At 43.6% G+C, this 288,358-nt stretch overlaps 3 protein-coding genes across 6 annotated transcripts in view; 2 read left to right on the top strand and 1 right to left on the bottom strand.

Moving 5' to 3' along the window:
• The window catches only part of PSME4 (proteasome activator subunit 4), a 111,483-nt gene extending 86,274 nt beyond the window's left edge, over positions 1-25,209 (bottom strand). For all 3 annotated transcript variants that reach the window (XM_075267565.1, XM_075267567.1, XM_075267566.1), the window contains exon 1: positions 24,862-25,209. In XM_075267565.1, the coding sequence (XP_075123666.1) occupies positions 24,862-25,064 (203 nt within the window). In that variant the 5' untranslated portion in view covers positions 25,065-25,209. The remainder of the gene's footprint in view (positions 1-24,861) is intronic.
• A 63,174-nt stretch (positions 25,210-88,383) lies between these two features.
• Positions 88,384-211,152, top strand: ACYP2 (acylphosphatase 2). Of its 2 annotated transcripts, none has more exons than XM_075267568.1 (4): positions 88,384-88,522; positions 94,113-94,129; positions 94,674-94,783; positions 209,405-211,152. In XM_075267568.1, the coding sequence occupies exons 1-4, from the start codon at positions 88,384-88,386 to the stop codon at positions 209,517-209,519; spliced, it is 381 nt and encodes a 126-aa protein (XP_075123669.1). In that variant the 3' UTR covers positions 209,520-211,152. The 2 variants fall into 2 exon arrangements, with proteins under 2 accessions (XP_075123669.1, XP_075123670.1); XM_075267569.1 differs by lacking the exon at positions 209,405-211,152 and adding an exon at positions 200,564-204,637.
• A 4,517-nt stretch (positions 211,153-215,669) lies between these two features.
• CIMIP6 (ciliary microtubule inner protein 6) lies at positions 215,670-232,136 on the top strand. Its single transcript, XM_075269509.1, is given in 7 exon segments — positions 215,670-215,728; positions 217,053-217,281; positions 220,484-220,640; positions 227,328-227,443; positions 229,380-229,485; positions 229,488-229,564; positions 229,566-232,136. Coding segments are annotated over 7 exon segments (891 nt in total). The 3' UTR covers positions 229,713-232,136.
• Positions 232,137-288,358: the final 56,222 nt, after the last annotated feature.

The raw sequence follows: 288,358 nt of genomic DNA, 5'->3' as shown, positions 1-288,358 counted from the left end.
TGAGTGGATATGTCCAGGGGTATGGAGTCAGTAGGCCAAACCTCCAACTCGTTCTCCAAACTCCATCATCAATGACTGACAAGCATGGTCAGTGTGAAGCAGTAACGCTAGGTTCACATCCGTGTTCGGGTTTCCACTCGAGGGTCTGTTTGGGGACCCCCTGAATGCAAACCTAATCTGCTTAAAATAAAAAATGCCATTTTCTGTCCACATTTTTAAAGTGCAATAGAACGTTGCTAGTGGCGATCGAGTGCTAGTAATTATACAATGTCATTCAAAATAGTTAATTTTATTTTGCGATCAAAGTCGGTAACTTTATTTCCAAATCTGGCAACACCGCCCTGGTTACATCAGAAATATTTCCCTGAGGTTACCTCAAACAGAAATCAGAAATGTATGCCATGGTGTGCCCATACCATCTACATTATATACTACTTACAGAAACCTTCAATATAGTAAAGTACACCAGACTACTCATTTCTATAGTAGAAAATGGTAGGTCAATAAATATACAGAGTCGATGGGGCCCTATGGGTGCAGTCTATGTACTGTAAATGGATGAAATTTTCCAACTGGACATATTCACAGTCTGACAGTATGAAAGCTATTTAGAGAAGCCGGACAATGTGCAAATGGTAAAAGCAAAGGCAATAAGTGCTACAAAACAGAACTACGGATATATATAGGCAGCAGCACTTTCCCTACAAGATGAAGTCAATGCCAATGTCTTTATTAGAGATGAGCGAACACTAAAATGTTCGAGGTTCGAAATTCGATTCGAACAGCCGCTCAATGTTCGTGTGTTCGAACGGGTTTCGAACCCCATTATAGTCTATGGGGAACAGATACTCGTTAAGGGGGAAACCCAAATCCGTGTCTGGAGGGTCACCAAGTCCACTATGACACCCCAGGAAATGATGCCAACACCTCTGGAATGACACTGGGACAGCAGGGGAAGCATGTCTGGGGGCATCTAACACACCAAAGACCCTCTATTACCCCAACATCACAGCCTAACAACTACACACTTTACACACTCAATACCACCTCTCTGACAGTAGGAAAACACCTTGAAACATGTGTATTTGGCACTTGCAGTGAGGAGAGCTTGTCACCAGCAGTGAATTTGGCCCTTGTAGTAAGTTGAGGTTGGCACCAACATTTGTTTTGAAAATCAGGGTGGATTGAGCCTCTAACCAGCAGAGTTTGGGCAAATTCATGGTGGAGGGAGCTTCTAAACACCCCAGTTTGGGCAAATTCATGGTGGAGGGAGCCTCTAAAAACCCCAGTTTGGACCAATTCATGGTGGAGGGAGCCTCTAACCAGCCCAGTTTGGGCAAATTCATGGTGGAGGGAGCCTCTAAAAAACCCAGTTTGGACCAATTCATGGTGGAGGGAGCCTCTAACCAGCCCAGTTTGGGCAAATTCATGGTGGAGGGAGCCTCTAACCAGCCCAGTTCGGACCAATTAATGGTGGAGGGAGCCTCTAACCAGCCCAGTTTGGACCAATTAATGGTGGAGGGAGCCTCTAACCAGCCCAGTTTGGACCAATTCATGGTGGAGGGAGCCTCTAAACAGCCAAGTTTTGGGAAATTCATGGTGGAGGGAGCCTCTAACCAGTCCAGTTTGGACCAATTCATGGTGGAGGGAGCCTCTAAACAGCCAAGTTTGGGCAAATTCATGGTGGAGGGAGCCTCTAACCAGCCCAGTTTGGACCAATTCATGGTGGAGGGAGCCTCTAAAAAACCCAGTTTGGACCAATTCATGGTGGAGGGAGCCTCTAAACAGCCCAGTTTGGGCAAATTCATGGTGGAGGGAGCCTCTAACCAGCCCAGTTTGGACCAATTCATGGTGGAGGGAGCCTCTAAACAGCCCAGTTTGGGCAAATTCATGGTGGAGGGAGCCTCTAACCAGCCCAGTTTGGACCAATTCATGGTGGAGGGAGCCTCTAACCAGCCCAGTTTGGACCAATTACTGGTGGAGGGAGCCTCTAACCAGCCCAGTTTGGACCAATTCATGGTGGAGGGAGCCTCTAAACAGCCCAGTTTGGGCAAATTCATGGTGGAGGGAGCCTCTAAAAAACCCAGTTTGGACCAATTCATGGTGGAGGGAGCCTCTAACCAGCCCAGTTTGGACCAATTAATGGTGGAGGGAGCCTCTAACCAGCCCAGTTTGGACCAATTCATGGTGGAGGGAGCCTCTAACCAGCCCAGTTTGGACCAATTCATGGTGGAGGGAGCCTCTAAACAGCCCAGTTTGGGCAAATTCATGGTGGAGGGAGCCTCTAAAAAACCCAGTTTGGACCAATTCATGGTGGAGGGAGCCTCTAACCAGCCCAGTTTGGACCAATTAATGGTGGAGGGAGCCTCTAACCAGCCCAGTTTGGACCAATTCATGGTGGAGGGAGCCTCTAACCAGCCCAGTTTGGACCAATTCATGGTGGAGGGAGCCTCTAAACAGCAAAGTTTTGGGAAATTCATGGTGGAGGGAGCCTCTAACCAGCCCAGTTTGGACCAATTCATGGTGGAGGGAGCCTCTAAAAAACCCAGTTTGGACCAATTCATGGTGGAGGGAGCCTCTAAAAAACCCAGTTTGGACCAATTCATGGTGGAGGGAGCCTCTAAACAGCCCAGTTTGGGCAAATTCATGGTGGAGGAAGCCTCTAACCAGCCCAGTTTGGACCAATTAATGGTGGAGGGAGCCTCTAAACAGCCCAGTTTTGGCAAATTCATGGTGGAGGGAGCCTCTAACCAGCCCAGTTTGGACCAATTCATGGTGGAGGGAGCCTCTAACCAGCCCAGTTTGGGCAAATTCATGGTGGAGGGAGCCTCTAAAAAACCCAGCTTGGACCAATTCATGGTGGAGGGAGCCTCTAACCAGCCCAGTTTGGGCAAATTCATGGTGGAGGGAGCCTCTAAAAAACCCAGTTTGGACCAATTCATGGTGGAGGGAGCCTCTAAACAGCCCAGTTTGGGCAAATTCATGGTGGAGGGAGCCTCTAACCAGCCCAGTTTGGACCAATTAATGGTGGAGGGAGCCTCTAACCAGCCCAGTTTGGACCAATTAATGGTGGAGGGAGCCTCTAACCAGCCCAGTTTGGACCAATTAATGGTGGAGGGAGCCTCTAACCACCCCAGTTTGGACCAATTAATGGTGGAGGGAGCCTCTAACCAGCCCAGTTTGGACCAATTCATGGTGGAGGGAGCCTCTAAAAAACCCAGTTTGGACCAATTCATGGTGGAGGGAGCCTCTAACCAGCCCAGTTTGGACCAATTAATGGTGGAGGGAGCCTCTAACCAGCCCAGTTTGGACCAATTCATGGTGGAGGGAGCCTCTAAACAGCCCAGTTTGGGCAAATTCATGGTGGAGGGAGCCTCTAACCAGCCCAGTTTGGACCAATTAATGGTGGAGGGAGCCTCTAACCAGCCCAGTTTGGACCAATTCATGGTGGAGGGAGCCTCTAAACAGCCCAGTTTGGGCAAATTCATGGTGGAGGGAGCCTCTAACCAGCCCAGTTTGGACCAATTCATGGTGGAGGGAGCCTCTAACCAGCCCAGTTTGGACCAATTCATGGTGGAGGGAGCCTCTAACCAGCCCAGTTTGGACCAATTCATGGTGGAGGGAGCCTCTAACCAGCCCAGTTTGGACCAATTCATGGTGGAGGGAGCCTCTAAACAGCCAAGTTTTGGGAAATTCATGGTGGAGGGAGCCTCTAACCAGCCCAGTTTGGACCAATTCATGGTGGAGGGAGCCTCTAAAAAACCCAGTTTGGACCAATTCATGGTGGAGGGAGCCTCTAAACAGCCCAGTTTGGGCAAATTCATGGTGGAGGAAGCCTCTAACCAGCCCAGTTTGGACCAATTAATGGTGGAGGGAGCCTCTAAACAGCCCAGTTTTGGCAAATTCATGGTGGAGGGAGCCTCTAACCAGCCCAGTTTGGACCAATTCATGGTGGAGGGAGCCTCTAACCAGCCCAGTTTGGGCAAATTCATGGTGGAGGGAGCCTCTAAAAAACCCAGCTTGGACCAATTCATGGTGGAGGGAGCCTCTAACCAGCCCAGTTTGGGCAAATTCATGGTGGAGGGAGCCTCTAAAAAAACCAGTTTGGACCAATTCATGGTGGAGGGAGCCTCTAACCAGCCCAGTTTGGACCAATTAATGGTGGAGGGAGCCTCTAACCAGCCCAGTTTGGACCAATTAATGGTGGAGGGAGCCTCTAACCACCCCAGTTTGGACCAATTAATGGTGGAGGGAGCCTCTAACCAGCCCAGTTTGGACCAATTCATGGTGGAGGGAGCCTCTAAAAAACCCAGTTTGGACCAATTCATGGTGGAGGGAGCCTCTAACCAGCCCAGTTTGGACCAATTAATGGTGGAGGGAGCCTCTAACCAGCCCAGTTTGGACCAATTCATGGTGGAGGGAGCCTCTAACCAGCCCAGTTTGGACCAATTCATGGTGGAGGGAGCCTCTAAAAAACCCAGTTTGGACCAATTCATGGTGGAGGGAGCCTCTAACCAGCCCAGTTTGGACCAATTAATGGTGGAGGGAGCCTCTAACCAGCCCAGTTTGGACCAATTCATGGTGGAGGGAGCCTCTAAACAGCCAAGTTTTGGGAAATTAATGGTGGAGGGAGCCTCTAACCAGCCCAGTTTGGACCAATTCATGGTGGAGGGAGCCTCTAAACAGCCAAGTTTTGGGAAATTCATGGTGGAGGGAGCCTCTAACCAGCCCAGTTTGGACCAATTCATGGTGGAGGGAGCCTCTAAAAAACCCAGTTTGGACCAATTCATGGTGGAGGGAGCCTCTAAACAGCCCAGTTTGGGCAAATTCATGGTGGAGGGAGCCTCTAACCAGCCCAGTTTGGACCAATTCATGGTGGAGGGAGCCTCTAACCAGCCCAGTTTGGACCAATTAATGGTGGAGGGAGCCTCTAAAAAACCCAGTTTGGACCAATTCATGGTGGAGGGAGCCTCTAAACAGCCCAGTTTGGGCAAATTCATGGTGGAGGGAGCCTCTAACCAGCCCAGTTTGGACCAATTCATGGTGGAGGGAGCCTCTAAACAGCCCAGTTTGGGCAAATTCATGGTGGAGGGAGCCTCTAACCAGCCCAGTTTGGACCAATTCATGGTGGAGGGAGCCTCTAACCAGCCCAGTTTGGACCAATTCATGGTGGAGGGAGCCTGTAACCAGCCCAGTTTGGACCAATTCATGGTGGAGGGAGCCTCTAAAAAACCCAGTTTGGACCAATTCATGGTGGAGGGAGCCTCTAAAAAACCCAGTTTGCACCAATTCATGGTGGAGGGAGCCTCTAACCAGCCCAGTTTGGACCAATTAATGGTGGAGGGAGCCTCTAACCACCCCAGTTTGGACCAATTAATGGTGGAGGGAGCCTCTAACCAGCCCAGTTTGGACCAATTCATGGTGGAGGGAGCCTCTAAAAAACCCAGTTTGGACCAATTCATGGTGGAGGGAGCCTCTAACCAGCCCAGTTTGGACCAATTAATCGTGGAGGGAGCCTCTAACCAGCCCAGTTTGGACCAATTCATGGTGGAGGGAGCCTCTAAAAAACCCAGTTTGGACCAATTCATGGTGGAGGGAGCCTCTAACCAGCCCAGTTTGGACCAATTAATCGTGGAGGGAGCCTCTAACCAGCCCAGTTTGGACCAATTCATGGTGGAGGGAGCCTCTAAACAGCCCAGTTTGGGCAAATTCATGGTGGAGGGAGCCTCTAACCAGCCCAGTTTGGACCAATTCATGGTGGAGGGAGCCTCTAACCAGCCCAGTTTGGACCAATTAATGGTGGAGGGAGCCTCTAACCAGCCCAGTTTGGACCAATTCATGGTGGAGGGAGCCTCTAAAAAACCCAGTTTGGACCAATTCATGGTGGAGGGAGCCTCTAAAAAACCCAGTTTGCACCAATTCATGGTGGAGGGAGCCTCTAACCAGCCCAGTTTGGACCAATTAATGGTGGAGGGAGCCTCTAACCACCCCAGTTTGGACCAATTAATGGTGGAGGGAGCCTCTAACCAGCCCAGTTTGGACCAATTCATGGTGGAGGGAGCCTCTAAAAAACCCAGTTTGGACCAATTCATGGTGGAGGGAGCCTCTAACCAGCCCAGTTTGGACCAATTAATCGTGGAGGGAGCCTCTAACCAGCCCAGTTTGGACCAATTCATGGTGGAGGGAGCCTCTAAACAGCCCAGTTTGGGCAAATTCATGGTGGAGGGAGCCTCTAACCAGCCCAGTTTGGACCAATTAATGGTGGAGGGAGCCTCTAACCAGCCCAGTTTGGACCAATTCATGGTGGAGGGAGCCTCTAAACAGCCAAGTTTGGACCAATTCATGGTGGAGGGAGCCTCTAAACAGCCCAGTTTGGGCAAATTCATGGTGGAGGGAGCCTCTAAACAGCCCAGTTTGGGCAAATTCATGGTGGAGGGAGCCTCTAAAAAACCCAGTTTGGACCAATTCATGGTGGAGGGAGCCTGTAACCAGCCCAGTTTGGACCAATTAATGGTGGAGGGAGCCTCTAACCAGCCCAGTTTGGACCAATTCATGGTGGAGGGAGCCTCTAACCAGCCCAGTTTGGACCAATTCATGGTGGAGGGAGCCTCTAAACAGCCAAGTTTTGGGAAATTCATGGTGGAGGGAGCCTCTAACCAGCCCAGTTTGGACCAATTCATGGTGGAGGGAGCCTCTAAAAAACCCAGTTTGGACCAATTCATGGTGGAGGGAGCCTCTAAAAAACCCAGTTTGGGCAAATTCATGGTGGAGGAAGCCTCTAACCAGCCCAGTTTGGACCAATTAATGGTGGAGGGAGCCTCTAAACAGCCCAGTTTTGGCAAATTCATGGTGGAGGGAGCCTCTAACCAGCCCAGTTTGGACCAATTCATGGTGGAGGGAGCCTCTAAAAAACCCAGCTTGGACCAATTCATGGTGGAGGGAGCCTCTAACCAGCCCAGTTTGGGCAAATTCATGGTGGAGGGAGCCTCTAAAAAACCCAGTTTGGACCAATTCATGGTGGAGGGAGCCTCTAAACAGCCCAGTTTGGGCAAATTCATGGTGGAGGGAGCCTCTAACCAGCCCAGTTTGGACCAATTAATGGTGGAGGGAGCCTCTAAACAGCCCAGTTTGGACCAATTAATGGTGGAGGGAGCCTCTAACCAGCCCAGTTTGGACCAATTAATGGTGGAGGGAGCCTCTAACCAGCCCAGTTTGGACCAATTAATGGTGGAGGGAGCCTCTAACCACCCCAGTTTGGACCAATTAATGGTGGAGGGAGCCTCTAACCAGCCCAGTTTGGACCAATTCATGGTGGAGGGAGCCTCTAAAAAACCCAGTTTGGACCAATTCATGGTGGAGGGAGCCTCTAACCAGCCCAGTTTGGACCAATTAATGGTGGAGGGAGCCTCTAACCAGCCCAGTTTGGACCAATTCATGGTGGAGGGAGCCTCTAAACAGCCCAGTTTGGGCAAATTCATGGTGGAGGGAGCCTCTAACCAGCCCAGTTTGGACCAATTAATGGTGGAGGGAGCCTCTAACCAGCCCAGTTTGGACCAATTCATGGTGGAGGGAGCCTCTAAACAGCCAAGTTTGGACCAATTCATGGTGGAGGGAGCCTCTCAACAGCCCAGTTTGGGCAAATTCATGGTGGAGGGAGCCTCTAAACAGCCCAGTTTGGGCAAATTCATGGTGGAGGGAGCCTCTAACCAGCCCAGTTTGGACCAATTAATGGTGGAGGGAGCCTCTAACCAGCCCAGTTTGGACCAATTCATGGTGGAGGGAGCCTCTAAACAGCCAAGTTTGGACCAATTCATGGTGGAGGGAGCCTCTAAAAAACCCAGTTTGGACCAATTCATGGTGGAGGGAGCCTCTAACCAGCCCAGTTTGGACCAATTAATGGTGGAGGGAGCCTCTAACCAGCCCAGTTTGGACCAATTAATGGTGGAGGGAGCCTCTAACCAGCCCAGTTTGGACCAATTCATGGTGGAGGGAGCCTCTAAAAAACCCAGTTTGGGCAAATTCATGGTGGAGGGAGCCTCTAACCAGCAGAGTTGGTGGAAATCAGGGTGGAGGGAGCCTCTAACCAGCAGAGTTGGGGGAAATCAGGGTGGAGGGAGCCTAGTATTAGCAGAATTGTGCAACGCTTATGGTGGATGAGTATGAGGATGCGGAGGAATTGGAGAGGTTGAGTACAGACATGGAGTTTCATGTTGGGGTGCTTTACACAGGTGGGCACAAAAATGACGGCTCTACCCAGTGGTGGTTCATTTTTATCAAAGTGAGCCGGTCGGTACTCTCAGCTGACAGACGGGTGCGCTTGTCAGTGATGATGCCACCGGCTGCACTGAACACCCTCTCAGATAGGACGCTGGCGGCAGGACAGGACAGCACCTCCAAGGCATATAGGGCAAGTTCAAGCCACAGGTCCAACTTCGACACCCAATACGTGTAGGGCGCAGAGGGGTCGGAGAGGACAGGGCTGTGGTCGGAAAGGTATTCCCGCAACATGCGCCTATACTTCTCACGCCTGGTGACACTAGGACCCTCCGTGGCGGCACTTTGGCGAGGGGGTGCCATCAAGGTGTCCCAGACCTTAGACAGTGTGCCCCTCGTTTGTGTGGACCGGTGAGAACTTGGTTGCCTACTGGAGGAACTGCCCTCCCTGCCGCCAACGTCACATGCTGGAAACATCTCCATCATATTCTGCACCAATTGCCTGTGGCAAGCATTGATGCGATTGGCCCTCCCCTCTACCGGAATAAAAGACGAGATGTTTTTATACCGGGGGTCAAGGATAGCAAAGATCCAGTACTGGTTGTCCTCCATGATTTTGACAATACGCTTGTCGGTTGTAAAGCACCCCAACATGAACTCAGCCATGTCTGCCACAGTGTTAGTTGGCATGACTCCTCTGGCCCCACCGGAAAGTTCAATCTCCATTTCCTCCTCATCCTCCATGTCTACCCATCCGCGCTGCAACAATGGGACGATTCGAAGTTGCCCGGAAGCCTCCTGTATCACCATCACATCATCGGACAACTCTTCTTCCTCCTCCTCCATTAAACGCAGTGAAGCGGACAGATGTGTGGACCTACTCTCCAGCTGTGACGGATCGGATGCTATCCCTAACTCCTCTGTGTGATCTGAGTTATCCCTGATGTCAATCAGGGATTCTCTCAGAACACACAAGAGCGGGATTGTAAGGCTCACCATCGCATCCTCAGAGCTCACCCTCCTTGTGGACTCCTCAAAGACCCGTAGGATGTCACAAAGGTCTCTCATCCATGGCCACTCATGGATGTGAAACTGAGGCAGCTGACTTTGTGGCACCCTAGGGTTTTGTAGCTGGTATTCCATCAAAGGTCTCTGCTGCTCAACCACTCTATTCAACATCTGAAACGTTGAGTTCCAGCGTGTGGGGACGTCGCACAAAAGCCGGTGTTGTGGCACATGCAGGCGTTGCTGGAGAGATTTTAAGCTAGCAGCGGCTACTGTCGACTTGCGAAAGTGGGCGCACATGCGCCGCACTTTCACCAGTAGCTCTGGAACATTGGGGTAGCTCTTTAGGAAACGTTGCACCACTAGGTTGAAGACGTGGGCCAGGCATGGAACATGTTGGAGTCCGGCAAGCTCCAGAGCTGCTACCAGGTTCCGGCCGTTATCACAAACGACCATGCCTGGGCCCAGGTGCAGCGGCTCAAACCATATTGCCGTCTCATCGAGGAGGGCATCCCTCACCTCGGAGGCAGTGTGCTGTCTGTCCCCCAAGCTGATCAGCTTCAGCACAGCCTGCTGACGTCTACCAACGCCAGTGCTGCAACGTTTCCAACTCGTAGCTGGGGTCAATCTAACAGCGGAGGAGGAGGCGGTGGCGGAGGAGGAGGCGGTGGCGGAGGAGGAGGAGGGGGGTGTTCTTCTCGTGTCCCTGCCAGGAATGTTAGGCGGGGAGACGAGGTACACCGGGCCAGTTTGGGAAGCAGTCCCAGCCTCAACTACATTCACCCAGTGTGCCGTCAGTGAAATGTAGCGTCCCTGTCCGCATGCACTTGTCCACGCGTCGGTGGTCAAGTGGACCTTTGTGCAAAGCGCGGAACTAAGGGCCCGCCTGATGTTGAGTGACACGTGCTGGTGCATGGCGGGGACGGCACACCGGGAGAAGTAGTGACGGCTAGGGACGGCATAGCGAGGTGCCGCAGTTGCCATCAGGTCCAGGAAGGCGGGAGTTTCAACAAGCCGGAACGTCAACATCTCCTGGGCCAGCAGTTTAGCGATGTTGGCGTTCAAGGCTTGCGCGTGTGGGTGGTTAGCAGTGTATTTCTGCCGCCGCTCCAATGTCTGAGAGATGGTGGGTTGTTGTAAAGAAACGCCTGATGGTGCCTTTGATGGTGCAGGAGAAGGAGATAAGACAGGACCAGGGGAGGATGAGGTAGAAGTCAACAAAGTGGCGGAGGCAGATGAAGTGGTGTCCTGGCTCGTCCTCTGGAGTGCATCGCCAGCACAGTCAGCAGTGGCAGTGGCAGTGGCAGAGGCAGTGGCAGTGGCGTGAACGGCAGGCGGCCTTTGTCCTGCCGTTGCTGCCTGCCACTGATTCCAGTGCTTGGATTCCAAATGACGGCGCATTGAAGTGGTGGACAGGTTGCTCTTCTCAGAGCCCCTAATCAATTTCGAGAGGCAAATTGTGCAGACAACACTATATCTGTCCTCGGCGCATTCCTTGAAAAAACTCCACACCTTCGAGAAACGTGCCCTCGAGGTGGGAGTTTTTCGGGGCTGGGTACGAACTGGAACATCTTGGGAGATTCCGGGTGTGGCCTGGCTTCGCCTAAGCTGCTGACCTCTGCCTCTGCCTCTAGCTACCCTTTTTGGTGCTGCACCTGCCTCAACATCCACACTACTTTCCCCGCTTGACATCCCCCCTGTCCAGGTCGGGTCAGTGTCCTCATCATCCACCACTTCCTCTTCCAACTCCTGTCTCATCTCCTCCTCCCGCACAATGCGCCGGTCAACTGGATGCCCTGACGGCAACTGCGTCACATCATCGTCGATGAGGGTGGGTTGCTGGTCATCCACCACCAAATCGAACGGAGATGGAGGAGACTAGTGTTTGAGCATCTGGACACAGATGCTCCTCTGTTAGGTTCGTGGAATCGTGACGTGGAGAGGCAGGTTGAGGGACAATGAAAGGAGCGGAGAACAGCTCTGGGGAGCAGGGACAGTTTGGGTTATTGTTCTGTAAAGCTTCGGAATTTTGGGAGGAAGGAAGACAAGACTGTTGGGTAATAGGAGGAGAGGAGGCAGAGTGACTGGCTGCTGGACAATGTGCTGTAAGCGTTCTCTGACAGCCATTGCAAGACCTGTTCCTGGTTCTCGGGCCTACTAAGGTTTGTACCCTGCAGTTTAGTTAATGTGGCAAGCAACCCTGGCACTGTGGAGTGGCGCAATGCTTGCTGCCCCACAGGAGTAGGCACGGGACGCCCTGTGGCTTCACTGCTACCTTGCTCCCCAGAACCATTCCCCCGACCTCGCCCACGGCCTCGTCCACGTCCCTTTCCGGGAGCCTTGCGCATTTTGAATTCCTAGTTAGAAATTGGCACTGTATACCAGTAGTAAAAATTGTGGGTGCACGTAACCCCAATATATTCTTTGAATTCCCAGTCAGACACTGGCACTATATGGCAGTAGCAAGAAATGAGGGTATTTGTATTCCCAATATACTCTTTGAATTCCCAGTCAGACAATGGCACTGTATACCAGTAGTAAAAATTGTGGGTGCACGTAACCCCAATATATTCTTTGAATTCCCAGTCAGACAATGGCACTGTATACCAGTAGTAAAAATTGTGGGTGCACGTAACCCCAATATATTCTTTGAATTACCAGTCAGAAACTGGCACTATATGGCAGTAGCAAGAAATGAGGGTATTTATAACCCCAATATATTCTTTGAATTCCCAGTCAGACAATGGCACTGTATACCAGTAGTAAAAATTGTGGGTGCACGTAACCCCAATATATTCTTTGAATTACCAGTCAGAAACTGGCACTATATGGCAGTAGCAAGAAATGAGGGTATTTGTATTCCCAATATACTCTTTGAATTCCCAGTCAGACAATGGCACTGTATACCAGTAGTAAAAATTGTGGGTGCACGTAACCCCAATATATTCTTTGAATTACCAGTCAGAAACTGGCACTATATGGCAGTAGCAAGAAATGAGGGTATTTGTATTCCTAATATACTCTTTGAATTCCCAGTCAGACAATGGCACTGTATACCAGTAGTAAAAATTGTGGGTGCACGTAACCCCAATATATTCTTTGAATTACCAGTCAGAAACTGGCACTATATGGCAGTAGCAAGAAATGAGGGTATTTGTATTCCCAATATACTCTTTGAATTCCCAGTCAGACAATGGCACTGTATACCAGTAGTAAAAATTGTGGGTGCACGTAACCCCAATATATTCTTTGAATTCCCAGTCAGACAATGGCACTGTATACCAGTAGTAAAAATTGTGGGTGCACGTAACCCCAATATATTCTTTGAATTACCAGTCAGAAACTGGCACTATATGGCAGTAGCAAGAAATGAGGGTATTTGTATTCCCAATATACTCTTTGAATTCCCAGTCAGACAATGGCACTGTATACCAGTAGTAAAAATTGTGGGTGCACGTAACCCCAATATATTCTTTGAATTACCAGTCAGACACTGGCACTATATGGCAGTAGCAAGAAATGAGGGTATTTGTATTCCCAATATACTCTTTGAATTCCCAGTCAGACAATGGCACTGTATACCAGTAGTAAAAATTGTGGGTGCACGTAACCCCAATATATTCTTTGAATTACCAGTCAGAAACTGGCACTATATGGCAGTAGCAAGAAATGAGGGTATTTGTATTCCCAATATACTCTTTGAATTCCCAGTCAGACAATGGCACTGTATACCAGTAGTAAAAATTGTGGGTGCACGTAACCCCAATATATTCTTTGAATTCCCAGTCAGACAATGGCACTGTATACCAGTAGTAAAAATTGTGGGTGCACGTAACCCCAATATATTCTTTGAATTCCCAGTCAGAAACTGGCACTATATGGCAGTAGCAAGAAATGAGGGTATTTGTATTCCCAATATACTCTTTGAATTCCCAGTCAGACAATGGCACTGTATACCAGTAGTAAAAATTGTGGGTGCACGTAACCCCAATATATTCTTTGAATTCCCAGTCAGAAACTGGCACTATATGGCAGTAGCAAGAAATGAGGGTATTTGTATTCCCAATATACTCTTTGAATTCCCAGTCAGACAATGGCACTGTATACCAGTAGTAAAAATTGTGGGTGCACGTAACCCCAATATATTCTTTGAATTACCAGTCAGAAACTGGCACTATATGGCAGTAGCAAGAAATGAGGGTATTTATAACCCCAATATATTCTTTGAATTCCCAGTCAGACAATGGCACTGTATACCAGTAGTAAAAATTGTGGGTGCACGTAACCCCAATATATTCTTTGAATTACCAGTCAGAAACTGGCACTATATGGCAGTAGCAAGAAATGAGGGTATTTATAACCCCAATATATTCTTTGAATTCCCAGTCAGACAATGGCACTGTATACCAGTAGTAAAAATTGTGGGTGCACGTAACCCCAATATATTCTTTGAATTACCAGTCAGACACTGGCACTATATGGCAGTAGCAAGAAATGAGGGTATTTGTATTCCCAATATACTCTTTGAATTCCCAGTCAGACAATGGCACTGTATACCAGTAGTAAAAATTGTGGGTGCACGTAACCCCAATATATTCTTTGAATTACCAGTCAGAAACTGGCACTATATGGCATTAGCAAGAAATGAGGGTATTTATAACCCCAATATATTCTTTGAATTCCCAGTCAGACAATGGCACTGTATACCAGTAGTAAAAATTGTGGGTGCACGTAACCCCAATATATTCTTTGAATTACCAGTCAGAAACTGGCACTATATGGCAGTAGCAAGAAATGAGGGTATTTATAACCCCAATATATTCTTTGAATTCCCAGTCAGACAATGGCACTGTATACCAGTAGTAAAAATTGTGGGTGCACGTAACCCCAATATATTCTTTGAATTACCAGTCAGACACTGGCACTATATGGCAGTAGCAAGAAATGAGGGTATTTGTATTCCCAATATACTCTTTGAATTCCCAGTCAGACAATGGCACTGTATACCAGTAGTAAAAATTGTGGGTGCACGTAACCCCAATATATTCTTTGAATTCCCAGTCAGACAATGGCACTGTATACCAGTAGTAAAAATTGTGGGTGCACGTAACCCCAATATATTCTTTGAATTCCCAGTCAGAAACTGGCACTATATGGCAGTAGCAAGAAATGAGGGTATTTGTATTCCCAATATACTCTTTGAATTCCCAGTCAGACAATGGCACTGTATACCAGTAGTAAAAATTGTGGGTGCACGTAACCCCAATATATTCTTTGAATTCCCAGTCAGAAACTGGCACTATATGGCAGTAGCAAGAAATGAGGGTATTTGTATTCCCAATATACTCTTTGAATTCCCAGTCAGACAATGGCACTGTATACCAGTAGTAAAAATTGTGGGTGCACGTAACCCCAATATATTCTTTGAATTACCAGTCAGAAACTGGCACTATATGGCAGTAGCAAGAAATGAGGGTATTTGTATTCCCAATATACTCTTTGAATTCCCAGTCAGACAATGGCACTGTATACCAGTAGTAAAAATTGTGGGTGCACGTAACCCCAATATATTCTTTGAATTACCAGTCAGAAACTGGCACTATATGGCAGTAGCAAGAAATGAGGGTATTTATAACCCCAATATATTCTTTGAATTCCCAGTCAGACAATGGCACTGTATACCAGTAGTAAAAATTGTGGGTGCACGTAACCCCAATATATTCTTTGAATTACCAGTCAGACACTGGCACTATATGGCAGTAGCAAGAAATGAGGGTATTTGTATTCCCAATATACTCTTTGAATTCCCAGTCAGACAATGGCACTGTATACCAGTAGTAAAAATTGTGGGTGCACGTAACCCCAATATATTCTTTGAATTCCCAGTCAGACAATGGCACTGTATACCAGTAGTAAAAATTGTGGGTGCACGTAACCCCAATATATTCTTTGAATTCCCAGTCAGACAATGGCACTGTATACCAGTAGTAAAAATTGTGGGTGTATATAGCCCCAATTCTATTGCTAGGGGACTTGCAGGGTATTTCTGGGGTGAAGGTGGGGGGGCACACCGTTGGAACGGGTATCGGGGTATATATCGGGTATACGGGAATACACTGACAGTGTATTCCATTCAGGATCCTGGGAAAGCTGGGTTGCGGCGATTGAGCCCGTCAGTGCCACGTTACACTGACAAGCTTCTCCCTGGAATTTAGCTCTTATAAGAGCTGTTGGTTGTCTTCTCCTTCCTATCCTAGCCTGTCCCTGCCTACCCAGAATCTAAGCCCTAGCTAGCTGGACAGAAACCTCCGTCCTCGGTGAATTGCAAGCTCAGAATGACGCGAAGCTGGGCGTCGCTGTTCTTTTAAATTAGAGGTCACATGTTTTCGGCAGCCAATGGGTTTTGCCTACTTTTTTCAACGTCACCGGTGTCGTAGTTCCTGTCCCACCTACCCTGCGCTGTTATTGGAGCAAAAAAGGCGCCAGGGAAGGTGGGAGGGGAATCGAGTAATGGCGCACTTTACCACGCGGTGTTCGATTCGATTCGAACATGCCGAACAGCCTAATATCCGATCGAACATGAGTTCGATAGAACACTGTTCGCTCATCTCTAGTCTTTATGTACTAAATCAATATAGAACATGGCCATGTGGCTCTCCATTTCGGATATAGGAGATGATTCAGACACACCACACACATCTTCTCACCCTGCCCCTCCTACTGTTACTATCCTCTGACCACGTTGGACCTCAGTGACTTGCTTGGACCTACATATTTCTATATATTAAAACTACTGGTACCATCATACTGAGCTATGCATTGTTATACTTTGCATTATTTGCTTAATTCGTTGTAATTTTGTTTGCTTGCTCATTTCTGCTGTTTTGGTTCCCCCTCATGTCCCATTCTCCCTGTTTGCCTTATGTCCCTGTTTGGTCGGACGTGTTACCGCATATTTTCCTCTCCCATTGCCGGATAAGGCCTTCATGACCGCTGTTGGACTCTGAAAATCCATTTCTGGACATTACGGTCACGATTCGGCCTTCTTGGACCGGTATGACCTTGGAATTGCATTTATGCTATGTCGTGTTTTCTCCCCTCCCTTCTTCCTCTTTGTATTTCCTCGTGTGCTACTCGATTGTATTTTTTCTTTGTTTTTATAAAAACAATAAAAGTCAAATTTAAAATAAAATCAATCAATATAAAACATGTCCACAATCCCATACGCAATACACACACATGGGAGTGAATGCAGGCCAAGTCGTGTCAGAGATGTTCCAGGGGGGATGCTACAAGACATGTTCACACTGCTCCAAGAACCACAATATTCATAGAAACGTATAAAGTGCACTCTCTCTTGTGCTTCTCACATGTCCTTACGACTCAATTTGCAGTACCAATGGCAAGGTCAGCATGACCCAGTGATGTGGTGTATCCCCTACTTCACCCTGACAGTAAAACTACGTAGCATCCATGGACACACACACATTAAAAAGCAACCCTCAAGGGTTAAAGGGAACGTCTCATGATTAGGTGAGAAGTACCTGTTCTTATGGGGGAACATGAGGGGATTTCTTCAATATTGCCAGTATAGGGGATCAGGTTAAATCTTGAGACTGCGTTTTTGATTCTAGGAAAGACTGTAAAATGTAATCTACGCCATGTTTTATAAGGGGTCCCTCAAAATTCGGATCAGTTTGCACAGTAAACTACATAGAACATAACTGCAGTATACAGAGCACACATCTGCTTTCAGCTCCATGCTGTGTATACTATGGGTGTCAGGAGCATCCGAAACAGGTGATCAATGTGCGGACCGCCCATCGGCCCCACACCAGTGAGATAGTCAAGGTCTATCCTAAGGGTAGGCCACAAATAATCGAAAAATACATTTAAAAAGCTAACCCTCATAAGGATGCAGCAGTATTTTTGTTCACATGGCACTATTATTGGGTACATACAATAAGTTTGTTTAGTTTTTGTTAATGTTTTAAAGAGGGACAGAAAGAAAACCCTGCAATTCCATCATTACTTTTTGGATTTCGCTGTTCCACTGTCCACTTTGTAGTAAAATGTATATTGTATCTTTCCTCAGCAGGTCACTACAGATAGAGCAATGTCATATTCATATAGATTTTGTTGCACCGCGTTCTTCAATGTTGTTGTCAGCTGCAACTTAAATGCAACATCAGAACTTACCCTAAAGGTATGTTCACACATGAGGAAAGCCAGGCATTCATCTCATAAAACTGATTGGGGTTGTTCCTGCCACACCTTCATAAGATTCCTAGAAGGTTGTGACAAGCATGGTGTTCATTTTAACACACAGAAATGCAAACACTTGATTGTGCAGGACTTTACGTCACATTACAATTTCCATAAGCAGGTAACAGGCTCCATGCACACGGGGGAATCCAAATAGGAATATCCGCTCCTTACAGTTGTGAAATTTCTCAACCCAAACCCAGTCAGCAGACCAGGACTTCTTGTGATCCTCATTGTGATATACTTACCCTCCTGTGGCCGCGGTATGCGGTATGGACAGGTGCAGGGAGGTATTCCAGGTCTCCTGCCTGGGTTTGAGCTGAAGAATCTGGCCTTTACATTGGACAAATTTCCTGATGGCCACGCGGTCTTGTTTACATATTTGCAGACAGCAATTTTGTTGCAAAAATGTATTTGCCTTTCCTATATTTTATTAAAGTTTCAGAATTCCATGCACATATGGTAGAGGTAACCCAACTGAAACAGAGTTTTGGGTTTCCTGCACACACCAGGTCTGGACTGGAATCTATGGCCTATATATTTGTTCATATTTCCTAGACTCGCAGTATCATTGTTTTCTCTCATAGAATCTAAGCTCTTGCGAGCAGGACCCTCACCCCCTACCATTTGATAGGTTTATTTCTTTGTCACATTGTAAGGTCTCATATTATCTATTCATGTGTCCAGTTATTTGCAAAGTGCTACAGAATATGTTGACACTATATAAATAAAATTATTATTATGCAGTCAAGGCAGGACTATTGTCATGTATTGTAACCTTGACACAATAGTAGTCTCACGGCCAGCCAGTGTCTTACAGCATCAGAGATAACTATGGCAGTGTAAATGCATGGGCAATATACAGACCAGGATTGCCCATATGTAGCCACTATAGTGAGCAGAAACTTCTTAAAAACACTCCATCTTGTGTGACCATACCATATACCACACTGTTTAGCACAGAGGAGTACATGTCCTGACGGGAATCAAACGTTCCTCTGAACGTGCAGGCACTCCTCTGAACACAGCACTTGCCTAAGGCTGCGTTCGCACTTTGCAGTCATAAAATATGGGAAATAGGCAAGTTACACGGAGAATACCAGTCAATGTTGGAACCATATAAAAAGAAAAAAAAACTTCTATCAGATGTCATCTTCTCCTTCAGGTTTGTACGGCAGAGACGAGATCTACAGTAAACCTGCAGCAAAATCTGCATGTCATACTATAAATGCGGACTAGCATGATAAAAACCCCCAAGTGCGGGTACTCTTAAAGGGAAGGGCACATGTTCAGTTTTTTAATGCATTTTTTGAAAATGAACCTCTTAAAAAGGGAAGGAACATATAAATGACAAATAGTACATGTGAGCTATTGGCTTCAAAAACCGTATGAAAAAAACCTGAACATGTCCTTACACTAAGTGTAGCCAGGGCCATAACTCGCCTCAGGTGGCAGTCACACAGTCCCAGAGGGGATGCGGCAACCATGTCAGGTGCAGACAGTAAAGTGCCAAGCGGCACTGCTGTATAGGGGGAGGACTATTAGCTATGGGGGAACTATTAGGGGGAGTGCAATATTTTTTTTTTTCTAGTGAAGGGAACCTTCCAACTGGGAGTCTTGGGGGGTGAGTGGGGGGGGGGGGGGGACACCATTTAATTTTTTTGCCTCATGCAGCAAATAAGCTAAAATCAGCCCTGGGTGTAGCTACATGAGGTTGGTCGCTACAAGTCTATTATTTTATATGCCATTTTTATCATCAAAGACAATGAAGAGAACTACAGGAAAAATTCCACAGAAACACCAATTATGTAAGCCTGGACTTAAAGGGAGTCTATCAGCAGACTCAGCGCAAAAAGGGTTAATATAACTTATTTGTAGAAAAGCTGCATTTTATTCATATGCAAATGAGCTAAAAATTCATCAGGAACGACAACATCATGTCAAGATCTTCCTCTTGCTCGGGAGGAGATGGGAGAAAGCTCCGATTACGTCAGGTTTTTCTGGATGAAGTATTGAGTGAGAGAAGATTTTGTCGGATGCTGAGCTGCCCCGGAAAATGCCCCCTTAGTTCATTTGTATAGGAATAGAAAGCAGCTCTTTATCAAAATTAAGCAGCCATTCTACAAAGAAAGTTATAGCATTGTGCTCAAGGCTCTGAGTAAAGTACATTCAAGCAAGTGGTCTCGGACCAGAGCAGCCAATGGGGGATTATTCCTCATTATTACACTGTCCACCTTGGATTGGAGCTCTGATTCTCGTTGCTTTATCTGCTCTGGTCCAAGACCCCCATTTGACAGTGGAGAACTTAATTATATCAGCCAATGAAACTAACCAGTTATTGCTCAGGAATGATGGGGGGCTAAGAAGAAATTCCAAGCGTGACAGAATCAGAGTAGAGACTAATAAAGGGCGCAATGACATGTAGTTTATCGATTTAAGAAAAAAAAAAAAAAAGAGTTATTTATGAACGTCACCATTTTCCACAAACTCTATCATTGCATAGTAATGATGCTCCTTATGTACATCCATTCAGCTGACCATAGAGATGAGATTTACTTGACCATGAACATGGAGACTATCAAAATACTGGAACATGATAGATCAGTGGGGATAGTGCGAAAATACAACATATCATCCGAAGTCAGGACGTCAGGCTGTTATGTGAAGCCCTGCACTGCTGATATCATATGACCAGCGGATAGAGAAGAACTTGAATCTAAATTCTGACCTCATTCAGTCGTGAATGGACAACCCTTCAGGCCTAATGCACAAGACCAAGTGTGCAGGCCGAGGCACTTTTGAGGCTCCGTTCTGATGAATATAGCACAGGTCCTATTCTACTCTGTGCCATCGCAACAGAAAGGATCGGACGCCCTCATACAGGAGAATGCATCACGGAAGGCACTCCGATACCACTGCAAATGTTATTCGTGTTCATTCCGCTACAAAATTGTCCCCACCTTGTAGGTTGATAAATGGGGAAGCACCAAACATGTCTGGTTTTGCTTTTATTTCAAATATATCACACAGACTTAAAGAGGACCTTTCACCTCCTTCACTAACGCCAACTCTTTGCATCCTACTACAGATGCAGCTTAATTTTTTTTTTCTCTAGCTTCTACCTTTCCTGGGAAATCGATGCTGTTTGTGGCAGCTCGCAATATACTAATTTGGCTGTATAGTGTCAGGTGGGCAATCCTAGGTTGGAGAAGATTGTCAGTTGGGTGGTCCTAGACTGAGAATATTAAGCACATTGGGAGCTGAAACCAACAGCATTGATTGCTCGGGAATAGTAGGGGCTAGAGAAAAATTTTAAAAGAATTCAACTGTGCCAGAGTCAGTGGAGCGGCACTTATTAAAGAATGTTAAGAAAGTTGGCGGAGAGGGTGACCAGTCAACTTTAAAAAGGCCGGGTCACTTCTCCTAACATTTCTCTTTAAATAAATACTTGTAATCTCACTATATAACAAACCTGGATAATTTTCCTATAGCTCTGTGCGGTTACTCCATTATTCCTAAAAATTTACAATTACATCTGGCAGGTGGATGTTACCAGTAGGAGGTGCATTGCTACACAGTCTGACTGTCCGATCCCTGCTCACAATGTGTAAGAACAAACTATTTAGACAGGGAGAATTGTAACACCCAGCAGACAATTGATTCCTAAACTTTTAGGAGGATTTAAAGGCAAATTATAAAAGTCAGAGGAGCAGATAAATTAACACTTAGTTCTGAAGCTAATTTCACACTAACGTTTGAGTTTCCATCCTTGGAGTCTGCATGGGGACCCAAAAGATCAAAAATGTCCACTTAAAAAGCAGTTACATGTGCAATCCAGACGACCCCATAGATTATAATGGGGTCCACTGGATTTCCACAGATTTTATACTAAAACAAGAAGAGAGAAAACGCCTCTTAGCAGGACTTTTCTCTCTGCTGATTTTAGGCGGCTTCAGCGGTGGCTTCTCCTACGGAGACTCCAACACTAGTGTGAATCCAGCCTTAGGCCTCATTAACATCTGCATTGGTAATCCATTCGGGGGAGTCTGGATGGGGACAGCGTACGGGTTTCCGTTTGGGGGTCTGCTTGGTTACCCCAAAACAGAAACCTAATGTGCATTAAAAAAAGCAGTTACCTTAGGAAACCCGTGGACCCTATAGATTATAATGGGGTCTGTGTGGTTTCTGTCCAAAAAGGGCAAAAACTGTGGAGGCGCGAAGGGATTGCCCATAAGGAGACTGGGCGCAGATGTGAACTGAGCCTTAGATCTGATCTGCCATGCTTACAGTTCATTTTTTAAACCTTGAATACATAAGGGTCAATGCACACTGAGTTTTTCAGCGAGGAAAAACTTCAGGAAGTAGGAAATGATTTTTTTAAGCGGTTTTTGGAGATTTTTTTTTCAGGATTTGTTTTAGTTTTTTTTCCCTCCAGCACAGTGTATGGACCTTGAAAAAACAGCGGTTTTTCCCAACTGAGCGCCCAAATCCATGACACAGATTTTCCACCTCCCATTGACTGCGTTGGGTTTTGCAGGCAGAATGTGCCTGAAGGAAGCTTTTTTTCCCCGCTAGAATGTTACGGGGAGGCGGGTTTTTTTACACGCAGATTCTGACGCGGGATCAGCGTGCGTTCAGTGTGCATTGACCCAAATAACAAGGAGTCAAAGCAGTGTGAACAGAGGCCCAAGTCATTTTCAGAACACAAATCAGGTGGGTGCTAGAGATACTTCATGTCCCTGATGAAATATATTTTTCTGAGAACAAAAAAAAAAAAAAAAAAAAAAAAAATTATATAATCAGATCAGTAAGGCAGGACCAATACGTATACTACATATATCTAACGTCTAGTTCTTACTGGAAAATAAAAATAGACTATACAGAATTAAAGAGACTCCTCCCTGTGTCTCATATCAAAAATATTGTCCCCACAAACTTCACTCCAAGCCCGGTGACAAGCATGCATTATTTTTATTAGAATAAATAGAAATAAAGTGACAGCGGTGAGAGACTGACACCCAATGGTACACCGTGCAAGCACTTGTACTGTAAAAGCTTTCTACATAAGATACAACCCTCCTGGCAGAAATAGCAAAGTACAAATAATAAGTCAAACATGACAGTGCAAAATGAGCGGCATCCGGAGTCACTATACACAAGATACACACAGGCCTGGATCATCTGACTGTGAGGTTATACTCCTGGGATAGATAACACCCTCAGAATATACTGTACAATAACCCACACATCAGCAGACACATTGCAAAGTCACTCCAAGATTGCAACAGTCCAAGAAGAAAGTGTCCTGTGTTTAGTAAATATGGAGAAATGTTTTCCAAGAGAAATCAGATCCTCAGTAAACAAGGCATCTAATAATACCACATTGCTTATAGCCACAATGACAACATAGCAATTACTAGAAAGGCTAGGAGCACAGAATACATGGAGGTCACGGCACAGACATGAATACATGGTGTCAGACACTGGCCACATCAAATAGAACAGAAGGAAGGTCAAACAGACCTTAAAACATGGACACAATGTAACATTGAGATCCAGGAATTCTACACATATCCTCGAGGATGAGCGCAGATACTTGCAGCACAGGCTGCGTTCTCCTGTAGAGGTCACATTAACCTGAAAGTAATTTATACTATGTACCCATCAGCTTCGCGTCTGCTTCATACCAAGGAGAGGGCATCTTATACTATAAACCAAGGCAACAGGATGCCAGCTGCAAGTTACAAAACCAAACAGCTAGAAAGATGAACTCAATGTTCCCTCTATGGCAGAATAATAGAAATCACCAGTGAATATAAGTCCTTGAGACGTCCTTAGCACGTTGGTAACAATTCTATTCAGCAGCTTCATTTTTATCCTACTTGGAAAGCTGCGTCTGACAACCAAGGCAGTCACCATTATAGCAGCCATAGGGGTTGTCACACAGAATCAACACAACAACAAAGAGCAAAGCCTGCTGGGTTATACAGCTCATTCTCCCATGCGTATAGGAGCTATCTGGACTCTTGAACAGGCAAATGAGGTTCAATAGAGATGAAAGATGTCCTGCTGCACGTGGGCACACATTACAGGGTGCCTAATAAAATGAATGGGCAAGCAGGCAAAATATAGGAGCATTAGAAAGGGGCTAGTTATTGCCTGCTTTCTGGCTAGGCAAGGGATGGTATCAAGTTGGGGGTCCCCTTTATGAAGTTTAACTATCCCTCTGCCATGGGTAACTGACTTTTAACAAAGGCGATTTGTCTAATGGATGGAGGAATATCTGAATATGACAGATGAGGACGACTAACAGAATTAAACTCAAGAGACCTCCAAAAAGTGATCCGACACCGCACAGGGATACCCCACAAATCTGAAAAACCTATTTCCCACCCTAATACAAAGTGTCTGAGTCAATGTGCATTAAGATCATTACAGTAGTACTTCGCTCAGCATATTTGTTTTCCAGAACCCAAACTCTCCTTCTAGTGCCAAGGCTATAAGATAGCAAACGCCCCCAAAAGATGGCAATGGCCGAGTTCAGACTATTAATGTAGCGTCCTGATATTATCAGTTTTGGATTGAGTATTTTACAAAGGACATTTTAACCTCCCAGAATGTATATTGTATTGGGTACATCAACGCCCACATAGAGGAATGTATTGATTTGGAAAGCTGTGTATTGTGTTTGCTGCATTAAAGGAACAGATTCCTGGAATTTTCCCATAGACAGAGTAGTAGGATATGTTCTCAATGAATCATAGAAGTTATAAATGAAAAAATAAAATAAAATATATATATATATATATATATATATATATATATATATATATATATATATATAAAATTTCCCCACTGTGGGACTATTAAAGGATATAGATATATATATATATATATATATATATATATATATATAACACAATAGTACGAACACCTAAATTGACCGCTTAAAGGGGAGCAATATAGGACAGACATCAATGTGTTCACTACATGTACTAGAAAGGTTGATGCTTTTTGCGCAATTTCGATTCACAAGCGAACTGTTCTTTCGGGATTTTTAGAAGGGGCCATACTAACTAGGGCCCTGGTTGTGCAGAGTATATAGCTCAGTTGTCACGTAATACAAGGTCTTGATGTGTGACATATGTGACAGATCCCATGAATCAGGTGACACTTTGCAGCTGTAAACAATTGTCCAGCCGGTATCAGTGACAGGAGAGAGCTATGCCCACCAGTGCCAGCCTAGTCACAGGAGAGAACAGCTGGCTACTGTGTGCCCAGGGCAGCTGCAGGCAGAGGTCAGATGCCGCCAGTGCCAGGCAGTGATTCCCAGGGACACAACACAATGGGATGAGAGGACACAATGGAGGCACTCACGTGTTCAGTTTTCGGCTCCAGAACAGCACCCCGGGCCACAGCTCTCTGAGGTGCACGGCCCGGCCCAGGCTGCTCTTGATCTGTGCCAGCAGCTCGTTAGACTCCCGGTCCAGGCGCTCAGCATAGGGCAGCAGGAGGTTGTAGACTATCTCCTTCTGGGGTCTGAAGCCCAGCTGCTCCGCTCTGTCCTCCCTGGTGCCCATGACGGGATACCCCGCTGCTGCTGCTGCTGTCCTCCTCCTCCCGCTACTGCTCAGGGTCACTACCGCGCCGGCCTCTGACTTGCACTCCTCTCCCAACTCTCCTCACTCAGTCTACCGGTGACGAAGCAGCCGAAGGGAGGGCAACAACGTCACCCAAGAGTGCTTCACAACGTCACTTCCGCCCCTTCTCTTAAAACTGCTGCTGACGTCACGCCTGACTGTGTCACATGACTGAGCGGAGCTAGTGGTCGGAGAGCGCGCCGTGTGCATTGTGATCAAGACTTGTGCATTGCTCGGGCTTGTATACTGCCATATATAATGTCATGGCTAGACTTAGTCCTTATTGCTATATCACATCCTTACTGCCAGGCTGAGCATTTTAGTTTTTTCATTTCTTGATTTCTGCAATCTAAAAGCAATAGGTGTTTTTTAAAATATTTTTCTGTTTATATTGCGGTATTAGAATACATTCAAATGGAGTTTTTTTGCAGGCGGATTTTGACGCAGAATCCACCTCAAAACGTCTCTTAGGGCTAGTTCACACGGGGCCAAAGGGGCGGATTTTGACAGCGGAATCCACGTCATAATCCGCCCCTTTACAATGGTGGTCTATGAAGACCACTAGCGCTCGTTTTTTCTGCTATCGGCAACTGCTGATAGTAGAAATAAAAAAGCGAGCTGCCCTTTCTTCAGGTGGATTCTGCAGCTCTCCGAGCCGTGGCTTCCACCTGTCAGCCGCAACCTCCGGCATCGCCCATTCATTTGAGCCGACTCCGGGGTGGGGGAAGCCGCGACATCGTGGCAGGCGGGTTTTGACCATATTTTGACTTGGCTCCCCAAGTCAAAATATGATCAAAATCCGCCCCCCCTGTGAACGAGCCCTTATTCATTCCACTGGGAGTCACTGTTCTTTTCCCGCTAGCGATTTTTTTATTCAGCTAGCAGGAAAAAAAAGTGGCGTGCCCTATCTTCACCCAGATTCCGCGGCTCGAGACTCCCTTTTGCTTAGGCCCATTCATCTGTTCCTAATCAGGAACGGGATGCTGCGACGGAATGCCGATACACTGCATTGGCAGCCCGCCGCGGATAGCTGCGCCAAAAAGCTACGCAATGGAAAAGGTTTCCACCGTGTGAACTTACCCTTAAAGGGGTTGTCTAGGACAGTGGTACCCAACCATTTTCTCACCAAGCAAGACTCTTTTTCCATGGTCTGGCAGGGCGAGATGGGGGTTTGGCAGGGGTGGGGCTTTGGTTATATGGGGTTTGATTATGGAGGGGTTGAGTGTTAGTGCATAGTTATTATTTAACCCCTTAAGGACCCGGCCATTTTTTGGTTTCGCATTTTCGTTTTTCCCTCCTCACATTTCAAGAGCCATAACTTTTTCATTTTTCAGTTCACAGAGTCACATGATGGCTTATTGTTTGCGGGACAAATTGTACTTTGTAATGGCATCATTCAATATGCTGTGCAATGTACTGGGAAGCTGGAAAGAAATTCAGAATGAGGCGCAATTGGAGAAAAAATGCATTTGCGCCATTTTCTTATGGGTTTAATTTTTACAGCGTTCACTGTTTGGTACAAATGACATGTTACCTGTGTTCTACGTGTCAGTACGAACGCGGTGATACCAAATTTATATAGTATTTGAAATGTTTTGATACTTTTAAAAAAATGATAAACTTTGCAAAATAGAAAAAAAAATTTGTGTCATCATGTTCTAACACCTGTAACTTTTTCATATTTCCATGTATGGAGCTGGTTGTGGTGTCTTTTTATGCGGGACAAGATGACGTTTCTATTGATACCATTTGGGGAAAGATCTGATGGTTTGATCACTTTTTATTCAATTTTTTATAGGAGGCAAAGTGTTGAAAAAAACGCTTTTTGGCGGTTTTTATTTTTTTTGCCGCTACGCCGTTCGCAGTACGGGATAAATGTTTTAATATTCTAATAGTTCGGGCATTTTGGAGCGCAGGGATACCTAATATGTTTATGTTTAATGTTCTTTAATTACTTTTATAGCTAATCTAGGGAAAGGGGGGTGATTTGAACTTTTATATTTTTTTTATTTTTTTAATACTTTTAAAAACTTTTTTTTTTCTTGTTATACATTTATGATCAGACCCCTTAGGTACCTTGAAACCTAGGGGGTCTGATCGCTCATACTATTCACTGCAATACTACAGTACTGCAGTGAATAGCAGAATCCCAGCACTTCTATTAGACGATGCCTCTGGCATCGTCTAATAGATCTAGTGCAGAGACAAGCCTGGAAGCCTTCAATAGGCTTCCGGCTGTCATAGCAACCGATCACCGCCCTCATGTGACGTTCAGGAGGGCGGCGATCGGCAAAACATGGCGGCGCCCATGCCGCCGGCGCCGTTTACACACTGCGGTCACGTTTGACCGCAGTGTGTAAAGGGTTAACAGCAGCGATCGGCTCGGGCACCGACCGCTGCTGTTATTGGCAGGTCCTGGCTGTATTATACAGCCGGCATCTGCCGTGTATGGAGCGAGCTCAGCGTGTGAGCTCGCTCCATACATCCCCATGCGACCCATGACGTACAGTTACGTCAAGGGTCGCTAAGGGGTTAATTATGACATTTATAATGTGAAGGTGACTCGACTCACCATAGGTTGAATGCAAAGTGAATGAGTAGGAGCACCGAGTAGTAGGAGTCAGACAAGTGACGTTATATCTAGCTGCCCACTAGCATCCAGAGCTCGTCCCACTCCAACTCGCAGAACATACAGCTAGCAGGAGAGGAAAGAGGACTGGACACATATGACATTCTTTTTTTTCTTTTTTTTTAATAAATTCTTTATTTATGAAATCAGGAGCACAGAGAAATCAAATGTCAACCAAATAAACAAAACAAACAACGAAACAAACGGGACCCAATTGCAATAGGGGGACACATGACATTCTTGTCCCTGCTCCTGTCTGAGTAAATTCTGCAAGTAAAGTAGCAGCACTGTACATTGAGCCTCAGACCAGGTGCCCACCGGGAGCTCTGACACTGTGACCAGATCACCAACCCGCCCCACCGTGCTCCACATGAATGCAGCCTTAGGGCCCGTGCACACGGAGTTAACTCGAGCGCACTTTAGCATAATACACGTGTATAGCAAACACGTGTAAAAATAACACTCCCATTGACTTCAATGAAATTTTTTACATGTGTAAAAAAACGCGTCAAAATACGCACCAAAAGCGCAACGCATATTTTGACACGTTTTTTACACGTGTAAAAAATTTCATTGAAGTCAATGGGAGTGTTATTTTTACACGTGTTTGCTATACACGTGTATTATGCTAAAATGCACTCGCGTTAACTCCATATGTACGGGCCCTAAGACTCGCTGAATTTCTCAAAAGCAAAGATTGTCAGAAGTACACCAGTCTGAAAATCTGCATCTAAAAACTGTGGGTCAATTTCAGAAAAATGTTTTACTTGTTTGTAAAGTTTCAGAGAATCTAGCAAAATCTTTTTGGCTAAGGGACAAGGCTAACTGCTAACACTGGATGCTTGTGATCTACGGGCCTCAGGTGGCACTATAAAGAAATAAAGGAATGAATCAGTAATTCAGATCATTGTATAAGCTCAGGAATACTTCCATGGATTATTATCTGTGAAAACAGTTTGCCTTGCAATCCACAAATACAAGTTGAGGGGAGCATAGAGTGATGCACAAGAGGGGTCAGTATTACTGAATACTGACTAGCAGTGCTGTTGGCAGTATTATTACTGAGTGGCGATGCAGTTGGTGGGAGTATTAATACTGAGTGGCATCTCCAGGTGCTGAGAGGAATTACATGCAAACTACATCCACTACTGCAAGAAGACAACCATCTAAAATCCATATTTCCAGACCCCCCTCTCCTGTGCTATAGACAGCCACCAAACCTCAGGAATATAGTGATTAGCAGCTCACTGTCACCTCCAACTAACAGGAACATTTCCGTGTGGACAGAAAAGGTGCAAAACCTGCCCGCACATGCTGACCACGGATAAAATAAAGATCCTGAACTCTGATCAAGACTACAAGATCCCAAGTAACTTCACCTGCAGCACACCTAATGTGGTGTATTTAACCGGTTAAGGACCAGGCCCAGAAGTGTGTTAAGGACCGGGCCTCTTTTTTCAAAACTGACGTGTCACTGTAAATGGCAATAACTTTGAGACGCTTTAACTTACACAAGTGATTTTGAGATTGTTTTTTCGTAACACATTATACTTCATGTTAGTGGTAAACACTAATCAATATTTTTGTATTTATTTATTTAAAAAAACTAGGAAATTTGATGTAAATTTGTAAAAAATTGCAATTTTCAAAATGTGAAATTCTCTGCTTTTCAGGCAGATAGTCATACCCCCAAATACATGAATAAATATTATCTCCCATATCTCTGCTTTATATTGGCATCATCTTTTGATTGTCTTTTAATTTATTTAGGACGTTACAAGGCTTACAAGTTTAAGGGTGCATTCACACTGAGTAAACGCTAGCTTATTCTGAATGTAAAACACGTTCAGAATAAGCGGCGTCTAAAGCAGCTCCATTCATTTCTATGGGAGTGGGGATACGAGCGCTCCCCATAGAAATGAATGGGCTGCTTCTTTCACTCCGTGCAGTCCCATTGAAGTGAATGGGGAGTGCCGGCGTGTACGCTCCGGCATGAGCAGAGCTTGCCGTATACGCCGGCACTCCCCATTCACTTCAATGGGACTGCACGGAGTGAAAGAAGCAGCCCATTCATTTCTATGGGGAGCGCTCGTATCCCCGCTCCCATAGAAATGAATGGAGCTGCTTTAGACGCCGCTTATTCTGAACGTGTTTTACGTTCAGAATAAGCTAGCGTTTACTCAGTGTGAATGCACCCTTACAGCGATTTTCCAGATTTAGAAGAAAATTCCCCAAACTAATTTTTTAGGGACCACTTCAGTTCTGAAAGGAATTATAAAGGCCTGTATAATAGAAACCCCCATAAATCACCCCATTTTCAAAACTACACCCCTCAAATTATTCAAAACAACATTTGGGATGTTTGTTAACCGTTTAAGCATTTCATAAGAATAAAAATAATATGGAGGTGAAATTTAGACTTTTAATTTTTTTTCACTAATACATTCATTTAGACCTAAACTTAACACATTCACAAAGGGTTAAATGAGAAAATGCATCTCAGATTTTGTTATGCAATTTCTCCCGTACACAGAAATACCCCACATGTGGGTGTAAACTGATTTTTGGGCACACGGCGGTGCATGGAAGGGAAGGAGCGACACTGGGTGTTTGAACAGCATATTTTGCTGGAATAGTTTTCAGGCGCCATGTCTCATTTGCAGAGCCCCTAGAGTACCAAATCAATGTAAACCCCCCAAAGTGACCCCATTTTAGAATCTACACCCCTCACAGAATTCATCAAGGGGTATAGTCAGCATTTAGACCCTACAGTTGTTTCACAGATTTTACTAACATTGGAATGTGTAAATGAAAAATTACTAAAATGTCACTTTATCCCCAAAGTTTTAATTTTCACATGGGGTTAAAGGAGTAAAAGCCCACCACAATTTGTTAAACAATTTCTCCTGAACACAGCAATACCCCATATGTGGCCATAATCTACTGTATGGGAACATGGTGGGGCTCAGAATGGAAAGAGCGCTATTTGGCTTTTGAAGGGCAGATTTTGCTGGAATATTTTTCAGGTGCCATGTCGCATTTGCAGAGCCTCTAAAGTATCAATACAGTGGAAACCCCCTAAAAGTGACCCCATTTTCCAAACTACACCCCTCATAGAATTTATCTAGGGGTTTGGTGAGCATTTTGGCCTCACAGCTGATTCACAGATTTTATTAACAATGGGACGTAAAAATTAAAAATTACTTTTTTTTCCAATTAATCGTCCATTTAGCGCCATATTTTTAATTTTGCAAGTAGTTAAAGAATTTAAAAAAAACCACAGTTTGTTACACAATTTCTTCTTAACACGGCAATACCCCATATGTGGCCATAATCTGCTGTATGGGTACATGGTGGGGCTCAGAATGGAAAGAGCGCTATTTGGCTTTTGGAAAGCAGATGTTGCTGGAATAGTTTTCTGGTGCCATGTTGCATTTGCTGAGCCCCTAAAGTATCAATACAATGGAAACCCCTCAAATGTGACCCCATTTTAGAAACTACACAGGTGACAGTAAACTGGAATTCACCAAGAAGTGACCCTATTTTGTAGGGACATTTTTAGGGTCTCTGCAAATGTGACGTGGTGTCCAAAAACAAAGAATCTAAATCTGCACTCCAAAAGTACATATCGCTCCTTCACATCTGCGTCCTGCTGTGTACCCAAATGGCGGTGTATGCCCACATGTATGACACTGGTGTACCCCGGATAACGTACTTAATGCCATTTGTGGCTAGAAATGGCTGTTTGGGCACAGCCGCACACAGAAGGGAAGGAGCGCTATTTTGGTTTTTGGAGCACAGTTTGGTTTTTGGACATCATGCCACTTTTGTAAAGCCCCTGAATTGCCAATAAAGTGGAATCCGCAGACATGTTACCCCATTTTGGACACTAGCCCACTGATGGGATTTATCAAGTGGTGTAGCGAGTATTTTTAACCCCTGATTGTTGCATTTATTTAGTTTCCAGAAATGAAATTGCAACTGATAATGAGAAGTTGAAATGAGATTCGCCATTTCAGTGCGCAACATGTTGTGCCCAACTTAAAAACTGGTAGGGGGTATCCCGGGCACAACAGCTTTTAGAGCGTTCATCTCTGATACAAGGCAAGCACAACATATTATGCACTGAAATGACGTATTCCTGGAAAAATTGTCATTTTCACCTCTCACAGTCAGCTTCGTATTCATTTATGGATAATAAGTTATAGCAACACTTGGGGGTTAAAAATGCTCTCTGTACCCCTGGATAAATCCTTCAGCGGTGTAGTTTCCAAAATAAGGTCCCATAACAGGGGATTCCACTTTACTGGCGTTTCAGCTCTGCAAAAGTGTCATGGCATCCAAAAACCAAACCGTCTGTGCTCCAAAAACCAAATAACTCTTCTTCCCTTCTGTGTCCGGCTGTGCCCTAATATCAGTTTATACCCACATATGACATTACGTCCGTTATCCTGGGTACACCAGTGTCATACATGGGGCATACCTGTGGCATAAACTGCAGTTTGGGCACACAGCGGGGCGCAGAAGGGAAGGAGCGCGATGCGGCTTTTGGAGTACAGATTCAGATGTTTGGTATCTGGACGCGATGTCATGTTTGTAGAGCCTGTAAGGTACCAGAAAAGTGGATTCCCCAAAGGAGTGACCCCATTTTGAAAACTGCACCCCTCAAAAAATTTCTCAGGGGGTGTAGTGAGTATTAGTATCCCAGAGGTGACTGCACAGCAGATGGTGAAGAGGGAATATATAAGCAGTGCAGAGGACATTGCAAACACCAAATTCCCTACTATGTCCCAGTAGCTCCTATGATTGGTGGAGTCACTCTGGGGGTCACTTTGGTGGTCACTTCTGGTGTTTTTTCCCTCATAAGCTGTAAATATGGGGTGTCCCCTGATATTCGCTCGCACAGCTTATATATTCCCTTCCTGACGCAGCCAGTTGTGTTCTAATGATTTGACGATTTTGCGGGATTTTGTCTTCACATTGCTAGATGCTATAAATTCTTTATTTTTCTGGTGACGTGGCCATATAAGGGCTTGTTGTTTGCGGGATGAGATGCATTTTGTATTGACACCATCTTGGGTGCCTACAACTTATTGAATACATTTTATTAAAGGGGTTGTCCCGTCACAAGGATCCTATCTATACTGTTTGTTAATGTGAATGTAAGACTTTTCCTAAATACATTGCTTCAGCAAAACTGCTTTGTTTGTCCACTATCTTACTTTATACATTTTTTTGGGACACATCCCTTGACTTATCTGGTCATAAGTCAAGTGATGTATCAGCCTGCTCTCAGGGGGGAGGGAGGAGGGGCTAAGTGCACAGGAGCGAGCCTGGAGGGGGGGGGGGTAGTTTGCCAGCACAGATGCCAGCAACATCGCTATGTTTCTGCCCTGCATGAAGCCAGCAGCGGCAGGAGCGGAATAACAGCATCGCTTCTGCCGCTGCTGGCTTCATGCAGGGCAGAAGCATAGCGATGTTGCAGGCATCTGTGCCAGCGTCTACACTCCCCAGCATCCGCCTCTCTATTACAGCGGATGCCGGGTCACATATTCACATATGCATAAGCCAAGCGGCGAGATGCTGTTGGCCCTACGTGCACGCTCATAGACCAGTCTAGCCTTCAAAATGCGAATATAGACCCGACACCCGCTGTAATAGAGAGAGGCAGATGTCGGGTCTGTATTCGCATTGTGAAGGCTAGACTGGTTTATGAGCGTGCACACAGGGCCAGCGGCATCTCGCCGCTTGGCTTATGCATATGTGACCCCGCCCACCAATGACGCAACAAATCCGGAAGACAGAAGATTTTGCGACAACGAAGACTGGTGAGTATGCGACGTGGGACAACCCCTTTAACTCTTTTTTGCTGGACTTAAAAAAAAAAATAAATCAATCCTGGCATTGAGTTTTACCTTTTTAATTTTTCGCCATGCAGCGTACAGTATAAATAACATGTGTCTTTTATTCTGCGGGTTGGTACGGTTACGGCGATACCTCATTTATGTTATTTTTTTATGCCTAACTAATTCTGCAGAACAAAAACACATATGGGGACATAAATCAATGTTTTTTGCATCGCCATCTTCTGAGAGACGTAACATTTTTATTTCTCGGTTGACAGTGTTGGATTGGGGCTTATTTTTTGCAGGACAATGTGCGCTTTTTATTGGCACTGTTGTGGGGTGCATATGACTTTTTGATCACTTTTTATAGCATATTTTGTAAGATGAGATGGCGAAAAATCATTACTTCCGGCGAGTTTTTTCCATTTTTTTTTTTCAGACGATCACCGTGTACATTAAATATTATTTCAGTTTTATTGTACAGATTGTTGCGGACGCGGCGGTACCAAATATGCATTGTTTTTATTAATTTTTAGTGCTTTTTTTATATAATTCATTTTCAATAGAAAAAAAGGGATTTTTGATCTTCATAACTTTATTACTTTTTTCATACACTTTATTTTATTTGTTCATTTTTTTTTTTTTACTTTTTCATGTGTCCATTTAGGACACTTGAATCAGTTGATGCTTTGATGAAAGCACTAACTGATTCTGCACAGTAGCTTGCAGGACACAGGATTCAGTGTCCTGCAAGCTACAGAGGAAGTGAGCTGCATCGATCACTTCCTCCATCGGTCGGCAGGATCACCAGGTATGTGGGGGCTCCGGTAGTCTGGGGTCACTGGCCAGACCCCAGGCTACCTTTTACTGATATCCGCACCCCCCAATCTCGCCGCGGGGGGTGCCGATTGGGTAAAATTTTCGGCGGATCCCTTTCGATTGTGCCGTGATGTTTCACGGCACGATCGAAAGGGTTAAAACGTCCAGTCGGACTCAGTTCCGACTGGACGTTATTGAGGGGGGGGGGTTAGGTGTTAGTAACACCCAACCCCTGCTCCCACCCCCGCACCCCTCCCCCCGCCAGGAAGGTACCTAAAGACCGGATGTATTTCGGCAATAGTCCGGTCTTTAGGTACCTGGACCGCAGGCCGTAAATTTACGTACGGCGGTCCTTATGTGGTTAATAATGTGTACCAAGTGTCTTGGGGGGCCTGTGTGTAGGTGAGACAGGCCAGACACTAAGGATGAGGATGAACTCACACAGACATACGATTAAAGAACAGAGAATGGACCTCCCTGTGCCAAAACACTTCTGCAATCAAAGTCATAATATCATCAATGACATGAAGATCTTGGTTTTAAGAGGAAATTTCAAAAACAAAAAAGATCGGAGGATATGGGAATTTATACTCATGATGACCTTTGACACACTCCAAATGGAGTTAAACCAGACACAGGGTTTTATGACGTTTTACAACAACTAGACACCACGTGACTGATCAAAGGAACCATAAACCCAGAGAACTTTCCTGTGAACTGATATATATGTTTTTTTGAACTGTTTATTTGGCTGTTCTGCTTTCCATCTATTTTGCATCTAACACTATATTCCTGTATAAATATGCTTGCCTTCAGATATTGTGTTATACCAGCCTGATGAAGGGATAGTTTTAGTATCCCGAAAGCTCGCAATATGTCATCATTTTTTAAGTTAGCCATTAATAAAGGTATCAACTACTGAAGACTTCTCTAAAAAAAAAAATTATTTCATATCCACTGGCTAACACAGTACAAAGATATTTTTCCTTATACTGAGTGCAGACATAAATGTTGTCGTTAATGGGGCCATAAATTTATATGTTAGTACTGAGAAGGTCACTAAGGGCTCAGGAGTTCTATTACTGTATGGGGACAATTACAAACTTACTGTATCTGTGTGTCAAATTCTGCAAAGGCACGTTGTGATCAGTAAATTCAACATGAAGGTCCAGGCTGGATGAAGAAGACAGCGGAAACTGAATGACTACAGACTAATGACTATCAGAGGTCTCTGGTAAGTCACTGAATACAACAACAATAATATCTGTGTTGATATCTAGCACTATAATGTCAGTATATGGAGATAATGTATAGTGGAGTTTATTCAGCTTGTGATCAGCACACAGTTCAGAAACCTGTCACGGTGAAGGTATGGGATAGCAACAGGGGTGAACCTAGCCTTTTTGCCTCCTGAGGCGGACGACAGAAAGCCACCCCCCAAAACCCGCCCCCCCAAATCCCCCCCCCCACGGCAAAAAGGCTAGGTTCACCCCTGACTACACAGCATGTAGTCCAAAAATTGTTTCATTTTTGGACCCCACGCTGTGTAGTGATTAACCCCCTCCCCCCCACCGGTGTATGCTTACCTGCAGCTCCCTGTTCTTCTTGGTGTAGGACGCAGGCACACGTTGGGTGCGAGCCTGATTACGTGGCCACGTCACCCGGCGTGTGGGGAGGAGGGGGCGGCGTTAGCAGGCAGGGAGAGGACCTGCTCTCTGCTAAGCGTGAGGGGCGGCCACTGGAGCAGCGCTGCTAATAGGTTAAAGCAGCGCTGCGTCCACAGGGCCTCCCCAATCCACCGCTCGCTTCCCGTCCCGAGCTGCTGAGTCATTGACGCTAAGCCAGTCCAGGACAGCTTGTCCTGGACTGGCTTAGGTCAGTAAAAATGCCGCCCCCCCCCCCCGGGCCCCGGCATAGCGCCACCTGAAGCAGTGGCTTAAGGTTGCCTCATGAAAGGTGTGGCGCTGGATAGCAATAGCAGTGACGAACCAATCAAAGGGTTGGGTTTTTTTGGGTTTTTTTGTCTGGAAGAGCAGGAACTTAGAGGCTGCCTCAGCACCATCAAACCTGTACAGTTCCTACTTGCACCCATGCTACATATGGCATGGGCAACTTACAAATTTATAGATCATGGAATACACTACCAATGCTGAGCTGAATTGCGCGCACTGTCTGCTTTCTCGTTATGTGCCCCGGTGCTGGAGATATCAGTGCTGTTAGTTTCGGTACCGACATCTCCTCACCCTCAGAAGGGCGTTCCTCATAGCTCAGCGTCATCACTGTATTGAAAGGAACATCCCCAACAGTACTCATCCATAGACAAGCTATGAGGAACACCCTTCTGACAGTGGGGAGATATCTGTGCCGAAACTAACGGCACAATATCTTCACCACCAGGGCACAGATGTATTTAGTACACTATTGTCTTTCTACAGGGGTGAACCTACCCCTTTCGCCGCCCGAGGCGAACTACAGAAAGCCGCCCCCCCCCCCCGAGGAGTGGGCGGGGTGAAGGGGCGTGGCCGAGCGAAGGGGACGGGGCTTATCGCCGTTCTCAGGCAGAGAGCAGGCACGGAGAGGACCTGCTCTCTGCCTGAGCATGAGGGGAGGCTGCTGGAGCAGCGCTGCTCCAGTGGCCTCTCCAAACCACCACTCAGTGCTAAGCTAGTCCAGGACAGCTTGTCCAGGACAGCTTGTCCTGGACTGGTTTAGGTAATCAAAAATGCCGCCCTCCCTGGGGTTCTGACATAGCGCCGCCTGAAGCGCTCGCTTCAGGTGCCTCATGGGAGGTGCGGCGCTGTCTTTCTAGCAGTATATAAAACCATAGTTTCATGAAAGGGCTTCTTTAAAACATATTGTAAAAACACAAATTCCCACAGGTTCCCTTTAAAATGTGCAATGTTTGATATTCTGTAAATTATAAAATCATCTTGTCATATTGTTTTTCTCAGCTTCCATGTTAACGTTTGGTTTGTTTTTTTAGAAAACATTTTTGTATTGAGTCAGCAGTGATCTCTGATCTTATGTCTCCTGGATCCATCTGTACAGTGACGTTAAACCTTTGAGGAGTGGGAGGAATATCATTGACAATAGCGCTATGTGTGGGGTGATTGTGGGGAACATCTACATTTTGACAGATTTCCTCTCTATACCTGTGTAATGCTGTTTATTTGTACATGTCCTTTTATTATACTACGAGAAAACTGGATTAGTCATTAACAGTGGTGTATAGTAAGTAAGTCATGTTCTCATGCTACTGGAGTTTAGAGTCCCAAATCTAGGGAAGGTTCACTTCTATCCTCCACTCAGTGACTGAATTTTATGAATTTTATGATTTTAGACTGAATGACTAACTGAGACTACTCCTGAGATGGACACATATGGAAGCTCTCATTTCACTGGAAATGGAAGTGAGCTGTCAGTACAAATTTCAGAGTGAGGGTCCATTCACACGGAGTAACGTGCCACGTGATGTGGCACGTATACAGCGTGTGAGACTTTGAGCGCCGTAAAAGCTCCCATTTATTTCAATGGGAGCCTGGATCATATACGCCACGTTATTTTGCGGCCATGATTTTGCGGCCGCAAAATAACGCCTCGTATACGATCCAGGCTCCCATTGCAATCAATGGGAGCTTTTATGGCGCGCAAAGTATAACACGCCGTATACGTGCCACATCCCGTGTGAATGCACCCTTACTCACTGTTTTTGGCTTTCTGGACTCTCGTTGTTCCCTGCTTCGAAGGTGGCAGGTTTATGTATGGCAGTGAAAGAACAGTGAGAAGAGCAAGGAGCTAAATCCTTACTGCTAATTCCCTAGGGCCTTGTAATATGTTATCATGCATGGAGTGGGCAAATGGCCATTATACAGTACTGTGTAAGGCCAAAATATTGAGGCATTATACTGTATGGGGGGCATAATAAGGTGGCATTATACTGTGTGGGGACATAATAAGGAGGGTATTATATTCTGCAGGGCATAATAAGGGGATCATTATGCTCCGTGGGGGTAGGGCCAGCGTGAGCACCCGGCATACCTGAGCAAGTGTTGGGGCACTAAGCTCCTGAGGGGACTCACTCAACAGTCGTGTATGGTATGGGGCCTATGGCCAGCTGGAAATTGCCGGGGCTCCAGACCACCATGATAGCAGTCAGGAAAAGCCTAGTTCCCTGACCGCTATAAATACTGCTAATTAGCAGTATGCTAATTAGATGCCAGGCTAGGGGAGGTGATTAAAATAAAAAAATACTCATATTCACCTGTCCTGGGCTAAGCATCCATCCCAGAGCTCTTCTGGATGGTGACTGAGGTCCTGCTCCCCAGGCCTCACTGCTGGGGCCCGTGGAACACACCGGACATAATGTCATGATCGCGCCCCACTTGACCGCTGAAGCTCAATCACAGACTCCAGCAGTGACATCTGGGGAGCAGGAATTCAGTCGCAAGACAGAAGTGGAGCAAGAATGGAGCAATGATTCACAGGAGAAGTGAGGTAATGTGAGTATAAGTGTTTGTTATTTTTCTATCACTTCCCCTGGACCTCTGATTATTATAGTCTGGGGTCTGTCCGGGTGCTACTGCGGAGTACATAATACTGTCTGGGGGCCACTGTGGGCATATAATACTGTGTAGGAGCCACTGTGGAGCATATGATGCTATGTGAGGACCACTGTGGAGCATATAATGCTGTGTGGGGGACACTGCAGAGAATATAATGCTGTATGGGGGCCACTGTGTAGTATATAATGCTCTCTGGGGGTCACTGTGAGCATATAATGCTGTGTTGGGGGCCACAGTGGAGCATATAAGGCTGTAGGGGGCCACTGTAGAGTATATGATACAGTGTGGGGGGACGCTGTGGAGCATTTAATACTATGTGGGGACCACTGTAGAGTGGCACTATTAACAAAATCAGGCTTTGTTCATACGGTGGAATCTGGCACCTATTTTGCAGCAGATTATGCACTTAAATCAGCAGCAGATTCCTCCCACATTCTGCCTCCTATTGAAACTCATTGGAGCAGGAAGCTGGAAAAAAAAGCGTCCTGCTGGATCTTGCTGCAGATTCTACAGTTGATTTGGAGGCTGCAGCTTGAGACTCCCCACTGGTTAGACTCATTCATTTGGGCCTAATCAATGGTGGAAGCTGCAACAGAATACTGATGTGAGCTAGGTACAGAAAATAAAGAAGAATCCAAGGCAGATGTCTGCCTCAAATTCCTCTTTACTTTCTGATATGTCTTCCTCAGCAAAAAACACCCAATTCGGTTTTTTTTCGCTTCATTGTACATAAGGTACTCCAAAGGGGGCCCGCTGGGGCTCTGTCGCCCAAGGGCCCACACAAACCTGGTGCCAGCCCTGTGTAAAGAGCTTACGGTGCCGGTACCGTAGTGCTCTATGGTCAGAAGGGCGTTTCTGACCATTAGCCAGAGATGTCCTTCTGCCTCGCGGCGCCAATCGCGCTGTGCTGTGGAGCGGGGAGGAGTTCCTCCCGGCACCACAGTGCAGCGCGATAGGCGCCGCGAGGCAGAAGGACGTCTCTGGCTAATGGTCAGAAACGCCCTTCTGACCATAGAGCACTACGGTACCGGCACCGTAAGCTCTTTACACCGGGCACAGATCGGGAAAGCCGACAGTGCGCTGAAATCAGCGCACTGTCGGCTTTCTGGCAGTATATAACACTGCATGTGCCCAAAAGTGGTGAAAGGTCCTCTTTAAATGAAGTCCTTTAGTTCCTATTCTCATTAATGTCAGGCATTTGGGGTTATTAGTTTAGTGTTAGTAACTCCATGTGCCTCACATTAATAGGAATAAACCCCATCATGTCCCTCATATTAAACCCTGTGTGCCCCATATAAAGATTACTAATATGTGACACATATGGAGGGACTAATAAAAGACCTCAGTAATGAAGATACTTAATTATTATCTCCAAGTCTCTCACATATCAGTAACTAGAGATGAGCGAGTACTGTTCGGATCAGCCGAGCCGAACAGCACGCTCCATAGAAATGAATGGATGCACCTGGTACTTCCGCTTGGACGCAGCCGGCGCGCTTAACCCCCCGCGTGTCGGCTACGTCCGTTCATTTCCATGCGAGCGTGCTGTTCGGATCGGCTGATCCGAACAGTACTCGCTCATCTCTATCAGTAACGCTTACACAGGGGTTAATGTGAGGGACATTATGGGGTTAATTGCTATTAATAAGAGGCGCATGGAGTTACTAAACTGTCATGTACAGGGCCAGACTTTATGTTATGCTTACTCAAGAGTATCCTGTGCCCAAAACTTACATGTACTGGCGCAAAATAACAAATCATACAATGTCGTATATCGAAGTATATTAACCTGAAATACCTCTGTCCCAAAGACACTATGTACAGTTTATACCAACACCGTATAGCAGCTGAAATACAAATTACATTCAACACAAAAGTCTCACGTATTCTCAGAATTACAGCAAAAACAAGGTACAAAGTTACATTTTATATCCCATACCTTATACACAGTACGAAAACCTTACCCGTGCCTGTATTTACACACTTCTACAATCACCGCAGACGAAGTCGCGGGTACCAGCTAGTAGTTTACATAAATGGGGCTGTGAGGGGATGGGGTCCCATGTCAGAAGTTTTCTATGAGGCCCAGTCTTTGCTATTTACACCCCTATTTGTATATATGTATCTGTGAGTTTTTGCACTGAGCACTTCTATTAATACAGATGAAAGCGTTCATTGTACTGGTAAAACTATTTGAGCAGGACAAAAAAAAAGCATCTTGCTTGATCTAACCAGCAGTGGAAAGCTGCAACAAAATGCTGATGCTCTACATCCACCACCATGAGCTGAGGGCAGAAAATAAAGAGGAATCAGAGGCAGATGTCCACCTCAAATACTTTACCCCTTTACTTTCCGACAACTGAATGGGTTCTGTCTTTTTGTCTGGAAAGGGTGTATTACAGTCCACTCCAATAGGTTGGCCTCGCCAAAAATACAACCAATTTTGGCATTTTTTTCTTTTGCTGTGTTGTGCTCCAAAAGAGGCTCACTGAGGTTCTGTTGCCCATGGGCCCACACAAACCTGTAAATGGCCTTGTAGTGTGTATTACAGTCAGATAAATTAATCATTTCTGAGGAAAAAATGTCTTTGTACCGTGTTAGCCAGTGGATATAAAATCCATTTTTTTTAGTTAGCCATTAACCACTTCAGTACCGGGCCAATTTGTGGTCCAGGACCAGACACATTTTAGGTTTATTATGTATGTGCGGTTTTGAGGTCTGTAAAATTTTTCTCGTATGTCTTAGTCAACTAATTTTTGCATCTTTTTTCGAGGACACATAGGGCTTTATTTTTATGTTATTTTTATTTTCAAATGTGTTTTAATTTTTTTTTATATCCAGGAAAATATAAACAAAATAGGAGGGAAATTGTGTCTGGTTTTCAATTTATAATTTTTTTTAAATTTAATAACACAAAGTGTCACTGAAAAACTTTATAAAATAGTTTTTCCTCTCCGTTATGGTAATTTTTATTTTGTATGGTGTCGTCGGGGGCGGGGCTATAACCTTTAATAACGGCGTTTTATTAGCGTATTATTTATTTATTTTTTATTATTATTTTATTTACATTTTTTTTAAAACTTTTTTATTATATTTTTATTTTATTTTTTTTCCAGATTGTGTCCCCATAAGGTAATAAGAGACCTTTGGGGACATCTGATCACTTATTTTTTTGTACTGGAGGCTGATTTCTCCTATAACTGGGGCTGCTACATTTAACCTCAGATACAGGAGAAATCCAACCTCCTGCATGCTGTATACACAGCTTACTGAGCTGATCTGAGTCCTCTAGGACCCAGCAGCTCTGGTAAGACTCTGCTCCCAGCGGATCACGTGTCCGCCAGGTCAGAGGGCAGCTGAATTATGGCTACGTCCATAGCTGTGTATACAGCGCTCATTGAGCGATCGAGAAGGCAGGGGAGGTAATAAATCTGCCCTGTCTTCTCTCTAGGAGCTCCGGCTGAAGTTACAGCCGGCTCCTAGTAAAAGCAACTGCACAATCTCCGTGCAGCTGCTGGGTTCTGGTGGACGTACAGGTACGTCCTGGCAGAACTAGACAACTACTTCCCGGACGTATATAGTCTATGGGCGGTCCAGAAGTGGTTAAAAAAGGTATCAACTACTGAGAACTTCCCTCAAAAAATTTCTTTCATTTCAGTTCTGAGGAGTAATACAAAAGGAGACCAGTGGCATAACTAGGAATGGCGTGGCCCCGTGGCGATCTTTTGACATGGCCCCCCCCCCTTCCTGACTGACACTAAAGACCTCGACCAACCAACCTCCGCCGCATTCCTGCGTGCTCTATTATACCCCATAGTGGCCCCTGCATACACCTTTTTGCCCCATAGTGACCCCTACACACACCATTATGCCCTATAGTGGCCCCTACACACACCATTATGCCCCATAATGAACGCCCATGAACAATTAATATACTCTGGGGACTTTTCAGACCCCAGAGTATAATAATTGGAGACCCTGAAAGTAACCTCTTTTTAATGCGTATAGGTTTCTGTTTGGGGGGTCCCAAGCAGACTCCATGAATGGAAACCTGAAGAGAGAGAGAGGAGACAGATAGATAGATAGATAGATAGATAGATAGATAGATAGATAGATAGATAGATAGATAGAAGATCTTCTACTTATGGTAGGGAAGGTATGGGGTCCTTGAGGATGTGGGGATAGTAAGGAGCCTATTAAGGAAAAAAAAAACACAGGGATAGCGGCTGTTGCCGGGCCCCTAATATCCCGGGCCCTGTGGCAGCTACTACCACTGCTACCACAGTAGTTACGCCACTGAAGGAGACAAAGCAGAGTAGGTTTAGTTTTGAGAGAGTAAATGTAAACAAGTTGTAATAGGCTTGCCTAAAAAGTGAATTAATCTGATTGTCCAGGGTAGCACATTCCAGAGAGCTGGTGAAACTGGAGAGAAGTATTAGGAGACAGGCCTTGGAGATTCGGAGTGAGGATGTTAGTGTTAGATAGCTGATAGAAAAGAGAGTACAGGTAGGGTGGTTCACAAAAATAAGGGAGGAGATATATGTAGTTACAGCGCTATAGAAGCTTTGTGTGAGAGGTTAGAGAGGTTAAATTGTATCTTGTGGATAAGGGCTCGTTCACATCTGCGCTCGTACTCCATTCTGCAAGTTTCCGTTTCCTGCACAAAACAGGGGCAGGAGACAGAAACCTTCCGGCATGTTTCAAGCCCATTCATTTGAATGGGCTTGAAAAGTCTCCGGCCGTGTGCGCCGGTGAGCGTTTTTATGCGTTCCACAGCGAAACCGTTTTTTTTAAACCGGACACAGAGTCGGACATGCAGTACTCTGTGTCCGGTTTAAAAAAAATGGTTTCGCCGCGGAGCGCATAAAACGCTCACCGGCGCTCACAGCTGGACTCGGCATGACAGGTTTCCGTCTTCTGCATGCAGAAGACGGAAACCTGAAAACGGAGTTCAGACACTGGTGTGAACCCAGCGAAACCAGTGTAATGACTGGAACAGACTGGAGGCACTAGTGTAGTATTTGGACAGAAAGTGAGGAGTAGTGAGTGAAGTGAGAAGAGGAATGCTAGGTTCACACCTGCATTCGGGTTTCTGTTCGGGGGGTCCACTTGGGGACCCCCTGATTGGAAACCTAATAATAATAATAATAATAATAATAAATTTAATTTATATAGCGCCAACTTATTCCGCAGCACTGTACAATTTGTAGGGTTCAAACACAGACAGAAAGATACATTACAAAGAAAGTCATTTCACATAATGGGACTGAGGGCCCTGCTCGCAAGAGCTTACAATCTATGAGGTAGAGGGGGTGACACAAGAGGTAGCAGGGGCAGCATTGCTTATACAGTGGTCAGACACTTTTGTAATATAGGTTACTGTCATTACACAAACATAAAACTTTATGAGCCATCACCAGTCAGGTCCTTTAACACGTGGATGGTGCTTGGATATATAAAGTTAGCCTGAAATGGCATCATATCATGTGGGGAAATGTGGGAGCTGGAACAGAGGAGGGTTAAATTTTGGGGATTCTAATGAAAAGGGATTCTACGGAAGGGTTTACATTAGGAATTGTGATAGGCCTGTCTGAAAAGATGTGTCTTTAGTTTGCGCTTGAAGCTGTAGAAATTGGGAGTTAATCTGATTGTCCGGGATAGAGCATTCCAGAGAAGTGGTGCAGCTCGGGAGAAGTCTTGTGTACGGGCGTGGGAGGTTCTGATAATAGAGGATATAAGTGTTAGGTCATTCAGTGAATGGAGAACACGGGTTGAGCAGTAGACAGAGATGAGGGAGGAAATGTAGGGAGGTGCAGCATTATGGAGAGCCTTGTGGATGAGGGGGATAACTTTATATTTTATTCTATAATGAATAGGCAGCCAATGTAGCGACTGGCACAGACCCGAGGCATCGCTGTAGCGTCTAGCCTGATAGATGAGCCTGGACGCTGCATTCAGAATAGATTGTAGAGGGGAGAGTTTAGTAAGGGGAAGACCGATTAGTAAGGAGTTACAGTAGTCAAGGCGAGAATGAATCAGAGAGACAATAAGTGTCTTTAGTGTATCTGTGGTAAGGAAAGGGCGTATTGTAGAGATGTTTTTGAGGAGGAGGTGACATGAGTGTGTGACTGATTCAATATGGGGAGTGAAGGAAAGGTCTGCTGCCTAGGAGTTATAGTAAGGCCTGAGATTGCAATGGATATATCAGGGACAGATCTATTAGATGGTGGAAACAGTAGTAGTTCATTCTTAGAGATTTAGTTTCAGATAGAGCGAAGACATGTTTTGTGAGACAGCAGAGAGACAGTCGCTGGTGTTCTGTATTAGTGCAGGGGTGACGTCACGGGAAGATGTGTATAATTGAGTGTCATCAGCATAAAGATGGTACCGGAAGCCAAATCTGGTGATGGTTTGTCCAATGGGGGCTGTGTAGAGACAAAAGAGCAGGGGGCCTAGGACCGAGCCCTGAGGAATCCGAACAGCAAGGGAAAGAGGGGAAGAAACAGAGCCTGCAAATGATACACTGAAAGTGCGGGAGAGTGAGAGTTAAGAGGAGAACTAGGAGAGCGCAGTGTCCTTGAGGCCGACTGAGCGGAGCATAGTGAGGAGGAGTTGATGGTCAACAGTGTCAAAAGCTGCAGAGAGGTCTAGAAGAATAAGAAGAGAGAAGTCACCATTGGATTTAGCCATTAGGAGATCATTGGAGACTTTTGTAGGGGCCGTTTCAGTAGATTGCAGAGCGCGGAAACCAGATTGTAAGGGTCAAGCAGAGAGATAGCGGATTAAACAAGAATAGACCAGGTACTCCAAGATTTTAGAGATGAAAGGGAGGTTAGAGACGGGTCGATAGCAGCACAGGACGGGTCCAGGGAAGGTTTTTTAAATAGCGGCATTATGAGAGTATGCTTGAAAGAGGATGGGAAAATTCCAGAAGAGAGAGAGAGGTTAAATATTTTAGAAAGGTAAGTAGTGACAGCAGGCAATAGAGATTGGAGAAGGTGTGAGGGGAAGGGGTCACTACTGCAGGTTGTAGGGCGAGATGAAGAAAGTAGGTCTGTAACAGGTTCAAAAGATTAGAATGGACAGTCTGAACTGCGGTTGGTGAGGGGATCAGTTCTATGATAGGTGTGGGAATCAATGCCACCTGGGAATTGGTCAGTTATTTCCTGACGGATCTTATCAATTTTATCATGGAAATAAGTGGCCAGGTCATCAGCACTACAGTCTGTGAATTTGCTTTAAGCAGTGGTTGCCTGCTGTAATGGGGTCTGCCGGGTTTCCGCCCAATAAGGTGCATGCAGCACTTTTCTCTCCGCATTTTTTTAACGGGTTTGGGGACAGAAACCCCAAACGGAGTTTAAGCGCTGGTGTGAACCCAGCCTTAGTGAGTTTAGGGAGGGGTAAATTACGAAGGAGTTAAAATAATCAAAATAAGAAAGAATCAAAATGACAATGAGGGTTTTTGATGTTCTATGGTAAGAAAATGATGGATTCTAGAAATGTTTTTTTTGGGCAGGTAATAGGAAGAAAAAGAAAGGTCATGCATAACCCCAGCCCATTACAATTTAGTATTCACTTTCCATTTTCTTTTCTTGGTTGCTAATGTTGAAGGTATATTTTGTATTGGTGGAGGTCTGCCTCCTAAGACCCCTGCTTATCAGCAACATGAATAACTCCCCTTTAAGACTCTGCATTTGGCATTGTCTCTTGGCCTACTTGGTGATGTCGAGCACCTGGGTTCATGCCCATGTGACCACTGTGGCCCAATCACAGGTCTCAGCAGTGGCTCCATATACATGACATTACCAAGAGAGCGCCACGCGCGCCCAAAGAGGTGAGGGAAGGGAAGTATAAAAGTTTTGCATTTTTTTTTCACCTCCCCTGGGCCTTTATCTATTATACTCTGGGGTAAGAGACAACAGAGTCTAATAATTTACTTCAATGAGTGTCATGACGGCCATTATAGTTTGCCTAAGACGAACCTCCATTTCCTCAGTTTCGTTAAAAATGAAACATTTTGGAATATTCAGATCTAGCAAGTAGGTTTTGGATATACCAAACAATGATGGTTGATCACGCTCACTCAGGATTAACACTGATAGCTTCAATAAAGGTAAGTATTTATTTAGTTGGATGACGCGTTTCGGGGTATAGGAATCAAACAGAATATTCCACCCCTTCTTCAGATCTTGGTTTTTCAGCTGAACAGCAGGCAGTAATAATCAGCAGTAATATTCAGATCTAACCAATATTGTTATCAGCTATGATGGGTAGGAAACTAGAGATAAGCGTTCATAACAGAAGTTGATGTTGTATATTCATGAAATATTGATAGCACTATCTATTACACCACTTTGATACCACTTTGTAGCCACCCGGCCTGATTTAGTTCACGTGGACAAGCACACTTTTACATCACTTTATTCAGCATAGGCTATATTTATACCAGAAATGGGTGAATCAGTATTTTTGTGATGCCAAAATGGGTCACATTGCAGAGTGTGCAGGTCAGTAGATGACAGTGTGAGGTGCTATATTATAGTGCAGCTGGTAAATTGTATTGTAATTATAATGCTGAATTCCGGAAAAATAATGAGTATGTTGTATGTGCACCTGCTCCTGCTAGGTGTCTTACGGTAGCTCTAGCTCTACTCTCGTTGCTATGACATGCGTCTGGCAACTTCCATTGGACATAAAGAACACAATAAGTGACATTTTGAAATGTTAAGCAGTGTCCTAAAATATTCTATGTAATCTGCTAGAGTTGTAGCTAAACTTTTCCACCATCCACCCGTAGCTGCAGGTGAATCTGGTGTATGTTGCACAGGAGGAGACACCGAATGTTATGCTAGTAGACCCAGGTATTGAGCCTTGAATACACAGCAGTTGTGTTATTGTGGCAATCTCAGAGCCTTTAAGGCCTAAGACCTATTGATAGATTTTTTATTTTTAGCTGGTAGAGGAAAGGAAAAAACAATACATATGGGCCCCTTCACACGGAGTAAACGCGCGTGTATTATGGCAAAATACACGTGTAAAAATACATTGTCAAAAATGTATTTTGACGTGTATTTTGACGTGTTTTTTTTACACGTGTAAAAGAAAATGCCATTGAAGTCAATGGGAGTCTAATTTTTACACGTGTATTTTGCCAAAATACACACGCGTTTACTCCGTGTGAAGGGGCCCTTAGGAGGAATTGGGGAAGAAAGTAATTGTGGGGTTTTTTTTTCTGTTTTTTTTACTGTGCTCATACAGAGGTAACAAATAACATTTAAATTTTAACAACAAGAGGGACAAAATATAGGTGCGAATTATGAAATTTGTGGGATGTGGGTGAGCATAAAAGTCAGATTGAAAGCAAAGGTTTTTAGCCTCATGAAACCTCAAAAACCAGAACAAGTGGTGTGCGATGCCCCCTGTTTGTCAATGCGACAGGTATTGGCACTTGTCGCAAATTGAGAGAGACGGAATCCATAATCATGGTTTATAACTCTGGCATCACACATAGGCCAAGATGTCTGCACTGCATGTCCCAGTGGTTGGGAGAACAACGACTAACTGGAATAACGGTAAGAGGAGCACGAACCTCTGTACAGGCGGATTGTCTGAATGTTCTGTACTGCTAGAATTATGGTGCGGGGTGGCATAATGTATGGTAACTGGACCCCTCTATTCTTCTTTTCAAGTACACTAACAGCTCAGCATAATATTAATTTGGTCGTGGAACCAATGGTATGGCCTTTTCTCCAAATGGTTCCAGGAGCCATTTTTCAGTACTTCAATGCCAGGTCCCACTGTCAGCAACCTAGGTGACTTAAATATGCTACCCTGACCTGCAGCGTCTCAGAACTTGTCTTCCATCAACTATATCTGGGACGTCATTGATCAGCAATTGTTCATCTCTAATTATTAACATGTCTATCAATCCTATGATTTCCATAATTCCAAGACTTTTCCTTCTCGGTATTGCAATTTCAGTGATGAGTAGCGTGCCCCAATTGTAGATGTAGATATATACACATATCCAGTGTTAACCTTGAGTCACTGTGGATGTAATGTCATATTAACGAATCAAAGTGAAAAAACAGAACATACTAAAGACTGCAAAGAAAAAGTGAGAAGATAAGCCAGTGTGTCCATGGTAGGTGTGTCCCTTCTGTTTCGATAATGCAGTGTCCAAGATAATCTAAAATTGAATAAAGAAAAAAACAAGTATGAGTTCTTTATCAAACCAACCCCATATCTACAGCGACCTAGACTGCAGAACCACATGCAAGTTTGTGATGGCTTCCATCCTGCTTCAGAGCTTCCATAAATCAAATTCTGGTGTTTGCTGTTGCTACAAATAAGAAATGACCTTGTGGCGTATTTACTAGCTATGTGGATCCGAGATACACCATAGAACCGTTTCACACAATAATGTAGGTCATCCTCTTAGGAGATCATCCACATCTTTGCAGAGGCTTAGGAGCAGCAGACTAGATTTACATTGCATTCTTCTAACACTTGTATTCCAGTCAGCAATGATTACAATTAGTCAACGTTACATTGTCTTAGAGAGTCAAATGTCACCTGCCATTCCAGTAAAGATAGATGGGGAGGAGGAACGTAATAGAGAATGAAGGGAGGGGGAGGCAATAGCTGAAATGAAATGAAAAGGTGCAATATATGCCCATGAGTTACATGTAGCCATGATGTGGATCAACAATAGTGACAAAGGGAGTACTGATTGTTCTGTATGAGAAAATAACATAAAATCTGAGTAGCCCTGACATACAGTATTAAGAGATAGCAGACTGTAGATGTCATATTACAGATTGGAGTAACAAGGAGAGACCAACGTGGCCGATTAAACACACAGTGGAAAGTGTTTTCTGGGATTGGAGTATTGAAGACCTATTGTCAGGCTATCATTAGAGGTGTTTTAAGGGGTTGAGATTCTCAGGTGAGCTCTGCACACAGCTTAAAGGGGTTGTCCAGGTTAAAATTAAATTTTTTAATGAAGCCAGGGGGAGGTGCATCGCAGTGCGATCTGGTCCTGCTGCTCTGATGTTGTTGCGGCGTTGTACAGTGCAGGCAAAGTGGATGGGATTCATGCGAATCCCATCCCCACTTTGTGGAAGAAATTACAGCGCGCACACGCTGCGATTTGCAAAGCCGTTGTGGCTTTGCAAATCAAGCATGTCAATTATATCTATGGAAACCCCGGCGGCTTTCCCGTAGATATAATGTTAAGAGAAAGTCCGCAGAGGAAAACTCTGTGAACTTTCTCTTAAAAGCGCTACGGAAAGAACCGCAATGCCTTAGCCTTAATGTTTACCTAGGTCCATCTAACTGCACACCATCCAGTCATTACAGGTTGCACAGGATATTACAGTTTCATGCCATTCACTTGAATGGAACCAAGCTGCAGTATCCTACAGCAGAGCTACAATATGTGTGTGGGTAGAGGGACCAAGATTAATGGTAGATAGAATTTCTCGCCTCCTCAAACAGCTGATCAGTAGGGGTGCCAAGCGTTGGACCTCACCTGATCTGATATTGATGGTCTGTCTTAAGGATAAGCTATCAATATCCTGATACTAAAAATCTGTTTAGGCTAAGGCCCCATGTTGCAAAAACAAGGCTTTTTTTGTTGCAGATTTTGTTGCGTTTTTTTTAGCAAAGCCAAGAATGTCTACAAAAGGAATGGGAAATATATAGGAAGTTCTTATATTTCTATATTTTGCTCAATGCACTCCTGGCTTTGTCTAAAAAAAAACGCAGCAAAATCTGCAACAAAAAAAGCTGTGTTTCCGCAACGTGGGGCTTTAGCCTTAAAGTGGTTGTCTTTAAAAAAATAATAAAAAAACTCTGTCCCTATGGCCATAGGCCTGTGTGAAGGATACTGCCTTACCAAGCCACTTGGCACAACTGGCGATCAACCTTCTTCCTTACTTTCCACTCACTTGTTATCAGGCCCCCGATAGCTCACCAAGGCCAAAGACATAATTGTAAAATACATAGCTGGGAGTCTCTTATCCTCACAGCCTGTAACTATAGGGGTTCAGTGGTAGCAGTCATTATCTCTTAGTGACAGTATATGAATGCCAGTTTTTTGAGCCAAAGCTCAGAATAGGCACAAAATGAATGGGAAATATATAGGAAGCTCTCATACTTCTACCTTCTGCTCAATCCACTCCTGACATTGGCTCAAAAAACTGCAGGAAAATCTGCAATAAAAAAGTTGTGTTTCTGAAACGAAGAGCTTTAGCCTAAGGGTGTGTTCACACGACGTAACGTGGAGCGTAATCTGGCACGTATACACGTGTTGGCAGATTACATGCTCAAAATGGCCCCATTAATTTCAATGGGAGTTAGGAGCGTATATGCCACGTTATGTTGTGCCCGTGATTTTGCGGCCGCAAAAACTGCAGCATGTCCGCGCTGCAGTTTTAAACGCAAAGTGGGCATGGGATTTGCATGAATCCCATCCACTTTGCAGTTACTGTAAAACACTGCAATTTTTCCTGCAGGGTTTCTGCCGCGGGCAAATCGTGGCGTTTCTGGCCCATAGGGCCCTGGCCTAAAAGTGTTTTCTGAGCCAGATGTTAAAATTAACCGGTAAGGAGCTAAAATAATAAAACAAGCCATATTCACCTGTTCTCTGTTCCACTATCCCATCTGCAGCTCCCAGGCGAGTATGGTTTTGCATTTTAACCATTTTCCTAGTCCCCATTATTTTTTACATCTTGGCCGGAAAACCCTTTTTTACGACTTCGGCTATGGCTTTGGCAATGTACTTGGGAATAACAATAGCGCCTCGGTGGCTCCCACAGATCGTGTTGTATCTACAATGGGGCCTTAATTAGAGAAGAACAATGAGCAGCCCACTCCTAGGTTACACCACGAAGAATTGCTGCTCTCGGCTTAGCTAGCAAAGGGCATACATTGAAAGCTATTGATACATCCTTATTTATTGAAATAAAAACAGTGAGTCATGTTTTCTTCAGTGCGATCCCCGGGGGATGTGACATTAATGACTATGTTTGCAATACCTTTGTCTTTATAAAGATGTCATTCATTATGCTGGAGCTGTGAGTGTGTTCATCTGTTCCGCTATTGTATATGCACATAAAGCAAAGCCACAATATCTGCTGCATTATCTGCTCTTATGCAATATTCTACCCTAGAAACAATGTTTGTAGGGTAGAATACTTCTATACAATACAGTCTGATAAAGCATGCCACATTTTTGATAGGGGTACATGTATCTCTATGGGCTTGAACCAAAATGAGCCAAGAAACAGATGTGTTCATGATCCTTCCAGCATTAACCTGTGGTTCTTTGGATCCACCATAGGAGATGATTCTGAGGACTTACGGTACCTTACATCTATACCAAATATTGGCACATACACTTCTCATAATAACTGCACACTGGACATATTATTAGTAGGGTAACTCACTCCAGGCTCTGGATCAACAAAAAAGTAGCAAAATCTACAAAAAAAAGCAGCTTTTCAGCAACGTTTGGCCTTATGCTAAGGCCCCACCTTGCAGAAATACAACATTTTTGGCTGGAACAGAAATGAAGTAGAAAAAAAATGCTATGTTTTACAGTACCAGCAAAGTGAATGCAATTCTGTCTAATCTCATCTACACAATGTGGAAAAAAAAACCCTAGCTGCTGAAATGCAATTCCCTATAGATATAGAGGCTTTTTCATTGCGTCTTTTTGTCGTGTTTCACTACATGGGGCCTTGGCCTTAGCTTAAGCCCGGGGCCTCACGTTGTGAAAATGCAGCATTTTGGCTAATCCCATCCACACATTGCAGAAAAAAATCCACAGCGGAAAATCTGCAAATTCAAAAATGTTGGCGTTATTTCTCACAAACCCATATATTATTGTGCAACCATGCGATAAGGCTGATTCCAGAGGACTAAACTTTTAGACCAGTGAGTAGGAACAGGAGCTAAGACTGATCCTCTTTAAGCTTTCATAGACAACTGATTTTATCTATATTGGCCGTGCATGCTTAGAAGGTTTGTCACATTTTATTTTAAGATCTCTGCATAGAGAGACAAGACCAGATCTGCTCACTACATGATATGATAACACACTTGGTACATTGTAAGATTTCAAGTATCTGTGTGCCTTTCATCTGTGAAAATCATGACAACACTGATTATAGGGTTTGGTGGGAAGTAAGCAATGAATTCTCATTGTGGGATGTCAGATCCTGTTTGTGGGCTGAAAAGTGAAAGGGTTTTTTTTCCCATAAGGGAGCCTTCACACGGAGTTACGCTGCGCTCATTCTGATTGTAAAAACACGTTCAGAATGAGCATGTAAAAAGCAGCTCCCATGGACTTGAATGGGAGCCGGCATACGCGCGTAATACATTGAATGCAATAGGGGAAAAAGCCTCCCATTGATTTCAATGGGAAGCGCACGTATGCCGGCTCCCATTCAGGTCAACGGGAGCTGCTTTTTACGCGCTCATCCTGAACGTGTTTTTAAGATCAGAATGAGCGCAGCGTAACTCTGTGTGAAGGCTCCCTAACTATGCATTTCCCCCTTTTGCCATGTGTTACAGAGTATGCTGCATCGTTTTGTCATCAAATATTGATATGTATGGAATAAGTCAGATGATACTACATTGTACGGAACACTACCTGCACATGTTAAGACCTTGTTGCTATCTTTATTATCTCTGTGATGTACGATCCCTTTACGGTGACATCTCTGTGATCGTAAACTATAATGAAACAAGATGTATCGGTGCTTTATCAGTATTTGCGGCCCTCATACTGCTCTGTGAACAGAAAAATAAAAATGTTATGACCTCTGTTAGGTGGGGAGGAAAAACAAAAATCCAAAAATACCGGTGGTGGGAAGGGGTTAAATAGTACATTTGCATTTCTCGTGAATGAGACACCTAGGTTTGGGTTAGAGTATGGAGAATCTGTGGTGAGGGCTTCAATCCTGTGTGAAGGGTTAAAATATCTTTTGGAAAATACATGGCTTGCAGTTCAAAATCACAAGGGTGAAAGAGAGAACTGAAACTGATTATCAGCACAAATCATTAGCTTCTTATAGCTTAAAATTGTCTGTTAAGCAGCAAAGATGGAACTTTAAGACAAAGGCTTTTTAGCCTCAGCCTGTCTTGTGACATGACGTAATAAGATCATATGCCTTGCTGCTTGTCTGTGACTATATATACTTGAGATACTGTATAATAAAGTGTGGCACTTGAATAACTGACAGCTGTGTCTGTTGTGTGTGTCACCCGAGCGCTCGTAACTTCCTCTTTTTCAATTAGGCCTACGACAAACATAACCCAGGGGGTCTTGAGCCCCCCCAACAGAACTTGGCAGCTCAACGTGGGACATCGATAATCGTTTGATGTGCAGCCGATAGTGTACTGATCCACTTACCAACCGATTTTGGAGATGGGCCCGGAGGACCTCAGATGAATAAAATAGCGCTGTAAAAGGTAAGCTTTTACCTTACCAAATAATTAATCTGAGTTCCTACGTGTCCCGGATCCTGTGTGTTGATAAGTGAGGTGAGTGCTGCATGTCTTATAAATCGAATCGATGCCATTTATATAGTGCGGAAGAACTGAAAGGGTATGTTGTCTGTAGTTGAATAGGGAGACCTTGTATATTTTCTTCGGTTTATTTAAGTTTGATTTTGTTCACCATTTATATCTGTTATAAAGTGCATAAGGCGGCACAGAAGGGAAAGATATTCTCCATCCTTAATCCCTAGAGTAGAAGTACTGAGTGATTGAAAAGTCCTTGTTTCACTAAGGACTGAGTAGAATCTGCGCAAGTAAGTGCAAAGATTCAGGGGTGTCTCGGTAAAGGGACACTAAGCCAGAAACTTGCACATTAGAGATTAGTTCAATGAAAACAGAGTGACTGTTTGGGAGTTCCCACTAAGAGAAGTCAAAGTGACCCTCTATTGTCTTAATTGCCCTAGAGGAGTGGGAAGCTCACGGCTGACTGGCCATCAGCTAGTATGGGGAAGGGACCCTCTGAGATAGGGTACACCCCATGTGAACTAATGGGGATGGGAGAGAGAGAAGAAGTTGCCGCCCAAGTAAAAAAAAAAAAAAAAATTCTTAAGAGACCAGGGGTTCCCAAGACAGGACTGTTTGATAGTAAATTTTGGGACCAATAGAGATTAGATTATGCAGGAAAAATACAGGGATAGAGGGAAACTCGAAAGTGTTTTAATTGTGGAAAACAAGGAAACTTGGCCAGAGATTGCTGGTGTCCTAAGCGAAGTGATAATAACAAAAGACAGTCTAGAAGCTGCCTGCCTGTCCCTGATCAGGGGTCAGGACAATAAGAATTAAGGAATTTCTAGAATGTCTATAGTGTCCTTTATTCAGGAAAGGTTGTCCCAGTTTGAGATTTCTCTTCATGGTAATGTCTGTAAGATTGAATTAATGGCATAAATTTGAGATCATCATTATTATGTTTTATACCAATTGGTGAGACGATAAAGGCATCTACTTACATGTTTTGTTTTGTTTTCTCCTCAATATTCAGCTGTGCGGGGATTATAACTAACTCTGTGATTATTTGTAGGAAAAGAAGAGTAAGATGTGGCTATCCTGAGATAATAAGTGATATCACTGCACAAAATATATAAGAAATTTTGATTTTAGTGCAGACAAGTTCTTTTTGATTTAATGGACTTTTGTTTTGTCTGGAGCTCCAGTGTGAAGTTCGCATGTTTGTATGGAAGGTTCAGAGAAGTGAATGGGCCCATATGTGTGTTAGTTATATGTACATGTTACATGTGTCTGCCATGTGTACATCTTCTGTTTGTTCATGTCTGTATTGTTACATGTTCAGTCTCCACAGCGAGCAGATGAAGATATTGAGCTGATAACCCCACAGAGGGTGGTGACAAGTAGATATGAAAAGGGAGGCATAAAGTTCTTTCCAATGTTGAACACATATATGTGTGTTTTGGTGAATATGTGATGTACTTGATATAACATGTACATGTACTATGTACTCAGTGTTTATTGGTGCTTGTGTGTATCAAGTATATCACATGGGCTTTAGACTTGTCATATAAATATTGGTTATGGGTTTATACTATAAATCTATGAATGTTATCAATCGGGATTTATTGTGTGAAATTTTTTTATCTAATACTTGTACATTGTTATTGGTCATTGTTATTCGGATGATCCTTCTGATATGGGATTAGGCCCCATAGGGGTAGGCAATATATGTGAACTATCTTACCACAAGGGGCACAGAACATCTTTAAACATGTATACGCAGGTAAAGATAAATTGCAGTTCTAAAAAAACTAAAGTAGTGTTTCTGGGGCATTATTTGTTACAAAGTGCTAGACTTCTGACTAAGTAAATCAGAAGTCACTCACATATCTGCCCTGTAATTTATTTATTTATTTTTCTTTTTTGTGTATAAATTTTTGTTATGGTGATCAGGGTAGAGATTTGATCCCTTATCTAAGGCGTCCGCCTTCTCTGCTGATATATTTTGAGCATTTACTTACCTCAATGAATTGTTTGTAATTCTGGAGTGTTTAGAAGTTGTAGAGAACTGACTTTACTTGGGATTATATAAATAAGTTGCTGGGATATGTGGTACTACAGCTATGAGAAGTGTGGAGAGAGCCAGTGCAGCTGCTTCCATGATAAGACACTGTTTGTAAGTGGTGATTAACCTTGCATTGGGAAACAAAGGTAACAATTGTTGGACAATTCAGACTGCGGTGTGTCTTATTTATGTCTTCCAATGTAAGCTTTGCATTCAGCGCTGCACTACAAGTCCCTTCTAACCTGTTAACAATAGTTTCAGGGGAGCAGGATTTTAACTAGACTCCTTGTTTCCGAAACCTCAGACAATATTAAGATGTTATAGTCATAACTATTGTGGAATTGTTAAAAGCTAAGGCTTTAAAAGAATGTACGGCAGTGGACAACACACCACTGTTCAAAAAGGGTGAACCAGACACTTCATGAATACCTGGGATCCTCCCTTTAGATGATTGTGACAATATGTTGATAATGCTTCTTCTTCTTTGTGTCCCAGATAAACAGACATGTGAAGCCGCTACCATAAACCTGCTGTGTTTCCTCTACCAGAACGGTTGTAAGGCCGGTAAAGACAAGCTGCAATTTTGTAAGCAAAAGGTGGTGTTTTTAGGTCATTGTCTGAGCAAAAGTACCAAACATCTTTCAGATGAACGAACCAAAGTGGTAAGAGACATGCAGGTGCCAATCTCCCATGCTCAGTTACATACCTTTTTGGGTCTGGTGGCATACTATAGTGCACGTTTGGATGCTGTCGCATGGGGAACGCCCTCTTGTGTAAGGATTGTACTCTCAGTACAGGCCCTGCTTGAGAGAAGCTCAGACATTGTCCTAGATCACTCCCTGGTGGTATACACACCACATGATGTCCATACAATCCTCACACAGGTAGACAGACGTCATTTGTCTTTGGCAAGACAGAGCGAAATGGAGTTTGCTCTACAATCCTCCTCCAAACATCTCATTTCAGCGTTGTTTGATTTTGAATCCTGCAACTCTTTTACCAGTAGGAGTTCAAGATTCAAAAGGGGGGAGTAGATGACAAGATATTTTTGACCTCCCTTTCAGAAGATGTCTTATTTGACAGTCAACATGAACATGACTGTGTTGACCTGATCTCTCAGGAGGCAGTCAGCTTCAGTCATGTTACTGATGCCTCATTGGAGAATCCTGACTATGAGATGTTTGTGGACGGTTCCAGGTACACACCATAGTACAAGAAGCCCTTCCACCACACATGTCAGTATAAGAGGCTGAATTAGAAGCCTGAAAAGTAGCTAAGTATAGCGCAGCAAACATTTACACTGACTCCAGGTATACTTTTGGCATTGCACATCGTTATGGTCCAATATGGAGGTCCAGGAACTTCCTGACGGCTCAGGGCAAGCCAATTAAGAATGGAAACTTAGTAAGTCAGTTGATGGAGGCCATATTGCTCCCTAAGCAGTTGGCAATTGTGAAAATCAGAGCTCACACAAGGGGAAGAGACCCTGAGACTATTGGAAATGAAAAGGCTGATTGAGCAGCCAGAGCAGCAGCACTGCTAGCATGGAAGGGTCTCAACCAGGTGAACAAAATAGACATTGACCTAGCAGACCCCAAGGGGCTGTACTCTAAAGTGACTAGTGAGGAAATTGAGAAATGGACAAAGGCTGGTGCCAGAGAATGTGAAGGAATGTGGAAAATGGGGGAAAGATTGTGTCTGCCCGCAGCAGCATACCCCCAAATGGCTGGTTTGGCCCACGGTAAGGTGCATACCTCTCAAAATGCCATGGAGTCACTAGTGGGTAAATTATGGTTTGCCCCAGGGTTTGGAAGGGCTGCAGGGAATCACGTAAAAGCATGTCACATATGTGCTCTACACAACCCAGGACAGGTAGTTAAAACACACCGCATGCATACCAAAACCCCTGTATCCATTTCAGAGAATACAAGTAGATTACATACAGTTGCCTAAGTCTGGAATGTACAAATACGTATTGGTTAGTGTGGTTGGGCCGAGGCCTATCTTGTGGGTCGGACAACCGCACAGGTAACTGCCAAGAAATTGATGTCTGAGCTTGTGTGTAGATTCGGGATACCTGAGGTGATAGAGTCTGATAGAGGTACACAAGTCACAGGTGAAATAATGAAGGAGATAATGTCTGCATTGGGGATTGAGCAAGCTTTCCACACACCCTACCATCCTCAGAGTTCAGGCAAAGTGAAAAGGTTGAATGGCACACTAAAGTTATAAATCCAGAAAGCCATGGCAGAGATAGGAAGGCCCTGGCCAGAGTACCTGTCTCTAGCATTATACTCAGGGAGTACCACTCCTAGTAGAAAGATGGGTCTGTTACTATTCGAGGTGATTTTTGGAAGTATGCCTAGACTAGGGTTGTGTTTTCCTAGACTTTACAACTCAGTTATGACAGCACTGCCAGCTATGTCCAGAACCTGTGTCAAGGATTGAAAGCAACATATAAACAGGTGTTTTCTTCTATTCCAGACTCTTTTGATTTTTCAGGAGCACATAGCTTGCAGCCTGGTGATTGGGTGGTCTGAAAAGACATATCAGGAAGCCTCTTTAACCCAGATATGACGGTCCCTCCAAGTGCTGCTGACAACTGCCACTTCAGTCAAATTGGAGGGAAAATCTACCTGGATACACGCTTCCCATTGTAAAAAGAGTCCTGAACTACGGCAAGAATGAAGAGATGGACCATTGTACAAACTGCTTTCTCAAGTTAATTTTGATGTGTTTTAATCGATGTCTTGATAGAGATAAACATAAGTGGTAGACATAGGAATATCAGATGGGGAATCCAGCGGGCCTGGCATCTACATTGTAGGTGAATCGTACTCATCTGATATTAAGGAATGTCTAAAATGGGGGAGATATGAAGGGTTAAAATATCTTTTGGAAAATACATGGCTTGCAGTTCAAAATCACAAGGGTGAAAGAGAGAACTGAAACTGATTATCAGCACAAATCATTAGCTTCTTATAGCTTAAAATTGTCTGTTAAGCAGCAAAGATGGAACTTTAAGACAAAGGCTTTTTAGCCTCAGCCTGTCTTGTGACATGACGTAATAAGATCATATGCCTTGCTGCTTGTCTGTGACTATATATACTTGAGATACTGTATAATAAAGTGTGGCACTTGAATAACTGACAGCTGTGTCTGTTGTGTGTGTCACCCGAGCGCTCGTAACTTCCTCTTTTTCAATTAGGCCTACGACAAACATAACCCAGGGGGTCTTGAGCCCCCCCAACACCTGCCATTGTGGAGAGACACGCTGGTGTAATGATGTGGAGAGACATCAAATATGAGAGTTGGTCACCCCTAGTAGTGTTACAAGGGGCACTCAGAACCATGTGCAGGACATCCTGCAGCCACATGTGTTGCTTCTCCTGGCAGGGGTTCCAACTGGTACTACAACAGGATAATGCTCACTCATACATAGCATGGGTTTCCCAGAAATGTCCTTTCTTTGCCCGCCTAGATGCCAGATGTGTCGCCACTTGAGCATTTATGCTGAGATGTCAGTTTTGGCAACCTACTAGTGTGCTGGATCTCCAGGCTGCAACTTCTGTGGGCAAATGTGTCGCAGCAAACCATATGGAATTTGTATACCTCCATGTCCAACTGTGTCTCATCTTGTATCCAAGCTAGACGTGGTCTCACAGGGTGCTAGGCCTCTAATATTGTAATCACTTGCATCATTCACACATAAGAAGTTTCATCCAGGAGTTAGAATATACAACAGCTAGAATACACAACACAGTGAGGTAAAAATTAATTACCGGCATTCTAATGTTGAAAATTGTTGTCTCATAGTTTTATTATATAGATAAGATAAGATAAAATAATCCTTTAATAGTCCCACAATGGGGAAATTCACTGTGATACAACATCATGGATATTATAGTAGTATATAACAAGAGAGAAACACATACAAGCTCATGGCAGATAGAGAAATACTAGGAATCATAGCAACAAAAGACACACTGCAGGATCATTTAGTTCTTTGTGTGAAGTGTTGTTGATAATACAGCCCAACTGCGGTTGGAGGACACGAGGAGGGGTCACAGCATGTAGACATAACAGGCAGAAACAGTGTTTTGCAGAGGTGGGGGACATATGCAGCTATCACAATAACATGTGGTAGTTCCTTTGGTAGGTAGTGAGATCTCATGCTCACAGCTGATAGTTCAATATCTTGCATCGGCACTATTGTTCCTTAACCACAAAAATGTCCCAAAAAGTACCCCATCCTTCATGCCCTCCTCCTTTCTTCTTACTACTGTCACGTGTTCTATCCACCCGAAGAAGTCTCAAGCCATCCAGGTAGACAGGGTGCTGCTCTCTTTCCATGCTTCCTTAACTCGTGGGGGGTGTTGGTAGGTTCCTAGGCCATAACAGTATCCACAGTAAAAGAAAGAAATACCAGTCAGCCGACCGTAGGCATCTTCCACACATCAGCAATAGACGCCAAAAACATTTCCTTGAAAGAAGAAAGTCCGCAATTCCATGCAGGTTTCTCCTACATGCTTTGTCTGCCTCATGTTGACCATGCTTTCCTTAGCTCATGGGGGGACGGTAAGGCGCACGTACACAGGAAATTCCAGCTGAGCAGCTATCTTCCAAGCTTAAACAATAGATACAAAGAAAATAGTCTGCAGGTTTTTCCATTCGATTATTGTTAGATAATTCATAGTGCCAATTTGCTTGAGTAGAGGATTCTTGAAGATAAAGACAAAAAGAGTGAAAAAGTAAAGATAAAGATCCCTCTCAGCTTGGAGCTCTGTATCGAGGCTGCCACTCATGCGGCGCCATCTTGGAAAAAAAAATAGCCAATTGGGTTGTAACAATGTGGTTTATTGAGGTGGGGTCTCAGTGTGCTGCATGTTAATCAGTATTATGACTTACATTAATAAAAGGGCTTATATCTTTGGAATGGCTGAACAGCTTTGTTTAAAGGGATCCAAGCATTGAAATCCCATTTTTTCTCCCTAACCCATAGGAATAGCTTTAAGAGAGGCTAGTCTTCTCCTACCTTTAGATGTCTTCTCCACGCCGCCTTTCGGTAGAAATCACGGTTTTCTTCAGTATGCAAATGAGTTCTCTCGCAGCAATGGGGGCAGTCCCCAGCACTCAAACAGCACTTGGGGGTATCTCCAGCGACTTTATCTTTGTCTGGAACGCCTCTCTTTCCGCGTCTTCTTCCGTCCTGGATTTCAAACGCTTCCATCAAGCCTTGGGCAGAGACGACTGCGCATGCCCGCGGCCATATTCTCGTGGCCGCTTACACAGTAAGATGGTGTTTGAGTGCTGGGGACTGCCCCTAGTGCTGTGAAGGAAGGAAACCAGGATTTCTACCGAACGGCGGCGCAGAGAAGACATATATTGGTAGGAGAAGAATAGCCTTTCTTAAGGCTATTCCTATGGGTTAGGGAGAAAAAATGATTGCATCCCTGTAAACAAAACACCATAATGCTCAAAGTGACAGCACCTATCAGATATTTGTCTCAGGTGGCATCTTAATAGAGCACGTGGACATGGATTCAGCATTGATGATGAGCATGGATATGATATATCAGTTAGGATCCACTTTGTATCAGATCCTAGTGGATTCCATTAGCTTATAATAGTTGCATCAGGTTTATATTTGAATACTAAAAATAAATAAAAGATGTCTGAACACAATCTTCAAAATATTCTGTTGTATTTTACAGCTTATTAGACATTGGGATAGAAAACTTCCAGTGACTTCTCTTGCTGAACGAGATAGCGTTAAGAACTGACATAAAACCTGCTCTTAGAGAGCGGGATAAAACCTGGCAGGGCCCTCCAGCCATAACATAGGGCGCAACTGTTGCTGTGAACCAACGCAGGGAAATCTGAACATGTGCCCAGTCTTGCACAGCTAATAAAAGTAACATGTCCGAATGGAATTTTATTGCTATGTCAATGTGATATACACTGCAGGGTGACAGGAATCTAAGAATGACATTTAATAATTGTACGACATTAAAAATAATGTCTGTAGATTCAAGCATACCGCCATATGGACTATGTATAAGCTTAGACTTACAACACTACTGACATAGCTCTACCTAATGAAATTCTATAGGCACATTAGACATGTACTCAGAAAAAATTTCCTGGATATAATCCAAATGATTACCCCATACCTGATGTGCATGTAACCTAAGACTGATAACAGAGAATAACAACAACAGAGCGTACAAGTTACTGGGGATTTTTTTCTCGGGGTCTTCAGAATGCCGAATACAAGCACTATTAATGTCTTAGCTTTCTATGACACACGCGCTCTTGTGTACACAGGTTATACGATGGTGGTAGACTCTGTAGATACCTGATCCCCTGGTAAAGGACAAGAAAGTAAATTCAATTAAATGTGGGACACCAGGTATGCATGGTATACATGTCCCTGATGCCTACTGCTTGTATTGGATGTGGACTTGATGGATATGAGGCAGGAATCACACAGACAGAGCTAGCTGTGAACAAGAACACTTACTGCTTCTTAAGGCTAAGGCCCCACGTTGTGGAGACACAGCTTTTTTTTGTTGTTGTTGCAGATTTTATTGCATTTTTTTGCAGCCAAATTGGATTGAGCAAAAAGTAGACATATAAGTATTTTATATACATCTCCCATTCCTCTTGTAGTCATTCTTGGCTTTGGCTCGAAAAAACGCAACAAAATTTGTAACAAAAAAAGCTGTGTTTCTGCAAGGTGGGGCCTCAGCCTAAAGAGGTTTTCCCGCCATACATGGAGTTTTCATACTTATGACATATCCTCTACATGTGATCCAAGGGGATCCGGCACCCACAGATTAGGTGTTCTGGCAGCTTCGTTTGGCTTTATTTTACTTGCTACTCCCTGTATCACTGTTATTTACGTGCAGTGAATCTGTGGACAAACTACATTTCCCATGACTCATCTGCCTACTCTCATTCTCTGTATACTCCTCCCTTCTCCACTCTCCCCAGGAATCACAGGATGCGCACCCCGTCTGTGTGCAAAGTCCCTCCCTGGGTCCTGTGTTGTGCCATTAATAAAGTCCTAGAGAAGTATTCCCATTCGTGCTATTCATGGTATATCCAAAGGATATGTCAATAATATCAAATAGATGTGGACCCCTGTCCCTAGGACCATCACCTACCTAAGAACTGGCTTCCTGTTCACTACTCCCAAAGAAGTGACTGTAGATAACCATACACATATAGCCACTTCTCTGCGTCCTACAACCACATGACAGTGACTGGGGGACCCCCATTCTTGAGATAGATGTAGGATACAGAGGTCGGACTTGCATTTATGGCATATCCTGTGGATATATCTAAAACATCCTAGATGACAGTACCCCTTAACATAAGACCTGTCACCAGGTCTGAAAAGCCCAATGACATACATCATCTGATAATAGCTGTTACCCTGAACATTTGGGTGATTTGTGTATCCAAATCTATTCAGCTATTCCAAAGATATAAGCCCTTTTTGGTGCCAAGTGAGAGATCATGCTGTGTTTTTTTCTGGGGGCGGGGTCTTAGTGTACTATATGGCATTCGGTGTTACATTATTTGTAGCTGTATTCAAATGGTGGTAACGTAGATCTGATCACATGACCTGCAATATGTGATTGCTGTACAAATTGCTCTATACAGTACAATGGTAGTACGGTCTTTACAAGGCTGCATTACTGAATTAAAGGGAATCTGTCACATGAAAAATACTGTTCAATCTAACAGTAGGAAAAGCTGAGCAGACTTATAAATAATCTTCTGGGGAAAGATTCAGAATAACCTGTCATTTATCCATTGAAATCTTTGCTCATTCTGATCTTAAGAGTCCAGTGGGTGGGCCTATTGAGCAATTGACAGCTATATCTGTATGCAAAATCATAGAGAGGAAGCTGTCAATCACTCATAGGACTGCCTCCTTGACTTCTTATCCATTGAAATATCTGCTGTTTCTATGCTAAGTTACACATTATACAAAATCTATCTGCTCAGCTCTTACTTTATAACTGTAACATGTTGTCTACAGATTGAATAGCATTTTACATGTGACAAGTTCCCTTTGAGGCAAATTTTAGATAAGATTTCAATGCAGATTGCAAGGATAGATAGATAGATAGATAGATAGATAGATAGATAGATAGATAGATAGATGATAGATAGATAGATAGATAGATAGATGATAGATAGATAGATAGATAGATAGATAGATAGATAGATAGATAATGATATAGATAGATACATAGATAGATAGATATGAGATAGCTAGATAAATAGATAGATCGACAGAAGGATAGATAGATAGATAGACAGATAATGATATAGATACATAGATAGATAATGAGATAGATGATAGATAGATAGATAGATAGATAGATAGATAGATAGATAATGATATAGATAGATACATAGATAGATAAGGAGATAGATAGATAGATAGATAGATAGATAGATAGATAGATAGATAGATAGATAGATAGATAGATATGAGATAGCTAGATAAATAGATAGATCGACAGAAGGATAGATCGATAGATAGATAGATAGATAGATAGATAGATAGGAGATGATAGATAGATAGATAGATAGATAGATAGATAGATAGATAGATAGCTAGTTAGATAGTGATATAGATACATAGATAGATAATGAGATAAATAGATGATAGATAGATATGAGATAGCTAGATAAATAGATAGATAGACAGAAGGATAGATAGATAGATAGATAGATAGATAGATAGGAGATGATAGATAGATAGATAGATAGATAGATAGATAGTGATATAGATACATAGATAGATAATGAGATAGATGATAGATAGATAGATAGATAGATAGATAGATAGATAGATAGATAGTTGATAGATAGATAGATAATGATTAGAGATGAGCGAACACTAAAATGTTCGAGGTTCGAAATTCGATTCGAACAGCCGCTCACTGTTCGAGTGTTCGAATGGGTTTCGAACCCCATTATAGTCTATGGGGAACATAAACTCGTTAAGGGGGAAACCCAAATTCGTGTCTGGAGGGTCACCAAGTCCACTATGACACCCCAGGAAATGATACCAACACCCTGGAATGACACTGGGACAGCAGGGGAAGCATGTCTGGGGGCATAAAAGTCACTTTATTTCATGGAAATCCCTGTCAGTTTGCGATTTTCGCAAGCTAACTTTTCCCCATAGAAATGCATTGGCCAGTGCTGATTGGCCAGAGTACGGAACTCGACCAATCAGCGCTGGCTCTGCTGGAGGAGGCGGAGTCTAAGATAGCTCCACACCAGTCTCCATTCAGGTCCGACCTTAGTCTCCGCCTCCTCCGGCAGAGCCAGCGCTGATTGGCCGAAGGCTGGCCAATGCATTCCTATGCGAATGCAGACTTAGCAGTGCTGAGTCAGTTTTGCTCAACTACACATCTGATGCACACTCGGCACTGCTACATCAGATGTAGCAATCTGATGTAGCAGAGCCGAGGGTGCACTAGAACCCCTGTGCAAACTGAGTTCACGCTAATAGAATGCATTGGCCAGCGCTGATTGGCCAATGCATTCTATTAGCCCGATGAAGTAGAGCTGAATGTGTGTGCTAAGCACACACATTCAGCACTGCTTCATCAAGCCAATACAATGCATTAGCCAGTGCTGATTGGCCAGAGTACGGAATTCGGCCAATCAGCGCTGGCCAATGCATTCTATTAGCCCGATGAAGTAGAGCTGAATGTGTGTGCTAAGCACACACATTCAGCACTGCTTCATCAAGCCAATACAATGCATTAGCCAGTGCTGATTGGCCAGAGTACGGAATTCGGCCAATCAGCGCTGGCTCTGCTGGAGGAGGCGGAGTCTAAGATCGCTCCACACCAGTCTCCATTCAGGTCCGACCTTAGACTCCGCCTCCTCCGGCAGAGCCAGCGCTGATTGGCCGAAGGCTGGCCAATGCATTCCTATGCGAATGCAGACTTAGCAGTGCTGAGTCAGTTTTGCTCAACTACACATCTGATGCACACTCGGCACTGCTACATCAGATGTAGCAATCTGATGTAGCAGAGCCGAGGGTGCACTAGAACCCCTGTGCAAACTCAGTTCACGCTAATAGAATGCATTGGCCAGCGCTGATTGGCCAATGCATTCTATTAGCCCGATGAAGTAGAGCTGAATGTGTGTGCTAAGCACACACATTCAGCACTGCTTCATCAAGCCAATACAATGCATTAGCCAGTGCTGATTGGCCAGAGTACGGAATTCGGCCAATCAGCGCTGGCCAATGCATTCTATTAGCCCGATGAAGTAGAGCTGAATGTGTGTGCTAAGCACACACATTCAGCACTGCTTCATCAAGCCAATACAATGCATTAGCCAGTGCTGATTGGCCAGAGTACGGAATTCGGCCAATCAGCGCTGGCTCTGCTGGAGGAGGCGGAGTCTAAGGTCGGACCTGAATGGAGACTGGTGTGGAGCGATCTTAGACTCCGCCTCCTCCAGCAGAGCCAGCGCTGATTGGCCGAATTCCGTACTCTGGCCAATCAGCACTGGCTAATGCATTGTATTGGCGTGATGAAGCAGTGCTGAATGTGTGTGCTTAGCACACACATTCAGCTCTACTTCATCGGGCTAATAGAATGCATTGGCCAATCAGCGCTGGCCAATGCATTCTATTAGCGTGAACTGAGTTTGCACAGGGGTTCTAGTGCACCCTCGGCTCTGCTACATCAGATTGCTACATCTGATGTAGCAGTGCCGAGTGTGCATCAGATGTGTAGTTGAGCAAAACTGACTCAGCACTGCTAAGTCTCTGCATTCGCATAGGAATGCATTGGCCAGCCTTCGGCCAATCAGCGCTGGCTCTGCCGGAGGAGGCGGAGTCTAAGGTCGGACCTGAATGGAGACTGGTGTGGAGCGATCTTAGACTCCGCCTCCTCCAGCAGAGCCAGCGCTGATTGGTCGAGTTCCGTACTCTGGCCAATCAGCGCTGGCCAATGCATTCTATTAGCCCGATGAAGTAGAGCTGAATGTGTGTGCTTAGCACACACATTCAGCTCTACTTCATCAGGCTAATAGAATACATTGGCCAATCAGCGCTGGCCAATGCATTCTATTAGCTTGATGAAGCAGAGTGTGCACAAGGGTTCAAGCGCACCCTCGGCTCTGATGTAGCAGAGCTGAGGGTGCACAAGGGTTCAAGTGCACCCTCGGCTCTCCTACATCAGAGCCGAGGGTGCGCTTGAACCCTTGTGCAGCCTCGGCTCTGCTACATCAGAGCCGAGGGTGCGCTTGAACCCTTGTGCACACTCTGCTTCATCAAGCTAATAGAATGCATTGGCCAGCACTGATTGGCCAGAGTACGGAATTCGGCCAATCAGCGCTGGCCAATGCATCCCTATGGGAAAAAGTTTATCTCACAAAAATCACAATTACACACCCGATAGAGCCCCAAAAAGTTATTTTTAATAACATTCCCCCCTAAATAAAGGTTATCCCTAGCTATCCCTGCCTGTACAGCTATCCCTGTCTCATAGTCACAAAGTTCACATTCTCATATGACCCGGATTTGAAATCCACTATTCGTCTAAAATGGAGGTCACCTGATTTCGGCAGCCAATGACTTTTTCCAATTTTTTTCAATGCCCCCAGTGTCGTAGTTCCTGTCCCACCTCCCCTGCGCTGTTATTGGTGCAAAAAAGGCGCCAGGGAAGGTGGGAGGGGAATCGAATTTTGGCGCACTTTACCACGTGGTGTTCGATTCGATTCGAACATGGCGAACACCCTGATATCCGATCGAACATGTGTTCGATAGAACACTGTTCGCTCATCTCTAATAATGATATAGATAGATACATAGATAGATAGATATGAGATAGCTAGATAAATAGATAGATCGACAGAAGGATAGATAGATAGACAGATAATGATATAGATACATAGATAGATAATGAGATAGATGATAGATAGATAGATAGATAGATAGATAGATAATGATATAGATAGATACATAGATAGATAAGGAGATAGATAGATAGATAGATAGATAGATAGATAGATAGATAGATAGATAGATAGATAGATAGATATGAGATAGCTAGATAAATAGATAGATCGACAGAAGGATAGATCGATAGATAGATAGATAGATAGATAGATAGATAGATAGATAGATAGATAGGAGATGATAGATAGATAGAGAGATAGAGAGATAGATAAATAGATAGCTAGTTAGATAGTGATATAGATACATAGATAGATAATGAGATAAATAGATGATAGATAGATATGAGATAGCTAGATAAATAGATAGATAGACAGAAGGATAGATAGATAGATAGATAGATAGATAGATAGATAGATAGGAGATGATAGATAGATAGATAGATAGATAGATAGATAGATAGATACCATTCTTAATTATCTTCATATCTTAACAAATCTTCTGTTAGCCAAATTGTAGGAAACAGCTGAAAAGCAAAGAACGAATGTAGATGAGAACACCATCTGGTTCATTGGCGTAGTACTCCTATTAAGAAGACAAAAAGCAAAACAGAGGAGCCTACCCGAGTAGTAATCGTACATCATTACATTTTAATTGCTCTTCACTATGGAATTATTTCACTATCACATTTTTTATTGTAAACATTCAACATCTTGTTATTGCGATAATTGGTATCTTTCCATTCACACCATCATCCGCAGCATGAAAGGTGTATGGAGTGCTGGGAATCGGCTTATTTACTGTGCTTGTCAATGTCAGAATTGGGAGATAAGTCATCTCAGTGAGGTTCAGCATGACACAATTGGCAACGATAGACATGCTAGTCTGGGCGTTTCTCAAATAATGGACGTCCTTAGTTTTATACGCAATATGACTGGTGTGAGAAATGAATTGGGCTGCATGGATAATAAGTGTCTTTGTGCCAACAATTTTTGGCCATTAAAAAACAGTGCAAACTTTCTCAAAATGTTCATAAATATGTATTAAAATCTGGTGAAACATTTTAGTTTCTAAGTAATTCTAAAATATTGCACAAGTGTTGGAGAAGGAACACAATATTCATTTGGACCAGCGGATGGTGGGCCAGTTTTAATATTGAGAGTACTGGTGGAAGATGCAACAGAATTGATAAAAATCTCCAGTTTTTAAATAATTCTGTACTAGGAGAATTGCCGGAATATAAATCTATGAGATTCAGGTCATGGATGACATGGATTTCAGGAAGTAACGCAAAAGTTTTTCTCTTGTGAGATATAGTAAATCAGTAAACCTTGATCCCTGCACTTTTCTCAAAAATGGCAAGCAAACCAGAAAATTTACACTATTTCGGAAGGCTCTGGCCTTTTACTCAATTCAATTGAAAACCTATAACATGAAGGCCTCTTCAGATAAACTTTAAAGAGGTTGTCCGGGATAACATTATATTTCTACTCTAAGCTGACACCCCCCACCTACCTTCTAACTTACTTTTTCAGTTTACGTTCCATTTCCCCGTTTCACCTATACTATGGCTCTATTGCGCAGGCACAGGCAGCCGGCAGATGTAAAGAATAGGACGTATTGGCCGAACAGAACAAATGAAGTCCTGTGCCCAGAACATCAAGACAGGAAGACAGGTAAGTATGATGGGGTGTGGAGGGGGAGGGGTTGAGTTAGTTAGGAATGGCTATTAGTGGGCAGGCTAGCTAGGGAAATTGGGAAGCGGTGAGAGAGGGAGGTGGCATGAGTCAGCTCTGAGTGAAGTGAAGGGCATCATAGTTGTAGTAAAACAGAACAAGAAGATGCCCATGTAAACAAATGCAGAAAATGCCAGGAGCTCCCAGAGAAACCCAGAAATCACTCAAAACAATGCTAAAGGGATTTGGGGGCACCTATTAACCTATTAGTAGCATTAACAGACCTTTTTGGGCAGTCCGTTCTATGACTGTATAAGCCTATAAAAGGAGACAAACAGCTCCTCTATATTCACTGAGTGAATAGAGAACAGGGGCCCCCTTCCACTCCCTGTGCTCCCCTCTTAAAGCCTGATGCATGTATGGATGGACCTTCCCTAGTAATAGGGAGTGAACACCAAATTAGCTAGAAAGGTGACACCTAGTGAAATCACTTTAGAGACATCTTTCAAGCAGAAAACAGCAACATTTTCAAAATAAATTGCATTATGTTTTGATCCAGAATCGCAAGAACTATTAAATGAAAAGTTGTCCAAAAAGTTAGTGACCATTTAAATCTGTTCAAAGAATATGGCCCTGGAAGGTTATATGTATAATAGCACCCTTCGAAAAAATCTAAAGGTTACGGTCCAGTTGGACACTAAAAGCTAATTTGCATATAACCTTCCAGTCGCCAAATTGAAATAAAACACCAAATTGTTCATGTTAAATTCTTTATTTATACACAATTAACAAGAATGCAAAACAAAAAGCATGGCCGTAACATGGCAGGACCGGGAAAACCGGACCCACGAAATAAAGCCATACATATAGACACATCCAACCAGACAAAACAATAAAAGTTAAACAACCAGAACAACACAATCAGAGGCGAAAGGAAAGGGAGGAAAGAGAGAAGGAGAAGAGGAAAGAATAAAAAAAAAAAAAAAAAAAAAAAAAAATGGAAGAAGGGGGGAGGGGGGTTAAAGGGGGGGATCCCAAGCCCCGAGCTCCTTCCACCAACCCGACAACAACTGAGATGCATCAGCTAAGCAGAACTCCAAACATTTGGGTGCCTTGAAGGAGAAGCCACGAAGACCAAGAGAGCAGGGAGCAGGAGAGAGAAATCTGAAAAGCCTGGCTAGCCACGCCATGAACACTCACCCAGAGGTCGCAGATCCTAATGCACCCCCAGAGAATATGCAAGAGAGTTCCCTCCTCTGGACCACAGCACCAACAAAGAGAAGAGGAGAACGGGGCCCGTCTCCAGGTACTTATTGGCTATAGGAATTATGAGAGCGGATTAGAGAGGCCAGGTACACCGAGAGACGGCAAAAGTAAAGGGCAACGGTCCGGAGGAGGGGAGACCAGAGACAAGCAGAGATCGATGAACTAACCCCCCGGGTGCGCATTCAGAACAGCAACAAGGGCTCATATCAGGGCACATACATAACAAAGAAGCAGGGGACGGTACCCTCCCACAAGTGCATCGAGACTGTAGGTGACAATGGAAGCAAAAGCAATGGGAAAAAGGAGAGGATGGGAAGAGCAGAAGAACTACACAATAATACAGAAAAATAGACAACAACTAACAATAAACAAGCAATCCTGGTCACAGCTAATCGGAGAACGGGTCACAAATGTCAGTGGGAAAACCAACTAAAGCAGGTCTAGGGGAGCACACCGCAGTATGCTCCCAAAGAGCCGCAAACCTAACTAAGGGTGCATTCACACGATGTAACGTACCGCGTGATCTGGCATGTATACGGTGTGTGAGAGTTTGTGCGCTGTAAACGCTCCCTCCCATTCCCACGATCCTAACTTCCACTGACATCAATTGGAGCGTATACGGCGCACAAACTCTCACACGCCGCATACAGGCCACATCACACGGCACGTTACTCTGTGTGAAGGCTCCCTTATGGGGGAAAGGTAGAACTACAATGGAGTGCCACCCATTCCCCCAGCGACATAACTGAGTGCCCGAGGGCCGGGGGTGAGAAAGTGGTCTAAAACCATAGAGAGAGGTACAGCAGGGGGGTGCCAGGAGGGTCCCACAATTGTAGATGGGCGGGCTGCACATCGGGTAGCCGGCACCAAAACAGAAGGAGCCAGTTAGCCGAGACACGTCACATCACACGAGTGGCAGACCGTAGTCGCCAGCGAGGGCCATCGAGAGCTGAAGCCCAGAGTGACCATCGCCGGGGCATAAAACCTTTTAGAGCACAGAGAGGGAGATAAAATGCAGAAGGAGAGAGAACATAAAAGTAAGGCACTATATAGTTCAACAGTGTGTCAAAGTCTCAGGCAGGGGGCCTCAATAGAAAAGGATATCTCGCTCAGGACTGTGGAGGGGGCGACTCTCTGGAATGCAACGGTTGGCGTGGCAGCAGGGATGAAGAGGAGCGTCCCACTGGCGAAGCAGCGGGAAGAGGATAGTCCAGCCAGTCCGGCAAGGTCAGGTTCGGAAGATCCAAGAACTGCGCCAGGGAAGTCGCTTGATCTGGAGAGAGCAGGGTAAACAAAGCATCATAGCGACATATCTGGAGGTTGAAAGGGTGGCCCCACCTATAAGTGGCTCCAGAATCCAGGACAGCTTGAAGGACCGGTTTCAAAAGTCTCCGCATGGCCAGAGTACAGCGGGAGATATCTGGGAGCAGTTGCATGGGGTTGTCCATGAAAGAAACAGGGCCATGCCTCCAGGCAGCCTAAAGAAATGTACTCAGCAGAGAACGTCTCGAGGCTCAGTGGTATTGGCACGACAAGGGCCCAGAACACAATGGATCCTGTCAAGATTGATCTCCGTGTCCATGGGGCGGGAAAGGACCCTGTTAAAGATTGAGGGGGGAGAGAGTCAGAGATGCAGGCTGTGGTTGTGGAACAGGGAGGGAGGAATGCAGAGGCAGTCCCACCACGTGTCGGCCGCCATCTTGGACGCTAGCTGAAGGTGGGACCGGTACCTGGAGCTGGGACGCCGGTCCTCCATCATGGTGTCGCTCCAGAGGGATGTGCAGGGCCGAGGATGCTACAGCTGTGAGGGCAGGGATGCTGCTGCACACGGGAGAGGCCAGGTCTCCTGCGCTGTGTCGGAGCGCCGGCGCCATCTTGGCCTCGCCAGCAGGAGTCGGGGGAGAGGTTGAAGACATGAGGAAATGGGCGATCTGCGGCTCCAGCTTCAGAGAAGAGACGCCTTTGCGTCCCAGGCGACGGACCATGGTAGGTGAGAGGGTCCACAGGGGGTTTAGACCGCTTTTTAGGGGATAAACCGCCGGGGGTCCAGGAGCTGCTGAGAAGTGCTTCTTCACACCTCATGTTACATTTTGTACTTGGTGACAAGGCCTCTTTAGAAATGTTGGCTAGATATTGCTGTTTCATACTTCTTATGGTCCCCTCTGTTGTTCTATTGATTCCCTTTCTGTACACATTTGGTGGTATTCCTGCATCAGAATCAGCCCAATAGACAGGCTATCTATCTATCTATCTATCTATCTATCTATCTATCTATCTATCTATCTATCTACTACAGTATCTGTTTTTTTTTGTGTATAGAGCCGAGTAATGCCTCTGGCATCCACAAATCTGAGCAACATACCAGTTGGAGGACGGGGTCCATGAGGGCTCATGCCCAAAATTTTCCCTGGGACTCTTAGGACTCTAGTTATTCCCTTGTAGTATTGGCAAGTCTAATATGAACTTTGCAGTGGGGTGTAGAAATAGAACTTACTTGAATGTCACCCTTCCTACAATATGATTCCTATCACATATCAGATGTTATTTTCTCATGTTCATTTATCAGGTATTACTTGCCATGTGAAGCCTCTCATATGGAATCTCATATCCAGGCTGGGAGGTTCAGTCGCTGGGGGAATCTTGGCTGACCTTGCTCAGTTTACTAGGAATGTTATAAGGATACATGTAACACTTGTAGCTTCATTCTGGCCTTGACATAATATAGGGCATGGATTGTAACGTGTATGTATGAGAATGAGAACAAAACCATGGAAATAGAAAGGATTGACTAATAAAAAGACGAAACAATTGTGAGAGATGGACTATGAATATATTTATTTCCTGTATAACCTATTAAGTATACTGTATATTTGGAGCGCCGCCTTTGGTACTATTTTAATATGTTACATGACATATTACAATCATTATCAGCAATTTCCCAGGACATTTTTATTAAAGGGGTTGTCTCATGCGACATGGAGAATGTATATTCTTTTCGTATTTGTGTAGAGAATGTATGTTCTTATGTTTCTATGGAGAATGGATGTTCTCCTGTTTGTATGGAGAATGGATACTCTTCTTGTGTTTGTGTGGACAATGTAAGCTTTTCTCATGTTTGGAGTTATAGTAAATCTGGTGGATTTTTTTGGTACTATGGAAAAATTTACGTTTGTGCTGCTGCATTCCAAACCCCAGAATTGTTTTAGCTCTTGTTTGATGTAGCTTTATGAGGGCTTTTTTAATGCAATTTTTTTATGGAACATAAAAAAACAGTAAATTTGCCATCTTTTTTTAAGGCAATGTGCTGTGCGGTATGTAAAAAAAGGTTTTTGGGTTTTTTTTGTGAAATATCTGTGAAGGTTACTTTCTTTTATATTCTGTATTTTTTCTCTCCCCCTCCGGGAGAACTGAAGAAGTAGTCATTTAAAGAGGACCTTTCACCACCTCCAACAAATCCAGCTCTTTACATCAATTAATAGGCGCTGATTCTGGCACAGTTGGAATTTTTTCTCTAGTCCTTTCCATTCCCAAGCAATAAATGCAGTTAGTTTTGGTGCCTGATAAGCTACTTAGGTTTTGTACTGTCAGGAGGGCGGTGCCAGGCAGGAGCAGACAAGAGGTGTGATTCTGAGCTCTGACACTGGCTGCCTATGATTGGAGCTCTGAATCACACCCCCTGTCTGACACCGCCCTTCTGACATTACAGAGCTCAAGTAGCACATCAGGCACCAAAACTAACTGAGCTTGTTATCTGGGAAAGGTGGAGGTAAAGAAAAAATTCCAACTGTGCTGGAATCAGTGGAGCAGCATCTATTAACAGATGCCAAGAACTGGTGGTGGTGAAAAGTCTTTTTTAATCACTTATATAGTGTGTTACATATGGGCCATCCTAGCACTTGATGTGGATGCGGTTGTCAATGGTCAACTCACTCCACTTACTCAATTCTGCACTCACCGTTGACTCAGGCTGCAAACTGAGTGGAAATTGTACCCCAACACAGTCCATGCACCCCAAATACACACTGCCGCCACCATTGAGGTAGATTGATAACACAACAGGAACAAAACATTCACTAAAGAGAGATAGATTGATAAATAGATAAACAGATAGATAGATGATAGATAGATAAATAGATAGATAGATAGATAGATAGATACCATGTATACTCGAGTATAAGCCAAATTTTTCAACACAGTTTTTGTGCTGAAAAATCCCCCCTCGGCTTATACTCGAGTCAGCAAAAAAAAAAAAAAAAAAATTATTTTAGGAGGGGGGGGGGGGGGTGTCTATGACCAGCCGCGATATCAATGTATAGAATCTCCCATAAAATAGTGTGAAAAAAAGAAGCTTTAAAAAAATTTTTTTAAAAAAACTTCTAAATCCCTCCTTTCCCTAGAATACATACAAAAGTAGAAAATTACTGTGACACACATACACATTAGGTATCCCTGTGTCTGACAGTGCCCGGTCTACTAAATATAGGGTATCTGCAGTGCTCCTGGTCCGTCAGGAAAGGGTTAATAGGAACACTGCAGATACCCTATATTCAGCCAGACTGAATTCCAAGTGGGGGAGAAAAAACAGTCATCAAGCTCAGGGAAGGGGCAGACAGACAACCAAAACACCCCCTCCCCTTCCCCAGCAGCTATTGCACCCAAAAACTCCGACCATTTTAATTTTTGATATTTTCCAGTAGCTGCTGCATTTCCCCCCTCGGCTTATACTCGAGTCAATAAGTTTTCCCAGTTTTTTGAGGTAAAATTAGGGGCCTCGGCTTATATTCGGGTCGGCTTATACTTGAGTATATATGGTAGATAGATAGATAGATAGATAGATAGATAGATAGATAGATAGATGAGTAACAGGATTAGGTAATAATACATTAGGTTTGTGCATCTGTCTGTAAAGATAGACAAACAAGAAAGATATTAGTAGGGTCAGATATATTTTAGAAGTAAAAATAATACCAGGTCTTTGACATAAATAAAAAAAAAATTTCTTCTTTGTTCTAATTTTCCCACAGTAACTTCATGCTGACTGAAGCTTTGGTACGTCACAGGGGACATCCCACAGAACATCCTCATGATACTTCAGTAGGAGGAAGCTTTAGAAAAGTAGGCCAAATGAAACAAATATATCAGAAGAAACATTTCATTACAAAAAACACATAGGCTGAATAGTTGTTTGCACTGAAGCAAAGTAGAATTTCTCTCTGGGTGGTCTTCTCTACCAAGTTGTTGTAAATCATAGACATACATATACTTGAAGAGTAGATATCATTACAAATACCACCATCAGTTTTTTTAGTGCTATTACATACAGGGCACCTGAATATCTTTAGTATGTCCCTGTTCTTCGTGTGATTTCAATTGAATATTCTCTTTCTCTCTATAACTGTGCTGTGCTGAGATATTCCTGGTGTGATATACACTCACCGGCCACTTTATTAGGTACACCTGTACAACTGCTCGTTAACACTTAATTTCTAATCAGCCAATCACATGGCGGCAACTCAGTGCATTTAGGCATATAGACATGGTCAAGACAATCTCCTGCAGTTCAAACCGAGCATCAGTATGGGGAAGAAAGGTGATTTGAGTGCCTTTGAACGTGGCATGGTTGTTGGTGCCAGAAGGGCTGGTCTGAGTATTTCAGAAACTGCTGATCTACTGGGATTTTCACGCACAACCATCTCTAGGGTTTACAGAGAATGGTCCGAAAAAGAAAAAACATCCAGTGAGCGGCAGTTCTGTGGGCGGAAATGCGTTGTTGATGCCAGAGGTCAGAGGAGAATGGCCAGACTGGTTCGAGCTGATAGAAAGGCAACAGTGACTCAAATAGCCACCCGTTACAACCAAGGTAGCCAGAAGAGCATCTCTGAACGCACAGTACGTCGAACTTTGAGGCAGATGGGCTACAGCAGCAGAAGACCACACCGGGTGCCACTCCTTTCAGCTAAGAACAGGAAACTGAGGCTACAATTTGCACAAGCTCATCGAAATTGGACAATTGAAGATTGGAAAAACGTTGCCTGGTCTGATGAGTCTCGATTTCTGCTGCGACATTCGGATGGTAGGGTCAGAATTTGGCGTCAACAACATGAAAGCATGGATCCATCCTGCCTTGTATCAACGGTTCAGGCTGGTGGTGGTGGTGTCATGGTGTGGGGAATATTTTCTTGGCACTCTTTGGGCCCCTTGGTACCAATTGAGCATTGTTGCAACGCCAAAGCCTACCTGAGTATTGTTGCTGACCATGTCCATCCCTTTATGACCACAATGTACCCAACATCTGATGGCTACTTTCAGCAGGATAATGCGCCATGTCATAAAGCTGGAATCATCTCAGACTGGTTTCTTGAACATGACAATGAGTTCACTGTACTCCAATGGCCTCCACAGTCACCAGATCTCAATCCAATAGAGCATCTTTGGGATGTGGTGGAACGGGAGATTCGCATCATGGATGTGCAGCCGACAAATCTGCGGCAACTGTGTGATGCCATCATGTCAATATGGACCAAAATCTCTGAGGAATGCTTCCAGCACCTTGTTGAATCTATGCCACGAAGAATTGAGGCAGTTCTGAAGGCAAAAGGGGGTCCAACCCGTTACTAGCATGGTGTACCTAATAAAGTGGCCGGTGAGTGTAAGAGCTGTGTTGTATGACCCATCAGATCTTCACCCCCAGCTGCCTCCTCTCCATTCACTGGCTGGACCAGAGGTTTCTCCTCTTCGGTGTATTCAGTTACTGTGGTACTTAAACAGAGATTCTGGGCCACAAGAAAATTTTGATACTGATGACCTGTCCACAGTATATATGTAGATAATCAGTATCAGATCACTGGGGGGGGGGGGGGTGCTCTGACACCACATTGAAGTGAATTGGAGCAGAGCTGCAGTACTCTGGCATCACTGCTATACATTTGATGGACCCTTCTGATTCTGGATAAGGAGACTTTGTGCATCAGTTGTTCAGTACTGGGTCTGGTTGTCAGACCCCACTAATCTGATACTGACAATCTATCCTAAGTACTGTATATGTCATCAGTAGCAAAAATAGCCCCACCTCAGAAACCCCTTTAAGACTTTCTTAGAGGGAGCAAGAGGTTTCTAAACTACATAGAGGGAATGAGGCAGACTACAGACTATAGGGGGAGGAATTAGGCTTGGACAATTGGACACTATCTCTGGCATTTTGCTAATCAGGTCGAGTAAGTTAACAAGGCAAAAGGGAACTATACCTGAGAAGGCAGTGAAAAAAAACTCCATAACTCTAGGCCATTCATCACACCTCCCCCTTTTAGAGCGTGCTGGGAGGAAAGAGGACCCTACGTTCATCCTCCTCACACACCTCTGCAGCCTCACCGTGACGGGACAGACCGTCGCCATTGCCATGGGCCCGGCCGAGCTTGTGGCGGGTGTCATAGTTATACTGATGGAGCACCAGACTCCACCGCAGCAGTCGTCCATTCTGACCTGCTACACGTTTGATCCAGGTCAGAGAGTTGTGGTCCGTCACCACGGTGAAGTGGCGCCCATACAAGTAGGGCTGCAGATGGTGCAGGGCCCAGACAATTACTAGGCATTCCTTCTCCACCGTGGCGTTGGCCACTTCCCGCGTTAGAAGCTTCCTACTGCGGTACTGCACCGGGTGCTCGTGCCCTGCAGAGTCAACCTGACTAAGCACAGCACCGAGGCCGTAGGTGCTGGTGTCCGTCTGTAGTACAAGTGGACGTGACTCATCGTATGCTTGAAGTACAGGGGCGCTGGCAGGGCCGCTTTCAGGGCCCAGAAGGAGCGCTCGTAGGCAGCCGTCCACTGGACAGCTTGCGGCAGCTTCTTCTTGGCGAGGTCTGTCAGGAGAGCTGCCAGAGCACTCTAGCTTGGTACAAACTTCCTATAGTACCCTGCCTTACCCAGGAAAGACATCACCTGTCGCTTGGTCCGGGGGGTTGGCCATGATGTGATTACGTCCAGCTTCTCTGGTTCGGGTCTCAGGGCTCCTCCACCTACCCGGTGTCCCAGGTATTGGACCTTGTGCATGCCCAACTGGCACTTTTCCGGCTTGATGGTCAAGCCCGCCTGGGTGATCCGGCCCAGCACCTGCGCCAGGTGCTGTAGTTGTTCCTCCCAAGTGGAACTGAAGATGGCAATGTCGTCCAGGTACGCAGTCACGAACCCTTGACTTCCCGACAGCAGGGAGTTGAGCATCCGCTGAAAAGTGGCAGGGGCATTCTTTATGCCGAATGGCAGGACCGTGGACTCATACAGTCCGAAGGGGGTGATAAAGGCAGACCGCTCCTGGGCCTGTGGGGACAGTGGAATTTGCCAGTATCCTCGGCTCAAGTGTCACGTTCCTGTCTATGTCTAGACCCAAAATCCGGACTGCAGACTGCACCGCTATAAGTGAACAGGGGAGGGAAACTTTCCCTGACACTACGGCGGCTAGCTAGGCCCTGCCTGCGGGTGCTGGTCAGCTGTTCCCAAGCTAGCCTTGGCCCCGACAACTCCTGGCTCTCTAACACGTAGGCCTAGCCGACAGATAGGGCGAGAGCTACAAGAGAGTTAGGGACTGGGGATACTAAGGTGGTCACCCCTACCGAAACCAAGGTGCAGTTGCAGACAAAACAGGATGGGATGTGCTGGACAACAGACACGCAGCACAACACAATACGCAACAAGAGAATGAGGAGAGGGACAGTGGAGAGGTGAGGAAAGGTTTAACACAGGACTGGGACAAAACAAACTGGAACCCAAACTTCCTCACAAACACCAGGACAGTGGCAGACAATCAGAACTGTAGGACAGGGCAGAGTGGAAGGGAAAACCAGACTCACACACAAGGCAACATTCACACCACTTCCTAGTCAGCTGAAGTTCCAAAAACACTCCTCCTCCCTGAGCCACAAATTCTATGTAGGATACAACGAAAACCGGCAACTGGGGAAGCCAGCCCTCTTCCTAATAAAGGCCCCAGGATAGTCCCATAGGATAATGATAATGACCCACACCTGAGGTTCGATCCAAAGAACCTCAGGTACACTCAAATGGCTGATACCAAATGCCCAAGCAGATGGCCTAATAGCAAGGAAACCGCCATAAACCCCACCAACCCCAACAGAAAACACCAAATTTTATTAAACAAAACAAGGTCTTGACATCAACTCCACGATGGAGAGGTACTGGACCTTATCTAACCGGTCCAGCAGGTCATCGATGCGCGGCATGGGGTGCGCATCATCGTCTGTGATCTCATTAAGACCCTTATAGTCCACACAAAACTGGGTGGTCCGGTCTTTTTTGGGCACAAGGACTACAGGTGAAGCCCAGACACTATGAGAGGGCTGAATCACCCCCAGTTCCAGCAACTCGTCGATCTCATTTCGCATCTGGACCTGTACCTTGGAGGAGACACAGTATGGCGATCGTCGGATAGGGGTATGATTCCCGGTATCCACATGGTGGATGGCCCGGTCGGTTCTCCCGGGCTTCCCGGAGAACAAACCGTAAAGGGAGTGCAGAACTTCGTTAAGCTGGGATCGCTGGGCCTCTGCTAGCAGGGGGTTCATCTGGGCCTTCCCAGGGAACTCCCTAACCCTAAAATGAGCAAGCAAGTCAACAAGGCCGTCCTCCTTCCCCTCATCTAGCAGACTGCACACCAGAAAGGCACTGGCTTCCCGGTCATGATGATCCTTCATCATGTTGACATAGAAGGCCTTGTGCTGGTTCCGGTCCAGATCAATTGTGACCAGATAGCTGATGCTGTTGACCTGCTGGTGCACGACGTATGGACCAGCCCACTTTGCCTGAAGCTTGTCAGGGGGCTCTGGGGCTAGGACCCATACCTTCTGCCCCGGCTGGTAAGTTTTCTCACGGGCATTCTGATCATACCAGCGCTTCTGGTTGGCCCGGGGCCATGTTGTCATGCACCAGCTGCGCCATAGTCTGCATTTGGTTGCGGAATTACAGGACATACTCCATGACCGGCACACCTGGGATGGCTGAGTCTCCTTCCCACGACTCTAGCAGACTGCACACCGGAAAGGCACTGGCTTCCGGATACAACTTCCCTTGGTCCCTGTCAGCTGGTACACTCACGTAGGCATCCAGCGTTTTACCCCTCAGCCGAGGAGTCAAGTAAAGGACCCATTCTGCTTCTGGGAGTTGATGCTGTTTTCACACCTTTTCAAATCCCTGCAAGAACCTGTCCAAGTCTCCATTTGGCTCCAAGACTGGAAAGTCCTCTTGGCGAGGCCTTTGTGCACGGCCATCTTGGCCTTGAGAAGGGCTGTTAGACCTCTGCAGCTGGGCCATTTTAAGCAATGAACCTATCTAGAAAGTGGCAAGTCTATGTGGCATAGTCCTAGGACAGGGTATAACAATCACAAAAACTGTGGGTTAAGTCTGGAAGAACATTCAGGTGTAGCTAGGAGGCGCCTCCGTCCATTGTGGAGGGTATGAACACCCAGTCTCTTCAGCAGATCCTCCTGTGGAGCCAGTAACCTTTTCTCTGAAAGCATAAAATCTTCTTTCTTTTTACTTTCAGCCTCTGGTAGCTCAGAGGATCCTCCTGCAGCATCCAACGTGATCCCTCTATTTTGCAGACAGCCTCAACTCATGGTCTTGGTTGCAAAGCAGCCCCTCCCATCCTCCAAGGATTTGATAAACAAACACAGTTGCTTTCATCCCCCCTGCACAATGTCTGCAAACTGTTAATCCCTCATTGCCTTGAACTGCACACAGGGGTTACACTCTCCCCCTGACGGGTCTTGATGACATGAGCAGCAGAGTCCAGACCCATCACCTGGAAAAAAATTTGGGGTTACATATCTATCTATCTATCTATCTATCTATCTATCTATCTATCTATGTCTATCGATAAATAATAACGACATCATCATTAAACCAGCGGACAAGGGGGGTGCTATAGTCATGATGAACACATCAGACTACATACAGGAAGCACACAGACAGCTGAATGACACGCACTACTACTCCAAACTGGATTCAGACCCCACAGTGGAATACTCTAAAAAACTGAAAAAAGTTATCTCTGGCCTAACTGATGGAGCCAAAGGCCTAAGCATCCTCATACCAGCAAGCCCAAGAATGGGAACCTTTTATATGCTTCCTAAACTACACAAACCTGGGAACCCAGGGAGACCGATCATTTCATGTGTGGGGACGCTCACTGAACAGATCTCTGGATGGGTGGAGGGTACTCTGAAACCCCTAGTGAAGGATACAGCCAGCTACCTTCAGGACACCACAGACCTATTAAATAAGCTATCCACTATAGGTCCCAGATGGAACCATCTTGGCCACCATGGATGTAGAATCCCTGTACTCCAACATCCCACACCAGGACGGTATAAATGCCTGCCAGTTTTTCATGAAAAAGCGAGGTATGAACACTGAATCAGTGGTGAAACTCACGAAATTCATCCTCACCCACAATTACTTCTCTTTTGGTGACTGTATCTATCTACAGCAGACCGGCACCGCAATGGGGAGCAAAATGGCGCCACAGTACGCTAATCTCTTCGTGGCCAAGCTGGAGAGTGACTTCCTCTCCACCTGCACCATTAGGCCTCTGGCCTACTACCGATTCATTGATGATATCCTAATCATTTGGACTGGGTCTGAACAACAGCTGAAAACCTTCCATGAACTATTCAACCAATTCCATCCCACCATCAACCTGACACTCAATCACTCCTTGTCGGAAATAAACTTCCTAGACACAGTCATCAAGATACAGGACAACAAAATTGAGACATCACTGTATCGGAAGCCGATTGACCGACCAACCTACCTAGGATGGGATAGCTTTCATCCGAAACACATAAAGAACTCTATTGTGTACAGCCAGGCCATCAGATACCATCGCATATGTTCTAACCCTGCTGATAGAGAAGAACACCTCGGAGTCCTCAGAGACACATTCTTGAGGCAGGGTTACCATCCAAGAACAGTTGATAACCAAATCACCAGAGCCACCAGGATACCAAGATCGGATTTATTAAGATACAATACCAAACAGGAGACCAATCGAGTGCCCCTGGTTGTCACATATAACCCCCACCTGGAGACGCTGAGAGGTATCACACGCAAATTACATCCACTACTACAAAAAGACAACCGTCTAACATCCATATTTCCGGACCCCCCTCTCCTGTGCTATAGACAGCCACCAAACCTCAGGAATATGGTGGTCAGTAGCTCATTATCATCCCCAACTAACACAGGAACATTTCCATGTGGAAAAAAGAGGTGCAAAACCTGCCCCCACATACTGACCACTGACAGGATAAAGATACCGAACTCGAACAAGGAATATAACATTCCAGGTACCTTCACCTGCAGCACTTCCAATGTAGTGTATTTAATTATGTGTACCAAATGTTCCACTGAAAATCTGTATGTTGGAGAGACCGGACAGCAGCTTAGACTGCGTATGAACTCACATCGCCATACAATTAAAGAACAAAGGATTGACCTTCCTGTGTCAAAACATTTTTGCAGTGGGGACCACAACATTACCAATGACATGAAAATTCTGGTTTTGAGAGGGAATTTCAGATCAAAGAGAGAACAGCGCATACATGAGTATAAATTCATGACACTGTTTCAGACACTAGAGTGTGGGCTTAATGCATCACAGGGGTTCATGTCTTTTTACAGTAACGTGTGAACTGATAAGGACCTGTAAGTGTTTACATTGTCTCTACCAATTACTAACAACCCCCCCCTTCCTCCTGAACTCTAAGGGTGCATTCACACTGAGTAAACGCTAGCTTATTTTGTAGAGTAAAATTACACTTGTAAATTTTGCTATCCCATTGACTTCAATGATATTTTTTTACAAGTGTAAAAATACGCCTGTAAAAAATACGCCTGTAAAAAATACGCCTGTAAAAATACGCCTGTAAAATGTCATTGAAGTCAATGGGATAGCAATATTTACAAGTGTAATTTTACTCTACAAAATAAGCTAGCGTTTACTCAGTGTGAATGCACCCTAACACCTTTTGTGCCTGCTCTGTATATATATATATGCATTCTTCAAAAATGTTTTTAAATTTACTTTGAGAAAGGAGCCTAGCGTTCCGAAACGATAGCCATTTGTCATCATTATGAGTTAGCCATTAAAAAGGTATCAACTACTGAAGATTACCAAGTTTTCGTGTTTTTTTTATATATCTATAGATATAGAAAGAGAGATAAGGAGACATGCTAGGTGCCAGACAACCCCTGGAATTCGTGATAAGAAACAATAGTTTACAAACATGTCTATGTCTACATCCTTTCACACTCAGAGTGACCTCAACTCATAGCATACATATAATTGTTAGTATCCATATATTAGAATGCAAAATGGATGACAGATGCAAAGTCCCTGTCATTGGTGCCATCCAGAAGTCCCACTTCAGTGCCATCAATGAGGTCCCTATTAGTGGTAGCCCCTGTTCTACCATTAGTGTTCTGCAGAGTCACCCTGCATTGTCAGCCATAGGGTCACCAGATTACTGCTACAATGCACACTTTTAATAGCAACACCTACAGTGCCAGAGAGTGCGCACTTCTTTTGCAAAAACATCATAGAGAAAAACTGTTGAAAATTGGAATATTGTTCTATCGATAACGTCAGTTACCTACAGGGGTGCGGACTTTTTGGACTTGGAGTCGGGGACAGTTTTCAGTTGAATCTGATTCATAAAAAAGTGACTGTCTCTAACTTCCAAATAAAATAATGAATTATTATATATAATATAATTATTGGTATAATATAATGAATTGGATGCTTAAATTGTTCAATATTTACTTTCTTAGGAATTCAATTCTAGATGTTCCTGAAGCTTTATTGTTTCCATCTGAAAATGATTGTTGGCCATTCATGAAGGAGTCAGAGTCACAGTTGGAATTGAACTATGGAAAGATAGAGGAGTTGGAGTTATTCTCCACACACAACCATTTATTGGCCTCAGCGATCATGTGCAGAAGTCGGGTATATTATTGTACCAGGAATTGTGACCTCTGCAGTGATTACGTACCCGAATTCCCCAAGTGACTACTAAGGCCAGTGAATGGCTGCAATGTGAGGTAGCGTCTGACATTATACCTGTAGTGAGAGAAGCCGTAGATTGGTGCTAAGGACCAGGAAACTGGAACATCGGAGCAAAGGAAATCTAAGTATAACTTCATATAACTTTTTAATTTAAGTCCTTTAACCATGCAAATCAAAGCCCAAAGCACCCCCTAGTGGTCACTAACTCGCAGCAACAATTTTATCATTTTTATGCTATGTGAAACTTGGAGCTTCTAAGGCCTGCAAGCAGTACTTTTCTCTCCGCATGATTCGTGCGGACACCACGCGGAAAACACACGGACCACATTATAGTCTATGAGGTCTGTGTGGTTTCTTAGCTAACCGCTTTTTAATGTGTTCGGTATTTGGGGGTTCCTCAAACAGACTCCCCAAACGGAATACCGAACACAGATGAGAACCAGGCCTTAGGAAAAGAATAGAGCAGCATACAATGCTATTCATTGTTGTGCGTCGAAACAATGGACAGGTGAAACAACATTATATGACAATGTTAGAGTCTATCATACAGTCCATCATTAAAGGAGTTTTCTGGGATGCAAATATTGATGACCAATCTTTAGGATAGATGATCAATATCTGATCATGGGACCTGACACCTGGGACCTCCGCAGATCAGCTGATTGTATCCGCAGCCTGTGACATCACTTTCATTTGTTACTTGGCCTGAAGGGAAATAATTGGAAGTCTTGAAGTGAATGGGACTGAGCTGCAATACCAAGCACAGCAGTGACGAGTCCGCAGTACCCACCCGAGCACTGTTGGCTTTTCCAACTGCTGATCAGTTGCTGACGCCTATTGATCTGATGGTGATGTTCTTCATTAGTCCCCATTATTTGTCATTTCTTTGATTTGGAGCTCCCTCTTAATATAAATGACTGTAAAAACTGAATATCCTAATAAAAGTAAATAAAATTCAATAAAATTTTGTTTTATATGTGGGTTGCAGTTTCCTGATTTTCCACTAGATGGCAGCAGATCACCAGTAAATGTTAAACATAGGGCTATGCTAAAAATAGTTTTCCATATTCCAAACTCAGCAGCCCGCAGTGCAAAATAACAGTGATGCAATAGCATATGCTTGTTATCTGGCTGTGAATCTTATATTTATTGTATATTAGTGCTGGCTCTGCGATGAATGTTGTGTGCACATATTTTTTACAGTAAGCATTTGTATTCCAGTATGTGGTGTTACCGATGATGTAATACATTGCATGATATAACATGTTTATCTGAGATCTTCAATTTTTGGACATTACAGAAGAAACTGTGAACTATCTGTACATTGCAGCACATCAATAATCACGAGTACAGTCCTATGTGTCCATATCTGTATGGACGCCATGAATGGGCTCTAATGCAGAATCTACAAAAAGTCTCCCTATTATCCAGGTTTCTTCTTATGTGGAGACTGACATTCGGGTCTCATCCACATTCCTGGGCGCTGCGCGGTGCACACCTTATATTATAGCTAGATTTCTAAATGGACCACAGTTACAATTCTCCATCTGTGCACTGTATCAGGTGTATATGTATTGGACGCTCTTCTGTGGATTTGATATTGTACATAGCGAGATCTTTATAAAGGTAATGGAGCGGATGGACTATTAAAAATGCGCCAGAATTCTGGTGTAATTTGGGGAAAAGACTATTGTACATGCATTACATCGCATTTACTAGCTGATTTTGACACTTACTTACATGTTTGGCACCTTCTCCGACTAGCATCGAGACATCAGGAAAGCACAACTCCCAACCGTCGCGATTTCCGTGGGACATTCACAAATTTGGTGTCCTGTCCCGCGGTCCCGATCGGCGGGAGGTATGTCCCGATTTCAACTCATCGGCATCTGGAGGACGCCGATGAGTTGAACACATATGCGAGTAAAGCAGGGGCTGTCACAGCTCAGCTCCTGCCTTACTGCTGCGCTACGGCTTCGGCATGTGTAGGCGCGATGTGATGACAGAGATGTAGGGACATGAAACTGGGGGGCAGAGATGGGGGGACATGAAACTGGGGGCAGATAAAGGGGTTATATGAAAGTGTGGGAGATATGGAGGTGGAGAATATAATTTACAGGTGACTATAGGAGGATTATAATGTGTGGGGACACATGAAAAATTAATGAGAATGGGCGGAGATAAGTTTGCTGCGGCGCGCACGCGCACCGCATATTTTGTCCCTCTTTCAGCTCTTCAAAAGTTGGGAGGTATGGTAAGGGCCACATGGTGGCTCAGTGGTTAGCACTGCAGTCCAGGTCGCAAAACTCAGGACATCCATATGCCACCTGTGCATTGGCCATGCCATTTAATTGCAGCGCAAAAGGCTGTCAATCACTGACTAGTACCGCCCACTGGACTCCTAAGCTCAGAGTAAGCAGCACTTTTCTCTCTGCATGATTCGTGCAGACACCGAGCAGAAACCACACAGACCCCATTATAGTCTACGGGGTCCGTGTGGTTTCTTAGCTAAGCTTTTTAATGCAATATAGGTTTCCATTCAGGAGGTCTCCAAGTGGACTCACAGAATGGAATACCGAACGCAGATTTGAACCGGACCATAGACAGGTTCACTTTATAACCACTAGGTAATAAGCAATAGAAACAAAGAGAGCCCTGTGGAATTGTAAAACTGTCTAAGATCACGTTTTATATTTCAGTGGCTCTCAAGATCTGGGTATAATACATTTCCAATGGGATATCTCAGGATAATGCCAGGATTGTCTGTCACTGCAACGGTTAAGCTTGTAAGTGCCCAGATGGTCACAGGCCTGGCTGCAATCTGGTTGGTTTTCCTCTGTGTCGTGACAACTGTAAGAGGAGATGTCAGACTGTGAAGCTGCCTCAATGCGTCCAGCCTGTGCCCTGCTGCTTGTATTCACCTGCATAACAATGTCTGGCCTAGTCAAAGCTTCAAACGCCCTGAAATCTGTAGATTATGAAGTTTTTGGCCGTGTTCAGGGTAGGTGTGTTTTTCTCCCGACAGCTTTTATCATTGAGGTTGCTGTATGCTTTGCAAAGCTTTTCTGCACGCTCAACACATAAGGAAACTCAGAGCGTTACTAAACATAGCTCATCATGGCGAGGAATCTGCGGGCTGGGTACAGAACGCCATGGCGCTATGTGGGATTATGTAATGTATGGCTTCTTATCTCACATCAGACCCTCTGCAATGATGTTATCCTAGGAAGATATGCAGGATGTTGTGAAGGAAGAGTCATTGGCCTCATAAGAAAGACACCATAAAAGTGTCAGCCAAATTGCTGTCTATGTGTAAATAAAAATACTTCCCAAAAAACAAAGCTTATAGTGGTGTCTGCATAGTGTTATATTGTGCCCATATAGTGCTAGATTGTACCTGGCGGGTAACATGCTTTGTCAGCATGGAGCAATATAGTAACAACATAGGGCAATGTCATGTACAGCCATATTGTGCCAACGTAATGTGAGGTTCTCAAGTGGCTCCCCTAGAAGAGAACAAAGGCCATGTTCAGTTTCAGGATTTTACCATTGCTCTTCTTCACGTACAATGTCAGAAACCTTGCCCCAATGAGGCCCAAAATTTTTATGCTTTCCAAACTCACAGGTAACCACAAACTGAACATAATATCAGTCCACGGCGGAAAAGCTGTTTTTGAAAATCGCAGTACGTCAATTATACCTACAAAAATACTGGCGTTATCCATATCGGTATAATAAGGGCAGAAAACTGCTGTGGGTAAAAAAAACGTGATACGTTTCCACCTCAGTCTTTTCTTCAGTGTTATTTTGCTGCGGCTCACACGTAGTTTTTTGGTCAGGGTTTTGAGGCTGTATCCACCTCAAAACACTGACCAAAAAGATGACTCCCATTGAAATCAATGGGAGTCACTCAGGTCTTTTTCCCGGGAGCCGTTTCTTCCGGCTCCCGGAAAAAAAAAAAGTGAGGTGCTCATTCTGCCTCACGATTCGGCCTGAAGACACACCATCCTCCAGACTATGCCCATTCATTTGGCCTAATCCGGAGCGGCGTGCGCAACTGGATGGCGGTGCAGTGCACCAGCTTTCAGTCGCTGCTATCTGGTTTTTGGATCGGGACCTGAGGCGGCCTCTGCCTCAGGTTCCGATCCAAAAAACCCTGTGTGAACTTACTCTTAGCCTGACTCAGGTCTTTGCTAACTCCACAGAAACCAACCAACCTTCTTAATTCAAGCACTCCTCTCAAGACCCTCACCACCATTCCCACTGATATTCTTGTACAGTCTTCTGCATCTTAGACCTCCAGGTATCCAGGTCTGCACAAATCAAAACTTTTTCACAACTCCCACCTGGACCCAGCTGTACCAGGATAAAGCTTAGCACAGATCTCAAATAGAGGCATGTAGTGCTGACAATGCCAGACAATGCTAAAGGGACTTTTTGTAAATGAATACATATCATTTTGTCACAGCCTCAACCAGATGGTGAAAAGATGGTGGCATCTGTGCCAATTTTGTCACCCATTTGCCACCGTTTTCTGCCTTGAAGCCAATGAAGACAAACTCCAAACCAATGTTGCTGTCATGGTTTTGTTTCAAGGAAACAATTTTAGAAGCATGTGGTTTATGTCCAGGATCTTGTTTTGTGGAGTGGAGCTTAAGGCTAAGGCCCCATCTAATGAGCCAAAACAAAAAAAGCTTTCACAGAAAGTTTGCAGAGTTTTCTTCCATCGTGGTCAAAATGTTGTGTTTTGCAATGTGGGACCCCGACCTTACCTTATTCCCAACTCCGGAAGGCCCTCCTAGCTGTTGAAATATTTGGTATTCATCAAGGAAAGTTGGGAGAACTTTGTATTTGGATATTTGTTTCACATCTGCGTTCGGTATTCCATTCGGGGAGTCCACATGGGGACCACCAAATGGAAATCCAATGCATTGACAAGCGGTAAGCAGTGAAAGCACACGGACCCCATAGACTACATTGGTGGCATGCAGAGAGAAAAGTACTTCATGAACTACTTTCCTCTCCGCGTGACACCGCACAGAAAACACATGGACCCCATTATAGTCTATGGGGTCCATGTGCTTTCATTGCTCACCACTTATCAATGTGTTCGGTATTCCATTTGGGTACTCCCCAAGCGGACTCCCTGAATGGAATACCGAACGCAGATGTGAATCAGGCCTATGACTCTCTCTAGAGCAAAATATTAAAATGCTCCACCAGGCTGGTTTGGATTTGCTTACTTGACATAAAATAATGAGGCCATATTGTAACAATGAAGGAATGAAGAGGACATGGGTATAACGGTATTCCGTTAGGGGATGCACACATATTGTTTTGACTGTGCCTGGCATCTGTTTCTAACATAGTGAATGTCCACGTAAACTTTGCTTGATCCTTTTGGCTTATATTAATCTGGTATGTATCTGCATAATATTTTTACACTGCAAGTTCTACTGATGTAGTGCACTGCCCCCACAATGGTGAGAGCCACAATACCCCATCATACACTTCCCACAATACGTATGAGATTCCAATAATGTGGCCCACATAGGATGTCTTCTGACAAAGGCTGCACCCCTCATCACTGAAACTGAATGAATGTGAACACTGACAGCAGCCGTGGAGGAGTACATAGCTTGTCTCCTTGTGTGCACAACTATAGGGACATACATAGAACAAAATAGAAAAATTTCTACATGTGCTACCTATGACATCTGGCATAGACATGTTAGACTGTACAAAATAACTGCTGGATTATGTAATAATTTGGGGATATTTTACAGCATATTCTGGTTCCTTTAGTGCTTTACTGTAACAGGATATCTGAATATACACTATTTCTTGCTTGGTTTTAACAGTGAATCTTGAATATATTAGCAGAGGTGAAAACTTCTACAGGGGCCCTCCAATGTGCAATGACTTCACGAATCTATATCTATTATCTATTATAAAAATAAAATTCAGATGTTTGAATAAACTGTTGTAGCAAACTTTAACTTGATACTTTGAATGGCATCTCAATGGCTTTTGTTGGGAGTTATCATACCGCAGCAACGTATCACAGGCAAGTTAAAGGGATCCTATCATTCAAACACCTTTTTTTCTCAGTAACATGTCGGAATAGTTTTAACCCCTTCCCGACATCCGCCGTAATAGTACGGTGCTGTCGGGAAGGACTGACGGGAAGGACAGAACCTGTGTGTGCACCATGCTCTGTGAGTGTCAGCCGTGTGTTACAGCTGACAATGCCCTGTAACACCCGGGGTCAAACATGACCGCCGGCATCTTAGGAGGTTTGGTATAATAATGGCCCTGATCGGCACCCCCTGCGCCGGTTTGGGGGGGTGTCGGTGTTGGTAATGGGCAGCCCGTTGTCTGATCAGTGACCCCGGGTTTGCCCTCCATGTAGCTGGTTGATCCTGCCAAAAAGGAAGCTGTCAGCCCTGTGCATCTACACAGGCTGACAGCTTCCTATACTCTGCAATACACGTGTAACACGTGTATTGCAGCGTACATCTAGTTAAGCAGAGATCAGCTGATCACTGCTTCAATCCCCCATAGGGACAGAAAAAAAAAAGTTATAAAAAAGTAAAAGTAAAAAAGTTTAAATAAGTTTAAAATAAATTAGAAATAAATAAGGCCCCCCGCGCCGGAAGAAGACGCGTGAAGTGGCTGTTGCTGACGAAGATGGAGGTGGTGCTGGAGAGAGTTCTCTTGCAGCAGCAGTGCTGTTTGAGTGCTGGGGCCTGCCCCCAGTGCTGCGAGAGAACGCATTTGCATACCAACAAAAACCGGGATTTCAAGCGAACGGCGGCGCGGAGAAGACAACGAAAGGTAGGAGAAGAATAGCCTTTCTTAAGGCTATTCCTACGTGTTACTGAGAAAAAAAAAAGGCGTTTGAATGATAATGATCCTTAAAGGATCAAGTCACATGTAGGGGTTCACAAATAAGAAGCGATTCTTGTTGGTGGTGTGACACTATATTGGGTTTACTACCATCAGGACTGTATACCTGCTCTAAATGGCAACGCTATGACAAAGACCCTCCTGTATACAAGGAAACAAACCCTGAACCCAGTACTCATGCCATTCACTACACCTTTGAACCCCAATAATATTAGTCTAACTCAAGCAGAGTTGTGGCTATGGACTCCTTGGTGTATTCTTGATTTCCATTAGACCTACCATGCTATATTTGTTGTGTTTTGTTTTTCAGGAGATTATTTAGGTTACAATTCTCACATTCTAGTTTTAGTTTATTTGTGCCTTTTTAGATGTGAGGGCAGGATTGCCCCATCCTGTCCTCTAGTTTTGTGCTATATATCATTTGTAGTTGATATCTCCATGAATGCTAGGTCCCAAGGTTTCCTAGAAGAACATTGGAAATTGCAAAATGTCAATTATACCTACAGAAAAAACGGCAGTTTCCCCACAGGGAAGCAAAAAATTTGTAGAAGAAAACTCTGCGGACTTTCAGTGATTTGATTCATGGCACTTTGATTCATGCTACATGGGGTCTTAGCCTAAATGAGTGTTATTCTCTTTGTCTGTTACAGTGGCTGCCAATTGGTGTATCTTTTTATTGTGATGCTTAGACAGTGCCAGCGTATTCCGCAGTATTCAGTATACAGAGATTGTCATTACTTACAGCAATCCATGTCCTTATTATGTAATTTCTCACACGATTCCAGAACCGACTATTTACTATCTAGCATGAATTAATCTGTGAAACTAAATATATAAATATCTCAAAAAGTTGTCATTCTTACTTTAAAGGGATTCTATCATTAGAATCCATTTTTCAGGTATCATCGTCCCCTATTGTCCCCATTTTTCAGGCTATTCATCCCCTACCTTTATATCTCTGCTCCGCACTGCCGTTGCATTGATATACCGGTGTTTCCTGGTATGCAAATGAGTATCCAGAAAGCACAGGGGACGTTCCCCCTGAAGACTCTCCAGCAATGCCTCCATCTTCTACAGCCATGCCTCTCCACTGCCTCCTTCTTGTAGTCTTCTACCGGCGAGCCTGCGTTTGGAATCTAAATTCTGCACATGTGCAGTGGGCTGGGCTTTGGGCAGGGCCGACTACGCATGTCTGTTCGGCCATTTTACTGTAGCCGCTTACACAAGTGTACTGTGCCTGTAAGCATCCACAGTAAAATGGTCAAACTGCGCATGCGCAGAATTTAGATTCTGAATGCAGGCTCGCCGGAAGAAGACTACACGAAGGATGTGGCGGAGAGTCACGGCTGTAGAAGATGGAGGCGTCACTGGAGAGTCTTTAGGCAGTACAGAGGACGCCCTCTGTGCTGTCTGGATACTCATTTGCATACCTGGAAAAACCAGTATATCAACAGAACGGCAGCGCAGAGCAGAAATATAAAGGTAGGGGCCGAATAACCTTTCTTAAGGCTATTTCGATGTGTTATTACCTGAAAAAAAGGTTCTAATTATAGAATCCCTTTAAGAATTGTATTTTAGTAATGGACAGTGATCAGCTTATTAGACAAAATGTAAAGTCTGCTTGGAAATTTTTATTCCCAGCATATTGTATGTAGTGAATTTTTTTGTTTATTGCCTTTCAGGTGTGTGCTTCAGAATGGTAAGTGTTCACATGTTCATTGTTTCCTGGATTAATACATCTGTCATTAGTCTGTCTCATAGGCACTGTACATATCCGCCTTTTTAATCTGGTCAGCTAGGGCTCTACTAGTGTAGTCTATCGGCTGTTCTCTCCACCAGAAACATCAGATCCCAAATTAGAACCTAGTGACCCCATTATCAGGAAATACTTGAAAATGGTATAAAGTGCCTTTTAGATCACTAAAAATAGAATTCACAGTTTTTACTATTAACAGTCACCCTGATGTCCATACACATCTGACAAAATGAACCCATTGATATGGGGGGTTGGGAGATCAGCCATAAGTCTAAGGTGTAGAGGGGGGTCTCCTGATCAATGTGTACAATGGAAGGAGAGGTTGATATGGCAAATATAAGGGACTTTTCCTTATGCAGAGGGATTTGGTTAAGAATAAGATTTGGGAAAGCTTGATATGTGAAGTATAACAAAAGCTAAACAAAGAAGTTGATGATCAGGGCAGATTTTATAAGGTTTTGTTTTACTTTTCTGTAATTTGGTGCAGTACACAGAAGATGAAGCAAGAAAACTTGGTGTGGTTGGATGGGTTAGAAACACAAGACAAGGCACTGTGGAAGGACAAGTCCAAGGATCAGAAGAAAAGGTGAATTCCATGTAAGTGCGCATAATCCAAAATCTCTAATATCTAAGATATAATATCTATAGAGACAGTTCACAGATAACCATGTGTGCATATGAAAGGTGTTTAGGTGATTGTCCACTACTTGGAAACCTTGTCTATTATCTGTTGTATGTAACTGGAATTTCTGCAACATGGGGCAGCCACTCTGTGTTCTTACCCCAGGGGACCATTCTAGCTCGTGTGTTAATTCTAAGGCACCTGTCTTCATGATAGATTCCCTATAAGCTATCAGTATGAAATGCATGCTGTATATAGAGGTCACTGTTGCCTAATAATTGCTAATGGAAGGCAGTCCTGTATATTCCTGACATGTTTAGACTAAAAATTCACATTAACGTTTTGAAAATGAGTGTGAGAAGCGATGACATAATACAATAATATTAGTTCTACAGATGACTTTTTAATGTAGTTTTTGTATTTGAGCAGCTGGAGGTAAAGCGTTCCTAATAACCACCGAGATTGATGGAATGACCAGAAGGTTTTTAGCCGACCCTTCCTAGAATAAAAACATTCCAGAGTAGTGAAAACATATCAGAATAACATGAGGAGTTTGCCTGATTTTAGAAAAATAAATTACAATATGACTACAAATCAGCTCATTTAACACGTACACATGAGCAGATATGAAAAATCCAGTTATATAGGTGTGTCATATATATTTGTATATGTATACTATTTGGTTATGTTTCTGGACATGGATATTTACTGCGCGTATTCAGGGCAGATTTCACATTCATAATCCAGCCAATTTCCAAAACACCATCCACATGTATGGATGTATGAAAAAAACCAACTAAACTAAGCTAGCTAAAAAACCACACAGACCCCATAGACTATAATGGGGTTCGTGTGGTTTCCGCTCGATGTCCGCACGAATCATGCGGAGAGAAAAGTACTGCAAGCAGCACTTTTATCTCTGCATGTTTCATGCTGAAACCACACGGACCCCATTTAAGTCTATGGAGTCCGTGTGGTTCCTTAGCTAAAAACCTTTTTAATGCGTTCAGTATTCTGTTCGGGGGTCTCCAAGCAGACTTCCTGAACGGAATATGAACGCAGATGTGAACCAGGCCTCACACATGCGAGCAACACTTTTCTCTCCACATTTTTCATGCGAAAACCTACTTGAAACCACACAGACCCCATTATAGTCTATGGGGTCCATGTGATTTCTTAGCTAACCGCTTTTTAATGCATTCGGTATTCCGTTCGTGAGGTCCCCAAGCGGACTCCCTGAACGGAATACCGAACGCAGATGTGTTCCAGGCCATACACATGCTATATTTAGATACAGTATTTGGATACAGTTACAAAGTAACTAAAAATAATGAGCATAAATTACAACATAGCATAAAAAGGGTATATAAAGAATAACAGTAAGACATATAGGTCTAAATCTCAGATGACGATCAAAGACTATTGATGGGGTCTAATTTAAATAAAGTTTAGATCTGGGAGGATGGGAAGGGGAGGAGGATATAATCTGGACCTAGGAGAGACTGGCGGAGGGTCGAGGTTCTCAATCCAGAATTCTTTGTTGGCTTAATTAAAACAAAAATCTTTCCAAGACTGCCAGACTGACTGATACTTGGAGTGATGGCGTAATTCCCAGTGGGATCATTCCTTCTTTTTGGCCAGTTGTACTGCTTTCCTAAGGCAGTTTTGGGCCTGCGGAGGCCACATTGAGGTTAACCGTACAGAAATCTATGGAGTCTTTGGGAAGTGGTTCAGGATCTTTGGGAAAAGAGCGATTGAGTCATGACTCATAACATATGAGAGACATTAGGGATTGTAATTGTGACCAGTATGAAGTTCTATTATAGCATTTACTCCAGATGTGCTTGCACCTAGCTATATCCGGCTGTACCTATTCAAATGAGTGGAGTGGTGTGTGCTGTCCGACCAGCAGCTCTATTCAAAAGTGGGGTGAAAAACACCCCAATTCTCTAGATCCGTAGTGGTCCTACTGTTGGGATACCCATTGATCAGCAAGTCACCACTTATCCTGTGGAGCTTTTGTGAGGTTATTTGTTGCAATAAGAGGGCCAGTGCAGGAAAGGTGTAGCCACAATAGCGAAATCAAAGGTAGGCTAAGTGTTGCCTCCTCCATTGTTACGTGTGATTTAGGTGAAGAGTCAAACTAGTCCATTACATGCTAGTAACAAGTTATGCATAGTATACCCCCAAATTACTTGGCAGACCTAAAGTTTTGTAAGCAATTCATGATTTAGTCCCTTGCCACTTATCCCCTATTCTGTGGATAGGGCAAACATGTCCATAATACAACCCCTTTAATACTTAATCAGCTCAGAGGGGAAGGGGAGATATCATCTGTAGTGTTTCTCTAAGACTTTGAGACCAATAGTTGTATATTTTTGGAGCTTCTTGTTTTAGACTCACCTGAAAAGGGGCTTTGACTTCGTGGAGACAGGCATGGTTTTCCTTTATTGTCCCAAAGTAACACAAAGTAAGGAGTTACAAAATTAGACTCGACAGTCTAAACGTGGCTCATCCACCATCCACCTCATCCATCAATGTATCATTCAGACATAGAGCGTTTTTAGGTGTAATCAAGTTTTATTTGGAACAGAACAAATACAAAATGTAGAAGGCAAGAAAGGGTGTAAACAATGCCATTAACTGGTGCATAGATGGACGAACAAGTCCAAAAACAGGCATGTCAAGGGGAAAAGAAGTATGAGAAAGAAGAGAAGAAGGGAAATCAAAAAGACATGAGGGGGAGCAAGTGTGTGTGTGGGGAGGGGTGGGCAAAAACCACCAGAGCAGTGAGAGGGAGACCGGGAAGGCTTATGAGAAGAGACTAGTAAACTCTAAGGATTCCTGAAACACCACGCACGGCCGCCAGAGGGCTTCAAACTGCTCTGTAACCAGAACCTCCACCCTTCTGATGAGAAGACACTCCTGGAGCCATTCCATCAATGAGGGGGTTGTAGTGCTTTGCCAGTGGCAGCCGTGAGAAAGTGACATCGAAGATCGCCCTTAACCTGGGATATCTTACCCAGGATGAGGGAGAGGAGAGACAATTGGGGAGAGCAGACTAATTATCAGAGACAGAAGGATAGAACTTGTGAAGGAGGTCTGGACACCGGTATTTTTCTCCTGGGAACTACAGGGCAAAAGGAATTTGTATGTAAGCAGGAAGAAATGGGCCAAATCAGTAGAAGAGAGATGTAAGTCAAAATCTGTTTCCAAAAGTCTGGTGTGGGGGGAGACCCGAGATAGCGGCTGACAGTAGGGTGTTGTAGAGGAGCAAGAGGGAACGTGTCAGGGGCTCGGGCCTGGAGGAGGATACTCTCCAGGACAGTGGGAGTAGAAGAGAGCAAAGGCAGCAAGGACAACTTACAGAGAAAAAAAAGTGAAATGGTTGTACTTCAGCCAGTAGAGTGAGGTATCAGGAGAGGACGCTTGCAGTTGAATGAGGGAGGGGAGCAACCCTGCAATCTTGTCTAGTCTAATGTCATCGTTAACCGACCAACAAAGGAACCAGCCGGTAGAGACACCTGGTGGGAACATGGAGTTCTGAAAAAGAGGTCTCACGGGTCCTGGGATCCTAGCTAGCGAAACGTTCTGGCACACTCAGTCCCAGACAGACAGTAACTGTGAGGAGAGAAGGGAGAGCCAATCAACCTTGGAATGGAGGGGATCCAGGGCAAGGAAGGGAGATAAGCAGAAAGGAGATCTGCTTCCAAGGACACCCATTGCTTATCTGAGGTTCATCATCAATCAAAGAGGCGCAACAGGACGGCTGCATGATAATATAGAATAGAGCATTTTTAGACTGCCTTTCTAAGGCTCAGTTCACATCACCTGATAGGCGTGAGGCCTAACTATTAGTAAATGTACACTAATATTATGAGCAAAAGCCAGATGAGGATCCAGTGGGAAGAAGAAGTATACGATCATTCTTTATTTTAACCATTCCATCTGAATCTGCTCTAACTTTGGCTCCAAAAAAATGCTTAAAAAACTGCCATAAACACTGTGATGAAAAGACAACCTCCTTGCCTATCTTTGCCAATCTCTTAGACAAACAAGATGGCAAAACTCATGTATGACCATTGCTTCATTCAAATGGACACCCTTGTTCGTATGACTGGTGGGAACTCCTAACAATCAGACCTTTATTCACTGCACAGACAAGAATCCTGTTTTTGCAGGATTGCACCTCAAGGAAGCTGGTGATTATACAAATATACCACCACAATAAGCATTTCCGGCACATTTTGTGAGATGGCATGGGATAGAGCTTTCAAATGGGATACAAATGCGTTGCGGTATGGACCCATATGGTTGACTCAATATACTTTTGACTTTCATTTGTTACTTCGGTCACCTTAAATCTTGGAGTTCTGAGAAGTTGAAATAACTCTCCATTTAATCACCTCCGAGTAGCACACATGGTGCAAACATGGATGTAAAGGTATTACACCTTGGCAGGATTATTGGCCTTTCCATACTGTAATGAGCTCGGGGACCCACTCAAGGATGGAGTTTTGACTCAGTCTGACACAGAAGATTAACTAGCACAGAACTTCCCACACAGACAAAGAAATAACAAAATTCAGCATGTAGTTATATCTCAGGCAGATATGTAAATTATTACAGGTGTGATCTGATTAGACACTGAGTCTTGTTACGAGTGGGCGTAAGAGCAGGGGTGAACCTACCCCTTTTGCCGCCCAAGGCGAACTACAGAAAGCCGCCCCCCCCTGGGAGGAGGGGGCAGAGCGAAGGGGTGTGACCGAGCGAAGGGGGCGTATCGAGGGGCGGGGCTTAGCGCCGTTCGCAGGCAGAGAGCAGGCACAGAGATGACCTGCGCTCTGCCTGAGCGTGAGGGGAGGCTGCTGGAGCAGCGCTGCTCCAGTGGCCTCCCCAAACCACCTCTCAATGCTAAGCAAGTCCAGGACAGCTTGTCCTGGACTGGCTTAGGTAATCAAAAATCCGCCCTCCCTGGGGTCCTGACATAGTTCCGCCTGAAGTGCTCGCTTCATGTCGCCTCATGGGAGGTGCGGCACTGCGTAAGAGTGCTATAAAAGACTCCTGTTAGCCAGTTTTTGGCTAGCGTAGCTCTTGGTGAACGATGTTTGACTGCTAGACTTGCTTCTACAACACACTCAAGGGCATTTTGCCCAGTTACAGACCTTGAGAGAGGGCACATCATTGTACTGAGAGAAGCAGGATGGTCATTTTAATGAACTGCCATCTAAACTGTTCTGACCTGTTGGGAACTGTTTGAATCATGGGGACACATGGTGGACAGGCTCTGGATGGCCTAGACAGACCACCAGTAGAGACGATCAGTTAATCCTCCAATAAGCACAAGCAGTCCCCCAGTTTCGTTGTCCACCATTCAGACCCAGGTAGCACCTTCATTGTGGTGGTCCATCTTCCTGGACCATTTTCAGGCATTTGCAAGAAGGAAATTTGGTGTCATGGCATCCATTGTTTATCCATTGATAACCAGCCATCATCACCTTCATTTGCACTGCTGCTGTAAAGGAAATACCTGGACTTATATGAACTGAAATTCTATTATCTTTAACTATTAACCATTCTATGTTCTGTTGATTCTATGATCTGATGATGGTTGGGTTTGAGTATGGAGGTCTTTTGTTGAGTGCTTCTGCCTTAGCTGTGGCGCAACACACTGTAGTATTGATAGGAGGTAAACTTACGGCTCAGTGACATGTGCAGGACATCTGTGGCCCCTCATAAAAAGGTTTTGTTGACACTTTTCAGCAGGATAATACTCACCCACACATAACAAGGGCTTTCCAGCAATGTCTCTGCCAGATTTCTGGACCTGCCCAGATGCCAGAACTATCACCAATGGTTCATTTATGGGACCAGCTGGGATGCCAGCTACAGCAAGATGTAAGTGTGCAAGGTCTACGGGTCCAGATACAACATATGTGCACAAGTATGCATAACCTGTATGCCTCCATACTCCTCTGTATCTCATCTTGTATCCAAGTTATAGGTGGCCCATCAAGGTAGTAGAACCTCATTTCAATTGTATAAGTTCCTCCAATAAACGTATCCTTTCTCCCTAATATTGCAATCACTTACATTATCATCACATTTACACATAGAACGTTTCTTTTGATTCCAGCAACTCCTTTTTGTTGCATTATTTATTTTTCGAGTATACTGTGTATGTATTGTGGGGGAGGTAGCTCGGTAGCAGCAAAGGTGCAGACCCAAACAGTTAAATACAAGGACACAAAATGTGCAGGTTTATTTAGAAAAAGCAAAAAAATAAATAAACCTTCACTTCAGGTACAAAATGAGCAAAATAAAATAAAGCCTTAACTTTAGGCAAAAAAACAATGTGAAACAAAATCCTGCTTGTCCGAGCTCTTAACTAAACAGTAACAATAAACTAACTATACATGTGGCTTACTACCAGCCACACAAATAAGCAAATTAACACAATGCAGTCTCAACAGACTCAGAGTATCAGGACAGACCCAGACGCCTCCTCTAACTCCCTGGATCTGCCCTGAAGTGCAGGCTCTTCAGCCTTTTATGGGCCAGTAATGATCCTATGACCCACACCTGGGCTGAAGCCTACTCCAGATCTGCCCTGGACCACACATAGGTCAGAAACCTGCTGCTGGTATAGCAGGACTCCAGAACTCAGCCTGTCACCTTCTCAACAAGTATTTTACCCACAGCAGTGCCCCTGTGTAACATTACACTGTCCAAGCTTTACTTCGGTGCTATAGACGATCAGTATTGATACATTTGGCCCATATTGTTACAGGCAGTATAAGACACATTTAATGGTAATCTCCAGAAGACATCTGAATGTAGAGAAGTGAAACATCATCACCCCAAATACTGACTATAACAGAAGGCAATACCTAATGATAGATTATTACTCTAACAATATATAGGATAGCTGCTCTCCCTTCCTATCTGTTACATGACCAAAGTTAAAATGGATTTTGTGTTGTTACTGTCGAGCTGTAGGGTGGGACTGAGCCTAGGGATGATAAAATTATAATGTAGCTCCCGGATCTCATGCTGGGAGGGAAGCAGCAACAAGCGATGAAGGACATAGTGCAGATGTCTCTTACTACTTACATAACATATACCCGTGTATTACCAAAGCCCTAGCTGCCCGCACTGCACATACACTGCACACTGACTGCTCTCGCTCCTCTCCCTAACCCTGTAATTGGTTACACATTTGTAATTTGACAACCATACAAGTTTTCAAACTAAGGAAACGCGTCATTGATAACCAGTGTGGGATAAGTGCCCAGATCTCACCGCAGTCTTATAGATGTGCGATCATACGGTTAAGCTCCACGCAATGTTACATATCTCACATCTGCTTTTAATTTATACTGTATCTACAGCTGCAGCACAGTCTGTCTTCTGGCATAATTTATCCTGATAGATGAGTTATCACAGTGCAGAAGAGAATCAGGTTAATGACATAGTCAGCTCTGCTATATCATACATGTCATATATGATAACTAAAGGCCAAGCTGTCCATAGGCTTATGAAAGTTGTTTATAGTTGAATGAAATAAAGTATTTTCTCCTATATAAAAGTTATAGAGATATGGCCTAACTTGGTATCCGCTCCAGGGGCGTGGTAGTGGCAGTAGTGGCTGTCACAGGGCCCGGGGTATCAGGCGGCAGCTGCTACTGCTGCAGAATCTTTTTTTTTCCTAATAGGCTGTTACCTGCTGAGTAATTCCAGCAGGTAACGGGCCCTATTTACTTACCGATCCTGGCTTCTGCTCACAGCTGCCGGCACTTCCCCTTCTGCAGATGTGGCTGTGGGCACGTCTCGGGATTGGTAAGTAAGGCCGTGGGCCAGCGATCCCCACAAAAACTATCATTGTACTCGGGAGGGGTCTTTTAAGAGCCCCGAGTATAATGATCGGAGGGAGGGGAAGGAGCATAAAAATCGCTGTTACTTACCTCTTCTGGATCCGGAAGGCTTCAGGCCTACTTGTCATGACGCAAGGCCCCGCTCACGTGACATCCCATACATCAATAAAGATGGCCGGGAGTGCGCTGGAGCTCAGGAGATGTAAGTAATAGTTTTTTTTATGTTTGTATCCTCCTCTGGGTCTCCAATTATTATACTCTGGGGTCTAGTCAGATCCCAGAGTATAATAATTATTCATGGGTGGTCCACAATGGGGAATGATATTGTGTGCAGGAGCCACTATGGGGAATAATACTGTGTGCAGGGGCCACTATGGGGCATAATACTGTGTGCAAGGGCCACTATGGGGTAGAATGCAGGGTGGGGGGGGATTGGTCGGTCCGGGTCTTCAAGGGGGTGAGGGCAGTCGTCGGGGGGTTGAAGGCGGTTGAGGAGGGCATGTCAAAGGTTTGCCACGGGGCCCCGCCATTCCTAGTTTCGCTACTAATCTTCTCTATTATCCAAAGCAGAAGGAAATATCTGTAGAGTTGGCGAATGATGTATTACATGTTCCAGTGTTACTTTGAATGGCAGATGTAGAGGAGCAGTATGTCTTGTGGCATCTTCACCCGTTTATAGCCAACTATTATGTTGTTGCACAAGACAACACCTTTTTACACTCAACACCAAGAAGGAAAAGTCTTGGAATTATGGAGATCCCGGATTGATAGGCATGTTAATTAGAGATGAGCGAACAGTGTTCTATCGAACTCATGTTCGATCGGATATTAGGCTGTTCGGCATGTTCGAATCGAATCGAACACCGCGTGGTAAAGTGCGCCATTACTCGATTCCCCTCCCACCGTCCCTGGCGCCTTTTTTGCTCCAATAACAGCGCAGGGTAGGTGGGACAGGAACTACGACACCGGTGACGTTGAAAAAAGTAGGCAAAACCCATTGGCTGCCGAAAACATGTGACCTCTAATTTAAAAGAACAGCGCCGCCCAGCTTCGCGTCATCCTGAGCTTGCAATTCACCGAGGACGGAGGTTTCCGTCCAGTTAGCTAGGGGTTAGATTCTGGGTAGGCAGGGACAGGCTAGGATAGGAAGGAGAAGACAACCAACAGCTCTTATAAGAGCTAAATTCCAGGGAGAAGCTTGTCAGTGTAACGTGGTACTGACGGGCTCAATCGCCGCAACCCAGCTTTCCCAGGATCCTGAATGGAATACACTGTCAGTGTATTCCCGTATACCCGATATATACCCCGATACCCGTTCCAACGGTGTGCCCCCCCACCTTCACCCCAGAAATACCCTGCAAGTCCCCTAGCAATAGGATTGGGGCTATATACACCCACTATTTTTGCTACTGCCATATAGTGCCATTGTCTCACTGGGAATTCAAAGAATATATTGGGCTTACATATAACTTCAATTCCAGGGAGAAGCTTGTCAGTGTAACGTGGCACTGACGGGCTCAATCGCCGCAACCCAGCTTTCCCAGGATCCTGAATGGAACACACTGACAGTGTATTCCCGTATACCCCATATATACACCCCCAAATCCCCGTTCCAACGGTGTGCCCCCCCACCTTCACCTCAGAAATACCCTGCAAGTCCCCTAGCAATAGAATTGGGGCTATATACACCCACAATTTTTGCTACTGGTATATAGTGCCATTGTCTGACTGGGAATTCAAAGAATATATTGGGGTGACGTGCACCCACAATTTTTGCTACTGCTATACAGTGCCATTGTCTGACTGGGAATTCAAAGAATATATGGGGGTTACGTGCACCCACAATTTTTAATACTGCTATACAGTTCCATTGTCTCACTGGGAATTCAAAGAATATATGGGGGTTATGTGCACCCACAATTTTTAATACTGGTATACAGTGCCATTGTCTGACTGGGAATTCAAAGAATATATGGGGGTTACGTGCACCCACAATTTTTAATACTGCTATACAGTTCCATTGTCTCACTGGGAATTCAAAGAATATATGGGGGTTATGTGCACCCACAATTTTTAATACTGGTATACAGTGCCATTGTCTGACTGGGAATTCAAAGAATATATGGGGGTTATGTGCACCCACAATTTTTAATACTGGTATACAGTGCCATTGTCTGACTGGGAATTCAAAGAATATATTGGAGTTATGTGCACCCACAATTTTTACTACTGGTATACAGTGCCATTGTCTGACTGGGAATTCAAAGAATATATGGGGGTTATGTGCACCCACAATTTTTAATACTGGTATATAGTGCCATTGTCTGACTGGGAATTCAAAGAATATATGGGGGTTACGTGCACCCACAATTTTTGCTACTGCTATACAGTTCCATTGTCTCACTGGGAATTCAAAGAATATATGGGGGTTATGTGCACCCACAATTTTTAATACTGGTATACAGTGCCATTGTCTGACTGGGAATTCAAAGAATATATGGGGGTTATGTGCACCCACAATTTTTACTACTGGTATACAGTGCCATTGTCTGACTGGGAATTCAAAGAATATATTGGGGTGACGTGCACCCACAATTTTTGCTACTGCTATACAGTGCCATTGTCTCACTGGGAATTCAAAGAATATATGGGGGTTATGTGCACCCACAATTTTTAATACTGGTATACAGTGCCATTGTCTGACTGGGAATTCAAAGAATATATTGGGGTTATGTGCACCCACAATTTTTAATACTGGTATATAGTGCCATTGTCTGACTGGGAATTCAAAGAATATATGGGGGTTATGTGCACCCACAATTTTTAATACTGGTATACAGTGCCATTGTCTGACTGGGAATTCAAAGAATATATTGGGGTTATGTGCACCCACAATTTTTACTACTGGTATACAGTGCCATTGTCTCACTGGGAATTCAAAGAATATATGGGGGTTATGTGCACCCACAATTTTTAATACTGGTATACAGTGCCATTGTCTGACTGGGAATTCAAAGAATATATGGGGGTTATGTGCACCCACAATTTTTAATACTGGTATACAGTGCCATTGTCTCACTGGGAATTCAAAGAATATATTGGGGTTATGTGCACCCACAATTTTTACTACTGGTATATAGTGCCATTGTCTGACTGGGAATTCAAAGAATATATGGGGATTATGTGCACCCACAATTTTTAATACTGGTATACAGTGCCATTGTCTGACTGGGAATTCAAAGAATATATGGGGGTTATGTGCACCCACAATTTTTAATACTGGTATATAGTGCCATTGTCTGACTGGGAATTCAAAGAATATATGGGGGTTACGTGCACCCACAATTTTTGCTACTGCTATACAGTTCCATTGTCTCACTGGGAATTCAAAGAATATATGGGGGTTATGTGCACCCACAATTTTTAATACTGGTATACAGTGCCATTGTCTGACTGGGAATTCAAAGAATATATGGGGGTTATGTGCACCCACAATTTTTAATACTGGTATACAGTGCCATTGTCTGACTGGGAATTCAAAGAATATATTGGGGTGACGTGCACCCACAATTTTTGCTACTGCTATACAGTGCCATTGTCTGACTGGGAATTCAAAGAATATATGGGGGTTATGTGCACCCACAATTTTTAATACTGCTATATAGTGCCATTGTCTGACTGGGAATTCAAAGAATATATGGGGGTTACGTGCACCCACAATTTTTGCTACTGCTATACAGTTCCATTGTCTCACTGGGAATTCAAAGAATATATGGGGGTTATGTGCACCCACAATTTTTAATACTGGTATACAGTGCCATTGTCTGACTGGGAATTCAAAGAATATATGGGGGTTATGTGCACCCACAATTTTTACTACTGGTATACAGTGCCATTGTCTGACTGGGAATTCAAAGAATATATTGGGGTGACGTGCACCCACAATTTTTGCTACTGCTATACAGTGCCATTGTCTCACTGGGAATTCAAAGAATATATGGGGGTTATGTGCACCCACAATTTTTAATACTGGTATACAGTGCCATTGTCTGACTGGGAATTCAAAGAATATATTGGGGTTATGTGCACCCACAATTTTTAATACTGGTATATAGTGCCATTGTCTGACTGGGAATTCAAAGAATATATGGGGGTTATGTGCACCCACAATTTTTAATACTGGTATACAGTGCCATTGTCTGACTGGGAATTCAAAGAATATATTGGGGTTATGTGCACCCACAATTTTTACTACTGGTATACAGTGCCATTGTCTCACTGGGAATTCAAAGAATATATTGGGGTTATGTGCACCCACAATTTTTACTACTGGTATATAGTGCCATTGTCTGACTGGGAATTCAAAGAATATATGGGGGTTACGTGCACCCACAATTTTTGCTACTGCTATACAGTTCCATTGTCTCACTGGGAATTCAAAGAATATATGGGGGTTATGTGCACCCACAATTTTTAATACTGGTATATAGTGCCATTGTCTGACTGGGAATTCAAAGAATATATGGGGGTTACGTGCACCCACAATTTTTGCTACTGCTATACAGTTCCATTGTCTCACTGGGAATTCAAAGAATATATGGGGGTTATGTGCACCCACAATTTTTAATACTGGTATACAGTGCCATTGTCTGACTGGGAATTCAAAGAATATATGGGGGTTATGTGCACCCACAATTTTTACTACTGGTATACAGTGCCATTGTCTGACTGGGAATTCAAAGAATATATGGGGGTTACGTGCACCCACAATTTTTGCTACTGCTATACAGTTCCATTGTCTCACTGGGAATTCAAAGAATATATGGGGGTTATGTGCACCCACAATTTTTAATACTGGTATACAGTGCCATTGTCTGACTGGGAATTCAAAGAATATATTGGGGTTATGTGCACCCACAATTTTTAATACTGGTATACAGTGCCATTGTCTGACTGGGAATTCAAAGAATATATTGGGGTTATGTGCACCCACAATTTTTACTACTGGTATACAGTGCCATTGTCTGACTGGGAATTCAAAGAATATATGGGGGTTATGTGCACCCACAATTTTTAATACTGGTATATAGTGCCATTGTCTGACTGGGAATTCAAAGAATATATGGGGGTTACGTGCACCCACAATTTTTGCTACTGCTATACAGTGCCATTGTCTCACTGGGAATTCAAAGAATATATGGGGGTTATGTGCACCCACAATTTTTAATACTGGTATACAGTGCCATTGTCTGACTGGGAATTCAAAGAATATATGGGGGTTATGTGCACCCACAATTTTTACTACTGGTATACAGTGCCATTGTCTGACTGGGAATTCAAAGAATATATTGGGGTGACGTGCACCCACAATTTTTGCTACTGCTATACAGTGCCATTGTCTCACTGGGAATTCAAAGAATATATGGGGGTTATGTGCACCCACAATTTTTAATACTGGTATACAGTGCCATTGTCTGACTGGGAATTCAAAGAATATATTGGGGTTATGTGCACCCACAATTTTTAATACTGGTATATAGTGCCATTGTCTGACTGGGAATTCAAAGAATATATGGGGGTTATGTGCACCCACAATTTTTAATACTGGTATACAGTTCCATTGTCTGACTGGGAATTCAAAGAATATATTGGGGTTATGTGCACCCACAATTTTTACTACTGGTATACAGTGCCATTGTCTCACTGGGAATTCAAAGAATATATTGGGGTTATGTGCACCCACAATTTTTACTACTGGTATATAGTGCCATTGTCTGACTGGGAATTCAAAGAATATATGGGGGTTACGTGCACCCACAATTTTTGCTACTGCTATACAGTTCCATTGTCTCACTGGGAATTCAAAGAATATATGGGGGTTATGTGCACCCACAATTTTTAATACTGGTATATAGTGCCATTGTCTGACTGGGAATTCAAAGAATATATGGGGGTTACGTGCACCCACAATTTTTGCTACTGCTATACAGTTCCATTGTCTCACTGGGAATTCAAAGAATATATGGGGGTTATGTGCACCCACAATTTTTAATACTGGTATACAGTGCCATTGTCTGACTGGGAATTCAAAGAATATATGGGGGTTATGTGCACCCACAATTTTTACTACTGGTATACAGTGCCATTGTCTGACTGGGAATTCAAAGAATATATTGGGGTTATGTGCACCCACAATTTTTAATACTGGTATACAGTGCCATTGTCTGACTGGGAATTCAAAGAATATATTGGGGTTATGTGCACCCACAATTTTTACTACTGGTATACAGTGCCATTGTCTGACTGGGAATTCAAAGAATATATGGGGGTTATGTGCACCCACAATTTTTAATACTGGTATATAGTGCCATTGTCTGACTGGGAATTCAAAGAATATATGGGGGTTACGTGCACCCACAATTTTTGCTACTGCTATACAGTGCCATTGTCTCACTGGGAATTCAAAGAATATATGGGGGTTATGTGCACCCACAATTTTTAATACTGGTATACAGTGCCATTGTCTGACTGGGAATTCAAAGAATATATTGGGGTTATGTGCACCCACAATTTTTACTACTGGTATACAGTGCCATTGTCTCACTGGGAATTCAAAGAATATATTGGGGTTATGTGCACCCACAATTTTTACTACTGGTATATAGTGCCATTGTCTGACTGGGAATTCAAAGAATATATGGGGGTTACGTACACCCACAATTTTTGCTACTGCTATACAGTTCCATTGTCTGACTGGGAATTCAAAGAATATATGGGGGTTATGTGCACCCACAATTTTTAATACTGGTATATAGTGCCATTGTCTGACTGGGAATTCAAAGAATATATGGGGGTTACGTGCACCCACAATTTTTGCTACTGCTATACAGTTCCATTGTCTCACTGGGAATTCAAAGAATATATGGGGGTTATGTGCACCCACAATTTTTAATACTGGTATACAGTGCCATTGTCTGACTGGGAATTCAAAGAATATATGGGGGTTATGTGCACCCACAATTTTTACTACTGGTATACAGTGCCATTGTCTGACTGGGAATTCAAAGAATATATTGGGGTGACGTGCACCCACAATTTTTGCTACTGCTATACAGTGCCATTGTCTCACTGGGAATTCAAAGAATATATGGGGGTTATGTGCACCCACAATTTTTAATACTGGTATACAGTGCCATTGTCTGACTGGGAATTCAAAGAATATATGGGGGTTATGTGCACCCACAATTTTTACTACTGGTATACAGTGCCATTGTCTGACTGGGAATTCAAAGAATATATTGGGGTGACGTGCACCCACAATTTTTGCTACTGCTATACAGTGCCATTGTCTCACTGGGAATTCAAAGAATATATGGGGGTTATGTGCACCCACAATTTTTAATACTGGTATACAGTGCCATTGTCTGACTGGGAATTCAAAGAATATATGGGGGTTATGTGCACCCACAATTTTTACTACTGGTATACAGTGCCATTGTCTGACTGGGAATTCAAAGAATACATTGGGGTTATGTGCACCCACAATTTTTAATACTGGTATACAGTGCCATTGTCTGACTGGGAATTCAAAGAATATATTGGGGTTATGTGCACCCACAATTTTTACTACTGGTATACAGTGCCATTGTCTGACTGGGAATTCAAAGAATATATTGGGGTTATGTGCACCCACAATTTTTAATACTGGTATATAGTGCCATTGTCTGACTGGGAATTCAAAGAATATATGGGGGTTACGTGCACCCACAATTTTTAATACTGGTATACAGTGCCATTGTCTGACTGGGAATTCAAAGAATATATGGGGGTTATGTGCACCCACAATTTTTACTACTGGTATACAGTGCCATTGTCTGACTGGGAATTCAAAGAATATATTGGGGTGACGTGCACCCACAATTTTTGCTACTGCTATACAGTGCCATTGTCTCACTGGGAATTCAAAGAATATATGGGGGTTATGTGCACCCACAATTTTTAATACTGGTATACAGTGCCATTGTCTGACTGGGAATTCAAAGAATATATGGGGGTTATGTGCACCCACAATTTTTACTACTGGTATACAGTGCCATTGTCTGACTGGGAATTCAAAGAATACATTGGGGTTATGTGCACCCACAATTTTTAATACTGGTATACAGTGCCATTGTCTGACTGGGAATTCAAAGAATATATTGGGGTTATGTGCACCCACAATTTTTACTACTGGTATACAGTGCCATTGTCTGACTGGGAATTCAAAGAATATATTGGGGTTATGTGCACCCACAATTTTTAATACTGGTATATAGTGCCATTGTCTGACTGGGAATTCAAAGAATATATGGGGGTTACGTGCACCCACAATTTTTGCTACTGCTATACAGTGCCATTGTCTCACTGGGAATTCAAAGAATATATGGGGGTTATGTGCACCCACAATTTTTAATACTGGTATACAGTGCCATTGTCTGACTGGGAATTCAAAGAATATATTGGGGTTATGTGCACCCACAATTTTTAATACTGGTATATAGTGGCATTGTCTGACTGGGAATTCAAAGAATATATGGGGGTTATGTGCACCCACAATTTTTAATACTGGTATACAGTGCCATTGTCTGACTGGGAATTCAAAGAATATATTGGGGTTATGTGCACCCACAATTTTTACTACTGGTATACAGTGCCATTGTCTCACTGGGAATTCAAAGAATATATTGGGGTTATGTGCACCCACAATTTTTACTACTGGTATATAGTGCCATTGTCTGACTGGGAATTCAAAGAATATATGGGGGTTACGTGCACCCACAATTTTTGCTACTGCTATACAGTTCCATTGTCTCACTGGGAATTCAAAGAATATATGGGGGTTATGTGCACCCACAATTTTTAATACTGGTATATAGTGCCATTGTCTGACTGGGAATTCAAAGAATATATGGGGGTTACGTGCACCCACAATTTTTGCTACTGCTATACAGTTCCATTGTCTCACTGGGAATTCAAAGAATATATGGGGGTTATGTGCACCCACAATTTTTAATACTGGTATACAGTGCCATTGTCTGACTGGGAATTCAAAGAATATATGGGGGTTATGTGCACCCACAATTTTTACTACTGGTATACAGTGCCATTGTCTGACTGGGAATTCAAAGAATATATTGGGGTGACGTGCACCCACAATTTTTGCTACTGCTATACAGTGCCATTGTCTCACTGGGAATTCAAAGAATATATGGGGGTTATGTGCACCCACAATTTTTAATACTGGTATACAGTGCCATTGTCTGACTGGGAATTCAAAGAATATATTGGGGTTATGTGCACCCACAATTTTTACTACTGGTATATAGTGCCATTGTCTGACTGGGAATTCAAAGAATATATGGGGGTTACGTGCACCCACAATTTTTGCTACTGCTATACAGTTCCATTGTCTCACTGGGAATTCAAAGAATATATGGGGGTTATGTGCACCCACAATTTTTAATACTGGTATATAGTGCCATTGTCTGACTGGGAATTCAAAGAATATATGGAGGTTACGTGCACCCACAATTTTTGCTACTGCTATACAGTTCCATTGTCTGACTGGGAATTCAAAGAATATATGGGGGTTATGTGCACCCACAATTTTTACTACTGGTATACAGTGCCATTGTCTGACTGGGAATTCAAAGAATATATTGGGGTGACGTGCACCCACAATTTTTAATACTGGTATATAGTGCCATTGTCTGACTGGGAATTCAAAGAATATATGGGGGTTATGTGCACCCACAATTTTTACTACTGGTATACAGTGCCATTGTCTGACTGGGAATTCAAAGAATATATTGGGGTTATGTGCACCCACAATTTTTACTACTGGTATACAGTGCCATTGTCTCACTGGGAATTCAAAGAATATATTGGGGTTATGTGCACCCACAATTTTTACTACTGGTATATAGTGCCATTGTCTGACTGGGAATTCAAAGAATATATGGGGGTTACGTGCACCCACAATTTTTGCTACTGCTATACAGTTCCATTGTCTCACTGGGAATTCAAAGAATATATGGGGGTTATGTGCACCCACAATTTTTAATACTGGTATATAGTGCCATTGTCTGACTGGGAATTCAAAGAATATATGGGGGTTACGTGCACCCACAATTTTTGCTACTGCTATACAGTTCCATTGTCTCACTGGGAATTCAAAGAATATATGGGGGTTATGTGCACCCACAATTTTTAATACTGGTATACAGTGCCATTGTCTGACTGGGAATTCAAAGAATATATGGGGGTTATGTGCACCCACAATTTTTACTACTGGTATACAGTGCCATTGTCTGACTGGGAATTCAAAGAATATATTGGGGTTATGTGCACCCACAATTTTTACTACTGGTATACAGTGCCATTGTCTGACTGGGAATTCAAAGAATATATGGGGGTTATGTGCACCCACAATTTTTAATACTGGTATATAGTGCCATTGTCTGACTGGGAATTCAAAGAATATATGGGGGTTAGGTGCACCCACAATTTTTGCTACTGCTATACAGTTCCATTGTCTCACTGGGAATTCAAAGAATATATGGGGGTTATGTGCACCCACAATTTTTAATACTGGTATACAGTGCCATTGTCTGACTGGGAATTCAAAGAATATATGGGGGTTATGTGCACCCACAATTTTTACTACTGGTATATAGTGCCATTGTCTGACTGGGAATTCAAAGAATATATTGGGGTGACGTGCACCCACAATTTTTGCTACTGCTATACAGTGCCATTGTCTCACTGGGAATTCAAAGAATATATGGGGGTTATGTGCACCCACAATTTTTAATACTGGTATACAGTGCCATTGTCTGACTGGGAATTCAAAGAATATATTGGGGTTATGTGCACCCACAATTTTTAATACTGGTATATAGTGCCATTGTCTGACTGGGAATTCAAAGAATATATGGGGGTTATGTGCACCCACAATTTTTAATACTGGTATACAGTGCCATTGTCTGACTGGGAATTCAAAGAATATATTGGGGTTATGTGCACCCACAATTTTTACTACTGGTATACAGTGCCATTGTCTCACTGGGAATTCAAAGAATATATTGGGGTTATGTGCACCCACAATTTTTACTACTGGTATATAGTGCCATTGTCTGACTGGGAATTCAAAGAATATATGGGGGTTACGTGCACCCACAATTTTTGCTACTGCTATACAGTTCCATTGTCTCACTGGGAATTCAAAGAATATATGGGGGTTATGTGCACCCACAATTTTTAATACTGGTATATAGTGCCATTGTCTGACTGGGAATTCAAAGAATATATGGGGGTTACGTGCACCCACAATTTTTGCTACTGCTATACAGTTCCATTGTCTCACTGGGAATTCAAAGAATATATGGGGGTTATGTGCACCCACAATTTTTAATACTGGTATACAGTGCCATTGTCTGACTGGGAATTCAAAGAATATATGGGGGTTATGTGCACCCACAATTTTTACTACTGGCATACAGTGCCGTTGTCTGACTGGGAATTCAAAGAATATATTGGGGTGACGTGCACCCACAATTTTTGCTACTGCTATACAGTGCCATTGTCTCACTGGGAATTCAAAGAATATATGGGGGTTATGTGCACCCACAATTTTTAATACTGGTATACAGTGCCATTGTCTGACTGGGAATTCAAAGAATATATTGGGGTTATGTGCACCCACAATTTTTACTACTGGTATATAGTGCCATTGTCTGACTGGGAATTCAAAGAATATATGGGGGTTACGTGCACCCACAATTTTTGCTACTGCTATACAGTTCCATTGTCTCACTGGGAATTCAAAGAATATATGGGGGTTATGTGCACCCACAATTTTTAATACTGGTATATAGTGCCATTGTCTGACTGGGAATTCAAAGAATATATGGGGGTTACGTGCACCCACAATTTTTGCTACTGCTATACAGTTCCATTGTCTCACTGGGAATTCAAAGAATATATGGGGGTTATGTGCACCCACAATTTTTAATACTGGTATACAGTGCCATTGTCTGACTGGGAATTCAAAGAATATATGGGGTTTATGTGCACCCACAATTTTTACTACTGGTATACAGTGCCATTGTCTGACTGGGAATTCAAAGAATATATGGGGGTTATGTGCACCCACAATTTTTACTACTGGTATACAGTGCCATTGTCTGACTGGGAATTCAAAGAATATATTGGGGTGACGTGCACCCACAATTTTTGCTACTGCTATACAGTGCCATTGTGTGACTGGGAATTCAAAGAATATATTGGGGTTATGTGCACCCACAATTTTTAATACTGGTATATAGTGCCATTGTCTGACTGGGAATTCAAAGAATATATGGGGGTTATGTGCACCCACAATTTTTAATACTGGTATACAGTGCCATTGTCTGACTGGGAATTCAAAGAATATATTGGGGTTATGTGCACCCACAATTTTTACTACTGGTATACAGTGCCATTGTCTCACTGGGAATTCAAAGAATATATTGGGGTTATGTGCACCCACAATTTTTACTACTGGTATATAGTGCCATTGTCTGACTGGGAATTCAAAGAATATATGGGGGTTACGTGCACCCACAATTTTTGCTCCTGCTATACAGTTCCATTGTCTCACTGGGAATTCAAAGAATATATGGGGGTTATGTGCACCCACAATTTTTAATACTGGTATATAGTGCCATTGTCTGACTGGGAATTCAAAGAATATATGGGGGTTACGTGCACCCACAATTTTTGCTACTGCTATACAGTTCCATTGTCTCACTGGGAATTCAAAGAATATATGGGGGTTATGTGCACCCACAATTTTTAATACTGGTATACAGTGCCATTGTCTGACTGGGAATTCAAAGAATATATGGGGGTTATGTGCACCCACAATTTTTACTACTGGTATACAGTGCCATTGTCTGACTGGGAATTCAAAGAATATATGGGGGTTACGTGCACCCACAATTTTTGCTACTGCTATACAGTTCCATTGTCTCACTGGGAATTCAAAGAATATATGGGGGTTATGTGCACCCACAATTTTTAATACTGGTATACAGTGCCATTGTCTGACTGGGAATTCAAAGAATATATGGGGGTTATGTGCACCCACAATTTTTACTACTGGTATACAGTGCCATTGTCTGACTGGGAATTCAAAGAATATATTGGGGTGACGTGCACCCACAATTTTTGCTACTGCTATACAGTGCCATTGTCTCACTGGGAATTCAAAGAATATATGGGGGTTATGTGCACCCACAATTTTTAATACTGGTATACAGTGCCATTGTCTGACTGGGAATTCAAAGAATATATTGGGGTTATGTGCACCCACAATTTTTAATACTGGTATATAGTGCCATTGTCTGACTGGGAATTCAAAGAATATATGGGGGTTATGTGCACCCACAATTTTTAATACTGGTATACAGTGCCATTGTCTGACTGGGAATTCAAAGAATATATTGGGGTTATGTGCACCCACAATTTTTACTACTGGTATACAGTGCCATTGTCTCACTGGGAATTCAAAGAATATATTGGGGTTATGTGCACCCACAATTTTTACTACTGGTATATAGTGCCATTGTCTGACTGGGAATTCAAAGAATATATGGGGGTTACGTGCACCCACAATTTTTGCTACTGCTATACAGTTCCATTGTCTCACTGGGAATTCAAAGAATATATGGGGGTTATGTGCACCCACAATTTTTAATACTGGTATATAGTGCCATTGTCTGACTGGGAATTCAAAGAATATATGGGGGTTACGTGCACCCAAAATTTTTGCTACTGCTATACAGTTCCATTGTCTCACTGGGAATTCAAAGAATATATGGGGGTTATGTGCACCCACAATTTTTAATACTGGTATACAGTGCCATTGTCTGACTGGGAATTCAAAGAATATATGGGGGTTATGTGCACCCACAATTTTTACTACTGGTATACAGTGCCATTGTCTGACTGGGAATTCAAAGAATATATTGGGGTTATGTGCACCCACAATTTTTAATACTGGTATACAGTGCCATTGTCTGACTGGGAATTCAAAGAATATATGGGGGTTACGTGCACCCACAATTTTTGCTACTGCTATACAGTTCCATTGTCTCACTGGGAATTCAAAGAATATATGGGGGTTATGTGCACCCACAATTTTTAATACTGGTATACAGTGCCATTGTCTGACTGGGAATTCAAAGAATATATGGGGGTTATGTGCACCCACAATTTTTACTACTGGTATACAGTGCCATTGTCTGACTGGGAATTCAAAGAATATATTGGGGTGACGTGCACCCACAATTTTTGCTACTGCTATACAGTGCCATTGTCTCACTGGGAATTCAAAGAATATATGGGGGTTATGTGCACCCACAATTTTTAATACTGGTATACAGTGCCATTGTCTGACTGGGAATTCAAAGAATATATTGGGGTTATGTGCACCCACAATTTTTAATACTGGTATATAGTGCCATTGTCTGACTGGGAATTCAAAGAATATATGGGGGTTATGTGCACCCACAATTTTTAATACTGGTATACAGTGCCATTGTCTGACTGGGAATTCAAAGAATATATTGGGGTTATGTGCACCCACAATTTTTACTACTGGTATACAGTGCCATTGTCTCACTGGGAATTCAAAGAATATATTGGGGTTATGTGCACCCACAATTTTTACTACTGGTATATAGTGCCATTGTCTGACTGGGAATTCAAAGAATATATGGGGGTTACGTGCACCCACAATTTTTGCTACTGCTATACAGTTCCATTGTCTCACTGGGAATTCAAAGAATATATGGGGGTTATGTGCACCCACAATTTTTAATACTGGTATATAGTGCCATTGTCTGACTGGGAATTCAAAGAATATATGGGGGTTACGTGCACCCAAAATTTTTGCTACTGCTATACAGTTCCATTGTCTCACTGGGAATTCAAAGAATATATGGGGGTTATGTGCACCCACAATTTTTAATACTGGTATACAGTGCCATTGTCTGACTGGGAATTCAAAGAATATATGGGGGTTATGTGCACCCACAATTTTTACTACTGGTATACAGTGCCATTGTCTGACTGGGAATTCAAAGAATATATTGGGGTTATGTGCACCCACAATTTTTAATACTGGTATATAGTGCCATTGTCTGACTGGGAATTCAAAGAATATATGGGGGTTATGTGCACCCACAATTTTTAATACTGGTATACAGTGCCATTGTCTGACTGGGAATTCAAAGAATATATGGGGGTTATGTGCACCCACAATTTTTAATACTGGTATATAGTGCCATTGTCTGACTGGGAATTCAAAGAATATATGGGGGTTATGTGCACCCACAATTTTTACTACTGGTATACAGTGCCATTGTCTCACTGGGAATTCAAAGAATATATTGGGGTTATGTGCACCCACAATTTTTAATACTGGTATATAGTGCCATTGTCTGACTGGGAATTCAAAGAATATATGGGGGTTATGTGCACCCACAATTTTTAATACTGGTATACAGTGCCATTGTCTGACTGGGAATTCAAAGAATATATTGGGGTTATGTGCACCCACAATTTTTAATACTGGTATATAGTGCCATTGTCTGACTGGGAATTCAAAGAATATATGGGGGTTATGTGCACCCACAATTTTTAATACTGGTATACAGTGCCATTGTCTGACTGGGAATTCAAAGAATATATTGGGGTTATGTGCACCCACAATTTTTACTACTGGTATACAGTGCCATTGTCTCACTGGGAATTCAAAGAATATATTGGGGTTATGTGCACCCACAATTTTTACTACTGGTATATAGTGCCATTGTCTGACTGGGAATTCAAAGAATATATGGGGGTTACGTGCACCCACAATTTTTGCTACTGCTATACAGTTCCATTGTCTCACTGGGAATTCAAAGAATATATGGGGGTTATGTGCACCCACAATTTTTAATACTGGTATATAGTGCCATTGTCTGACTGGGAATTCAAAGAATATATGGGGGTTACGTGCACCCACAATTTTTGCTACTGCTATACAGTTCCATTGTCTCACTGGGAATTCAAAGAATATATGGGGGTTATGTGCACCCACAATTTTTAATACTGGTATACAGTGCCATTGTCTGACTGGGAATTCAAAGAATATATGGGGGTTATGTGCACCCACAATTTTTACTACTGGTATACAGTGCCATTGTCTGACTGGGAATTCAAAGAATATATTGGGGTGACGTGCACCCACAATTTTTGCTACTGCTATACAGTGCCATTGTCTCACTGGGAATTCAAAGAATATATGGGGGTTATGTGCACCCACAATTTTTAATACTGGTATACAGTGCCATTGTCTGACTGGGAATTCAAAGAATATATTGGGGTTATGTGCACCCACAATTTTTACTACTGATATATAGTGCCATTGTCTGACTGGGAATTCAAAGAATATATGGGGGTTACGTGCACCCACAATTTTTGCTACTGCTATACAGTTAAATTGTCTTACTGGGAATTCAAAGAATATATGGGGGTTATGTGCACCCACAATTTTTAATACTGGTATATAGTGCCATTGTCTGACTGGGAATTCAAAGAATATATGGGGGTTACGTGCACCCACAATTTTTGCTACTGCTATACAGTTCCATTGTCTCACTGGGAATTCAAAGAATATATGGGGGTTATGTGCACCCACAATTTTTAATACTGGTATACAGTGCCATTGTCTGACTGGGAATTCAAAGAATATATGGGGGTTATGTGCACCCACAATTTTTACTACTGGTATACAGTGCCATTGTCTGACTGGGAATTCAAAGAATATATTGGGGTGACGTGCACCCACAATTTTTGCTACTGCTATACAGTGCCATTGTCTCACTGGGAATTCAAAGAATATATGGGGGTTATGTGCACCCACAATTTTTAATACTGGTATACAGTGCCATTGTCTGACTGGGAATTCAAAGAATATATTGGGGTTATGTGCACCCACAATTTTTAATACTGGTATATAGTGCCATTGTCTGACTGGGAATTCAATGAATATATGGGGGTTATGTGCACCCACAATTTTTACTACTGGTATACAGTGCCATTGTCTGACTGGGAATTCAAAGAATATATTGGGGTGACGTGCACCCACAATGTTTGCTACTGCTATACAGTGCCATTGTCTGACTGGGAATTCAAAGAATATATGGGGGTTACGTGCACCCACAATTTTTAATACTGGTATATAGTGCCATTGTCTGACTGGGAATTCAAAGAATATATGGGGGTTACGTGCACCCACAATTTTTGCTACTGCTATACAGTGCCATTGTCTCACTGGGAATTCAAAGAATATATGGGGGTTATGTGCACCCACAATTTTTAATACTGGTATACAGTGCCATTGTCTGACTGGGAATTCAAAGAATATATTGGGGTTATGTGCACCCACAATTTTTACTACTGGTATATAGTGCCATTGTCTGACTGGGAATTCAAAGAATATATGGGGGTTACGTGCACCCACAATTTTTGCTACTGCTATACAGTTCCATTGTCTCACTGGGAATTCAAAGAATATATGGGGGTTATGTGCACCCACAATTTTTAATACTGGTATACAGTGCCATTGTCTGACTGGGAATTCAAAGAATATATGGGGGTTATGTGCACCCACAATTTTTAATACTGGTATATAGTGCCATTGTCTGACTGGGAATTCAAAGAATATATGGGGGTTACGTGCACCCACAATTTTTGCTACTGCTATACAGTTCCATTGTCTCACTGGGAATTCAAAGAATATATGGGGGTTATGTGCACCCACAATTTTTAATACTGGTATACAGTGCCATTGTCTGACTGGGAATTCAAAGAATATATGGGGGTTATGTGCACCCACAATTTTTACTACTGGTATACAGTGCCATTGTCTGACTGGGAATTCAAAGAATATATTGGGGTGACGTGCACCCACAATTTTTGCTACTGCTATACAGTGCCATTGTCTCACTGGGAATTCAAAGAATATATGGGGGTTATGTGCACCCACAATTTTTAATACTGGTATACAGTGCCATTGTCTGACTGGGAATTCAAAGAATATATTGGGGTTATGTGCACCCACAATTTTTAATACTGGTATATAGTGCCATTGTCTGACTGGGAATTCAAAGAATATATGGGGGTTATGTACACCCACAATTTTTAATACTGGTATACAGTGCCATTGTCTGACTGGGAATTCAAAGAATATATTGGGGTTATGTGCACCCACAATTTTTACTACTGGTATACAGTGCCATTGTCTCACTGGGAATTCAAAGAATATATTGGGGTTATGTGCACCCACAATTTTTACTACTGGTATATAGTGCCATTGTCTGACAGGGAATTCAAAGAATATATGGGGGTTACGTGCACCCACAATTTTTGCTACTGCTATACAGTTCCATTGTCTCACTGGGAATTCAAAGAATATATGGGGGTTATGTGCACCCACAGTTTTTAATACTGGTATATAGTGCCATTGTCTGACTGGGAATTCAAAGAATATATGGGGGTTACGTGCACCCACAATTTTTGCTACTGCTATACAGTTCCATTGTCTCACTGGGAATTCAAAGAATATATGGGGGTTATGTGCACCCACAATTTTTAATACTGGTATACAGTGCCATTGTCTGACTGGGAATTCAAAGAATATATGGGGGTTATGTGCACCCACAATTTTTACTACTGGTATACAGTGCCATTGTCTGACTGGGAATTCAAAGAATATATTGGGGTGACGTGCACCCACAATTTTTGCTACTGCTATACAGTGCCATTGTCTCACTGGGAATTCAAAGAATATATGGGGGTTATGTGCACCCACAATTTTTAATACTGGTATACAGTGCCATTGTCTGACTGGGAATTCAAAGAATATATTGGGGTTATGTGCACCCACAATTTTTAATACTGGTATATAGTGCCATTGTCTGACTGGGAATTCAAAGAATATATGGGGGTTATGTACACCCACAATTTTTAATACTGGTATACAGTGCCATTGTCTGACTGGGAATTCAAAGAATATATTGGGGTTATGTGCACCCACAATTTTTACTACTGGTATACAGTGCCATTGTCTCACTGGGAATTCAAAGAATATATTGGGGTTATGTGCACCCACAATTTTTACTACTGGTATATAGTGCCATTGTCTGACAGGGAATTCAAAGAATATATGGGGGTTACGTGCACCCACAATTTTTGCTACTGCTATACAGTTCCATTGTCTCACTGGGAATTCAAAGAATATATGGGGGTTATGTGCACCCACAATTTTTAATACTGGTATATAGTGCCATTGTCTGACTGGGAATTCAAAGAATATATGGGGGTTACGTGCACCCACAATTTTTGCTACTGCTATACAGTTCCATTGTCTCACTGGGAATTCAAAGAATATATGGGGGTTATGTGCACCCACAATTTTTAATACTGGTATACAGTGCCATTGTCTGACTGGGAATTCAAAGAATATATGGGGGTTATGTGCACCCACAATTTTTACTACTGGTATACAGTGCCATTGTCTGACTGGGAATTCAAAGAATATATTGGGGTTATGTGCACCCACAATTTTTAATACTGGTATACAGTGCCATTGTCTGACTGGAAATTCAAAGAATATATTGGGGTTATGTGCACCCACAATTTTTACTACTGGTATACAGTGCCATTGTCTGACTGGGAATTCAAAGAATATATGGGGTTATGTGCACCCACAATTTTTAATACTGGTATATAGTGCCATTGTCTGACTGGGAATTCAAAGAATATATGGGGGTTACGTGCACCCACAATTTTTGCTACTGCTATACAGTGCCATTGTCTGACTGGGAATTCAAAGAATATATGGGGGTTATGTGCACCCACAATTTTTAATACTGGTATACAGTGCCATTGTCTGACTGGGAATTCAAAGAATATATTGGGGTTATGTGCACCCACAATTTTTAATACTGGTATATAGTGGCATTGTCTGACTGGGAATTCAAAGAATATATGGGGGTTATGTGCACCCACAATTTTTAATACTGGTATACAGTGCCATTGTCTGACTGGGAATTCAAAGAATATATTGGGGTTATGTGCACCCACAATTTTTACTACTGGTATACAGTGCCATTGTCTCACTGGGAATTCAAAGAATATATTGGGGTTATGTGCACCCACAATTTTTACTACTGGTATATAGTGCCATTGTCTGACTGGGAATTCAAAGAATATATGGGGGTTACGTGCACCCACAATTTTTGCTACTGCTATACAGTTCCATTGTCTCACTGGGAATTCAAAGAATATATGGGGGTTATGTGCACCCACAATTTTTAATACTGGTATATAGTGCCATTGTCTGACTGGGAATTCAAAGAATATATGGGGGTTACGTGCACCCACAATTTTTGCTACTGCTATACAGTTCCATTGTCTCACTGGGAATTCAAAGAATATATGGGGGTTATGTGCACCCACAATTTTTAATGCTGGTATACAGTGCCATTGTCTGACTGGGAATTCAAAGAATATATGGGGGTTATGTGCACCCACAATTTTTACTACTGGTATACAGTGCCATTGTCTGACTGGGAATTCAAAGAATATATTGGGGTGACGTGCACCCACAATTTTTGCTACTGCTATACAGTGCCATTGTCTCACTGGGAATTCAAAGAATATATGGGGGTTATGTGCACCCACAATTTTTAATACTGGTATACAGTGCCATTGTCTGACTGGGAATTCAAAGAATATATTGGGGTTATGTGCACCCACAATTTTTACTACTGGTATATAGTGCCATTGTCTGACTGGGAATTCAAAGAATATATGGGGGTTACGTGCACCCACAATTTTTGCTACTGCTATACAGTTCCATTGTCTCACTGGGAATTCAAAGAATATATGGGGGTTATGTGCACCCACAATTTTTAATACTGGTATATAGTGCCATTGTCTGACTGGGAATTCAAAGAATATATGGGGGTTACGTGCACCCACAATTTTTGCTACTGCTATACAGTTCCATTGTCTCACTGGGAATTCAAAGAATATATGGGGGTTATGTGCACCCACAATTTTTAATACTGGTATACAGTGCCATTGTCTGACTGGGAATTCAAAGAATATATGGGGGTTATGTGCACCCACAATTTTTACTACTGGTATACAGTGCCATTGTCTGACTGGGAATTCAAAGAATATATTGGGGTGACGTGCACCCACAATTTTTGCTACTGCTATACAGTGCCATTGTCTCACTGGGAATTCAAAGAATATATGGGGGTTATGTGCACCCACAATTTTTAATACTGGTATACAGTGCCATTGTCTGACTGGGAATTCAAAGAATATATTGGGGTTATGTGCACCCACAATTTTTAATACTGGTATATAGTGCCATTGTCTGACTGGGAATTCAAAGAATATATGGGGGTTATGTGCACCCACAATTTTTAATACTGGTATACAGTGCCATTGTCTGACTGGGAATTCAAAGAATATATTGGGGTTATGTGCACCCACAATTTTTACTACTGGTATACAGTGCCATTGTCTCACTGGGAATTCAAAGAATATATTGGGGTTATGTGCACCCACAATTTTTACTACTGGTATATAGTGCCATTGTCTGACTGGGAATTCAAAGAATATATGGGGGTTACGTGCACCCACAATTTTTGCTACTGCTATACAGTTCCATTGTCTCACTGGGAATTCAAAGAATATATGGGGGTTATGTGCACCCACAATTTTTAATACTGGTATATAGTGCCATTGTCTGACTGGGAATTCAAAGAATATATGGGGGTTACGTGCACCCACAATTTTTGCTACTGCTATACAGTTCCATTGTCTCACTGGGAATTCAAAGAATATATGGGGGTTATGTGCACCCACAATTTTTAATACTGGTATACAGTGCCATTGTCTGACTGGGAATTCAAAGAATATATGGGGGTTATGTGCACCCACAATTTTTACTACTGGTATACAGTGCCATTGTCTGACTGGGAATTCAAAGAATATATTGGGGTTATGTGCACCCACAATTTTTACTACTGGTATACAGTGCCATTGTCTGACTGGGAATTCAAAGAATATATGGGGGTTATGTGCACCCACAATTTTTAATACTGGTATATAGTGCCATTGTCTGACTGGGAATTCAAAGAATATATGGGGGTTACGTGCACCCACAATTTTTGCTACTGCTATACAGTTCCATTGTCTCACTGGGAATTCAAAGAATATATGGGGGTTATGTGCACCCACAATTTTTAATACTGGTATACAGTGCCATTGTCTGACTGGGAATTCAAAGAATATATGGGGGTTATGTGCACCCACAATTTTTACTACTGGTATACAGTGCCATTGTCTGACTGGGAATTCAAAGAATATATTGGGGTTATGTGCACCCACAATTTTTAATACTGGTATACAGTGCCATTGTCTGACTGGGAATTCAAAGAATATATTGGGGTTATGTGCACCCACAATTTTTACTACTGGTATACAGTGCCATTGTCTGACTGGGAATTCAAAGAATATATGGGGGTTATGTGCACCCACAATTTTTAATACTGGTATATAGTGCCATTGTCTGACTGGGAATTCAAAGAATATATGGGGGTTACGTGCACCCACAATTTTTGCTACTGCTATACAGTGCCATTGTCTCACTGGGAATTCAAAGAATATATGGGGGTTATGTGCACCCACAATTTTTAATACTGGTATACAGTGCCATTGTCTGACTGGGAATTCAAAGAATATATTGGGGTTATGTGCACCCACAATTTTTAATACTGGTATATAGTGCCATTGTCTGACTGGGAATTCAAAGAATATATGGGGGTTATGTGCACCCACAATTTTTAATACTGGTATACAGTGCCATTGTCTGACTGGGAATTCAAAGAATATATTGGGGTTATGTGCACCCACAATTTTTACTACTGGTATACAGTGCCATTGTCTGACTGGGAATTCAAAGAATATATGGGGGTTATGTGCACCCACAATTTTTACTACTGGTATACAGTGCCATTGTCTGACTGGGAATTCAAAGAATATATTGGGGTTATGTGCACCCACAATTTTTACTACTGGTATATAGTGCCATTGTCTGACTGGGAATTCAAAGAATATATGGGGGTTACGTGCACCCACAATTTTTGCTACTGCTATACAGTTCCATTGTCTCACTGGGAATTCAAAGAATATATGGGGGTTATGTGCACCCACAATTTTTAATACTGGTATATAGTGCCATTGTCTGACTGGGAATTCAAAGAATATATGGGGGTTACGTGCACCCACAATTTTTGCTACTGCTATACAGTTCCATTGTCTCACTGGGAATTCAAAGAATATATGGGGGTTATGTGCACCCACAATTTTTAATACTGGTATATAGTGCCATTGTCTGACTGGGAATTCAAAGAATATATGGGGGTTACGTGCACCCACAATTTTTGCTACTGCTATACAGTTCCATTGTCTCACTGGGAATTCAAAGAATATATGGGGGTTATGTGCACCCACAATTTTTAATACTGGTATACAGTGCCATTGTCTGACTGGGAATTCAAAGAATATATGGGGGTTATGTGCACCCACAATTTTTACTACTGGTATACAGTGCCATTGTCTGACTGGGAATTCAAAGAATATATTGGGGTGACGTGCACCCACAATTTTTGCTACTGCTATACAGTGCCATTGTCTCACTGGGAATTCAAAGAATATATGGGGGTTATGTGCACCCACAATTTTTAATACTGGTATACAGTGCCATTGTCTGACTGGGAATTCAAAGAATATATTGGGGTTATGTGCACCCACAATTTTTAATACTGGTATATAGTGCCATTGTCTGACTGGGAATTCAAAGAATATATGGGGGTTATGTGCACCCACAATTTTTAATACTGGTATACAGTGCCATTGTCTGACTGGGAATTCAAAGAATATATTGGGGTTATGTGCACCCACAATTTTTACTACTGGTATACAGTGCCATTGTCTCACTGGGAATTCAAAGAATATATTGGGGTTATGTGCACCCACAATTTTTACTACTGGTATATAGTGCCATTGTCTGACTGGGAATTCAAAGAATATATGGGGGTTACGTGCACCCACAATTTTTGCTACTGCTATACAGTTCCATTGTCTCACTGGGAATTCAAAGAATATATGGGGGTTATGTGCACCCACAATTTTTAATACTGGTATATAGTGCCATTGTCTGACTGGGAATTCAAAGAATATATGGGGGTTACGTGCACCCAAAATTTTTGCTACTGCTATACAGTTCCATTGTCTCACTGGGAATTCAAAGAATATATGGGGGTTATGTGCACCCACAATTTTTAATACTGGTATACAGTGCCATTGTCTGACTGGGAATTCAAAGAATATATGGGGGTTATGTGCACCCACAATTTTTACTACTGGTATACAGTGCCATTGTCTGACTGGGAATTCAAAGAATATATTGGGGTTATGTGCACCCACAATTTTTAATACTGGTATATAGTGCCATTGTCTGACTGGGAATTCAAAGAATATATGGGGGTTATGTGCACCCACAATTTTTAATACTGGTATACAGTGCCATTGTCTGACTGGGAATTCAAAGAATATATGGGGGTTATGTGCACCCACAATTTTTACTACTGGTATACAGTGCCATTGTCTGACTGGGAATTCAAAGAATATATTGGGGTGACGTGCACCCACAATTTTTGCTACTGCTATACAGTGCCATTGTCTGACTGGGAATTCAAAGAATATATTGGGGTTATGTGCACCCACAATTTTTAATACTGGTATATAGTGCCATTGTCTGACTGGGAATTCAAAGAATATATGGGGGTTATGTGCACCCACAATTTTTAATACTGGTATACAGTGCCATTGTCTGACTGGGAATTCAAAGAATATATTGGGGTTATGTGCACCCACAATTTTTACTACTGGTATACAGTGCCATTGTCTCACTGGGAATTCAAAGAATATATTGGGGTTATGTGCACCCACAATTTTTACTACTGGTATATAGTGCCATTGTCTGACTGGGAATTCAAAGAATATATGGGGGTTACGTGCACCCACAATTTTTGCTACTGCTATACAGTTCCATTGTCTCACTGGGAATTCAAAGAATATATGGGGGTTATGTGCACCCACAATTTTTAATACTGGTATACAGTGCCATTGTCTGACTGGGAATTCAAAGAATATATGGGGGTTATGTGCACCCACAATTTTTGCTACTGCTATACAGTGCCATTGTCTCACTGGGAATTCAAAGAATATATGGGGGTTATGTGCACCCACAATTTTTAATACTGGTATACAGTGCCATTGTCTGACTGGGAATTCAAAGAATATATTGGGGTTATGTGCACCCACAATTTTTACTACTGGTATATAGTGCCATTGTCTGACTGGGAATTCAAAGAATATATGGGGGTTACGTGCACCCACAATTTTTGCTACTGCTATACAGTTCCATTGTCTCACTGGGAATTCAAAGAATATATGGGGGTTATGTGCACCCACAATTTTTAATACTGGTATATAGTGCCATTGTCTGACTGGGAATTCAAAGAATATATGGGGGTTACGTGCACCCACAATTTTTGCTACTGCTATACAGTTCCATTGTCTCACTGGGAATTCAAAGAATATATGGGGGTTATGTGCACCCACAATTTTTAATACTGGTATACAGTGCCATTGTCTGACTGGGAATTCAAAGAATATATGGGGGTTATGTGCACCCACAATTTTTACTACTGGTATACAGTGCCATTGTCTGACTGGGAATTCAAAGAATATATTGGGGTGACGTGCACCCACAATTTTTGCTACTGCTATACAGTGCCATTGTCTCACTGGGAATTCAAAGAATATATGGGGGTTATGTGCACCCACAATTTTTAATACTGGTATACAGTGCCATTGTCTGACTGGGAATTCAAAGAATATATTGGGGTTATGTGCACCCACAATTTTTAATACTGGTATATAGTGCCATTGTCTGACTGGGAATTCAATGAATATATGGGGGTTATGTGCACCCACAATTTTTAATACTGGTATACAGTGCCATTGTCTGACTGGGAATTCAAAGAATATATGGGGGTTATGTGCACCCACAATTTTTACTACTGGTATACAGTGCCATTGTCTGACTGGGAATTCAAAGAATATATTGGGGTGACGTGCACCCACAATTTTTGCTACTGCTATACAGTGCCATTGTCTGACTGGGAATTCAAAGAATATATGGGGGTTACGTGCACCCACAATTTTTAATACTGCTATACAGTTCCATTGTCTCACTGGGAATTCAAAGAATATATGGGGGTTATGTGCACCCACAATTTTTAATACTGGTATACAGTGCCATTGTCTCACTGGGAATTCCACAAATAATTTGGGGATTCATTCACCCTACATCTCAGGCTCTTGCCATATTCACCCAGGTTGTCAGTGCTGCACCAGCTCGTTCCCAGACAGCTCGGCCCGAAAAACACGTTACCTATATAGAGGATTTGGACAATGAAGACAACATGTTCTAAATCTAATGTCTGCACCTTCTCCAGAATTAAAATAAAGGCAGCGTTTAACTTTCAAATAGCACTGCACAAAGGAAGAGCTTATCAGCTTGTCTCATGACATGCTACTGAAAAGTTTCATTTGTGTATCTTAATGTAAATATAGTTGTATAAGCTTTTTGGGTTTTAGGCACTGCCAAGTTATTTATTACCACCCGCTCCCTTATAATGATGATGACGCCAAAGTCACTGTGGGTGTTCAGAGCTCACAGCTTTGGGTGACATTTGTCTTGCTCTCTGTCGGTACCAGCTGTCTTTTTGGATACCGTAAAGTTATGTTGACTTTATTAACAGCTATAGAAGCTTTAGCCAGATTGTGACGGTGTGTAACCCTAACAACACTAAGTGGGATACACATTAATAGTCAGTCTATGTACGCTAAATGTATCACTGAAGTAATTTTTTTTCCCTCTCCCCTAATATAAGAAAGGAACAGACATTAGACCTAGACCGGGGTTCGAGGCTTGAAAAAATCCAGTATTATTTGTTCTTCATGATGTGAAATATGTGTTGAAAAGCAACCCAAGATGAAGTCAGCCATGTGTGCCAGTGTGTTACTTGGCATGCCTTTGCTGGCCCCAACTGTAAGGGTCACTCTCCATTTCCTCCATTTTCCACTCCCCTTCACACCATTTGTGGTGAAGCAATGGGATGCACTGAAGTGCACCCTCTAGCCTCGTGTGGGATAGGGACATCAGATGCCACTCCAACCCCCTCGTCTTCCTCCGCCAGCCAACGGTGCGAAGATGAGAGGAGTGTGCTCTGAATGTTTTCTGCCTAGCAGAGGCTAGTTCTCACTTACGAAAATGGCCCCACTTTGACCTGTATATCAGGCACAATGGTGTAGGTTTCAAAGAAACATGGCACCAACAAGTTGGAAAACGTAGGCCATGCGTGGACCGTGTTTGAGTCTGGCAAGCTCCAGATCTGCTACCAGGTTCCAGCCATTATCACAGGCGCAAAAATGCCAGGCCCCAGGTGTAGCAGGGAAAAAAAAATGCCATCTCAGCCAGGATGGCATCCCTGACCTCAGAGGCACTGTGCTGTCTGTCCCCCAAGCTGATCAGTTTCAGCACGGCCTACTGACATCTCCCCATGCCAGTGTTACAGTGTTTTCCGCTAGTAGCTGGGGTGGAGGTTGCAGCTTCGTAGGGTTTCAGTCTACTCCTGCCATGAATTTTGGCCTGGGAGAGGAGATAGGCCATCCCAGTTTGCACCCGGGGAACAGACTCCACCACATTCACCCTGCCTGTCATTAAAGATAAGCACTGCAGCATCCCTGACCACAGGCGCTTGTCCATGTGTCGGTGGTCAAGTGGACCTTGCAGCAAAGCGCAGAGCTCTGGGCCCGACTGATGTTATGGGACACATGCAGGCGCAAGGCAGAGACAGCACACCAAGAGAAGTAGTAACGGCTAGGCCCAGCATAGGGAGGTGCCCCAGCTGCCATCTGCTGACGGAAGGCCTGGGTCTCCAGAAGCATAAACAAACACCAACATCTCCAGGGCCAGCAGTTTATCGATGAGGCTGTTACAGGCTTGGGCATGGGGGTGGGTTGTATTGTACTTCTGCCTGCAATGAAAAGCTTGGGAAATGTGGAGTGGCTGGGAAGAGGCGCATGATGGTGCAGGCCAAAAGGGCGCATGAGGGTGAACTCCCCAATGTGTCAGAGATAGGTGTGTAGGTGTCCTTGCATCATATACTTGCACCATATTTGGCTTTGGAAGTTAATTTTGTGCCAAAAAGTGGTTAAGACAGCGATCCCTCAGCTACTCCCATTACACTGTCTATTGAAGTTACCATCTGTGGAAGTGGACCACCATTTCTAAGATCCCAAAGGAAGCAGGCAAGAGATGTGCAGTTCAGAAAAAAAGATGAGAAAATAAGTTTAGGCTGTAGAGCACAGAGGGATCGGAGAGGACAGAGCTGGTGTCGGCCAGGTATTCCCACAACATGCGCCTATACTTGTCCCTCCTGGTGACACTAGGCCCCTGAGTGGCAGTAATTTGTCCAGGGGGGCCATTAACGTGTTCCAGACCTAGGAATAAGTCTTCCAACAGGGTAGAGTTTTGCATGCCTTTGCTTCTACCCACTGTTTTTGCTGCTTAGCTTCCCTCCACATCTACTCTGCTTTCACCCCTAAACATCACCCCAGTTTATGCCTTTGCTTCTACCCAGGTTTTTTGTTGATTTAGCTTCCCTCTACATCTACACTGCTTTAGCCCCTAGACATCACCCCTGTCCATGTGGGGTCGGTGGCCTCGTCATCCACCAACTCCTCTTCCAATTGCGCACTGCCCCCTTACTGCAAACCGCACATGACCACAGCTTGCCTTGATGGCAACTGTGTCTCATGATCCCCACTTAGGTCCAGACAAGTCGGTGGCGGGTCCAAAACCCCAAAATTGGAAGGAAATGGCAGATGCTGCAGTATTTCTAACACCTGTTCCTGGTGCTCGGGCCTGGTCTGTGTTGTACCCTGCACCCTGCTTAACGCATCTGCCATATCCGAAGTTGTGCTGAGCGCATGCTAATGTTTCGTGTCCAGTGCAATGGATGGGATGGGATTTCACATAAGTCTGCCACCCATGGCCACTCATGGTTGAGCAACTGAGGGAGTTGACTTTGACGAACCCGAGGGTTTTGGAGTTGGAACTACATCAAAGGTCTGTGCTGCTCACACACTCTGCTCAACACATGATATGTTTAGTGCCAGCAGTGTGGAGACGTCGCACAACAGCCGTTGTTCCAGCAGGTACAGGCGTTGTAGGAGTGCATAGAGGCTAGCAGCGGCAACTATACACTTTAAAAACTATCCGCACAAGCGCCACACTTTCACCAGTAGCTCAGGAACATTGGGGTACCTTTTTCAAAAGATTAGCAGCAATGAGTTAAAAACGTGGCCCAGGCATGGAATATGTTGCAGGCTGCCAAGCTACAGAGCCAATCCCAGGTTACGGCCATTATCACACATGACAACATGCCTGGGCCCAGGTGCAGTGGCAAAAACCACATTGCCGTCTCATCGAGGATGGCATGACTCACTTTGTAGGCAGTGTGCTGTCTGGCCCCCAAGCTGATGAGCTTCAGCACGGCCCGCTGACGTCTCCCCACACCAGTGTTGCAGCGTTTCCAGCTCGTAGCTGGGGTCAATTTAACAGCGGAGGAGGGTGGTGTTTCAGCCCTCCTCCCAGGAATGTTGTGTGGGGAGACAAGTCAGGCCACCACATTTTGCGACCCGGTCCACGCCTCAACTACATTCAACCACTGTGCCCAAATTGAAAGGTAGCGTCCCTGTCCGCATGCACTTGTCCATTCGTAACTGGTCACATGGAACTTTAGGGCTAAGCGCTGAATTTAGGGACCGCCTCATGTTTGGGGGAAAGTGCTGGTGTGGACGGCACAGTGCGGTGGCGCAGTAGACACTCTGCCCAAAAAGGGCAGAGTGTCCCCCAGCCGGGATTCCAACATCTCCTGGGCCAGATTTCTTGAGATGAGGCCGTTGAAGCCTTGGGCATGTGGGTGGGTTGCGCTGTACTTTAGCATGAAATGAAAGGCTTGGGAGATGGGGAGTTGCTGGGAAGAGGCGCATGATGGCGCGAGCAAAAGGAGAAATGGCAGGAAAAGGTGAGGATAAGGGTGAACTCCCCAAAGTGTCAGAGGCAGATGTGGAGGTGTCCTGGCTCCTGGTCTGGACTGCAGCGCCAGCCCTGTCAACAGTGGAAGAGGCAGTGGCCGCCAGGCCAAACGACGATTATCCTGCGCTTGCTCTCACCCACTGAGCCCAGGGCTTGCCTTCCAAATGATGGCACCCGCAAGAGGTGGTGAGATTCCTCTCCGCAGATCTCCAAACCATCTTGGACTTGCAAATTGCACTAAATTTGTCATGTAACTGACATGTATATGATGAGTCTATCCATTGTCTGTTCATTTTGGTGAAAGTCAGCCTGTCAGCTGACAGACAGCTGTGCTTGTCAGTGATGATGTCACCGGCTGCTTGTACCCCCAGTTTTTGCTGCTTAGCTTGCCTCCACATCCACACTGCTTTTGCCCCTACACATCACCCCTATCCATGCCTGTGCCTCTAGCCATAAGTCTGCCACCCATGGAAACTCATGGTGCAGAAAGTGAGGGAGCTGACTCTGAGGAACCCTTGGGTTTTGTAGCTGGTACTCCATCAAAGGTCTCTGCTGCTCACACACCCTGCTGAACATACGGTATCTAGGGTTAGAGCGTGTGGTGACCTCGCACAACAGTAGGTGCTTCAGGCAGATGTAGGCCTTGCTGGAGTGTATTGCGGCTAGCTCCAGGTACTGTAGACTTGGGAAAGTGGGTGTCCAAGTGCCGCACTTTCACCCTTAGCTCAGCTAATTTGGGGTATGTTTTTAAAAATCATTGCACCACTACATTGAACATGTGGGCCAGGCATGGAACGTGTTGGAGGCTGGCAAGCTCCAGAGCCCTCCAACAAGCTAAAAAACCTGGCCCCAGGGGCAGCGGGGATAAACAAATTGCCATCTCATCCAGGATGGCATCCCTGACCTCAGAGGCAGTGTGCTGTCCGTCTCCCAAGCTGATGAGCTTCAGCCCAGCCTGCTGACGTCTCCCCACACCAGTGTTGCAGCGTTTTCAGCTCGTAGCTGGGGTAAATCTAACAGCGGAGGAGGAGGAGGGTGGTGTTTCAGCCCTCCTCCCAGGAATGTTTTGTGGGGAAACAAGTCAGGAAAATTCTTGAAACGGGAGAGTTTTGCATCTTTGCCCTTGCTGCCTATGGACATCCCTTTGCCTCTAGCCACCATTTTCCCTGCTTTGCTTGCCTCCACATCCACACTGCTTTTGCCCCTAGACATCACCCCAGTCCATGCCTTAGCTTGTACCCCCAGTTTTTCCTGCTTAGCTTGCCTCCACATCCACACTGCTTTTGCCCCTAGACATCACCCCAGTCCATGCCTTAGCTTGTACCCCCAGTTTTTCCTGCTTAGCTTGCCTCCACATCCACACTGCTTTTGCCCCTAGACATCACCCCAGTCCATGCCTTAGCTTGTACCCCCAGTTTTTCCTGCTTAGCTTGCCTCCACATCCACACTGCTTTTGCCCCTAGACATCACCCCAGTCCATGCCTTAGCTTGTACCCCCAGTTTTTCCTGCTTAGCTTGCCTCCACATCCACACTGCTTTTGCCCCTAGACATCACCCCAGTCCATGCCTTAGCTTGTACCCCCAGTTTTTCCTGCTTAGCTTGCCTCCACATCCACACTGCTTTTGCCCCTAGACATCACCCCAGTCCATGCCTTAGCTTGTACCCCCAGTTTTTCCTGCTTAGCTTGCCTCCACATCCACACTGCTTTTGCCCCTAGACATCATCCCTATCCATGCCTCTTCCCCTAGCCATAACTCTGCCACCCCTGGAAACTCATGGTGCAGAAACTTTGGTTGCTGACTTTGAGGAACCCTTGGGTTTTGTAGATGGAACTCCATCAAAGGTCTGTGCAGCTCACACACCCTGCTCAAGATATGGTATTGTAGGGTTTCAGCGTGTGTGAATGACGGACAACAGCCTGTGTTTGGACAGATGTAGGCCTTGCTAGAGTGTTTTTAGGCTAGCAGCGACTCCTGTGCACTTGCAAAAGTGGGCGCACAAGCGCCGCATTTTCAACAGTAGCTTCGGTACATTTGGGTATGTTTTTAAAAAACTTTGCACCACTAGGTTAGACGTGGGCCAAACATGGAACGTGTTGGAGGCTGGCAAGCTCCAGAGCCGCTACCAGGTTCCAGCCATTATCACAGGCGTAAAAATGCCAGGCCCCAGGTGTAGCAGGGAAAAAAAAATGCCATCTCAGCCAGGATGGCATCCCTGACCTCGGAGGCACTGTGCTGTCTGTCCCCCAAGCTGATGAGCTTCAGCACCGCCTGCTGACGTCTCCCCACACCAGTGTTTTAGCGTTTGCCGCTAGTAGCTGTGGTGGAGGTTGCAGCGTCGTAGGGTTTCAGTCTACTCCTGCCATGAATTTTGGCCTGGGAGAGGAGATAGGCCACCCCAGTTTGCACCCGGGGAACAGACTCCACCACATTCACCCTGCCTGTCATTAAAGATAAGCACTGCAGCATCCCTGACCACAGGCACTTGTCCAAGTGTCGGTGGTCAAGTGGACCTTGCAGCAAAGCGCGGAACTAAGGGCCCACCTGATGTTGAGTGACACGTGCTGGTGCAAGGCGGGGACGCCACACTGGGAGAAGTTGAGACGGCTAGGGACGGCATAGTGAGGTGCCACAGTTGCCATCAGGTCCGGGAAGGCGGGAGTTTCAACAAGCCGGAACGCCAACCTCTCCTGGGCCAGCAGTTTAGCGATGTTGGCGTTCTAGGCTTGCGTGGGTGGGTGGTTAGCGGTGTATTTCTGCCGGCGCTCCAATGTCTGAGAGATGGTGGGTTGTTGTAAAGAAGCGCCTGATGGTGCCTTTGATGGTGCAGGAGAAGGAGATAAGACAGAAACAGGGGAGGATGAGGGAGAAGTCAACAAAGTGGCGGAGGCAGATGAAGTGATGTCCTGGCTCGTCCTCTGGAGTGCATCGCCAGCACTGTGAGCAGAGGCAGTGGCATGAACGGCGGGCGACGTTTGTCCTGCAGTTGCTGCCTGCCACTGATTCCATTGCTTGGATTCCAAATGACGGTGCATTGAAGTGGTGGACAAGTTGCTCTTCTCAGGGCCCCTACTCGATTTCGAGAGGCAAATTGTGTAGACGACACTATATCTGTCCTCGGCGCATTCCTTGAAAAAACTCTACACCTTCAAGAAACGTGCCCTCGATGGGGGAGTTTTTCTGGGCTGGGTACAAAAGGGAACATCTTCGGACATTCCGGGTCTGGCCTGGCTTCGGCAAAGCAGCTGACCTCTGCCTCTGGACATGTCTCTGCCTCTAGCTACCCTTTTTGGTGCTGCACCTGCCTCAACATCCACACTACTTTCCCAGCTTGACATCTGCCTTGTCCAGGTGGGGTCGGTGTCCTCGTCGTCCACCACCTCCTCTTCCAACTCCTGTCTCGCCTCCTCCTCCTGCACAATGCGCATGTCAACTGGCTGCCCTGACAGCAACTGCGTCTCATCGTCGTCGATGAGGGTGGGTTGCTGGTCATCCGCCACCAAATCGACCGGAGATGGAATGGAGGAGACTCTAGTGTTTGAGCATCTGGACACAGATACTCGTCTGTTAGGTCCGTGGAATCGCGAAATGGAGGGGCAGGTTGCGGTACAGTCAAAGGAAGGGAGAACAGCTCTGGGGAGCAGGGACAGTTGGGGTTATTGTTCTGGGAAGATTGGGAATTTTGGGTGGAAGGAGGACAAGACTGTTGGGTAAGAGGAGGTAGAGGCTGACTGGCTGGTGGACAATGTGCTTTAAGCGTTATCCGACAGCCATTGCAAGACCTGTTCCTGGTTCTCGGGCCTACTAATCTTTGTACCATTCAGCCTAGTTAATGTGGAACTTTTGTGCAAAGCGCAGAACTTAGGGCCCGCCTGATGTTAAGGGACACACGCTGGTACAAGGCTCAACTCACCCTAAGTGCCAAAAACACTGCTGGTGCAAGGCTCTACTCATGCCAAGGGCCTCAATCTCTGCTGGTAGCTCAGCTTAAGGTCATGTAACTTTGTTTGGAAGGGCTCATGTTAAGGGCTAGAAAAGTGAATTTTGGAAGGTCTTACCACATCACACACACACACACACACACACACACACACACACACACACACACACACACTCAAAATGACAGTTAAGGGTGAGGGCTTTTGGAATTCCCATTGCCTATTCCATTTGTGGTTGTCATGGGGAACGTGATTTAAAGGGGTGGTTGTTACTGTTTGTTGAGCTTAAATTGGGGTTTGTGTCCATCCATTTGGGGAGTAAAGAAGGTTTCCAGGTATTTTCCCACTTTGATAGAGGTTTTTTTGAATGTGGAAAGTGTGTAGTTGTTAGGCAGTGATGTTGGGGTAATAGAGGGTCTTTGGTGTGTTAGATGCCCCCAGACATGCTTCCCCTGCTGTCCCAGTGTCATTCCAGAGGTGTTGGCATCATTTCCTGGGGTGTCATAGTGGACTTGGTGACCCTCCAGACACGGATTTGGGTTTCCCCCTTAACGAGTATCTGTTCCCCATAGACTATAATGGGGTTCGAAACCCGTTCGAACACACGAACATTGAGCGGCTGTTCGAATCGAATTTCGAACCTCGAACATTTTAGTGTTCGCTCATCTCTAATGTTAATGCAATGTAAATGCTAAAAAAATGGAAACAAAATATTGACAACATTGTGATTTATTCAGTATTGACTATGAGCATCACACACAGAAATATATGCACTTGGCACCATGGCATGCCATCAGTAAGGTTATTAATGGTTGTGTGAGGAATGCTATGCCTCGCTGAATGCACTTGGCACGCAAATCATTAAGATTGGCTGCTGGCAATGTCCTTGATAAGAGACAAGTCTGGAGATGATGCAGGCTGTACATTTAGGCCACACAGGCACAGTAGCACAAGCAACATGCAGCCTGGAGAGGCCCTGTTAGGAAAGGGTTCTTGGGACAATTTAGGGAAATGGCCATACTACGGGTTCCGTAACAAAATCATTGCAAAGCCAAGGTGCTACTGTACCTGAAAGAAAGAATAGAGATATCTGTACATTATGCCACCCCATAGGCTTGGAAGTAGGACCGGTATAATGTTCCCTTGTGAAGGCCCCTCCATAGTTTTTCCCACATGGTCTCCAGACTAATCTCAAGGTATTATTGTGTCTAAGACAAAAACTGGACTCATCACTAAGGAGGATAGACCTCTATTCCAGTCTCTATTACAATCTTACTGCGCACCACGATAGCCTTTGAGAGTAGTAGTGTGAGGACAACACATATGGAACATCTGTAGCTGGACCTCTGGCTTGCAGCCAACTGTTGTGCAAATGGTTTGCTGTGCTTCTGATGGTTTGTATTGTCACTAGGCTTGGGATGTGACTTCCAATTTCTCTCGTAGTACAGATTGGATCACTATGTGCCATTCTTCCCATCAGACAATTTGTCCATGCAGAGGTTCGTCTCCATACACCTCTTGCTGTCATTCCATCCTTTGCTTTCAATCTGCTTTGTATGCCCTCCCACATGCCACAGATTGGAGTTAGTTACAATTTTAATGTTGAGGATTGTACAGTCCTATGAAAAAGTTTGGGCACCGCTATTAATCTTAATCATTTTTAGTTGTAAATATTTTGGTGTTTGTAGCAGCTATTTCAGTTTGATATATCTAATAACTGATGGACACAGTAATATTTCAGGATTGAAATGAGGTTTATTGTACTAACAGAAAATGTGCAATATGCATTAAACCAAAATTTGACCGGTGCAAAAGTATGGGCACCTCAACAGAAAAGTGACATTAATATTTAGTAGATCCTCCTTTTGCCTCTAGTCGCTTCCTGTAGCTTTTAATCAGTTCCTGGATGTAGGTATTTTGGACCATTCCTCTTTACAATTCGCGTTCAGTTCAGTTTGATGGTGGCCGAGCATGGACAGCCCGCTTCCAATCATCCCACAGATGGTCAATGATATTCAGGTCTGGGGACTGGGATGGCCATTCCAGAACATTGTCATTGTTCCTCTGCATGAATGCCGGAGTCGATTTGGAGCAGTGTTTTGGATCATTGTCTTGCTGAAATATCCATCCCCGGCTTAACTTCAACTTCGTCACTGATTCTTGAACATTATTCTCAAGAATCTGCTGATACTGAGTGGAATCCATGCGACCCTCAACTTTACCAAGATTCCCGGTGCCGGCATTGGCCACACAGCCCCAAAGCATGATGGAACCTCCACCAAATTTTACAGTGGGTAGCAAGTGTTTTTTTTGGAATGCTGGTTTTTTGGACGCCATGCATAACGCCTTTTTGTATGACCAAACAACTCAATCTTTGTTTCATCAGTCCACAGGAGCTTCTTCCAGAATGAAGCTGGCTTGTCCCAATGTGCTTTTGCAGACCTCAGGCGACTCTGTTTGTGGCGTGCTTGCAGAAACGGCTTCTTTCTCATCACTCTCCCATACAGCTTCTCCTTATGCAAAGTGCGCTGTATTGTTGGCCGATGCACAGTGACACCATCTGCAGCAAGATGATGCTGCAGCTCTTTGGAGGTGGTCTGTGGATTGTCCTTGACTGTTCTCACCATTCTTCTTCTCTGCCTTTCTGATATTTTTCTTGGCCTGCCACTTCTGGGCTTAACAAGAACTGTCCCTGTGCTCTTCCATCTCCTTACTATGTTCCTCACAGTGGAAACTGACAGGTTCAATCTCTGAGACAACTTTTTGTATCCTTCCCCTGAACAACTATGTTGAACAATCTTTGTTTTTAGATCATTTGAGAGCGGGCTGTCCATGCTCGGCCACCATCAAACTTAACTGAACTTGAATTGTTTTGTAAAGAGGAATGGTCCAAAATCCCTTCATCCAGGATCCAGGAACTGATTAAAAGCTACAGGAAGCAACTAGAGGCCGTTATCTTTGCAAAAGGAGGATCTACTAAATGTTGTCACTTTTCTGTTGAGGTGCCCATACTTTTGCACAGGTCAAATTTTGGTTTAATGCATATTGCACATTTTCTGTTAGTACAATAAACCTCATTTCAATCCTGAAATATTACTGTGTCCATCAGTTATTAGATATATCAAACTGAAATGGCTGCTGCAAACACCAAAATATTTAGAACTAAAAATGATTAAGATTAATAGGGGTGCCCAAACTTTTTCATAGCACTGTATATTCTCATATAAACATCATTGAAGGAATCTCCTCTTGGGATCTTCCTCTACTAGTCACATTTAAGAGATAATCCTTTAATAGTCCCACCTTGGGGAAATTTCAGAAAGTCTATATGGCTATCCTAGCTCATCTATGTATTTAAGGTCTGCCAGTTATTTGCATGGCTAGTGCAGGGTAAATGTAAGGTCAGTCACAACTTCCAGCCGCAATAAGAGATGATTGCCAGAAACCAAAATGTGAGATACAACAGTGACACTTGTATTTGACAGTAAATCATTACTTGGTACTAGAAGTCTAGATTTATAACAGTGGATGGTAATATGGAAAAGAAACCAGAAGATATCCTTCTTTGCGTTTTCTCATCTCTGGATATGACCAGATAGGTATAACAGAAGATGACCAGCTTTTCAAGAATACATGATTATTCTGCCATGAAATTTGTATCCTATATGTGTCCAGGTGTAGACATCACTCCTGTTTCCATAGGTACTGCCCAAAAAGCTGCAAAGGACAGTCTTATGTAGCATGTCTTTGTTACAGTGTAACCCAAGTGCCATACCACTAGGTGTGCTCTAGAACTCTTCACCTAGGCCAAACTATACGTTCCATGTGTACACGTTCCATCTGCAAAGAAAACACAGCAATAAACTCATTATGACATCATTGGTTACACAGCCAGTCAGAGCAACAGTCAATAAATGAGCATAACATTATACACAAAATATATAGAGAAAGAGACAGATATATACTGCTACACAGGGGTTACCAACTTGACTTGTTCAGGGACATCTACTATCACCCAGGTTGCTAAACTGTAGGGGGTAACCTTCTCCTCCTTACATGGCCATCTTACATAGTAGGTGAGGTTGGATGAAGACCTCAGTCCATTAAGTCCAACTTATAACCCTACAATCCCCTACAGTGTTGATCCAGGGGAAGGCAAATATAAACCCATGAGGCTCATGCGAATTGCCCCATTTCAAGGGAAAAAATTCCTTCCCAATTCCAATCTGGCAGTCAGTATGAAAACCCTGGATCAACGTGTCCTTATAATCTAGAGTCCATAACCTGTAATATTGTTCTGTCCAAGAAAGGCATTCAGGCCCTCTTTGAACTTTTTCAATGAATCCACCATTACCACTTCCCGGGACAGAGAGTTCCATAGTCCTTAACCAGACTCAAGTTAAGTTAAAGGTGGATACATCTGTAATAAAAAAAAACAAAACTAAAACATAAATGGGGTCACCTGATGTTGGTTCATGTTCACATTAGCCCCACTCCCACCCCATTTCTTACTAATATTATTATTCTGTTCCATAAGCTTCATTGTTTGGTAGCATAACACTGAGCCCAAAATGCTGTGGACTTAGATCAAATATATTTTTCCACATTTTGGATCTTGCATTTACACAGGGAAAGCTTTGCTCTTGTGCTATATACAATACTTCACACATTCGCCTTCTGTTCTTTTAAATGGCATGTTTGCCAGCGCACGCAGCTGTAGATCTCATCAGAAGGACAGATGTTTTTGCAGCTGTACAGTTATCTGCCTTTAGTAATGTGATAAGTTTGGTGATAGTCCAGTCTGGATAACAGAGCACGCCTAAGGGCGAGGCTCCTAAACACTGAAGAACTCGTTGCTTATTGGAAGGACAGTTGTAGAAAGCAGCTGTACGCCTGACATATCTGCACTATTATATTCCTGCTTTCCCCCCTTCTCTAATGTGTCTATGATCCAGAGCAAATGACCCTCTTACTGTTTGTAGACCCACGCACAGGGCTTGAACGTCTTGTGAACTTATATGAAAACAACATTTGTTGTATTTCTTTGTAATGCTCCTGAATTAAACTTTAGATAATAATTTGCCAAAAAATCCTCTATATCTCTGTCTTTTCTGTGTATATAACCTATACTCATTTAACTCCTTGGGCTCGTTCATATGGCGGAAAAGTTTTCCGCCATGTGTTTTTTTGGTGTGGCTAGCTGCAGTGCATAAGCATTCCGTCGTGTCATTCCGCTCCTCATTAGGCCCGAATGAATGGGCCTAAACAGGAGCATGTCTCGAGCTACAGACGCCGTGGCTGACTGAGCCGTGGAATCTGCAGCAAGATAGGTCATCTTTCTTCTTTTTTACACTACTAGCTAGCAGAAAAAAAGTGAGTGGCTTCCCTTGAAGTCAAAGGAAGCCAGTTTTGCAGCAGATTTTGAGACGGATTCCGCATCAAAATCCACCTGCAAAATACTCTGTATGAATGCATTTATGTCTTAAATGGGGAATTCCAATTTATTTCAGTTTAAGGAATAGTGAATAACATTACTCTATCCTTTCTTTATTTCTCCTTTAACCTTTGTTTCTTCTATTCCTTCCATCCTATACTTCAGACTATATAAATGGTCTTCAATGGAGGAATATTATCATCATATAGTTTTATGGCAATAACATAACTTCGATATTATCAGTGTGAGGATCCAACCTCTGGGATGAAGGGATGGAGGTCCCCAGAGCATTTCTCTTCTGCTGCAACGGGAGGGTGGAGTAGTAGTGGCGGATGATGTGCCACTTGCTAGGTCGAACATACTCAACCATACACTGCAGCCCCACTCCTAGGCTGGACACCGCTGAGGGGGGTCTTGCAGCACTACCTGGATGGTGGTGGTAGATGTTTCCCACAGGGTGTTTCCAGTTGGAGTGGGGAGCCAGTGTGATGTGTTCAGAAGGGCCATGGTGGTGAAGCAGGCAGGAGTCAGGTAGCCAGTCGATGCAGTTGAACAGGATTACAGTTTTTATACAGCAACTGGAGACAGGTACTAAGAGCAGCTTCTATCAGTAGGGGTAGTAGTACCTCAGTGTCCAATTCCCCTAGCCTTGGTTTTAGGAGGATACCAAGGATGATGTCGGCTCTATGGCAGACTTCTCCTCCAACTACAACTCCTCTCATACCACTCCCAGTAAGGATACTGGGGATGGTAATGCAGGGAGTCCTGACAGGTCACCTTGCTTAGGCCCGAGTCAACTCCTCCTGTCAGTGTCCTACACTGCTCCTCATGGCATGGAATCCAAAAGTCCTGACACCCAAACTCCCTTCTCAGGGCTGTCTCTGGATGAGCCAAGAGCAATGTTCTCTCCTCCTAGAGGCTGTATGGATGGACATTGACGCACAGTCTCAGTGCTGGCAAGTATCTCTGCAGACTGCATGAACTCAACTGCTGCTAGACAGGAACTGACTGAACTGACTGTAGACTGAGCACTCAAAGGTCGCCATGAAGACTTAGGTCTCCTACAATCCCACCCAGAGGCCTGTGATTGGTCAGGGCTGAACTAAGGGAAAGGTATGGGGGAAAAAATAACAATGGAAAGCTGCAAAACAATGTATTTACATGACACACAACATAGACTTACCAACGCAACCTAGAGGCGCACAAGACAAACATTTAAAGGGATGCTCTGGGATGCTGCACTTGTACAGGGACACTCTCTGTCATTTTACTGACTGCGCTGGCAAAATCAGTGATTGTACAGATCATGGCGGACTATACAGTGGTGTCCCCAAACCCATTTTATATATTTGGGCACTCTGTTCAAATTTTTTTGCAAATGGCCCCCCACCCACATAATTTAATAACCCCATAACTTAATTAAAAAAAAATCCTCTGGCTACTTAGTGATTCACTACACAGCCTGGATTCTAACAATTAAAGCGTTCAATTGTTAGATTCCATGCTGTATAGTAAATAGGATTGCTTTTAAAATCCGATCTCCGATTAATAAAAAAATCCCATTGACTTGCATTGGGATCGGAATTGGGATCGAGATCGGGTTCGAATGAAAAATGATCGGAAATCGGATTTTAAAATCGATCCTGAAAAGTCAAGATCGGCTCAACCCTAATTAGCTCTATTACCAATCAACCAGTCACACTACACACATCCTATAACCAACCGCATACGTGGTCCCTATTGCCACACTATACAGGTCTTATATACAGCCACAGATTCTATAACCAGATACATATCTCATAGATCTCATAGCCAGCCTTAATGCACAGATCCATTGTCAATAACGTACACTATTCTGTATACATATTGGTAAAGGTCCCCTCTTTGATCTGGGTTCACAGGAGCAGAGTAAAATAATTTTAGGGCACTGTACAATAGCATGACTCCCTGTTTTAGGGGTATACATGCATGTTAGTTTAATAAAGATTTTTACTGTATTGACCTTTATTGGGTGGTTTAGTTATGCCGAAGCCATGCAGTATTTGGTCGTATTAACATTGTAATGGATAGTGAGATTAATACTAGCAGAAGTGACAAGCCAATGTCAGTAACAAGTGTATGTGTGTACAGGCAGAAGTGTGGATGAGATCATTGACAGTATGTAAAAAGAGAACAGTAGAGCCTTTCTGGAATTTTTGGGATTAATTCATACCATTGCAATTATACACAATGAAGCACAAAAAGGGAATCACACAGACAGAATGTAACAGTAACAAGACTACAGAATAGTTTCCTATGTCTGAAGCGGCAATAATATGCAGAAGGTCTTGTTTTCCAAAGCAGATTAATCCCAATCAAACTGAGATTTCCCATTACTTATATAGCACTGATATATTCGGTAGTTCAGTGCATAACAACTCACTCACAACACACCTTGTTGCCTGATGGGTTTGCAATCTAATTTCCCAAAATCATGTATGCATACCCCATTCTTATGGGAACTCATGCCGGTTTTTGGTATTTGAAATCAGTGTGTCCGGAATAAATCCATGCAAACATAGGGGTAAGAAAATCCAAGGAAATATTGATGATTTTCTTACATCTGGACCTAGGGAACTAGCATAGCAATTCTCACCATGTTGTCCCAGATAAAGTTATGTTGTCATTTATATTGTTCCCATATGTACCGTTCAATGCTGATCATAACGGTCTCAAGTCTGTGGGAATCTATGACTGTTCAGCATTTATGAGCTCAGGCACTGATACTGGATGGTGTTTAATTCATCCCAGTGGTGTTCAATAGGGTTGAAGTCTGGGCACAGTACAGGAGACATGAGATCGTCTACTGAAAACTCATCACTTCATAGTGTTACGATCCTGGGGGGCCTTTGTGCATTGGGAGATAGTCCTGCTGGGACAAGAAGGGCCCTTTATTCCAGTACATCACGTCTAATGATAGTGAATGTAGTTGTATTAATACCCTCATGGTCCTGTAACCGCAACCCAACAGTCAGCAGAAATTTATTTATTTTTAATGTAGATTGTGAGCCCCACATAGAGCTCACAATGTACATTTTTTTTGCCCTATCAGTATGTCTTTGGAATATGGGATGGAAATCCATGCAAACACGGGGAGAACATACAAACTCCTTGCAGATGTTTTTTTGCCATTGGCAGGATTTGAACACCAGGATTCCAGCGCTGCAAGGCTGCAGTGCTAAACACTGAGCCACCGTGTGGCCCCCAGTCAGCAGAAATTGATCCCTGCAGGAACTATGTATGACCAGATTCACTAACATTAGGTGCAACCAGTCATGTAATATTTCTATGTATATGGCCTAAAGTCACAGTGTAGCCCTAGCTTTAGGCTCTATTGGCACCCACACTAAAAGCAGCCATATGACACGTTTTATGTAAGTTTTCAAAACAAAGAGGGTCCATGGCGCTATTCACATGTCGGTTTTTCTTGTTATAATAAAATAGGACAAGTCCTATATTTGGCCTTTATTGTGGATCCCTGACTAGACTCAAGTCTGTGAAAGATCCATGTAAACTGCTGTTCTGTGGACGCACAATGGCTGCGAAAAAGGTTCATACATGGTAGCCTGAATAAAGCCTAATTCAGTGTGTACATTGCCGCTCTCTACTATACAAGGAACAGGCATTTGTTTTTCTACCCTACTATTCATGTGAATAATGTACTGTATCGATATGGAAAGTCACCATCATTGCCATAGAAACAAATTGTCTTCGAGGCAAGAAGTATTCCTATTGTATTCACTTTTAAAGACAATACTGTATTATTTGCAGGCATTCTTATAATAAGCATTTAATAGATGCAATAAATGTCAGGATATGATTTCAGAATAACTGTAGTTATTAATACACAGAAAAAATAATGAATAAAGCTCAAATAAAATTTCTATAAATTCCCAGTATGTCATTGGGCTCTGTTCACATCATGTCTGAGCCTCCTGTCAGATGCATTTGTTGGGAGTATTTCTTGCATGACATATAAGGAAAAAAAATCATATATAAGAAAGGATAAAATAGAAATAATAATAATAATAATTAATAATAATAATAATAATAATAATAATAATAATAAAAATACTGTTTGGGACATGGACTTGCCTGGATAATATTCACTTTCTGTTAATAACCAAATCAATTTCCCGTGTCCAGATATGTTAATAATAAAAAACTTGGCTACTTCGTGAGCAGGATATCCAGTCGGCCAAATAACATAGAAGGTTCCAAAATGGATTTGGTTGGCTCCCACAGGAAGTGTCACTATTGATGAGCAAGTCAGTATTATTAATGGGAATGGGAATTTCACTGTGACTTATTGTGACCTCCGGTATGTAGCATATATTTATATCTCTGTCCATCTAGTATATACAAAAGTTTTGCCGCTCAGAATTAATATGACATGTTGGGCAGCTGCCATTTCCCACTGAACTGGAGGGCTTATAGCAATCCGGACAACCAGGTTCTATGTTTGTAACATAAGTCAATGCCTATTGTGAATCTATTGTCCCATGGTCGACATATTGTATACCTAGAACCCGTACCCATGTGTACATTCTGAGTTGATAGACATGCCCTTTAAGTGAACACTTACCTAAAAGGCTTCCAGAAAACATTAAAAATGGCTTGTACACAAAGTTCATTTCTGATGTACATATTGGTCTTCACTAGAAAGAAGTGAAGAGTGTAAAGAGAGGAAGTATGAAGAAAGTATATTGATCAGTTTTACACTCAGATCGCAGATCTCTTGGAGACAAGATCCTCCAGGAAAGAGATCCAGTAGGAATTTTCTCTCCACTTTTTTCGGGCGGAAACCTGGCAGATCCCATTATAGTCTATGGGGTCCACAGGTTTCCACAGGTAACCACTTTTTTCAGTGGATTAGGTTTCCATTTGTGGAGACCCCAAGCAGACCCCACAAACAGAAACCAGAATACAGGTGTGAACCTAGCGTCAGCGAGACAGTATAATGTCCTCTCTGCTTTGTGAGTGTTCAGTTATCCTGGAACACACTGATGCCTTCTGCCTGTATGTATTGGAATAGAGATACCAAGAACCTGATCAATTTTATGGACTGATGGAGAGCAACAGTGCAACAGGGATGAATATATATTTTGGAAATTTGTATCTGATTGGATTTTTGTGATGGAATAGGGACTGAACAAGCAGCGCAACACACATATATATGTATACATACACATATGTCTTATGTATGGATGACTTGGGTGTAGGGGTTCATTTTAGTCATCATTTGAAATGGCTCTAAAGTCTGCCCTAATGTTGGGAACTAGTCTGTGTGTCTAATAGGTATTACCTTTTTATTGATTGTATGTAGTAGCTGCTTGCAGCATAGAGTATATTGGGTAGGGCATGGAGTGCTTCCTTGGTATTTCTATACCTCATTGATGCATATATAGCAATATTTTGCAGGTATAAATGGAAGCCGGACTATTGATTATTACTGAGGCAGTCCATTCCCCTCTCAGTCTTGAAAGTACAATGTGCCTGCAAGTCAAGACTTTGTAGAGCTGGATGGTATGAATATTGTATAACCCAATTACCCTGGATAGCTGGTGCAGACTCAGAGCAGCTGTACAAGAGAGCTAGGAAACAGTGAAAATCTGCTTTATAAATGTGTCCCTTAATGACCGAGTCATCTACTTCCTGGGATGGTCACCATTATGGAGGATGCTTGGTTGTGAGCCATTGCAGATTATCGTGTAATATTACAGATTCTGTCCCTGCATTAAGCTGCATTTTTCTGTTTCCTTGTATTTGCATAACTTTAGAAAACCTTGAAGAAAAGTTACCATTGAAAAAAAAAAAAAGAACTGATCGCACGTATTGGGTCCTTTAGGCCAGAAAAATGGACATATATAGACCATGTTCATTCACTGTCTATTAAAAAAAACCTGACGTGTGCAAACACATTCACTCCCATTGTTCTGAAAATATGTCCATTACACATCTGTTTATTCACTATTATATACACGGGGCATAAGAAATGGTCTCTACTGTGGACTAATATCCCAGCCAAGTGTTGGTTGGGCTGGACCAAGCTCTCCCAAAAAGGAGGGGTGTATCATCTACACTGGAATGCTCCCTAAAAGAGGAGCATTCAGCATCAGTTACTGTAATAAATCCAATACACTGCATTTTGCAGACTGTCTATTCTGTAATATTTAAAGGGAGTCTATCATTGCCTAGATCGTTTTTTTTTAACTAAGCATATGTTTAAATATCCTTTAGAAAGGCTATTGCAGGCATACCTGTCATTCCAAGATTTTAATAAAAATTCCGCACATATGCTGTATGTAACTAGCTGCTATGGAAGCAGTGAAGAGGTGTAGAAGGAGGGATCATCTTTCAAGAAGTGGGTCATGAGAAATCAAGGCGGCTGATGACCCGGGGGTCCTTGGGGCACAGGGATAACGCCCTCCGTGTTCCCCGTAGATTCATTTGCATATATAGAAAACCAGTTTAATTCAAAAATGGCTGCGATGATCAAGGAATGAGAGGTATGTCTAGAATAACCTTTCTAAAGGCCACTCACTCCAGCAGAGGGATGGATTAAGACCCCATTCTATAATAAATTAGCCCCCCTTTTCAATTTCAGGTTTGTTCATTCTTTTCTTAAAGGGTTAGTATTAGTAAGTGCTATGGACAACTTTTTTCCTATAAAAGGTTTAATATCTAAGACCTATTTCAGATTACATTAACTATATTCCTGCTGTGTCCTCTTTCATAAATGTAAAATCTTTGAGAGACTATTCTTATTACTGAATCTTATTCAATAAGGGTCGGTTCACACATAGGAGAATTTCAACGCATTTTCTATCTGGATATTCAAATAGCCAATCTGCAGTGGAATTCAGTAGTACCCAATGATAAGAGTGTGAAACTCCCAGCAGTGAGCTCCCGACATTTGTTAATATGGTATTGCACCTTGATAAATGAAAGAATGTATTCTAGAATTCTCTTCTTTTTTAATAGTCACCTTGTACAGTGGCGTAACTACTATGGTAGCAGTGATAGCAGCTGCCACAGGGCCCGGGACATTAGAGGGACCGGTGACAGCCGCTACCGCTGCGTTTTTTTGTTTTGTTTAATAGACCGTTTAATAGGCTGTTACGGGCCCTATTTACTTACCGATCCTGACTAGGCCGGGATCGGCAAGTGACACCGCAGGCCCCACAAACACTATCATTATACTCGGGGGTCTTTGCAGAGAGAGAGGTAAGAAACATAAAAAAAACACTGTTACTTACCTCTCCACGATCCGGGCAGGCCTCAGGCCTAGTTGTCTGACGTCATTGAAGAAGGACGACAGCGGAGGCCGACAGCCTAGGAACCGGGGGACAGGTAAACAACAGTAGTTTTTTATGTTTTTATTCCCCCGGGTCTCCGATTATTATACTCTGGGGTGTGAAAAGACCCCAGAGTATAATAATTGCTTATGGGTGTCCACAGTGGAGCATACTACTGAGTGCAGGGGCCACTAAGGGACATAATAGTGTGTGTAGGGGCGACTAAGGGACATAATACTGTGTGTAGGGGTGACTAAGGGACATAATACTGTGTGCAGGAGCCACTAAGGGACATAATACTGTGTGCAGGGGCCACTATGGGAGATAATACTGTGTGCAGGAGCCACTAAGGGACATAATACTGTGTGCAGGGGCCACTATAGGGGATAATACTGTGTGCAGGGGCCACTAAGGGACATAATACTGTGTGCAGGGGCCACTAAGGGACATAATACTGTGTGCAGGGGCCATTATGGGACATAATACTGTGTGCAGGGGCCACTAAGGGACATAATAGAGCGCGCAGGAATGCGGAGGAGGGGGACGGTCGAGGTCTTCGGTGTCAGTGTCTGTTGGGGTGGGGCCCCATGTCAAAAGTTCGCCACGGGGCCCCACCATACCTAGTTACGCCACTGACCTTGTATGTGCCAAAATTCAGAGGAACGGATGCAAATATCTCACTTGCAGAAGTTTTTGGGGATGAGGGAATTCCTTTTCTGCCTCGTCAGTTCAGAATCTCACGTTTGCCAGAAGGTCTGTTTTCCGGATGGTTTGCAGTACACAGAGCTGTTACTGTTACATGGATTCTGATCATCTCACATCCTGACCTTTCAAAGTAGAATAGAAAGAATTTGTAGCCCAGTTATACACTGTACACTGGTTAGAATGCTTATACTAATACAAAAAAATCTATCTATAAATAAAATAAAATTTTGATTTTGTCCATATTATCATGCTCTAAACAAGTCTGTAAAGTTTCATTTATTATGATTCACATAATTTAAAATAATCCATATTGGTTTATATGGTGATTTTTAGCTTTAATATGACAGAATTAAAATGTATACAAGATGCTGAAGCCCTATACCTAGCTTTGTATATCAATAACATCACAATTTTATGGTTAGTCTATTCCTGGCTTAGAATATCCAGGGTTGGAGTGGCCCACCACAGCACCAGAGGAGTCTCAGGCTCTGGAATTATAGGAAACCCCAAATATCCATCATATCACAACCCTATTTGGACCAGTTTCGAGCTGATCACTTATCACTGGGGTCTTGTAACAGTCTGGACCTGTTGTTGAGCCATTGTCTTACCTCTGGTTCACACAATGCAGTTTCTGCAGTGTGTATGTGTGCTCTGATCCATGAATGCATTCTTTTTTATCCTGGTGTATCTGTCCTGTTTGTTATGTGGTTCCTGAGTTCTGTGTTCTGTATTCAGGCATGATGCTCAGTTGTCTTTGCCTGCATTATTTTTATGCTTTTCCTGTTGTTTGTTTTTATCTCTGTTTTAGCCCTGGACTTTCTGCAATATCCTTTGTTACCCTTCTGCCCCTGGGCTTCCTATAATATATATAATGTATGTGGCTTGTGCCTCCCACTACCTGTGTCCTGTCTTCATCCTTTAGCCTCTTCACCAGTCCATTTTCTTTTAGTCCCGATTCACATTCTGTGGTTTTAGGGGTTTTATTCTGTCTCTGTCTGGTCAGCCGCTAACAAACTGGCACCATTTCAGCAGGTGGTGGCCTGGTGGACTCTCTGCAGCGAATAGCAGATCCCCATAGTTGGATTAAAGGGTCTAACTCTAAGGATGTTATTCCAGAAATCTAAACTGGTTTGGTAATATAGAAGATCCACAATCCACTGCCTGTGACACTATTCCTTAGCTCAAAAAAAAATCCTATTATAGTAAAGATAGCCAAGGTTTGACTATTAAAATTCTCATCAATCCTGAGTATGAGAAGACTCTCAGCCCAGGCTCAGCGTGAATAATGTTTGTATTCTTTGCAAGGAGAATTGTATCAATGTCTAGAAAGGTTTGTTTCCATATCTCTTAAAACCCCTACGTAGTACTGTTATTGGCTTAATGGGCAGAAAGCATCTGAAAGACTCCCTTTAATACTTGGAAATTTAAAGGGGTATTCCCATGACGCTTGTTCACTAACCTGCGGGCTGTTGTGCTCTCTTCACTTCCTTCTTTCTCAGCACATAGGTGGGCGGGGTTTCACTTGCATGGGATTGGTTGCAAATGAATTATCACAGTGTGAAGCTGATGTAGCAGAGCTGGATTTGAGTCAGTTTGCATTACATACAGAGGTAACAGACTCCTTATCTCAGCCCTTATCAGCCAAATTCAATTAAACCGACTGATAAGAGCTCTGAGAATCTCCCCTACTTAGAAGACACCAACAGCTCAGAGCTGCTCCCAGCGCCAGTCTTATGATTTCGGACAAACATCTATCTTGTTGCTGGTCATCCCTTTCTATGTCCCTGTAACTTCTTATGAAGGCTACACATTGTGGTTTACCCATACTACAGGGAGACCATAGTAGTCATCTACTCAGAATGTTGTTATAAGTTGTACAGATTTATCACCAGTATCATTAGTATATGCCCATACATGAAACTTTGTAATATCTCTAATAACATAGTCTTTTCCTTTAATAACTAAGACTTATGCTGTACGAGGTGCAGCAGAGCAGGAAAGGGGGAACTTTTACCATGACCCTATGACCCTAGGACTAGGGTTGGACCATGAGAGCATAGAGCCTCAGTGCAAGAAGTGTGTATTCACCTCCCTCCTTTCTTATGCCAACTAAGTCCATTAAAATCCAGAAATACTGTATTGTGCCCTCACACTACTGGCATGGAATACATATTCCACATAAGTCCATCCACATAATAGACACATACAGTACACACATACTATGTACACACTGGACCTTGGCGCTATGCCGGGGCCCCAGGGGAGGGCGGCATTTTTGCTGACTTAAGCCAGTCCAGGACAAGCTGTCCTGGACTGGCTTAGCGTCACCGTCACCAAGTGGTGGATTGGGGTGGCCTTGTGGACGCAGCGCTGCTCCAGCGGCCGCCCCTCAAGCTCAGGCAGAGAGCAGGTCCTCTCCCTGCCTGTTCTCTCTGCCTGCGAACAACGCTTGCTCCGTTTGACCCCGCCTCCTCCGCTCAGTCCCACCCCCTCCGCTCGGCCCTCTCCCTCTGCTTGTTCCCGCCCCCTCCTTGAGGGGGGGGCGGCTTTCTGACGTCCGCCTCAGGCGGCAGAAACCCTAGGTTCACCGCTGCACTGGACAGATAGTAAGAGAATACAAGAGAAAAAAAAACTCCAGGCTATTGCGCTCTCCTTGGGTTCAGATGTAACACTCTGGGCAATAAACTAACTGCCCACTCTCAAATTTCAGAGATGAATGGTTGTATGCCACCACAATGGTAATGTGAGAGTCGCAGTACACAGTCCATGGTCATTTGATAAACACACCACGTTACCAGCCAGATGTCTGATTATGATTACGCTGCTGTAACTGTAACTTTGTCAGGATTGTACCATTTATTGGCAGTCCAGTGCCCCAGGATCTCCTATATTACGTCCATCAGAATTTTCTCAGATATTTGTTTGCTCTTTACAGTAACTCCTAGCAGAATTACATATAAAGGAAGCAGTTGTAGTAGTAATAAATGGGACAGAATGTAGACTGCTCATTACTGTACATGCCCCCTGCCTCAGAGAGAAATGTGAAATGTACTGCAGCTATAATGTGGCTATTAGCAATAAAAAAAACATCATAGGAAACTATATATGAAGGCTAATACAGCCAGAGAACAGACTACTAAGCAAGACCCTGCAGATATTTCAACTTTAGAATCCAGGAACAGGAAGGAAAAATGACCACAGTATGCTACCAAAACAACACCCAAAATATACCTTGTGTGATATACATCTCTGTCTTAGATGTGTCTTAACAAAACAGGAGATATAGCATTGAATATTGTATGCTCACGCTTCATTGCTGAGGCTTCTGTAAGTGGTTACCTTACAGCATGTACGTATACAAATGGAAAGCATTACTAAGAAGACAATACAGGAGCGGAAGTAGTAGAAATCCGTGGAACAACCAGCACGAGGACTCTCACTCTTCTATATGATATTGACTCATTGAGCCTGTGTGGGTAACAAAGCTTTACATGCTTTCTAGTAATCAGCAGATGTTTATGCATCAATGAAAAAATAGCAGAGAAACCAAATGTAATTCATACAAATTCACGTTTATTATTAAGTGGTGGTTAAACCAGTATAGGAATGACTTCTTATGTGTGACTTGAAAAGAAGCGCATTGTAGCTTCTTTTTTTATGGAAGTCAGTAGGCATACCTCCCAACTTCTGAAGAACAGAAAGAGGGACTAAATGTGCGGCGCACATAGCCCACCGCAACAAATTTAGCTCCGCCCAGTTTTATGTTGACCCCGCCCATTTTCATTAATTTTTTTTCATGTGCCCCCACACAGTATAATCCTCCTACAGTCACCCGTACACTACATGTCCCCACATTATAATGTTCTCTTCCAACTGCCGCACAGTATTAAGTCCCTCTCCTGGTGACTCAGTTTATACTGGTGGAAACTAGCGGGGACATGAAACAGGATCAGCTGGAGGTGGACTTTACCAGTGGGGGTAGTTGGAGGGGGACAAAAAATTAATGGCAGCTGAAGCAGGACATTAAACTGGGGGCAACTAGGGGGGGCATTAAATCGTAGGGGTAGCTGGAGGGTGACATTAAACTGGGGGCAACTAGAGGCAGACAGGTCCCCCTCCATCTACCTCCACGGTTTAATGCCCCCTCCAGTTGTCCCCAGTTTAATCTCCCCCCAGTTTAAGTGCCCCCCTTCATCTACCCCAGTTGCATGTCCCCCCCTCCATTTCTCCCACAGTTTCATATCTCCCTTCATCTGCCCCATTTCATGTCCCCCCTCCATCTGCCCCCAGTTTCATGTTCCCCCTCCATCTCTGCCCCAGGCTACTGAGACACACACACACACACACAAACACACACACAGACACGCACACTCTCCACCCTGCATGACACAGACATGTGTTACTACTTACACAGGGAAGACGCTGCAGGTAGTTCAGCTTTGCTCTTCTCTGCACGGGACTGGACTGTAGAGGAGGAGGAGCGAGGCTCATAGGTCATGTGTTCAGTCTCCTCTCCTGGCTCAGCGGGAGGTCGTGTGAGTGAGAGGTGGGGGGAGGAGACACAGCAGAGAGCCGGGAGATCGGGGCAAAGCACAATCTCTAAGCTGTTCGGGACGGCGGGACAGAACTGTAAATGCGGGACTGTCCCGCTAAAATCGGGACTGTTGGGAGCTATGCAGTAGGGGATACTCATCTTCCTCTCTACGCCATTTATCTGGCATCAAAAAAGTCTCAAATTTTCATGCAAACTTATTTTTGCTTAAAAGTTGCTGTCAACTACACTTTTCAGAAAAGATATTGAGGTTTGAATGGGAAGGGGCTGACCTCATGAGGGTGACAAAATGGTGTAAAATAATGTAAAATGTTTCTGGTGGAAGGAAAAGATGTACCTAATTTTTTGTATAAATTTGAGACATTTTACAGTAGAACAGAGGAGACTGAGACTGGCATATGAGCCGCAATTCTTGATAAATCTCCCTAGTTGGTACACAGCTGTATGGCATACCGTTGCGAATGTAAGGGCTATATGCATGGCATGTATATTAGAAGGTTTATTCCCAGTGTATACACCAAATATGTCAAAAACAAAGTGTACAAAACACAGTTTGTGTAATAGATCAAAAATTGTCACTGAAAACTGTGGCATGAATTTTTGGTCAGCAACAGATGTGAAAACCTATGAATGCTAATCTGTGCGGTGCTGTATGTTACAAAAATTTCCTTTTACAGTCATTTGCATGTGTTGCTTAGGTAGTAAATAAAAAATAGATCTGTTCTAAATTTAGCCCTAAACCAAGCCAAAGGTGAGGTGTACCTTATATTTAGGGTGCTGTGCCCATGGTGTTTCCATTATACACTGAATGACAATGCTATTTGTTCATAGTCTGGGACAATTCCAAATCCACCTACCGTGGGAGGAGAGCTTAGCATCTCTTGTAGCTGCAGCAAGCAACCATTACCCTGAAATGCTAAAAATATACTTAATAGCTCCAATCTAACTGTGAAGAAGGAAAACATCCTCCCTAGATTGATCTCCAAATGAATTATTTCTTGTTTTCCTCTTACAGCTACTGTCAAATTAATTTCATGTATGTGAGAAACTTGTGATTTTTGCTCATTTTTGTAATTGTTTTGCAAGTGTTTTTCCTTGTAATACCTATGTGTATAAGTGTATATGTGTTTGAGATAGTTCCATTAGGGTTGTAGCTATAAGGTGTGCAGGGGTAGTAATTGGTTCCAAGCCAGTGGTGTAACTAGGAATGGCAAAGCCCCTGAACACATTATTATGCCTCATAGAGGCCCCCGGAATACAGTATTATGCCCCATAGTGTCCCCTGCACACAGTATTATGTCCCATAGTGTCCCTTGCCAACACCATTATTCCCCATAGTGGCCCCTGCACACAGTATTATGCCCCATAGTGGCCCCTGCGCTCACTATTATGCTCCATAGTGGCCCCTGCACTCACAATTATGCCCCATAGTGGCCCCTGCATATAGTATTACGCCCCATAGTGGCCCTTGCACACAGTATTATGCCTCATTGTGGGCCACCCATGAACAATTATTATACTCTGGGGTCTTTTCAGACCCCACAGTATAATTATCAGAGACGCAGAGGAGGGTACAAACACAAAAAACCACTGTTACTTACCTCTCCTGTGATCTGGTGCACTCTTTCCGCTAATGCCGGCCATCTTCAATGATGGATGGGATGTCATGTGAGCCAGGCTTGCATTTGATGCATAAGAACGCAAGCCCGACTCACGAAACGTCTTGGACGTCACCGAGAAGGCCCAACGCCTTTCAGAGCCCAGGAAAAGTAAATAACAGTGTTTTTTATGTTCCCCACCTCTTACCTCTTCCAGGCTTCTTCCTACAGGACAGCTCTTCCTTCTGTGCACGCTTTTCTCCCAGCCCTGCTCTGTGTGAGAATCCACCTATACTGCGCATGCGAGGAATTTGTGCAGTAGAGGTGGATTATTAGCAGCAGTGTGCAGAGCAGCACTTAGAGAAGTGGTAGCGATCAGAAAAAAAAGAGGACCCGTCCCACATGAAGAAGCCTGGAAGGTAAGTATGATGGAGTAGTAGGGAGGCAATAGTAGTGACGTTCTGTTTCCGGAAACGGGTGAATTGTCACCGGATAATCAGAAAATGTCCCTGGAGCGGTCACATGACCACCCCAGGGATATGTGTAAACGTACATTTTTGATAAATTATGTTATTTAGAAAGTAGGAGTGGGGAGGGTGTTTAGATTAATGTAGGGTTTTATATTTATCCCGGACAACCCCTTTAAGTTTCATCATTTATTTATAGAAGAAAATGATCCAATATCACGTATTTGTAACAGACAAAGTTTGTGAATCTTTAGGATTAGCAAAAATTTGAAGGTCAAAATAGAGTCTGGTGCTCTCAATCAATGGGGTGACAATCTGGAGTGAATGGCAAACGGTTTTATATACATGTTGGAGGGACTGTATCATGGCATTAACAAAGGAGATTTCTGAGGACCTCAGAAGAAGAGTTGTTGATGCTTATAAGGCTGGAAATGATTACAGAGCCATCTCTAAAGGCTTTGTATTCCACTAATCCATAGACAGACTGTGTACAAATAAATAAACTGTTATTGTCATCCCTAGGAGTGGTTTGCCAACAAAGATCACACCAAAAGCAAGGCACATTATAGTCTGTGATTTCACAAAGGAACCCAAAGGTAGCTTCTAAGCATCTAAATGGTACGCATAACAGGGTTGCAAAGAGAAAGCTCCTGCTTTCCAAAAAGAACATTGCTGCCCATCTACAGTTTGCTAAAAGTCATTTGGACAATCCAGAAGGCTACTGAAACAATGTATGGGGACAGGTGAGACTAGAATGAGAAATGTTATGTAGGCAGAAAGGAAAACACTGCATAAAAACCTCATACAATTTGAGAAATAAAATGGTTGTAGTATCATGTTTTCAGCTTGTTTTGCTGCATCTGGGCCAGGACTTTCTACCAAAGAGAGTTAAAGAAGAATAAAGTTAACATTTTTGAATGGCCAAGTCAAATTCTGGAACTTAAAGGGGTTTACCAGGCAAAAAAAGCTGCATTTGCATTTGTTTATGTGCTGTACCTTCCTGCTGCCTTAGCTGATGCAATTAATTCTGGTAGTTGTAGGCTTTCACACTGTCTCCCTCTCACTCCTCCCCCCTCCCTCTCTAACACCCTCTCCCTGTCTCCTTAGCTATCCCGCCCACTACTAGCCCTTCCCAACTAACTCAGCCCAACTTGAGCCGAGCATACAGCACATGGCCCGATGGCCATGTTTATTATAATCCTACAGCAAGGCAGTGAAGATGATGATGAGAAAAGCTAATCTGCATGAGGGAACGGCCCAGGAGGCGGCATCAACTATATGACACTGTGGTGCTCGGGCACAAGGTATGATGCTGTGGGGCTTACATATTTGCCAAAAAATGATATATTTCTAAAACGTCTGCAAGCAGGAGAGAAAGAGAGGTAGGACTAGAATATCCTATCTAAAGGCTATTCCAATGTGTGTTTATTTAAAAACCAAAATACTCAATGATAGACTCCCTTTAAGGCTAGGTTCACATTTGTGTTGGAGTCTCAACTGGAGACTACTGAAAATCGTCAGAGAGAAAAGTCCTTGTGAAACTTGTGAAAAATTTTCTATATTCTCCATAAATTTTTATCTAAAACTACTTCAGATTTTCACATAGACACCCGGCGGAACCCATTATAGTCTGTGGGGTTTGTGGGTGTTCACGGGTAACTATTGTTTTAGTGGATGGGCTCCCCGTCATTCAGGCTCTCCAGCGGACCCGAATAACGGAAATGTGAGCCAAGCCTAAACCTTTCTCTACATGAATCAAACAACACCAGAGCAACTAGTGAGCGTTTTGTTGTTGTAGTTCCAAATGTGCTCACTAGATGTCAACCTGCATGTAAAAATAATGTCTGTGTTTCTAGATGGTTCCTAAATCAATACCACTGAAGCTTCCTTGCTCTTCACAGAAAAATCCTATTGCTGACAGTTGTTCTTGACATATATAATTATGCATCCTAAGATGCTGAGTTGCCATTTTAATGATTTACAAGTCATGTCGCTGGGTCTCCTGTTATAAATGTACGTCCAGCTATATATAACGGTACAGTACATAAATCCAATAAATAAAAGGGAAAACCAGTCTGTGCCTGAAGATAATAAGAAACTCTTGTAGAACATCCAGCTGGAATCAGGGCCACAACATTGTTGCAATCTGTTTTGCTTGTGACACAGGCTGTACATGTGTGGATGTATAACAGGGGTGTTACTTTAATTCAATGACTATATTGATTACAGGATTAATTACATGTAGGGGATTAATTAATATATGTTGTATCAGTTGGATTTAGACCCCTATGACTGACATGGTAAGGGCTAATACAACTTGTAGGGCATGGGTTGTATGAGATAAAATCTTGCTTATAATTTGTCTCTATCTAGGTTTAATATTACAGCTCAGCCCAATCCAAGCAAATGGAGATGGGCCTCGATTAGGGTTGAGCGATTGTGTTCAGAAAAGATCGGATTCTGATCGGCGATCGAGAAAATTTCATGATCGTGATCGGAATTCCAAACACGATCTTTTTAGGTGGGATCGAGATCGGTGATTATTTCCCACAATGCTTTGCTACTGGCCAAGCATTGTGGGAAAAGCTAACAATGTTAGCCTTCACACTGAGTATACGCTCTGCTCATTCTGAGCGGAGCGTATACAGTCCTATGAAAAAGTTTGGGCACCGCTATTAACCCCTTAGCGACCCTTGACGTAACTGTACGTCATGGGTCGCATGGGGATGTATGGAGCGAGCTCACACGCTGAGCTCGCTCCATACACGGCAGATGCCGGCTGTATAATACAGCCAGGACCTGCCACTAACAGCAGCGGTCGGTGCCCGAGCCGATCGCTGCTGTTAACCCTTTACACACTGCGGTCAAAGGTGACCGCAGTGTGTAAACGGCGCCGGCGGCATGGGCGCCGCCATGTTTCTCCGATCGCCGCCCTCCTGAACGTCACAAGAGGGCGGTGATCGGTTGCTATGACAGCCGGAAGCCTATTGAAGGCTTCCAGGCTTGTCTCTGCACTAGATCTATTAGACGATGCCAGAGGCATCGTCTAATAGAAGTGCTGCGATTTTCCTATTCACTGCAATACTGTAGTATTGCAGTGAATAGTATGAGCGATCAGACTCCCTAGGTTTCAAGGTACCTAAGGGGTCTGATCATAAATGTAACAGAAGAAAAAAAAAAGTTTTTAAAAGTATTAAAAAAATTAAAAAAATATAAAAGTTCAAATCACCCCCCTTTCCCTAGATCAGCTATAAAAGTAATTAAAGAACATTAAACATAAACATATTAGGTATCCCTGCGCTCCAAAATGCCTGAACTATTAGAATATTAAAACATTTATCCCGTACTGCGAACGGCGTAGCGGCAAAAAAAATAAAAACAGCCAAAAAGCGTTTTTTTCAACACTTTGCCTCCTATAAAAAATTGAATAAAAAGTGATCAAACCATCGGATCTTTCCCCAAATGGTATCAATAGAAATGTCATCTTGTCCCGCATAAAAAGACACCACAACCAGCTCCATACATGGAAATATGAAAAAGTTACAGGTGTTAGAACATGATGACACAAATTTTTTTTTCTATTTTGCAAAGTTTATCATTTTTTTTAAAAGTATCAAAAAATTTCAAATACTATATAAATTTGGTATCACCGCGTTTGTACTGACACGTAGAACACAGGTAACATGTCATTTGTACCAAACAGTGAATGCTGTAAAAATTAAACCCATAAGAAAATGGCGCAAATGCATTTTTTCTCCAATTGCGCCTCATTCTGAATTTTTTTCCAGCTTCCCAGTACATTGCACAGCATATTGAATGGTGCCATTACAAAGTACAATTTGTCCCGCAAACAATAAGCTATCATGTGACTCTGTGAACTGAAAAATGAAAAAGTTATGGCTCTTGAAATGTGAGGAGGGAAAAACGAAAATGCGAAACCAAAAAATGGCCTGGTCCTTAAGGGGTTAATCTTAATCATTTTTAGTTCTAAATATTTTGGTGTTTATAACAGCCATTTCAGTTTGATATATCTAATAACTGATGGACACAGTAATATTTCAGGATTGAAATGAGGTTTATTGTACTAACAGAAAATGCGCAATATGCATTAAACCAAAATTTGACCGGTGCAAAAATATGGGCACCTCAACAGAAAAGTGACATTAATATTTAGTACATCCTCCTTTTGCAAAGATAACAGCCTCTAGTTGCTTCCTGTAGCTTTTAATCAGTTCCTGGATCCTGGATGAAGGTATTTTGGACCATTTCTTTCTACAAAACAATTCAAGTTCAGTGAAGTTTGATGGTCGCCGAACATGGACAGCCCGCTCTCAAATGATCTGAAAACAAAGATTGTTCAACATAGTTGTTCAGGGGAAGGATACAAAACGTTGTCTCAGAGATTTAACCTGTCAGTTTCCATTGTGAGGAACATAGTAAGGAAATGGAAGACCACATGGACAGTTCTTGTTAAGCCCAGAAGTGGCAGGCCAAGAAAAATATCAGAAAGGCAGAGAAGAAGAATGGTGAGAACAGTCAAGGACAATCCACAGACCACCTCCAAAGAGCTGCAGCATCATCTTGCTGCAGATGGTGTCACTGTGCATCGGTCAACTATACAGCGCACTTTGCACAAATAGAAGCTGTATGGGAGAGTGATGAGAAAGAAGCCGTTTCTGCACGTACGCCACAAATAGAGTTGCCTGAGGTATGCAAAAGCACATTTGGAGAAGCCAACTTCATTTTGGAAACAAAGATTGAGTTGTTTGGTTATAAAAAAAAGGCGTTATGCATGGCGTCCAAAAAGAAACAGCATTCCAAGAAAAACACATGCTACCCACTGTAAAATTTGGTGGAGGTTCCATCATGCTTTGGGGCTGTGTGGCCAATGCCGGCACCAGGAATCTTGTTAAAGTTGAGGGTCGCATGGATTCCACTCAGTATCAGCAGATTCTTGAGAATAATGTTCAAGAATCAGTGACGAAGTTGAAGTTACGCCGGGGATGGATATTTCAGCAAGACAATGATCCAAAACACTGCTCCAAATCAACTCAGGCATTCATGCAGAGGAACAATTACAATGTTCTGGAATGGCCATCCCAGTCCCCAGACCTGAATATCATTGAACATCTGTGGGATGATTTGAAGCGGGCTGTCCATGCTCGGCGACCACCTAACTTAACTGAACTTGAATTGTTTGTCCAAAATACCTTTATCCAGGATCCAGGAACTGATTAAAAGCTACAGGAAGCGACTAGAGGCTGTTATCTTTGCAAAAGGAGGATCTACTAAATATTAATGTCACTTTTCTGCTGAGGTGCCCATACTTTTGCACCGGTCAAATTTTGGTTTAATGCATATTGCACATTTTCTGTTAGTACAATAAACCTCATTTCAATCCTGAAATATTACTGTGTCCATCAGTTATTAGATATATCAAACTGAAATGGCTGTTGCAAATACCAAAATATTTAGAACTAAAAATGATTAAGATTAATAGGGGTGCCCAAACTTTTTCATAGGACTGTACAAAGTGTGAAGGTTCGCTGCGGTTCCATAGGAATGAATGGAAGCAGCCGGCACACAGCCTTAACCCCTTGCGCGCCAGCTGCGTCCATTCATTTTAATGGGAGACTAGCTAACATCTCTAGTAGCTACTTACCTGCAGAGATGGCTGGTCCGGTGCCCAGTGTCCTCGTTCTTCTTCGCCTCGCTGCCCTCGCCTCCCAGGTTAGTGTTAAAGAGCTAGGAAAAAGGCGAGGCTTGTGGCTTAGGAGAGTGTGGGCGGGTACAGGGCGGGGAGACGTGACGTCTCCCCTCCCAGTACCCGCCCACACTCTCCTAACCTGAGAGGCAGGGGGCAGCGAGGCGAAGAAGACCGAGAACATGGGCACCGGACCAGCCATCTCTGCAGGTAAGTGGATACCAGGGGGGACTAAGTAGCCAGAGGATTAAAAAAAATCCTCTGGCGACTTAGTGATTAAAAAAAAATCACTACACAGCGTGGATTCTAACAATTCAAGCGTTCAATTGTTAGATTCCATGCTGTATAGTGAATAGGATTGCTTTTAAAATCCAATCTCCGATTAGTAAAAAAAATCCCATTGACTTGCATTGGGATTGGAATTGGGATCGAGATCGGGTTCGAATGAAAAATGATCGGAAATCGGATTTCAAAATCGATCCTGAAAAGTCAAGATCGGCTCAACCCTAGCCTCGATACCTGGCACAGTCCATATACAAGAATGATGCCCTTTTTGTATAGAATCTTACACCACTTCTTTAAAGGGTCTGAGACTCATGGGTAATAGATACTGGTGAGAGTAGTAAAAAGACTGCACACTCGAATATGAAGAGCATAATGATCCGTTTATTTGGTATAAATGACAGTAGTAATGAATTACATTAATGTTTCGGTTAGATAATTGACCTTCCTTAGACTTTAGGATTTGGAGATGTGGAGTGCAAAGAGAAGTAGTCAGTAGATGACCTCAGCGCAGTGGTAATAGTGCATGTAACGCAATAGGGAAGGCGCCTTTACTACGCAGAGAATTTACAACTTTGCACCCATTCACTAGAAAAAAAGCTGCTTCCAGGTATATATCCTGTATACAGTTTCCATCAGCTGCATCTGCTGATTGGTGCGGGGTCTGGGTGTCAGATAGGCAAAAGCCCGCTCATGCACAAAACAGCAGAGGGGCAGTCGGGAGGTGGGGGCATTCATTTTTGCCTGCACAAATACACTGACACAATGCACAGACTTGTGATTTTAAAGCAGATCTACCACCACTTAAATTCCCACTTATATTGTATGGTAGGGACAAGTAGTCTTTCTGAGAAAATCGACTTTTATTGCATATGCTGGACGGAGCACCATCTTCCCCTGTCTATAGGAGTTATCAGTCTCAGTTTTGAGGGTGGCACAGACATAAGCTTTAGAAATAAATTCCATTAATGTATTTTAGGATTAAGGAAGTGAGTTATGAAAAAGTAACCATTGAAACAGCCTTAAAAATAATGAATTTATAAGTTTATCTTAGGTGTTTATTATAAAGCAAAAATTATTACTGTGGGACGCGCCTTACATGGGTCTGTCTTGGCTGCATTTGGAACTATGTGTACTATGGGAGCAGTAGGGGTGTGCCCTGGCGCTTCCTGGTTTTGCAAACAGTAACATAAGCAGCAATACAAGTACAGTATGTGAAGCCTGGTGTCCACAAACTAAACAAGCACAAACCAACAATAACAATGGTAGCCAATACAAAAACAGAAATTACAAGCTCAAACAGTAATATATGAAATAGACGCAACACAAAAATAACAGTGACAGCCTGCCTAAATAAATGAAAAACCAACAATCCCGGCATTAACTAGTATTATACAAATACAAAAACAAAATGACAACCAATTCTAACCCTAACAAAAAACAAAACAAAATGACAATCATGAAGCTTGTTTTTGAATATCATCCATGTGATGGTTTTGTTTTTTAAAGGGGCTCTATCACTATATTTTCGTATTTTTAGCTAAAGATATGCCTGAATAGCCTTGAAAAAGGCTATTCAGGTGCTGCTAATCGTTTGTAGAAAGACCCCCCGATTTTGTTAATTACTGTGGAAATTGATATGCAAATCAGCCCCAGGGTGCACGGTGGACGTTCCATGCACCCCCTTGCGTCATACCTTCTGGACCGCTGCCTCCAAGCCATCCTCCTCCTGCTTATTCACCACCTCCATCGTCGGCGGTTTCTATTGAAATCACGCATGTGCGCAGTATCGCTCTCTGTGGTGCGCTACTGCAAATGCTCCAGCGCCATTTTCCCGTAGAGAACATTGTGAGCTGGAGCATGCACAGAAGCGCGCCGGAGGGAGCACATTATTTCAATAGAAACCGCCGACGATGGAGTAGGTGAATAAGCGGAAGGAGGAGGGCTTGGAGGCAGCAGTTCCATGCACCCCCTTGTGTTCCTTCTGGACGCCCACCGTGCACTCTAGAGCTGATTTGCATATCGATTTCCCCGGTAATTAACACTTTGCTGTAAAATATGTTAGTGCTAAATATACAGACATGGAACATCTGGGTAGTTTCCTATGTGAAATAATATTTGAGAAATGGAAGAATAAATACCACTGGTTCAACAATTTTGCTCTAAAATATATAGTGGTTCAGATAACGCAAGAGCTGTCTCAGGGTGCAAAGGGTTATGTTTATGTACTGCGACATTCTCATACATTCGTGACAGGGATTCAGTAATTACTGTCTGATTTGCTGCCAGCCATTGTTTTACACAGATTAACATTGTGCTGTGAGCCATCTACTCCTAACAAGAGCTGGATGAAGGGTGAAGAAAGTACAGGCAGTGCTTTATTTCACATCTTTATCATGCATGATGTTTTATGTGATATAATGGAATAAAAGCTTTTAGAAACAATAGTCTTTGTAGATGGGTGACACATGTCATTTACAGTACATATGTCATTTTACTTGAATTTTCAGGATAAAATGCTATATATGTGTATATGAAGATTAACACTATTTCTGGTCATTTATATGACTTATATTCGGCAGTTTTTCACAGTTTCCCCTCTGCATACAACATCTGGAAATTGCAGTGCTCTTTGAGCTGGTGGTTGGAGACTAGCTGCCATACACTATACACCAGGCATGTCAAACTCAGGGTACCCCGAGGGCCACATGAGTAACAAGAGGTTGGTGCGAGGGCCGCACACAGCAGCTAATGGCTAGGGCCTAGGGGACTGATCACTAATACCATGCATCGCAAAAATCCGGCATTTCTATTGCAGGCTACATAGAGTAGCCTACAATAGAAGGTATAGAATGACAGGCTGGAGCCTCACAAGGCTCCCGGCTGCCATAAAAATGCACGCAGGCCCCGAATCATGCTCCGGGTGTCTGCGATTGCTGGTAAAATGGCACCTCAGTTAAAGCTGGCAGACACCATTATTATGTTGGAGTGCTGGGGAAGGGTTGTAGTGCTGGGGGGGGGGGGGGTGCTGGGGAAGGGAGAGCTGGGGGAGGGGGGCTTCTGGATGTCTGGCCCTCCTTGGGCCTGAGGACTGTTTTTTCCCACCCACTTGCAATTCTTGCACTTGGGGGTTAATAGGAGTACTACAGACTGTAATGCTCCAATTATCCCCCAAGTGAAAGAATTACAAAGTGAGTGGGAAAAAAAACAGTCCTCAAGCCCAAGGAAGGGCCAGACAGACATCAAAAAGCCCCGCCCCCCAGCACCCCAACCCTTCCCCAGCACTCCAAAGCCCCCCCCCCCCCAATATTAACAATCTAGTATATATTCCCTGTCTCCAGGATAGGGGATAAATACTTGAAAAATCACTGTATTTTTTTCAGCAGAAGCTTACCTGCTTCTGCTCTTCAGCCTGCGCAACGGTCTTGTGAGACCACGTAGGACGCAGGCACACGTCGGGTGCGGGCCTGATTACGTGGCCACGTCACCCGGCATGTGGGGAGGAGGGGGCGGAGTGGAGGGAGCGCAGTGGAGTAGGCAGAGAGCAGGCAGGGAGACCTGCTCTCTGTGAAGGGTGAGGGGCAGCCGATGGATCAGCGCTGCGTCCAGCAGGGCCGCCCCAATCCACCGCTCACTTTCCTTGTACATCTGCGGCCCGCACAAAAGTCTCAAACTTTGTCTCTAAAGTTTAGGGACAAAGTTTGAGACTTTTGTGCGGGCCGCAGATATGCCTGCAAAGGGCCGCATGCGGCCCTCGGGCCGCATGTTTGACATGCCTGCTATACACAGTACGTAGAGGAGAATCTGCTTTATAATGATCTTCTTCATCAGAAACAGCCCCAGAACCATGCAGGACATATATAGAGAAGCAGTGATTTCTACTTATGTGAGTAATGACTTTGGTTGTAGTAGACACCTGCTATTCATCTCTAGCTTCAGCATTTATGTACATAAGTCTGTGCCAGCCGTGTTTTTTTTTCTTTAATTTTTCCTTTAATCACATTGTAACACGAAACATATTACCTACAAAAAAAAAGCCATTACCTTCCCCTTAAGAACCACCTACTCTATGGAGAACTGGACAAAAAAATAAACTGATTCATCTGGAAAAACTATTTAGTTAAAAAGGAGTTATGGGCAGATTCACCAACATAAGATTTTTCATACTTCAGACATCTACATGTAGATCGTAAAGTGGTTTTCCCATCTCCATGTTTCAGCAGTTTTCCTGCTGTCTCTTCTTCTCACTTCCTGTATTTCTCCAGCAGGTTGAACAGCACACTATGAAGTATAACAATACTTATGCTTATGAAATAATATGCACATGCTTGTAAAGAATGGACTCAGTATTATCTGTGTGTTTACATAGAGAGATAACAGACAGAGCTTTATCAGCAAACTGCAATTAACTGAACTAATTGTTTTGCTGACAGAGCTATAGATAACAATGAGAGCAGTGAGTGACATCACTTGTCCTATCATGCAGGTCCTGTGCTATTGAAACACTGTGTAAACAATGGGAGGAATAAGTTCACAAAGCAGGCAAACAAAGCAGCATTTCTAAAGCAATATATTTAGGAAAAGTCTTCAAATTACATAAGCTACCAGTATAGATAGGATCCTTTAGATGGGAATTACCCTTTAACTGAATCTTAAAGTAAGGACTATTAATTGATAACCAATTTTTAAGACTTTTCAATTGGGCCATCAGTAATAGTTGTAAAATCAATTGTAACTGTGATTATACAGTAGTATTATAGTGATCCGGTTTCATAATAGAGTGTCCTAGTAAAATTGAGGTTATAGAGTTGTAACAACTGCATCCAACATAAATGTACCTTGAGACATCTCCATAGTAGATAAATCTAATCACATTCACAAGCTTTACATTTAGGGCATTTATCTGTGGTTCTGCACTTCTGCTAGTTCTTGGGTGTGTATTGAAGCCTATTAATCACCATAAATTGTGAGAAATATAAAGGACAAACTCTGTAAATGACTATAAATAGAATCCTATAATGTCTGACAAATATGCACTATATCCCTTACCAACTTGTTAACATTGGATATTCAACCAATGGTTTATAAAATGCACAAAAGTGTGTATAACAGAGGGAATAAAGTCCAATTTTGGTGCATTATAGTCACTTTTTTCTAACTTTTGCACAAGCTATTGGTTGGCGTACTTTGCTCCAAATTTTAGTGCATCAATCACATTTCTGTCCTTCTAATCCAAGAGCTTTTCACCCAATAAAGTAACATAGGGAAAGGCACAAAAAGTGTATTAAATGCATAATAATTAGATTGCAAGGCATGTAGATCAGGTTTATTCATGTAAACTAATGCTATGCTGACATTTGTGCTGGTATGTCCATTGTTCTGGTCTTCTGACGGAAATAATGAACACTAACATTGCCCATCAGACCCCATTGACTATACTGGGATCCATTAGGTGTCCGAGCTTTTGAACTGAAAGCGTCAGACAAAAACGTTGGACTTGCAGCATTCTCTCGTCTAGCAATTTTCGACGACTTTTCAACGAGACTCCAACTCTGATGTGAACATAGCTTTAGACAGAATTATACTACAAGTAGTTACATATATTTCCCTCATTTGTGAATTTATAAACATATTGAGATTGGGGCCCCACAATGCAAAAATACAGCATTTTGGCCAAGGCATTGTCGACCCACAGCGTCTTGCATTTAAAAAAAAAACTTAACTTTCAAATCACCAAAAAATCCACAAAACAAAATAAGTGATAGCTATTCCTATAGAGCATAGACTACCAGCAAGTGTGATTGTACCGATTTTCCATCTATAAGATGTGTGAGAATCCATCTCGTGGTAAACAATCTGGTATAATAAAAGATATCTGCAGATATGTCATTTATATGATTGAACAACCACAAGTCAATGTAATGTGCAGTACATGCAGATATATAACAGGTTATATACCTCTCTATTAATACAATGCTTCTTTACAATTGCTTCGAGTACAGGATATTGTAGATTGTCCCTGAGAACATTTGCCATACACCATAACAAGTGCTCATTCATATCTGAGTCATTTCTCTATATTCTATGTAATGGCAGCTATTGAACTTATTGCTTTTAAGGTAAATGCTTTGCTGTGTTCACATTGCGTCTAATGCCTATAAAGTCAGATGTCCCTCCTGATAATAAAAAGACATGCGGACATTTTTCACATGCTGCCTTATAGTAGACGACTTACATGATACCTTTCTCCATTTTTGTGCTGTTCACACCACTTTTCTATGAAGTGGACAGGACATAGATGGGAAGAAGCAGCGTGACTGTGGCCCATAATTTACTGTATGTCCAATAACTTCTTATAGATTTAATCTTTCTGGTAAATAGCCTGCACCAAACTGCGCCATTTCGTAATAAATTTAGGTGTATCTTTCCCCCCGGAGCATTTTCCTAATAATGGCGCTTAGACAATAGTCTTGGTAAATCGGTGCCATTAACATAAAAATGTTCCATTCTAATAAAAATAAAATAGACCTGCCTTCACCCAGGGTGCAAAGGAACAGAATGCCCTGGTAGAGGTAACAGCTTTGCCATTGGTAAAATAGGGATAAATCAGGGTCGCCCCTAACTGACCCTGACCATGCCCCTGGACCACCAAGTTACACCCATGGGTCTGTCCGTTTTAGGCAAAGGCTTCACTTGCCATGTACCTTTTCTGAACAGGATCTGCCTGAAGTTGCCAGGACCCTTCCTCAAAATTAGGGACGGCCCTAGTAAATTAGAGACAGTTGATAACTATAAGAGGGCAGTACAACACAGCTAGTTCTGTAGTGGTGCCGGCAGAGTGTTCATTGTGGACAATTACAGACATTTTACTTTTATTTCCCACAGTAAGACCTGGTTCACATCTGTGATCGGTTTTCCTTTTGGGACTGCAGCCGCTACAGGGGCATGGTAGGGACAAAAATAAATTGTAGATGTGTTCATGCCCCTTCCTAAGGTGTTGTACCCAGCCCAGAAGATGTGTGGGTCACATGTCACATCATCTGAAGATGAAGAGAGGTGGCCATGTGACCACAAGGGATACTGGCTCTTCTGCGCTATATTCCATAACCAATGTTTTTGGTGAATTTGTAACTGACTATGGCGTATGGCTAAGAAGATGACTATTTATTACCTAAGCTCCACTTACTTAACAAGTGCAGAGCCAATGCCACTCCTCTTTATAGCCCAAATGGCATAATCCTTTCTTAAAGACACATTATTGCATGAAACACCAGTCTTAATAAATTCCCTCTTGTATACCTATCAAAGAGAAGTCATCACATTGTTGTTTGTATAGTGCAAAATCTGCTTCTTATTATTCTTACCTTGATCTTCAGCCAGATGAAGGATCTTAGCATCTTAAATGCCATAAGTACTGTTATATCTGCGGATTCACTTCATACATTGGCTACCTGGATTGAATTCCATTTCTTACTATATATACATCATCTGGAGCAAACGTGCTGTGATAAAAAATGTCTGAATGTTGTGGTGATTTTTATTTTTGGAAGTTCTACGGACTATTAAACCTTGGACACTGGAGACAGAACATGCACACAGCAATACGAATTGATGCCCAAGGTGTGCAGGAATAAGACAGGGTGACTTGTTGTATAACTTGCTGTAGACCTGCACAGTGGCTTGATGGTTAGCTTTGCAGTGCTGAAGTCCAAGCTTCAAATCCAGCCAAGGACAACATCTGCAATGAATTTAGATTGTGAGCTGTAGGTTGGACAGTGCCTGTAACATGTTGCAGAATATGATGGTACTATAATGAATAAATAAGTAGACCAAAGGTAAACCATCTTGATACACCCTTTTGGCAGTCCACGTTTCCCTTGCTGAGGCAGTCTCTAATGTAACTTGTGTGCAATTCTCTTCTTTATACAAAACGTCCTATAAAATCTTTGCTATTACCAATTCCAAGGTGTGGTGTTATCAAGTTGACCAGTCTTACCAGTGGGCAAGGCAGTGTCATCGATCTGTAGCCCATATAACACATATCTTCAAATACTAAGTTGGTACACACTTCTAGGTTTCCTCAGCCAAAACACGGGTGCCATTCCTCCTCCTGTCTAGCTTTCAGCCTAATTGCCCACAACCGTGTACAGGCCTCCAGGCATGATTGAACAGCATGGCCAGTGCACAGGTGGCACGCGGATGTCATGGGGGCCGTGGAAGTACGGCTGAAAATTCAGACAGTAATGGGACATGCCCGCAGTTTTGCAGCCCAGACGGTTGCACACTACTACACGGTCATGTGCATGGGCCGAAATGAACGGGTTAGTGTGCTATAGGGAAAAACCCAGATAGCACACTGGAGTCACACATAAGAATGTGCAAGGGGCCTTAGACACAGTCTGGAATAGCTGGTTGATCTCCAAGCCATTGAAGGGCCTAGCTCAGTCTCTCTCAGCTCTGTCTGCACTTCCTCAGTCTCTGAAGAACTAGGGACAACTCTTGGTCTCCTTTCCAGAATCAACTACTTGTGTCGTACAAAGTTTCTCCTCCTGACCCACAGTGTTACAGTCCATTAAAGGGGTAACTTTACATTATATACAAGTTATGTATGTGTTTTGTAGTGCTCCCAATTCGATGATAGAACTTTACAAAGCTCTGCTCCATACAGTCAGCAGGGACGGGGAAAGAAGCTTATGGTTGAATTGCACCTACAATATGTACCTACAGCAATAGCCAAAAAAGGGACAGAAATCTATATTTAAAACTACATTATTTTCAAGTAAAATGGCTACCTATACTTATTGGCAACACAACATGTAATCCAGTGGCGTAACTACCACCATAGCAGCAGAGGCAGCTGCCACAGGGACCGGGTCATGTGACATCTGACGTCATTGAAGATGAACTACTTCGGAGGCTGACAGCGTAGGAGCCAGCAGATAGGTGAGTAACAGATTTTTTTAATGTTTTTTTCCCTCTGGGTCTCCGATTATTATACTCTGGGGTCTGAAAAGACCGCAGAGTATAATAATTGTTTATGGGTGTCCACAGTGGGACATAATACTGTGTGCAGGGGCCACTATGGGGGATAATACTGTGTGGAGGGGCCACTGAGGGACATAATACTGTGTGCAGGGGCTACTAAGGGACATAATACTGTGTGGAGGGGCCACTGAGGGACATAATACTGTGTGCAGGGGCCACTATGGGGGATAATACTGTGTGGAGGGGCCACTGAGGGACATAATACTGTGTGCAGGGGCCACTATGGGGGATAATACTGTGTGGAGGGGCCACTGAGGGACATAATACTGTGTGCAGGAGCCACTATGGGGGATAATACTGTGTGCAGGAGCCACTATGGGGGATAATACTGTGTGGAGGGGCCACTATGGGGGATAATACTGTGTGGAGGGGCCACTATGGGGGATAATACTGTGTGCAGGGGACACTATTGGGGATAATACTGTGTGCAGGAGCCACTATTGGGGATAATACTGTGTGCAGGAGCCACTATGGGGGATAACACTGTGCGCAGAAACCACTATGGGGGATAATACTGTATACAGGGGCCACTATGGGGGATAATACTGTGTGCAGGAGCCACTATGGGGGATAATACTGTGTGGAGGGGCCACTGAGGGACATAATACTGTGTGCAGGGGCCACTATGGGGGATAATACTGTGTGCAGGGGCCACTATGGGGGATAATACTGTGTGCAGGAGCCACTATGGGGGATAATACTGTGTGCAGGGGCCACTATGGGGGATAATACTGTGTGCAGGGGCCACTATGGGGGATAATACTGTGTGCAGGAGCCACTATGGGGGATAATACTGTGTGGAGGGGCCACTGAGGGACATAATACTGTGTGCAGGGGCCACTATGGGGCATAATAGAGCGTGCAGGAATGTGTAGGAGGGGGTCGGTCGAAGGGGGGGGCAATGTCAAAAGTTCGCCACGGGGCCCCGCCATTTCTAGTTACGCCACTGATGTAATCCTTAGACAACCAGGAACGGCACCAATCCTATACATGAGCACTCTCCAGTGTTACATAGTCATGAGTTACTTGAACATAAAATGCTCCTGATATTGTAATATGCTTATCCTTTTTTCAGATCCCTTCCTTACATATCATCCATTTTGTTATGGATCACTACCTGTGTTACATGATCATAGACAAAGTTATCTTTTCTAATTATCTATTATAATATAAAATTGCTCGTATTTGGTTAATTAAATCAAGAATGCCAAATTCCCATCTGGTTTATTTTAGCAGATAAGATCTAGCCTGTCAGACATTCTCTAGCACATATATACTGCTGAAAGGGGTGCTACACATTTTATTACTGATCTGCTCCTACGATTCTGAGGCTCATGCTGAGGTCTGAATTAATGCATTGTGCAAACTGTAGCAAAGACGTGTATTGGTATTCCAATCTCACAGAAATCCTGACATTAATTAAAAGCATACTTGGCCTAAAAATCCAGAGAAACACTGTTTGACTGCATAAGATAGCAAACTATTCTCTTTCAACTTGCATTCCTCGTCGTGTTCACTGCCAATACAGCACTCCCACCTAACCCAGTGCGATGGAGAGCTGCGGAAGAAAGAGGCAGGTTATTATTAATTTGTATAAATACCATTGGGAGGCTCCACATTCCTCAGATATTCTTCTATTACGCCAGAATACTCCCCTAGCAACCAAATGACATACTGTGTTAACCATGTACTATAATTCGTGTATTGTGTGGATAAGTGGGGGCATCAAGTAGGTTGTACATTCATCAAATACTTTATGAAGCAATTTATGACAGCAGGTAAATGAGAACACATTTTATCCATACACCAACTCTTACCATTTAGTATCAAAAGGAACAATTTATTGAACACAAAAAAAGGAGGCAAAGGTTTAACAAAAGTCAGGTACGGAAGTGCCAAAAAGACAGCTTAACGCTGGGTTCACACCTGCATTCTGGTCTCCGTTCTGTGGTTTCCGTCTTCTACATGCAAGAAGACGGAAACCACAGACCGGGGCTGGCCGTGAGCGGCGGTGAGCGTTTTATGCTCTCCGCCGCGAAACCGTTTTTTTTAATCCGGACACAGAGTACTGGATGTCGGACTATGTGTCCGGATAAAAAAAAAAACGGTTTCGCGGCGGAGAGTATAAAACGCTCACCGCCACTCACGGCCGGAAAGCTTTCTCACCCATTGAACTGAATGGGTGAGAAAGAGTCCTCAGGTTTCTGTATCCTGCCTCTGTTTTGTGCAGGAAACGGAAACCTGCAGAATGGAGACCGGGCGCAGATGTGAACGAGCCCTAAGGCTAAGGCCCCAGAAACGCCAAAGTCAGGAGTGGATTGAGCAGTAAGTAAAGTAGAAGGACTTTCTATATATTTTACATTCCTTTTGTGGCCTTTCTTGAATTTGGCTTAACTGAAGCAAAATCTGCAACAACAAAAAAATGTGTTTGTGCAACAGAGGATCTCAGCCCAAGGGTGTAATGCTCTGCAGAATATGATCCTACTATGTGAAAGTTTGTGTGTTTGGATGTTTGTGGGTTTGTGTGTTTGGATGTTTGTTCCCCAATCACGCCTAAAGGGGCGAACGGATTTACCTGAAATTTCACACATACATACCTTGGGTCCCGGATTGAAAGATAGGCTACTTGGTATCCCCATAGACAACCGGAATTCACGTGCGCGAATGGTGATTGTCACTTGACCCAAAGCGCCGGAAGAAGACGTGTGAAGAGGTTGTTCCTGAAGAAGATGGAGGTGGCGCTGGACTCTGGAGAATTTTCTTACAGCATTAGGGACGCCCCCAGTGCTGTTTGAGTGCAGGGGACCGCCCCCAGTGCTGCGAGAGAACTAATTTGCATACCGACGAAAAACGGGATTTCTACCGAATGGCGGCGCGGAGAAGACATCTAAAGGTAGGAGAAGAATAACGTTTCTTAAGGCTATTCCTACGTGTCAACTACAAAAATGTAGATTTTAATGGTAGAATCCCTTTAATAAGCATATGATATAAAACGATTTTATTAAAAAATGGCTAGGAACAAGAAATGAAGGGCTAGAATAGCCTTTGTTAGTGCTAGTCAAACATGTGTTTAGCTAAAAATGAATATTGCGAAGGATAGACTGTTTAACCACCCAATGAATCTTTATAATAAGTACCGTAGTTTGATATATAATGTAGCCAGCTTATTAAATAGACAAACTGGCTGAGCTGCTGTGTGTTGCATACATGTATGTAGTATAGTGGGTGTATTGTGCTGTGCTCAGGCAGGGCTTGGAGGTCCACCCAGGCTCAAGTGCACACGGGGGCTTTACTTCTTCTCCTATGGGCAAGTCCAAAACTGGTTTCTGGCGCACAATTTTTGTGCTGATGTTACAGAGAAGATTTGGCACTGCACCTTTATTGAGTCAGTAGAGGGCACCTTAGCACTCAGCGAACCCACTCTTTAACTTTTAGTGGTCTGAACCTCTGTAGATGAGTTGGTTCCTAAATTTTTGCTTTTTTCAGTAATATCACTCAGTTATTGGTAGAATATCTAAGAGGGGAAAAAATTTCACAAAGCAACTTGTTGCAGCGATGACATTATATTACAGTGCCACACTGGTATCCAGTGCGCTCTTTAGAATGATCCATTGTGTCCCAAATATTTGTAAGAGCGGGGCCCCAGGGACATTTTACAATACAGGAAAAGTGGTTGGGATTCAAGCAAATACCATGCCCACTTTGCGGTAAAAACCGTGGTGCGGACATACCGCGATTTCCAAAAACAGCATCCAGGTGGGGCTTTAGCCTTAAAGGTGACTGCATAGCTAGGTGCAGGGTGAGCCCTATAGCATTTCTGAAGGTGAATCCACACACTCTGAAATCTAAACCCCACTTGGAAGCAGTCAGCAGTGACTTCCCAGTTATACAGGTATTTACCTGTATAATCAGGAGATCATTGGTGATGCCGCATGCAGATGGGGTTACATCCAGAAATGACTACCGCATCTGCAGAGCGCAGCCTTACTACCTAATGACTAGAGATGAGCGAACACTGTTCGGATCAGCCGTTCCGAACAGCACGCTCCCATAGAAATGAATGGAAGCACCTGTCACGTACACTTTGCCGGCCTCCGGTCGCCGTGCCAGGTGCTTCCATTCATTTCTATGGGAGCGTGCTGTTCGGAACGGCTGATCCGAACAGTGTTCGCTCATCTCTACTAATGATATTTACAACTGAGTATACAAGTCCAGTAGTGGCTTTAAAAGTTTTGCATGTCCTGAACAGAAGAACCACACACTCTGTTGATAGACTAAGGCCAGCACCTCCTAACAATTTTGGCCATGGAGAAAGTCCTATAAATCACTACACAACCCTTCACGCCCTTTTCACTTAGTAACAAGACAATGCTAACTATGACTTGACGTGAGCACAAAGCACCTTTCTCACTTATGTCAGGAAAGAGGAAATGTCTGAGATTCAGAGTTTTAAACAAAGGATTAAACAAACCCCACCTACAGAAAAGGTCACAAGACTGGACAATGAAACTCAACACTTGTAAATTCCATTAAAACGTTTCGATCACTTGACTCTTACCGTTCCATCAGTCAGAAGGGCTGGAAAATATTACACAGCATAACCAGGACAGGAACTACCTCTACTAGTGCTTTACTTTATAAAGTCCAGGAGTGATCCCATTGTCCCTGTAATACTTTCTTTATAGCTCTCCATATGATATGTATTAAGTCATTACCTCGGAAACACATTGAATGGATGGCAGCAAATGCAACATAAAACATGTTTAACCCCAGAATAAGTAAAATAAATTATTTCCAGACATTCGGTTAATATTTAGAAAATCTGCAGGGGATAGAGAGCCCGTATAGCTGTTGAGTTCACTCTGTCTACTATGTATTCCCCATTCTGTTCTCTCCTATAGTATTTATTCAGGTTACATATAAATTGTTCAATATGTTCAGATTTGGCAACTTATGTTACCGCATGTAAAATATAATCACTGTTATTATATACAAAAGATATTTGGTAAGGAATGTGTTAATGCTGGGTATAGAGTACAGTAAAGATAACATAAGGTGTGAATGCAGATTTAGGGTCTGTATTAAAGACTTTTTGGCAGTAGCCCAAGACTGTCTGTATGGACAGCTGTACGTTGTACTAGAGATTGTTCCATTCACTCTAAAGGGATTGTGCTGCAGTATTAGGTCCAGCCACCCTTACCGACTGTGGAAGCAATAAAGGGTACACAATGCTTGTAGGGCTGTCACAGTCTCATTACTGTGTTGAGGTCGGGGGTCCTTACAGGGATTTATCATTAGAATCCCATATTTTACTACTAACACATAGGAAGAGCCTTAGGAAAGGCTATTCTTCTCCTACCTGTAGAAGTCTTCTCCACACTGCAGACAGCAGAACGTAACGTACCTGAAAGGGTAGTGGAGTGTAGCACATGACTATAAATGGGATGAAGAGCAGTTAGGGCAAGTTAAGGTTAAAGGGTGAAATTAAGGGCAAGGGGAGGGTCAGGTAGGGGAATATTTAGTAAATATACTAGCTAGTGAGGGTCTCATTATCCCTAGGAGAATCGTGGTGAGAAGTTGTCACTTACCATGGCTGAATTGGATGCGCTGCTCCAGGAGATCCGTCAGGCTGCTCTCCACCAGGGCCCTGGCTGGCTTCGGGAGCGTTTCTTGGGGGCCCCTCCGGTGGATGCTTCTCCTGCCTCTGGAGGGGATCTTCGGCCGCCCAGACGGCGTGCCAGACCTCCTGAACGGCTCAGTCCTGAGCTGTCCCCGCAGCCCAGGCGTCGCAGGCGGAGCCCCGTTAGGGACCCTCTGGCTCTGTCCCCCAGTCGGTGTCCTCTGTCGGCTGTGGGCAGTGTGGGGAGGAATCCATTTTTGCGGCCTGGGCGTGCGGCACCGGGGGGATCCCGGCGCGTGTCCCCCTCCCCCCGGCGTCGGGAACCTGTGTCTGCTGCTGCGGCTGCTGCCCCTGCTGATGTGCCTAGCAGGGGGCGTGCCTGTCGAGAACGGAGGTCCGGCTGCGCTCGGGAGCCTCTTGCCGAGTCTGCTTCCCCTTGCCTGGCTTCCCAGTCCGGGGGCCGGGCCTCAAGCCTGGATCGTGGAGCTGCGGCCTTGCCGGAAGTCCTTGGCCGGCGGCCATCTTGTGTTTCCCCTGTGCTGGCTGGCGGCGGGGCGGGCGCTTCCGGATTTAGCCCCGCCCCCTCCGATGACGACGATGATGGATCCGGCGAGGGGGAGGAGGCTGAAGCGGCCGCCCCGCCCCCTCCAATGCGGCCTAGTGCTTGTGGAACGCCCGGCGAGCGGGCTGGCTGCGGGAGCAGCCCAGCTGGGTCATCAGGAGCTGCTGTCACTGCTGCGGGCGGTTCATCGCCGGCCTTTAACCCTGGATCCTCTTCTTCTGCACCGCTGCCTTGAGGTGGCCTGTCATCAGGAGGGACGGCTGCCGGGGTCTCTACCCCCGCTCGAGCTGGTGAGTGGACCTTCACCCCTTCTGCATCTCCGGGGGGAGGGGGATTGGGGGGGGGATCCAGCCCAATTTTTTGCTACTATGCAGGGTTTTTTCCAGGGTTTTCAGCAATTTTTAGGTTCTGGCGTGGGGTTTGGCGGGGGGTCCCCGGCGGGTGTTTGGGGGGCGGCGCGTGCGGGTGCGGCCCCTGGGGCTTCTGGGAGGGCTTGCTGTTGTGGGGCTCATGCTGGTGGTTGTATGGGGTCGGCTGGGCCTGCTGACGCCGGCGGTAGTGGGGGGTCTGCTGAGGTGGGCCAGGGGGTAGCAGCGGAGGCGGTTGAGGGTGTTGTTAGTAGCGGGGAAGTTGCTTCTTCTGGGGCGTCGGCGGCACGGTTGAAAGAGGATGTCCGCCTGGCGGACTCCGCCAAGGCGGAGGTGTATGTTTGTTTTGAGGGGCCCTTAGGGGCCCACTTGAAACAAGAAGTGCGGGACAGGATTTGGAAAGGGGATTATGTGGAGATCTTCTCCCTCCTGCCCCTTGAAAAGTTTAATTTGGATCGTGTGAAGCCTGATGAGTGTAAAAAGGAGGAGGAGGAACGGCGCCGTTATAGGCTCATTCCTCGTACTTTCTCGAACTGGCTTCAGGCCTTCTGTATACTAGCCAGTGTGGTAGGGGAAAAAGCGCCGGATAATTGCTCGGCCTTATTTTGCTACCTCGATTCTATCGGTGAGGCGTATCGGGTCTACGGGGGGAATGCGTGGCTTCGATATGATGAGCATTTCCGCCAGCGGAAGGCAGTGCGTCCTTCCTTGCGCTGGGATCATAAGGACATTAGCTCCTGGATGAAGTTGATGGCGGCCACTCGTGTTAGTGGGGGTCAGTCCTTTCGGGACGGGGCCGGCGGCTCTGGGTCCACGTCGGGGCCGTCGGCCGGAGCGGGCAAAGGGTGCTGTTGGCAGTACAATGAGGGGCAGTGTAAGTTTGGCGGCGATTGTCGCTTTAAACACGAGTGCTCCGGTTGTGGGGGGGCTCACCCCCTCTCTCGCTGTTTTAAGAAAGGGAAGGGAAAAGGAGGGGATTCTGACAACAAGAGGGGCGACGCCGGTGAGGGTGGAAAGGATGGTGGAGTTTTTAAGGCTGTATCCAAATAGGGCGGCGGCCTCACATTTGTTTAAGGGTTTTTCGGGAGGTTTTCGTATTCCGTGTTCTAATTTGGGGGGTGGGGGGAAGCCAAAAAATCTGGTCTCTGCATTGGCTCACCCTGATGTGGTGTCGGTCAAGTTGGCGAAGGAGGTGGAATTGGGCCGCATGGCGGGGCCGTTTACGGCACCGCCTTTGGAGGGTCTGCGGGTCTCCCCGCTGGGGGTTGTTCCTAAGAAGGAGCCTAACAAATTCCGCCTCATTCACCACCTGTCGCACCCTGAAGGGGGTTCGGTCAACGGTGGGATAGACCCCACGTTATGTGCAGTATCCTACGCGTCTTTTGATACGGCTTTGGCTTGGGTGCGTCGTTATGGGAGGGGGGCGCTGCTCGCAAAAACCGACATTGAGGCGGCCTTCTGTCTTCTGCCGGTGCACCCTGACAGCTTTCACCTTCTTGAGTGCAAGTGGCAGGGGGGCTATTTCGTGGACAAATGTTTGCCAATGGGGTGCTCGATCTCCTGTGCTTATTTTGAGGAGTTCAGCACCTTTCTGGAATGGGTGGTGCGGCACCGAGCACAGGTGGACTTTGTGCTGCACTACCTTGATGATTTTTTGTTTATCGGCCCCCCTGGTACGTGGGTGTGTTCCTTGTTGTTGCGGGCCATGGAGGATACCTGCAGCAGTTTTGGTGTTCCGTTGGCGCCGGATAAGACGGAAGGCCCGGCTACGGTGGTTAAGTTCTTGGGCATTGTTATCGATACTGACAGGTTGGAGTGCAGATTGCCAGAAGACAAGTTGGTTGAGTTGCGGGATTTGGTGGGGAGGGCGGTGCGACAGAGAAAACTTCGGCTACGTGAGTTGCAATCCTTGTTGGGTCATCTGAACTTTGCTTGTCGCATTATGCCCATGGGGAGGGTGTTTTGCCGGCGCCTGGCTGCTGCTACGGCGGGTGTTCGGCGTCCGTTTCACTTTGTCCGTTTGGGAGTGGAGTTGCGGGATGATCTGTTGGTGTGGGAGGGGTTTCTGTCCAGATATAATGGTCGGTCTTTGTTGCAAGGGGCGTTGGTTTCTAATCTGGATTTGGAACTGTTTACGGACGCGTCCGGGGCGCATGGGTTCGGGGCTTATTTCCAGGGACAGTGGTGCGCGGGGGAGTGGCCTGTGGCGTGGCAATCCAATGGGTGGGTGCGAAATTTGGCTTTACTAGAGCTTTTCCCGATTGTGGTGGCGTCCTTTGTTTGGGGTGACCGGTTGCGTGACCGCCGGGTCCGCTTCCTTTGTGACAATTTGGGGGTGGTTCAGGCCATTAATTCGCAGTCGGCTCACTCCCCTGCGGCAGTTCGGTTGTTGTGTGCTTTGGTGTTGAGGGGGCTAGAACTTAATGCGCACTTTGTAGCTGTGCACTTGCCGGGGGCTTCTAATGTTATAGCGGATTCCCTTTCTCGTTTCCAGTGGGACAGATTTCGGGAGGTGGCGCCGGAAGCGGACGAGGAGGGTCTCCCTTGCCCGGAAGAGCTGTGGTCTCTGGTTTGAGTATGGCGATGTCCATGGTGAGGCGGTCTTTGGGGGAGTCGACATGGTCGGGGTACGCTAAGGTTTGGTCTGATTGGGAGGAGTTTTTGGGTGAATTGCACGGGGGGGGGGGTGGTTCCGGAAGATTTTGAGGCATCTGTGTTGGTGTTTATTGGTTTGGCTTTCGGTTCTGGGGTTTCTCCGTCAGGTTTGTCTCGGCGGCTGTCTGCTTTGGCTTTTTGGTTCAAGTTGAAGGGTTTTTGCGATTGCACCAAGTCTTTCTTGGTCCGTCAGGCGGCTAAGGGTTTTCGGCGGGGGTCCTCGGTCAGAGACCGACGGCGCCCGTTGTCTTTCACGGTGGTTAGGGATTTGGTGGGGAGTTTGGGTCGGGTGTGTGTGTCCGATTATGAGGTGGCATTGTTTAGCCTGGCCTTTTCTTTAGCGTTTTTTGGTGCTTTCCGTATCTCTGAGTTGGTGTCTAGTAGTCATACTTGCCCGGGCGGGCTGCTGTTGGAGGATTGCCGTCTCTCGGGGGACGAGTTGGTCTGCCGCATACGTCGGTCTAAGACTGACCCAGAGGGTAGGGGACTGGTGGTCCGCTTGCATCGATTGCAGGGGTCGGTGGTTTGCCCGGTTGGATGCTATGAGGCCTTTTTGCGTTTGCGGCCGGAGGGCGGTTCTTCCTTGTTGGTTCATGGCGATCGGTCTTGTTTGTCTAAGTTTCAATTTGTGCAGGTCTTACGAAAGGGGCTGACGGTTTTGGGACTTTCGCCGAAGGATTTCAGTTCCCATTCCTTCCGGATAGGGGCCGCCACTGAGGCGGCGAGATGGGGTTTGCCTGCTGAGGTCATTCGTCAGATTGGTAGATGGGAGTCGGATCGGTTCCGTTTGTATGTGCGGCCGCATCTGCTGTGAGCTGTGGGGTGTTGTGGGGTGTTGGTTGTCCGGTGGGGTTCCTTGAATGTGTTTTGTTGTTGTTTTTCAGGTTCGTCCCCGTGTTTGGTCTGGATCGTCGGCCATTCTTATGTATACTGGGGTGGAGTTCGTGCTGATGCTTGTCCGTCGGGTCGGCAGTTGGGCTTTGAGCGGTCAGAGGTGCAGATCAAGTGGATCGGGGTTCGGGGATTGCTGTGGTTCCGGCTATTGGGTGAGCTGCAATATTTTGTCGATATGGATAGGGCCCCCGATGTACTAGTTGTTCACGCCGGGGGCAATGACTTGGGTCTGAGGGCGGCCAGAGAGATGACTCGGGACATTAAGTTGGATCTCTTGAGGTTGTGGGCGACTTTTCCCGGTCTTCTTGTAGTGTGGTCGGACATTGTGGCTTGTTTGTCGTGGCGTCACGCTCGTTCGGTTGGGGGCATTAACAGGGCCCGAATCAAGCTTAACCGTACGGTGGGTCGTTTCGTAGCCCGGAACGGTGGCGTGGTCGTTCGTCATCGGGAGCTGGAGACTGCGTCGCCCGATCTGTTCAGGCCTGATGGGGTTTATCTGAACGCCATAGGGATGGACATCTGGCTGTTGGGGATTCGGGAAGGTGTTGAGCGTGCTGTGCGGGTGTGGGGAGACGAACGGGTGTAAGGTGTCACTCCCGCTCGTCGTGGCTGGGTTAGGAGGGGTCTTTGTAGGCAAAACGAGGGTGGAGGACCAAAAAGGGGGGTTAGCTCCACCCACTTTCAGTAGCAATGATAGTTGGGAATTTAAGGGTTGCTAAGTCCTGAGGCAGGGTACCCAGGACGGGTTTACACTCCGGTGTGGGTGCCCTTGGGCTAGGTGTGCACGGCCAGGGGTAATAGCCGGAATATCCTGAAGTTCTTATGGTAGTGGGAAATTGTTGCCTTTCAGAGACCCCTCCTTATGTCGGGGTGGAATTAGCGTGGGGGAGGATAATGTTATTGTTTTCTATGATGTTATTGTTATTTCGAATTTAGTAAAAGATATGTGTTAATGGTGTTAATAAAATTGGCCGCTGTGGCCTTCACTTCCAACCCGAGTGTCAGTGTATTTAATGGGGCAAAGGTAGAATGGGGGGTTGGAGGTTGGGCACAGCTCATACTAGACCATTTTAGTAGTCATGTTCTGGTGATATTCCCTGTTACTGCGTGTGCAAATGAGTCTCCAGACAGCACATGGGGTGTCTCCTGTGCTGCCTGAAGACTCTCCAGCGACGCCCTTCTTCTTCTGCAGCCGCACGCGTCCTCCTGCATCTTCTTCCGGTGACTGCCTTCACTTGAGTAGTGGCCACAGAAAAATGGCCGACAAGAAATGCGAGTCCAGTTGCTGTCGCATCCCCTGTGTCCACGATCATTACGCCACTGCACACTGGTCTCTACATCCTGGACCCGCGTCAACAACAAGTCACTGGCCACAGTGGTGACCTGCCTCCACCAGTGAACGGGTGGGCAGCCATTTCCTATGTGGAGATGGAACCAGGCAGTAAAAACTAGCAGGGACAACATAAGAGGCAAAATGGGAACTGGGAAATTATTATCTTTAACCCACCCTTAGCTCTTTGGCACCAATTTTGGTCCTGCTTGCCAACAACTTTTTTTTTGCTGATAGAGCAATACTCATATTCTGCATATTTAAAGGCCTCATTCACATAATAGTATAAAACAGACATGTATTTTAATGTCCGATATTAGAACTATGGGACTCAATAGGTATATACGCATAGAATAAATCATATAACATTAGGAAGCTTCTTCATCCCTGATTGTTGGAGCCAGGTTGCATTTGATACATATTGGCAATTGTGTATTCCACCACTAGTAGGATATCTGCTGACATACTGAGGGTTACTGATGGGGACAGGGGTGAAGAAATTAAGATATCTCACAGTGAATGGATTACTATGTAACTACTTCTTCCTACTCCATGACAATGGCAAACATTTGTAATCCACTTTTGTCACGAGAGACTCAAAGTACAAGGCGCAGTGTAGAGTAGGACGTCAGTGGCTGCCATACATGTGCTCATTCCCAACACCCACAAGGGTCAGTTGTTTTTTAAGGGAAGACAATTTAACATTTCAGTATATTTTTGGCAAGTGGGAGGAAACAAGGAAACCCACACAAACACGGGAAGAACATACAAACTTAGCAGATGACATCTTTATAATAAAACTATATTTCTTTTCTCAAATTCCTAACGGTTCAACATCAAGATCCATTAACTTCATTTCAAACACCATTGTGATTGAATCTGCATTATCCTTGGCTCTCACAGGGATTATGTCTTCACTCGCTGCACACTTCAAGATTTGCTCATTTTGACACCGATGGATTGGTCTCTGTCACAGCGATAAGTGTCAAATCGGTTTGAGGGTGACGTAAGTGAGTCCAACCTGATGCTGCTGGAGGAGATATCCCTGTAGGCCTCAGTGATGAGATCTTTTAGTGCTTCCAGCACCTTCTTCAGGATGGAGCCCTTCACTAGTCTGGCCTCAAACATGGTGGCATTGATCAAGTGTATCAGTCACTGTAGCAAGCCCTGTGAAGATGATCAGCTTCGTCTCTCTCCTCCTGTCCGCTCACACTGTGATGCCAAGTAAAGATATACACGTGTCCTTTTCTAACTGACAGCAAGTGACATCAGATACAAAAATAGGACATGTTCTATTTTTGTCTGTTTCTTAGGACCTGAAAGACCCAACACTCGGTAACTTTTAAACTTTTGTGTTTTTGGCTAATGTATCTGTATGATATCAAAAAAGTGAGACCATTGAAGTGCATCCATTTTTCGAAATGATTGTTCAAATGACATTACACTGACACACTGATGAAAAATGGACATTAAAACTGATAGTTTCATCTGCTTATATGTCCTTTTTTTCAACATCCTGTGCATGTAGCTTTAGGCTAAGGCCTTACGTAGTGACCGCAGCAAAAAAGCGATGCGAAAAAGACCGTGGTGGAAACGCTTCACAATTTTTTCCGCAGCGCTTTCGCAGAAAGTCTGCAGAGTTTTCCTCTGTGGACCTTCTGTCCTTATTATAGCTATATAGATAACACCGGCGTTTCTGTAGGTATAATTGACGTGCTGCAAATTAAGATATTTGAAATTGAAGCATTTCCGCTGTGGATATTTTTCTGCAATGTAGGGATGGGGTTAGTCAGAATCCCATTCACTTTGCAAGCGCTATAAAACGCAATAGTTTTCGCCATGGCATTTCCACTCCAGCCAAATCGCAACGTTTACACTGTTTGTGGCCTCCACTTTAAGGCTATGACCCCACGTTGCGGAAAAGCAGATTTTTTTGTTGCAGATTTTATTGCATTTTTTGAGCCAAAGCCAGAAATGGATTGAGCAGAAGGGAGAAGTTTAAGAACTTCCTTTATATTTCCCACTAGTCTCTGTCCGCGACTTCGTCTGCGTGTTGTTGGCATCGATGATCCGCCTATATTCAGCAAATTGCTGCCGTCGATGGTTTGTCTGCTCCAGTATTTCGGAAACTCTTAAGCTGTCCTGCTGCTGAACTTGTTCCTCACACCGTGCCTGTAATTGTTCCGGCATCTCAGCAGCTCGCTGGGATGCCATATAATGAGCATGTTGGCATCGATGATCCGCCTGCTCCGGTGTTTTGGCAGCTGTCAAGTTGACCTGCTGCTAAACTCGTTCCTTGCGCTGTGCCCTTGATTGTTCCGGAATCTCAGCAGCTTGCTAAGAAGCCATATAATGAGCGTGTTGTTGACGTCGATGATCCTCCTCAGCTCCGCTTCAGGAGAACTCTGTTGACTTTTGGCTACCTCCATAGCTGTCCTTGTTTTAGAATTTTGCAACAAATTAGATTTTCTTTTTCCCGGCATGTTTAAAAGTAGCAAACTGCCGATTTGGATTAAAGGTGTGTTCCCATCCAGTGTGTCAGCATGTTGCCTGGAGATGATCAGATAATATGCAAATGCATGTACAGAATGGACTGAGGGTTAGCTAAGTGTTTACATAGAGAGATAACAGACCTGGCTTTATCAGAAGCTGAGATAAGTTGCTGCAAGAGCAGTGTATCTGAACATAAATTCATAACAGTTGTGAAGCTATGTCATTTACCGTTATAAAAAGTAGCCTATGTTTTAATTGAGGTTACAAACAATCTATATACCAAAATTCATTCAAATCCGATCAGCGTTTTTTGCGTGATTGAGGAACAAACATTCAAACACACAAACTTTCACATATTAGTAGGATAGGAATAGGATTTGCTTTGTAGCCATTGATGGCTTGGGCTCCAAAAACCGCAACAAATTCTGCAACAAAAAAAGCTGCATTTCTGCAACGTGGGGCCTCAGCCTTATGTAGATCATACCAATAAGCTATATGAAGGGGTTGGGCTGTGACGCTTCTGCTAGTGCAACATTCCCATTTTGGTTTACACAGGCAATGTGACTTGATCACATGAATGGCTGTGCCTGATACTATAGTACATCTGACGGGTTGGGGTGTGATAGGTCAGACCCCCACTGACCATACACTGTTGGCCCATTCAACATATATGTCAACAATGTTAAAACCCTTGGACACCCTTTTTAAGTATTGTATGTACAATATATATACATACTCTGCATATTGCACATTGATCTGCCTTTGATAAGAACAATTCTCATAAACTAATGTTTACTCCAACTTCTAAATATTTGCTCATTGGTATTAACCATTTATGAGGCTGCTACGGACTGTATATATAGGGCGTCCTCTAGCACTCCGAATCTGTGAAGTCTGGAACCGTTTTTGTGAATAATTGTATATTATTATGTTTCAAGGAATAAAGTAAATAGAGTTTTAGTTGTGTTTATGTCATCAATCATTTTAGTGCAGGATGTTGATAAAGAGAACTTAATGATTTTGACGGAACTGGAGTTTTGGCACAGATGATAGGATTTTCCATATTTGTTACAGGGTTAGTGAATTGTAAGAAAATAAATAGTCAAAGTACTGGATGAGTTCAAGGTTTACACTGTAATCTTACCAGCAATGATGAAATGTTTCTCTGAGGTTGCTCCCCTGGGTGTGCAATTCATTTTTTTTTTTTGTTTTCCGGCCATGATTTTGCTGCCGTGCCCACTTTTTTTTATTGCTTTTGTTTCCACTTGCCATGTAGCCCACTTACTAGTAGAGTTTATTTTTATTTATTGACTGCCGGGGGTCTCTATTCATATTGGTGGTTTTTCCATCAAGAATAGTGTAGGTGATTATTACTTATTGTAAGGAACCACAGAACTGGGGCAGAAATGAGTAAATCAATCAGATCATTTTTGGTAGGATAATTTGGAAAACATCTATCATAGTTATCATGGTTCAGTTAACAGCAGAATCCATTATACTTGGGTGAACACGTATTTAGTGCTAACTTTAGAAAAGGTCAGTCAATGATTCTATTTGGGCTCCTAGTTTTATCCTATAAAGATCTGGTTTAGTTATTTTTAGAGCTCCTTTAATTTCATGGAGCTGCACATTTGTGAAGGAGTTTACATATATAGCGCCGGAACTAGTACAACAGGTACAATAAATACAAAACGAACTAGATGACGAACTGGTGTAAGTGGGAAAGAGGTCACTGCCCACAAGGGCTTACCATATACAGTATAAGGGAAGGTAGGTGTAAATATTAGGTGAAGGTATGAGTTAGGTTGGGTTCACACCTGCGCTCTTCATCCATATAAGATAAGATAAGATAATCCTTTAATAGTCCCACAGTGGGGAAATTTCAGCATGTTACAGCAGCATAGTAATACAGGTACAGGATAATACACAGTAATATAATACAGACGTAGACACACATAAGCTGAGAAGAGAAGATGTACTAGGAGTCCATAGCAGCTAAGGAAAAAAACGGAAGAGAAAGAGGAAGACCTCATGGTCATCGTCATAATCATTAGTTCTCTGTGCGGAGTGATCTTCGCTTGGTCTGATGTAGATTATACAGCCTGATCGTGGTTGGAAGAAAGGACCTGCGATAGCGCTTCTTTTCACACTTGGGGTGAAGCAGACGGTCACTTACAGTGCTGCCAAGTCCCATCAGGGTCCCATACATGGGGTGGTATTTGTTCTCCCGCATGGAGGTCAACACAGACAGTATCCTTCTGTCACCCACCACCTGTACTGGGTCCAAGGGGCTCTCCAGGACAGAGCTGGCCCTTCTCACCAGCCTGTCAAGTCTATTTCTGTCCCTGGTTGATATACTGCTCCCCCAGCAGGTCACCCCGAAAAAGATGGCTGAAGCAACCACAGAGTTGAAGAAGGCCCTAAGAAGTGTCCATATGGCCGATTTACGTCTTCTGCCCCGCGAAACTGCACAGGAGACAGAAACCCAGCAGTCAGTTATCAAACCCATTCACTTGAATGGGTTTGCAAAGGTGACTGCCCGTGTGCGTATTATGAAACCATTTTTTTAAAATCAGACACAAAGTCAGACATGCAGGACTTTGTATCCGGTTAAAAAAAAACTGTTTTCCTCAGTGGCACCCAGAGATTAGCCAGAGTCCCCCTGTAGCTTGTATATGGCCAATATATGTCAGTATATTTTTGCCTCAAGTGTACAGAAGACCGGTTCACTTTACTTTTTTAATACCATTGTATACAAAAACCCATAATGTGCACTAGTTATTTTTGACATAGTTACATAAACTTAAAGTACATTTCAACTAAAAATTTGATAAGCGTGGTGTTACATTGCAGGTATAGAATGCCCTTGTGACCTAGTTTTTGTCTGCGTTCCAGTCTATTTTTTATGTGGATTATGATTAAGTATAGTACTTTTTGTTCCCTTTCCTGCTTGGAACATGGAAAACCTCTCCACCTATTGAGATCACACACTAGAATTGAAGGAACTGGATGGAATTCAGCTTCAAAGAGAACAGAGAAAAGGCTTTGCTTCTGAATTTCAGAGAGTAAAGATTCAGCCGATACAATTCAGTGTCAGACAAGCAGGGTTTAGCCGAAACCTAAATGTTCCCTTATAGCCTGCAGGATATTCATATAATTGTGTGTCTTATTCCTTATTTGTGCCATTACATGTTAAAGCTACAATGGCACTTTATTACTCTGCAAAGACATAATACCTTAATATTGATCTCTGTGTGCGTTATCCTTGTATTACAATGCTGCACTTGTTATCCTTGGCTGTGACATCACTTCATATTGTTTAGCTGTACAAGAGTTGAAAATGGGTCCGCCACCCTTAATACAAAGAAGAGGAGTACCCAGACATGGACTTCACTTTTTAGCCCTGTGTTGCATCTTTCTTGGTGTTGTTGGGTGCTATTGACCCTGTTGTGAATGAGATAGCACTTGGTTACTTCTACTGTGTTATTCCATTGTATATGTGTCCTGCAATTAGACAGCATGCATGCTATAATGTGTTGCATAACACCAGCAATGTATTATTGCTAGGTAGGATTATGTCCTTTTAGTGAGGATTGCTACTTCATTACCACTTTAAGAAGTGTGGTCATAATAATTAGTATGTAAAGTTAATGAAAAGTGACAGCTATGTGACTGCCATTCATTAAGCTTCATTTATATGTATGAGTGTGTTTTGAGAGCTAAAAAAAAAAAAGAGATATACCCAGCGCCGCACCTCCCATGAGGCGACCTGAAGCGCATCAGGCGGCGCTATGCCAGGGCCCCGGGGAGGGTGGCATTTTTGCTTACCTAAGCCAGTCCAGGAAAAGCTGTCCTGGACTGGCTTAGCGTCACCGTCACCGAGCGGTGGATTGGGGAGGCCCTGTGGATGCAGCGCTGCTGCAGCGGCCTCCCCTCACGCTCAGGCAGAGAGCAGGTCCTCTCCCTGCCTGCTAACGCGTCTCCGCCACGCCCCCTTCACTCCGCCCCACCCCCTTCGCTCATCCCCGCCTCTTCCGCCCCGCCCCCTCCTCCAGGGGGGGGGGCGGCTTTCTGTCGTCCGCCTGGGGCTGCAGAAAAGGTAGGTTCACCCCTGGATATACCCTGGGTTAAGAAATACAGGGTGCTGCTTTATAGCTATTGAAGATTTTATTGTACTGCCAGACAAGAGTCTTAAGATATGGTACATCTTTAAAGGGCTTCTCTAGGGAGTGTTTCACCACTTACTTACTCCATGGTGTATTTTGGACAAACCACAGGTTTCCAGACTGGTCCTGATCCTTGATCATGTGATTGGAACCAGCACCTGGCCTCTGGCTCTCTCTGACCTTACCTGACTTTACTATTATAATGATATAATCTGCCAACCCCACAGTACAAGTAGCAGTAAACAGGGAAGTGGAGGGAGGAGGTGGAACATCTTGGGGGCCATGTCCTTGACCCAAGGTTTGTAACCAGCCCAGAAACCCAAGGATGTCCAAAAAAGAACCACTGATAAAGTAAACAGTGAATCAATCCCTGGAGAACCCTTTAAAGTTCAGTGCCCTGTAGGCATATGGGGAGATGGCTGGGTTATAGGTTAGCAAGGGATCAGCCCAGTACATTGATATATCACCTTGATCCTCTGAAAGTGTAAGTGGTGAAAGTGGTTCATCTGTCCCAGATGGAAGAGGCCTCTACACCTGTCACATGATACAGATTACATCTCCAAAGGTAGTCTGTCATTGAGGGATCAAGAGTAGTCATACCAGAGGATTCTAGTACCTGGTCTTAGAGTGTGAAGGAACATTATAACCAACTCATTGTAAAGTTACCAGTTACATCTCTGGCCATCTTAGTTCTTCCTCCTTTCATAAGTGGGAAACCCAGCCAATATCAAAGATCAATGGAGCCTAATGATTTAAAGGGGGACACCATCCCAGCCAACCAACTCCGCTAGACTGCATGCACACACCCAGCCCTCCATACAGCTTAGTGGTTGGACCTGCATTAAGGTTACATGGACAGATATTAAGGAACTTTCACCCCCTCCACCCATTTCAGTCCTTATCATCTAATAGGTGCTGCTGCTTTGATTCCAGCGCAGTAATTTTTCCTATAGCTTCCTCCATTCCTCGGCAACAAGTACAGTTATTTTGGTGCCTGATGTGCTATTTAAGGTTGTATTCATACCTTTACTTTTTGATCATTCGGGCATTACGTCCATCACTCTGCATAGAAAATGCAGAGAGAAAACTTGCATTGGTCTGTCTGTCCATGAAAACAGACAATAATAGGACATGTCCTGTTTTTATCAGTCTGATCTATTTACAAAGACGCACATGTGTATATCATCATTGGCTCCCATTGTTCTAAAAACAGACACATAATGGACGTTAAGCAAACATCCATTTTTCTTGTTAGTGTGAATACACCCTTACACTTTTGCATCACTATGTTTATTATCCTGACTGATATTATTGCTGTCCTGTGACATAACTGTTGTCTTTAGCTGTAATCTTACGTAACTGTACATTATTTACATACTGTAATATCATTGTGTATACAACTCTTTCCACATACTGTGACATCACTCTATTTGTTATTCTGGTTTGTGACATCCCTGTATTATGACATACTTTAATTATTACTGTGTATTAATGCTTTCCTAGGCCTACGACCATTATGCAGTTACTTTCCTTGGGCCATTATCCTTGAGCTATGATAGGATTGTCTTTATGATCCCTGGGCAGAGATAATATTGATTATTGCCGTCACATCAGTGTATTTATTTCCTTGTGCTGTAACATTATCATTTGCAATATCCGTGTACTGTGAAAATCTGCATCTTCAGAGACATGCATAATGTAGATGAGGTGCAAAGGTTACAGTCACAGCTTGAGATTACTGCCTGAATGGCTAAAGGAACAGACCAATTGATCCTAGCTGTTTGGAGGTGATAAGTGGATAGAACTGTATCCAGTGTAGGTAATGATCCTGTGACCTAAATACATCTCTGGGCTTACAATGTCTCAGTGTGGAGTCTAAGGCCTGGTTCACATCTGCGTTCGGTATTCCATTCGGGAAGTCCGCTTGGCTTCCCCTCCCAAACAGAATATCAAATACATTAAAAAGCAGTAAGCAATGAAAGCACATGGACCCCATAGACTATAATGGGGTCCGTGTGTTTTCTGTGCGGAGTCCGCACGAGTCATGCGGAGAGGAAAGTAGTTCTTGAAGTACACCGAGAGGAAAACACACAGACCCCATTATAGTCTATGAGGTCCGTGTGCTTTCACTGCTCACCGCTTTTTAATGCGTTTGGGGTCCCCAAGTGGACCAGCCACATGCAGTTATCACGAATTGTAAGCTATACCTGTATTACTTTCCTATTTGAAACAATGACAAATACAGGTCCACAATTTCTGGCCGGGAGTGCTGTGTTGCAGCGCCCTAATGGTGATATCATGTGATGCACTTGGATGTAGCAATCAGTTCCCTGGTCTCTGGAGTTTTCTTTTCTTAGAGCTTTTTCACATGACTATACAGCACATGTATACCGAAGTGTCACCCATTTTACAGCAGAGTATCCATTTTCCACATCTGTCCATTTATCACGATTTTATTGGCCATGAAAAAACTGAAGCAGTTGATTTGTTAAAAATCTTTTACTTAACGCCCTGGAAATGTCTAAGAGGATGGTCACATCAATGGCCCGATGCCATTTTCTCTGGCTACAGAGCTTTGTTGGATTCCTCTACGTCATTGCAATGGTTTCTGGAGTTTTCAGCTTGCTATCATGAGTTTATCATCTGTGGATCCTATGCTTAGGATGTAGATGATTTCTCGGTAAAGCTGTCACTTTATAGCTGTCAGTCTAGTTTACATAAAGCTGTCAGTTTAGTGCAGAAGCGGTCTAGCCATTAGTCACTTGTGTTGCAATGAGTTCTATGCACACAACCATGGGCAATTTGGGAAATACAGTCTTGTGCATGAGGCCTTATACAAAAGTAAATGCCTTCCTGGGTATCGGTCAGCAATAAAAAGGAGTTGGACAACACCTTTAAGTTAGATAGATAGAGAGCTCTAACAAATGTAGCAGTCAGTAGTAGCCCCTATTGTCTTAACAGTGGTGTTTTGCTGCCATCTACTGGTATGAAGAAATATAGCCTTGGACTGCACTACTGTGAGAGACAATAATCACCCTGTTCTGTTTGGTAAATGGTGCGGTCCAGAGGAAGTGACGTGAGCAGGAAGCACAGAGCAGCGTGGTGTGGATCCAGAGTGTGTGCTGTGAGGACCTGTGAGAGGCCATTGCTGCTGTAGGCCATAGTAGAAGGCCTGAAACACTGCAGAGACTGACTGGAGAAAGCGGCAGTGTTGTGGAGATTGTTCTGGGGACTAAAGCCAGCCTGTGCCTTGGACTGTGCTCAGACCTTCACCCAAGACAGAAGCAAGCCAGAGTCTGCTGAGTTCCTGGACAGGCCTGCATCGAGGGAGCACCACAGAGAGCAGAGAGAGACTGTATAAACCCGGTACCGTACAAGTATCTCAGGGACAGCTAGGGCCAGTTTATAGCGGGCGTTATCCTCATACTGTTATATGTAACTTAGTTTCTTTTGTTTATTCCTTCCCATTTTCCATAAGTAAAGTGTGTTATATACCTGCCAGTGTGCCTCTGTCTCCTAGTCGCGGATCCTTGTTACCTGCTGGCCTGTACTTACACAAATATACACTACATTTCATCTCAGCCCTACATGTTGGCCAGGATACAGGATTATATGACGACGGAAATTTCTCAATTACTAGCTAAGTACTGGGCGTTCACTAACATAGCACTTCATAGCAGGCAAAAGAAAAGTGTCATAGTCCTATATTAAGTTGTAAATGAGATTACAACTGTGGAGGGCGTTGGGGGGAAACGTTTTTGGAAGAAAATGAGTACAATTCAGAGGAAAAACAAATCAAGAATGTAATATCAAAATGTCACTATACTTTGCTGGTTTTGCAACTCAGTAATGAAGACTGACCCCTCACAGTTCGATTCTCAATAAACGGGCCTGGGACTATAGTGGGGGTCCCAGCAGACCCGTAATCAAATTGTGTATCACCTACTACATATTATTTATATACTCAATGCATATAGATTTATACAACTTCTTTTAGAACTCAATTGGGGAATAAGGACTTGACCCAAAATGAAAAAGGTCCCACAGAATACCCTACAGGATTACAAAATCTGGCACCATAACCGGGAACCTTGTGTTATCTTTGGTGTATGCTCCTGATTCAATGCCAGGATTGACGTTGGGTTTGCCTCTATGCCAAGTTTTCTATCTATGTGTGATCATTGTTTGTCATAAGTTCATGTACTAGGTAAGAGCAGCTTTTCCTTAAGGCGGCAGTGCGACTAGTGGCAAATGGCAACAAGGCTGAAAACTTTTGGTGCCATTTGCAAATTCTTGGTCGTATTGGTGATCATTTATCTCTTTGCATGATCAAGTGTATGTAGAGCACATGGTATAGTATGAGAGCTGTCTGTGAAGATGTGTGAGGGAGGAAGATAGAAGGAGTTCATATACTGTATATATAGGAGAGGTGCCTGTGGGGAAGTCAAATTCCTTTAGTGCAATATCGGTTATTTGATGCTCCAGTTTATCCAGCATAACATGAGTAACATCATCCTCTATCACTAACAGCAGAGACCTGAAGATGCGAGAAACTGAAGGACATGTATAATAAAGTTTGAGGACTTCATTACAGTCATCAAAAAGATTTTCCAACCAGAATATTGTGTGAGCTCTTATTTGGATAAGTTATAAACCATTCAGCATGGGATCTAATCCTTGGCTGGGATGTCATCTTCAGAACAGTCTGATCAAATACTTGGAATTCTCCATAATTTTCATTCAATTACTCAAAGGACCCCAACAAGTACGTCCTATCCCAAAGAATGGGAATCAAACTGTCCTATTTTTGGAATTACCGGTGGTCCTATTGATAGATCATAACACATTTTGCTTGACCCAGCTTCAGGAACGAAGGGAAAAATTACATAAAAAGTTTTCAGGGTTGTTCTCCTTCTCCCCTGGACTGTGTTTTGTTCTCTTTTTTGATAACTAAGGATGGGTGGGCTGGGGCAGAATGCCTTGTTATAGAAAACTGGACAACCTCTTATTAGGATGAAGATCAAGCCAATGGCTGGTCATTATAGCTCTATCTACACTGCCCCCAAGTGATCGGATGTTTTTGTAACTCTGTCTGAATTACCCAGCATGAATGGCTGCAGGTAGGGTGGGGCAATTATGTCCTAAATCAAAAACATGATTACTTATATTTTACCTAGATTGCAACTGATGAACGATTTTAAAGCATTCCCTTCTTGCATGCCCTGTCCCCTGTTTATAGGCCACACCATGCAACTTGGTTTTGGTTATTCACATATGAGTGATCCTGATTGGATATTGTACAAACAGTGACAAATCCCTTAGTCTTGGCAGTGTGAGACAGGATGGCATGGATGAAAAATAATTGAAATAATCGACATGACCAAGTTCACATCCATTAAGTGGCCCGACTCAGTTTTCTGAGGGACACTTCCATAGTAAGTAAACAAGGAGTAATAAGAGTAAAATATAACCTTTATTGAATAGATATTAAAAAGACTATCAAATATATCCCACTAAAAACATATATGTCAATCATAATTTTTTTTTTTAAATTGTGATGAAAGCAGTATATGTTTGCCTGCATGGAGCGTAGGATGGGACCAAATAGAACAATCGTACTTCTGGGTGACAACAAAATCTTCTCGTGTGTCCCCAATAATAGATTACGGTAGATCACATTAGTACCCTCAGTAGCTAGGCACCTGTCTTTATGTACTGAAACTAGTATAAATGCACAAAAAACAGTATAAGTGCCACTAAAGGATATACAAAGAAATATGTCCATAAAATACATCCTCATGCACAAAAAAGAGACCACACTCATTCCTATGGTCCTTATAACTGTATTGAGTATCACACGAGCCTTGCCTCTAACATCTGTCAGGGTCTGGGGTTGCTAGGTGGGGTGGCATAGACACAAAAGTCCAGTTTCTTTAGTTCAAACAAAGGTAGAGTTTATTTTCACTCAAAACAAAACGGTGAAGCAACAAAGGGAAACAATACAAAAATTAATACCTGCCCGGCAGAAATCAAAAGCCAGTTGAATAATTCAGGACACAGCTCCAAAAAAATGACCGCTCTGTTTGGCACTCCAGCCAAGCTCTGCCAAGAGTCTGCTGCTGGAGCTGACTTCTTAAGCCCCCTTGATGAGGAGACTCTCTGCAGCTTAGTCGCTGCCGGAACATCCCCAAAGTGTGGACTGGAGGGGGGTGGAATGACAGGTCCCACTACCAATCTACCTGTCATTCCTAAAAATCCAGCCCAATACTGAGCATTTACCAAAATGCTCAGCAGACGAAAGTTGTCTGCTGAGAACAAACATTCCTTCTGGAATTTTCTTATCTCACCCACCTTAGTAATCTGGGTGAGATGCACACCCCCTCCATTACCTGACCAGCCATCGGCTTACTATATATATACAATAAAGCGAGTCCTGGATCTGCGATCTGCACATATAATGTATACCATACATATACAGTAAAGCGAGTCCTGGATCTGCACATACAATGTTGATGAGGTCTTCTTCCATACGCCTCCCTTTTACTTTTAATTACAGCACTATTTTAAGAATATAATTGTATTTGTCTACTGACCCAGTTACCTCAAAGGATATAAAATGTATAAGAAAAAAACCTAGAGCCTGAGCCATATAAAGAGGGGCCGTCAGATAATTTACGTGCAGCAACAGGGGTATCCAGTGAGGCATGTGTGGATTTCAGGCGCCACATATCCTGAATGCGCTTCCATCAAGGTTCCTGCTCTTTTTTCTAACTGCTTCAGCTACAGAACAAGGAGAAGCATAATGCACTTAGTGTCTGAATAATTTATAAGGTGAGTCCATGCTGCAAAAGAGCCTCTTTCCTTCTCGTCTGGAACTAGACCTTACAATGCATGGAAGTCTGTTGTTGTCAGCAAAAAATATATGCAAACCCATCCAGGCAATGATACAGATCTATTTACAACTATTTCAATGCCACGCCGAAGGCAATCACAGATAAATTAGGATAACGGCCTCATTAATCTTGTATACCTGCTCTTTGTCAATAAAGATTTGAGGTTTGTATTTTATATGATGTTTTGTTTTTTATACCTCTGGAATTTGTCTCTTGGCCGTAAACTAGATACAATACAGTCAGTGCTGGAATTGTCTATCAACATACAGAAAATGAAGATGTATAGGGGGGTAACACAAGTTTAAAGTCCCCCTCCAGCAGTTGTTACCCTATAGTACAGGACATACTAATGTGAAGTGAACAAAACAGCCACAAACCTGGATGAGCTGCAGAATAGGTCCCCTGACTGGTCATGTGATCAGCAGACTGAGGACCACACTCAGCTGGAAGTCAGTTTGCATGTAAGGCTAGGTTCACATCTGCATTGGAGTCATAGGAGGATAAAAGAGTCCTGAACAGAGGAGTTTTCTCTCCGCCAGTTTCAGTATAAAACTGGCAGAAACCTGGCGGACCCCTTTATAGTCTACGGGGGTCTGAAGGTATTCACGGGTAACAGCTTGTTTAGCGGATGGGCTCTCCATCTTTGAGATCCCCCCCTGCAGACCAAAATGAAGGAGAGTTGAACGCTAGAGTGAATTTAGAGTAAGTCTATGAGAGGCTGGATGTTAAGGTTTACATATAAACCAGCGACTTAGGTCAATTTTCTAATCACATGACCTGCCGGAGGACCCCTTTCGCAGCTTATTAACTTGAACAATTTACTACTTTGTGCTACAGAACTAGTGCATAATAATATTTGATAACATGGGGTTTCAAAGACATAATTTGCTCATAACTGTTGCAGCAGCCTTCCAGGTGAACATGGAGCGCATCTAGTACCACTTCTATTCAAGTAATAGGAGTGGCGCTACAATTTCCCGAAAGCACCACTATGTGGTAGACAAAACTTCTACGCTGGTCCTATTACTTAAATAGGAGTAATGCTGCACATGTTCCTTATCCAGTAGCAGCTTCCTGCATCCTAATCTGTGCAGGGTCACTTTCATTTGGGGCCAAAAAAACTCCTATTTAAGAAAAAAAAAAAAGAAGAGCCCCCTCATTTTGTTTGTGCGCCCCAAGCATTCCTTTAGTAGAGAATATTTTTGTATATATGGCACCACTCCGAACCTTCATGACAAATAGACAAGATATATGGATGCTGTAGAAGAATATGTGTATACTTCTGTCACCATAAAACCCTGCACTGGGGAATAAAAATAAACTATTACAGCAGTGACTTGTAGCGGGATGTAAAACACTGTCTAATAAGTGTTACACCCACTCACTAACAATTAATAAATAGCTAAACAAATCCTGTATTGTTATGTGAACGGCATGAACCTAATGGCAGGATGCCAGCAACTCAAAAATATTCAGTCAAGTTGGCTTCGGTTAAGTGAAAAGACCTAGACAGTACTGGATGTAACAATGTGTTTGTAATGCTAAATGCCAAGTGACTACAATGTGAGCGCTGTAAGCAAAACCAGTCCCCAAGGGGAAAAATAGGAAAAGTGCACTGGTCAAAAACCCCTTATGAAACTGTCCAACTAGGTGTGGCTTCTAGTTCATTTCCAGAGTTCATGGTTGTTTGCTAAAAGCATCGCTGTAAGCAATGGAGACAAATGTTTTATAATTTCATGCCTACAGTACTTATGCACATTTATGTGTTTCCATGGCAAGAACCTAATAAGCCCTGTGTGTTGTGATCCTACAAGACTCACTTCCATCTGTTTCCTGCTCCTTGTAACAGGTTAACACATAGGAGACAGAGAAAAGTAAAGACGAGAGACAGATCAGACTACGTAAGGGTTTGCGATTCATAAATTTATCAGTCTAATTAAATTAGATTTGTAATTGAGAATGACTGCAATGTCGCTTCGTTTTACATTTTTGATGCATAAAACTAGTGGCAAGTGAATGAGGATGGTGATATTTCAGAAAAAAAACAAAGGAGCCATTCTTCCTTACTTGTTAGAAGAATTGGTGGGGGTCTTACAGATGTGCCCCCACCTATCGCATACTGATAACAAGGCAGATCTTATGGATACGCCATCATTGGGAGGGGGCTTTCCTAGCTGGAAGGGTTTAGATTCTTCCCTGTTTAATCTGCTATTAGATCAGATCTCCAGGTAACTTTTTCAGCCTCTTCACAATGCTGAGCATGATCTCTGCAGTGGCGAGGTTATTCTTGGCACTGTTTGACTGTAGATTGTGAAAAATATGACTGCTTATGAATGTTTAATTACCAATGGAAGCCGCTCCGAACTTTACAAGCTTATTTTAGATGTCCGATAAGCTTATGATGTTAAAACAACAGAAGCCTCTTAAACAAGTTCTAGAAAATGCGATTTTATGGGCATGATACATAAAGACGTGTGCAGATGTAGCGGAGCTGTGTCCTATGATCTATGGAAAAATAGGAGACAATGCAATCTACCGTATATACTCGAGTATAAGCCGACCCGAATATAAGCCGACCCCCCTAATTTTACCACAAAAAAATGGGAAAACTTATTGACTCGAGTATAAGCCTAGCGGGGGGAAATGCAGCAGCTACTGGAAAATTTCAAAAATTAAAATGGTCAGAGTATTTGGGTGCAGTAGATGCTGGGTGCTGGGGAAGGGGAGGGGGTGTTTTGGTTGTCTGTCTGCCCCTTCCCTGAGCTTGAGGACTGGGTTTCCCCCCCCCCCCACTTGGAATTCAGCCTGGCTGAATATAGGGGATCTGCAATGCTCCTATTAACCCCTTTCCGAGGGAACAGGAGCACTGCAGATACCCTATATTCAGTAGACCGGACACTTTCAGACACACTTTCAGACACACACAGATACTGTGTTTGTGTTTCACAGTCATTTTCTACTTTTGTGTCTATTCTAGGGAAAGGAGTGATTTAGAACTTTTAATTTTCTTATTTTTTTTTAAAAAGCTTTTTTTTTCCCCCAGTATTTTATGGGAGGTTCTATACATTGATATTGCTGCTGGTCATAGACCTCCCCACCTAAAAAATAATTTATTTTTTTTTTTGCTGACTCGAGTATAAGCCGAGGGGGGCTTTTTCAGTACAACAACTGTGCTGAAAAATTCGGCTTATACTCGAGTATATACGATAATATCCCAATAAACTGTGTTAAAAATGGCAAAAATGAAGGCAATGAGGTAACAAAATTGGTGGTCACAGAAGTCATAGGCCCAGCTCATATCTGCGCTCGGGCCATTCCATTCCCCTATCCTGCAAGCAGCACTTTTCTCTCCGCATTTTTCGTGCAGAAATCACACGGACCCCATTATAGTCTATGGGTCCGTGGGTTTCCTTAGGTAACCAATTTTTTTTTTTTTTTTTGCAGATGCATTTCCTTTCGGGGGGTCCCCAAGCGGACTCCCCATATAGAAACCCAAACGCAGATGCGAACTGGGCCTCAGATGGGGCAAATAAAGTTGTTGTTTTAGACCAGTCTTACAAGAAGCAAGAAGCATTCGATTGTGCAAGCACGCCCTACGCCTCTTGTTATTGCTCCCCACCTCTGCTAGGTGCTTGATTGCCAAGTATTGAAGGCAGCCAGCCCCTCTGGTGCTTGAAGAGTTGTATGCTAGGATCAGGAACGCAAGGTGACTGGAATATATGACAGCTGTGCTTTTATAGGAGGAGGAGAAATTTCACGCTATCTGGAACCCATGGGATGCGTTTTGGACCATTCAACCTCTTTGACCTGCTGACAACTGGATTTTCCCCCTCCCTGTTGATGTTTTCCCCTCGTCCTCCCTGCCCTTGTGTTTTCCTGTCTAGTCTTGCCCCTCCTTGTCGTTGTTTATCTTCTTTGCTGGATCATTTTTTTCTTTATGACTTTTATCATTTGATATTTTGTTATAGCTGTACTGTATTGCTGTCTTGTTTGCATAATTTTTGGAATGATACAGGTATATCGTCCTTGTTGTTTCCCTTTATTGATAAAATCCTTAAAATAAACAGTTTAAAAAAAAATTGCATGGACATTACTGATCCTATGAAAACATCCCCATAAAAGCAGAACAGTAGATGCTACCCTAAATCTATTAGACCAGGTTCACACAGTGCTTAACAGCAGTGATGCCTAGCATATTAGACTGTATATTTCAGCTGTAGGCTAATGGACAGTAAATTGAAAACCTGTTTTTTTTCTCTGGTGCCATTCAGATGAAATACATAGCAATTTGTTACTCATTACTACGATTAAAAAGCATGCAGTTCTTAATTTAAGAAGCACAGTGTGAACTCAGCCTTACGAATTAACTTTTTTCTATTTGTCCTATATTTATCCAATGTTTCAAAACCAGTGTCATATATTATAATAAGAATCATATACGTAAAAGGGGGAAATACTTTTTTTAAAATTTCTAATCAAAATATGTCTTCAAGTTGGAAGCAAATTATTTGATATCCTGGATATCCAGAATCCTCAATGTTGACAGATAAAAATGTAATAATTTCGAGGATGACTGACCATCGTGTATGTGTGTAGCCATTCACATGCACCGCCTTTCCATGCTGCTTAGTGTATGCTCCAGTTACTGGTGCTAATGGAATTATTGAGTAACAATGTGACCGGAAGTCTGTAGCCGGGAAAACATAACAGAGTCACAATGCTTAATGTAGACAAAAGGAAACCGAGTCGATATGAGTTTACATTGTGATGACAGAATGCAGAATAGCATAATGCAGGCTGCGATCACACCATCACTTCTTAGGATACAAGTGGGATGTGTGGATTTAATCCCAGGCTATTTTGGTCATTTAGTTAATTCACTTTGTTTAGTATTAATCCTCGAAATCCGCCGGCATTGGATGGCATAATCTTTCTCGGGGCCTTGTCTCTTCTCTTCTTTATTTATATACTGTCCCCACGTGACCTCAGTATATCCTCTAACTTCTATATGACCTTGTATGAATGATAGACAAATGTGTTTCTCGATCAAGACCCCATACCTACATTCCACACTTGTACTGCAAACGTATCCTGAATGGATGACTGCCATATCAAACAAATGAGAGTTTCTCACAGTTCCTTCCAGCAAAGGACTTCCTGCAGTAGATCTCATTGTATATAGTAATATATCTGTTATTATATTAAATAGCAGGGGTTAGAGATGGAGGGAATACATTGTTTCACTGTAGATGATAAACATTTATCTATCTATAAGACAGACCTATCGAGTGATCGATAGATAGATAGAACATCTAAGAAAAAAATGAAGTAACTTTACAAACAAGCTGCACTGCTATGGACAACAATTGCTGTGTTTGGGCCATTCCTTTCCCCTCTCCGCATGAAAAATGCAGAGAGAAAAGTCCGGCAATCAGCACTTTTTTCTCTGCATTTTTCGTGTGGAAACAAAGCAGAAACCACACGGACCCCATTAGAGTCTGTGGGGTCCGCAGGTTTTCTGAGATAACCACTTTTTTTTTATAAGGATTATGTTTCCGTTAGTGAAAAATAAAAAGCTAGCAGAACCCATTGAAATTAATGGGAGGCTTTTTTTCAGCGTGGAAAATTCCACCCCAAATTCCTCAACATTTTCCTCCATGTGAATGGGCCCTTTGAGGGATGGATTGCACCATCCTATGAATGAACGTCCAGAAGTGGTGGGCTGAAATGGCACATCAACAAAAACAAAGCGGTGAAACCATGGGGTAAAATCTGTGCAGTCTAGAGGGAACCAAATTGGATCTATGATGAATTTATAAGGAAAGCTCCATGAGTGACCTGCCAACTGCTTTTGCTAATGAACGTGCAACACTTGGTCCATTGATCTGGGGTTAGGGTGGTCTCCCAGTCCTGTCTCCAGGCCATTATAAAGTCAAGCTTGACGTCAGAGGTTGGAGCATACAGTAAAATGTACATGTACACGTGTTTCTCCAAAAATAAGACAGTGTCTTATATAAAATTTTGGTCCTAAAGATTTGCTATGTCTTATTTTCAGGGGATGTCTTATTTTAGTTTTGTGTGCTGCTGTCACCACTGCGCTACGTTGAGATGTGCTTGCTGCACAAAAACTGTATGAAGAAAAACATTGCAGCCGGCTGAACGCTGTGTGCGGTGCTCTGTGTGTACAGGGAAGCCGGCTGCTGCCGCAATGCCGTACTTTGTATCCACTGTTCCTGCTGTTGTAGGATGAGCTGGGAGATTGGACTCCCCGCCGTATACGATGCTTAGTGTATACACAGCTCATCTACAGCAGCAGGAACAGTGGATACAACGTATCACAGCGGTGTAAGAAGCCGGCATACCTGTGCACACGGAACATCACGCACAGTGTTCAGCCAGCTGCAATGTTTTTCCTCATACAATCTTTGCACAGAAAGATTATTATTATTGGGGGATGTCTTACTTTCGGGGGTGTCTTATATTAGGCAATTCAACAAAACCTCTGCTATGTCTTACTTACACGGGATGACTTATTTTCGGGAAAACAGGGTATAAGATAGGGAATCTCTGTCGGAAGCACAGCCTTTCAAAACTAGTGTGAGTGATCTTAGGATTATATGAAGTGAGTGACCATAAGAAGCGGAAGACCTGGTTAGTTCTAATGGCCTCTGAGGCGGGTGGGGTATGTGTACGAATAACAGATTCCACAATCTGTCTTGTTATATATATCATACATTTGTGAGAGACAGGCCACCCAGTCGTTTGTGATAGTACATGGCACGTCTTCGCATTCTAGGCCATTTATATGCTCAGATAAAATTGAAGATGTCACTCTGAAGGCCAGCTAAGGAGGCGGAGGTTAGTTGGCAGTATTTTGTGGGAAGGCATGGACTCCCAACATCATAGCATCCACAGCGAAAACTAAGTCAGCTCAGTAAACTGGTATCATAAATCTGATGGGCCTTTGCCATGACTCTTTCAGGAACATGTGAGGGCACCATAAGAACACCTCTTGACACAATTGTTGTTCAAAAGTGGCATTTCTAAAGTGGCAAACTCAAGCCTGGCAGTTTTTTTTACATCACAAAGCAACATAGAATAATAATAAATGTGCCCTCCTTTATCATGTCCCTCTTGCATAAGACCACTAACATTAATGTCTAGAAACCTGATAATATTGTTCAGACCCTCGTGTTCATTTTATTCTAAGTATTTCTGTAAAGTGCTGGTTATTTTGGAAAAAGAATGTGTGCTTTATAAGTGACGTGATGATAACTTGTGCAATCTATTTAGTATGTCTTTGTACTATTCACAAAATTTATGTTAATTCCTTATGGGGTATAAATAGCGGCTTTGTCTCTTGGATCTCTCATATTTGTATAGCAGCAAATCCATTCATCATTGTTCAGTGCACCTGTTAGCAAGCTACACTTTCTTCTCTGACACTTGACAGTCAGTGATACATGGGGACTTGTGTATTATACAGTACAGAGAGTGACAACGTGCCTTTATCTATTCAGTCTAACAATATAATGATATGCATTATTTGCAATTTTTATGGTAAAATCAACATAAATATTCATAAATAAATATACATGGAAAATATTACTGCTTGTCTTGTAGATTTTATTCAGATGCATTTCCATCTAAAATTTACATATCATCCAGATAAAATAAGATTCTTATAGACGAGAGTAGGACAGCAATGTGTTTCTGACACTTTGGCCATGGCATAGCAAAGGCTATGTACAGATACAGCGAGTTAATCCAAACTTCTACAATTGGTTAAACTGTTGCAGCGTGATATCTTATCACAGAAGACAACAAAAAAGCAATTTTCAATGACTTTACATTTTTGTTGTCTTCTGTGATAACATATCAGACTACGGTATTTAAGCAAAAATTCAAGTAAACTCTGCTACATCTGTATATAGATGTATATCTAAATCTTACTATGCCATATAGCATTCATTTACTGCGTACTATGTTGAGACTATACATACAATACCTAGTGCTATACATTGTCCACATGCACAGTGAATACTACATTATCAAAAGTACCTAAAGTATGATATTGTCATAGCATGACCCAGAGGTCAAATGCATGCATAAACTCAGACAGTACCTGCAGACCCCATAGATTATAATGGGGACCGTGGGGATTCCACCCGGTTTCCGCCTGAAAAAGCCAGGCAGAAAGGGCGACGGAATCCCCAAACGGAGAGGCAACGCTGGTGTGAACCCAGCCTGAACCAAAAAATTTTATATTTTTAACCACAGGATATTATGTCAACACAGCGAAATAGTGGGCCACATATACGAAAAGAGACTAAACAGTGTTAGGCAGGTAATCTGAACATACACCAGATTTATCACAGTGACTGATGCTGGATGATAAACCTGGCACATTTATAGACTGTCTATTCAGGGGTGTACCTTGAGGAGGTGCAGAGAGTGCAGTCACAGCTGGGCCTAGAAGCTTTACAGGGCCATAAAACTCTTCTTTACCTTGCCAGTATCAGGAGATCAGTACTATAAACAATACATTATAATTGGGGAACATGGTACAGATTTTAGGTGTAATCAGATTTTTATTGAGTTTTGCAAACAGTAAAGAAAATAGATACGGAGAAATGGGAAGGGCTACATGCCCACAAATCAAACATAAAGGCCTCGCAGGGCCAACCAGTAATGTAAATTCCGGAGAAGATCCCTGGGAAAATAGGGCAAATGTACAAAACCAGAAGTAAAAGGGAGAAGGCAATCAAGTAAAAAGAAAGGGGAAGGAGGAGGGAAAGACTCACTAGACACATTGAAGACAATAGGTAAAGGGAGGACGCCACAAACAGGACACAGAGGGGAGGACCGGAAGAGACAGAGAAGGGAGAGTAGGGGGACCGAACACAGAGATGCCAATGGCGGGGGATAACTGTCCTGGCAGCCGTGAGGAAGTGACGCAGGAGGTTACCCTTAATCCGAGATATCTTACTTGGGATGAGGGACAGGAGGGTCGCCTGAGGAGAGGGAGACAGGTAGCGACCACTGACCTTCTCATAAAGGGAGAACACAGAGTCCCAGAAGGACCGAATCCATCCACAATCCCACCAAATATGAAGGAGGGATCCCTCCGCAGAACCACAGCGCCAACAAAGGTCCGAGACTGTTGGGTAAAATTTATGTAGGAGGACTGGGCAGCAATACCAATGGGTCAGAATCTTGAAATTCTTCTCCTGAGCACTGCAGGGAAGAGGTAGATCATGGGACAGGAGAAAGCAGCAGGCCCAATCAGCAGCAGAGAGACCAATCCCTAGGTCAGCTTCCCAGGACCTAGTGTATGGCGGGGGGCCCGGAGTGGCAGCCAACATGTTTTCTTCATGGCATCTTAAGCCATGCCCCATTTATGGAAAGTCATGCCCTCTTTCTGGAAAGCCATGCTTATTTTTTAGAAGAGGTGAATAAAGTGGTTTAAATGCCAAATAAATTAGGCATGTCTATGTGACCGCTGTTGGCCCAATCACAGGCTTTAGCCATGACCTGGGTGCATGACATCACCTGGAGAATGTTGGACACAGCGGTGAGGCCCCCCAAAAAAGTTGTCCAAAATACGTAATATCAGGTGTACAGCAATGTAGACCAATTTTTAGACTTAAATGTAAGCCAGAATTCTGTCACATTTAACTCTTCTAGGTTTTCTGTAAAGCTTATTTATGTATAGGAAGAGGCCATTACAGTAATTTTTAAAGGAGGACATCACCTTATCTTCAGAACATTCCACATGGCTTCCACTCTGTTCCTCCTTACATCCGATGTACTGATGAAGGAACATGGGACTGAAACATTTTGGTGGATGCTTATGATTATGATTTTGGATGCAATAAATTCATCATATTTTGGAAGTCAATTTTAAGTGCCAGAAAATTCTTTGTTTTAACAGAAATGATTGGTCATGGATAGTGGGTGTTATCGAAAGAAAATCAAACTGAACAGTTATCAGAGGGGTGGCACCTATCGAAGGATGTAAAGAGTTGGAATTAGTGAAAAGTCCTCTTCTGGGTAAGGCCCCACGTAGGAAAAACTGCAGCGGCAATGCATCATGTTTTTTCTTGCAGCGCTTTTCACAGACAGTCCGCAGAGGTTTCATCTGTTCACATGCTGCTTCAATTATAGCTATAGGGAAACTGTCAGCATTTCCATAGGTATAATTGACATGATGCGATTTTCAAATTTCCAAATGTCTGCTGTGTGTACACTCACCGGCCACTTTATTAGGTACACCTGTCCAACTGCTCGTTAACACTTAATTTCTAATCAGCCAATCACATGGCGGCAACTCAGTGCATTTAGGCATGTAGACATGGTCAAGACAATCTCCTGCAGTTCAAACCGAGCATCAGTATGGGGAAGAAAGGTGATTTGAGTGCCTTTGAACGTGGCATGGTTGTTGGTGCCAGAAGGGCTGGTCTGAGTATTTCAGAAACTGCTGATCTACTGGGATTTTCACGCACAACCATCTCTAGGGTTTACAGAGAATGGTCCGAAAAAGAAAAAACATCCAGTGAGCGGCAGTTCTGTGGGCGGAAATGCATTGTTGATGCCAGAGGTCAGAGGAGAATGGCCAGACTGGTTCGAGCTGATAGAAAGGCAACAGTGACTCAAATAGCCACCCGTTACAACCAAGGTAGCCAGAAGAACATCTCTGAACGCACAGTACGTCTAACTTTGAGGCAGATGGGCTACAGCAGCAGAAGACCACACCGGGTGCCACTCCTTTCAGCTAAGAACAGGAAACTGAGGCTACAATTTGCACAAGCTCATCGAAATTGGACAAATGAAGATTGGAAAAACGTTGCCTGGTCTGATGAGTCTAGATTTCTGATGCAACATTCGGATGGTAGGGTCAGAATTTGGCGTCAACAACATGAAAGCATGGATCCATCCTGCCTTGTATCAACGGTTCAGACTGGTGGTGGTGTCATGGTGTGGGGAATATTTTCTTGGCACTCTTTGGGCCCCTTGGTACCAATTGAGCATCGTTGCAACGCCAAAGCCTACCTGAGTATTGTTGCTGACCATGTCCATCCCTTTATGACCACAATGTACCCAACATCTGATGGCTACTTTCAGCAGGATAATGCGCCATGTCATAAAGCTGGAATCATCTCAGACTGGTTTCTTGAACATGACAATGAGTTCACTGTACTCCAATGGCCTCCACAGTCACCAGATCTCAATCCAATAGAGCATCTTTGGGATGTGGTGGAACGGGAGATTCGCATCATGGATGTGCAGCCGACAAATCTGCGGCAACTGTGTGATGCCATCATGTCAATATGGACCAAAATCTCTGAGGAATGCTTCCAGCACCTTGTTGAATCTATGCCACGAAGAATTGAGGCAGTTCTGAAGGCAAAAGGGGGTCCAACCCGTTACTAGCATGGTGTACCTAATAAAGTGGCCGGTGAGTGTATATTCCCACAATAAATGGATGGGATTACACCACGTGGGGCTTTGGCCTTTATGCTCACAAAGTTTTTATCTTGTGCTTACAAGTTGTCCACACACTACATAAAATTGCTGTGTAGAAGAAAACAAGTAAAACCTGTGTTTAAAGCTTGGCAACTTGATAAAGTAATACAGTAGGTACACACAATCTCAAAATCGCAGAAAACAATTGTCTGTCATGTCCTGGGAAACAGGAGACATTTACCAGGTTCTAAAGATAAGACCTAGAGATCCTGGGTCGAAGCTTATACTCACCATGGATCAGGATACAATATACCAGGTCTCTTTATTATGTAGTGTAATACTAAGCCAGCATTAAGCTATTGGTCCTGGACAAACCTGAAAGTGTATCAACTATATCTGTTACTGTGGCCCCCATTATATATTTTGGCAGTAATACACAACCTCATTGAACACAACTTCAAGAGAAACTACAGGTGGCCAATTCAAGAGTCTTTACTGAAGGATGAAAGAGTGATTCATGGGTATAATTATCCTTAGAGAGAGACCTTACCCAGAATGCATTTCATATATATGTAAATACAAAATATTGAATTGGAAGTGAACATACAAATCTGTACATAAATGCACATCCTGATCCAAGATTTTCTTACAAATTTTACAACGAGGCATCTTGTACAATCCAGGACAATGAGAGAGAGAGAGAACCTGGATTTAAGAAAATAATGGTGGCTCCAGATGAGTGTTAGAAAAGTCTACCCAGCTTGGATTTGTTGCTTGTTATTCACTTACATATTAGTATGACTTTTTGCTTCTTTACAGGAAAGCCTGGTTGAGTAAAGTGGGAAGTCCCAGCTCAAGAATCGATCGGACTGACTTTTCCAATGAGAAAGAGATCCCTAGTCTTCAATTCAAAGGATTCAGCACCAGATACTGAAAAAGGATAATACAAGGGACACATAAGCTTAGCAAACATGCTGCCAAATAGTTAATACATACCATAGATAACTAATACATGTGTTGCTACTTAAAAATTCTCACAATATTAACAATTTAAGTTCTAGATTAAAGCATTGCTCAACGTTTTGATTTTGATAAATCTATTCTCTGGATATCCGATCAATTTTTCACATCAGACGCCAATGGTAGACCTACACAGTTGATGAAACCAGAAGCAAATAGATCTGTCCACTGTATAGTGGTGGTGAGAGGTTACTGCAGCCCCCCTCCTATTCAAGTGCACAGCTGATCGGGGGGTATCAGACTGGTTTGGTATTGATGACCTATCCTGAAGACCGTCTACAAGAGTTTCCTCTTGTTGACTGGACTATGTAGAGTGTGACAGCTACAAATCAGCAAATGGGGACACTTGGTCTTTGTCCACCTGACAGATAACGGTCCCATAATGACATCACATCAAAAACATCAACCACTCTTTGCAGTGGCCATCATGGTAGGACATTAGATCCAATTTCAAGCATCGTCTTTATGATGTATAGTCCCGGTTAAAGCATACAAAGGTTCAATATCCTCAAGATTCTTTGCTTTTGAAATACCTTTTTTTTCTTCTTGTAAGAAAAGACTCTTTGGGCTCCCCCAGGGACTGGTTGTGATAGCTATTGCTATGCCCCCTATAGCTACACCACTTTTTTTTTTTATGTAGATTGTGAGCCCCCATATAGGGTTCACAATGTACTTTTTTTTCCTATCAGTATGTCTTTGTAGAATGGGAGGAAATCCATGCAAACACGGGGAGAATATACAAACTCCTTGCAGATGTCGTTCCTGGCAGGATTCGAACCCAGAACTCCAGTGCTGCAGGGCTAACCACTGAGCCACCGTGTTACCCCAGCTACACCACTTTTAATGGATAGCCACTCTTCCTTATATTTGAGCCACCTCTTCACTATACACAACTGGCTACAAGTAAATGCCCCCATTTACAGTATACACAAACATACATACAATTCCTTAATTCTTTATATCAAAAGTGGTTTCCTGAAACTGTCTATACATTTATGTAATGCACACAAGAAATATTAAGGAGGACTGACAGGGGGAAAATAAAAAGAAATAATCCCTGGTTTGGTCATCTTTCTTTGTCATCTCCTAACTGAATCCTACTACATCATAGATAGCTGATACAACCGCTCCTGCCGAGAGTCATTTATTGTCCCCTACCAAAGACAGGACCATTAGCAGAACCACTACCAGCCAATCTGATGTGTAGGAATAATCTCAGCAAGACTCACCCTAATATTTTTATACATGTTCTTATTAATATTACTATAATTTAGATATTACATTCTTTAGTGTGATTTTTTAATATGTCATAAATTGCCAAATATATAGAACTTTATGTATTTTGCCAAACTAGTACTGAATGACATTACCATATGATGTGGCATAATGTATCAATAAACAATTTCTGCATTGTTAATGTTTAAAGGTCTATTTCTCAATACAGACCAGTGATCTAATAAGTATACTAACATCATTTTCTTTATGTAATTGCCAAGAATATTAAAAATATATGTAACATATTGTAAAATAAAAAGATATGGCTACTACTGAGGTTTTTTTTCTTGTATTCACTGTTGTTATGGAAAATTGGTGATGGTATTTAAGGGCATGCATCAGTTTATGTGATGTATTTGTACAATATTATATGGTTCCATATTGATGACCTATTTTAAAGACAGGACACTAATATCAGATCTATAGGGGTCTGATACCTGTGAGCCCCACTGATTTGCTGTTTTCAGAAGATGATACACAGAGAATGGAACTGGAAGCAGACAGCTCTGTTCTCTGTGTGGTAGTAGAACTGAGTCAATACAGCTTAGGTTCCATTCAAAATAAATTGGAGCTGACCTGCAGTACCTGCTGTGGCCACTGCACAGAGAACAGAGCTAGCTACTTCCTGCTATGTTCTTTGTGTGTTAGCTGCTGAGAACAGCTAAGACAATGGGAGTGTCAGGTGTTGGATCCCCACCGATCTAGTGCTGATGAGCTATCCCTAGGACTAATCATCATTGATTTTAACCCAGAAAATTCCTTTAGGTATTTCTATTAAACATAATATACCGCCATGACTGAAGACTGTTACACATTGACTGTGATGATAATGATAGGAATTACCTCCTACACTTCCTCTATTGCTAGCTGTGGGTGGTCTGCATGTTAGTTTATAAATCCATGCCTATGTAGGTCATTTGGGGCATATTATTAGCACAGAAATTTGGACTTAACAATACACATACATAAAGGCAGAGCTGGCTGTGCACATAAGTCATTTATCAGCAAACCCATAGTCATATAATCCAGGCCATGTATTACATGATCACCCAAATACTTGAATGGTACAATGTCCTATTACACTTACCCTGCAGTTTAAGGTAGACTTCCCCGGTGATATCCATCAGATATAACACACTCCACCAACTATAAAAAAAAGTTACATTACAATAAAAAGTTATACTTAGTAAGATATAGCCCATTGACTGTCCATGGCAGGCCTGCTAGAATAAAAGGGACACTCTTCATAGCCGCCTTCATGCTGGCGAGATGAGGGTCCAGAACAGGGGACCCTCTGTAATTGAGCTCCCTAATGTAATATTCCTATAGGGGTTTTGTAAACCAGACAAGCTTTATAAAAACAGTCTGAATGTAAAGACTTACCTCTACTGTATGCCAAAACTGCAACAATGTAGATGACTAGAGGAAAGTGAAGTGTGATTTCATTAAAGAACTGTCAGACATCCAAGAAATTTAACACAGTTACAGCAAAAAGACATTCCTCACATGTACCTTACAAAACGCTGGATGATACGGCTCACATAATGAATTTAGGCAATCAGCACTCCGGCATTCAGGCGGAGGATTAGCACTGACAAATGCTGCATTTAGCCCTATTCATCTCCTCTATCAGTCATTGTTATGAGTGCACATTAGTCACTAGTCATCACTTTGTTTCTAAAGTGTCAGCAAACCATAGCCATCTTTTAGAGGGACCGTGTAATATATGGAGCAGGCTGTTCATTTGTCGCTGCAGAGACCATGTCTGGAAGCAGGACTGAAGTCCAGAGTGCAAAGAAACCAAGATCTTCACTTAGGGCTTTAAAACATGGCTTCCATTACACCTTAATCATTTTGGAACTTTGATCGGTTCAGGGGTGGAAATGTTAGAAGTCAGAAGTAACACCGAAGATTCTAAGCTGTCCTTACACACTAGATTAGTGATCCCCAACCTGCGCCACACCAGTTTTCTTAAAACGACAACTCCCAGCGTGCCCCAATATGGCGCAGATGTCATAACATTTTGGGAGTTGTAGGTTTGTAACCGCTGGAGAACCACAGGTTGTAGACCACTGAAATAATGTTCATGATTCTTGGTGATTTTTGTAAAACCAAGATCACGATGGAGAAAGTTGACAAAGATATCACAGGATTTGGAGACTTGCGCAGCCAAAACCTCTTCTATTTACTCACACGAAGGTGCAAGACTTGCCGGTTAACATGAGGCACAATGGTTCAAGATTGGTTTTAGATGGGCCACTGTCTCTTACACTTTCTTCAACACGATAGATGGATGTCACCCCTCTGCTAGCTCACCCTTTTTCTCTCAGCCCTCTTTATGCACCCTGTCAATTTCAACTCTGTTACTCTATTTCAAGTCCAGTATATTCCCTGTACTAGTTTAGTTGCCAACAGTCTCAAATTTGCAGAAATTGTCCGTTTTTCAATTTAACAATCCCTTCAAATCAGGCCAGTCCCGCCTGATAAGTGATGTGTGCGCAAACCTTATATCCAAAGGGGCACTCACAGCAGGACAGGGGCAGCCCCAAAGACTAGTCTTAAAGGGATCCTATCATTAAAACGCAATTTTTTCTCACTAACACGTCGGAATAGCCTTAAGAAGGGCTATTCTTCTCCTACCTTTAGATGTCTTCTCTGCGCTGCCGTTTGGTATGCAAATTAGTTTTCTCGCAGCACTAGGGCCGGGCCCCAGCGCTCAAACAGCACTAGTGGGAGTCTCCAATGCTGCGAGAGAGCTCTCCAGCGCCGCCTCCATCTTCTTCAGGAATGTCCACTTCACGCGTCTTCTTCCGGTGCAGGCTTCAAACTTCTAGGCCTCGGGCCTAGGGCAAAGCCAACTTACAATACTGAGTTTACTGGGAACAGAATATTCTTTACTCATCTTTGCAGGTTTGACACCTGTCAATACTCCTGCAAGTGCTGTGGCCTCTTCGGCTAAGTTCACACGCAAATACGCGTGAGCATATTTCGTCGGGCTGCCGCGACGGGATGCCGGTGCAGTGCATGGCATCCCATCGCGGCTTTCCCCTCCGGATAAGGCCCAAATGAATGGGCCTAGTCTGGAGGGTGCTGTCACGAGGCGGACACCATGGCTGATTCAGTCGCGGAATCCGCCTGAAGAAAGGGGAGCTCGTTTCATTTTGCTGCTAGCAGAAAAAACGCTAGCAGCGCTCTACATAGACCGCCATTGTGAGGGGGCGGATTATGACGTGGATTCCGTGTCAAAATCCGCCCCCTCTTGTGAACGGGGCCTTTGGTGTTTACATGCCCACTGTACAGATAGGGAGAAATTTATTACAATATGTTTTTCTAACGCTAGTCTTAGTTCTCCCCCCCACACATTCTGAGCACAAGAAGCACCAAAATTACTAAGTGGTTTTGGCCTCTCACCACATTTTGCACGTATAGTTGTTTCCAAACCAAAATCTATACCAGACAAGCTCGCATTGATTTCTAGTATCACTCACACCTGCCTTGCTCTGCCCATTGTGCAGGGGAGTAGACACTGAGATATGCACCAAGTTGGCACTAGGTTTACATTATCTTTCAGGTTTCCATCCTTTGGGTCTGTTGGCGACCCGAAAGATGGAAACTATCTGCTTAAAAAGTGGTTACATGCGGAAACCATAGACTATATTGGGGTCCGCGGGGCTTCTGCCAAAAACAGTAGAGAAAAATGTCCTCCTTGCAAATTTTAAGTGGAATGTAGGACGGACTCTCATACGGAGACTTAAAGGGGTTTTCTGTCTCCTTGTTTCAGCTTTGCCTGCAGTGTCTGCGTCTTACTTCCTGTATTTCACTTGTCCTATCTCCCAGGTCCATGGTTATAGCAACACTGTGTAAGGGCGGGATCACACCTGTGCCCAGTCTCTGCTTTGCAGGTTTGCGTTTTCTGCCCGAGAAACTGGACAGGAGATGGAAAGCGGCAGTCAGTTTTAAAACCCATTCACTCAAATGGGTTTGCAAAGTGTCCGCCCGTGAGCGTTTTGTGCCTCTCCATGGCGAAGCCGTTTTTATTAACCAGGCACAGTTGAACATGCAGGACTTTGTGTCCGGTTAAATAAAAAAAAAGTTTCGCCGCGGAGACCAGAAGACGCTCATGGGCGGACACTGACTGCCGGGTTTCCGTCTCCTGTTCAGTTTCTTGGGCAGAAGATGGAAACCCACAAAGCGGAGACCAGGCGCAGGTGTGAACCCGGCCTAAACAATGGGAGGAATGTCATATAGCAGGAGAAGAAAGCAGAATTTCTAAAGCAATATATTTAGGAAAAGTCTTCAGTACATAAGCTACCAGTATAGACAGGTTCATTGAGACGGGACAACCCCTAGTGTGCGAACCTATAATGAGGCTTTTATGCGCTTTTTCTGGGCGCAGTACTGTTAGTATACCTGGTGGTGCAGGGTATTGTACATGGCTTCTGTTTCACCTAATGGGGCTACCTGAATGCTGCAGCCCATAGAACAGCAGATCATGGGGGGTGCCTACATAGACATAGCCTTATCCATAGACAAGCCAGCAATATCCAGATCCTGGAAAAGCAGAGTCCTGTATAGTAATGGCCCCTGCACATAGCTGCCTGTGAGCCCTGACTGAGCCCTACCTAGGAAGGATACAAGACATTCAGTCTCCCTGCCAGTCCCGACACAAGGAAGTGACTCTGCGCATGCGCGTGGGGTGGTTGCCCGGCGACCAGAACGCGATACTGTATCATTGCAACCCTGTGATTTCCCGGGAGGCCGGCGCTGCAGCTGCGAGACTACATACAGCATGTACCGGACTATGGAGATCTACATGGCCAGCAAGAAGAGAGTGCCCGAGCGCGTCCTGTAAGTCCCGGCTGCTGCTGCTGCTGCTGCTTCTCTTCCCTGTGCAGGCGGTGCTGAGCTCCCGCCTCTTACTACGGCCACTCCGCTGGTTCAGCTAAATAAAGGTTATTCTCTGATGTCAGGGACAAGTAATATCATGTGACTGATGTGCCCGAGCCACAAGTGGTCAGAGCAAGGAGTGGGCCCTGCTAGGCACAAGTTATACAAGGTTAGAGATGGCTTTCATAGTGCTCTTATATATAGAGCCATAGTGAGCCCAAATACAGAGCACAGTGCCCCCATATATAGTGACACAGTGACCATATACAGAGCTGCAGTGCCCCCAAATACAGAGCACAGTGCCCCCATATATACAGTGATCCCAAATACAGAGCACAGTGCCCCCATATATACAGTGATCCCAAATACAGAGCGCAGTGCCCCCATATATAGTGACACAGTGACCATATACAGAGCGCAGTGCCCCCATATATACAGTGATCCCAAATACAGAGCACAGTGCCCCCATATATACAGTGATCCCAAATACAGAGCACAGTGCCCCCATATATACAGTGATCCCAAATACAGAGCGCAGTGCCCCCATATATAGTGACACAGTGACCATATACAGAGCTGCAGTGCCCCCATATATCCGCTACAGTGACCCCAAATACAGAGCACAGTGCCCCCATATATAGAGTAACACAGTGACCCCATATATAGTGACACAGTGACCCCAAATACAGAGCACAGTGCCCATATACACAGCTACAGTGCCCCCATATACAGAGCACAGTGCCCATATACAGAGCTGCAGTGCCCCCATATACAGAGCTGCAGTGCCCCCATATACAGAGCTACAGTGCCCCCATATACAGAGCTGCAGTGCCCCCATATACAGAGCTGCAGTGCCCCCATATACAGAGCTACAGTGCCCCCATATACAGAGCTGCAGTGCCCCCATATACAGAGCTACAGTGCCCCCATATACAGAGCTGCAGTGCCCCCATATACAGAGCTACAGTGCCCCCATATACAGAGCTACAGACGAAGAATCAAAGGAACATTTTATTGCCCATTTCATAGCATGGTGTAAATGAGACTGGGTGAAGAATGGCAATTCCTAGGAGCAGTCATTATGGCAGCCATAGGGATTGTCACCTTTGTACTTTCCACATACATAAGCAAGTTCTGTGGTTTTGCATTCACTACATGAACAAGGAGGCTCAGGATGAGTAACACTGCAACACCTACATTTATGGAGAATCAGTGAAGCACCTATGACTCCTGCTTTATTACTTATGGGAATACTAACTGGAACTTGTTGGGGTTTTTTTGACAGGCCAAATACTTACAGAATATTTAATGAAAATTTATTTGATGTAAGTTTGGATCAAAGTAAAATCAGCCCTCCTGTTCTGCTCAAGAAGACTGGTCCTCCACCCCACCCAAAGTCACCAAATCGGAACAATATGCCTCATCCATACCATGCTAAGTTCATTCGAGACAATGTCAGGTTTCTGAACGAACCTATAACATACATGTTAACCTCCAACACCAAGCACAGACAGGTAAGTACCGTATACAGAAACTACAAAAAGTTGTTAAGATGTCCTAGACTGTTTTTGATTTTTGCCAAGGGATAATGTGTGAGCTTATAAAGCTAGCCATGATACCTGAGCAGCCAGAGTTACTTTTGTGCTTGCACCCCTCAAATTTGTGTCTTGATGCCGCAATTGCAAGGTTTTCCCTGGTCCTATAATGTTAAAACCTGCCTCCAGCACTCCTGGAAATACCACGTCCCCTTCATTGTTTACAGTGCCCAGCACCTCGTCTTTACAATTGGTGCTCGGTACTGGCGCTCATCCCATTCATCCCTTTTCTATCTGATTGTCTCCGTAGGGGTATTTTTTCCTTCCTGTGATGGTTTTTATATCCTATGTAATTAAACCGCTCCTATAATAGTTACATTTCTCTGCATTTTCAGTGTCCATTCCTTTATAACAGAGCCATATCAATTATGACAAATCATCCTGTATGTTCCTGTTGACTTATGGAAAAAATGGCAGTGTGAACAGAGCCTTACAACCCCTTGTTAAATGCCCAGTTAAGGAATTTGAGTAAGTGGCAGATTTATTTTGGGTTCACCACTTTCCTCAGCAGAAATCTCCTATAAAGTGCAGTTCTTGCTCTGCAGGATTAACATGTCGGTGCAAACAGACATAGAAATAAGGTTCTTAGTTTTGCACTTTGATCAAACTGTAATTGTAAGCCCATCTGCCATGACAAGACGACCTCTATTATGTTAGGTTTGCAAATGTATTCAGGTTTCTGTTCGAGGGGACCGCTTGGGGAACCTTCAATGGAAATCTAATCCTCTTAAAAAGTGGACATCCACGGAAACCAGCGTACCCCAAAGACTGCCTGGAAAGGGAAAAATATTCAAGCAGCACCACATTTTTTAAGCAGGTTCGGGGATGGAAACCCTGAACAGAATTCAAGCATTGGTGTGAACCCAGCCTTCGGTGGGTACTACATTATAATGGCTCACCTCTCTGAGGACCTTGATTTCCCATTAATGAAGGCAGATGTGTTTCTCAGCCATATCATGTCCTCCATACATCACAAAAGCCTTCCCTGAATGAATAGGGGAGAGTAGTTCACCTATATTATATCAGCCACACCGCCCAAAAGCACAATGAAGAAACTCACAAAATGGTCAGCACTGCCAATAAATGTGAACACGAAATGCTGGTGCAATACGAATGTAAAAACAAACGTGCAACAGCACTCTGCAAACACCAAGAACATTACTGACAGTGGGGAGATATCGGTGGTGGGGGAGGTGGTTTGGGGGGGTTCTGGGGGTGAGGGTTAGGAAGGGGGTCCAGGGCGGGTGCTTTGGTAGGGGGGCGTTAGGGGGGGATGGTGGTGGAGGGAGGGAATAGGTAGTGAGGCCACCCGGGGGAGTTGGTATGTGTAGCACTGGCGGGGGACGTTGCTGCGTGTCGCGGCCGGATACCGGATGCTGTGCGTGGATGGGAGTGGCGGACTTCGGTGCGGTACGGCGAGGAAACCGGCTCAGCGATGCCGCGCTTGCGTGGGGAAGGCAGACGGGTGCGCGGGGGAGTGTGGGCCTGTGTAAGTGATGATTGGCACAGGGAGTGAGGGCGGCGCAGACGAAGTCGCAGGTAATGCTAGTAGATATATATTTATACAAGCAGATAGTTCTTAAAAATGTGTTTCTCATAGAAATTTGGTTTAGAAAATCAGGCCAATTTTTGTGACACATTCCCTTTAACTATTAGATAAAACAGACAAGTTGGGATAGATGATAGGTCCTCTTCAATTTGAGAATAAGTAGACAATTCTTCTATTGTCTTATGTCAATAACTACTTGGTTGTTCCATTTAGTTTCTCTAACAAATGACACATAAATAATGATTTTGGCTATTGTCCTGTAAACACAGAGGGGAACAAAGACCGAGAATCACATTTCATGTAGTATTCAGGGTTTTTATCAAAGCTTACATTGGCGTTATTCCAGTTATATCAAACAGAACCTTGGCTATTTTCTATATTTTATTTTACTAATAGGATTAGGGTTACCATCCACCATATTACAAGACCGAGAAGATCAGCTGAATCTTGAAGGAATAGCGATTCGCCAAAATGGGATGTATTGGCCACAATTCCTGACCACCAGGGCAGGGCTGTAACAGGCGCTGCTGTATGTTTCTATGATTCCCATAGAGGTGAATGGGAGCTACAGAAACAGTGTAGCACATTAGCTTTGCTGTTTCTATAACTATGGAGCTAGAACGGTGAAGCTCAGCTGGGCTACAGTATTTCCAAAGTCTCCATTCACCCTTATGGGAGTTATAGAAACAGCGCAGAGTAACGCTGTTCACCTGTTTCCATAAGTCTGGTCAGGACTTACAGCCAGTTAAGCGATTTACCGTAATGACCTTTTAAAGTCTATAGAGAGTATGAGGAAATGTTAGTTATAGGGTGAACCAAGGACTGTCATTGTATAGTAGTAGTCCGTAAATTTCATACAAGGTATGTAGGGGTGTATGATATGTTTCCCAGTGGAGATAGGCTACAAACAGTCTATAAAAGGCTTGATATTTATTGAAAGAGAACTAGCTTATGTCTTAAGGGGTATGTCCTTCTCATAAAGTAATGACCTATATCTGAGATATCACTTTATCAATCATGGAGGCCCGATGAGTTGGACTCCCACCAATCCTGTGAATGATGGGGTCTCAGGTAATTCAGCACCACCACTGTATCTTTACCAGCCAGCTATGCTATGTATAGAAACTAGAACAAATGTTAATGGGGTCATCTGCATTTCTCTACACAACTTGATGTTCGAGAGCAATACTGTCCAGCGGAAAACAGTAAAGGGGCCCAGACGTCAGTCAGCGCTGTCACCCCTTTCATTCCCATGGACAGATTTGGATCCAGACATCACGCCTCCACCAATCATAGTCATGACATATCTTAGCAGTATGGCACTGCTTTGCAAGATGGGAATACCCCTTTAACTCTTTCTCTGGTGACACTCTTAGAATCAGGACACCCTGTGTTTATGGGCTGGACACCCCAGAGACTGGTGCATCACCATTCCTGGACTGTATTCCATTGTCATTTTACTATTAATTGAAGTGCAACCAGTTATTTTTAAGCCGGTGTCTTTTGCGGAAGGTGCAGGTATTATAACTAAAATCTTATGAGATCAGCAATATTTTCTTCATTTTCCTGAAGACAGAGTGGTGGCCAAGATATGAAGAAAATGTATATCTTCATAAACCTTCTTACAATCTGATGACAACGCAGAGAAGTGACTTCAGACATCAGACTTATTCTAGTCCTCAAACTCGGCATGGATGTAACCCACACAAATCCCCTTTACATGGAATAGGTAAGCTACATCTCTTCATATAAAAAGCAACACAAGTAACCAATAGACAACCATATATACTGGATCAGTATGCATTGTGCAGTGTTTGATAGCATTACTAGATCACTATAAACAGTGTATATAGGACTAAATTCTGCTTTTTAGTGATGTCTGATGAATATTGCAATAGTTTTCCTGATAGGATTCCCTAAATCAGAGGTGAGAAAATGTACTTGTCCGAGTATTTCAGTATTGGCAATTTTCCTGATTCACTGACTATATAAAGAGTTATTCTACCTGAAAGAATACAAATTAATAAATATTTATTCATTATTAAAAAAAGGGGCATATAGCCAAAAATCTCAAAACCAGCAGCGCTGGTCACCTTGCATGTGAATGAGATCCATTTAAGGCTGAGGCCCCACATTGCGGAAATGCAGCTTCTTTTGTTTCAGATTTTGCTGCGTTTTTTTTGAGTCAAACCTAGGAATGACTACAAAAGGAATGGGAGATATACAGGAACTTCTTATACTTCTGCTCAATCCAATCCTGGCTTTGGGTCAAAAAATCGCAACAAAATCTGCAACAAAAAAAGCTGCGTTTCCGCAATGTGGGGCCTTAGGCTAAGGCTGAGGGCCCACGTTGCAGAAACGCAGCTTTTTATGTTGCAGATTTTGCTGCGGCTTTTTGAGACAAAGGCAAGAATGGCTACATAGGGAATGGGAACTATATAGGAAAATTTAATACTTCTACCCTCTGCTCAATCCACTCCTGGCTTTGGCTCAAAAAAACGCAACAAAATCTGCAACAAAAGAAGCTGCGTTTCCGCAAAGTGGGGCCTCATCCTGAGGCACCACGTTGCAGAAACGCGTTTTTCTTTCTGCAGGAATGCAGAAGTAATAAATGCTGCATTTTACAGTAAAAGCAAGGCGAATAAGATTCTGGCTAACCATGTCTGCACATTGTGGGGGAGAAAACAGTGCAGATAAGCTGTGTTTTTATAAACACGGCATGTCAGTTTTACCTGCAGAAACAATTACATTTTCTCTATAAAATTAATAGGGAAAGAAAAACTGCAGAGAAAAGGCAATAATGCAAAGAAAAATGCTAGGGGGGGGGGGGTTGGCCAAAGGCCAGTTTCACATGGTGTATTAGCCACCGTCCATGACTGAACGGCACAACCGGGCGCATGGGTGTCACATTGATGTCATCTGTGCTGCGCTGCACCAGCCGCTGCCACATTCATTCAAATAAGCATGGCCGTAAAACTGGACAGGAATAGGACCTGTCCTGAGTTTTGTGCCCTGGTTACAAACTATCTATGTGCCAAATTTCATCCAAATCCATTCAGCCGTTTTTGCGTGATCGAGTAACAAACATCCAAACTTTATATATATATACACACACACACACACACACACACACACAGTCCCCTCCCACATATGTTATGTCTTCTGCATGGCGCAAAGCTGAAATAGAGCGGAGGGTGATCTATATATATATCTATACTTTGTTATCACTAAATAAGACTTCACAGTTCTATATATATACAGCACGGCTGGTGAATATAAGACCTTACTTGAACACCAAGTATCTCTACAACTATTCCTTCCATGGCGTGTTTTCAGTCTCTTCATATGAGCAGCTGTCGAGTAAAAACTACTTGCTTCCCACATTAACCTTGTAGGCGCCTTAGAAGACGGCTCACCTCTAATTTTATGAATATAAGCAGTCCTCAGCAGCTCTTTAAGGGTTAAAACAGCAGGAACTCAGCAGAAGGGATAAAATCTGCCAAACTTAATCTCATTTGACATCTGATACGTGGGTGTCTTTTTATTGGGTTTCAGAATAACATACTTTCATGGCTATATTGAGAAATTTCACTTTACTTCTCTACTGTATGTAAATTCTGTGTATTTTATACACTCCTTATTCCATGCTGTGTCTTATTGCTGTTCTGAGGTGTCATTATCACTCCATAGGCTTCCTTCACACGACCGTATGCAATGTACGGGTCTGTGAAAATGGCATGGATGATGCACGGATTGGTATTGATTCGCCTTCCATGCTTTTCACTGACCCATACGCTGAATTGAATGCACCGAGCTGCACATAAGGACAGGTATAGGACCTGCTCCATATTTTGTGGCTCTTCACTACGGCCCGGACATGCAGCTGATAAAACTACAGGTGTAGGTATGGGCTCATATAAATACATACTATAATACATAGATACATGCTCCACACTTTGATCCGCAATTGCGGATTGTGCCATTTATCACGGACCTAATGTCTAGACAGCCCTTATTTACATGACTGTATTTCAAAGGACCTTCACATGACCTTTATAGAACCCATGACTTTCAATGGGTCTATTCACAGGCCACTATCTATATGGAAATAGATAGTGCATGTTGGTTTTTGGACAACCGTGAAAAACAAACCGTTAAAAAAACAGCCATGTGAATATACACATAGAATTCAATGTGTTGTCAAAATGGCCGTGTGTCGTCTTAAAATCTGATCCACTTTACTGCTGCTGTAAAATGCCACAGATTTACTGCATTGAAACTCTATGCAGATGTTCTGCAGCATTTCAGTCCTGTGAACTTACCCTAATACCAATGATAAAGCACCCACTGAGGTGCAGGGGCCTTAGGGGCAGTTCACACGGCCTAAGATAAATTGGAAAGTAAAGTGAACATTTAGCATAGCACTTATTTTTTCAGCATCTTGCTTTGATCTCTGACTCCCATTGAAAACAATACGAGACAAAATCATGGCAGGATCTACCTGTACCTCAAAGTCAGCACCAGATTTGGCGGTGTTAACATACCCTTGCTGTATCTCCCTGTTCTTCTGACTTCATATACACAGGCATACAGTACAGAGGTTTTTTGTTCTGTGGTAACGCACTCCAATACATGCCTTATATACTGACCTACAGTATTCTAAAAGCTTCTTATGCAGAATATCTCCCACATACTGCACCCAACAGAGCGTCATGCAACAGAACAAAAAGTCCCTCCAGGTTACAGATTAATCCGCGATATTAAGATAAAGGCATATAATAAATTACTGCAAGCTCACTATTTCAGGCCCAATTTACATTATACACTTAATGGATTTGTGTTACGAAGACATCTCCTGTCTGTATGCCCCTACTAAGGCATATGGCCATCATAGAGGAGAATCTTTCACTCTGTATGGACCATTACTACCTGGCAGACTTGAGATTCTCTTATCTGGAAGCCATGTGCTACTACATTTCCCCTGCAACAGCAGCTGCAGCCCTGGCAAACCACAGATTTACCCAGTAAAATAAGGTGTTTGCCTTGTTGGCCCAGGACGCAACTCCATTTAGACCGGGGACTCACATGATGTACTCACAGTGGGTAAGATGCTGCAGAATTACAGGCAACCATCCCGCAGTGATGTACAATTGAAGTCTAGTGGATAGGATCTAAACAAATACACACACTGCTGATAAAAACACAGTGTATATTGTTTTATGCTGCAGGTTTTCAACCTACAGCATGTCAATTATTGCTACATGTTTGGCCACTGTTTTCAACCTTTGCAATGCAAAGGTGAAAGCTGGGATACCGCGGACCTAGCTTAGGGTTAGTTCACATCTGTGTTTGGTAATGTGTTCGGGGAGTCCGCATGTGTCCATTTCTCATCTAAGAAAACTGGACAGCTAAAAATAACTCTTTTTAGGCTAAGGCCTCACGTGGCTCCCTGCAGAAAAAAAATGAACGGAAAAGACCACTGCGGCAGCACATTGCGGTTCTTCCCACAATACTTTTCACAGAAAGTAAGCAGAGTTTTTGATGCAAAGCGGAGATGGTTTTCACTTGCATTAGTTCCTTTCTGTAAGACTCCAGGTCTCCTAAGGCAGGGGCTCCAAGTTTTGGAAACAACGCAGCAAAAAGTGTTGTGTTTTATAGTACCTGCAAAGGGTCTGGCTAATCCCATCCACACATTGCAGAGAAAAATCTGCAGCGGTAAAGCTGAGTTTTCTAAAAAAAACTCTCCATACCTGCAGATTTTCCATATAGATATAATAGGGGCAGTCAGTCTACAGGGGAAAATGGTGCAAAAATGCAGGGAAAAATGTTGCAGAAAAAACTATGACATATTTCTGCCGTAGTTTTTTCAGCAGCGTTTTATTCTATGGGTCTTGCTACGTGAGGCCTAATGGTCAAAATAGTTTACAACACATTTGTCAGCACAGTATTGGGTTACTTTGTGGTCATCTGATAATACAGAGTAATGTAATAATATGTCACCAGGAGGACACATCTACATAGAAACATGCTAAATCAGCTTGGGTTCACACAGTTGATATTTAGCCAGTATTTTGCATCAATATTTGTGAACCAAAAACAGAAGTGGGTCCAAAACACAGAAGGGTGTAAATCATTTTATTTTTTTTTCTCTGTGTTCATTGTATTTTTTTGGTTTACAAATACTGATGCAAAATACTGACCAAACATTAACCAGTTTGCCTTACTCCGCATTCACACAACTGAGTGCCAGCTATGAAACTGGGTCTGTGTTAGCCGGATTTTCTGGCCTGTACCTTGTGTTGGGCGTATGTCCTAGTATATTAGTGATCTGCCTGCCTCCTATACTGTCCCATACTATAATCTCACAAAAACTACATGTGTGAATTCAGTTTAACATTCTAGTAGACTCACTGGTGTTTTTTATATATACTATATATACTATTTTCATTTGCTATACAGTTTTCATGGAACTCTACAGAGTGCTACCATGGCAACTGTTCTGTCAAATGATAAGAATACATGCCGTTACATACACAGTCATCACATATTGAAACATGTTACACCCACGTTAACTATACTGTTTATATTGCAGATTTTATCTGTTTAGCTGTTTTAATACGTCCAAGTGGATGGGGATTAGCTGCAATAACAACCACAGCCTGTGGACAGGAGTGGCGCCGTTACTGTGAGAATAAAGAAGAGATCTAGTGTTTTCGAGTTTTCTCTGGATGTGCCATATATATCCCAGACTGGAATAACCCCTTAACACTAAGGCCCCACTTAGTGTGCCGCAGCCAAAAAGTGCTATATATATATATATATATATATATATATATATATATATATATATATATATATATATATATATATATATATATATATATATATAGTTGGCAAGAGACTATTTTGCCAAAACATAGGACTGGTCAAGTCTGTTGTGACAGTAGCCTCATAGTATAGACAGCTCAGATCAGATCAGATTAGTCCACTTGGTCAAGTATCCTATAAAGTTAACTAGAAGTTGATCTATACAAGCAAAAATATACTTGATAAAGTATTGTATATATAATTGCTGTTGAAGTAATAAACAAATAGCTAATTGAAAATGCATCTTATTGAGCATTGAATAGCAGGATTAGCTGCAGGTTGTCTTATGCCAAATAAATCATCTGAAACCACAACTGTCTCATTGTGAACATTATATCCGGAATATCAGACCAGTCCCACATGTTGGTGAACACTAACCATTGCCTATGCTGGATGGCCCTGTGTGGGAAAGTGACATCACGTTGACTTGCTTCAGTAGAACTGTCAGAACTGTGTGGTCTCTAATGGCAGTCACGTGACATGCACAATCAAACCAAGGGGCAACATGGTGACTCAGTGGTTAGCACTGCAGCGCTGGAGTCCTAGGTTCAAATCCTGCTAGGAACAACATCTGTAAGGAGTTTGTATGTTCTCCCCATGATTGCGTGGATTTCCTCCCATACTCCAAAGACATCCAAAACCACAATCGAACCCTATTAATAATATTTGTTGGGAACTCTTGTCGTTTCATTCATTTTAATGGGACCAAATAAGACTGCGTTCTGCTCTATTTTATCCAACTTTATTGATGAAATCCAACTTCATTGAGGTCAGTGAATAGGACCTGTCCTGTGGTTGATTTGGGGTATAACAGTCCGTGGAGTCTCATCTTCCTCTTAGTTGGTGGCCGCTATATGGGGAAGTGGGGTGGGGTGGGTGGTTTGGGCTATATCCATAGACTATGCCTGACAGAGCCTCATTATCGAGATTCTCTAGAGGTGGAACTTGCATCTGTCCGGTAATATGGCATATCCTATGGATATAGCCATAAATACTGAGATGGGAATATCCACTAAAGCATGTGCAGTTGCTATAAACTAAGTTTCTGGTTTAAAAAATAGTGAATGTGCTTGGTTTTTAATTCTAAAAATGACCATTCTGGAGTTTTTCTGTTTTCTCAGTGTTTATATGTTATTCCTCCATGTGATCTGGACCCTTCCCATAGTTTATAGACCTGAACTCAAGACACAACTAGAGGTTTCTTCAAGAATTTGACTATAAAATAAGATCAGACCATTTGGGTGCCTGTAGCCACTTATTATATGATTCATGCATCAGGACCATTTGGGTGCCTGTAGAGGACAGCATTAGCTAATAATAAGACCCACCCACTTATTATATGATTCATGGATCAGGACTATTTTGCAGCAATTTCCTTTACATCACCCCTAAATACAGTGTTAATAGAAAATGTCTTAATGTGCAAATTTGTTACTTGGAAATGATTTTTTTCTGCTTCTTCGTTTACTAGTAAATTATATACAAGGAATCCTAAATGTATCTGAAAACATTCATTTTCGATGTCATTAACACATGTACTGTTTTATAGTTCCTCTCGCATCTCCCAGGGGAAGAAATCGGCTGCCAAAACTATTACAGGAAGAGATTTCCTTTTTGCATCAATATGATTCAAGATTAACACCCAATGAACCAATTCGGGGAAAGGTAAGAAAATCCTGATTCTTCTAGATTTATTCAAGCATCCTAAGCCCTTCGGTCCATTACATAAGTCAGTAATGTGCTTTCCTTTCTGTATTAATGAGAAGGTTTATAGTATATATACATTGTGTAAAGCCTCCAGGACCCGAAATGAAAACCCCTCCATAAACAGCGGGAGTAAGGTGTAAGCGCAGGATTTACAACAGGATACATTGGTCTCTTGTTGATTTTACCAGTACAAATTTTTTCTTAAAACTGTGTATGTTCATAGTAAATGAGTTCACGTAAAATGTAATGGGTCTGACTGTTTTACAAGGGGCGGCAACTTTGTGTCAGTATTAACTCTTAGTGACTTATTCCAAGTTGATTTTCACCCTGGGATCTAAAACCAAATACAACAAAGCTGTAAGCGCTATAGCACACAGTCATATTGAATTGGTTTGTTTACTTTGGACTTGACTATATTATATTTTCATACCTCTCAATACATGAATTCTTAATAGTCGGAGGTTTAAAGAGGAACTAAGACGGCATTCACCCCCTAATAATAGGCACCAGTTTACTTATTCAGACACAATTGGAAAGTTTTCTCAGTCCTCGCAATTCCTAAGCAGTCGGTGCAGTTAGTTTTGGTGCCTAATATGATAAATAGGCTCCCACTGTCAGGTCATAATTATGAGCTATCTGACATTGGCTGCCATAGATTGGACAGTGTAAGAGGTCTCCCATTTCCTTCTCCCTCCTGAGACCACCTATGTGATAGCAGATGTCGAATTAGCATATCAGCCACCAAAATGAACTGCCCCGGTTTCTCAGGACCAGTGGAGGCTAGTGAAATAATCCAATTGCATAGGAATCAATGAAGGGGTGACTATTAAAGGATGGAAAGAAATGCAATGGGAGCCATGGAGCCATTGTGGACTGCAGTTAGTAATATAGCGCCCCCTTTCTAAACAAAATTAATACAGACCTTGCAGGCTCTACTTATATCTACAAAAGTCCTGGACCTTATAGAGATCTCTGCACAGCTTCATTGGAAATTCCATCATATCTGATGAGAAGAATCGCACAGCATGCAGTACTATTCTTCATGTCAGAATGATGGACATATGGCGGACTTGACCGACCCCAATTATAATTCAGAGGGGATCAAAGTTAGTGTTTGGGATTCCATTGATTTCATTTTTCTGCACCTATGAAACCACAACAGAAGTGTGAACAGAGCCTAAACAAGTTAGTTGTAGCGCCAAGAATAGAGCCCCAATTAGCAAAACAGTGATAGTCCCTTAAGGGTTGGGCTGTGAGAGTAGAATGGATGTGAGATCTCTAAAAACTCCCACCAAAACATTTGTCTGGATTTCCTTTACAACACAGGTGCACCTTGCTCTCAGCTTACTTCTCTTACGTAATGCTATTATGCATCTAGCCAGCACAGTAAAGTGTCTACAGACGGGATGCAGAAACAATTTTCCTGCTGGCTATGTTAGTATATTCCTAGTTTTTCTATTTCTAACCATGGAATGTGGACAGTGACACCAAATACAAACACTGGAGTAACAACATGCATGGTAGACGTTCATTCATCGTAAAAATAGGAATATTTTTATATATGAGAGCCGTAGGGCCAACAAAAACAGAAAAAGGAACAAAACATGAACTCAAATAGTAGCTTTGAGTTCTGAGAGCGGAGGTCACATTTTATTAACTAGCCTAAGGCTCTTCTATATTCTGCAGCTCCAGATGTCGCTCTTAGGTGTCATGGTAATATGGGTAGGAGGGCTTTACTGACAGGTCATTATGTTATCACCACCACTTCTTAGACCCCAGGCCGATGTCCAGGAAAACCATATGGATTCTTGGCCCGTATTTCAGCTCAGTCCACAGCTGCACTTTCTTTCTGCCTGTGTTCCTCTTGCTAATGTCAACTTTACTTCCTTTTCAGCGTCATGGAGCCTTTGTGTGGAAAGAGATAAAAACAGAGAGTGGTTCAGCCGTTCCTCACGGAACAAAGCTGTTCCTAAATGCCACAGGGTCACATGCACTCAATAGCTACAAACAGAAAGAGGAAATTCAGTGGAAAGCAGCATGACCTCACCCAGTATCTGCCTGCATGGTTCCCAGCAGATGTTTTACTGCTCAAGCTCACTTATCAAAAACAGAATTCAGGGAAGCAGCCAAGGCCGATCCCGAAATTACAGCCGCACTACAGAACTATGTGGGATGCTCTCAGGCATTCAGAAGAAAGTCCCTCTTTTTTATTGGTGAAGCATTATAACGGCAGCCAAAGGAAGTCCTATGGAATTCAACTTTCTTCCTGCAAATTTTGCCACATATGCACCCGTGGACAAAATTGTTGGTACCCCTCATTTAATGAAAGAAGAACCCACAATGGTCACAGAAATAACTTGAATCTAACAAAATTAAAAAAGTAATAAAAACCAAACTGCATGTTGAAAAGCCACAAAGCTTTTGGGAGAATGTCCTATGGACAGATGAGACAAAAATTTAACTTTTTGGAGAAACACGGTGGCTCAGTGGTTAGCACTGCAGCCTTACAGTGCTGGAGTTCTGGGTTTGAATCCTGCCAGGAACAACATCTGCAAGGAGTTTGTATGTTCTCCCCGTGTTTGCATGGATTTCCTCCCATTCTACAAAGACATACTGATAGGAGAAAAAAATGTACATTGTGATCCCTATATGGAGCTCACAATCTACATTATAAAAATATATATATCAAACTTTTTGGCAAGGCACATCAGCTCTATGTACACAGATGGAAAAATGAGGCATATCTCGAAAAGAACACTGTCCTTACTGTGAAACATGGAGGAGACTCTGTTATGTTCTGGGGCTCCTTTGCTGCATCTGGCACAGGGTGTCTTGTATCTGTGCAGGGTACCATGAAATCTCAAGACTATAAAGGAATTCTAGAGAGAAATGTGCTGCCCAGTGTCAGAAAGCTTGGTCTCAATGACAGATCATGGGTCTTATAACAGGATAATAACCCAAAACACACAGCTAAAAACACCCAAGAATGGCTAAGAGGAAAATATTGGACTATTCTGAAGTGGCCTTCTATGAGCCCTGACCTAAATCCTATTAAGCATCTTTGGAAGGAGCTGATACATGCCGTCTGGAAAAGCCACCCTTCACACCCGAGACAATTGGAGTAGTTTGGTCATGAGGAGTGTGCCAAAATACCTGCTGATAGGTGCAGACGTCTCATTGACAGTTACAGGAATCGTTTGATTGCAGTTTTGCCTCAAAAGGTTGTGCAACAAAATATTAAGTTAAGGGAACCATCATTTCTGTCCAGGTTTCATGAGTTTTATTTTTTTTTAAATTCTGTTGAAGCGAAAAGCAATGTCTGACTTTCATTTGTTCATTTTCATAGAATTTTTATTTATTATTACTTTTGTCAGATTCAAGTTATTTCTGTGACCATTGTGGGTTTTTCTTTCATTAAACGAGGGGACCAACAATTTTGTCCACGGGTGTATATGTGGTTTACAGGCAAATCATAAAGGACCGTAAATACTATCTGACATCAATATATTGGCTGTATATAAAAATGTAAATGGACCCTTATCCCTGTTTCGCCATTTTTGTCTTTTATATATTTTAATTCACAAAGAAAATTTGTCAGGTGATTTCTGCTGTTTTATCTGAGAGCAGGATATGGTAGAAGGAAATAAGTTAAGCTTTGTGATATAAGGATCATGATTTGGAGCAGAATTTCTAAGCAGGAAGCAGGGCAAATCCTGACAGGACTCCAGCGAGAGACTGTAAGAGTAAGTACACACGGAGGCCACCTCAGGTTCCGGACCAAAATGCAGGTATCTGCGACTGGATGCCGGTGCAGTGCACCAGCATCAAGTCACGCCCTCTGCTCCAGATTAGGCCCAAATGAATGAGCCTACTTGGGAGGGAGTGTCTTCAGGCGGATGTTGCGAGGCGAATCTGCCTGAAAGAATGAGCATCTCGCTTCTTTCAATGGTCAGGATATGGATACGGCCTCAAAATCGTGACCAAAAAACTCTGTGAACCCAGCCTAAGAGTCCTGATTACCTCGCCCACACATTGGCTGCCTTTGGTGTACACATTGCTAAAGGTAATCTGCCAATCACTGTATATGGGCGGGGTTAACAGGACTCTTACCGTTTCTTCCTGGAGTCCAGTCCGGATGTACTCTGCTTTTTACTCAGATATCCTGCTCCAAATCATAATTCTATATATTATAGAGATTAGCCTTTCTCCCGCTATCATATACTGCTCTCAGACGGACAAGGTAACTTTAGAATCTGTAGACTGCATAAAATAAAAGCAATATATTGCTATTTTTGTGTGTTCTAGTTGTGTGTCCAATTTGTGAAGACTCATATTTTTATATTTCATGTTTTTATACTTGGGCATACAAAGCGTTCAATGTCTGGTTATTAGACAACACACAGTATTTCCCCTTGCGCCTCTTTATTCCCATACAGTAATGTCTGCACATGAGCATGCCCACAACATTATCCTATAGAAGTCAGTAGGGGGTATGTATTAGGTTGATTGTCTACATTGCAGAAAAGCAGCTTTTTTATGCAGATTGTGCAGCGGGTTTTTTTAGACAAAATTAAGAATGGTTACATAAGAAATGGGAAATATATAGGAAATACTTAGACTTCTATCTCCTGCTGAATCTAGTCCTAAAAAAGCAGCATTTCCACAGCATAGGGCATTAGCCTTAGGCTCCGTTCCTATGTAGTAACGTGCCGCTCATTCTGACACGGAAACACGTGTCAGAGTGAGGTGCTTCAAAACAGATCCCATTGACTTCAATGGGTGCCGACTTACGCGCACTACCCATTGAACTCAATGGGAGGCTTTTTTACCTATTGGTTTCAATGGGTAGCGCACGTAAGACCGAACCCATTGAAGTCAATGGGATTTTGTTTTACTGTGCTCACTCTGACACATGTTTACGTGTCAGAATGAGCGGCGCGTTACTCCGTGGGAACGGAGCCGTAAAGTGTAACTAAACTTTCGGACAACTTTTGATTTTCTGACAGTATTTATGCCATTAATAAATTTTGTAATATACTTTATTAACCAATTTTTGGATCCTTTCTGTGAAATCCTGAATTTTTTCACTTGCTTCTGTATTGTGAGCTGTTCCTGCCTCTCACTGCATGTTACTGTGTATGAAGTACAGGAGAGTACGGGGATGTGTAAGATGTAAAGAAAATGAGATGGTGAAAAATCCTCTTTAATTCCAATATATATGATCTATGTGACACATTGCTATGTAAAATATTTGTTCTCAAGTATCAAATACATCTCCATTTGATTCTAGCTGCATAGTACAGTCATGACAAGTGTTAGCACCTTCCAATTTCTCCCAGAAAATTGCAATTACACACGAAAGATCCTCTATTCTTGAAAAAGTATAATAATAATGATATTTCACAATATATTTTTAAATGGTTAAAAAACCATCACGAATACAAGTCATCTTAGTATCTGCCATGTAAGCGTAAGGATAAGCTCCCAGGCTTTAACATAATTGCTTCAGTGCTTTGTAAGGAAGCCTTTATGGGGTTTGGCCTTTATCCAGTCATGCACCATTTAGCAACATGCAGCATGTAATAGATGCCAAAAACTGTCCAACTTACTATGAAAATTGTAGTTACTATCAGTAATGTGACTATATAGATGGGATCATGGGAATAGTAAAAAAAAACATTTGCTATACATATAGAAGAAAATTGGTCTACGGCATAATAATCCAGATTTCACAATGTTTTTTAATAATGTAATTTGGGCAACCAGAATAACAAGAATGGCCAAATATAAATCCTGTTTTTTAGATGATAAAAAGTGTCCCGAATGCTTTCCCCAAGCAATCCACCATTGAACACCTCTACTTCATTGTCATTGAACCATTTCTTCATGTATACTTCGGGTCGTTGTCCTGCTGGAACACTAAGTTGTCCTCTTCGTACCCATAGTACTCAAATGTACAAAGTAACTTGCCTTGTAGAATACTCACATATAGCCCAACATTTTGCCAGCTATAGGCATCCACCCATTAAAGAGCCTAGAAATATGACTTAGAATAACGGCCAAACCAGAATGTCCTCCAAAAGAAGGAGACACCTTCCTATAAGCGGAACTAGCTCTTCCTTCTGGAGGAGAGCTAATTTACATACCTTGATGAATAAGAACTCTAAGGATTCGTGGAGAAAGGTGGTATAGGGGACAATAAATTGGATGATTGTTTGAACACCTATGTGCAAATTTATGGTTTCTTTGAGGTCCCCTGTCTCACCTTTTCTCGTAAGCATAACTTTAAGTGCAAGTGTGATATTGTGCTTAAAGACGACCTATCACTTCCTTCCAGATCTTTGCTGCTGGAGCATCCTCTTTGCCTAATTAGCATATTGGATGCCAAGACTATGTATCAATTGCTCAGAAATGGAGGGGGTTAGAGAAAAAATTCCAACTGTGCCACAATCAGTGGAGCAAAGCCTATTAAAGGATATAAGGAGCTGGTGAAAAGTCCTCTTTAATTCTAATATATGTGATCTATTACACATTTCTATGTAAAATATTTGTTCTCAGGGTATCACATACATCTGCATTTCATTACAGATTTCCTGACATTTTATTGATGGCTGATTGGGTACGACGGTGAATGCCCCACTGCGAGGTTTCTTCATCATACACTTAAATTATTATTTGAAATAACACCCAAGGAGAGACATTCAGAGATGAGGTTGGAACAACAGTGGTCCATTACATGGAGCTAATGCAGATCATTACCTCCCTCCCTGCATCTCCGCACACTTGACAAGGGCACTGACTATGTCCCATGGATTACAGTGTGAAAATGTTTTAAGAGTTGAGTGGTCTGCGGTGTATCAGATGTCTTTCCAAGTCTCTGCTCTCATTGAAAACACAGCTTTGAAATTTGCAGGCAGATTTTTTTTTTCTTAAGAACCTCTAGCCAGCAATAAGCTGCCTTAAAACAGAGTGTTACAATGGTATCATTATGCACTGCTGCCATAGGAACCAAAACCCATCTCTCGTTCTCATCTTCATATTTTAATTTATTCCCACTCACTGCTGGTGCTAAGCCAGAGCTCACTGGCATACCCATTTTTGGAACATGACTCATGTTGTGAGTGACATCACTGATATCTGAAAGCAGACTAGGCGCAGTGAGGACCCGAGAAGAGAAAAGCACTGCCTTGCAAAAGCATAGAAGAACCATCAGCAATGCAAGCTTAGTCACCTGTAATGTCATAGTCATACAAGGTTATGTTGTTTGTTGTACAAGTAACAAATGGGAATAATAGACAGGATTGGGCAATGCTTTCTAACCATTCATTATTGCATAGATTGTGTTTTATGTTTATTGTTGTTTTCCTACTACTTAGACTATTTCATGATTGTAGTTAGTATAGTTGCCTTTTCATTTTTTTTTTCTAGATAAAAAAGCACTCCATTAAAAAAAAGTTGTTTCCAATTTGAAAATGAGCCTGTGTTTAGTGTACTGTTATTGAATAATCTGCAAACAGTTTTATTATAAGGTTATGTGCTCCCCTCTGGAGCGCTGACCTCTCGTCTCTGATGTGTGTTTTCTATATGAACATGAGATGAAAGACACAATGTAGGTCTGTTAGAGCCATGATTTGACTTTCATGGACCTGTATTGATAGTTTGACCCTCTTTTCATACAGATAACACTTTAGAGAGGGTTCATAAGGTGGATGACATCCAGTGTATGGAGGACCTTACGGCTTCCCTGAGGGACGCATGTGATGCCTTTATGGAAGCTTGGACACCATGGATTCTCTTCCAGGGTACTTGATCCTACCATGATCTGGTTTGTTGAGGCTGTGCTGGTGACCCTGTGCCCATTTCTGAAGCTGTGGTCGCTCATTGACTCCTGCCCACCCTTCCGCCACCCCTTTTTTTTTCTCTTTTCTTCTCTCTTTCTTTTCTTTTGCCTGGTCAATTGTGGTTTTTATTTGCAATATGTATATATATATATATATATATATATATATATATATATATATATGATTTGCTCTGTACTGTTGTTGGTTGTTACATTTCGTTCCGTTTTTACTTTTGTCATGGACCCGTTTTTGTTTAAGGGACTTGTTTTGCTGTTTGTATGTTTTGTTTTGTTATATATAAAGAATTTATTTAAAAAAAAACACACACACTTTAGAGAGACTTTACTATCATCTACGCCAGAAAACACGTGTAGACGTGCACATCTTTGTAATGTTGCCCTTCCTTGATTCAAGAACGCACTACTTTGCTCTTTTTGTACCTTACTTGACACTTTTTAAGAAAGTGGATGATCCCTCAGCCAGTCAAATCTACAATAAGTCAAACCTCTGTGGTGTACCAAAATCATTAAGAATATGGAGCATCTCGCACCAGCAGGGGTTTGGATTGAGACTGGAGTAGGAAACTCCAGTTTTAATAAATGTTTCCCCTGTGTGTATCAGAGGAGCAGATGGGAGGGAACACCCGATTGTACAATGAAGCTGTCAGTACGTTATTCAGTAATATTACAGTACACACAGGCTTATGTTCAAATGAAGGGGGTAAACAAATTTTGCTGGAGGGCTTCATTAATAATAATATTTGTGTTTATATTGCTACCTCTTGCATGAATATCTAATGTTATGTGACATTATTCCTGTTTAATACAAGTACAAATAGGAAAGTCTGACCAATGCATAGTTCATAGTTCATGCCTATAAAGATGCCTGGGGCTGTAATGACTTCACATTGTTTTTGCATGGCATGTTTTCTCATTTACTAAGCCTGACTTAGTGTGCAGCCATCTTGGTAACTTTGGAAAAACATTCTCATAGTCAGGGACTTATAAAAATGTCTATGGACTTTGGGCTTTCCAGCCAGGAATTCTGTAGACCCATACAGGAAATAAGATTCAGCCAGTTGTATGCACTTCTCTTGATCCAGTCTCAAAATCACAACTGGATAACAGAACTAAATGCTCTTGAAGCATGAAAGGCCAGGACTTTCTTACAAGTGGCATAACTAAAGTCTTCTGGGGCAAAGTTTTACCAGGGCCCCCTACCCCTTCCCTCCTGCATATACTTTATAATGACGGTTATGGAGCAGCGGTATCTCAGATACTTGACTGGGATAAAACTGCAGTATCCACAACTATAGTTATCAAGAATACAGTGAATGAGGATGTTAATCCTATGTTAATCCTAGAAGGCCAAGTGATGTCTGGGACATTACCATACAGGCCCGAAGCCTGTGCTAGGAGTAACAATGGATCCAGGAGAAGTGTAACAGTGTATATTATGTTCCCTCATCTCTCCTGGGGCTCCAGAGAGGTAAGTAACAGTGTTTAATATGTTTCTTCGCCTCCCCTGGGTCTCTGATTATTATATTCCAGGGTCTGAAAAGATCCCAGAGTATAATAATAGTTCATGGGTGGGCCACTATGGGTAATAATAGAGTTGGGTGGGCAAATGTGGGGCATAATAGTTGAGTGGGCAACTGTGGGGCATAATAGAGGTTGCAGGGTCCATTGTGGCTGCCTATTCATTATAGAATAAAATATAAAGTTATCACTCTCATCCACAAGGCTCTCCATAATGCTGCACCTCCCTACATTTCCTCCCTCATCTCTGTCTACCGCCCAACCTCTCTCCGCTCACTCAATGACCTAACACTTACATCCTCTATTATCAGAACCTCCCACGCTCGTATACAAGACTTCTCCCGAGTTGTACCACTTCTCTGGAATGCTCTACCCCGGACAATCAGATTAACTCCCAATTTCTACAGTTTCAAACGCAAACTAAAGACGCATCTTTTCAGATAGGCCTATCACAATTCCTAATGTAAACCCTTCCGTACTATACAGTAATTAGAATCCCCAAAATTTAACCTTCCTCTGTCCTCGCTCCCACATTACCCCACATGATATGATGTCTTTTCAGGCTAACTTTATTTGTCCAAGCTCCATACACATGTTACAGGACACTACTAGTGATGGCTCATAAAGTTTTGTTTGTGTAATGACAGTCACCTCTATTACAAAATTGTCTGAATATTGTATAAGCAATGCCGCCCCTGCTACCTCTTGTGTCACCCCCTCTACCTCATAGATTGTAAGCTGTTGCGAGCAGGGCCCTCAGTCCCATTGTGTGAAATGAAGTTCTTTGTTATGTATCTGTCTGTATTTGAACCCTACAAATTGTACAGCGCTGCGGAATAAAAATTATTATTATTATTATTATTATGGTCCGTGCAACCTATATTATGCCCCATAGCAGCCCCTGAAACCTCTATTATGCCCCACAGCGCCCCCTGCAACCTCTATTATGCCCCACAGTCTATTGTGCCATTGTGAGGTATAATATAGGTTGCAGGGGCCGCTATATAGTAGGATTTCCATACCAGAAGCAGGGACACTGAACTGTTGGTTCTCTACAGATCCTAGTGATATGTAATAATATCATATGTGAAAACTTTGACTGCAAAAAAACACAACAGAATCCCACGAATCTGTGTGAAAAGAATTTCTTACACTCTTTACAGTGTAACATCAGAGATCCACTGTGCGAAAAGCTGACATGTGAATACAGCATTATATTGATTGAATACGGCTGTCAATGTGTTTATTATTGAGAAATAAAATCACTTACTCTGCTGAGTGGTGTGATCTTACATATACTGTAGGCTTTATAGTTTATTATAATATTGCCTGTGATGATAATATGATGACTGCTGAGAAGTGATCTCTACAGAGCAGGAAGTGTCAGCCTATAGGGGGGCTCAGTGGAGTGAAAATGCCACAATTTCAAATAACACTGAAAAAAAATCACCAAAAGTTCTTTAGAAATATAAAAAAAAATCTATAAAAACAATCCATACAAACCCGGTAATAGTATGCATTTAAAGTAAAGATGCCTTTCTGTGACTTTTTTTTAACCAAAAGAACCCCGGAAGTGTTCCGTTTGCATCTGTGAATTGGCCAAATTTAAATGGTTCACATAAATCCATAGTTCACGTCATTATAAGAAACTTTATAATATATTTTATTACTGGAAAATGCCTCTTTTTTCTCTTATCAGGCTGATTCCCCTCCTTCCATTAAACGACTTTCACTATGAAAATCCTGGCTATATTTATTTCGAGACAGCCTGCAGGTCACATTAGACAAGTCTGTAGAAGTCTATGGAGAAGTCAGGGGAGAAGAGAACAGGAAAGGCAGGAGGCAAAAGATGAAAAACAGGCTAATCCCTCGTTCACATCTGTGTTTGGTAATCCATTCGGGGAGTCCGCATGGGGCCCCCCCGAACAGACTACCGGATGCATTTGCAAGCGTTGTGCAGTGAAAGTACACGGACCCCATAGACTATAATGGGGTCCGTGTGTTTGCCGCGAGATCTCTGCACGAATCATGCGGACAGGAAAATAGACAGTGAAGTACTTCATGTCCGCATCACTCGTGTGAAGACTGTGCGGAAAGCACACGGACCCCATTATAGTCTATAGTCTTGCCAGTGCGTTTGGTATTTTGTTTGGGGGGTCTCCATGTGGACTCCCCTGAACAGAATACCAACGCATATGTGAACAAGGCCTAATTGTGATTCTGGAGCTAAATAGGAGCTTTCTATCATGACCAAAGTAGTTTACTCACATCAGTACAGGTCAATACTCCTCTATATATGCATGGTCCTGTGGTTGTTTCTGAGTGGAGAGAGATACTTATGGAGCAGATTTCCCTCTAAGTACTGTGTGTACTGCAGCTAGTCTCCACTCACCAGAGCCGAAAGAAATTCAAGCTACAGATATAGCATAGGAAGATACTGCAAAATAATAGTCATATAAAGGCCAGAAAAGGCCAGAAATACTGTTAATCCTCAGGTATACATACTATACTATTGACTTATGCAACGAATATTAAAAGGTTAGTTAGGTGTTAATTTCCTTTGCTCTGACAGATCAGAACAATGGACATAAAAGTTTTAGACATTTTTAGTAAAACTGCCCAATTGTGTGTAAACTGTTTCTTTGTGATTTTTGTTCGTGTTGGGTTCTGACCAATGAGATGTCCCTTTATTCCTGACACCCTCTTATATCATTACTGCAGCCTCATCCCCCTCCTCCCATCTCCTTCTCATGACTTCTATGTCTTCAGTTACCAAACACAAACTCTTCAGTGCCTGAGGATGTTTCAGAACATCGGCAGAGAAAAGGGAACTACAGATGTCGGAAGATGCCACTTTCTAAGATTTACAAAGCCTGAAGTGTTTACATGTACAAACAATTATAATACCAGGTACACTTCAAGTCCTCTCGAGGGCTTCAATAAAAGATGGCAGTATATAAATGATAGTGATCAGAATAATGAGAAGTAAACAAATTGGCGGTATGGCTGTGATTCAGAGCTCTGAGGGTGGCGGTGTGTGGGAACGACACAGTAAATTACTAACACATGGAAAACTTACAGTGTTTGGCCAAACTATGCAGCTTTGAGCTAATGTGTATCTCAAGGAAACTTAATTTAACTGTTTAATATAATTTCAGTGCAAAAACAATTAGGTTTTACATGCTAAAGTGTCCAAAATATCTACATAAAACTAACAACATTAACATCTTAGCACTGTCTCAAATAGTGACATCTGGAGATGGTAATCTAGTACGAGCCTTGAAGTGTGTTTGTAGTGCTGACCTCTGTTTTATTTAGCAAATATTCTTTTCCATTTATTAAAAACAACGGGCAAGTTGGTCATACACATTAGATAGCTGTTAGCCAAAGGCTTGTTCAGATTCCCCCATACACATGAATGCTTGGCTGATCCGAGTGTGCATGTTATGAATGGTGAGAGGTGAGAAAGTTGTTGCCACACTCAACAAGGAGCGTCTTATTTCTCCAAGAAGAAAAGAATCGGGCATGTTGAAACATCTACTGTCCTGAGATAGTCATGAGGACCCCATACACATTAGATGATCAACATGTGCTACTGAAGTCAAGTCAACATAATATATAATGAATGTGCAAGGTCTAGTTTACAGGCGAAAACCCATGAACTTCATAGACTATAATGGGATCTGCCAGGTTTCCGACTATTTTATGAAAAGGTACGATGGAGAGAAATATCCTCCTTGCTGGACTTTTCTCTCCATCGATTTTATGTGGATTCAGTGGTGGAGTGCTCGCCAGTAAGCCTAGCGCTACTCGCATACTGCTTAATCATACCAAGGGCATTCAGAACATGAAGTGGTATCTTTGTGACCCTGCAAAAATGGATGGAGTGGTCATAACTGCAGACAGTCAACAACTGTGTCTCCTTGTTGGGTGGTGATATGGTGGTGCCACTGGGTGAGCAGGGTGAGATCACAGGTCCCAGCTACCCATCAGTACTGAAGACAAGGACTAGAAGAACTGACTAAGGAACAATGAAACAGACTAGGGGTCAGTCATTGGGCCTAAAGTATGAAATTATAAAATTTTAATCCAGAGGTATTGTAGAGACTGAGAAATTGGGATCCATGCAATGTACTTCATTATTCATCTGTACACTTGCTCTTGTCTTATACAAGAAAATGTTGGCTTTCACAGCAGAAGACCCTAAGGGCTTGTTCACACAGGAGCCGCGTCACTCTCGGGTCAAAACCTGCCTGCTACGACCGTGCGGCTCCCAACAGTCACGGCTTCCTCCCCCCGGAGTCAGCTCAAATGAATGGGCCGACTCCAGAGGTTGCCACCGCCACAGAGCCGCGGAAACCGCCTGCAGAAAGGGCAGCCCACTTCTTTTTTCCACTAGAGGCAAAAAGCCGCTAGTGGAAAATTGAATGCTAGTGTTTCACATAGGGCCTCATTGCATGGAGGCGGATTTTGAGGTGAAATCCGCCATCAAAATCTGCTCCATTGGCCTCGTGTGAACTAGCCCTAAGGGTTAGTGCACACAGAGTTTTTTGGCGCTGATTTTGATACTGAATCCACCTCAAAATCAGTCTCCAAAAAAAGCCTCCCAACAGAACACTATTGAGAGGCTTTTTTTTTAGGCTGATTTTGAGGCGGATTGAGCGCCAAAAAACTCCATGTGCACTGACCCTAAAAGTGCCCTTGTATTAGAAAAAAAAAAGAAAAAGATTCTAAGGACCAACACAAAGTCCAGGAAACTCACAAAGAGGCATGGATGTAGAGAAGTCGTATTAGCAGAGTCAAAAAACTATACTAAAGGAGGAACATGATCACTGAAAAATTTACAGTTCTCCCCCTGATACGGACTAATCTTGGAGAACTCACTAGAAAAATAGTTCCAAAAGAAATGCTTTTAAGAAAATAAATCACCTTCCAGATCTATTGATTATTGAAATGCAATCTGAGTCACAAAAGGAAAACTTATACCAGCACCGTAGTCTCCTTAGGCAGAACTAAGAGGAATGTATACTGGCAGAAGAATGATAGTGATGAAACAAGAGTATTAAGGGTGCTAGCACATGATGGAGAACGGCGGCCAAACCCACCAGTGTTTACAATGAATATTGTGAAAGAATTGAATTTTATCAGGTCCTTGTTATCGTACGTGCTGTTTCTGTGTTACAACATGGTCAGTATCAGATAATAATCAATTATTGTCTAACCTGGTACCCCAGTGGCTTAATACAGGAGCTGTATCATATGGCAGGAGCCTGACTAAGGGTTAATGTTCATATATTATTGCTTAACCACCCTAGACAGCCAGGGATGTTAACATTACTCCTTAGACATCCATCAGCATTGAACAAGTTCACCAGGAATATTATCATCAATGGGTTGTCCATAAATTAGAAATTAAAAATCCATATTTATTTATTTATTTATTTATTTATTTATTTATTTATCTTAGTTACATAGCACCAACATATTCCACAGCACTTTGCAGATATTGCCCTTAGGCACTGAAGTCAATGGGAGGTGAGCTGCAGCACAAGCGCCTGGCTACTATTCAGGGCTTCAGCCCCATGTTGTGTTTAGTAAGGGTGCCATAAGCAGGACCATGTAGTTAAACCCAGCTGGGGCTGCCTCACATATTTATGACCTACTAGCCTCTGCCCGCGACTTTGTCTGCGGGTTGTTGGAGTGGATGATTCGCCTATATATTCATCAAATTGCTGCCGTCGATGGTTTGCCTGCTCTGGCGTTTTGGCAGCTCTTAAGCTGTCCTGCTGGTGAATTTGTTCCTCGCAGCATGCCTGTGATTGTTCAGGCATCTCAGCAACTTGCTGGGATGCCATATAATGAGTGTGTTGTTGGTGTTGATGATCCGCCTGCTCCAGCGTTTCGACAGCTGTCAAGCTGGCCTGTAGTTTAACGCGTTCCTTGCACTGTGCCTGGGATTGTTCCGGCATCTCAGCAGCTCGCTGGGATGCCATATAATGAGCGTGTTGTTGGCGTTGATGATCCGCATGCTCTGGCGTTTCAGCAGCTCTCAAGTTGGCCTGGCACTGAAGTTGTTCTTCGCACCAAGCCTGTAATTGTTCTGGCATTTCGGCAGTTCACCGGGACGCCATATAATGAGCATGTTGTCGGCATCGATGATTTCCCTCAGCTCCACTTGAGGAGATCTCTGTGACTTCTGGCTCCTTCATAGCTCTCGTTGTTTGCGACAAATTAGATTCTCTTTTTCCCAATATGTTTAAAATTGACAGACTGCCAATTTGGATTAAAGGTGTTTGCCCATGTCAGTGTGTCAGCAGTGCCTTGAGCAGATCAGATAATAAGCAAATGCATGTACACTGAGGGTTAGTGTGTGTTTACACAGAGAGATAATAGCCCTGGCTTTCTCAGAAGCTGAGACAAGAGCAGTGTAATATTGTAGGTGAACATAAATTCATAACAGTCGTGAAGCCATGTCATTTACCGGGACAAAAAGTAGCCTATACTTTAATCGAGGTTACAATCTATCTATGTGCCGAATTTCATTCAAATCCGTTCAGCTGTTTTTGCGTGATTGAGGAACAAACACACAAACACTTAAACACACAAACATCCAAACTTTCTCGTTTATAACATTAGTAGGATACTAAGGATAGGATATACATTTCTAATTCCTGGTCAAACCGTTAAAACCATAAACAACGTATGCAATGACATCTAGCAGGAATATAGAAAATATTCGCATACTCAAAATAGTTATTACAATTTTCCAAATATGGATCCTAAAGAAAAGAGTAATATAAGGTAAAGAACACCCAACAAGTGCCTATAGTTTGGAATGGGTGCTAAAGGATGGAACTTATGAAGTTAGAATTTGGCTACAGTGGGGAAGTTAGCTTGGTAGAAGCAGTGGTGCGGACCCAAACAGTCAAAGACAGGGACATTTTGTCCCTCTTTCGGTTCTTCAAAAATTGGGAGGTATGGGAAAGGCCATGTGTGAAAAAGTAAGTACACCCCCTGAATTAATAGCCTGGTGAACCACCATGTAATGGCAGTCTTCATAGCCCCAAAGAAGGCGGAGGGTGCTCCTGATTTATGACAAGGCACATGGCTCTTCATATATGAGGATCACTCTCCGCCCGGCCGTGTGCCTGGAGTGAAATCTATTCCAGCATCCTTTTTGCCAGTTTATGCACTAAACTGTAGAATACGTAGCAAAGTATTAGACAAAGTAACAGCATGTATACAAGATCTCTCTGGCAATTTTTGCATTGTTATTCGATATCCCAGACTATTAGAAACTTTTTTTTATTGATGTCTGATCAAAACAAAGGGTGTGGACCATGAATAAACACAGCTGTCTAGTCTGTAGTATTGTTCATATGATGGATGATACATGAAACCAATTATAACTGTATAAATATGGGTTTTCATTTATTTTATATAAACATGTCTGATTAAAGGGATTTTCCAGCCCCAAATGTATTTTTGATAAAGATAACCTATTCACTGGATAGGTCATTAAAATCTGATCTGTGGGGGTCCAACACAGATCAGCTGGACAGGGAAAGGAAGCAATCTGCTCCTACAGTATTCAAGGTACAGAAGTGGAGCTGCAATTGCCCCGCATTACAGCTACATAGTGGACATGGCTGTAGCTCTGCTCCTATTACTTGAATAGAAACAAGGTGTTTCTGCTTCTCGTCCAATTGTGTAGCTTCTGACACCCAAATTCAGACAGATCAGCTAATCTTTGTGGGGTCCAAGGGTCAGACCCCACAAATCAAATACTGATGACCTATCCAGGTTGACTGCATTTCTTAATGGCTGGATAGAGACTGTGCTCCACAGATCCTTTAAACAACTCACCACCTTAACAACTATGTAAAGCTCATACATGTCCCCCCTTTTCTTCTGTGAGTAACTTAAAGGGAGTTTGTCAGCAGGAAAAGCAATATCAGACAAATGATAGTACCTTGTAGAGTTGCTTCTACATTTTCCAAAGATGCCATTGTTATTCTGCATTGCAGCCCCATTTCCATCAATGAAAATTAAACATTTCACCTTTATGTATTCCACTGCTTAAAGGGGTATTCTGATATTAGGAATTTATAACATAGCTACAGGATATGCCATACATGTCTGATAAATGAGGGTCCCAGCTATATCCAGTATGGGGTACAAATGACAGGACACAGCAGTAGGTAACATTTTGTATTTTATATTATTTGTGTTCCTTATTCTGTTTTTTGACCTTTCCTTTAAATATAATAATTTAGTTTTGAAAGTAATTATCAGAATGAATACCTGCCGCTGCCTCCGCCGTGACTCACCGCAATTATCTCTGAATAATAATATGCAAACCGTAGAAATATAGATTAAACATTGCTAAAATATGAAATTGTGTTTCAAATGTGTTTGACAATATACCAAATGTCCTATAAAGAAACAATATCCTTAATCACTTTTTTATTTTTATCACTGCTTCACCAAGTACTACAGTACGGTATGTACCCTGTCCTCCTGACAATGGCCCAGATCAGCAGTCTGATACCAAACCGAGATAAAATATGCTGAATTTGGTGGATTATATTCAGAATGATAAATCCTGATATGTAATGCCATCTAGCTTGGCTTTATATACTATACAGAGCCTTGTTAAATCACACCAGCCTTCATGTGCCTATACACAATATCCTGAAATATCCAACATTTGTTTTTCGAGTCCACCACTTAGTCAGTGACATACTGTATACACGAATTACAGCCTGCATAGATCGTAAGTATGATTTGTGCTGAAATATGGCAAGGTATTTATAGCAAGGTGACCATCACATCACACAAAGATACAGAACACAGGGTCAGGGTGCAGTCACCAGTAGTGAGGGAATATAATGTGAGCAGTTTTCTTAGCTGCCCGTGGCTTGGATCTCTTAGGCACGCTGAAATCATTATAATCAGTATATGCATCACAATGCTGGAACAATAACAAATATATCCGTCATCCATCATTAAGGTGTTAATCTGAAACTTATATGGGCTGTTGGCTTGATCTCAAGTTCATTGGTTACATGGCCTGTCTGCAGCTTAGTCCTACGGTATTCAAGTGAATAGGCTAAGGCTAGGCTAAAATTTACCATCATTTGGTAACATAATAATAATAATCAGTGTTACTCACTTCTCCTGGCTCTGGTGCCCATCTTCCGGCATCTTCATGTCTTTGAGACATCATGATGTAAAGTGGCGTAACATAACACGGGTCATGCCAGCATCATTTTACGCCATTTTTCCTGTGATTAGGCCTCAGTGGTCTCTGACATCATTTGTGTCATCTCTAAAACGAGAAGAGTCCAGAAGACCTGTATCGCAGCCCAGGAAAGGTGAATAACCCTGTTTATTATGTTTGATATCTTCCCTGGAACTCAGCAGATTATATTCTGGGGTCTGAGGAGACCCCATAATATAATCAGGGCCAGTTTTAAACAAAATAGGGCCCTGGGCAAAATTAAAAGTGTGGCCCCACTTGTACATACAACAGTCACATTCTGTTAATTCAATGTTTTAAGTGGTTGTTTGTAAATTTGTAAAAAAAAAATTTTGCCTAGGCAAACTAGTTGCTTCATCTTTTAGGGCTAGTTCACACGTAGTATTTTGGGCCGGATTTTGATGCGGAATCCGCGTCAAAATCCGGGTTAAAAAATCGCCTCCCATTGAATTCAATGTGAGCTAGTCATTTCCATTTTTCGCAAGTGATATTTTACCGCTCGCGGAAAAAAGAAGCGACCTGACTTATCTTGCCGAGGACTCTGCGGCGGAAACCGCCACAGTGTCTGTGTTAAGACAATCCCTCCGGGCTAAACCCATTCATTTGGCCCTAATCCAAATCTGAAGCCGCGACAGTCGCGGCTAGCTGCAGCAGGTGCATTTTGGTCCGGATTCTACCGGAGCTTCCCGCGTCAAAATTCAGACCAAAAAACTATGTGTGAATTAACCCTAAAGATCAGGTGCAAAAGCAACAAGGCACATGCCCTTCCCCACACTAAAAAATATTTATATACATACAGAGTTATCAAATAGGACCGCTATACCAGGACTAAATACTGTCACGTCACCCACTGACCACTATACTAGAACTAAATACTGTCACTTCACCCACTGACCGCTATACCAGGACTAAACACTATCACATCACCCACTGACCGCTATACTAGGACTAAATACTGTCACGTCACCCACTGACCGCTATACCAGGACTAAATACTGTCATGTCACCCGCTGAACGCTATACTGGGACTAAATACTGTCACATCACCCGCTGACCGATATACCAGGACTAAATACTGTCACGTCACCCACTGACCGCTATACCGGGACTAAATACTGTCATGTCACCCGCTGAACGCTATACCAGGACTAAATACTGTCACATCACTTGCTGACCGATATACCAGGACTAAATACTGTCACATCACCCGCTGACTGCCTCATATTAATAGCAGTTAACCCCATTATGTCCCTCACATTAACCCCTGTGTGATTTACATAAGAGTTACTGATATGTGAGACATGGAGGTAATAATTAAGTATCTTCATCATTAGTACCCCCTTATATCTCATATATTAGTAACACTTATGTGAGGTACACAGGGGTTAATGTGAGGGACATGATGGAGTTAATTGCTACTGACACCCCCCCCCCCCAAACGCCGGGCCTGCTCATAGGCTACCGTGGGGGCCCTGCAGAGAAGGCTCCATGGCCATGCTGGCTGCTTCTCTATTTGTAACCCCTTCTTCCTCCTCCCTCCACACAGCATAATGGCCGCTTATTGCCCCCACACTGGGATGGGTTTAGACACAATGTGGCCCTGGGCAAGGGAATACATAAAACTACAGTGGCTGCCCTGTTTGTTTCATTTTTGTTCTTGTTTATATTGTTTGTTTGATTTACTTGTATACTATAAATAAAGATCGTATAAAAAAAAAAAAAACAGTGGCAGCTATGACGACATCACTGGGCAGCTGACATCACAGGAATGGAATGTGTAAAGTTGTATGCTGCCACCATCTTGGGTCACTTAGGCTTGATATCTTGAAGAGGATGGTATGTCCAGGTAGGCGGCTCTTTATTCCAGGCTGAGGCTTCGCTTACACATGGGGGGTGGGGGTTCAGTATAGAGCTAAACCATTAGCTCCCAAAAATCTGGGTAACGTTAGGTTTATACTAGTGTTGTCCTCTCTGTTGTTCAGGTCCGCTGATGGACAACAGAGAGCGGGATCACTGTTTCCATGATAACATAGTACACGGGCGGACCCCATTGACCATCATGGAGTCCACTGGGTGTCTGTCAGGTGTCTCAGATGTGAACCTCGCCTAAGAAGCGCGTTCTCCTTTCCTGCAGAGATTGTCAGGAGGGTTCTTTAAAAGGAAAAGGTCCCAAGTCTAAAGCCATTGTGAGAAGGGCGAGAGGTAATAAATCTGGCTCCATGCTAGCATGTAAAAGATGGGTCCGTCTATGATCTGTCATTACATGTTGTCTGTCTGATTGTCTTTCTTAATGTTGCTTGTGTGAAATTCTAATTCTTGGTTCCTCTTTTTTTTACCATATGTACTGTCACTTTATCTGGAGACACCTGGACGCGTTATTCATGGTTTGTTCTGTTTTTATTATTATTATAACAAGGTAGATATTATCTTAGGGGGTGCATATGGACACCGACGGTCACCTTTAAAAACCCATTCAAACGAATGGGTTTTAAAGCTGACCACTCGCAAGCTGTCCCCTGTCCAGTTTCCCCGGGGTTTAGGACGGAAACAGCAGTGGTAGTGTGAATGCCCCCTTAGAGAAATTAGGGCCTCATTTTAGATGCCCTAAGATAATAATCTTGTTTGATTGTACATTTCACTTCTATAAAGTATATGAATTACTATAAGTTGTTACTAAGGTGAGCGTTAGTGTGGAAGTGGGCAGTTTCCACACGATCCCTTCGTCATGGCCAGCCTGGCTGGGTGACTCCTGTCCTGGGGCTGCGTTTCCCGGCTAGCGGTTGTTGGGCGTCCAGCAACGTCAGCGAGTACTGTCAGCCCCCCATAGGCGTACTGTGTGAATGTTGGAGACAAGAATCCCTGACTGTTGTGTGTCTGGGCCCTGGAGTGTCTGAAGTGTGATTGTGTATAAGGGATTCAAACCTTGCGGACATTCTCATAAGTGTCCCAGGGCCGAGTGTGCGAGAATATAAAGAAGGGTCGAATCTCACGGTAGAAATCCCCTTCTGTGACAGGCGAGCACTTTGTGTTCTGATAAAGGAACTCTCCAAGAAGAGAGGTGTCATAAGACTTTATCCTGAAACTAATGCCTGCCAGCGCTGTGCGATTGTGATTAATATAATGATGTATTGTATTAGATTGTAAGCTCTTAGGAGCAGGATGTCTCTTTCTTTCCTTACAGGGTCAGCTCTCCAGAACAAATAATAATATACGCAGCAATATGCAGCAGGACAGTTTGGATCCAGGGAGATATCCGATCGCCACATGTGGGGTCAGGAAGGAATTTTTTGCCCCCCTGAGGTATAACGCTCCGGGGAGTTCGTTTCGCCTTCCTCTGGATCTTTGGGTTGGTTGGCTTTTGAGTCAGTGACCCATTTTATAATATATTAAAGGGCCAGTAATAACTTTATTACAATGTTGCTTATTGCTGTTCAATAAAAAAAAAAAAATCTATATTGTGTTTTTTGTCTTTTGTCTGGATCTCTCCTTACACATTAGCCATGATGAGAGTGATTGTTGCCGCTTAGTAATCCAGAACTAGATTCGTCTGCTGATCCACTATATAATAAATTGTATCGTTTCCTTTGTACATGGTGGCAGGATTGGGGAATATGAGAAGCGCCATATACCAAGAACAGATCACACATAATCCATGTCATAATGTCAACTCCTGTCCTAAGTGTTATGCGGGTCAGTCTCTGTGATGGGGACAAAAACATTGTGTATCCTCTCTTCTATAGTAAAGTGTATCATCTCCTATACTCATGGTGGCAGCTGCTGCAGTATTGGAAACTATGGGGGGCACTATATACCAAGAGCAGATAACACATAACTCCATCTCATAATGTTGACTGTATTCTGAGGGTCAGTCTCTGTGATGGGAACTTCTTCTCTTCTATACACAACATACTACCTCAAAGAAGCCTGAAGACAGGGGTCACCAGGACCCAAACAATACAGTCGACAGGGGCCTTGTATAAAAATACAAATCAAACACAAAAGGTACAATGAGTCACCATTGGGCCCCATAACAAAACTTGGACTACTATTTCCAGACAGTGGTCACATTTAAAGGGATCCTATCATTAGAATCCCTTTTTTTCTAACTAACAAGTAGTTAGATGTCTTCTCTGCACTGCCATTTGGTAGATATTCCGTTTTCCGTCTTTATGCAAATTAGTTTTCTCGCAGCACTGAGGACAGGCCAGTAACAAGGACATCCTCAATGTTGCGAGAGAACTCTCCAGCCCCGCCTCCATCTTCTTCAGGAAACCAGCCTCTACGCGTTGTCTTCCGGCCTGGCTTTCAATCTTCTACGCATGCACAGTCGGTTCTGCCTCGGGCAGAGCAGACTGCACCTACGCGCAGCAATTTTTTATGTGGCCGCTTACTACAGTAGATCGAATAAGTGGCCACAAAAAAATGGCCGCACACAGGTGCAGTCGGCTCTGCCTGAGGCCCGCTGGCAGAGCCGACTACGCATGCGTAGAAGATTGAAATCCAGGCCGGAAGACAACGTGAAAAGGCCGGTTCCTGATGAAGTTAGAGGCGGTGATGGAGAGTTCTCTCGCAGCATTGGGGACGACCCCAGTGCTGTTTGAGCGCTGGAGCCTGCCCCCAGTGCTGCGAGAGAACTCATTTGCATAAAGATGGAAAACAAAATATCTACCGAACAGCGGCACGGAGAAGACATCTAAAGGTAGGAGAAGAGTAGCCTTTCTTAAGGCTATTCCTACGTGTTAGTTAGAAAAAAATGGATTCTAATGATAGATTCCCTTTAAGTAAAGGTTTTTAGAGAGGCTTGCAAGAAATGTATTAAAAGGTGCAGGTCTCTACATAAATGTGCATTTATAAACAGCCAGAAAATCTCATACTAAGATTGATATACACATATAATCACTTTAAACTATATTTTAATTATATTAAAGAAAATCAATGTAATATAAACCAAACATTACCGTATTTTCCGGACTATAAGGCGCACATAAAAACCTACGAATTTCCTCATAAATCGTAAGTGCGGCTTATAGTCCGGTGCGCCTTATATATGGATGGAAGCGGCGGCAAAGTCTGCGTGCCGCTTCCATACATACATAAAAGGCACCGTAAGGGTGCATTCACACTACGGAACGCCGGCGTGTATCACAGCCGTACACGCCGGCGTTACAGCAGGGCTGCCGGACACTTCCTATTCATTTCTATGGGAGCCGGCATGCGAGCGCTCCCCATAGAAATGAATGGACAGACACTTCCCATTCATTTCTATGGGAGCCGGCATGCAAGCGCTCCCCATAGAAATGAATGGAAAAAAGCAGTCCATTCATTTCTATGGGGAGCGCTCGCATGCCGGCTCCCATAGAAATGAATGGGAAGTGTCCGGCAGCTCTGCTGTCACGCCGGCGTGAAACAGAACCCTGAAACAGAACGTGAAACTTACCGAGCGGTGCAGGGTGAGCGGTGCAGGGCGGGCGGGCGGGCATTCAGGCCTCCTCTTCCTCCGATGTCCTGACCACTTCCCCCGCCGCTCGCGAACTGATAATGGCCTGGGCGCATGCGCAATATCATAATGCTTCTACTACGGCTACTGCGCATGCGCCCAGGCCATTATCAGTTAGCGAGCGCCGGAGGAGGAGGACGGAACATCGGAGGAAGAGGAGGCCTGAATGCCTGCCCACCCTGCACCGCTCGGTAAGTTTCACATTCTGTTTCAGGGTTTTATTTTAAAACGGGGGGGTAGTTTAATGTAACTTTTACGATTGGGCTCTATCAGCATGATTTTGCTGATAGAGCTCCTCCTCGCCTGCCGAGCGCTTCCAATAGAAGCGGCTGGCACGCGGGGGGTTAAGCGGCCGCTGGCAAAGTCTGCCTGCCGCCGCTTTCAATAACATATAATGCGCACTGGACTGCGGCTTATAGTCCGGTGCGCCTTATATATGAACCGAGACGGACTATAAGGCGCTCATGGGCAATGCGCCTTATAGTCCAGTGCGCCTTATAGTCCGTAAAATACGGTATTTAATAGGACTTTAAATTCTGCATTCTAATTGCTATATTCACATAGATGCATAAAAACGCGGTGTCTACACCATGTGGGGCCACAGGCTTAGGCCTGGTTCACATCTGTGTTCGGGTTTCTATTCGGGGAGTCCACTTGAACAGAAACCTATACACATTAAAAAGTAGTTACCGAAGGATACCATATGGACCCCAAGGCTATAATGGAGTCCATGTGGTTTCCACACAAATAATGCGGAGAGAAAAGTGGAACTTGCAGGAAACTAAGTGAAGACCACACGGACCCCTTTATAGTCTATGGGGTCTGTGGGTTTTCCTGGTAACTGCTTTTTAATCTGGATTAGGTGTCCGTTAGGGGTGTTTCCAAGCGGATTTCCCGAATGGAAATCTGAACGCAGATGTGAATGGGGTCTTAAAGGGGTTTTTCTTACACCAGGAGTAGGCAACCTAATTTTAATATTGATGACACCTACACTAAAGTCATACCACAAACTGTAACAAAAGACATGGCTTCACGACTGGCTTCACACTATGAATTTATGTTAATATACTATATTAAATTACTCTTGCCAGCAGCCAATTGCAGGTTGCTGATAAAGCCTGGTCTGTTATCTCTCTATGTAAACATACAGATAACACTGAGTCCATTGTGTACAAGCATCTGCATATTATCTGATCTGCATAAGTGTTCAGCCATAGGGAGGAGGGGGGAAGACAAATCAGGAAGTGAGAAGCAGACACTCCAGGCAGCGTGCTGAGACATTGAGATGGGAAAACTCCTTTAATCCAAATTGGCAGTTTCCCAATTTTAAACATGGGAAAATGAAAATCTAATTTGTTGCAAAATTCTCAAAAAACAAGAGCTATAAAGGTAGTCAGAAGTTAACAGACTTCTGTTCAAGTGAAGCTGAGAAAAATTGAGCAAGCTAGGTGTCAAGCGGCTCTTAGAGCAGCCGAAACGCTGGAGCAGGCAGATCATCGAAGTCAACAACACGCTAAATATATGGCGTCCCAGCAAGCTGCTGAGATGCTGGAACAATCACAACTATGGTGTGAGGAACAAGTTCAGCAGCAGGCCAGCTTGCGAGCTGCCGCAATGCTGAAGCAGGTGGATCATCGATTTCAACAAAACACAGACGAAGTCGTGGGCAGAAGCTAGTTTCAGAATATTCCTCATAAGGTCACGGTCTGGTAAGTAGCAGGGCACAAAGTCTTGATGTTGCTGTAAATAAAAGACCTTTCAGTCATGTGATATTGTCATATTATGTGGACTCCAAAGTTAATTATGCCACTGAAAAGAGAAAACTGTGGTTCCTACACGTAGGGGTAAATGTCATGTTTTTGTCCCTTCATACAGTGTCCCATGATTTTGTCCCTACATACATATATTTAGGGCTGTTCAGAAGTGCAGGGCTGGACATTACACAACCTATCCCATCCCATTGACAGTCTTGGGAGAGTGCAGTCTGAAGCTCCCATAATGAATGGTGACAATCTGACTGTGCCCCCCATCCTCTTGGTATGAGGTGATACCCTGGCCAGTTGCCCATCTCTTACTACCCCTCCCCCAGCCCTGATTGCACCAAACATGTGGGAAGAGGGAAAAGTCATCACTGCTGCCAAATAAGCAGAGACATGCAGGGAGCACAAGAGCATGGGTGGCTGTGGAGCAAGGAAGCACTAAAGCTAGAGGTTGTTTTATTATTTTCTACCACTGCCCCTCTCTGGCCCAATATTAGAGCAACTTGAAAAAAAAATTCTTTATTAAAAAAAAAAATAGATTGAACTAGTGAAAGCAGTAGTGAGAATGGCAAATGTAATACTAGCTTGGGCCACCACCATCTAGAGGCCTCCATGACCCACCTTGGGATAATTCACAGCAATATCTGACTACTAGCCTCTATAAATAAATTATTTAGGCAGCATAAAGCTCTGTTACTCTAAATTCACCCTAGTCTCGCCTGCCCATTGTAAATATAAATAAATTCCAGACCCCCAGACAAGGTACAGACCCCAATAGCTGAAAATAAATACAAAACCTAAGAAGCTACAGACCCCATACCGAATCTAAGTAGACAGAATGTGCATGCGGCACTGAGAACTGGTACTGTGCAATGTCGATAGATACAGAACTAGAAAAGTGGTACTGTATAATGTCTATAGTTGCAAGGCAAGAGAAGTGGTAGTGTGCACTGTCCGGATATACAGAATAACACCTAACTATGGTACAAGAGATGTGGTACTGTGCAGTGCTTATGAAATACAAGTCAAGTGATACTGTATAAAGACTATAGATAAAGAATAAGAGTAGATACTAAAAAATTACACCTATCATACAGAATAAGCAGTACTGCTTAGTATATATAGAGAGAGAGCAAGGGACATGATAATGAGCAGAACATATACAGTATATAGAGCAGATGTGGCATGGCCTAGTATCTATGTATAGAGAGCAAGGGACATACAATAGTAATGAGCAGAACGTATATATAGAACAGATGTGCTATGGCTTAGTATCTATATGTTCAGAACAAGAGAAATTCTACTGAGCAGTGACCAAATATGGAGAACAGAATTGGTATTGTCCAGTGCCCAAATACAAAAAACAAGGGAAGCGGTATGGTGCAGTATCCATATATATTAAAGAAGAGAAGTTGGAAAGTGCAGCGTCAGTATACACAATTAAAGGGATTGTCCCATCACAAGGATCCTATCTATACTGCTTCTTAATGTGGATGTAAGACTTTTCCTAAATACATTTCTTCAGCAAAACTCCTTTGTTTGTCCACTATCTTACTTTATTCAATTATTGTTGACACAGCCCTGACTTAGCTGCTCATGAGTCAAGTGATGTAGCTGCTGCTCTCAGGGGGGAGGGAGGAGGGGCTAAGTGCAGGGAGCGAGCCTGTGTATCTAGCTATTCCTGTGTCTGCACCACACGTCACCTAGCTTCCTGCTATCAGATAGAGGAGAGGAGCTGCTTTCATTTCTGAACTCGTCTTCTGTTCTCCCAGTTATCAGGCTAGCTAATACAATTGTGTTCATTATGGCAGAGACAGGCAGTCTCTGTATGTAACACAGAATGGAGTTGCTGCTGCCTGTACTTCATAGTCCAATATTGTGCATATAGTGTTGTTTGAAGACCTTTGATGACATCACAGGCCCTTCAGCCGCCCCATAGGATCACGCTATGCGGTGGGTGGAGCTACACACTAATTTTGGGGCGGAGCTAAACGGCAGGTTGCATGTGAAACCCCGCCCACCAAATGACGCAAGAAACCAGGAAGAAAGAAGATTTTACAGCAGCGAAGACTGGTGAGTATGCGACGTGGGAATACCCCTTTAAGTCATCCAGTGTGTTTTTTGCTTCCTAGTTGATTCTTTTGTTTTTACTTGCGATAAGTGTCACGGTCGGTGTTTGGTATGGATTCGCTCCTCCTGTTCTTAAGAAAGGCCAGGTCGTATTGTCTGCCAGAGCCAGTCTATATTTAGATTGACATCACATACAATGACAATCGAGTATATTGGCACCTGTAGATATTGGCATTAGCTTACTATATGGCATTGCACCTCTGTAATGAATACACCTTTCGCAAACACTGATAATGATGAATCCTGATGCTTTATCACTGCTCCGCTACTCCCCAAGGTGCTACCATTTTGACTTGAAAATCTTATATTGGTGCCATGTTGCTTAGCAACCTCTTGCCGCCACTATTCCTAGGAACGAGCAGAAAGAAAAAGACGAGCACAGAGGTCTTGTCTTCTGCTGGGATCTAATAGGCAGCGTCTCCAAGCACTAGTTTATTTCTTTAAATAGAAGGATTGTTTCCCATCCTACATGTTTATTTTACCCTTCGAACAGCAAACAGAATCTGTCGTCATTTTCTGCAGGCAGCAGTCTGCACGTCTGAACGTCTTGTCTGCAGGGAAGAAAGATGAGACAATGTTCATGAACGGTCTCGGGAGAGGTCATACAGCTGTGACACTAGAAGAGAGTACTGACTGATTGTAAATGTAACTTAAGTGTGTCATGTATTCCTCATCGTCACTATAGTCTTGTAATATTTTATGGTCGTTTTGTGATATTTTATGGTGGTTTTGTCACCAGAGGCCTTGATCTTGGGGCGTCTATGAGAAGGCGAATTCCGCTGGTGCCTCCACATTCAGCAGATGGCTCCCTGGGTGTTTGGTCTCCCATGTTGTATGCAAATGAGCACTACTGAGCCCTCTGCTAATCTGTTGTGCCGAGGGGGGTACACGTGGCGGTATATTAAGCCTCCACAGACTCATTAAATTCCTTTCATTTTCTTTTTCAGCTTTCTCTTTTGTGAATTCAATCGCAGTTTTGGCTGATAAAAAAAAATATATATATTTTTTTTTTTACCTAAATATGTACAACGACTGACCATGTGGGCTTTAGGTTTTTACATTTTACCTACACTGATACATTGTAGCAAACTATCAGGAAAATAGATAATACATAATACTTCAAATTGGATTAGTATCGGTGATGTTCTAGTATGCGATGACTAAGGGGAAAAAACATGTAGACTACTTTTGACTTTTTAATATGTTTTTTTCCCTCTTTTTTTGTTGTTTCCTTTTGTTTTTAATGCCCAGTTAGAAATTATTTTTTATATAACAAGACCTTGGAGTATTGCTGGATTTTTATCACGTTGGAACATTGGATTAGCATAACAAGGATTGCCTTTACTCGTACACCAAGCTATCACACATGAGGCCCAGTTCACATCTGCGTTTGGCAAATCCGTTCGAAATCAGTATTTCAAATTTTCAAAAAATGATTTTGAACTCTTCAGATTATACAGTCCTATGAAAAAGTTTGGGCACCCCTATTAATCTTAATCATTTTTAGTTCTAAATATTTTGGTGTTTGCAGCAGCCATTTCAGTTTGATATATCTAATAACTGATGGACACAGTAATATTTCAGGATTGAAATGAGGTTTATTGTACTAACAGAAAATGTGCAATATGCATTAAACCAAAATTTGACCAGTGCAAAAGTATGGGCACCTCAACAGAAAAGTGACATTAATATTTAGTAGATCCTCCTTTTGCAAAGATAACAGCCTCTAGTCGCTTCCTGTAGCTTTTAATCAGTTCCTGGATCCTGGATGAAGGTATTTTGGACCATTCCTCTTTACAAAACAATTCAAGTTCAGTTAAGTTTGATGGTTGCCGAGCATGGACAGCCCGCTTCAAATCATCCCACAGATATTCAATCATATTCAGGTCTGGGGACTGGGATGGCCATTCCAGAACATTGTACTTGTTCCTCTGCATGAATGCCTGAGTCGATTTGGAGCGGTATTTTGGATCATTGTCTTGCTAAAATTTCTATCCCCGGCATAACTTCAACTTCGTCACTGATTCTTGAACATTATTCTCAAGAATCTGCTGATACTGAGTGGAATCCATGTGGCCCTCAACTTTAACAAGATTCCCGGTGTCGGCATTGGCCACACAGCCCCAAAGCATGATGGAACTTCCACCAAATTTTACAGTGGGTAGCAAGTGTTTTTCTTGGAATGCTGTTTTTTTTGGATGCCATGCATAACGCCTTTTTGTATGACCAAACAACTCAATCTTTGTTTCAACAGTCCACAGGCTTGTCCAAATGTGCTTTTACATACCTAAGGGGGCTCTGTTTGTGGCGTGGTTGCAGAAACAGCTTCTTTCTCATCACTCTCCCATACAGCTTCTCCTTGTGCAAAGTGTATTGTTGTCTGATGCACAGTGACACCATCTGCAGCAAGATGATGCTGCAGCTCTTTGGAGGTGGTCTGTGGATTGTCCTTGACTGTTCTCACTATTCTTCTTCTCTGCCTTTCTGATATTTTTCTTGGCCTGCCACTTCTGGGCTTAACAAGAACTGTCCCTGTGGTCTTCCATTTCCTTACTATGTTCCTCACAGTGGAAACTGACAGGTTAAATCTCTGAGACAACTTTTTGTATCTTTCCCCTGAACAACTATGTTGAACAATCTTTGTTTTCAGATCATTTGAGAGCGGGCTGCCCATGCTCGGTGACCATCAAACTTAACTGAACTTGAATTGTTTTCTAAAGAGGAATGGTCCAAAATACCTTCATCCAGGATCCAGGAACTGATTAAATGCTACATGAAGCGACTAGAGGCTGTTATCTCTGCAAAAGGAGGATCTACTAAATATTAATGTCACTTTTCTGTTGAGGTGCCCATACTTTTGCACCGGTCAAATTTTGGTTTAATGCATATTGCACATTTTCTGTTAGTACAATAAACCTCATTTCAATCCTGAAATATTACTGTGTCCATCAGTTATTAGATATATCAAACTGAAATGGCTGCTGCAAACACCAAAATATTTAGAACTAAAAATGATTAAAATTAATAGGGGTGCCCAAACTTTTTCATAGGACTGTAACTAGAGATGAGCGAGTACTGTTCAGATCAGCCGATCCGAACAGCACGCTCCATAGAAATGAATGGATGCACCTGGTACTTCCGCTTTGACGGCGGCCGGCCACTTAACCCCCCGTGTGCCGGCTACGTCCATTCATTTCTATGTGAGCGTGCTGTCCGGATCGGCTGATCCGAACAGTACTCACTCATCTCTAATTATAACACGTTGATTTCAATGGATTTTAAAAGTAATCTGCATGTATCAGTTTGCGCCATTTCCGTCTGGTTTCTGCTTTTTTCTTCAGAGAGAAAAGTAGAACTTGCAAGACTTTGTCTCTGTACTAAGGGAGCCTTCACACGGAGTATACACTCCGCTCATTCTGAACGTAAAACTCGTTCAGAAAGAGAGCGTAAAAACCAGATCCCATTGATTTCTATGTGCGTACGTGCGCTCCCCTTGAAATCAATGGGAGGCTTTTTTCCCTATTACTTTCAATGTAATACACACGTATCACATTGAAAGGAATAGGGAAAAAAGCCTCCCATTGATTTCTTTTTTTTTTTTGTAAATGTAGATTGTGCGCCCCACATAGAGCTCACAATGTACATTTTTCCCTATCAGTATGTCTTTTTTTTTTGGAATATGGGATGGAAATCCATGCAAACACGGGGAGAACATACAAGCTCCTTGCAGATGGTTTTCTGCCCTTGGTGGGATTTGAGCACCGGGACTCCAGCGCTGCAGGGCTGCAGTGCTAACCACTGAGCCACCGTGTGGCCCCCTCTTTTTTTTTTTTTAAATGTAGATTGTGAGCCCTACATAGAGCTCACAATGTACATTTTTCCCTATCAGTATGTCTTTGGAATATGGGATGGAAATCCATGCAAACACGGGGAGAACATACAAACTCCTTGCAGATGTTTTTTTTTTTTTTTTTTTGCCCTTGGCGGGATTTGAACACCAGGACTCCAGCGCTGCAGGGCTGCAGTGCTAACCACTGAGCCACCGTGTGGCCCCCCCATTGATTTCAATAGGTAACGCACGTATGCCAGCACCCATAGAAATCAATGGGATCTGGTTTTTACGCCACTCACTCTGAACGAGTTTTACGTTCAGAATGAGCGGAGCATATACTTCGTGTGAAGGCTCCCTAAAAATAAGCATTCCTGATGGACAGCAACCAATCCATTTTTTTTTTTACATTGAGGTCTATGGAAACGGATTACAAACAGATTACAAACTAATAGCAATCCGTTTGTGTCCATTATGCAATCCGTTTTTCCTCTGCGCATGCCTGGAATGATTGGTCGGATTCGTTCAAAAACGGACACAAACAGATTACAAATGGACACAAACTGACACAAATGGTCAGTTTTTTTGAATTGACATCCATTGACTAATCCATTTAAAGAGGACCTTTCACCATTTTGCCCACAGGCAGTTCTATATATTGCCGGAAAGCTGACAGTGCGCTGAGTTCAGCGCACTGTCGGCTTTCCCGATCTGGGCCCAATGTGAAGAGCTTACGGTCCGGTACCGTAGCTCTTCTATGGTCAGAAGGGCGTTTCTGACACTCAGTCAGAGACGTCCTTCTTCACAGCACAGCCAATCGCGCTGTACAGTGTGAGCGGGGAGGAACTCCCCCCTCCCTCCCTGATAATGCTCGTCTATGGACGAGTACTGCGAGCAGAGGGAGGGGGATGTTCCTCCCGGCTCTCACAGCACAGCACGATTGGCTGTGCTGTGAAGAAGGACGTCTCTGGCTAACTGTCAGAAACGCCCTTCTGACCATAGAAGAGCTACGGTACCGGGACCGTAAGCTCTTCACACCGGGAAAGCCAACAGTGCGCTGAACTCAGCGCACTGTCAGCTTTCCGGCAGTATATAGAACTGTCTGTGGGCAAAATGGTGAAAGGTCCTCTTTAAAAAACACACATTTGGGTACCCACTGTGTAACCATTTGGAATCCTTTTTGTACCAAACCGTTTTTCTCTTAATTAAAACGGTTTGCAAAAGTGGATGGATACCAGACACAGATGTAAATCAGTTTTCCTATTAACAATCACAAAAAGGGGTCCCTTGTGAGAATGGCGATGTGGTGCACAATACGTGACATTGACTTGTATGGGATTGAGGGAGTGCTGTATTTACCTTCCAGAGTCCTATAGAAGTGACTAGGGCTGTGGTTATACTTATACACAACTGCTTGTAGACCCCTGTTGGAACCTCATAAATAAGACACTTACCCCCATCCACATAAGTGGTGTTAGAGAGAAAACCCATTTAAATCTCTATTGGGTGGATTTCTACACCTTGTAATGCCAGTTTTCTGGAATAGAGGGATGATATTTTGCTGCAAGGTCCTTTTTGTGCAAATGTGCACCACGACCCCCATTACATACATTGTAGCCTCTTCATCAATATCTTGTTCACAGCGACATTTGGGGCCTTTATTAACACTACCGTGTTTCCCCGAAAGTATGACACCCCCTGAAAGTAAGGCATGCGGGGGTTTCTGTTGAATTGCCTAATATAAGGCATCCCCCGAAAATAAGGCATGCCCGGCAGTGGTGTGCGGGGTTTCGGGGGGCGGGGCTTAGCGGAGTATTTGGGGGCTTAGCGGAGCTTTGCAAGCTCCACTTCACTGACACAGCTGCCATGCTCTGTGCTCCGTGTGCACAGCAAAGCCGGCTGCTGCCTCTGCTGTTGTAGGATGAGCTCTCCCAGCTCATCCCAGAGGCAGAGACAGCAGCTGCCATACAGAAGAGGCAGCAGCCGGCTTTCCTGTGCACACGGAGCACAGAGCACGGCTGCTGTGTCAGCGAAGTGGAGCTTGCAAAGCTCCGCTAAGCTCCGCCCCCCGAATCCTCACTAAGCCCCGCCCCCAAAGCCTAGCTAAGCCTCGCTCACCACTTCCAGGACAAACAGCAGCACCAGCGCTGCTAGGAAGAAGGGAAAGGTAAGTGTGATAACTTCCCCCCTCCCCTACACTACACTACCTACAACCGGCAGTCATGCTGATGCTCCACTAAGGAAGTGCCGGCATGACTGCCGGGTGTAATAAGGCCCCCCCCCCCCCCCGAAAATAAGACAGGTCCTATATTTAGAGTGACAATTTAATATAAGACACTGTCTTATTTTCGGGGAAACACATACAATATGACAGTCTTAATAAATCTGCCCCCTCATTGGGTTTAGTGCAAAATTTGCAACTTTTTTATGTTTTGCATCACTCATGCCACTTTCATGGATGGGGGCATGGGTGGCACAATAGATTTATTATCATTTACAGAACTTTTTCTCCAATTCCACCCCATTTAGTATTTTTTTTCCAGCTTCCCAGTACATTGCATAGAATAATAAATGGTACCATTATGAAGAACAATGTGTCCTGCAAACATTAAGCCCTCATATACTGTAGTTCTGTGAAAAAAATAAAAAATAAAATAGGGCTTGGAAGGCGGGGAGTCAAAAACGAAAATTGAAAAATGCAGCCAGCAGGAAGAGGCTAAGGAGATCTGTTTCCTTCACCATTTATTAGGCTGTTCTCCTTCTCCTTATGTTCAGTCAGACTGCAAATTACATAGAGATACATCTCCATATCCAGTCTTACACAGAGAACTCTATGGAGAAGGGAGGGTGGAGTAGGAGGCTACTTCTGGCTAGTTAATTGATTTATTGCCTCATTCTGTAGACTAGTAGCCTGCTATCTAAGAGCATAGCAGTATTAAAGGAACTACCTAACACAGGGAATAGCAGCAATTATTTGAGTGTCTTTTCTAGCAGCCTCTTCCTTCCCCTCCACTCCTCATAGACTAATATGTAGAGAGTAACTCTGCTTGAAAAGTGTGGAAAACATATTTCTTTACAAAGATATATTACCAAGCTTCTTATATTCATCTATACTGTTCATTATTGTAAAGTTAACTGGAGATACGCTTTTAGGGTTTCCTGTATTTTCTTATGATAGATGGAGGGCATGAAAAGAGGACTACATACAGGGTGCCATCCAACGCATATGCATACCTCCCAACTTTTGAACAACAGAAAGAGGGACAAAATGCAGCGTGCAAATTTAGCCCCGCCCACTTTTATGTTGACTCCGCCCATTCTCATTCATTTTTCATGTCCCCTGACACAGTATAATCCTCCTACAGTCACCCGCACATTATATCTCTCCACATTGTAATGTCCCCCTTCCAACTGCCCCACAGTATTAAGTCACTCTCCTGGTACCCCAGTTTAAACATAAAACTGGATAAGCTGGAGGGGGACATTAGCAATGGGGGTAGTTGGAGGGGGCAATAAATAAATAGCGGATGAAGTGGGACATTAAATGGTGGGCAACTAGATGCAGACATTAAACCATAGGGGTAGCTGGAGGGTGACATTAAACTGGGGGCAACTAGAGGAAGACATGTCCCCTCCGGCTACCTCCACGGTTTAATGCCCCCTCCAGTTGTCCCCAGTTTAAGTGCCCCCTTTATCTACTCCATTTCATGTCCCCTCCTCCATCTCTGCCCCCGGTTTCATCTCCCCCCTCCATTTCTCCCTCAGTTTCATATCCCCTTTCATCTGCCCCCAGTTTCATGTCCCCCCTCCATCTCTGCCCCCAGTATAATGACAAACACACACACACACACACACACACACACTCTCTCTCTCCATCCTGCATCTCAGATCCCCCTTCCCCCTCCCTTCTCAGTACCTTACACAGATCTCTTCTCTCTTCACTGCATGGGACACTGACACGCCCACCTAGTCATGTGACCGTGTGATGTCACACAAGGTCCTTGAACAATAGTAAAACGTTCCTCCGATCACCGCAGCCTCTTATCTGTTATAAGAGCAGGCGGCGATCGGAGGAATGATTGATCAGTAAATCATTAAAGGGACATAGCCGGACATGTAGGGAGCTGCGCGGGACGGCGGGACAGGGGTAGGAAAGCGTGAGTGTGCCGCGGAAATCGGGACGGTTGGGCGGTATGCGCATATGTCCACCTAGTGACATATGCAACTGTATGACATAAAGTTTTAGAAATATATGTTCAGCGTAGATACTGGCAGAATTTTACAACATAATCAAGGAACATCCACAACCTGTCCCCTCCGTATATCTCTGAACTAATCTCACACTACCTGCCCACACGTAACCTCAGATCCTCCAATGACCTCCTCCTACGCCGCTCTGCTCTCATCCGCTCCTCACACAACCGTCTCCAAGATTTCTCCCGTGCATCCCTCATGCTCTGGAACTCCTTACCACGACACATAAGACTGATCCCCACAATCACAGGATTCAAGAAGGCCCTGAAGACTCACCTATTCAGGAAGGCCTACAACCTCCAATAACACTACTGTCACCACACCACCACCATCTGAACAGTCTCCCCCTCTCCTTCTGTCTCTACCCCCCCTTCCCCCATAGATTGTAAGCCCTCGCGGGCAGGGTCCTCTACCCCACTGTGCCAGTCACTCATTGTTAGTATTATATCTACCTGTATAATCTGTGTACTGTATGTAACCCCCAAATGTAAAGCACCATGGAATTAATGGTGCTATATAAATAAATAATAATAATAATAATAATAATAATAATAATAATAATAACATGAACACAAATCTACATCAGAATACGCTTCTCTGAATTGGAGACTGATAGTGGTAGAGGCTATTGCAGGCTATGGCAGCAGTATTATGGGTCTGACCCTCTTGCATCTTTAAGGGTGCATTCACACTACGTAACGCCGGGTGTGTATGAGAGCCGTACACGCCGGCGTTACAGCAGACTGCCGAACACTTCCCATTCACTTCAATGGGAGCGCTCGTAACAGCGGCGTTTACGAGCGCTCCCATTGAAGTGAATGGGAAGTGCTCGGCAGCCCTGCTGTAACGCCGGCGTGTACGGCTCTCATACACGCCCGGCGTTATGTAGTGTGAATGCACCCTAATATGGCTATGTGCATGATGTCTTATGTTCTTTGCTGTGAAATCTAACTGCTCAGCTGGAAACACTGTACATAAGGAAACCTAGCAAATGCTTCCATCTATGTTTAACCTACATATTTTTAGAACCCTCTACAGGCTTTGCAGTTTTTCATTTCTTTTCACCCACTGAGTAAATTCATTTTTATTGTTTAGTTGTTTGAACTACCTGCCCCCAGGGAGACGGTCAACTCTTGACTTTATCCCTGTTTTGTACAAGACACAAAACCAGACAATGCCGTAAGTCTGGTATTTAATGAACAAAGACAGCGATAACCAGAAACATACAGTATCCAGTGGGCGCATTATATATCACTTACATAATTGACTGCTGCAATAGCACAGAATGATTTCTACTGCGACGTCTCCCATAGTAATAGGAAGACGTTTAGCGCAGCAGACTGTGTCAACAAGCACCACAATAGAGAAGTTCTTAAAACCTGGTAAAGCCATGGAAAATAGTCACACAGTACTCCCCGGACTAAATCTACAGGACTGCAGGAGAGCAACTGAGTTAGGCTACGTTCATATCTTTTGTAGATCATCCTTATGGGAGCCTTCACACGGAGTATACGCTCCGCTCATTCTGAACGTAAAAGTTGTTCAGAATGAGCGTGTAAAAACCAGCTCCCATTGATTTGAATGGGTGCCGGCATACAAGCGCTACCCATTGAAAGCAATGGGAGACTTTTTCCCTATTGCTTTCAATGTTATACGCGCGTATCACATTGAAAGCAATAGGGAAAAAAGCCTCTCATTGATTTCAATGGGGAGCGCGCGTATGCCGACACCCATAGAAATCAATGGGATCTGGTTTTTACGTGCTCATTCTGAACGACTTTTACGTTCAGAATGAACAGAGCATAACACAGTGTGAAGGCTCCGCTAAGGCCACACGAGCTGTAATCGCAGCGCTAAAGCTGAGTTTGACTCAATAAAACGACAGTAAAATCTGCAACAAAAAAAGCTGTTTCCACAACGTGAGGCCTCAGTTTTAATCAATAACTGCTTTCTATTCTATCTGCAGTAATACGCAGCAAATTTTACAATGCGTTTCAGCTGAGTAGCACATTTATATTTTGCCAGTAAACCAGAGGGACATGTGTATTGAAATTAAAAAATGTGTGCCGTTATTGGTTTAGAAAGCACTGCGTAAACGAAGCTTCATACTCACTGAATGGCCATTTTATTGGAGACACCTGCCTTTTCATGACTGGAGCTTCAAGTGTAGGTAGATCAGAAACACGTGAAGCATAAAATGAAGTGAATAAGTCTCAGATTTAGTGTGAATTCATCCAAAATGAGGCAATCTCAGCAGCAACAGATGAGGTGCAGTGATCAGAACCAGACTAGTAGGGACGAGCAGGACCAGTATGTCAAAATTTGATAATCTTCTGGGGTTTTCTTGTGTAATGTTTTTAAGAATATATTGAGAATAGGGAGGAAAAATGTCCAGCAAATGGGGATTCTGTGGATGCAAACATCTCATCTACAAATGGGGTCAGAGGAGTATGTCAGGGATCAAACAGGTGGTGCAAGCCTTGTAGTTCAACAACTCAACGTTCCTTAGTATGGATGGGCTACAACAGCAGATGGATACTTTGACTACTATTTTTGTCTACAGGAAACAGAAGGCAAAACTATAATGGGTAAAAGAGCACAAAATGGTATCACTGAGCAGATGAATCCAGATTTCCATTACTCTGTGCTGATGGGCGGGTTAGAATTGGCACAAGTAATATAAATTGATAAACACTTCCTTTCATGCCTCAACTCTTCAGACTGTTGGAGATGGAGTTATGGTGTGGGGAATGTTTTCTTGGCACACCTTGGGTACTCTGTTTCCTGTGGATGGACATTTAGACAGTAGGGTTTATGTAAGCTGACCAGGTCCATCCTCCATGGAATAAGGACACTTTCAGCAGGACAATGTACCGTGGCAAAAGGGTGGTGTAGACTTGGGTTGGTTCCAGGAATATTACACCAAGTTTTTCTTGTTTCCCTGCCCTTGCTGTAGACACCAACAGACTGCTGTACATGGGACCTACCAGTAACATTTTTTTTTTCTGGTGGCCCACTGTGCTACATGTAAAAATTATCTGATCTTGATTTGCAAATTCCTAAAACTTCACTGACACACAATTTTTCAGTAGTAATCTACTGTTTGGTGCTTGTCTCAGATGGGTCCTGTCCTATGGATCCTGTCAGCAGTCTGTTGACTACCTCTTACCGTAGACTAGGGTCCTTATAGCCATGGATACAAGCTTATAAAGCAACATGGCTCAGGCAGTAGGAAGATGATTTAATGGGGCCCCTGCATCAAAACGAAAAAGTGGGGCCCAGGGATTGAGGATTCTTGCCTCTGTAGCTAGATGTCATCTCAACCATTTGATACTTTGCTATAATAATATTTATAATGATAATAATAAATTGGGAATATTTTGGTTAAGATGTGATATCCTATCCATCTGTATGTAGTACAATGATTATAGTGTGCTGGGGGTCCACTCTGGCCAGGGAATTGGTTGTTCACCTGGGTTCATTTCGATCCTGGCTGTTTAGAGCATTTCAGCTCAGGCTATCTAATTTGCAGCAATTGCATGACGCTCTCCGCTTGGGCCAATATTCCTACAGAATGTCAACACAAATTTCTGGGATTCTTAAAGCCAAAGTAGGTCCAATATGGAACTAGATGAGAGTATCTAATAATGCGATCAGTTTTGTATACTTAGGATAGGCTCACACTAGCATTGTGGCATGTGCAGTTTGGGTTTGCTAGGGGATCTGAATGAAGGAGAGCCGGACTGCTAAAACAGCGGTTACACATGGACACAGGTAAACCCCATTGACTATAATGGGATCTGCTGGGTGTCCGCGGATTTCAAACGGAAAGCGTTGGATAGAAAATTCTTCCATGCAGGACTTTTCTTGTCTCCGATTACGGAAGTTTTGTGCAACAGAGTCTGGATGTAAACCAGCCTTAGGTACACGCATACTTACTGTATATAGAGCAGCATGGTAATTCATTGTTTAGCACTGCAGCCTTGCAGCATTGGGAGTCTGATCTAAGTGTGACTAGAGACAACATCTGCATGGAGTTTATACGTGCGTCCCTTGTTATTCCTAAACAAACTGATAAGTTACAGTATATGTCTTTCTAGGAAACTAGGTCTGGTGTGACTCTAAGGTGTGATAGAGAAGTTAGACGTATTTGGGAAAGGGAGTGATGTGAGTGATATCTATACAGCACTGTGGAATATATATGGCCACATTGAAGTGTCCCAGCATAATATGTACTGAAATCATAGTAATAATAACTACTTTATATAGCGCCGGGTTATCAGGGTAGATAGACATGCAAAAGCCGAGACTATGTTGTAAGAATTCTCTGAAGGATCAAAATTTCAGCCATCTGGAGCTTATCCTAACTGAAAAAGATGAATGTGTTGGACTGGTCCTGGGATACCTTTGTGCAGAAATACTCTCTATGAAGGAAATACATTTTTAGGCTAAGGCCTCATGTTGCGGAAACACAGCTTTTTTTTGTTGCAGTTTTTTCAACCAAAGCCAAGAATGGCTACAAAAGGAATGGGAAATATATAGGAAGCTCTTATACTTCTACCTTTTTGCTCAATCCACTCCAGGCTTTGGTACAAAAAACTGCAGCAAAATCTGCAACAAAAAAAGATGCTTTTCCAGAATGTAGGCTTTAGGCCGGGACCCCACAGGCAGGAAGCGTCGCGATTTGCCTACGGCGGAAATGCCACTGGAAAAATCGTGGCATTTTACAGTATCTGCACAGTGGATGGGATTCATGCGAATCCCATGTCCACTTTGCGTTTAAAACTGCAGCGCGGACAAGCTGCGATTTCCAAAAACGGTGCAGTTTTGGAAATTGCAGCATATCAGTTATATCTACGGAAATGCCAGCGGTAACAGAACTTCTAAACTTTCTGTTCAAAGCGCTGCGGGAAGAACCGTGATGCGTTCCCCCCGCTGTTTTTCCGGCAGAGCTGCGTATTGTACCGTGGGGCCTTAGCCTTAGGCTGATGACTGGCTAAAACTCTGTGGCAAAAAACATTGCGAAATACAGTCCTTGCAAAGCGATTGGGATTATGGCTAATCCCATTTACACATTGCAGAAAAATATCCGCAGCAGAAATGCTGTGATTTCAAAAAACGTTTTTGTAAATTGCAGTATGTCAAATATACCTAGTGAAATGCTGGCGGTTTCTGCATAGGTAAAGGAGGGACAGAAGGTTCACAGAGGAAAACTCTGTGGATTTTCTTTGAAAAGCGCTGTGGAAAAAAACACAACATGTTTCCAATGCATTTTTTTCTGCATCGCTTTTTGGCTGCAGTATTTTTCTGGCAATCAGTTTCAAACCGGGGCCTCACTTTGCGTACAGAAAAAACTGTGTATTATAGTACCTGCAAAGTGGATGGGATTCTGGCTAATCCCATCCACACATTGCAGAAAAACACTTACGTTTTTGTAAATCACAGCTTGTCAATTATACCTTCAAACACTGGCAGTTTCCGTAAAGGTATAATAAAGGCAGAAAGATCACAGAGAAAAACTCTTTAGACTTTCTGTGAAAAACTTTGCAGAAAAGTCAACGGCAAAAACACATCACTCTTTTTTCCGCAGTGTTTCTCACTGAAAGTCTGCTGAGTTTTTCTCTGCGAACTTTCTACCTTTATTATAACTATTGGGAAACCGCTAACGTTTTTCGGCTGCGGTTCACTACGCGGGGCTTTAGCCTCAATGTGGTATCTTATCACAGAAGACATTTTGTGTTTTTGGGCATATCTTGGAAAACAAAACTAAATACATTTGGTATTGCCATAATAATATTAGTTCCAATTAGTAATAATAATAATATTAGTACATCATACAAATAAAATTTCCAAACGGATTACCCATCCAAAAATGTATTAATGGATTTAAAAAAATTATTTGTACCCCAAAATAGCATAAAAAATATAACATGCCAGAGGAAAAAATAACTGATAAGGTTATGATGATGGCAAAATGGAAAAAAATTGCCATGTCCTGAAGGACAAACTAGGCTATTAAAAGCATATAGTCAACATTTGTGTAGTAGTGCCTGCGAGAACGGCATGGTCAGCACGCGATGAGGCCACCTCCTTCTGGACATAGTCACTCCCCCTCTGTGACATGGGTACAAAATGTACTGGCCATGCAATTTTTTCAGAAGTGATGAGACCCTAACGTGCTGAAGACACTCTTAGGCTGCCCCCATATCCTCATGTCCTAAACAAGAACGATGAGACCCCAAAGACGCACGTACCCCACATCCATCCTCCTCACCCATCCGCCTGCTTTGGCAATACCAAATGTGTTTTTTTTTTTTTCCGGCTAAAGCCCTTTTGTATTGTATTGTATATTAGGCTGAGTCTCCATGTTGCAGAAACTCAGCTTTTTTTGTTGCAGAATTTGCTGTGTTTTTTTGAGTCAATGCCAGGAGCGGAGCTTCCTATATATTTCCCATTCCTTTTGTAGCCATTCTTAGCTTTGGCTCAAAAAAATGCAACAAAATCTGCAACATAAAGTAAAGTAAAATGATGGGACTGAGAGATTTGTCTGCTGTTCTGGGAATCTGGGAGGTTACCCTTTTTGGAATCCTGCCAGACAATCCTGGAAAGTGGGCAAGTATGGCTTAGCTCCTAGGTATTATAAAGATACATTTATTGCAAAATTTGTATGCATTAATAACTGGAGTATAGCTACCTGGGGTGCAGAAGTGGGCCTCACCCAGTTCCTAGTACTTACAGTCACGTCAGTCTTATAAGTGACTCAACATTGGTGGATGACCTGTCACAGATCTTCACATTACATAACAATTAATAATGTAATGAAAAAAAGCTGACAATATAAAATATAATATTAAAATATTGTTATGGTTCATATATTTCCAAGGCCAAGAAAATAAAATAATAGCATAAAAATCATTTTCTTCCACTTTACAGGTCATGTCCCAGTTCTGCCGTCAGTAATAGTCATTCCCCATACGTCCAACACAGCAGCACAACAGATGGGGTATTCCTGCCCCTGCGTGCAATCAGGACAGGTGGAACTTTTACTCAATCAAAGAACCTCCCCTATAAGAGGTCACCAGACCTCCCCCTCCTCGTGTTTTTTTCTGTCCTGCGGACAGGTGGTGAGGAGGCCTGTGGCCTCCTCTGGGATCGGAAGAAGGTGGCTGTTAGCGCCTTCTTCTTTCCCCTTCTTTCCTTCTCTTTCTTTCCTTCTGAGAGAAAGATTTAGGTTTTGTCTTACCTGCTTTGCAGGGTGTCTGATGGTTCAGCTGTGCACAGCTCATTCACTGCCCAATAAGGTAAGCTGAGTCTTAGCTTTCCTCTGTGTTTTCTGAAAACTAAAAGCACTGATACTTTTTGCTATGGGCACTCTATTATGTCGATTGTATGTCTATTGCAATGGCCTGTATGTACCTGTCTGTGTTACAGTCAGGCATGGAATTTTTGTGGGAGCCTTGCTTCCCTTCATGCTTAGTGCATAGTGTGAGCACTTATTTCTATTGCAATGGCCTGTCTGTGTTACAGTCAGGCATGGAATTTGTGTGGAGCCTTGCTTCCCTTCATGCTTAGTGCATAGTGTAGCACTTATGTCTATTGCAGTGGTGTGTATGTACCTGTCTGTGTTACAGGCAGGCATGGAATTTGTGTGAGAGCCTTGCTTCCCTTCATGCTTGGTGCATAGTGTGAGCACTCATTTCTATTGCAATGGCCTGTCTGTGTTACAGTCAGGCATGGAATTTGTGTAGGAGCCTTTGCTCCCTTCATCCTTAGTGCATAGTGTGAGCACTTATGTCTATTACTGTGGCCTGTAGGTGCCTGGCTGTGTTACAGTTCACAGGCATGGAATTTGTGTGTCAGCTTCTGCTCCCTTTATGCTTAGTGCATAGTTGTGCATGTCTATTGCGATGCCCTGTGCGATTGTTATGGCTTTACCGCACCTATCTGGCCGGGTCTTCCCGCTGCCCTAAAGCGCAGCTAATGGGAACTGCAGCCTATGAGATGGCAGTGAGTTATCCAGCAACTCCCACAGCTCTGGTGAGGTAAGCTAAGGTGCACCAAGACTACTTTTGTGAGTGAACAAGTCCCTTTAAAAAAAAAAAAAAAAAAAAAAAGGGGAGTTTTTTTCGTGTTGCTGTCTGTAAGGAAACAGACTTTTATGTTAAGTGCACCGGGTCTAGAGTTCTATACTGTTCGTACTCTACCCGAAGGCTAGATCTGCCTTCTCCATCTGTGCCATCTGCCTGTGGGCTGCCTGACTAACGCCTACTGTGTCGGCGTCACTACAAATTTGATCATTGGGGTCCTCCCCCAAGAGTCGATATGGCTGTCTCTAAATTATCGAGGCGCACGTTAGTGCCATCAGAAGATGGCTCAAATCTCTAGGAGGCGATATACAGGCGTGCAGAGGGTTCCCTGCACCGAATTTATACTGCAGCATCTGCGCAGGCCTCCGTGGGAGTTCAACAGGAGAAGTCGTTCAGTTCCTGCGAGGTAATAGATCTACTCTGTGTAGAGATATCTATACAGGTGTTCCCTGTGATGATCTTCTGGCGTTCCTATCCTCCACCTCCGTAGCAGTGGATTATTTGGCAGAAGCAGGTTTGTATCAAGTGAAGATTGCGGCGAAGGCTATCTCATTAGCCACGGCCGCAAAACGCCCCCTGTGGATGAAGCCCTGGAGGGCAGATAGTACTTCCAAATACAACTTGTGCGCACTTCCGTTTGAGCCGGGCAGACTCTTTTGGAAAGAGCTGGATACCATTATGGAGGTATAAATTGACACACCATCCGGGAGCCTGAGAAGGAGAAAACTACCTTCTGACGTCTACTCCCCCCTCCCCTTGTATCCGCTTTGCCAGTGAAAGGTCGACTTTCCCACTTCTCGGCGGCATGGAGCCGTCACATTCATGGACCCATGGGGCCTCCAGCTCGTGTATTCGAGCTACAAAATAAAGTTCACATCTCACCCACCCGACAAATTTGTGTAAACCCGCGTTTTGTGTTCAAAAGCAGATCCTTCTGGAGAACGCTGTTCAGGGATACCTGGACAAAGGCGCTCTAGAGCCAGTGCCTGGCAGAGCAATCGACCGGATTTTACTCTCCAGTGTTTTTGGGACCCAAAACATCGGGAGTCAGAGAATGGTGGTCGATTTAAGATTTCTCAACCAATACGTCCTCAAGACCCGTTTCCGGATGGGAACTATCAGGTCAGTGACACCCTTTCTGCACCGAGGAGACAGGTTTGTCACCCTAGATTTAAGGGACGCATATTTACACGTCCCGATATTTCCGCCACACAGAAGGTTCTTGAGGATCGGGGTTGTGCTAAACGGTACTCTGTGTCATCTGCAGTTCACAGCTCTTCCGTTCTGAATGTTCTCGGCCCCCCACACCTTTACAAAGGTCGTGGCCCCGGTCGTTGCAGCTCTTCGGCTCCAAGGTATATTCATCATACCGTACCTAGACGATTGGCTGTTAAAGGCCCACTCAACAGAGGTTCTCGCGGCCCACCTAAGGATCACTATCGCCTTCCTAGAAGAGTTAGGCGGGCTGATCAATGGTCAAAACTCGGCAGTCGTCCCCATCACCAGAATCCAGTTCTTGGGTTCATTGTGGACTCTCAGAGGATGGAGATATCTCTCCCTCACAGTCAGAAGGAGTAGATTTGTCGGGCATTGCAACATCTGGCGGATACGCGGGAGGTTCGGGTAAGAACCTCAATGAAGGTCCTAGGTTTAATGTCAGCAGCTGCAGATGCAGTTCCATGGGCACTAGAGCATATGCGTCCACTACAGAGCGAGATCCTCAAGGTTTGGAGCCGCAGCCCCTCAGGGCTGAAGAAGCCTATCCAGTTGTCCATCAGTACCCGTCGATCACTGCAATGGTGGTCCCTATTGAAGGACGGGATGTCCACGGTCCAGCCCGACTGGACCCTGTTGACAACGGATGCCTCCTTCCATGGCTGGGGAGCGCATCGGGGGGAGACCCTGGCACAAGGGACATGGAGCCGACTGGAGACTGCTCAGTCATCGAATTGGCACGAGTCTGCGCAGTGTATTGAACCCTGCTATACTTCACCCAGGATCTACGCGGCAAGGCGGTCAGAGTCAGGACGGACAACGTCACGGTGGTCCTCTACCTGAACAAGCAGGGAGGGATGAGGTCCCCTCCCTCTTCAAGCTAACAGATCAGATTTTTTTCCTGGGCTGAGGAAAATCTAAGCCACCTCAGTGCGGTGCACATAAGGGGACATCTGAACGTGCTTGCAGACCAGCTCAGCAGGGGAGAAGCAGTGTCGGGCGAGTGGTCCCTCAACCAGGAGGTCTTTCGTCAGTTGACTCGGATGAGGGGTCTCCCCGAGGTGGATCTGATGGCCACCCAGTACAATGCCAAGGTGGAGAGGGTCTGTTCCCTCTACCAGGAGGACAACCCCTTGGCAGTAGATGCCCTATCAACACCTTGGAGGTTCAGGCTGGCATACATCTTCCCTCCACTTCCCATGGTTTCGAAGGTATTGGCCAAGATCAGTCAAGACCAGGTATGGGTGATTGCCATCATACCGTTCTGGTCAAAAAGGGCATGATTTACCCACCTCATACAGATGAGTCGAGGGAATTACTGGAGGCTTCCACTTCTTCACAACCTGGTAACCCGAAACAAGTGGCTATGCCAGGACCTGAAGAGGTTCAACCTGACAGCCTGGAGGTTGACCGCACCCTATACGGACATGGGGGATTGTCACAGGCCATGCGGACAACACTGGCCTGCTCAAGGGCAGATTCTATGAATAGAAGCTACATGAGGATTGGCAGAATTTACCAGCAATGGTGCACAGAGAATCAACGTGCAATACCAGTTATGGAGACGGTATTGGAGTTTTGGTAAAGCGGGCTGGAGAAAGCCCTCACCCCGGTGACATTAAAAGTGCATGTAGCTGCCCTTTCAGCCGTATTAGGGATAAGATTGTCTCAAGATTCGTTGGTAAGTTAATCCTTAAGAGGGGCCGGTGGCTCCGACCCGCAATCCAAGTCCTAATCCCCCAATGGGATTTAGCTACGGTACTGCAGGGGCTCTGTGGGCCCCCCTTTGAACCACTACAAGACATAGGACTAAAGTTCCTCTTCTGCAAAGTGGAATTCCTCTTAGCCGTCACATCAGCTAAGCGTACTGGAGAACTGCAGGCTTTAGCAGCCTCTGAGCCGTATTTACTATTCTTCCAGACAGGGTACAATTAAGATATCTCCCGGGATTTATTCCAAAAAGTCCCGTCGACCCAGAAAACCTTTCTGGTAAGTCTTTTCAGAAAATACAAGGGGTGTAGAGCCTTGAAGGCAACATTGGCGAGATGGATCAAGGAGGCCATCTCTCAAACATTCAGTACTCAGGGCCTACTTCTGCCTGAGTTTTAAGGGCACATTCTAGTTGTGCAGTTGCCACGACATGTGGGGAGAGATATTCCATCTCCCTGGACCAGATTTGTGCGGCAGCAACCTGGAGTTCTCACTTAACTTTGTGAGACATGATAGGTTGGACGATTTTAGCGCGGAGGCGGCTGCCTTCGGTCGCTCGGTATTGACATCAGTTTGTCAGGAAGTCCCACCCTAGGGGGGGGTTTCTTGCTACCTCCCCATCTGTTGTGCTGCTGTGTTGGACGTATGGGGAATGGAGGATTATGTAGATAATCTGTTTTCCCATAGTCCAAACAGCAGCACAAAGCTCCCTCCCTGTATGTTTGGCTTGTTAATTTTCTGAAGGGTTTGGAAATCTCTACTTTAGAACTAACACGAGGAGGGGGAGGTCTGGTGATCTCTTATAGGGGAGGTTCTTTGATTGAGTAAAAGTTCCACCTGTCCTGATTGCACGCAGGGGCAGGAATACCCCATCTGTTGTGCTGCTGTTTGGACTATGGGAAAACAGATTATCTACATAATCCTCCATTATATATCCAGCTACGTGCCTGCGGAAGTGTTTTCTGTCGACCAACAAATTACAGGCATACATTATGGCAGCAGTATATATGTTATCAGGTCCCTAAGTCAAGCAGACAACTAGCAGGCATGGGGGCCTAGATAAGGTCTTTGTCTGTGATGGGGGTTATGGGGAAGGGGTAGGATTACTTTCATTGAGTCCCAAGAGGAAGAAAAGAATTTACTGAAGTATGTGTATATTTTTAACTTCAAGAAGGAAAACTGTCCAGGCAAGGAACATTTGTTGGGAACAGTACATATCAGGAAGCAGTAGGGGGAGGGAGGAATGTAAAGTAGTGGCTTGTCCTCCTTCCCATGTAATTCACAAGCTGATGGCCATTGAGAAAGCCTTAGGGATACAATGATCATTAACTGCAATGACCTTGTTTGTTGAGCACATGTTGCTTTATTTTTATGCAGCAATGTTAGGAACTTTGCTTCCCACTTTCTGCTATGGATTAATGGATATTTTATTGGTTACGTGACCAGTTATGCAGCTGTAACTCTGCTATATACATCCTTTAGTTTCATACTTGTGCCTCCATACGGTTCCCTCTGTCTCATATATGCACAATGGCTAATGTCAATTGCACATGATAGTAAGAGACCGCAGGTCATGGGCAAGGTCAACAAGGCTGTATCAATGTAATGGCCAATTAGCCATTTGTTCAGTGTAATTTTCAATGACTGTTATTGTTAGTTATACCTTTACGGTAGGGTCTAGTTGGTTTTTTTTCTGGTGTCTTCATGGAACTTTTTTAGAACTTCACATAATTGTATGGATAATTTTTTGTTGCTACTTGAGCTTTGATAGAGATTTTTTTGATATCACATATGAAGGATCAACTTAATAGTGTTAGAGGGATCCTTAACCTAAATGACTCTGAAACCAAAACACAGAGCTGTGAGGGGCCTTAAATAGGAGCAGAACCTTTTGTGGTTACAAACCAATGAAGCAGGGAGACATCATATGTTCATCTTTTCAGTTTAAAGCATCAGGTCCAGGCCTGACTTGCCAGATCTGCCTACAGATAGCCACATGTGCTATGAATATCCTCTATAATTGTTGCTCAGCATCACCCCATTAGCAATGAACACCATTTTTAGCCTTTGCCTCCCTCATAGCCATCTGAAGGCAAATCTGACAAATCTGGCCTGCCCCAATGCATTTTATGCTTATTTGCATTTTCATAAAAAGATGACTATCTCTGCATTGCATCAATGGTTTGCATGTACCTCTATACAGTATTATTATTGGTTTTGGAGAGATTTTGAACCTGGCATGCTTTCTTCAACTCCCACTGATTTAAAGGGAGAAGGAACTCTGAAGAGATCAGCCCCAATATCCATTCATACCCCCTGTCAGACTGCCATAACCATAACTGGTGATAATGGCTTTTCTGGTTGGCATATCCAACGCCTGGCCAACTCCCATTATAGAGATGTCTTCAGTGGAGTAACTAAAGTCCTGTTGGCCTTGGTGCAATCTTTTGTCCGGGGCCCCCTACCTCATCTCTAAAGTTTAATCATCCTTAATGTGGTTAGGGTAATCTGTGGGTCTCCTTGGCTTATAGGCCAGATGGAAGCTGCAATCTCAATATTGATGCCAGTGTTTAGGGCCCCTTAAGGCTCCTGGGCCCCAATGCGACTGCACCTCCTCAAGTTACGCCCCTGGATGATCATTAAAGTCAACTCAAGTTGTAACACTAGATGCCATAGCAAGTTTTGCTCACCAACCATTGTATCAGTAGACAAACAGATTCTGTATGCATTACTAACAAAGAGATTGGTGACTATAAGCAGACAGTCATAACCATACATTAGCCTAGATTTACCAATAGCTAGACAGTGCAAATCAATTCTCTCCAGGCTGCGCTGATGAAGTCCAACCAGACAGAAACGGTGCCGTCCATAGCTGAGAAATTGATTTGGTTATAACCCCGCATTATGCAGTAAAGACTTCTGGGAAAGTCAGGAATGATGTTCAGGGTGCTTCCCAAAGAGGGCGGCACAACAGAGGCACTGTCTCCCTGTTTACATATTGAGAGACATATTTGCATATTCTTCCCATGTTCCCTTGCAGTGGAGCAACTATGGCTGTATAAGTCTCCACACACCTGAGAAGGTGGTCTCCCCCTAAGGATGGACGTTATCCCCACAAACACAGATAGGCAGTCTGAAAATACACCAATTTATCACAGTGGCTGATGCATCTTTAGATCCAGTCCAGTCTATGCATATACTACCTTTCAGTTTGCTTACATTGGACCAGAATTTTTGGTGCATTGCTGATCAATTAAGCCACAACCTCTTTTTCTGACAAGCCAAAACCAAAGGTATAGCAAGTAAAAAAAAAAATTAGACCACACAAGATGAGCTACTCGACACCTAAGAAATTTGTCCTATTCAGAGTCTTAGGGCTAGTTCACACGGGGCACGGAATGGCGGATTTTGGTCCTGATTGTGACGTGGGAAGCAGTGTCAGAGTAGGATCAAAATGCACCTGCCGCGACTGTAGGCCCAAATGAATGGGCTTAGCCCAGAGGATGCTGCCACGAGGCAGACGTTGAGGCTGAATCAGCTGAGGAATCCGCCTGAAGAAAGGGCAGCTCGCTTCTTTTTTCCGTGAGCGGGAACATACCGCTTATGGAAAAAAGTAAGCTAGTGGTCTACATAGACCTCTATTGTGAGGGGGCGGATTCTGACGTGGATTCAGCGCCAAATCCGCCCCCTCTTGCACCGTGTGAACGAGCCCTTTATATCAACTAAAAGCTGCAGTACAGTACTTGGTGTGGCACTGGGGAACAGTGTTTTGCATAAAGTTGTACTATGAGGAGGGGGCTTAGGGTTCGCCAAGGCACTTTTCATTATTTCCATTAGATTAAATGTACAGCCTGTTCTTCACTAGCATCCTTGGCTATAAATATCTCTTTTTCAGGATCAGTGTGATTCCCAGATGCAGGACCTTCCTGCCAGTGTCTGATAACATGTCCTATTGATGTATCATACTATACTAGTCATTTATAAGGGTCTGTAATGTAAGAAATGAATAAGAAATTTATAGTTTATCAGAATTTATGATTTCCTATTAATTGGAAAGGCTATGTAATGGAGTGAGTATAGAACTAGAACTGACCACACCAGAGTTCTGGCACACGCACTGGCCTCTTACTTCATAGTGTAAGTTTTTCCTAATGCAGAGGCACATTACTGCCTTGTCATTCCAAAATGACTTCATACTTATTCCACAAGCAAAAATACTGCATTGCCAAGTGTACTTACAATGCAAAGCCATGGCCGTGACACAGAATAGAATGTGGACCAGGAGAAATGTACAAAAGAATTTTGCATGATGTTAACAACTATTTATTATTATATTATCCATCATCTATTTAGGGCTAATGTGCTCTGTAGGCGGTATGGTTAGTGAATACCCATGGGCATCTATAGGGCACATATATTCTACTCATCCTCTGAGAAATCGGAGAATGTAGGTCCTGGCAGACTGTGCCCTTTATGTAGCCAGGACCCCACCGCATCTGCACCACCTCCTAAATGTCTAATAATCCAGCATCCCAGTCCCACAAACATGACGTGTACATGGAGCCCTAATGTAGCAGGAGGCCTCTCATGATATCTGGAGATTTGCCAACTCTTCTGGGAATCTTGGAGCCTTCCCTTTTTTCAGTAGCCTTCTGGATGTTTTGGGAGAGTTGGTTAGTATGGGGCATGCTGACCATGCTGCCTAGTTTAAATGGTCAATGACATATTCGCAAAGTTTGTATAAATCAATAGTAATAGCAGAGATAGGAAACTTTGTTATACATATTAGTAGAGGAAAATCCTTTCACAACTTGTCAGCCTCTTCTCCTCCGTCTCACAGACTGACCACTTGCTGTAAAATCAGTGCTAAATCCTCTTTAGGCTGAGGCCCCACGTTGTGGAATCACAGCTTTCTTTGTTGCAGAATTTGTTGTGCTTTATCAGCGCAAACAGCTGATCACCAGGGGTCCCAGTTATGAGGCAGCCACTGATCACATACTGATGACCAATCCTGAGGCTGAGACCACACATTGCAAAAAAGCTGAATTTTTTTTGTTGTTGTTGCAGATTCTGCTGTAAGAGTAGCTTAAAAAGAGTCGGAAATATAAAAGGACTTATACCTCTCCTTTGCTAAATACACTTGGATAAAAAAAACTCAGCAAAATCTGCAACAAAGATTGCAGCTTTTCTGCAACATGTGGCGTCAGCCAAGGAATAGGTCATCAATATATAATCCCTGGAAAAGTGTTTTAAACAATATTATGCTCTCTGTCCAGACTGGATTGACCTCTAATCTCAACACCAAGTCCGTGCTCTCAATTTAAAAAAAAAAAAAAAAAAAAAAAAGGAAGGTAATCACTTTTGGATTTGAGGATCTAAATGGTTTTGTAGCTTAAAACAACAAGTGAAATGCGACCTGGGCTGAATGGCGCCATTGTGCTGCTGCTTGTCCAGGGCCAGGAATCAGGCGGTAATTACAACAAGGCATGAGATGGCTGTGAAGAAACATACACAACTTCAGAGTTACTTGCAGGAGATACAGACCCCACATCAGGGCTGTGACTGTATCAGACTCACAGGCATTGCTATACAACAGCTATAGATATCTATCCATCAGGATGACTGTCCAGCTTCTTGGTGAGCATCATGTCAGGACCTTGCAGGGGCACTGAGGAGCACATTTTTTACCTCCCTTAACAGTGACAAATACACACAACTATTTCCTGATAATCCTACAAGAGTTTATGTGCGACATACCAATGGGACATCACATATGTATGCAAAGTGATGTGAAATATATGAGAATTAAAAATGATTTGCTTCCTTAAAGGGGTTGGTCACATTAGTCTGCTTTTACAAATGTGCTAGTAACAGCACTATGAGAGCTGACTAATATACTGTAGCAGAGGCAATGTCTCCATTGTCCTAAGCAAACCAGCCAACTCCCCTGATTTCCCTATGCTCCAATCCAAGGGCCAATAATGGAGGAATATGTGACTATACCTATTATACCATTTGCAGCCTCCACTGAATAACACTGCAAACTGCATTGATAACAAGTACATGCGCCGTATTATACACACAGTGTCGCATTGATGGACAGGTCTAATGTGCCCCGACATCGATGGTAATCTGGGCAATCAGAGAACAGAAACATGGCGAACGCTGCTGTGCTTGGGATAATGCTGATGATGGCCACACTACGTTATACTAGTAAGTGCATGTTGTGAGAAGGTGACAGGCAGAGTGCTGGAGACACGGTATATCTCCCCCAGATTCCTGACATATGTGTGGCCCAGTGTGTATTTTGAATACACTGCAGCCCAAGTGTGGGTCATAGGCCCGTTACTGGGCCATATAAGGCTGCAGAGCCTGCACTTCACAGCAGATCCTGGGAGGAGAGGAAGTGACTGGGTCTGTCCTGTAACCCTGAGTCTGATGAGACCAACTGGTGCTTGTTTTTTTCGGGTGGCAGGTAGTAAGCCACACGTATAGTTAGGTTAGAACTTCTCCTTAGTTAGTTGCTTGGACAAGCAGGAATTTGTTTTATTTTTGCCTGAAGTTAAGGCTGTATTTCGTTTTGCTTATTTGTGCATGAAGTGAAGCTTTATTTATTTTCCTGGGTTTTTTTTTTGTAAATAAACCAGTTTGCTGCAGATTTTTGCGTCCCTGCACAACTGAATCTACCAAACTAACTTCCTCACAATGTATACAGCATGCTTAAAAAGTCAGGCTAACTAAACAGAAATGATAACCTAACTATACGTGTGGCTTACTTCCAGCCACATGAACAAACCAACAGGCACGACAGTCTCACAGGACAGACCCAGACACCTCCTCTCACTCCCTGGATTTTCCCTGAAGTGCAGGATCTGCACCCTTTTTCGGGCCCAGTAATGAGCCAAAAACTCACAGCTGGGGCTGAGGCCTTATCAAGACTCGCACTGGACCACATAAACTTAAAAACCTGGGGGAGATATAGCGAGATTCCACCTCCTGCCTGTCACATTCTCATACCTCCCAACCGTCCCGATTTCCGCGGTACAGTCACGATTTGGGTGACATGTCCCGCGGTCCCGGTTGGAGGGAGGTATGTCAAGCCAGGAGATGTACAAGCCAGGAGCCGGCGGCAGCGGCGAAGCGAGGAGCTGACACAGGTCAGCTCCTCGCTTCAGCCGCATGTGTCAGCGAGAGAGAGACGCAGCGGCGAAGCGAGCACTCGAGCAGCTTCAGCCGCATATGACAGGGAGAGAGGCGGCCAGCGGCAAAGCGAGGAGCTGACCTGTGTCAGCTCCTTCCTTCAGCCGCATGTGTCAGCGAGAGAGGCGGGCAGAGAGCGGCGAGGGAGCGGGGGAGAAGGTAAGTTTAATGTGGAGGTGGAACGTGAATCTGGGGGCAGATGAAGGAGAGGACGGCATGACACTGGGGGCAGAGATGGAGAGGACGGCATGACACTGGGGGCAGAGATGGAGAGGACTTGAATCTGGGGGCAGCGATGGGGGACATGAATCTGGGGGCAGAGATGGAGGGACAGGAATCTGGGGGCAGAGATGTGGGGACATGAATCTGGGGGCAGAGATGGAGGGACATGAATCTGGGGGAAGAGATGGAGTGGACATGAAACTGGGGGCAGAGATGGGGGACATGAATCTGGGGGCAGAGATGGAGAGGACATGAATCTGGGGGCAGAGATGGAGGGACATGAATCTGGGGCAAAGATGGAGTGGACATGAAACTGGGGGCAGAGATGGGGGACATGAATCTGGGGGCAGAGATGGAGAGGACATGAATTTGGGGGCAGAGATGGAGGGACATGAATCGGGGCAGAGATGTGGGACATGAATCTGGGGGCAGAGATGTGGGGACATGAATCTGGGGGCAGAGATGGAGAGGACATGAATCTGGGGGCAGAGATGGAGGGACATGAATCTGGGGGCAGAGATTGGGGGACATGAATCTGGGGGCAGAGATGGAGGGACAGGAATCTGGGGGCAGAGATGTGGGACATGAATCTGGGGGCAGAGATGTGGTGACATGAATCTGGGGGCAGAGATGTGGGGACATGAATCTGGGGACAGATATGGAGGGATATGAATCTGGAGGCAGAGATGGAGTGGACATGAAACTGGGGGCAGAGATGGAGGGACATGAATCTGGGGGCAGAGATGGGGGACATGAATCTGGGGACAGAGATGTGGGGACATGAATCTGGGGGCAGAGATGGAGAGGACATGAATCTGAGGGCAGAGATGGGGGACATGAATCTGGGGGCAGAGATGGGGGACATGAATCTGGGGGCAGAGATGTGGGGACATGAATCTGGGGGCAGAGATGGAGGGACATGAATCTGGGGGCAGAGATGGAAGAGGGACATGAAACTGGGGGCAGATGAAGGGTGTATATGAAACTGGGGGAGAGATAGAGGGGGGACATATAATTTACGGGTGACTGTAGGAGGATTATACTGTGTGCGGGCACATGAAAAATTAATGAGTGGGTGGAGTCAACACAAAAGTGGGCGGGGCTAAATTTGCCTAAATGTCCCTCTTTCGGTTCTTCAAAAGTTGGGAGGTATGCATTCTCACAATATAAATACCTGAGTTACTGAATTTCTTGGCTAACAATTACTAAGACATTGTTAGAGTGACATAAAGATGGTGCCCTGTGATAAGATGTAAATTAACAAGGAGCCCATATATTGCTCCTTCACAGGGGCCCTCTACTGTCTGTGTCCACCACTGGGTAGATACATTGATAAAATCTGGTGTTATAGTCAAATGCCATATTTATGAAGCCTCTGCTCCACTTTATCCAACAATTTATAAGGAGGTCACAAATTAAGAAAACCTAAAACCAAAGCCGTTCACCTGAATGAAGTTGTTTTGGTTGCGAAAACTTGGATTTGACCAAGTACAATGCAGACAAATAGGACAGATGCAAATATTTCTGCAACAAATCTGCAGTGTCTGAATATAGCCTAAGGTCTCTGGAAAGGTAGACAAGGTTTCAGATAGAAGAATTGTGAATTTACATTTTTATTAAGATTTAATGAAGAACAAGAACGGCCACATACGCCCGACTATACATTTTATCCGCGGATTCACAATTTTGAATAAAACTACAGACCAATATATTTCAATGGGCCCATACACAGGGCCATAGTTTTAGCGGCTGTGTGTATCCGAGACCCTCACCTATCAAGAAAACTGAGGTCCACTGACCCCCATTGGCTATCTCCAGCTGCTGTAATCTTCATACATTTCTATTGGCTCCTCTTGTGTTTGGCTCACTCTATTGAACGCTATGGAAATTACAGGAAGATAAACAGCAGTGTTACAGCGGCGCTCATGCATAAAAATGTGTCCGTGTCTCCATAGCAAACAGATCCCGGCTGTATTTTTTTTCTCATTGCTCATTTTGAAATGAAAGAAATGATGTGATTGGTTGCTATGGGCTACATTGGCATATACTGTATATATATATATATATATATATATATATATATATATATATATAGTGCCACACAGGCCAACCATGTGACTGCGAAGGGCCCCTGGAGAGAGGGGGCCCAGCCCTGATTAGTCATGTTTCTTTTCCTATTGGGGGGCAGACATATATAGGACCGCTGTATACTACTTGCCCATGTGCAGTGGCGTAACTACCGCCGTAGCAGAGGAGGCAGCTGCCACAGGGCCCGGGACATTAGGGGCCCGGTGACAGCCGCTACCGCTGCTATCATTATACTCAGGGGTCTTTTTGGACCCCCGAATATAATGATTGGCGGACCGGGAGAGGTAAGAAACATAAAAAACACTGTTACTTACCTCTCCACAATCCTGCCAGGCCTCCTTCCTGACGTCTCTGACGTCACATGAACCCAGCCTGCGTCCCGGGTCATGTGATGTCCGATGTCATTGAACAAGGACAGCAGCGCAGAAGGCAGCAGAGAAGACCGCGTAGGAGCGTATTCCCCCGGGTCTCCGATTATTTTACTCTGGGGTCTAAAAAGACCCCAGAGTATAATTGTTTATGGGTGTCCACAGTGGGACATAATACTATGTGCAGGGGCCACTATGGGGGATAATACTGTGTGCAGGGGCCACTATGGGGCATAATAGAGCGCGCAGAAATGCGTAGGAGGGGTCGGTTGAGGTCTTCGGCATCGGTCGGGGGGGGCCATGTCAAAAGTTCGCCACGGGGCCCCGCAATTCCTAGTTACGCCACTGCCCATGTGGTATCATACCACACCCTCCTTACAGAAAGTGGCAAGGTTGGCATAAAATTTGGCACAAAATTTTTGTACAATTGACATTTAAAAAGTCACAAATCCCAGGTTTGTCACTTTTCTATATCAGGAATCTTGTGTAGGGCCATAGTAAATCTTCCCCTATATTTTTATTCTTCTATATATATATATATATATATATATATATATATATATATATATATATATATATACTAGAGGGAGGACCCGGCTTCGCACGGGTATATTACAATTTATGTTTGTGTACTGACCCCATAAGAATTGTCCAATTTTGCACTGGTGTATTTTGTATGTGGTTTGTGTGTATGTCCATAAGCGTCATGTGATTATGTGTATCTCATTTCGGATGTCAGTGAAAAATCTGTGATCAGTTGTTATGGATACCTGGAGTAAAGCTGTATCTAATCCTTCCCCGTGTAGTACTGTGTTTAGATGCACGTGTCTAATCCTTGTTGGTGTGGTACTTTGTGCAGATGCACATATCTAATCCTCCCCATGTGATATTGTGTGAAGAGGCGCATATCTAATCCTCCAGTAAATGAAACTGTGTGCAGACGCGCGTATCTAATGACTCTGGCGTGTGGTACTGTGTGCAGATGCGCATATATAATCCTCCCCCATGTGGAACTGTGTGCTGAGACGCGTATCTAATTCTCTGGCATGTGGTACTGTGTTCAGATGCACGTATCTAATCCTCCCCTGTGTGGTATTGTGTGAAGAGGCGCGTATCTAATCCCCCGGCATGTGGTACTGTGTGTAGATGCACGTATCTAATCCTCCCCCATGTGGTACTGTGTGCAGACGCGTGTATCTAATCCTCCCCCGTGTGATACTGTGTGCTGAGACGCGTATCTAATTCTCTGGCTTGTGGTACTGTGTGCAGAGGCATGTATCTAATCCTCCAAAGTGTGATACTGTGTGCACACACGTATCTAATCCTCCCCCGTGTGGTACTGTGTGAAGAGGCGCGTATCTAATCCTACTGCATGTGGTACTGTGTGCAGACGCGTGTATCTAATTCTATGGCGTGTACAACTCTGTGCAGACGTGTGTATCTAATCCTATGGCGTGTACAACTGTGTGCAGACACGCGTATCTAATCCTCTGGAGTGTGGAACTGTGTGTAGACGCGCGTATCTAATTCTACGGCATGTGGTACTGTGTGCAGATGTGCGTATCTAATCCTCCCCCATGTGGTACTGTGTGTAGACGCGCGTATCTAATCCTACGGCATGTGGTACTGTGTGCAGACTTGTGTATCTAATCCTATGGCGTGTACAACTGTGTGAAGACACGTGTATCTAATCCTCCCCTGTGTGATATTGTGTGAAGAGGTGCGTATCTAATCCTACAGTGTGTGGAACTGTGTGTAGATGCATGTATCTAATCCTCCAAAGTGTGGTACTGTGTGCACACACGTATCTAATCTTCCCCTGTGTGGTATTGTGTGAAGAGGTGCGTATCTAATCCTTCGGCGTGTTGAACTGTGTGTAGACGCGCGTATCTAATCCTACTGCATGTGGTACTGTGTGAAGATGCGTGTATCTAATCCTACAGTGTGTGGAACTGTGTGTAGATGCATGTATCCAATCCCCTAGCATGTGGTACTGTGTGCAGACGCGCATATATAATCCTATCTTATGTGGTACTGTGTGCTGAGACGCGTATCTAATTCTCTGGCTTGTGGTACTGTGTGCAGAGGCATGTATCTAATCCTCCAAAGTGTGGTACTGTGTGCACACACACGTATCTAATCTTCCCCTGTGTGGTATTGTGTGAAGAGGCGCGTATCTAATCCTTCGGCGTGTGGAACTGTGTAGACGCACGTATCTAATCCTCCCTTGTGTGGTATTGTGTGAAGAGGCGCGTATCTAATCCTACGGCGTGTGGAACTGTGTGCAGACGCGTGTATCTAATCCTATGGCATGTGGTACTGTGTGTAGATGCGTGTATCTAATCCCATGGCATGTACAACTGTGTGACGACACATGTATCTAATCCTCCCCTGTGTGGTATTGTGTGAAGAGGTGCGTATCTAATCCTAAGGCATGTGGAACTGTGTGTAGACGCGCGTATCTAATCCTACGGCATGTGGTACTGTGTGAAGACGCGTGTATCTAATCCTCCCTGTGTGGTACTGTGTGCTGAGACGTGTATGTAATTCTCTGGCTTGTGGTACTGTGTGCAGAGGCATGTATCTAATCCTCCAAAGTGTGGTACTGTGTGCAGACACACGTATCTAATCCTCCCCTGTGTGGTATTGTGTGAAGAGGCGCGTATCTAATCCTACGGCGTGTGGTACTGTGTGTAGACGCGCGTATCTAATCCTCCCCCGTGTGATACTGTGTGCTGAGACGCGTATCTAATTCTCTGGCTTGTGGTACTGTGTGCAGAGGCATGTATTTAATCCTCCAAAGTGTGATACTGTGTGCACACACGTATCTAATCCTCCCCCGTGTGGTACTGTGTGAAGAGGCGCGTATCTAATCCTACTGCATGTGGTACTGTGTGCAGACGCGTGTATCTAATTCTATGGCGTGTACAACTGTGTGCAGACGCGCGTATCTAATCCTCTGGAGTGTGGAACTGTGTGTAGACGTGTGTATCTAATCCTACGGCATGTGGTACTCTGTGCAGACGTGTGTATCTAATCCTATGGCGTGTACAACTGTGTGCAGACACGCGTAGCTAATCCTCTGGAGTGTGGAACTGTGTGTAGACGCGCGTATCTAATTCTACGGCATGTGGTACTGTGTGCAGACGTGCGTATCTAATCCTCCCCCATGTGGTACTGTGTGTAGACGCGTGTATCTAATCCTACGGCATGTGGTACTGTGTGCAGACTCGTGTATCTAATCCTATGGCGTGTACAACTGTGTGAAGACACGTGTATCTAATCCTCCCCTGTGTGGTATTGTGTGAAGAGGTGCGTATCTAATCCTACACTGTGTGGAACTGTGTGTAGATGCATGTATCTAATCCTCCAAAGTGTGGTACTGTGTGCACACACACGTATCTAATCTTCCCCTGTGTGGTATTGTGTGAAGAGGCGCGTATCTAATCCTACTGCATGTGGTACTGTGTGAAGACGCGTGTATCTAATCCTACAGTGTGTGGAACTGTGTGTAGATGCATGTATCCAATCCCCCAGCATGTGGTACTGTGTGCTGAGACGTGTATCTAATTCTCTGGCTTGTGGTACTGTGTGCAGAGGCATGTATCTAATCCTCCAAAGTGTGGTACTGTGTGCACACACACGTATCTAATCTTCCCCTGTGTGGTATTGTGTGAAGAGGCGCGTATCTAATCCTTCGGCGTGTGGAACTGTGTGTAGACGCACGTATCTAATCCTACTGAATGTGGTACTGTGTGCAGACGCATGTATCTAATCCTCTGGAGTGTGGAACTGTGTGTAGACGCCTGTATCTAATCCTTCGGTATGTGGAACCATGTGCAGACGTACGTATCAAATACTTCAGTGTGTGG

The sequence above is a fragment of the Leptodactylus fuscus genome, chromosome 3 (genome assembly GCF_031893055.1).
Source record: "Leptodactylus fuscus isolate aLepFus1 chromosome 3, aLepFus1.hap2, whole genome shotgun sequence".
Lineage (NCBI taxonomy): Eukaryota > Metazoa > Chordata > Amphibia > Anura > Leptodactylidae > Leptodactylus > Leptodactylus fuscus.
Note: the sequence above shows the minus strand (reverse complement) of the source record. Positions and strands in the feature narration are given on the sequence as shown.

What these genes read in the sequence shown, in the direction of transcription:
- ACYP2 (XM_075267568.1), top strand. Translation starts at nt 88,384, where the DNA reads ATGTCAGACTGTGAAGCTGCCTCAATGCGTCCAGCCTGTGCCCTGCTG. An exon ending in GAAGAAAAGGTGAATTCCAT is followed by an intron (nt 94,784 to 209,404) that starts GTAAGTGCGCAT and finishes GCTTCTTTACAG; the next exon opens with GAAAGCCTGGTTGAGTAAAG.